General features: G+C 44.6%; 2 protein-coding genes and 1 long non-coding RNA gene across 6 annotated transcripts; 2 read left to right on the top strand and 1 right to left on the bottom strand.

Moving 5' to 3' along the window:
* The first annotated feature begins 118,993 nt into the window (after positions 1-118,993).
* PGM2 (phosphoglucomutase 2) lies at positions 118,994-147,257 on the top strand. The gene is made up of 14 exons (XM_079989739.1): positions 118,994-119,156; positions 127,792-127,959; positions 130,642-130,748; positions 132,302-132,386; positions 135,100-135,183; positions 136,584-136,777; positions 137,902-138,091; positions 138,793-138,890; positions 140,469-140,649; positions 140,730-140,823; positions 143,067-143,196; positions 143,289-143,478; positions 144,691-144,824; positions 145,174-147,257. The coding sequence occupies exons 1-14, from the start codon at positions 119,082-119,084 to the stop codon at positions 145,274-145,276; spliced, it is 1,833 nt and encodes a 610-aa protein (XP_079845865.1). The 5' UTR covers positions 118,994-119,081; the 3' UTR covers positions 145,277-147,257.
* A 12,893-nt stretch (positions 147,258-160,150) lies between these two features.
* Positions 160,151-233,519, top strand: TBC1D1 (TBC1 domain family member 1). 4 transcript variants are annotated; one of them, XM_079989639.1, is made up of 21 exons: positions 160,151-160,608; positions 189,511-190,044; positions 192,513-192,602; positions 195,449-195,553; positions 195,737-195,869; positions 197,308-197,399; positions 198,224-198,334; positions 199,608-199,736; positions 200,146-200,232; positions 202,312-202,580; positions 204,939-205,091; positions 206,387-206,506; positions 208,085-208,224; positions 211,017-211,202; positions 213,837-213,998; positions 216,193-216,351; positions 219,959-220,203; positions 220,849-221,008; positions 224,515-224,684; positions 226,220-226,390; positions 228,100-233,519. In XM_079989639.1, the coding sequence occupies exons 1-21, from the start codon at positions 160,192-160,194 to the stop codon at positions 228,301-228,303; spliced, it is 3,837 nt and encodes a 1,278-aa protein (XP_079845765.1). In that variant the 5' UTR covers positions 160,151-160,191; the 3' UTR covers positions 228,304-233,519. The 4 variants fall into 4 exon arrangements, with proteins under 4 accessions (XP_079845765.1, XP_079845766.1, XP_079845767.1 ...); XM_079989642.1 differs by lacking the exon at positions 160,151-160,608 and adding an exon at positions 177,592-177,876; XM_079989640.1 differs by lacking the exon at positions 204,939-205,091.
* LOC307223658 lies at positions 204,992-211,055 on the bottom strand. The gene is made up of 3 exons (XR_013842165.1): positions 210,924-211,055; positions 206,347-206,463; positions 204,992-205,078 (listed from the first exon to the last, which is right to left on the bottom strand). It is a non-coding gene; the product is annotated as an uncharacterized lncRNA (long non-coding RNA).
* Positions 233,520-288,358: the final 54,839 nt, after the last annotated feature.

The following is a 288,358-nucleotide window of genomic DNA, read 5'->3' as shown; positions in this document are numbered from 1 at the left end:
AAGGTAAAGGTAAAGGTAAAGGTACCCCTGCCCGTACGGGCCAGTCTTGACAGACCCTGGGGTTGTGCGCCCATCTCACTTAAGAGGCCGGGGGCCAGCGCTGTCCGGAGACACTTCCGGGTCACGTGGCCAGCGTGACATCGCTGCTCTGGCGAGCCAGAGCCGCACACGGAAACGCCGTTTACCTTCCCGCTGGTAAGCAGTCCCTATTTATCTACTTGCACCCGGAGGTGCTTTCGAACTGCTAGGTTGGCAGGCGCTGGGACCGAGCAGCGGGAGCACACCCCGCCGCAGGGATTCGAACCGCCGACCTTTCGATCGGCAAGCCCTAGGCGCTGAGGCTTTAACCCACAGCGCCACCTGCGTCCCTTACTTTTTGCGTTATGCTGACAACTTTTCTCTTTTCCACCCTGCCGAAAACTTTCCCCGCTAGGCTATTGTCAGGGAACTGCCATCGGAGCCAGAGGCGGAGGGAAGGCTCCAGAGCGATGCCGGAGAGGGTCCCAGCAAGGAGAGAGGCAGCCCATCTGCTGGGGAATGAAATCAGCGCAACACCAGGGGTGAAGGGGGGCAGATGGGGGAATCGGAGAGAAGGCTCCAGGACTCTTCACCGGAGACCAGCAGGGAGAGCATGGGTCCTCCGCTGCCCACACCCTCCCTGCGCAGAAGACTTTCGCGCAGGGAGAGTAGGAGGAGACTTGGCGTCAAAGAACTTCTTTGCTGGAAGAAGTTTAAGAAACGCCCACTGACGGATTCTGCCAGTGATTGAGACAGCCATGGATGGGTGGCTATCCGGACAGAAAGGGTTCACCCAGGTAACTCAGCCAGGTGTGGCGAGGACTTACGCACGAGCAACCCCCTGGAACCATTACAGCTATAAAATGCTAAAGGGTGGCGCTGTGGTTTAAACCACTGAGCCCTTTGGGCTTGCTGATCAGAAGGTTGGTGGTTTGAATTCCCATGACGGGGTGAGCTCCTGTTGCTCTGTCCCAGCTCCTGCCAATGTAGCAGTTCGAAAGCACGTCAGTGCAAGTAGATAGATAGGTACCACTGTGGCAGGAAGGTAAACGGCGTTTCCATGTGCTCTGGTTTCCATCACGGTGTTCCATTGCGCCATAAGCGGTTTAGTCAAGGTGCCACATGACCTGGAATGCTGTCTGTGGACAAACGCCGGCTCCCTCAGCCTGAAAGTGAGATGAGCATCGCAACCCCATAGTCGCCTTTGACTGGACTTAACCGTCCAGGGGTCCTTTACCTTTTAATTGCATTATGCAAGCTGCCACCCAGCCAATGGCAGGGGGTAATGTAAATTAAATGTCTGCTTACTCAAAAATATCTGTTTTGATGAGTGTTTAGATCTGTGAACTGAAATGGTGCACACACTGATAGGAGATAGTTTAGCAAGCTGCAAAAACTGCTCTGAGAGTGTTCTCGCTGAGACTGCTGTTCATTCACACTGAGATATCACAACAAAGGAAAGCAAAGTGATGTTCTGGGGTGGTGACTCAGTTGCAAAACTCCCTGGGGATACCTCAAAGCCTGAGAGACCTTTCAGAGAAATCAATGACTAGCTTACTGCTGCAAACAATTATTTGCACGGCTTATCGAGTTCCACGTGCAACATAGCAACAGAAGAAGGGACTTGGGTGGAATTGCAGCTCCTCCTTCAGGATTAAAAGAATAATAATCACCTAATCTGATTTTCCTGCACATGAGATGCAATTTCTTTAAAGTTCTGTGCTCTGGCCAATCTCATGAGCAGCTATTTCTGTGAGTAACCAAAGTGCTCTGAACCAGTACCGATTGTTAATTTTTCCACATGGCCTTTTGAACCTGTGTATTGCTGTTTCAAGGGTGGCACTGTGGGTTAAACCACAGAGCCTAGAACTTGATGATCAGAAGGTCGGCGGTTCGAATCCCTGTGACGGGGTGAGCTCCCGCTGCTTGGTCCCTGCTCCTGCCAACCTAGCAGTTCAAAAGCACGTCAAAGTGCAAGTAGATAAATAGGTACCGCTCCGGCAGGAAGGTAAACGGCGTTTCCATGCGTTGCTCTGGTTTGCCAGAAGCGGCTTAGTCATGCCGGTCACATGACCCGGAAGCTGTATGCCGGCTCCGTCGACCAATAGAGCGAGATGAGAGCTGCAACCCCAGAGTCGGCCACGACTGGACCTATTAGTCAGGGGTCCCTTTACCTTTTTGTTGTTTCAACAGGGAGCTCCTCCAAATGGCCTGTTTAGTGAGCATTCATCCTCATTTGCTTGCACAAAATTCATGCAGAGATTAGACTATATCTGGTGTTTATGAAGCGTTCATTATGATTTGTTTCCAAGGAGGTTACACTACAATCGTCATTCATTCCATCCTGATTAGCTTGAGTGGTGATTCTACAACTTAATCATTTATCCCATTTTCTAACTTCATAAAGTGTTTTTTTTATAAAAAAAAAATCCATGTGGATTTGTTGTGGCAGAACCCTGGGAGCCTTTGTTTCATATCTTTAGGTGACGGGCAAAAATGTTTGGCTGATTAACATTTCATGGCATTTTAAATATGTTAAAGATGAAGCCCAGATAGTACCTCACCCCCCTCAAGACTGTCAAACATGTATAAAAATTTAGCGAATACTTGTTGGAGGTGTGGTGGGAGTAATGGCGACATGTTTTATATGTGGTGGACATGTAGGAAGATCAAGGTGTTTTGGGGCTTAATTTACGAGGAGTTCAAAAAAATGTTTAGAATAACTTTTTATAAAAGACCAGAGGCATTTCTGTTAAGCATTGTTGGCAGGGACATCCCAAAGACCTTTAGGGAGGTATTCTTATCTGCAACGGCCGCAGCTCGGACTTCGGTGGCAAAGGGGAGGAAGGAACAAGAAGCCCCGACAATAACGGACTGGCATTACAAGCTACAAGAATTTGCTGAAATGGCGCAGTCAACAAATACCCTGAGGGGCAATTCAAAACAAAAAATTATGGAAAAGTGGGATAGATATAAAACATATGTTCAAAAATACAGCAAAGGTTCGCTATCTATGCTGGCATTTGATTGACGTTGAAGTGAGACTGAGCTGAGAAATAAGATTAAGCACACATATTGATATACGAATGTATTAGATAAAATGCAACGAAATATACAATAATAAGAATACATTCATTTGTAAAAAAGGAATATACAACGGGATAGGAAGTCTGTGTTGGTATGTATATGTTTTGGGGGGGATTTGTTTTTGTTTTTTCTTTGTTCTTTCTTTTTTTATTTCATTTTCTTTCTAGGTATATAAAATCTGTATATAATTTTTGTATACATGTTGGAAATTATATTATAGTAAGTCCTGTAATGTAATATGAGAATGATTACTGATGTAATATAACAAATAAAATGCAAAATAAAAAAGGGGGGAAAGGAAAAGTGATGCTGCATAAATCTAACAGGACCCAGTACAGAGTACAATCCTCAAATTACAGAATCATGGATCTGGGGGCCACACCAAAGGCCATCTAGCGCAACCCTCTGCAATGCAGGAATCACAGTTTGATCCCCCCCCCAACTTGCTCTGCTTCAGGACCCTTTGCCTATTGCTTCATTACAGAGGCCAGAATTTTGCTTCCTCTCATATTCAAGTATTTTTGTCCTTGCATTGTTGTATATAAAACAGGGACTTTTCCATATTGTCTTCGAATGGAGAAATGGATTGTTGGTCTTGTGGAGAAGTTAGCTTGCTTGTCTTCAGGGTAAATGACTGAAGAGGAATATTCCTAGGAAACTGCCCTGGACAGAGTCAGACATTGACCCATCCACCTCAGCATCGTCTAAACTGACCGGGTTTCAGACAGGGGACATTCTCTGCCCCAGCTGGAGATGTAATCCAGGATTCTCTATGAGGATGATGAGAATGCAAAGCAGATTGTCTAATCCTGTGCTATGGACACCCCTAGACTTGGGAGTCTTCTACTGCATTTCAAGGGATGTTGGGATTGCCTCCCTTTGGAAATGGGGCTGAATGAAGAAAGATCCGGTATAGAAACATGAGCTCCAAAAGAGAAGATTCACCTGCAGTCGGAACAGCAGGTGCTTCCAAGTTCTGAAGAAACATGGGGGGGGGGGGGGAGTTGGGCCCAGGGTCAAGGTGGGTGGGTTGCCATGGTAACAATGGCCTGCCCTCCTTTGTGACATCACCTGCTTCTCCCTTAAAAGCCACCAACTACAGGTGTCCATTGTGGGTTCGTGAGGAGAGGCGGAGAGAGGTGTGTAGGTGCGGTTGGCGGTAAGAGAGTAAGCAGAATATTTGGATTTTCTTCCGAGTTGGACTGCTTAAAGAGGAGGCGGAGGCAGCAGCAAGCATGGAGGAAGAAGGAAAGTTTGGCAGACTAGTCCTTCGCGGGACAGAGTGGCTCAGGAGACTGAGAGGCGCAATGCAGCTCAAAAAGAGGAACAAAGTGGCCCCGCTCCAGCCCAAGGAGCAGCCTCCTCTGGCATCAGTTGTGCCAAAAATCTTCAAGAACTGTCGAGAGCTGGCGAAGGCAAAAGCCCGAAACCGGGCCCGTATTAGGCCAACACCTGAAAAAGAGGACATAATTGTAGAAGATCTGGAATGAGCGTACGGTGTGACTGGTGAAGAGAAGGTGCTCAGCTTTGGAGGAGTTAAAAGGGAGTAAGGGAAGAACGAGGGCAATGAGATCGAGGTAACCCTCCAGCCTCTCCTGAGCTGCAGAGGGAACTAAGTTCCCGCAGGAGGAGTGCTCGCCTCCAGACCAGGAGAGGCAAGTCACCAGAGGATCGTGCCTGCCCTATGCCTCGGGGGAGATAAAAGCCAGCCAGCCCCAGTCCCAAGTTGAGGGAGCAACATTGTTGGCTGCTAGTTCCTGCCTGAACCCTGTCCTGCTTTCCTGCCTGAGTTCCTGACCCGCCCTGGTTCCCTGCTTGCAAGCCTGTTGCTGACTTCACCGGACTCCCTGTCCTGCACCCAGCTTCAGCTACTATGGACTGCCTCCACGTTGCACCTTTGGCCATGGACCGGACTTGGACCTCGCCTCTTGGGTAACCCATGGGACCAGCAAAACAAGGAAGGAGGGAGTGTTATGTCCCACTGGCGACAAAGGTGGGATCGATGGACATCAGAGCACAGCCAGATGCAGCCACCCTCTGAGCAGAGCTGAATCACTGGGCGAAATCACTGAACAGAACCATCCATCGCCCTTCTTGCCGGCATCGGAATCATGGCTTCACTTCTGCCTCTACCGCCGTTTCCGCCAGCCTCTGAATCATGGGACTCCTACCTCGCTTGGTTCAACTGCTACCTCCAAGCCAACGAGCTGACAGAAGTATCAAAGGAGCGAAAGCGGGGCCTATTCCTCAGCCTCTGTGGGCCTGAGGTGTTTGAGACGGCCCGAGTATTGGTTGCGCCTGAAGCAGTCCAGGCAACACCGTGGGACACGATCCAAGAGAACCTCTGCAACCACTAAGCACCAAAGCCATCCATGATTGCTGCCCGCCATGCGTTTTACCACCGGAACCAGGCAGAGGGGGAGTCAATCAACAACTACCCCACTGCCCTGCGACAGGCTGCAATGCACTGCGAGTTCCGAGACTTAGACAATGCCCTGATGGATCCAATCATCTGCGGGGTCCGGGACATCCATCTGCAACGGTGTCTCCTCGCCAAGCCAGACCTCACGCTGCAGAAAGCCATTGAGGAGGCTGTGGCCTCGGAAGCTGCTGAACACTCCGCCCAGGAGATCCGCAAGGCCAGCAGCCCGCGTCTTGCTAGGGAGCCAGTTCCAGTGCATGACAAAGAGGCCAGCAGTGATGAGGCATCCTCCAGTGAAGACGATGATGTGCACCAGACAAAGCGGGAGCGCAGGAAGTTCCAACAGAAGTCTAAGGGCCAACCGGAATGCGCCGGCTGTGGAGGCAACCATTCCCATGCCAAGTGTCGATTCAGAGACGCCATCTGTCGGACGTGTTCCAGAAGGGGCCACATCGCTGAGGTCTGCCGATCAGCTCCGTCTGACACCCCCCCTTCACCGACTCGCAAGTCCAAGTCTTCACTCCAGTCTGCCAAGGAAAGCTGTTTCGCTCTCACCAACTGCCGCTGCCCGTCTGGAACCACGATTGGCCAAACCAACTAGCCTACGCAACGCAAGCCGAACGTCATGGTGCTCATTGAAGGAGCTCCATGTGACATGGAGATTGACACCGGGTCTGCCCTGTCCATCGTGTCTTGGAGCACCATCAAAAGACTGGTACGCAGAGTGTCCAAAAGGCAACTCGACTCTCACCGCGTATACCTGAGAGACTACCAGGGAAACGACATTCCCATGGTAGGCATTCGCCGGTTCCGGATCGCCTTCAAGGATTTTTCGGGCCTGCTCCGACTGGTGGTGGTCCAAGGTCAGCGGCCAAGCCTCCTAGGGCTAGACTGGTTTGATGCCCTCGGCCTGGAAGTCACCGGCATCAACTGCATCTCTAACGCAGAGACTGAGAGTCTGGTCAAAGACTTTGCCGAGGTTTTTGATGGCACTTTGGGGCAATATACAGGTACACCCATCTCCTTTAGCCTTGATCATCAAGCTAAAGCCACGCCGGGTTCCCTTTGCTCTCAAGGCTAAGGCGGACGAACAAGCTGATCACCCAAGGAGATTTGGAGCCGGTTGACCACGCCAAGTGGGAAACCCCCATCGTCACGCCTGTCAAGCCAGACGGGTCAGTGAGAATATGCGCTGACTACAAGTGCACGATCAACAAGACACTTCAGCAGCACGCTTACCCGGTTCCTGTTGTCCAACACCTACTGCATTCCCTGGGTGAGGGTAAGCTCTTCGCTAAGCCGGACCTTGCCCAAGCCTATCAACAACTGCCCATCGATGATGCCACTGCTGAAGCCCAGATGATCGTCACCCACCGAGGGGCATTCCGTTGCCGCCGGTTGCAGTTCGGGGTGAGTGTGGCTCCTAGCATCTTCCAAAGCCTTATGGAGCATCTCCTGCAAGGGCTTCTGGGCGTGGTGCCATATTTTGATGACGTCTTGGTGTCCACAGACTCACACCAGCAGCCGTTCGAGCGCCTCCGTGCCATGCTGACCAGGTTCCAAGAGGCTGGGTTCACGTTAAAGAGGGAGAAGGGCCAGATCGCTGTTCCACAAGTGGAGTTCCTGGGCTATCTTATCGACGCCTCCGGCCTTCACCCGACCACATCCAAAATCCACGCTATCCAGCAGGCCCCCATCCCAAAGAACAAGGCGGCCTTCAACGCGGTCAAGGCTCTCCTTTCATCGGACAGTGTGCTGGTAAAGTACAGTGAAGCCAGGCCGCTGATCCTTGCCTGCGACGCCTCACCTTTTGGCATCAGCGCTGTCCTTAGTCACTGTTTTCCAGACGGAAGAGAAGCACCGCTCGCCTACTTTTCCAGGACGCTATCTCTGACTGAACGGAATTACAGCCAGCTCGACAAGGAGGCACTGGCACTTGTGGCTGGAGTGAAGAGATTCCATGAATACCTCTATGGCAGGACTTTTGACCTCATCACTGACCACAAGCCGCTCCTGGGCCTCCTCGCCGGTGATCGTCTAACTCCACCGGTCCTCTCGCTGCGCATGCTGCGATGGACTGTTTTCCTGGCTGCCTACCACTACCAGCTCGTCCATCGCCCGGAGAGATCGATGGGCAATGCCAACGCCCTCAGCCGTTGCCCTCTTCCAGTGTTTGTGGAAGACCCGGCTCCAGCTTCATCGCTCCTCCTGATTGAGGATCTTCCGGCAGCGCCTGTATCGGCTGCCACTGTGGCCTCCGCATCTGCCCAGGATCGCACCATCAGCCGTGTGCTCAACTGGGTGTGGAGGGGGTGGCCACAAGGGCCGTTTGCATCGGAGTTCCAAGCGTTCGCAACCAGACAACATGAACTCTCGGCTCATTGCGGCTGTCTGCTGTGGGGAGACCGCGTCATGATTCCCCAAAGACTCCGTCAACGTGTCCTGGAGGCTCTGCACGTTGGCCACCTGGGAATCGTCAAAATGAAGGGGATGGCTAGGTGTTACATCTGGTGGCCTAACATGGACGATGGATGATGCCATCACTGCCTGGGTGTCCACCTGTCAAGCATGCCAAGAATCGAGGCCTGCACCACTGGCAGCTAAGGGACACACCTGGGAGACGTCTAAGACACCCTGGTCGAGGGTGCACATAGATCTGGCCGGCCCCTTTCACGGCCGGACCTTTATGGTAGTGGTGGACGCCTATTCCAAATGGCTGGAGGTGGCCCTGATGCCCTCCACCACTACCGAGGCCATCATCCAGGTGCTGCGAGGCCTGTTTGTGATGCATGGGTGTCCTGATGTCCTTGTCTCCGGCAACGGACCGCAGTTCATGTCAAGCACTTTTGAGTGGTATCTTTTGGGACTGGGCATCCGCCATGCCCTAATGGCACCATTTCGTCCATCCAGCAACAAGCAAGCGGAGAGAATGGTGCGTTCGGCAAAAGAGGCCCTGGCGCATCTGGACCGGGGAGATTGGCATGAGCGGGTCACCAAATACTTGTTCGTGCAACACATCACCCCTCATGCGGCCACAGGGCGGAGTCCTGCTGAACTGCTTATGGGCCGCGACCACAGGACACCGCTTGACCGGCTGCACCCGGACTTTGCCGTGGCTGAACCCCCTGGCTGTGCCAATGCGCCACGGTCATTTGTTCCAGGAAACCAGGACTTTGCCCGGAACTATGTGGGGGATATTCCTTGGGTGCCAGCCACAGTAGTGGGAGTCACTGGACCTCGCTCGTACCAGGTGGCACTTGAAGACGGACGCTTGTGGCGCCGGCACATAGACCAGCTTAGGCGCAGGGTTGGGGACTTGGACACTACCGTGGTGCCCCCAACTGCGCTCGTGGCTCCGGAAGAGACACCTACAGATGGCGAGGCTCCACCTACACCTGTGTCGTCTGACATGTTTGCCCACAACTTAACAGGGAGAAAGGATTGAAGAGAAGTGAAAATGGCGGGGACAAAAGGTTGACCGCTGACTCACCCTTACCGTGCGAGGAAGAAACAAAAAACAATGGGGGGAAAATTAGGCCCCTTGGGGATGATGTCTATTTCTTTTTGTGTATCTTGTTGGTGCGTAAGCATAAATGAAGCAAAAACAATATGTTTGTCGGGTTGTTGGTTGTTGTTTTTTGTAATTCTCATTTTATATTGTTACGTTGTGAACCGCCCTATGATATTTGGATGAAGGGTGGTATAGAAATCTAATAAGGAAGGAATGAATGAATGAATGAATGAATGAATGAATGAATGAATGAATGAATGCTCTCCCGAGGGAAACATTCATGGCACCCACACGGTCAGCCTCAGATACCAGGCTGAGAAAGATGTTTAGGTAGGCTCATTAATTGATATTAGATTAATATCTGCTATGATGGTTTATTTTGTTCAATTAACTAGCACAAAATACAAAATCTAGAATTTAATCTTAATTTTCTTCCTAACTATAAGGATTTTGGTCAAGATATTGAAAAATTGCACAGTGCTAAGAGACCAGTACATGACCAGTACTAATTAACTGATCAGGAATAGGCCTGCATTGCCTGTGTTCTGGTATTTGCGGCCAATCTGAACATTATGTTAAATATATTTTTAAAAATTTAAGAAAAGTCCAGTAGCACCTTAGAGACCAACTAAGTTTGTTCTTGGTTTGAGCTTTCGTGTGCATGAACAAACGAAAGCTCATACCAAGAACAAACCTAGTTGGTCTCTAAGGTGCTACTGGACATTATATATATATATATATATATACACACACACACACACACATACATATACATATATATATTTCTACTACATTAGACCAACACAGCTACTTCACTGCATCTAGAACTAAGTATATTCAGAAATGGATAGTGAACAGCACTACCTTGGCTCTTGGCAGATACGGGATCCTTTGACTTCTAGTTGCCAGGCCGCTGTGTTTGCTAGCTGAGCTGTTGCTTTGTTTAGAGACACCAGGGTTTACATGCAAGGAATTTCTCAGAATGGGACTCAGAATGCCCTATTCTCCAGCATTCCCCAACCTTCTTCTTTCATGCAATTTTGTAATTGAGAAGAAGAAGAAGAGGAGGAGGAGGAGGAGGAGGAGGAGGAGGAGGAGTTTGGATTAGATATCCCGCTTTATCACTACCCAAAGGAGTCTCAAAGCGGCTAACATTCTCCTTTCCCTTCTTCCCCCACAACAACACTGTGAGGTGAGTGGGGCTGAGAGACTTCAGAGAAGTGTGACTGGCCCAAGGTCACCCAGCAGCTGCATGTGGAGGAGCGGGGAATCGAACCCAGTTCACCAGATTACGAGACTACCGCTCTTAACCACTACACCACACTACACACACATCACATCAAGTAGAACTTGGTGCAAGCAGGAAGAGCTGATATTTCAACTTAGGGCAGTGTTTCTCAACCTGTGGGTCCCCAGATGTTGGACTACAAGTCCCATCATTCCTAGCCAGCATGACCAGTGGTCAGGGATGATGGGAGTTGTAGTCCAACAACATCTGGGGACCCACAGGTTGAGAACTGCTGGATTCAGGGTGGCACTGTTGGGCATTGCTGGGCACTTGCACAAGGACCTTCCCACTGCATGGTCATCAGACTGCCAGTTCTTGCTGCTTGGCATCACCCCCTGTTTGCTCCTCCAGCTTTTTCCTTCAGTCATACAGGGAACAATCAAGTGTGGACAAGGGAGAAAGAACATTGGTTGTCATCTGCTCATTCACTTCTTGCCTGTTGCCTGGACAGGTGAGTAGGCAATGGATTATGAGCAGCTCCAGGGTCAGTCACAAAACAAGAGATACTGCTTCGTGAAATGGACCACCTCTCCCAATAGGAACTGACCTGGACCCTACAATCATCATCTAAGGCCCTTCTTTGTGTGCCTCCTACATGACAGGTCCAGAGGGTGGCAACAAGAGATCTGGCCTTTACCACAGTGGTTCCCCACTTGTGGAATGATCTCCTCCGGAAGTCCTGCCTGGGTGCATCTGTTTCATATCTTTAGGTGACGGGCAAAAATGTTTGGCTGATTAACATTTCATGGCATTTTTAATATGTTAAAGATGCAGTGCAGATGGTACCTCACCCCCTTAAGACTATCAAACATGTATAAAAATTTAGCAAATACTTGTTGGAGGTGTGGTGGGAGTCATGGCGACATGTATCATATGTGGTGGACATGTAGGAAGATCAAGGTGTTCTGGGGCTTAATTTACGAGGAGTTGAAAAAATGTTTGGAATAACTTTTTTAAAAAGACCAGAGGCATTTCTGTTAAGCATTGTTGGCAGGGACATCCCGAAGGCCTTTAGGGAGGTATTCTTATCTATAACGGCCGCAGCTCAGACTTTGGTGGCAAAGGGGTGGAAGAAACAAGAAGCCCCGACAATAATGGACTGGCATTACAAGCTACAAGAATTTGCTGAAATGGCGCAGTCAACAAATACCCTGAGGGGCAATTCAAAACAAAAAATTATGGAAAAGTGGGATAGATATAAAACAGATGTTCAAAAATACAGTAAAGGTTCACTATCTATGCTAGCATTTGATTGACGTTGGAGTGAGACTGAGCTGAGAAATAAGACTAAGCGCACATATTGATATAGGAATGTATTAGATAAAATGCAATGAAATATACAATAATAAGAGTACATTCATTTGTAAAAAAGGAATATACAATGGAATAGAAAGGAAGTCTACTGTGTTGGTATGTATATGATTTGGGGGGATTTGTTTTTGTTTTTTCTTTGTTCTTTCTTTTTTTTGTTTCATTTTCTTTCTAGGTATATAAAATTTGTATATGATTTTTGTATACATGTTGGAACTTATATTATAATAAGTCCTGTAATGTAGTATGAGAATGATTACTGATGTGATATAACAAATAAATAAAATGTAAATTAAAAAAGAAAAGAAATGAAAAGAAAAGTGATGCTGCATAAATCTAACAGGACCCAGTACAGAGTACAATCCTCAAATTACAGAATCGGGGAACTGGGGGCCACACCAAAGGCCATCTAGCACAACCCTCTGCAATGCAGGAATCACAGTTTGTTTGTTTTTTAAAAAGATTTTTATTAAGGTTTCAACAGATTTTATAATAACAAACAAGACAAAACAACACAATAACAAACAATAAATGGTAAAAACCACAAAAATCAAACAAAAATATATAAGTTCAACTCTTAATTTCATATAACTTACTTTCCTGACTTCCTCACATCTCCCTTTTCTGTATTCAAATTTCCAATTTAGTTTCAGCAAATTCTTCCTCTATTTTGACTAATTTTAATATTACTTAATTTCTTTTAAATTAACCATTCCCACTGCTGTCCACTTATCTTCTAATCCCCCATCATTTGGTTAATTTAGCTGTGTTTCTTTACTTGTTACTTATAAAACTTCTTTGCACATTCCTTTCAGCTTTGTCACTAATGCCACATTATCTCACTATCCTGCATCACTTTAACATTCAAATAATTTACAATGTTTTTGCAGATAATCTTTAAATTTCTTCCAGTCTTCTTCTGTTTGTTCTTCTCCCATGTCTCGGATTCTGCCAGTCATTTCTGCCAGTTCTATGTAGTCTATCAATTGCATCTGCCATTCTTCCAAGGTGGGCAAATCTTGTGGCTTCCAATACTTTGCGATAAGTATTCTTGCTGCTGTTATTGCATACATAAAAAAGGTTCTATCCTTCTTTAACACCTTCTGGCCAACAATGCCCAAGAGGAAGGCCTCTGGTTTCTTAAGGAAGGTATACTTAAATACCTTTTTCAGTTCATTATAGATCATTTCCCAGAAAGCCTTTACCTTTGGGCACGTCCACCAGAGGTGAAAGAATGTTCCCTCAGTTTCCTTACATTTCCAACACTTATTGTCAGGCAAATGATATATCTTTGCAAGCTTGACTGGTGTCATGTACCACCTGTAAATCATTTTCATAATATTTTCTTTCAAAGCATTACATGCCGTAAATTTCATACCAGTGGTCCATAACCGTTCCCAGTCAGCAAACATAATGTTATAACCAATGTCTTGTGCCCACTTAATCATAGCTGATTTGACCGTTTCATCCTGAGTATTCCATTTTAACAGCAAGTTGTACATTCTTGACAGTACCTTAGTTTTAGGTTCTAACAATTCAGTTTCTAATTTCAATTTTTCCACCTGGAAACCTATTTTTTTGTCCATATTAAAGACCTCTCTAATTTGGTAATAATGTAGCCAATCTCGCACTTTATCTTTTAGTTTCTCAAAACTCTGCAATTTCCATGTGTCTCCATTTTGTTCTAATATCTCCCAATATTTTGGCCATTTGGCCTCCATATTGAGTCTTTTCAGAGCCTTAGCTTCCATAGGTGACAACCACCTTGGGGTCTTGTTTTTTAATAAATCTTTGTACCTTGTCCAGACATTAAAAACTGCTTTCCTGACAATATGGTTCTTAAATGCTTTATGAGCTCTAACCTTGTCATACCACAAATATGCATGCCACCCAAACGCATTGTTGAACCCTTCCAAATCCAAGATGTCAGTGTTTTCCAAAAGTAGCCAATCCTTCATCCAGCAAAAAGCTGCTGATTCATAATATAGCTTCATGTCTGGCAGGGCAAACCCCCCTCTTTCTTTAGCATCAGTCAGTATTTTAAATTTTATTCTGGGCTTTTTGCCCTGCCAGACAAATTTAGAAATATCTCTCTGCCACTTCTTGAAACAATCCATCCTGTCCACAATCTGCAAGGTCTGAAACAAAAGCAACATTTTTGGCAATACATTCATCTTTATAGCAGCAATTCGACCCAACAAGGAGAGCTTCAAGTTTGACCAAATTTCTAGATCTTTTTTTACCTCTGACCAACATTTTTCATAGTTATCTTTAAATAAGTTCAGGTTTTTGGCTGTCATATTTATCCCTAATGTCAGAGCTGCCTCTAGGTCCCAGCTCACAGAGGACCAATGCTAGGCTGTCGTTATGTACAAAAGTCTTTATTGAGGTTCAGTTTCCATTTCAAAGCCGCAGCGCGCAGCTCTACGTCTTACACCCTAGACCGGCGAAGTACCGTCTGAGTCTCCTCCCCTATGACACCAGTTTAAGATCCTAGCCCTGCTCCACCTTTTATGCTGCTCTCTCCTCCTCTGGGTCCTCCTGCCCGCTGGGGCATTGCCCTTTCTGGACTCTTCCGACGCTGAGTCGCTTAGCTCCTCCCCCTCCCTCCGGCGGGCTTTAGGACCCGGTTCCCAATCCTCATTCTCTGCTGTCCCGCGCTCCTGTACATTTGAACTCGCCTCTCGCGCCAACCCAGTGACCTTCCTCCTGACCGTTACACTACTTCTGTCACTGCTTCCCTCTTCCGGGATACTGGCCGGATCTGACCTCCCCTCCGTTGTCTGACTCTCCGGTGGAGGTGTGGTCAGCCCTGCCTTATCTTCTCTCCCTGGTGGGGAATGCACTGGCCCCGATCCTTGGGACTCTTCCCCCCCACTCTGCTCTGGTGGGGAAGCTGGTCCTGATTTCCAACTACTGCTCTGGGAGTCCCTGCTGCCCCCTTGCTCCTGGGGCGTTCCCCTTGGGAACCCCCTACCCCTGCCCACTGGCGCCCCCTTCTGTGAATCTTCCGATTCGCTGGAGAGGCTCATGGAATCCCTCGGTCCACTGTCCTCTTCTCCTACGCTCCCCTCGGATTCTTCCCCTTCGCTCTCCATCTCCTCTCTTCCCTGTGCCTCTGCTCCTGAACCCCTGACACCTAGGTATTTCACTTTCTTCACCACATTTAAATCTGTCTCTTTCTGAAGCTTTTCTATTTCCGTTAAAATCATATTGGTTTTTTGCTTATTCAATTTAAATCCTGCCACCTGACCAAATTCCTGAATCAGTTCTAAAACTCTTTTCGTACTAGATTCTGGCTCCTGCAACGTCAAAACCAGGTTATCTGCGAAAGCTTTAAGTTTATATTGTTTGGCTCCGACCTGAGTTCCTTTCACCAACTGGTCCTTCCTAATCATATTCAAGAGCACCTCCAGGACCGAAATAAATAGCAATGGAGAGATAGGGCAACCCTGTCGTGTTCCTTTTTCAATTTTAATCTCTTCTGACACCACATTATTGACAATCAATTTTGCTTTTTGTTCCGAATAGATTGCTTCTATGCTATTTTCAAACCCTCGTCCCACACCCATTCCCTTAAGATTTTTTTTCATGAAACTCCAAGAAATATTATCAAAGACCTTCTCCGCAGGAATCACAGTTTGATGCCCCCCCCCAACTTGCTCTGCTTCAGGAGCCTTTGCCTATTGCTTCATTACAGAGGCCAGAATTTTGCTTCCTCTCATTTTCAAGATTTTTTGTACTCGCATTGTTGTATATAAAACAGGGACTTTTCCATATTGTCTTCGAATGGAGAAATGGATTGTTGGTCTTGTGGAGAAGGGAGCTTGCTTGTCTTCAGGGTAAATGACTTAAGAGGAATATTGATAGGAAACTCCCTTGGACAGAGTCAGACATTGACCCATCCACCTCAGCATTGTCTAAACTGACCGGGTTTCAGACAGGGGACATTCTCTGCCCCAGCTGGAGATGTAATCCAGGATTATCTATGAGGATGGTGATAATGCAAAGCAGATTGTCTAATCCTGTGCTATGGACACCCCTAGACTTGGGAGTCTTCTACTGCATTTCAAGGGCTGTTGGGATTGTCTCCCTTTGGAAATGGGGCTGAATGAAGAAAGATCCGGTATAGAAACATGAGCTCCAAAAGAGAAGATTCACCTGCAGACGGAACAGCAGGTGCTTCCAAGTTCTGAAGAAACATGGGGGGGGGGGAGTTGGGCCCAGGGTCAAGGTGGGTGGGTTGCCATGGTAACAATGGCCTGCCCTCCTTTGTGACATCACCTGCTTCTCCCTTAAAAGCCACCAACTACAGGTGTCCATTGTGGGTTCGTGAGGAGAGGCGGAGAGAGGTGTGTAGGTGCGGTTGGCGGTAAGAGAGTAAGCAGAATATTTGGATTTTCTTCCGAGTTGGACTGCTTAAAGAGGAGGCGGAGGCAGCAGCAAGCATGGAGGAAGAAGGAAAGTTTGGCAGACTAGTCCTTCGCGGGACAGAGTGGCTCAGGAGACTGAGAGGCGTAATGCAGCTCCAAAAGAGGAACAAAGTGGCCCCGATCCAGCCCAAGGAGCAGCCTCCTCTGGCATCAGTTGTGCCAAAAATCTTCAAGAACTGTCGAGAGCTGGCGAAGGCAAAAGCCCGAAACCGGGCCCGTATTAGGCCAACACCTGAAAAAGAGGACATAATAATAGAAGATCTGGAATAAGCGTACGGTGTGACTGGTGAAGAGAAGGTGCTCAGCTTTGGAGGAGTTAAAAGGGAGTAAGGGAAGAACGAGGGCAATGAGATCGAGGTAACCCTCCAGCCTCTCCTGAGCTGCAGAGGGAACTAAGTTCCCGCAGGAGGAGTGCTCGCCTCCAGACCAGGAGAGGCAAGTCACCAGAGGATCGTGCCTGCCCTATGCCTCGGGGGAGATAAAAGCCAGCCAGCCCCAGTCCCAAGTTGAGGGAGCAACATTGTTGGCTGCTAGTTCCTGCCTGAACCCTGTCCTGCTTTCCTGCCTGAGTTCCTGACCCGCCCTGGTTCCCTGCTTGCAAGCCTGTTGCTGACTTCACCGGACTCCCTGTCCTGCACCCAGCTTCAGCTACTATGGACTGCCTCCACGTTGCACCTTTGGCCATGGACCGGACTTGGACCTCGCCTCTTGGGTAACCCATGGGACCAGCAAAACAAGGAAGGAGGGAGTGTTATGTACTGAAGTTCTCACCCTGGGCCAGCAGGGGGATACTGTAGATAGTTATGCAAATGAAGGATCGAAAGGTGACGTTCAGTGATTGGATGGTTTTGTATGCAAATGAAGGACCGAAAAGTGACGTTCAGTGATTGGATAGTTTTAGAAAATGGCAACAGTTACATTGTTCTGGAGCTCTATATAAGCAGGCTGACTGAGCTCCTCAGCCTAGTTCTGTTCTGGCATCTGAATAAAGAAGAGCTGTTTAAAGAAGAGCTGTGTCGTCTGCCATGTTCGCCCACAACTTAACACTGGTGACAAAGGTGGGATAGATGGACATCAGAGCACAGCCAGATGCAGCCACCCTCTGAGCAGAGCTGAATCACTGAGCGAAATCACTGAACAGAACCATCCATCGCCCTTCTTGCCGGCATCGGAATCATGGCTTCACTTGTGCCTCTACCGCCGTTTGCGCCAGCCTCTGAATCATGGGACTCCTACCTCGCTCGGTTCAACTGCTACCTCCAAGCCAACGAGCTGACAGAGGTATCAAAGGAGCAGAAGCGGGGCCTTTTCTTCAGCCTCTGTGGGCCTGAGGTGTTTGAGATAGCCCGAGCATTGGTTGCGCCTGAAGCAGTCCAGGCAACACCGTGGGACACGATCCAAGAGAAGCTCCGCAACCACTACGCACCAAAGCCATCCAAGATTGCTGCCCACCATGCATTTTACCACCGGAACCAGGCAGAGGGGGAGTCAATCAACAACTACACCACTGCCCTGCGACAGGCTGCAATGCACTGCGAGTTCCGAGACTTAGATGATGCCCTGATGGATTGAATCGTCTGTGGGGTTCATCCATCTGCAACGGCGTCTCCTCGCCAAGCCAGACGTCACGCTGCAGAAAGCCATTGAGGAGACTGTGGCCTCGGAAGCTGCTGAATGCTCCGCCCAGGAGATCCGCAAGTCCAGCAGCCCACGTCTTGCTAGGGAGCCAGTTCCAGTGCATCACGAAGAGGCCAGCGGTGATGAGGCATCCTCCAGTGAAGACGATGATGTGCACCAGACAAAGCGGGAGCGCAGGAAGTTCCAACAGAAGTCCAAGGGCCAACCGGAATGCGCCAGTGTGGAGGCAACCATTCCCGTGCCAAGTGTCGATTCAGAGACGCCATCTGTCGGACGTGTTCCAGAAGGGGCCACATCGCTAAGGTCTGCCGATCGGCTCCGTCTGACACCCCCCCTTCACCGACTCGCAAGTCGAAGTCTTCAATCCAGTCTGCCAAGGAAAGCTGTTTCGCTCTCACCAACTGCCGCTGCCCATCTGGAACCACAATTGGCCAAACCAACTCACCTACGCGACACAAGCTGAACGTCACGGTGCTCATTGAAGGGGCTCCATGTGACATAGAGATCGACACCGGGTCTGCCCTGTCCATCATGTCTTGGAGCACCATCAAAAGACTGGTACGCAGAGTGTCCAAAAGGCAACTCGACTCTCACCGCGTATACCTGAGAGACTACCAGGGAAACGACATTCCCGTGGTAGGCGTTGGCTGGTTCCGGATTGCCTTCAAGGATTTTTCGGGCCTGCTCTGACTGGTGGTGGTCGAAAGTCAACGGCCAAGCCTCCTAGGGCTAGACTGGTTTGATGCCCTCGGCCTGGAAGTCACCGGCATCAACTGCTTCTCTAACGCAGAGACTGAAAGTATGGTCAAAGACTTTGCCGAGGTTTTTGGCGGCACTTTCGGGCAATATACAGGTACGCCCATCTCCTTTAGCCTTGATCCACAAGTCGCCCCCATCAAGCTAAAGCCACGCCGGGTTCCCTTTGCTCTCAAGGCTAAGGTGGACGAACAACTGTACAAGCTGATCGCCCAAGGAGTTTTGGAGCCGGTTGACCACGCCAAGTGGGAAACCCCCATCGTCACACTTGTCAAGCCAGACAGGTCAGTGAGAATATGCGCTGACTACAAGTGCACGATCAACAAGGCACTTGAGCAGCACGCTTATCTAGTTGTCCAACAACTGCTGCATTCCCTGGGTGAGGGTAAGCTCTTCGCTAAGCTGGACCTTACCCAAGCCTATCAACAACTGCCTGTCGATGATGCCACTGCTGAAGCCCAGACGATCGTCACCCACAAGGGGCATTCCGTTGCCGCCGGTTGCAGTTCGGGGTGAGTGTGGCTCCTGGCATCTTCCAAAGCCTTATGGAGCGTCTCCTGCAAGGGCTTCCGGGCGTGGTACCATATTTTGATGACGTCTTGGTGTCCACAGACTCACACCAGCAGCTGTTCGAGCTCCTCCGTGCCGTGCTGACCAGGTTCCAAGAGACTGTTTTCCTGGCTGCCTACCACTACCGGCTCGTCCATCGCCCGGGAAAATCGATGGGCCATGCAGACGCCCCCAGCCGTTGCCCTCTTCCAGCGTTTGTGGAAGACCCGGCTCCAGCTTCATCGCTCCTCCTGATTGAGGATCTTTCGGCAGCGCCTGTATCAGCTGCCACTGTGGCCTCCGCATCTGCCCAGGTCGCACCATCAGCCGTGTGCTCCACTGGGGCTGGAGGGGGTGGCCACAAGGGCCGTTTGCATCAGAGTTCCAAGCGTTCGCAACAAGACAACATGAACTCTCGGCTCATCGCAGCTGTCTGCTGTGGGGAGACCGCGTCGTGATTCCCCAAAGACTCTGTCAACGCGTCCTGGAGGCTCTGCACCTCGGCCATCCGGGAATCGTCAAAATGAAGGCGTTGGCTCGGTGTTACGTCTGGTGGCCTAACATGGACGATGCCATCACTGCCTGGATGTCCGCCTGTCAAGCATGCCAAGAATCGAGGCCTGCACCACCGGCAGCTAAGGGACACACCTGGGAGACGCCGAAGACACCCTGGTCGAGGGTGCACATCAATCTGGCCGGCCCCTTTCACGGCCAGACCTTTATGGTAGTGGTGGACGCCTATTCCAAATGGTTGGAGGTGGCCCTGATGCCCTCCACCACTACCGAGGCCGTCATCCGGGTGCTGCGAGGCCTGTTTGCGACGCATGGGTGTCCTGATGTCCTTGTCTCCGACAATGGACTGCAGTTCACATCAGGCACTTTTGAGTGGTATCTTTTGGGACCGGGCATCCGCCATGCCCTAATGGCACCATTTCATCCATCCAGCAACGGGCAAGCGGAGAGAATGATGCGCTCGGCAAAAGAGGCACTTGCGCGCCTGGACCGGGGAGACTGGCACAAGCGGGTCACCACAGCAGCGGATCCAGGGGATTTGGTTTCAACGCCACCAAGGGTTGCACCACAGCCTCTTCAAGAATTGTGTGGCCCCCCGGACTTGGCTACCAGTCCCCGGCGGTCTGACAGAGTTTCCAAGCGCCCAACTTATTTAAAGGACTATGTTGTTGGACATGTATCACTGTTGGTCTAAGTATGTCAAATGTAACCGATATGCTTTTGTGCCTAATTGAACCATTACGTGTAGTGCTGTATATAAGGAAACCATTACGATTGTAACCTGTCGCCTTATCTCGATGGGGAGGGGTGTTATGTACTGAAGTTCTCACCCTGGGCCAGCAGGGGAATACTTTAGATAGTTATGCAAAAGAAGGATCGAAAAGTGACGTTCAGTGATTGGATAGTTTTGTATGCAAATGAAGGATTGAAAAGTGACGTTAAGTGATTGGATAGTCTCAGAAAATGGCAACAGTTGCATTGTTGTGGAGCTCTATATAAGCAGGCTGACTGAGCTCCTCAGCCTAATTCTGTTTTGGCATCTGAATAAAGAAGAGCTGTTTAAAGAAGAGCTGTGTCGTCTGACATGTTCGCCCACAACTTAACAGGGAGAAAGGATTGAAGAGAAGTGAAAATGGCGGGGACAAAAGGCTGACCGCTGACTCACCCTCACCGTGCAAGGAAGATACCAAAAACAATGGGGAGGAAATTAGGTACCTTGGGGATGATGTCTATTTCTTTTTGTGTATCTTGTTGTTGCGTAAGCATAAATAAAGCAAAAACAATATGTTTGTTGGGTTGTTGGTTGTTGTTTTTTGGAATTCTCATTTTATATTGTTACGTTGTGAACCGCCCTATGATCTTTGGATGAAGAGTGGTATAGAAATTTAATAAGGAATGAATGAATGAATGAATGAATGAATGAATGAATGAATGAATGCTCTCCCCAGGGAAACATTCACGGCACCCACACTGTTAGCCTCAGATACCAGGGTGAGAAAGATGTTTAGGTAGGCTCATTAATTGATATGAGATTAAAATCTGCTATGTTGGTTTATTTTGTTCAATTAGCTAGCACAAAATACAAAATCTAGAATCTAATATCAATTTTCCTCTTAACTATAAGGATTTTGGTCAACATATTGAAAAATTGCACAGAGCTAAAAGAGACCAGTACATGACCAGTACTAATTAACTGATCAGGAATAGGCCTGCAAAGCCTGTGTTCTGGTATTTGCGGCCAATCTGGACATTATGTTAAATATATTTTAAAAAATTTAAAAAATGACCAGTAGCACCTTAGAGACCAACTAAGTTTGTTCTTGGTATGAGCTTTCGTGTTCATGCATTTCTACTACATCAGACCAACACAGCTACTTCCCTGCATCTAGAACTAAGTATATTCAGAAATGGATCGTGAACAGCACTACCTTGGCTCTTGGCAGATACAGGATCCTTTGACTTCTAGTTGCCAGGCCGCTGCGTTTGCAAGCTGAGCTCTTGCTTTGTTTAGAGACACCAGGGTTTACATGCAAGGAATTTCTCAGAATGGGACTCAGAATGCCCTATTCTCCAACATTCCCCAACCGTTTCTTTCATGCAATTTTGTAATTTAGAAGAAGAAGAGGAGGAGGAGGAGGAGGAGGAGGAGGAGGAGGAGGAGGAGGAGGAGTTTGGATTTGATATCCCGCTTTATCACTACCCGAAGGAGTCTCAAAGCGGCTAACATTCTCCTTTCTCTTCCTCCCCCACAACAAACACTCTGTGAGGTGAGTGGGGGTGAGAGACTTCAGAGAAGTGTGACTGGCCCAAGGTCACCCAGCAGCTGATTTGGAGGAGCGGGGAATCAAACCCAGTTCACCAGATTACGAGACTAGTGCTCTTAACCACTACACCACACTACACACACATAACAAGCAGAACTTGGTGCAAGCAGGAAGAGCTGAGATTTCAACTTAGGGCAGTGTTTCTCAACCTGTGCGTCCCCAGATGTTGTTGGACTACAACTCCCATCATTCCTAGCCAGCATGACCAGTGGTCAGGGATGATGGGAGTTGTAGTCCAACAACATCTGGGCACCCATAGGTTGAGAACCGCTGGATTCAGGGCGGCACTGTTGGGCATTGCTGGGCACTTGCACAAGGGCCCTCCCACTGCATGGTCATCAGACTGCCAGTTCTTGCTGCTTGGCATCACCACCTGTTTGCTCCTCCAGCTTTTCCCTTCAGTGATAGAGGGAGCAAGCAAGTGTGGACAAGGGAGAAAGAACATTGGTTGTCATCTGCTCATTCACTTCTTGCCGTTGCCTGGACAGGTGAGTAGACAATGGTGGCTGGAGAGCAACAGAACGAGGGGATGGACATATCCTCAATCTATACCCAACCTGAAATACCCTAATTGATTGAAAGTTTTTTGGGGGGGCACATGTCAAAGTGTTCTCTCCTCCCCACTTATAACAATGTATAAGGATCCTCAGGGAAATTCAAATCGGGGTTTGGCGAGGAGGGGTTGGAATCAGGATAGGCAAGTGGAAGAAAATCATGGTCAGGGCAGAGTTGGACAGGATTGGACAGGGTGTGTGCAGATTATGAGGAGCTCCAGGTTCAGTCACAAAACAAGAGATACTGCTTCGTGAAATGGACCACCTCTCCCAATAGGAACTGACCTGGACCTGCCATTATCATCTAAGGCCCTTCTTTGTGTGCCTCCTACATGGCAGGTCCAGAGGGTGGCAACAAGAGATCTGGCCTTTTTCACAGTGGCTCCCCACTTGAGGAATGATCTCCTCCGGAAGTCCTGCCTGGGTGCCTTTAGTTCATATCTTTAGGTGACGGGCAAAAATGTTTGGCTGATTAACATTTCATGGCATTTTTAATATGTTAAAGATACAGCACAGATGGAACCTCCCCCCTCAAGACTATCGATGATGTATAAAAATTTAGCGAATACTTGTTGAAGGTGTGGTGGGAGTAATGGCGACATGTATCATATGTGGTGGACATGTAGGAAGATCAAGGTGTTTTGGGGCTTAATTTACGAGGAGTTCAAAAAAATGTTTAGAATAACTTTTTATAAAAGACCAGAGACATTTCTGTTAATCATTGTTGGCAGGGACATCCCGAAGGCCTTTAGGGAGGTATTCTTATCTGCAACGGCCGCAGCTCAGACTTGGGTGGCAAAGGGGTGGAAGGAACAAGAAGCCCCGACAATAATGGACTGGCCTTACAAGCTACAAGAATTTGCTGAAATGGCGCAATCAACAAATACCCTGAGGGGCAATTTATGGGAAAGAGGGAAAGATATAAAACATATGTTCAAAAATACAGTAAAGGTTCGCTATCTATGCTAGCATTTGATTGACGTTGGAGTGAGACTGAGATGAGAAATAAGACTAAGGTCACATATTGATATAGGAATGTATTAGATAAAATGCAATAAAATATACAATAATAAGAGTACATTCATTTGTAAAAAAGCAATATACTACGGGATAGAAAGGAAGTCTAGTGTGTTGGTATGTATATGATTTTGGGGGGGGGTTCATTTTTCTTTTTTCTTTTCTTTTTTGTTTCATTTTCTTTGTAGGTATATAAAATTTGTATATAATTTTTGTATACATGTTGGAAATTATATTACAGTAAGTCCTGTAATGTAATATGAGAATGATTACTGATGTAATATAAGAAATAAAATGCAAAAGGGAAAAAGGGAAAAAAGGGAAAGTGATGCTGCATAAATCTAACAGGACCCAGTACAGAGTACAATCCTCAGATTACAGAATCATGGAACTAGGGGCCACACCAAAGGCCATCTATCCCAACCCTCTGCAATCCAGGAATCACAGTTTGATCCCCCCCCCCAACTTGCTCTGCTTCAGGACCCTTTGCCTATTGCTTCATTACAGAGGCCAGAATTTTGCTTCCCCTCATTTTCAAGTATTTTTGTCCTTGCATTGTTGTATATAAAACAGGGACTTTTCCATATTATCTTCTAGTGGAGAAATGGATTGTTGGTCTTGTGGAGAAGTTAGCTTGCTTGTCTTCAGGGTAAATGACTGAAGAGGAATATTCCTAGGAAACTGCCTTGGACAGAGTCAGACATTGACCCATCCACCTCAGCATCGTCTAAACTGACCGGGTTTCAGACAGGGGACATTCTCTGCCCCAACATTCTTCATTCATGCAATTTTGTGATTGAGAAGAAGAAGAAGAGGAGCAGGAGGAGTTTGGATTTGATATCCCGCTTTATCACTACCCAAAGGAGTCTCAAAGCGGCTAACATTCTCCTTTCCCTTCCTCCCCCACAACAAACACTCTGTGAGGTGAGTGGGGCTGAGAGACTTCAGAGAAGTGTGACTGGCCCAAGGTCACCCAGCAGCTGCATGTGGAGGAGCGGGGAAGCGAACCCGGTTCACCAGATTACGAGACTACCACTCTTAACCACTACACCACACTACACACATCACATCAAGTAGAACTTGGTGCAAGCAGGAAGAGCTGAGATTTCAACTTAGGGCAGTGTTTCTCAACCTGTGGTTCCCCAGATGCTTTTGGACTACAACTCCCATCCTTCCTAGCCAGCATGACCAGTGGTCAGGGATGATGGGAGTTGTAGTCCTACAACATCTGGGCACCCACAGGTTGAGAACTGCTGGATTCAGGGCGGCACTGTTGGGCATTGCTGGGCACTTGCACAAGGACCCTCCCACTGCATGGTCATCAGACTGCCAGTTCTTGCTGCTTGGCATCACCCCCTGTTTGCTCATCCAGCTTTTCCCTTCAGTGATAGAGGGAGCAAGCAAGTGTGGACAAGGGAGAAAGAACATTGGTTGTCATCTGCTCATTCACTTCTGGCCTGTTCCCTGGACAGGTGAGTAGGCAATGGTGGCTGGAGAGCAACAGAACGAGGGGATGGACATATCATCAATCTATACCCAACCTGAAATACCCTAATTGATTGAAAGTTTTTTGGGGGGGCACATGTCAAAGAGTTCTCTCCTCCCCACTTATCACAATGTATAAGGATCCTCAGGGGAAAGGTGGAGATCCCTTGTCTGAGGAAATGAAGTTCAAATCAGGGTTTGGCGAGGAGGGGCTGGAGTCAGGATAGGCAAGTGGAAGAGAATCGTGGTCGGGGCAGAGTTGGACAGGATTGGACAGGGTGTGTGCAGATTCTGAGGAGCTCCAGGGTCAGTCACAAAACAAGAGATACTGCTTCGTGAAATGGACCACCTCTCCCAATAAGAACTGACCTGGACCCTGCCATTAACATCTAAGGCCCTTCTTTGTGTGCCTCCTACATGACTGGTCCAGAGGGTGGCAACAAGAGATCTGGCCTTTTCCACAGTGGCTCCCCACTTGTGGAATGATCTCCTCCGGAAGTCCTGCCTGGGTGCCTTTAGTTCATATCTTTAGGTGACGGGCAAAAATGTTTGGCTGATTCACATTTCATGGCATTTTTAATATGTTAAAGATGCAGCACAAATGGTACCTCACCCCTCAAGACTATCGAAGATGTATAAAAATTTAGCGAATACTTCTTGGAGGTGTGGTGGGAGTCATGGCGACATGTATCATATGTGGTGGACATGTAGGAAGATCAAGGTGTTCTGGGGCTTAATTTACGAGGAGTTGAAAAAATGTTTGGAATAACTTTTTATAAAAGACCAGAGGCATTTCTGTTAAGCATTGTTGGCAGGGACATCCCGAAGGCCTTTAGGGAGGTATTCTTATCTGAAACGGCCGCAGCTCAGACTTGGGTGGCAAAGGGGAGCAAGGAACAAGAAGCCCTGACAATAATGGACTGGCATTACAAGCTACAAGATTTTGCTGAAATGGCGCAGTCAACAAATACCCTGAGAGGCAATTCAAAACAAAAAATTATGGGAAGGTGGGATAGATATAAAACATATGTTCAAAAATACAGTAAAAGTTTGCTATCTATGCTAGCATTTGATTGACGTTGGAGCAGTGGCCTAGTGTGGGTTGTCAGCACCCGGGGCAAGGCAAGTAATTTGCACCCCCTAACCCATGGATTTGTACCCCCTAACCCTAACCCCCAGAGGTTGCGCCCGGTGCGGCCAGCCCCCCCTGCACCCTCCATGCTACGCCACTGTGTTGGAGTGAGACTGATCTGAGAAATAAGACTAAGCGCACATATTGATATAGGAATGTATTAGATAAAATGCAATGAAATATACAATAATAAGAGAACATTCATTTGTAAAAAAGGAATATTCAACAGGATAGAAAAGAAATCTAGTGTGTTGGTATGTTTAGAGACACCAGGGTTTACATGCAAGGAATTTCTCAGAATAGGACTCAGAATGCCATGTTCTCCAGCATTCTCCAACCTTCTTCTTTCATGCACTTTTGTAATTGAGAAGTAGAGATTTCAACTTAGGGCAGTGTTTCTCAACCTGTGGGTCCCCAGATGCTTTTGGACTACAACTCCCATCCTTCCTAGCCAGCATGACCAGTGGTCAGGGATGATGGGAGTTGTAGTCCAACAACATCTGGGCACCCACAGGTTGAGAACCGCTGGATTCAGGGCGGCACTGTTGGGCATTGCTGGGCACTTGCACAAGGGCCCTCCCACTGCATGGTCATCAGACTGCCAGTTCTTGCTGCTTGGCATCACCCCCTGTTTGCTCCTCCAGCTTTTCCCTTCAGTGATAGAGGGAGCAAGCAAGTGTGGACAAGGGAGAAAGAACATTGGTTGTCATCTGCTCATTCACTTCTGGCCTGTTCCCTGGACAGGTGAGTAGGCAGTGGTGGCTGGAGAGCAACAGAACGAGGGGATGGACATATCCTCAATCTATACCCAACCTGAAATACCCTAATTGATTGAAAGTTTTTTTGGGGGGGCACATGTCAAAGAGTTCTCTCCTCCCCACTTCTAACAATGTATAAGGATCCTCAGGGGAAAGGTGGAGATCCCTTGTCTGAGGAAATGAAGTTCAAATCAGGGTTTGGCGACGAGGGGTTGGAGTCAGGATAGGCAAGTGGAAGAGAATCGTGGTCGGGGCAGAGTTGGACAGGATTGGACAGGGTGTGTGCAGATTATGAGGAGCTCCAGGGTCAGCCACAAAACAAGAGATACTGCTTCGTGAAATCGACCACCTCTCCCAATAGGAACTGACCTGGACCCTGCCATTATCCTCTAAGGCCCTTCTTTGTTTACCTCCTACATGACTGGTCCAGAGGGTGACAACAAGAGATCTGGCCTTTTCCACAGTGGCTCTCCACTTGAGGAATGATCTCCTCCGGAAGTCCTGCCTGGGTGCCTTTAGTTCATATCTTGAGGTGATGGGCAAAAATTTTTGGCTGATTAACATTTCATGGCATTTTTAATATGTTAAAGATGCAGCCCAGATGGTACCTCACCCCCTTAAGACTATCAAACATGTATAAAAATTTAGCAAATACTTGTTGGAGGTGTGGTGGGAGTAATGGCGACATGTATCATATGTGGTGGACATGTGGGAAGATCAAGGTGTTCTGGGGCTTAATTTACGAGGAGTTGAAAAAATGTTTGGAATAACTTTTTATAAAAGACCAGAGGCATTTCTGTTAAGCGTTGTTGGCAGGGACATCCCGAAGGCCTTTAGGGAGGTATTCTTATCTGCAACGGCCGCAGTTCAGACTTGGGTGGCAAAGGGGTGGAAGGAACAAGAAGCCCCGACAATAATGGACGGGCATTACAAGCTACAAGAATTTGCTGAAATGGCGCAGTCAACAAATACCCTGAGGGGCTATTTATGTAAAAGTGGGAAAGATATAAAACATATGTTCAAAAATACAGTAAAGGTTCGCTTTCAAATGCTGGCATTTGATTGACGTTGGAGTGAGACTGAGCTGAGAAATAAGACTAAGCGCACATATTGATAGAGGAATGTATTAGATAAAATGCAACGAAATATACAATAATAAGAGTACATTCATTTGTAAAAAAGGAATATACAACAGGATAGAAAGGAAGTCTAGTGTGTTGGTATGTATATGATTTAGGGGTAATTTTTTTATTTTTTCTTTGTTCCTTCTTTTTTTGTTGTTTCATTTTCTTTCTAGGTATATAACATTTGTATATGATTTCTGTATACATGTTGGAACTTATATTATAATAAGTCCTGTAATATAATACGACAATGTTTACTGATGTAATATAACAAATAAATAAAACGTAAATTAAAAAGGGGGGGGGGAAAGAAAAGTGATGCTGCATAAATCTAACAGGACCCAGTACAGAGTACAATCCTCAAATTACAGAATCATGGAACTGGGGGCCACACCAAAGGCCATCTATCCCAACCCTCTGCAATGCAGGAATCACAGTTTGATGCCCCCCCCAACTTGCTCTGCTTCAGGACCCTTTGCCTATTGCTTCATTACAGAGCCAGAATTTTGCTTCCCCTCATTTTCAAGTATTTTTGTCCTTGCATTGTTGTATATAAAACAGGGACTTTTCCATATCGTCTTCTAGTGGAGAAATGGATTGTTGGTCTTGTGGAGAAGTTAGCTTGCTTGTCTTCAGGGTAAATGACTGAAGAGGAATATTCCTAGGAAACTGCCCTGGACAGAGTCAGACATTGACCCATCCACCTCAGCATCGTCTAAACTGACCGGGTTTCAGACAGGGGACATTCTCTGCCCCAACATTCTTCATTCATGCAATTTTGTAATTGAGAAGAAGAAGAAGAGGAGCAGGAGGAGTTTGGATTTGATATCCTGCTTTATCACTACCCAAAGGAGTCTCAAAGCAGCTAACATTCTCCTTTCCCTTCCTCCCCCACAACAAACACTCTGTGAGGTGAGTGGGGCTGAGAGACTTCAGAGAAGTATGACTGGCCCAAGGTCACCCAGCAGCTGCATGTGGAGGAGCGGAGACGCGAACCCGGTTCACCAGATTACGAGACTACAACTCTTAACCACTACACCACCCTACACACACATCACATCAAGTAGAACTTGGTGCAAGCAGGAAGAGCTGAGATTTCAACTTAGGGCAGTGTTTCTCCACCTGTGCATCCCCAGATGTTGTTGGACTACAACTCCCATCCTTCCTAGCCAGCATGACCAGTGGTCAGGGATGATAGGAGTTGTAGTCCAACAACATCTGGGGACCCACAGGTTGAGAACTGGATTCAGGGCGGCACTGTTGGGCATTGCTGGGCATTTGCAGAAGGACCCTCCCACTGCACGGTCACCATACTGCCAGTTTTTGTGGCTTGGCATCACCCCCTGTTTGCTCCTCCAGCTTTTCCCTTCAGTGATAGAGGGAGCAAGCAAGTGTGGACAAGGGAGAAAGAACATTGGTTGTCCTCTGCTCATTTGTTTCTTGCCTGTTGCCTGGACAGGTGAGTAAGCAATGGTGGCTGGAGAGCAACAGAACGAGGGGATGGACATATCCTCAATCTATACCCAACCTGAAATACCCTAATTGATTGAAAGTTTTTTGGGGGGCACATGTCAAAGAGTTCTCTCCTCCCCACTTCTAACAATGTGTAAGGATCCTCAGGGGAAAGGTGGAGATCCCTTGTCTGAGGAAATGAAGTTCAAATCAGGGTTTGGCGAGGAGGGGCTGGAGTCAGGATAGGCAAGTGGAAGAGAATCGTGGTCGGGGCAGAGTTGGACAGGATTGGACAGGGTGTGTGCAGATTATGAGGAGCTCCAGGGTCAGCCACAAAACAATTGATATCATCATCAACCTTTTATTCGACCGTCAGTCAGGAAAAAAAGTACATTTGTTAATACACAGTTAAAACATCCAGGAAGATTTTAGAGCTTAGCCAACACTAAAATGGGCTAAAGAGATAGCCCCATATCAATACAGTCAATTATAGTCTTGCGACGCTTAAAAGCTAAAAAAAAGAAATTTGGCCACCAAAGAAGGTATAGCTCTAGTGGCATTATTCAGCAAGTGTAAAACCTGGTTTTCTCCGGGTAGGAAGCTAAATTGACATAGGAGTGGATCTATAAAATTTTGTCTAAGCTCTGCATAAGAAGGGCAAGTCAAGAGAATGTGTTCGGTGGACTCAACAACACCCATGGCACAATGACAGGTTCTCTGGGCGTATGGTACTCCCCTGTATCTTCCCCACAATATCGCAGAGTCAAGGACATTTAATCTAGCCACTGTAAGAAGTCTGCGGTATTCCACATAGTGGATTTCTGCAAGGTAGGAGGCTGGTATGGTCCGATAAATCTGGTCCCCGAGGAACATCCCTGGTTTTACCTGGGCTATGTCCTCTTGTCTGGCAATGTCACTCAGTCTCCGGGAGATCACAGCTCTAGCTTGGTTGTACGTCATAGACTCAAAGTAAAGGTGAGACAATCCGCAGGATTGAACCTCGTTAATGACCTCCCTTTCCCACGATGATTGGAAATCGTCCCTCAATATCAAGGGGGCAATACCCACTGGTTTAAAACAAAGCTTGAGCCATAGCCAGAGCTTCGACAAAACAATTGATACTGCTTCGTGAAATGGACCACCTCTCCCAACAGGAACTGACCTGGACCCTGCCATTATCATCTAAGGCCCTTCTTGGTCTGCCTCCTACATGACAGGTCCAGAGGGTGGCAACAAGAGATCTGGCCTTTTCCACAGTGGCTCCCCAGTTGAGGAATGATCTCCTCCGGAAGTCTTGCCTGGGTGCCTTTGTTTCATATCTTTAGGTGACGGGCAAAAATGTTTGGCCGATTCACATTTCATGGCATCTTTAATATGTTAAAGATGCAGCACAGATGGTACCTCACCCCTCAAGACTATCAAACATGTATAAAAATTTAGCGAATACTTGTTGGAGGTGTGGTGGGAGTAATGGCGACATGTATCATATATGGTGGACATGTAGGAAGATCAAGGTGTTCTGGGGCTTAATTTACGAGGAGTTGAAAAAAAGTTTGGAATAACATTTTTAAAAAGACCAGAGGCATTTCTGTTAAGCGTTGTTGGCAGGCACATCCCGAAGGCCTTTAGGGAGGTATTCTTATCTGCAACGGCCGCAGCTCAGACCTGGGTGGCAAAGGGGTGGAAGGAACAAGAAACCCCGACAATAACGGACTGGCATTACCAGCTACAAGAATTTGCTGAAATGGCGCAGTCAACAAATACCCTGAGAGGGAATTCAAAACAAAAAATTATCGCAAAGTGGGATAGATAGATGATATGTTCAAAAATATAGTAAAGGTTCACTATCTATGCTAGCATTTGATTGACGTTAGAGTGAGACTGAGCTGAGAAATAAGACTAAGCACACATATTGATATAGGAATGTATTAGATAAAATGCAACAAAATATACAATAATAAGAATACATTCATTTGTAAAAAAGGAATATACAACGGGATAGACAAGAAGTCTAGGTGTTGGTATGTATATGATTTGGGGGGGATTGTTTTTGTTTTTTCTTTGTTCATTCTTTTTTTTTGTTTCATTTTATTTCTAGGTATATAAAATCTGTATATAATTTTTGTATACATGTTGGAAATTATATTATAGTAAGTCCTGTAATGTAATATTAGAATGATTACTGATGTAATATAACAAATAAAATGCAAAAGGGAAAAAGGGAAAAAAGGGAAAGTGATGCTGCATAAATCTAACAGGACCCAGTACAAAGTACAATCCTGAAATTACAGAATCATGGAACTGGGGGCACACCAAAGGCCGTCTACCCCAACCCTCTGCAATGCAGGAATCACAGTTTGATGCCCCCCCCCAACTTGCTCTGCTTCAGGACCCTTTGCCTATTGCTTCATTACAGAGACCAGGATTTTGCTTCCTCTCATATTCAAGTATTTTTGTCCTTGCATTGTTGTATATAAAACAGGGACTTTTCCATATTGTCTTCGAATGGAGAAATGGATTGTTGGTCTTGTGGAGAAGTTAGCTTGCTTGTCTTCAGGGTAAATGACTTAAGAGGAATATTCCTACGAAACTGCCCTGGACAGAGTCAGACATTGACCCATCCACCTCAGCATCGTCTCAACTGACCGGGTTTCAGACAGGGGACATTCTCTGCCCCAGCTGGAGATGTAATCCAGGATTATCTATGAGGATGGTGATAATGCAAAGCAGATTGTCTAATCCTGTGCTATGGACACCCCTAGACTTGGGAGTCTTCTACTGAATTTCAAGGGATGTTGGGATTGTCTCCCTTTGGAAATGGGGCTGAATGAAGAAAGATCCGGTATAGAAACATGAGCTCCAAAAGAGAAGATTCACCTGCAGACGGAACAGCAGGTGCTTCCAAGTTCTGAAGAAACATGGGGGGGGGGGAGTTGGGCCCAGGGTCAAGGTGGGTGGGTTGCCATGGTAACAATGGCCTGCCCTCCTTTGTGACATCACCTGCTTCTCCCTTAAAAGCCACCAACTACAGGTGTCCATTGTGGGTTCGTGAGGAGAGGCGGAGAGAGGTGTGTAGGTGCGGTTGGCGGTAAGAGAGTAAGCAGAATATTTGGATTTTCTTCCGAGTTGGACTGCTTAAAGAGGAGGCGGAGGCAGCAGCAAGCATGGAGGAAGAAGGAAAGTTTGGCAGACTAGTCCTTCGCGGGACAGAGTGGCTCAGGAGACTGAGAGGCGTAATGCAGCTCCAAAAGAGGAACAAAGTGGCCCCGATCCAGCCCAAGGAGCAGCCTCCTCTGGCATCAGTTGTGCCAAAAATCTTCAAGAACTGTCGAGAGCTGGCGAAGGCAAAAGCCCGAAACCGGGCCCGTATTAGGCCAGCACCTGAAGAAGGGGACATTATTGTGGAAGATCTGGAATGAGTGTACAGTGTGACTGGTGAAGAGAAGGTGCTCAGCTTTGGAAGAGTTAAAAGGGAGTAAGGGAAGAACGAGGGCAATGAGATCGAGGTAACCCTCCAGCCTCTCCTGAGCTGCAGAGGGAACTAAGTTCCCGCAGGAGGAGTGCTCGCCTCCAGACCAGAAGAGGCGAGTCACCAGAGGATCGTGCCCGCCCTATGCCTCGGGGAAATAAAAGCCGGCCAGCCCCAGTCCCAAGTTGAGGGAGCAACATTGTTGGTTGCTAGTTCCTGCCTGAACCCTGTCCTGCTTTTCTGCCTGAGTTCCTGACCCGCCCTGGTTTCCCCGCTTGCAAGCCTGTTGCTGACTTCACCGGACTCCCTGCCCTGCACCCAGCTTCAGCTACTATGGACTGCCTCCACGTTGCACCGTTGGCCACGGACCGGACCTGGACTCGCCTCTTGGGTAACCCATGGGACCAGCAAAACAAGGAAGGAGGGAGTGTTATGTACTGAAGTTCTCACCCTGGGCCAGCAGGGGGATACTGTAGATAGTTATGCAAATGAAGGATCGAAAAGTGACGTTCAGTGATTGGATAGTTTTAGAAAATGGCAACAGTTGCATTGTTCTGGAGCTCTATATAAGCAGGCTGACTGAGCTCCTCAGCCTAGTTCTGTTCTGACATCTGAATAAAGAAGAGCTGTTTAAAGAAGAGCTGTGTCGTCTGACATGTTCGCCCACAACTTAACACTGGCGACAAAGGCGGGATAGATGGGCATCAGAGCACAGCCAGATGCAGCCACCCTCTGAGCAGAGCTGAATCACTGAGCGAAATAACTGAACAGAACCATCCATCGCCCTTCTTGCCGGCATCGAAATCACGGCTTCACTTCTGCCTCTACCGCCGTTTGCGCCAGCCTCTGAATCATGGGACTCCTACCTCGCTCGGTTCAACTGCTACCTCCAAGCCAACGAGCTGACAGAAGTATCAAAGGAGCGAAAGCGGGGCCTATTCCTCAGCCTCTGTGGGCCTGAGGTGTTTGAGACGGCCCGAGTATTGGTTGCGCCTGAAGCAGTCCAGGCAACACCGTGGGACACGATCCAAGAGAAGCTCCGCAACCACTACGCACCAAAGCCATCCAAGATTGCTGCCCGCCATGCGTTTTACCACCGGAACCAGGCAGAGGGGGAGTCAATCAACAACTACCCCACTGCCCTGCGACAGGCTGCGATGCACTGCGAGTTCCGAGACTTAGATGATGCCCTGATGGATCGAATCGTCTGCGGGGTTCAGGACATCCATCTGCAACGGCGTCTCCTCGCCAAGCCAGACGTCACGCTGCAGAAAGCCATTGAGGAGGCTGTGGCCTCGGAAGCTGCTGAACGCTCCGCAAAGGAGATCCGCAAGGCCAGCAGCCCGCGTCTTGCTAGGAAGCCAGTTCCAGTGCATCACGAAGAGGCCAGCAGTGATGAGGCATCCTCCAGTGAAGACGATGATGTGCACCAGACAAAGCGGGAGCGCAGGAAGTTCCAACAGAAGTCCAAGGGCCAACCGGAATGCGCCGGCTATGGAGGCAATCATTCCCGTGCCAAGTGCCATTCAGAGACGCCATCTGTCGACGTGTTCCAGAAGGGGCCACATCGCTAAGGTCTGCCAATCGGCTCCGTCTAACACACACCCCTTCACCAACTCGCAAGTCCAAGTCTTCACTCCAGTCTGCCAAGGAAAGCTGTTTCGCTCTCACCAACTGCCGCTGCCCGTCTGGAACCACGATTGGCCAAACCAACTAGCCTACGCAACGCAAGCCGAACGTCACGGTGCTCATTGAAGGAGCTCCATGTGACATGGAGATTGACACCGGGTCTGCCCTGTCCATCATGTCTTGGAGCACCATCAAAAGACTGGTACGCAGAGTGTCCAAAAGGCAGCTCGACTCTCACCGCGTATACCTGAGAGACTACCAGGGAAACGACATTCCCGTGGTAGGCGTTGGCTGGTTCCGGATCGCCTTCAAGGCTTTTTTCGGGCCTGCTCCGACTGGTGGTGGTCCAAGGTCAGCGGCCAAGCCTCCTAGGGCTAGACTGGTTTGATGCCCTCGGCCTGGAAGTCACCGGCATCAACTGCATCTCTAACGCAGAGACTGAGAGTCTGGTCAAAGACTTTGCCGAGGTTTTTGATGGCACTTTGGGGCAATATACAGGTACACCCATCTCCTTTAGCCTTGATCATCAAGCTAAAGCCACGCCGGGTTCCCTTTGCTCTCAAGGCTAAGGTGGACGAACAACTGGACAAGCTGATCACCCAAGGAGATTTGGAGCCGGTTGACCATGCCAAGTGGGAAACCCCCATCGTCACGCCTGTCAAGCCAGACGGGTCAGTGAGAATATGCGCTGACTACAAGTGCACGATCAACAAGGCACTTCAGCAGCACGCTTACCCGGTTCCTGTTGTCCAACACCTACTGCATTCCCTGGGTGAGGGTAAGCTCTTCGCTAAGCCGGACCTTGCCCAAGCCTATCAACAACTGCCCATCAATGATGCCACTGCTGAAGCCCAGATGATCGTCACCCACCGAGGGGCATTCCGTTGCTGCCGGTTGCAGTTCGGGGTGAGTGTGGCTCCTAGCATCTTCCAAAGCCTTAGGGAGCATCTCCTGCAAGGGCTTCTGGGCGTGGTGCCATATTTTGATGACGTCTTGGTGTCCACAGACTCACACCAGCAGCCGTTCGAACGCCTCCGTACCATGCTGACCAGGTTCCAAGAGGCTGGGTTCAAGTTAAAGAGGGAGAAGTGCCAGATCGCTGTTCCACAAGTGGAGTTCCTGGGCTATCTTATCGACGCCTCCGGCCTTCACCCGACCACATCCAAAATCCACGCTATCCAGCAGGCTCCCATCCCAAAGAACAAGACAGAGTTGCAGGCGTTCCTGGGGCTGCTGAACTTTTATAACATGTTCCTGCCCCACAAAGCCACGGTGGCTGAGCCTCTTCACCGACTCCTCAGCACAAAGACGTCTTGGTCCTGGGGTCATCGGGAGACGGCGGCCTTCAACGCGGTCAAGGCTCTCCTTTCATCGGACAGTGTGCTGGTAAAGTACAGTGAAGCCAGGCCGCTGATCCTTGCCTGCGACGCCTCACCTTTTGGCATCAGCGCTGTCCTTAGTCACCGTTTTCCAGACGGAAGAGAAGCACCGCTCGCCTACTTTTCCAGGACGCTATCTCTGACTGAACGGAATTACAGCCAGCTCGACAAGGAGGCACTGGCACTTGTGGCTGGAGTGAAGAGATTCCATGAATACCTCTATGGCAGGACTTTTGACCTCATCACTGACCACAAGCCGCTCCTGGGCCTCCTCGCCGGTGATCGTCTAACTCCACCGGTCCTCTCGCTGCGCATGCTACGATGGACTGTTTTCCTGGCTGCCTACCACTACCGGCTCGTCCATCGCCCGGAGAGATCGATGGGCAATGCCAACGCCCTCAGCCGTTGCCCTCTTCCAGCGTTTGTGGAAGACCCGGCTCCAGCTTCATCGCTCCTCCTGATTGAGGATCTTCCGGCAGCGCCTGTATCGGCTGCCACTGTGGCCTCTGCATCTGCCCAGGATCGCACCATCAGCCGTGTGCTCAACTGGGTGTGGAGGGGGTGGCCACAAGGGCCGTTTGCATCGGAGTTCCAAGCGTTCGCAACCAGACAACATGAACTCTCGGCTCATCGCGGCTGTCTGCTGTGGGGAGACCGCGTCATGATTCCCCAAAGACTCCGTCAACGTGTCCTGGAGGCTCTGCACGTTGGCCACCTGGGAATCGTTAAAATGAAGGGGATGGCTAGGTGTTACATCTGGTGGCCTAACATGGACGATGCCATCACTGCCTGGGTGTCCGCCTGTCAAGCATGCCAAGAATCGAGGCCTGCACCACTGGCAGCTAAGGGACACACCTGGGAGACGTCTAAGACACCCTGGTCGAGGGTGCACATCGATCTAGCCGGCCCCTTTCACGGCCAGACCTTTATAGTAGTGGTGGATGCCTATTCCAAATGGCTGGAGGTGGCCCTGATGCCCTCCACCACTTCCGAGGCCGTCATCCGGGTGCTGCGAGGCCTGTTTGCGACGCATGGGTGTCCTGATGTCCTTGTCTCCGACAACGGACCGCAGTTCACGTCAGGCACTTTTGAGTGGTATCTTTCGGGACCGGGCATCCGCCATGCCCTAACGGCACCATTTCATCCATCCAGCAACGGGCAAGCGGAGAGAATGGTGCGCTCGGCAAAAGAGGCACTGGCGCACCTGGACCGGGAAGACTGGCATGAGCGGGTCACCAAATACTTGTTCGTGCAACACCTCATGCGGCCACAGGGCGGAGTCCTGCTGAACTGCTTATGGGCCGCCGCCTCAGGACACTGCTCGACCGGCTGCACCCGGACTTTGCCATGGCCGAACCCCCAGGCTGTGCCAACGCGCCACGGTCATTTGTTCCAGGAAACCAGGTCTTTGCTCGGAACTATGTGGGGGACATTCCTTGGGTGCCAGCCACAGTAGTGGGAGTCACTTGACCTCGCTCGTACCAGGTGGCACTCGAAGACGGACGCTTGTGGCGCTGGCACATAGACCAGCTTAGGCACAGGGTTGGGGACATGGACACTACCGTGGTGCCCCCAACTGCGCTCGTGGCTCCGGAAGAGACACTTACAGATGGCGAGGCCCCACCTACACCTCTCTCGCAAACTGCCAGCGTGGAGCCGAATCAAGCCACTTCAGAGGGTCTGCCAGACTCACCACAGGCTCAGACCACTCCACTTGCGGAGGCTCCACCCACAGCAGCGGATCCAGGGGATTTGGTTTAAACGCCACCTAGGGTCGCACCACAGCCTCTTCAAGAATTGTGTGGCCCCCCGGACTTGGCTACCAGTCCCCAGCGGTCTGGCAGAGTTTCCAAGCGCCCAACGTATTTAAAGGACTATGTTGTTGGACATGTATCACTGTTGGTCTAAGTATGTCAAATGTAACCGATATGCTTTTGTGCCTAATTGAACCATTACGTGTAGTGCTGTATATAAGGAAACCATTACGATTGTAACTAACGCCTTATCTCGGTGGGGAGGGGTGTTATGTACTGAAGTTCTCACCCTGGGACAGCAGGGGGATACTTTAGATAGTTATGCAAATGAAGGATTGAAAAGTGACATTCAGTGATTGGATAGTTTTAGAAAATGGCAACAGTTGCATTGTTCTGGAGCTCTATATAAGCAGGCTGACTGAGCTCCTCAGCCTAGTTCTGTTCTGGCATCTGAATAAAGAAGAGCTGTTTAAAGAAGAGCTGTGTCGTCTGACATGTTTGCCCACAACTTAACAGGGAGAAAGGATTGAAGAGAAGTGAAAATGGCGGGGACAAAAGGCTGCCTGCTGACTCACCCTCACCGTGCAAGGAAGAAACCAAAAACAATGGGGGGGGGGATTAGGCCATTTGGGATGATGTCTATTTCTTTTTGTGTATCTTGTTGTTGCGTAAGCATAAATAAAGCAAAAACAATATGTTTGTTGGGTTGTTGGTTGTTGTTTTTTTGGAATTCTCATTTTATATTGTCACGTTGTGAACCGCCCTATGATCTTTGGATGAAGGGTGGTATAGAAATTTAATAAGGAATGAATGAATGAATGAATGAATGAATGAATGAATGAATGTTCTCCCCAGGGAAACATTCACGGCACCCACACTGTCAGCCTCAGATACCAGGCTGAGAAAGATGTTTAGGTAGGCTCATTAATTTATATTAGATTAATATCTGCTATGATGGTTTATTTTGTTCAATTAACTAGCACACAATACAAAATGAAGAATCAAATATTAATTTTCTTCTTAACTATAAGGATTTAGGTCAATATATTGAAAAATTGCACAGTGCTAAAAGAGACCAGTACATGACCAGTACTAATTAACTGATCAGGAATAGGCCTGCAAACCCTGTGTTCTGGTATTTGCGGCCAATCTGGACATTATGTTACATATTTTTAAAAACTTAAGAAAAGTCCAGTAGCACCTTAGAGACCAACTAAGTTTGTTCTTGGTGTGAGCTTTCGTGTGCATGCAAAGAAGAACAAGAAGAAACCATATCAAGACTAAACCTATTTGGTCTCTAAGGTGCTACTGGACATTATATATATATATATATATATATATATATATATATACAAATATATATTTCTACTACATCAGACCAACACAGCTACTTCCCTGCATCTAGAACTAAGTATATTCAGAAATGGATCGTGAACAGCACTACCTTGGCTCTTGGCAGATACGGGATCCTTTGACTTCTAGTTGCCAGGCCGCTGAGTTTGCTAGCTGAGCTCTTGCTTTGTTTAGAGACACCAGGGTTTACATGCAAGGAATTTCTCAGAATGGGACTCAGAATGCCCTGTTCTCCATCATTCCCCAACAGTCTTCTTTCATGCAATTTTGTAATGAAGAAGAAGAAGAGGAGGAGGAGGAGCAGGAGGAGGAGGAGTTTGGATTTGATATCCTGCTTTATCACTACCCAAAGGAGTCTCAAAGCGGCTAACAATCTCCTTTCACTTCCTCCCCCACAACAAACACTCTGTGAGGTGGGTGAGGCTGAGAGATTTCAGAGAAGTGTGACTAGCCCAAGGTCACCCAGCAGCTGCATGTGGAGGAGCGGGGAATCGAACCCGGTTCACCAGATTACGAGACTACACCACACTACACACACATCACATCAAGTAGAACTTGGTGCAAGCAGGAAGAGCTGAGATTTCAACTTAGGGCAGTGTTTCTCAACCTGGGGGTCCCCAGATGTTGTTGGACTACAAGTCCCATCATTCCTAGCCAGCATAATCAGTGGTCAGGGATGATGGGAGTTGTAGTCCAACAACATCTGGGCACCCACAGGTTGAGAACCGCTGGATTCAGGGCGGCACTGTTGGGCATTGCTGGGCACTTGCACAAGGACCTTCCCACTGCATGGTCATCAGACTGCCAGTTCTTGCTGCTTGGCATCACCCCCTGTTTGCTCCTCCAGCTTTTCCCTTCAGTGATAGAGGGAGCAAGCAAGTGTGGACAAGGGAGAAAGAACATTGGTTGTCATCTGCTCATTTGTTTCTTGCCTGTTGCCTGGACAGGTGAGTAAGCAATGGTGGCTGGAGAGCAACAGAACGAAGGGATGGACATATCATCAATCTATACCCAACCTGAAATACCCTAATTGATTGAAAGTTTTTTTGGGGGGCACATGTCAAAGAGTTCTCCCTCCCCACTTATCACAATGTATAAGGATCCTCAGAGGAAAGGTGGAGATCCCTTGTCTGAGGAAATGAAGTTCAAATCAGGGTTTGGCGACGAGGGGTTGGAGTCAGGATAGGCAAGTGGAAGAGAATCGTGGTCGGGGCAGAGTTGGACAGGATTGGACAGGGTGTGTGCAGATTATGAGGAGCTCCAGGGTCAGTCACAAAACAAGAGATACTGCTTCGTGAAATGGACCACCTCTCCCAATAGGAACTGACCTGGACCCTGCAACCATCATCTAAGGCCCTTCTTTGTTTACCTCCTACATGACAGGTCCAGAGGGTGGCAACAAGAGATCTGGCCTTTACCACAGTGGCTCTCCACTTGAGGAATGATCTCCTCAGGAAGTCCTGCCTGGGAGCCTTTGTTTTATATCTTGAGGTGACGGGCAAAAATGTTTGGCTGATTAACATTTCATGGCATTTTTAATATGTTAAAGATGCAGCACAGATGGTACCTCACCCCTCAAGACAATCGAAGATGTATAAAAATTTAGCAAATACTTGTTGGAGGTGTGGTGGGAGTAATGGCGACATGTATCATATATGGCGGACATGTAGGAAGATCAAGGTGTTCTGGGGCTTAATTTACGAGGAGTTGAAAAAATGTTTGGAATAACTTTTTATAAAAGACCAGAGGCATTTCTGTTAAGCGTTGTTGGCAGGGACATCCCGAAGGCCTTTAGGGAGGTATTCTTATCTGCAACGGCCGCAGCTCAGACTTGGGTGGCAAAGGGGTGGAAGGAACAAGAAGCCCCGACAATAATGGACTGGCATTACAAGCTACAAGAATTTGCTGAAATGGCGCAGTCAACAAATACCCTGAGGGGCAATTTATGGAAAAGTGGGAAAGATATAAAACATATGTTCAAAAATACAGTAAAGGTTCGCTTTCAAATCCTGGCATTTGATTGACGTTGGAGTGAGACTGAGCTGAGAAATAAGACTAAGCGCACATATTGATAGAGGAATGTATTAGATAAAATGCAACGAAATATACAATAATAAGAGTACATTCATTTGTAAAAAAGGAATATACAACAGGATAGAAAGGAAGTCTAGTGTGTTGGTATGTATATGATTTAGGGGGAATTTTTTTTATTTTTTCTTTGTTCCTTCTTTTTTTGTTGTTTCATTTTCTTTCTAGGTATATAACATTTGTATATGATTTCTGTATACATGTTGGAACTTATATTATAATAAGTCCTGTAATATAATACGACAATGTTTACTGATGTAATATAACAAATAAATAAAACGTAAATTAAAAAGGGGGGGGGAGAAAAGTGATGCTGCATAAATCTAACAGGACCCAGTACAGAGTACAATCCTCAAATTACAGAATCATGGAACTGGAGGCCACACCAAAGGCCATCTATCCCAACCCTCTGCAATGCAGGAATCACAGTTTGATCCCCCCCCCCAACTTGCTCTACTTCAGGACGCTTTGCCTATTGCTTCATTACAGAGGCCAGAATTTTGCTTCCTCTCATATTCAAGTATTTTTGTCCTTGCATTGTTGTATATAAAACAGGGACTTTTCCATATTGTCTTCGAATGGAGAAATGGATTGTTGGTCTTGTGGAGAAGTTAGCTTGCTTGTCTTCAGGGTAAATGACTGAAGAGGAATATTCCTAGGAAACTGCCTTGGACAGAGTCAGACATTGACCCATCCACCTCAGCATCGTCTCAACTGACCGGGTTTCAGACAGGGGACATTCTCTGCCCCAACATTCTTCATTCATGCAATTTTGTAATTGAGAAGAAGAAGAAGAGGAGCAGGAGGAGTTTGGATTTGATATCCCGCTTTATCACTACCCAAAGGAGTCTCAAAGCGGCTAACATTCTCCTTTCCCTTCCTCCCCCACAACAAACACTCTGTGAGGTGAGTGGGGCTGAGAGACTTCAGAGAAGTATGACTGGCCCAAGGTCACCCAGCAGCTGCATGTGGAGGAGCGGAGACGCGAACCCGGTTCACCAGATTACGAGACTACCACTCTTAACCACTACACCACACTACACACACATCACATCAAGTAGAACTTGGTGCAAGCAGGAAGAGCTGAGATTTCAACTTAGGGCACTGTTTCTCAACCTGTGGGTCCCCAGATGTTGTTGGACTACAACTCCCATCCTTCCTAGCCAGCATGACCAGTGGTCAGGGATGATGGGAGTTGTAGTCCAACAACATCTGGGCACCCACAGGTTGAGAACCGCTGGATTCAGGGCGGCACTGTTGGGCATTGCTGGGCACTTGCACAAGGACCCTCCCACTGCATGGTCATCAGACTGCCCGTTCTTGCTGCTTGGCATCACCCCCTGTTTGCTCCTCCAGCTTTTCCCTTCAGTGATAGAGGGAGCAAGCAAGTGTGGACAAGGGAGAAAGAACATTGGTTGTCATCTGCTCATTCACTTCTGGCCTGTTGCCTGGACAGGTGAGTAGACAATGGATTATGAGCAGCTCCAGGGTCAGCCACAAAACAAGAGATACTGCTTCGTGAAATGGACCAGCTCTCCCAATAAGAACTGACCTGGACCCTGCAACCATCATCTAAGGCCCTTCTTTGTGTGCCTCCTACATGACAGGTCCAGAGGGTGACAACAAGAGATCTGGCCTTTTCCACAGTGGCTCCCCACTTTGAAGAATCATCTCCTCCTGCCTGGGCACCTTTGTTTCATATCTTGAGGTGACGGGAAAAAATGTTTGGTAAACATCGGAGAACGGATTGGTAAACATCGGAGAACGGAGGAAAATTTTATGACGCAGTTTCAAATGGTGTCTCGCTAAGACAGGCTTGCCTAAGAAGGACGGGGGGAGGAGGAGGAGGTTGGTCTTGTGGAGAAGTTAGCTTGCTTGTCTTCAGGGTAAATGACTGAAGAGGAATATTCCTAGGAAACTGCCCTGGACAGAGTCAGACATTGACCCATCCACCTCAGCATCGTCTCAACTGACCGGGTTTCAGACAGGGGACATTCTCTGCCCCAGCTGGAGATGTAATCCAGGATTCTCTATGAGGATGATGAGAATGCAAAGCAGATTGTCTAATCCTGTGCTATGGACACCCCTAGACTTGGGAGTCTTCTACTGCATTTCAAGGGATGTTGGGATTGCCTCCCTTTGGAAATGGGGCTGAATGAAGAAAGATCCGGTATAGAAACATGAGCTCCAAAAGAGAAGATTCACCTGCAGACGGAACAGCAGGTGCTTCCAAGTTCTGAAGAAACATGGGGGGGGGGAGTTGGGCCCAGGGTCAAGGTGGGTGGGTTGCCATGGTAACAATGGCCTGCCCTCCTTTGTGACATCACCTGCTTCTCCCTTAAAAGCCACCAACTACAGGTGTCCATTGTGGGTTCGAGAGGAGAGGCGGAGAGAGGTGTGTAGGTGCGGTTGGCGGTAAGAGAGTAAGCAGAATATTTGGATTTTCTTCTGAGTTGGACTGCTTAAAGAGGAGGCGGAGGCAGCAGCAAGCATGGAGGAAGAAGGAAAGTTTGGCAGACTAGTCCTTCGCGGGACAGAGTGGCTCAGGAGACTGAGAGGCGTAATGCAGCTCCAAAAGAGGAACAAAGTGGCCCCGATCCAGCCCAAGGAGCAGCCTCCTCTGGCATCAGTTGTGCCAAAAATCTTCAAGAACTGTCGAGAGCTGGCGAAGGCAAAAGCCCGAAACCGGGCCCGTATTAGGCCAGCACCTGAAGAAGGGGACATAATTGTGGAAGATCTGGAATGAGAGTACGGTGTGACTGGTGAAGAGAAGGTGCTCAGCTTTGGAGGAGTTAAAAGGGAGTAAGGGAAGAACGAGGGCAATGAGATCGAGGTAACCCTCCAGCCTCTCCTGAGCTGCAGAGGGAACTAAGTTCCCGCAGGAGGAGTGCTCGCCTCCAGACCAGGAGAGGCGAGTCACCAGAGGATCGTGCCCGCCCTATGCCTCGGGGAAATAAAAGCCGGCCAGCCCCAGTCCCAAGTTGAGGGAGCAACATTGTTGGTTGCTAGTTCCTGCCTGAACCCTGTCCTGCTTTTCTGCCTGAGTTCCTGACCCGCCCTGGTTCCCTGCTTGCAAGCCTGTTGCTGACTTCACCGGACTCCCTGCCCTGCACCCAGCTTCAGCTATTACGGACTGCCTCCACGTTGCACCGTTGGCCACGGACCGGACCTGGACTCGCCTCTTGGGTAACCCATGGGACCAGCAAAACAAGGAAGGAGGGAGTGTTATGTACTGAAGTTCTCACCCTGGGCCAGCAGGGGGATACTGTAGATAGTTATGCAAATGAAGGATTGAAAAGTGACGTTCAGTGATTGGATAGTTTTAGAAAATGGCAACAGTTGCATTGTTCTGGAGCTCTATATAAGCAGGCTGACTGAGCTCCTCAGCCTAGTTCTGTTCTGACATCTGAATAAAGAAGAGCTGTTTAAAGAAGAGCTGTGTCGTCTGACATGTTCGCCCACAACTTAACACTGGCGACAAAGGCGGGATAGATGGGCATCAGAGCACAGCCAGATGCAGCCACCCTCTGAGCAGAGCTGAATCACTGAGCGAAATCACTGAACAGAACCATCCATCGCCCTTCTTGCCGGCATCGAAATCACGGCTTCACTTCTGCCTCTACCGCCGTTTGCGCCAGCCTCTGAATCATGGGACTCCTACCTCGCTCGGTTCAACTGCTACCGTGGGACACGATCCAAGAGAAGCTCCGCAACCACTACGCACCAAAGCCATCCAAGATTGCTGCCCGCCATGCGTTTTACCACCGGAACCAGGCAGAGGGGGAGTCAATCAACAACTACCCCACTGCCCTGCGACAGGCTGCGATGCACTGCGAGTTCCGAGACTTAGATGATGCCCTGATGGATCGAATCGTCTGCGGGGTTCAGGACATCCATCTGCAACGGCGTCTCCTCGCCAAGCCAGACGTCACGCTGCAGAAAGCCATTGAGGAGGCTGTGGCCTCGGAAGCTGCTGAACGCTCCGCAAAGGAGATCCGCAAGGCCAGCAGCCCGCGTCTTGCTAGGAAGCCAGTTCCAGTGCATCACGAAGAGGCCAGCAGTGATGAGGCATCCTCCAGTGAAGACGATGATGTGCACCAGACAAAGCGGGAGCGCAGGAAGTTCCAACAGAAGTCCAAGGGCCAACCGGAATGCGCCGGCTATGGAGGCAATCATTCCCGTGCCAAGTGCCATTCAGAGACGCCATCTGTCGACGTGTTCCAGAAGGGGCCACATCGCTAAGGTCTGCCAATCGGCTCCGTCTAACACACACCCCTTCACCAACTCGCAAGTCCAAGTCTTCACTCCAGTCTGCCAAGGAAAGCTGTTTCGCTCTCACCAACTGCCGCTGCCCGTCTGGAACCACGATTGGCCAAACCAACTAGCCTACGCAACGCAAGCCGAACGTCACGGTGCTCATTGAAGGAGCTCCATGTGACATGGAGATTGACACCGGGTCTGCCCTGTCCATCATGTCTTGGAGCACCATCAAAAGACTGGTACGCAGAGTGTCCAAAAGGCAACTCGACTCTCACCGCGTATACCTGAGAGACTACCAGGGAAACGACATTCCCGTGGTAGGCATTGGCTGGTTCCGGATCGCCTTCAAGGCTTTTTTCGGGCCTGCTCCGACTGGTGGTGGTCCAAGGTCAGCGGCCAAGCCTCCTAGGGCTAGACTGGTTTGATGCTCTCGGCCTGGAAGTCACCGGCATCAACTGCATCTCTAACGCAGAGACTGAGAGTCTGGTCAAAGACTTTGCCGAGGTTTTTGATGGCACTTTGGGGCAATATACAGGTACACCCATCTCCTTTAGCCTTGATCATCAAGCTAAAGCCACGCCGGGTTCCCTTTGCTCTCAAGGCTAAGGTGGACGAACAACTGGACAAGCTGATCACCCAAGGAGATTTGGAGCCGGTTGACCATGCCAAGTGGGAAACCCCCATCGTCACGCCTGTCAAGCCAGACGGGTCAGTGAGAATATGCGCTGACTACAAGTGCACGATCAACAAGGCACTCCAGCAGCACGCTTACCCGGTTCCTGTTGTCCAACACCTACTGCATTCCCTGGGTGAGGGTAAGCTCTTCGCTAAGCCGGACCTTGCCCAAGCCTATCAACAACTGCCCATCAATGATGCCACTGCTGAAGCCCAGATGATCGTCACCCACCGAGGGGCATTCCGTTGCTGCCGGTTGCAGTTCGGGGTGAGTGTGGCTCCTAGCATCTTCCAAAGCCTTATGGAGCATCTCCTGCAAGGGCTTCTGGGCGTGGTGCCATATTTTGATGACGTCTTGGTGTCCACAGACTCACACCAGCAGCCGTTCGAACGCCTCCGTACCATGCTGACCAGGTTCCAAGAGGCTGGGTTCAAGTTAAAGAGGGAGAAGTGCCAGATGGCTGTTCCACAAGTGGAGTTCCTGGGCTATCTTATCGACGCCTCCGGCCTTCACCCGACCACATCCAAAATCCACGCTATCCAGCAGGCTCCCATCCCAAAGAACAAGACAGAGTTGCAGGCGTTCCTGGGGCTGCTGAACTTTTATAACATGTTCCTGCCCCACAAAGCCACGGTGGCTGAGCCTCTTCACCGACTCCTCAGCACAAAGACGTCTTGGTCCTGGGGTCATCGGGAGACGGCGGCCTTCAACGCGGTCAAGGCTCTCCTTTCATCGGACAGTGTGCTGGTAAAGTACAGTGAAGCCAGGCCTACCACTACCGGCTCGTCCATCGCCCGGAGAGATCGATGGGCAATGCCAACGCCCTCAGTCGTTGCCCTCTTCCAGCGTTTGTGGAAGACCCGGCTCCAGCTTCATCGCTCCTCCTGATTGAGGATCTTCCAGCAGCGCCTGTATCGGCTGCCACTGTGGCCTCCGCATCTGCCCAGGATCGCACCATCAGCCATGTGCTCAACTGGGTGTGGAGGGGGTGGCCACAAGGGCCGTTTGCATCGGAGTTCCAAGCGTTCGCAACCAGACAACATGAACTCTCGGCTCATCGCGGCTGTCTGCTGTGGGGAGACCGCGTCATGATTCCCCAAAGACTCCGTCAACGCGTCCTGGAGGCTCTGCACGTTGGCCACCTGGGAATCGTCAAAATGAAGGGGATGGCTAGGTGTTACATCTGGTGGCCTAACATGGACGATGCCATCACTGCCTGGGTGTCCGCCTGTCAAGCATGCCAAGAATCGAGGCCTGCACCACTGGCAGCTAAGGGACACACCTGGGAGACGTCTAAGACACCCTGGTCGAGGGTGCACATAGATCTGGCCGGCCCCTTTCACGGCCGGACCTTTATGGTAGTGGTGGACGCCTATTCCAAATGGCTGGAGGTGGCCCTGATGCCCTCCACCACTACCGAGGCCATCATCCAGGTGCTGCGAGGCCTGTTTGCGATGCATGGGTGTCCTGATGTCCTTGTCTCCGACAACGGACCGCAGTTCATGTCAAGCACTTTTGAGTGGTATCTTTTGGGACTGGGCATCCGCCATGCCCTAATGGCACCATTTCATACATCCAGCAACAAGCAAGCGGAGAGAATGGTGCGTTCGGCAAAAGAGGCCCTGGCGCATCTGGACCGGGGAGACTGGCATGAGCGGGTCACCAAATACTTGTTCGTGCAACACATCACCCCTCATGCGGCCACAGGGCGGAGTCCTGCTGAACTGCTTATGGGCCGCGACCACAGGACACCGCCCTATGATATTTGGATGAAGGGTGGTATAGAAATTTAATAAGGAATGAATGAATGAATGAATGAATGCTCTCCCGAGGGAAACATTCATGGCACCCACACGGTCAGCCTCAGATACCAGGCTGAGAAAGATGTTTAGGTAGGCTCATTAATTGATATTAGATTAATATCTGCTATGATGGTTTATTTTGTTCAATTAACTAGCACAAAATACAAAATCAAGAATCAAATATTAATTTTCTTCTTAACTATAAGGATTTTGGTCAAGATATTGAAAAATTGCACAGTGCTAAAAGAGACCAGTACATGACCAGTACTAATTAACTGATCAGGAATAGGCCTGCATTGCCTGTGTTCTGGTATTTGCGGCCAATCTGAACATTATGTTAAATATATTTTTAAAATTTTAAGAAAAGTCCAGTAGCACCTTAGAGACCAACTAAGTTTGTTCTTGGTTTGAGCTTTCGTGTGCATGAACAAACGAAAGCTCATACCAAGAACAAACCTAGTTGGTCTCTAAGGTGCTACTGGACATTATATATATATATATATATATATATATATATATATATATATATATATATATATATACACACATACACATATATATATTTCTACTACATCAGACCAACACAGCTACTTCACTGCATCTAGAACTAAGTCTATTCAGAAATGGATAGTGAACAGCACTACCTTGGCTCTTGGCAGATACGGGATCCTTTGAGTTCTAGATGCTATGCTGCTGCGTTTGCTAGCTGAGCTCTTGCTTTGTTTAGAGACACCAGGGTTTACATGCAAGGAATTTCTCAGAATGGGACTCAGAATGCCATGTTCTCCAGCATTCCCCAACCTTCTTCTTTCATGCAATTTTGTAATTGAGAAGAAGAAGAGGAGGAGGAGGAGGAGGAGGAGGAGTTTGGATTTGATATCCCGCTTTATCACTACCCAAAGGAGTCTCAAAGCGGCTAACATTCTCCTTTCCCTTCTTCCCCCACAACAAACACTCTGTGAGGTGAGTGGGGCTGAGAGACTTCAGAGAAGTGTGACTGGCCCAAGGTCACCCAGCAGCTGCATGTGGAGGAGCGGGGAAGCGAACCCGGTTCACCAGATTACGAGACTACCGCTCTTAACCACTACACCACACTACACACACATCACATCAAGTAGAACTTGGTGCAAGCAGGAAGAGCTGAGATTTCAACTTAGGGCACTCTTTCTCAACCTGTGGGTCCCCAGATGCTTTTGGACTACAACTCCCATCCTTCCTAGCCAGCATGACCAGTGGTCAGGGATGGTGGGAGTTGTAGTCCAACAACATCTGGGCACCCACAGGTTGAGAACCGCTGGATTCAGGGCGGCACTGTTGGGCATTGCTGGGCACTTGCACAAGGACCCTCACACTGCATGGTATTAAGACTGCCAGTTCTTGCTGCTTGGCATCACCACCTGTTTGCTCCTCCAGCTTTTCCCTTCAGTGATAGAGGGAGCAAGCAAGTGTGGACAAGGGAGAAAGAACATTGGTTGTCATCTGCTCATTTGTTTCTTGCCTGTTGCCTGGACAGGTGAGTAAGCAATGGTGGCTGGAGAGCAACAGAACGAGGGGATGGACATATCATCAATCTATACCCAACCGGAAATACCCTAATTTATTGAAAGTTTTTTGGGGGGGGCACATGTCAAAGAGTTCTCTCCTCCCCACTTCTAACAATGTATAAGGATCCTCAGGGGAAAGGTGGAGATCCCTTGTCTGAGGAAATGAAGTTCAAATCAGGGTTTGGCGAGGAGGGGCTGGAGTCAGGATAGGCAAGTGGAAGAGAATCGTGGTCGGGGCAGAGTTGGACAGGATTGGACAGGGTGTGTGCAGATTATGAGGAGCTCCAGGGTCAGTCACAAAACAAGAGATACTGCTTCGTGAAATGGACCACCTCTCCCAATAGGAACTGACCTGGACCTGCCATTATCACCTAAGGCCCTTCTTTGTGTGCCTCCTACATGACAGGTACAGAGGGTGGCAACAAGAGATCTGGCCTTTACCACAGTGGCTCCCCACTTGAGGAACGATCTCCTCCGGAAGTCCTGCCTGGGTGCCTTTAGTTCATATCTTTAGGTGACGGGCAAAAATGTTTGGCTGATTAACATTTCATGGCATTTTTAATATGTTAAAGATACAGCACAGATGGAACCTCCCCCCTCAAGACTATCGATGATGTATAAAAATTTAGCGAATACTTGTTTGAGGTGTGGTGGGAGTAATGGCGACATGTATCATATGTGGTGGACATGTAGGAAGATCAAGGTGTTTTGGGGCTTAATTTACGAGGAGTTGAAAAAATGTTTGGAATAACTTTTTATAAAAGACCAGAGGCATTTCTGTTAAGCATTGTTGGCAGGGACATCCCAAAGGCCTTTAGGGAGGTATTCTTATCTGCAACGGCCGCAGCTCAGACTTGGGCGGCAGAGGGGAGGAAGGAACAAGAAGCCCCGACAATAACGCACTGGCCTTACAAGCTACAAGAATTTGCTGAAATGGCGCAATCAACAAATACCCCGAGGGGCAATTTATGGGAAAGAGGGAAAGATATAAAACATATGTTCAAAAATACAGTAAAGGTTCGCTATCTATGCTAGCATTTGATTGACGTTGGAGTGAGACTGTGCTGAGAAATAAGACTAAGGGCACATATTGATATAGGAATGTATTAGATAAAATGCAATAAAATATACAATAATAAGAGTACATTCATTTGTAAAAAAGGAATATACTACGGGATAGAAAGGAAGTCTAGTGTGTTGGTATGTATATGATTTTGGAGGGGGTTCATTTTTCTTTTTTCTTTTCTTTTTTGTCTCATTTTCTTTGTAGGTATATAAAATTTGTATATAATTTTTGTATACATGTTGGAAATTATATTACAGTAAGTCCTGCAATGTAATATGAGAATGATTACTGATGTAATATAACAAATAAAATGCAAAAGGGAAAAAGGGAAAAAAGGGAAAGTGATGCTGCATAAATCTAACAGGACCCAGTACAGAGTACAATCCTGAAATTACACAATCATGGAACTGGGGGCCACACCAAAGGCCATCTATCCCAACCCTCTGCAATGCAGGAATCACAGTTTGATGCCCCCCCAACTTGCTCTGCTTCAGGACCCTTTGCCTATTGCTTCATTACAGAGGCCAGGATTTTGTTTCCTCTCATATTCAAGTTTTTTTGTCCTTGCATTGTTGTATATAAAACAGGGACTTTTCAATATTGTCTTCGAATGGAGAAATGGATTGTTGGTCTTGTGGAGAAGTTAGCTTGCTTGTCTTCAGGGTAAATGACTTAAGAGGAATATTCCTAGGAAACTGCCCTGGACAGAGTCAGACATTGACCCATCCACCTCAGCATCGTCTCAACTGACCGGGTTTCAGACAGGGGACATTCTCTGCCCCAGCTGGAGATGTAATCCAGGATTATCTATGAGGATGGTGATAATGCAAAGCAGATTGTCTAATCCTGTGCTATGGACACCCCTAGACTTGGGAGTCTTCTACTGAATTTCAAGGGATGTTGGGATTGTCTCCCTTTGGAAATGGGGCTGAATGAAGAAAGATCCGGTATAGAAACATGAGCTCCAAAGGAGAAGATTCACCTGCAGACGGAACAGCAGGTGCTTCCAAGTTCTGAAGAAACATGGGGGGGGGGAGTTGGGCCCAGGGTCAAGGTGGGTGGGTTGCCATGGTAACAATGGCCTGCCCTCCTTTGTGACATCACCTGCTTCTCCCTTAAAAGCCACCAACTACAGGTGAGCATTGTGGGTTCGTGAGGAGAGGCGGAGAGAGGTGTGTAGGTGCGGTTGGCGGTAAGAGAGTAAGCAGAATATTTGGATTTTCTTCCGAGTTGGACTGCTTAAAGAGGAGGCGGAGGCAGCAGCAAGCATGGAGGAAGAAGGAAAGTTTGGCAGACTAGTCCTTCGCGGGACAGAGTGGCTCAGGAGACTGAGAGGCGGAATGCAGCTCCAAAAGAGGAACAAAGTGGCCCCGATCCAGCCCAAGGAGCAGCCTCCTCTGGCACCAGTTGTGCCAAAAATCTTCAAGAACTGTCGAGAGCTGGCGAAGGCAAAAGCCCGAAACCGGGCCCGTATTAGGCCAACACCTGAAAAAGAGGACATAATTGTAGAAGATCTGGAATGAGCGTACGGTGTGACTGGTGAAGAGAAGGTGATCAGCTTTGGAGGAGTTAAAAGGGAGTAAGGGAAGAACGAGGGCAATGAGATCGAGGTAACCCTCCAGCCTCTCCTGAGCTGCAGAGGGAACTAAGTTCCCGCAGGAGGAGTGCTCGCCTCGAGACCAGAAGAGGCGAGTCACCAGAGGATCGTGCCCACCCTATGCCTCGGGGGAGATAAAAGCCGGCCAGCCCCAGTCCCAAGTTGAGGGAGCAACATTGTTGGTTGCTAGTTCCTGCCTGAACCCTGTCCTGCTTTCCTGCCTGAGTTCCTGACCCGCCCTGGTTCCCTGCTTGCAAGCCTGTTGCTGACTTCACCGGACTCCCTGCCCTGCACCCAGCTTCAGCTATTACGGACTGCCTCCACGTTGCACCGTTGGCCACGGACCGGACCTGGACTCGCCTCTTGGGTAACCCATGGGACCAGCAAAACAAGGAAGGAGGGAGTGTTATGTACTGAAGTTCTCACCCTGGGCCAGCAGGGGGATACTGTAGATAGTTATGCAAATGAAGGATTGAAAAGTGACGTTCAGTGATTGGATAGTTTTAGAAAATGGCAACAGTTGCATTGTTCTGGAGCTCTATATAAGCAGGCTGACTGAGCTCCTCAGCCTAGTTCTGTTCTGACATCTGAATAAAGAAGAGCTGTTTAAAGAAGAGCTGTGTCGTCTGACATGTTCGCCCACAACTTAACACTGGCGACAAAGGCGGGATAGATGGGCATCAGAGCACAGCCAGATGCAGCCACCCTCTGAGCAGAGCTGAATCACTGAGCGAAATCACTGAACAGAACCATCCATCGCCCTTCTTGCCGGCATCGAAATCACGGCTTCACTTCTGCCTCTACCGCCGTTTGCGCCAGCCTCTGAATCATGGGACTCCTACCTCGCTCGGTTCAACTGCTACCGTGGGACACGATCCAAGAGAAGCTCCGCAACCACTACGCACCAAAGCCATCCAAGATTGCTGCCCGCCATGCGTTTTACCACCGGAACCAGGCAGAGGGGGAGTCAATCAACAACTACCCCACTGCCCTGCGACAGGCTGCGATGCACTGCGAGTTCCGAGACTTAGATGATGCCCTGATGGATCGAATCGTCTGCGGGGTTCAGGACATCCATCTGCAACGGCGTCTCCTCGCCAAGCCAGACGTCACGCTGCAGAAAGCCATTGAGGAGGCTGTGGCCTCGGAAGCTGCTGAACGCTCCGCAAAGGAGATCCGCAAGGCCAGCAGCCCGCGTCTTGCTAGGAAGCCAGTTCCAGTGCATCACGAAGAGGCCAGCAGTGATGAGGCATCCTCCAGTGAAGACGATGATGTGCACCAGACAAAGCGGGAGCGCAGGAAGTTCCAACAGAAGTCCAAGGGCCAACCGGAATGCGCCGGCTATGGAGGCAATCATTCCCGTGCCAAGTGCCATTCAGAGACGCCATCTGTCGACGTGTTCCAGAAGGGGCCACATCGCTAAGGTCTGCCAATCGGCTCCGTCTAACACACACCCCTTCACCAACTCGCAAGTCCAAGTCTTCACTCCAGTCTGCCAAGGAAAGCTGTTTCGCTCTCACCAACTGCCGCTGCCCGTCTGGAACCACGATTGGCCAAACCAACTAGCCTACGCAACGCAAGCCGAACGTCACGGTGCTCATTGAAGGAGCTCCATGTGACATGGAGATTGACACCGGGTCTGCCCTGTCCATCATGTCTTGGAGCACCATCAAAAGACTGGTACGCAGAGTGTCCAAAAGGCAACTCGACTCTCACCGCGTATACCTGAGAGACTACCAGGGAAACGACATTCCCGTGGTAGGCATTGGCTGGTTCCGGATCGCCTTCAAGGCTTTTTTCGGGCCTGCTCCGACTGGTGGTGGTCCAAGGTCAGCGGCCAAGCCTCCTAGGGCTAGACTGGTTTGATGCTCTCGGCCTGGAAGTCACCGGCATCAACTGCATCTCTAACGCAGAGACTGAGAGTCTGGTCAAAGACTTTGCCGAGGTTTTTGATGGCACTTTGGGGCAATATACAGGTACACCCATCTCCTTTAGCCTTGATCATCAAGCTAAAGCCACGCCGGGTTCCCTTTGCTCTCAAGGCTAAGGTGGACGAACAACTGGACAAGCTGATCACCCAAGGAGATTTGGAGCCGGTTGACCATGCCAAGTGGGAAACCCCCATCGTCACGCCTGTCAAGCCAGACGGGTCAGTGAGAATATGCGCTGACTACAAGTGCACGATCAACAAGGCACTTCAGCAGCACGCTTACCCGGTTCCTGTTGTCCAACACCTACTGCATTCCCTGGGTGAGGGTAAGCTCTTCGCTAAGCCGGACCTTGCCCAAGCCTATCAACAACTGCCCATCAATGATGCCACTGCTGAAGCCCAGATGATCGTCACCCACCAAGGGGCATTCCGTTGCTGCCGGTTGCAGTTCGGGGTGAGTGTGGCTCCTAGCATCTTCCAAAGCCTTATGGAGCATCTCCTGCAAGGGCTTCTGGGCGTGGTGCCATATTTTGATGACGTCTTGGTGTCCACAGACTCACACCAGCAGCCGTTCGAACGCCTCCGTACCATGCTGACCAGGTTCCAAGAGGCTGGGTTCAAGTTAAAGAGGGAGAAGTGCCAGATGGCTGTTCCACAAGTGGAGTTCCTGGGCTATCTTATCGACGCCTCCGGCCTTCACCCGACCACATCCAAAATCCACGCTATCCAGCAGGCTCCCATCCCAAAGAACAAGACAGAGTTGCAGGCGTTCCTGGGGCTGCTGAACTTTTATAACATGTTCCTGCCCCACAAAGCCACGGTGGCTGAGCCTCTTCACCGACTCCTCAGCACAAAGACGTCTTGGTCCTGGGGTCATCGGGAGACGGCGGCCTTCAACGCGGTCAAGGCTCTCCTTTCATCGGACAGTGTGCTGGTAAAGTACAGTGAAGCCAGGCCTACCACTACCGGCTCGTCCATCGCCCGGAGAGATCGATGGGCAATGCCAACGCCCTCAGCCGTTGCCCTCTTCCAGCATTTGTGGAAGACCCGGCTCCAGCTTCATCGCTCCTCCTGATTGAGGATCTTCCGGCAGCGCCTGTATCGGCTGCCACTGTGGCCTCCGCATCTGCCCAGGATCGCACCATCAGCCGTGTGCTCAACTGGGTGTGGAGGGGGTGGCCACAAGGGCCGTTTGCATCGGAGTTCCAAGCGTTCGCAACCAGACAACATGAACTCTCGGCTCATCGCGGCTGTCTGCTGTGGGGAGACCGCGTCATGATTCCCCAAAGACTCCGTCAACGCGTCCTGGAGGCTCTGCACGTTGGCCACCTGGGAATCGTCAAAATGAAGGGGATGGCTAGGTGTTACATCTGGTGGCCTAACATGGACGATGCCATCACTGCCTGGGTGTCCGCCTGTCAAGCATGCCAAGAATCGAGGCCTGCACCACTGGCAGCTAAGGGACACACCTGGGAGACGTCTAAGACACCCTGGTCGAGGGTGCACATCGATCTAGCCGGCCCCTTTCACGGCCAGACCTTTATAGTAGTGGTGGATGCCTATTCCAAATGGCTGGAGGTGGCCCTGATGCCCTCCACCACTTCCGAGGCCGTCATCCGGGTGCTGCGAGGCCTGTTTGCGACGCATGGGTGTCCTGATGTCCTTGTCTCCGACAACGGACCGCAGTTCACGTCAGGCACTTTTGAGTGGTATCTTTCGGGACCGGGCATCCGCCATGCCCTAACGGCACCATTTCATCCATCCAGCAACGGGCAAGCGGAGAGAATGGTGCGCTCGGCAAAAGAGGCACTGGCGCGCCTGGACCGGGGAGACTGGCATGAGCGGGTCACCAAATACTTGTTCGTGCAACACCTCATGCGGCCACAGGGCGGAGTCCTGCTGAACTGTTTATGGGCCGCCGCCTCAGGACACTGCTCGACTGGCTGCACCCGGACTTTGCCGTGGCCGAACCCCCAGGCTGTGCCAACGCGCCACGGTCATTTGTTCCAGGAAACCAGGTCTTTGCTCGGAACTATGTGGGGGACATTCCTTGGGTGCCAGCCACAGTAGTGGGAGTCACTTGACCTCGCTCGTACCAGGTGGCACTCGAAGACGGACGCTTGTGGCGCTGGCACATAGACCAGCTTAGGCACAGGGTTGGGGACATGGACACTACCGTGGTGCCCCCAACTGCGCTCCTGGCTCCGGAAGAGACACTTACAGATGGCGAGGCCCCACCTACACCTCTCTCGCAAACTGCCAGCGTGGAGCCGAATCAAGCCACTTCAGAGGGTCTGCCAGACTCACCACAGGCTCAGACCACTCCACTTGCGGAGGCTCCACCCACAGCAGCGGATCCAGGGGATTTGGTTTAAACGCCACCTAGGGTCGCACCACAGCCTCTTCAAGAATTGTGTGGCCCCCCGGACTTGGCTACCAGTCCCCAGCGGTCTGGCAGAGTTTCCAAGCGCCCAACGTATTTAAAGGACTATGTTGTTGGACATGTATCACTGTTGGTCTAAGTATGTCAAATGTAACCGATATGCTTTTGTGCCTAATTGAACCATTACGTGTAGTGCTGTATATAAGGAAACCATTACGATTGTAACTAACGCCTTATCTCGGTGGGGAGGGGTGTTATGTACTGAAGTTCTCACCCTGGGACAGCAGGGGGATACTTTAGATAGTTATGCAAATGAAGGATTGAAAAGTGACATTCAGTGATTGGATAGTTTTAGAAAATGGCAACAGTTGCATTGTTCTGGAGCTCTATATAAGCAGGCTGACTGAGCTCCTCAGCCTAGTTCTGTTCTGGCATCTGAATAAAGAAGAGCTGTTTAAAGAAGAGCTGTGTCGTCTGACATGTTTGCCCACAACTTAACAGGGAGAAAGGATTGAAGAGAAGTGAAAATGGCGGGGACAAAAGGCTGCCTGCTGACTCACCCTCACCGTGCAAGGAAGAAAACAAAAACAATGGGGGGGGATTAGGCCATTTGGGATGATGTCTATTTCTTTTTGTGTATCTTGTTGTTGCGTAAGCATAAATAAAGCAAAAACAATATGTTTGTTGGGTTGTTGGTTGTTGTTTTTTTGGAATTCTCATTTTATATTGTTACGTTGTGAACCGCCCTATGATCTTTGGATGAAGGGTGGTATAGAAATTTAATAAGGAATGAATGAATGAATGAATGAATGAATGAATGAATGAATGAATGAATGTTCTCCCCAGGGAAACATTCACGGCACCCACACTGTCAGCCTCAGATACCAGGCTGAGAAAGATGTTTAGGTAGGCTCATTAATTTATATTAGATTAATATCTGCTATGATGGTTTATTTTGTTCAATTAACTAGCACACAATACAAAATCAAGAATCAAATATTAATTTTCTTCTTAACTATAAGGATTTAGGTCAATATATTGAAAAATTGCACAGTGCTAAAAGAGACCAGTACATGACCAGTACTAATTAACAGATCAGGAATAGGCCTGCAAACCCTGTGTTCTGGTATTTGCGGCCAATCTGGACATTATGTTACATATTTTTAAAAACTTAAGAAAAGTCCAGTAGCACCTTAGAGACCAACTAAGTTTGTTCTTGGTGTGAGCTTTCGTGTGCATGCAAAGAAGAACAAGAAGAAACCATATCAAGACTAAACCTATTTGGTCTCTAAGGTGCTACTGGACATTATATATATATATATATATATATATATATATATATATATATATTTCTACTACATCAGACCAACACAGCTACTTCCCTGCATCTAGAACTAAGTATATTCAGAAATGGATCGTGAACAGCACTACCTTGGCTCTTGGCAGATACGGGATCCTTTGACTTCTAGTTGCCAGGCCGCTGAGTTTGCTAGCTGAGCTCTTGCTTTGTTTAGAGACACCAGGGTTTACATGCAAGGAATTTCTCAGAATGGGACTCAGAATGCCCTGTTCTCCATCATTCCCCAACAGTCTTCTTTCATGCAATTTTGTAATGAAGAAGAAGAAGAAGAGGAGGAGGAGCAGGAGGAGGAGGAGTTTGGATTTGATATCCTGCTTTATCACTACCCAAAGGAGTCTCAAAGCGGCTAACAATCTCCTTTCACTTCCTCCCCCACAACAAACACTCTGTGAGGTGGGTGAGGCTGAGAGATTTCAGAGAAGTGTGACTAGCCCAAGGTCACCCAGCAGCTGAATGTGGAGGAGCGGGGAATCGAACCCGGTTCACCAGATTACGAGACTACACCACACTACACACACATCACATCAAGTAGAACTTGGTGCAAGCAGGAAGAGCTGAGATTTCAACTTAGGGCAGTGTTTCTCAACCTGGGGGTCCCCAGATGTTGTTGGACTACAAGTCCCATCACTCCTAGCCAGCATAATCAGTGGTCAGGGATGATGGGAGTTGTAGTCCAACAACATCTGGGCACCCACAGGTTGAGAACCGCTGGATTCAGGGCGGCACTGTTGGGCATTGCTGGGCACTTGCACAAGGACCCTCCCACTGCACGGTCACCATACTGCCAGTTTTTGTGGCTTGGCATCACCCCCTGTTTGCTCCTCCAGCTTTTCCCTTCAGTGATAGAGGGAGCAAGCAAGTGTGGACAAGGGAGAAAGAACATTGGTTGTCATCTGCTCATTTGTTTCTTGCCTGTTGCCTGGACAGGTGAGTAAGCAATGGTGGCTGGAGAGCAACAGAACGAAGGGATGGACATATCATCAATCTATACCCAACCTGAAATACCCTAATTGATTGAAAGTTTTTTTGGGGGGCACATGTCAAAGAGTTCTCCCTCCCCACTTATCACAATGTATAAGGATCCTCAGAGGAAAGGTGGAGATCCCTTGTCTGAGGAAATGAAGTTCAAATCAGGGTTTGGCGACGAGGGGTTGGAGTCAGGATAGGCAAGTGGAAGAGAATCGTGGTCGGGGCAGAGTTGGACAGGATTGGACAGGGTGTGTGCAGATTATGAGGAGCTCCAGGGTCAGTCACAAAACAAGAGATACTGCTTCGTGAAATGGACCACCTCTCCCAATAGGAACTGACCTGGACCCTGCAACCATCATCTAAGGCCCTTCTTTGTTTACCTCCTACATGACAGGTCCAGAGGGTGGCAACAAGAGATCTGGCCTTTACCACAGTGGCTCTCCACTTGAGGAATGATCTCCTCAGGAAGTCCTGCCTGGGAGCCTTTGTTTTATATCTTGAGGTGACGGGCAAAAATGTTTGGCTGATTAACATTTCATGGCATTTTTAATATGTTAAAGATGCAGCACAGATGGTACCTCACCCCTCAAGACAATCGAAGATGTATAAAAATTTAGCGAATACTTGTTGGAGGTGTGGTGGGAGTCATGGCGACATGTGTCATATATGGTGGACATGTAGGAAGATCAAGGTGTTCTAGGGCTTAATTTACGAGGAGTTGAAAAAATGTTTGGAATAACTTTTTATAAAAGACCAGAGGCGTTTCTGTTAAGCGTTGTTGGCAGGGACATCCCGAAGGCCTTTAGGGAGGTATTCTTATCTGCAACGGCCGCAGCTCAGACTTGGGTGGCAAAGGGGTGGAAGGAACAAGAAGCCCCGACAATAATGGACTGGCATTACAAGCTACAAGAATTTGCTGAAATGGCGCAGTCAACAAATACCCTGAGGGGCAATTTATGGAAAAGTGGGAAAGTTATAAAACATATGTTCAAAAATACAGTAAAGGTTCGCTTTCAAATGCTGGCATTTGATTGACGTTGGAGTGAGACTGAGCTGAGAAATAAGACTAAGCGCACATATTGATAGAGGAATGTATTAGATAAAATGCAACGAAATATACAATAATAAGAGTACATTCATTTGTAAAAAAGGAATATACAACAGGATAGAAAGGAAGTCTAGTGTGTTGGTATGTATATGATTTAGGGGAAATTTTTTTTATTTTTTCTTTGTTCCTTCTTTTTTTGTTGTTTCATTTTCTTTCTAGGTATATAACATTTGTATATGATTTCTGTATACATGTTGGAACTTATATTATAATAAGTCCTGTAATATAATGAGACAATGTTTACTGATGTAATATAACAAATAAATAAAACGTAAATTAAAAAGGGGGGGAAAGAAAAGTGATGCTGCATAAATCTAACAGGACCCAGTACAGAGTACAATCCTCAAATTACAGAATCATGGAACTGGGGGCCACACCAAAGGCCATCTAGCGCAACCCTCTGCAATGCAGGAATCACAGTTTGATGCCCCCCCCCAACTTGCTCTGCTTCAGGACCCTTTGCCTATTGCTTCATTACAGAGGCCAGAATTTTGCTTCCCCTCATTTTCAAGTATTTTTGTCCTTGCATTGTTGTATATAAAACAGGGACTTTTCCATATTGTCTTCTAGTGGAGAAATGGATTGTTGGTCTTGTGGAGAAGTTAGCTTGCTTGTCTTCAGGGTAAATGACTGAAGAGGAATATTCCTAGGAAACTGCCTTGGACAGAGTCAGACATTGACCCATCCACCTCAGCATCGTCTAAACTGACCGGGTTTCAGACAGGGGACATTCTCTGCCCCAACATTCTTCATTCATGCAATTTTGTAATTGAGAAGAAGAAGAAGAGGAGCAGGAGGAGTTTGGATTTGATATCCCGCTTTATCACTACCCAAAGGAGTCTCAAAGCAGCTAACATTCTCCTTTCCCTTCCTCCCCCACAACAAACACTCTGTGAGGTGAGTGGGGCTGAGAGACTTCAGAGAAGTATGACTGGCCCAAGGTCACCCAGCAGCTGCATGTGGAGGAGCGGGGAAGCGAATCTGGTTCACCAGATTACGAGACTACAACTCTTAACCACTACACCACACTACACACACATCACATCAAGTAGAACTTGGTGCAAGCAGGAAGAGCTGAGATTTCAACTTAGGGCAGTGTTTCTCAACCTGTGGGTCCCCAGATGATGTTGGACTACAAGTCCCATCCTTCCTAGGCAGCATGACCAGTAGTGAGAGATGATGGGAGTTGTAGTCCAACAACATCTGGGCACCCACAGGTTGAGAACTGCTGCATTCAGGGTGGCACTGTTGGGCATTGCTGGGCACTTGCACAAGGACCCTCCCACTGCACGGTCACCATACTGCCAGTTTTTGTGGCTTGGCATCACCCCCTGTTTGCTCCTCCAGCTTTTCCCTTCAGTGATAGAGGGAGCAAGCAAGTGTGGACAAGGGAGAAAGAACATTAGTTGTCATCTGCTCATTCACTTCTTGCCGTTGCCTGGACAGGTGAGTAAGCAATGGTGGCTGGAGAGCAACAGAACGAGGGGATGGACATATCCTCAATCTATACCCAACCTGAAATACCCTAAGTGATTGAAAGTTTTTTGGGGGGCACATGTCAAAGAGTTCTCTCCTCCCCACTTCTAACAATGTATAAGGATCCTCAGGGGAAAGGTGGAGATCCCTTGTCTGAGGAAATGAAGTTCAAATCAGGGTTTGGCGAGGAGGGGCTGGAGTCAGGATAGGCAAGTGGAAGAGAATCGTGGTCGGGGCAGAGTTGGACAGGATTGGACAGGGTGTGTGCAGATTATGAGGAGCTCCAGGGTCAGCCACAAAACAATTGATATCATCATCAACCTTTTATTCGACCGTCAGTCAGGAAAAAAAGTACATTTGTTAATACACAGTTAAAACATCCAGGAAGATTTTAGAGCTTAGCCAACACTAAAATGGGCTAAAGAGATAGCCCCAAATCAATACAGTCAATTATAGTCTTGCGACGCTTAAAAGCTAAAAAAAGAAATTTGGCCACCAAAGAAGGTATAGCTCTAGTGGCATTATTCAGCAAGTGTAAAACCTGGTTTTCTCCGGGTAGGAATCTAAATTGACATAGGAGTGGATCTATAAAATTTTGTCTAAGCTCTGCATAAGAAGGGCAAGTCAAGAGAATGTGTTCGGTGGACTCAACAACACCCATGGCACAATGACAGGTTCTCTGGGCGTATGGTACTCCCCTGTATCTTCCCCACAATATCGCAGAGTCAAGGACATTTAATCTAGCCGCTGTAAGAAGTCTGTGGTATTCCACATAGTGGATTTCTGCAAGGTAGGAGGCTGGTATGGTCCGATAAATCTGGTCCCCGAGGAACATCCCTGGTTTTACCTGGGTTATGTCCTCTTGTCTGGCAATGTCACTCAGTCTCCGGGAGATCACAGCTCTAGCTTGGTTGTACGTCATAGACTCAAAGTAAAGGTGAGACAATCCGCAGGATTGAACCTCGTTAATGACCTCCCTTTCCCACGATGATTGGAAATCGTCCCTCAATATCAAGGGGGCAATACCCACTGGTTTAAAACAAAGCTTGAGCCATAGCCAGAGCTTTGACAAAACAATTGATACTGCTTCGTGAAATGGACCACCTCTCCCAACAGGAAATGACCTGGACCCTGCCATTATCATCTAAGGCCCTTCTTGGTCTGCCTCCTACATGACAGGTCCAGAGGGTGGCAACAAGAGATCTGGCCTTTTCCACAGTGGCTCCCCACTTGAGGAATGATCTCCTCCGGAAGTCTTGCCTGGGTGCCTTTGTTTCATATCTTTAGGTGACGGGCAAAAATGTTTGGCCGATTCACATTTCATGGCATCTTTAATATGTTAAAGATGCAGCACAGATGGTACCTCACCCCTCAAGACTATCAAACATGTATAAAAATTTAGCGAATACTTGTTGGAGGTGTGGTGGGAGTAATGGCGACATGTATCATATATGGTGGACATGTAGGAAGATCAAGGTGTTCTGGGGCTTAATTTACAAAGAGTTGAAAAAAAGTTTGGAATAACATTTTTAAAAAGACCAGAGGCATTTCTGTTAAGCGTTGTTGGCAGGGACATCCCGAAGGCCTTTAGGGAGGTATTCTTATCTGCAACGGCCGCAGCTCAGACTTGGGTGGCAAAGGGGTGGAAGGAACAAGAAACCCCGACAATAACGGACTGGCATTACCAGCTACAAGAATTTGCTGAAATGGCGCAGTCAACAAATACCCTGAGAAGGAATTCAAAACAAAAAATTATCGCAAAGTGGGATAGATAGATGATATGTTCAAAAATATAGTAAAGGTTCACTATCTATGCTAGCATTTGATTGACGTTAGAGTGAGATTGAGCTGAGAAATAAGACTAAGCACACATATTGATATAGGAATGTATTAGATAAAATGCAACGAAATATACAATAATAAGAATACATTCATTTGTAAAAAAGGAATATACAACGGGATAGACAGGAAGTCTAGGTGTTGGTATGTATATGATTTGGGGGGGATTGTTTTTGTTTTTTCTTTGTTCATTCTTTTTTTTTTGTTTCATTTTATTTCTAGGTATATAAAATCTGTATATAATTTTTGTATACATGCTGGAAATTATATTATAGTAAGTCCTGTAATGTAATATGAGAATGATTACTGATGTAATATAACAAATAAAATGCAAAATAAAAAAGGGGAAAAAGGAAAAGTGATGCTGCATAAATCTAACAGGACCCAGTACAGAGTACAATCCTCAAATTACAGAATCGTGGAACTGGGGGCCACACCTAAGGCCGTCTACCCCAACCCTCTGCAATGCAGGAATCACAGTTTGATGCCCCCCCCCCCAACTTGCTCTGCTTCAGGACCCTTTGCCTATTGCTTCATTACAGAGACCAGGATTTTGCTTCCCCTCATATTCAAGTATTTTTGTACATGCATTGTTGGATATAAAACAGGGACTTTTCCATATTGTCTTCGAATGGAGAAATGGATTGTTGGTCTTGTGGAGAAGTTAGCTTGCTTGTCTTCAGGGTAAATGACTTAAGAGGAATATTCCTAGGAAACTGCCCTGGACAGAGTCAGACATTGACCCATCCACCTCAGCATCGTCTCAACTGACCGGGTTTCAGACAGGGGACATTCTCTGCCCCAGCTGGAGATGTAATCCAGGATTATCTATGAGGCTGGTGATAATGCAAAGCAGATTGTCTAATCCTGTGCTATGGACACCCCTAGACTTGGGAGTCTTCTACTGCATTTCAAGGGCTGTTGGGATTGTCTCCCTTTGGAAATGGGGCTGAATGAAGAAAGATCCGGTATAGAAACATGAGCTCCAAAAGAGAAGATTCACCTGCAGACGGAACAGCAGGTGCTTCCAAGTTCTGAAGAAACATGGGGGGGGGGAGTTGGGCCCAGGGTCAAGGTGGGTGGGTTGCCATGGTAACAATGGCCTGCCCTCCTTTGTGACATCACCTGCTTCTCCCTTAAAAGCCACCAACTACAGGTGTCCATTGTGGGTTCGTGAGGAGAGGCGGAGAGAGGTGTGTAGGTGCGGTTGGCGGTAAGAGAGTAAGCAGAATATTTGGATTTTCTTCCGAGTTGGACTGCTTAAAGAGGAGGCGGAGGCAGCAGCAAGCATGGAGGAAGAAGGAAAGTTTGGCAGACTAGTCCTTCGCGGGACAGAGTGGCTCAGGAGACTGAGAGGCGGAATGCAGCTCCAAAAGAGGAACAAAGTGGCCCCGATCCAGCCCAAGGAGCAGCCTCCTCTGGCATCAGTTGTGCCAAAAATATTCAAGAACTGTCGAGAGCTGGCGAAGGCAAAAGCCCGAAACCGGGCCCGTATTAGGCCAACACCTGAAAAAGAGGACATAATTGTAGAAGATCTGGAATGAGCGTACGGCGTGACTGGTGAAGAGAAGGTGCTCAGCTTTGGAGGAGTTAAAAGGGAGTAAGGGAAGAACGAGGGCAATGAGATCGAGGTAACCCTCCAGCCTCTCCTGAGCTGCAGAGGGAACTAAGTTCCCGCAGGAGGAGTGGTCACCTCCAGACCAGGAGAGGCAAGTCACCAGAGGATCGTGCCTGCCCTATGCCTCGGGGGAGATAAAAGCCGGCCAGCCCCAGTCCCAAGTTGAGGGAGCAACATAGTTGGCTGCTAGTTCCTGCCTGAACCCTGTCCTGCTTTCCTGCCTGAGTTCCGGACCCGCCATGGTTCCCTGCTTGCAAGCCTGTTGCTAACTTCACCGGACTCCCTGCCCTGCACCCAGCTTCAGCTACTATGGACTGCCTCCACGTTGCACCTTTGGCCATGGACCGGACTTGGACCTCGCCTCTTGGGTAACCCATGGGACCAGCAAAACAAGGAAGGAGGGAGTGTTATGTCCCACTGGCGACGAAGGTGGGATCGATGGACATCAGAGCACAGCCAGATGCAGCCACCCTCTGAGCAGAGCTGAATCACTGGGCGAAATCACTGAACAGAACCATCCATCGCCCTTCTTGCCGGCATCGGAATCATGGCTTCACTTCTGCCTCTACCGCCGTTTGCGCCAGCCTCTGAATCATGGGACTCCTACCTCGCTTGGTTCAACTGCTACCTCCAAGCCAACGAGCTGACAGAAGTATCAAAGGAGCGAAAGCGGGGCCTATTCCTCAGCCTCTGTGGGCCTTAGGTGTTTGAGACGGCCCGAGTATTGGTTGCGCCTGAAGCAGTCCAGGCAACACCGTGGGACACGATCCAAGAGAACCTCTGCAACCACTACGCACCAAAGCCATCCAAGATTGCTGCCCGCCATGCGTTTTACCACCGGAACCAGGCAGAGGGGGAGTCAATCAACAACTACCCCACTGCCCTGCGACAGGCTGCAATGCACTGCGAGTTCCGAGACTTAGACGATGCCCTGATGGATCCAATCATCTGCGGGGTCCGGGACATCCATCTGCAACGGTGTCTCCTCGCCAAGCCAGACCTCACGCTGCAGAAAGCCATTGAGGAGGCTGTCGCCTCAGAAGCTGAACGCTCCGCCCAGGAGATCCGCAAGTCCAGCAGCCCACGTCTTGCTAGAGAGCCAGCTCCAGTGCATCACGAAGAGGCCAGCAGTGATGAGGCATCCTCCAGTGAAGACGATGATGTGCACCAGACAAAGCGGGAGCGCAGGAAGTTCCAACAGAAGTCCAAGGGCCAACCGGAAGGGGCCGGCTGTGGAGGCAACCATTCCTGTGCCAAGTGTCGATTCAGAGACGCCATTTGTTGGACGTGTTCCAGAAGGAGCCACATCGCTAAGGTCTGCTGATCGGCTCCATCTGACACCCCCCCTTCACCGACTCGCAAGTCCTAGTCTTCACCCTAGTCTGCCAGGGAAAGCTGTTTCGTTCTCACCAACTGCCGCTGCCCGTCCGGAACCACGATTGGCCAAACCAACTCGCCTACATGACGCAAGTTGAACGTCACGGTGCTCATTGAAGGAGCTCCATGTGACATGGAGATTGACACCGGGTCTGCCCTGTCCATCGTGTCTTGGAGCACCATCAAAAGACTGGTACGCAGAGTGTCCAAAAGGCAACTCGACTCTCACCGCGTATACCTGAGAGACTACCAGGGAAACGACATTCCCGTGGTAGGCGTTGGCTGGTTCCAGATCGCCTTCAAGGCTTTTTTCGGGCCTGCTCCGACTGGTGGTGGTCCAAGGTCAGCGGCCAAGCCTCTTAGGGCTAGACTGGTTTGATGCCCTCGGCCTGGAAGTCACCGGCATCAACTGCATCTCTAACGCAGAGACTGAGAGTCTGGTCAAAGACTTTGCCGAGGTTTTTGATGGCACTTTGGGGCAATATACAGGTACACCCATCTCCTTTAGCCTTGATCATCAAGCTAAAGCCACGCCGGGTTCCCTTTGCTCTCAAGGCTAAGGTGGACGAACAAGCTGATCACCCAAGGAGATTTGGAGCCGGTTGGCGACAAAGGTGGGATAGATGGACATCAGAGCACAGCCAGATGCAGCCACCCTCTGAGCAGAGCTGAATCACTGAGCGAAATCACTGAACAGAACCATCCATCGCTCTTCTTGCCGGCATCGAAATCACGGCTTCACTTGTGCCTCTACTGCCGTTTGCACCAGCCTCTGAATCATGGAACTCCTACCTCGCTCGGTTCAACTGCTACCTCCAAGCCAACGAGCCGGCAGAGGTATCAAAGGAGCAGAATCGGGGCCTATTCCTCAGCCTCTGTGGGCCTGAGGTGTTTGAGACGGCCCGAGCATTGGTTGCGCCTGAAGCAGTCCAGGCAACACCGTGGGACACGATCCAAGAGAAGCTCCGCAACCACTACGCACCAAAGCCATCCAAGATTGCTGCCCGCCATGCGTTTTACCACCGGAACCAGGCAGAGGGGGAGTCAATCAACAACTACACCACCGCCCTGTGACAGGCTGCAATGCACTGCGGGTTCCTCACGCAGACCTCACGCTGCAGAAAGCCATTGAGGAGGCTGTGGCCTCGGAAGCTGCTGAACACTCCGCCCAGGAGATCCGCAAGGCCAGCAGCCCGCGTCTTGCTAGGGAGCCAGTTCCAGTGCATGACGAAGAGGCCAGCAGTGATGAGGCATCCTCCAGTGAAGACGATGATGTGCACCAGACAAAGCGGGAGCGCAGGAAGTTCCAACAGAAGTCCAAGGGCCAACTGGAATGCGCCGGCTATGGAGGCAATCATTCCCGTGCCAAGTGCCATTCAGAGACGCCATCTGTCGACGTGTTCCAGAAGGGGCCACATCACTAAGGTCTGCCGATCGGCTCCGTCTGACACACACCCCTTCACCAACTCGCAAGTCCAAGTATTCACTCCAGTCTGCCAAGGAAAGCTGTTTCGCTCTCACCAACTGCCGCTGCCCGTCTGGAACCACGATTGGCCAAACCAACTCACCTACATGACGCAAGCCGAACGTCACGGTGCTCATTGAAGGAGCTCCATGTGACATGGAGATCGACACCGGGTCTGCCCTGTCCATCGTGTCTTGGAGCACCATCAAAAGACTGGTACGCAGAGTGTCCAAAAGGCAACTCGACTCTCACCGCGTATACCTGAGAAACTACCAGGGAAACGACATTCCCGTGGTAGGCGTTGGCTGGTTCCGGATCGCCTTCAAGGCTTTTTTCGGGCCTGCTCCGACTGGTGGTGGTCCAAGGTCAGCGGCCAAGCCTCTTAGGGCTAGACTGGTTTGATGCCCTCGGCCTGGAAGTCACCGGCATCAACTGCATCTCTAACGCAGAGACTGAGAGTCTGGTCAAAGACTTTGCCGAGGTTTTTGATGGCACTTTGGGGCAATATACAGGTACACCCATCTCCTTTAGCCTTGATCATCAAGCTAAAGCCACGCCGGGTTCCCTTTGCTCTCAAGGCTAAGGTGGACGAACAAGCTGATCACCCAAGGAGATTTGGAGCCGGTTGGCGACAAAGGTGGGATAGATGGACATCAGAGCACAGCCAGATGCAGCCACCCTCTGAGCAGAGCTGAATCACTGAGCGAAATCACTGAACAGAACCATCCATCGCTCTTCTTGCCGGCATCGAAATCACGGCTTCACTTGTGCCTCTACTGCCGTTTGCACCAGCCTCTGAATCATGGAACTCCTACCTCGCTCGGTTCAACTGCTACCTCCAAGCCAACGAGCCGGCAGAGGTATCAAAGGAGCAGAATCGGGGCCTATTCCTCAGCCTCTGTGGGCCTGAGGTGTTTGAGACGGCCCGAGCATTGGTTGCGCCTGAAGCAGTCCAGGCAACACCGTGGGACACGATCCAAGAGAAGCTCCGCAACCACTACGCACCAAAGCCATCCAAGATTGCTGCCCGCCATGCGTTTTACCACCGGAACCAGGCAGAGGGGGAGTCAATCAACAACTACACCACCGCCCTGTGACAGGCTGCAATGCACTGCGGGTTCCTCACGCAGACCTCACGCTGCAGAAAGCCATTGAGGAGGCTGTGGCCTCGGAAGCTGCTGAACACTCCGCCCAGGAGATCCGCAAGGCCAGCAGCCCGCGTCTTGCTAGGGAGCCAGTTCCAGTGCATGACGAAGAGGCCAGCAGTGATGAGGCATCCTCCAGTGAAGACGATGATGTGCACCAGACAAAGCGGGAGCGCAGGAAGTTCCAACAGAAGTCCAAGGGCCAACTGGAATGCGCCGGCTATGGAGGCAATCATTCCCGTGCCAAGTGCCATTCAGAGACGCCATCTGTCGACGTGTTCCAGAAGGGGCCACATCACTAAGGTCTGCCGATCGGCTCCGTCTGACACACACCCCTTCACCAACTCGCAAGTCCAAGTATTCACTCCAGTCTGCCAAGGAAAGCTGTTTCGCTCTCACCAACTGCCGCTGCCCATCTGGAACCACGATTGGCCAAACCAACTCACCTACATGACGCAAGCCGAACGTCACGGTGCTCATTGAAGGAGCTCCATGTGACATGGAGATCGACACCGGGTCTGCCCTGTCCATCGTGTCTTGGAGCACCATCAAAAGACTGGTACGCAGAGTGTCCAAAAGGCAACTCGACTCTCACCGCGTATACCTGAGAAACTACCAGGGAAACGACATTCCCGTGGTAGGCGTTGGCTGGTTCCGGATCGCCTTCAAAGCTTTTTTCGGGCCTGCTCCGACTGGTGGTGGTCCAAGGTCAGTGGCCAAGCCTCCTAGGGCTAGACTGGTTTGATGTCCTCGGCCTGGAAGTCACCGGCATCAACTGCATCTCTAACGCAGAGACTGAGAGTCTGGTCAAAGACTTGTGGAATGATCTCCTCCGGAAGTCCTGCCTGGGTGCATCTGTTTCATATCTTTAGGTGACGGGCAAAAATGTTTGGCTGATTAACATTTCATGGCATTTTTAATATGTTAAAGATGCAGCCCAGATGGTACCTCACCCCCTTAAGACTATCAAACTTGTATAAAAATTTAGCAAATACTTGTTGGAGGTGTGGTGGGAGTCATGGCGACATGTATCATATGTGGTGGACATGTAGGAAGATCAAGGTGTTCTGGGGCTTAATTTACGAGGAGTTGAAAAAATGTTTGGAATAACTTTTTATAAAAGACCAGAGGCATTTCTGTTAAGCATTGTTGGCAGGGACATCCCGAAGGCCTTTAGGGAGGTATTCTTATCTGTAACGGCCGCAGCTCAGACTTGGGTGGCAAAGGGGTGGAAGAAACAAGAAGCCCCGACAATAATGGACTGGCATTACAAGCTACAAGAATTTGCTGAAATGGCGCAGTCAACAAATACCCTGAGGGGCTAATTCAAAACAAAAAATTATGGAAAAGTGGAATAGATATAAAACAGATGTTCAAAAATACAGTAAAGGTTCACTATCTATGCTAGCATTTGATTGACGTTGGAGTGAGACTGAGCTGAGAAATAAGACTAAGCGCACATATTGATATAGGAATGTATTAGATAAAATGGAATGAAATATACAATAATAAGAGTACATTCATTTGTAAAAAAGGAATATACAATGGAATAGAAAGGAAGTCTACTGTGTTGGTATGTATATGATTTGGGGGGATTTGTTTTTGTTTTTTCTTTGTTCTTTCCTTTTTTTGTTTCATTTTCTTTCTAGGTATATAAAATTTGTATATGATTTTTGTATACATGTTGGAACTTATATTATAATAAGTCCTGTAATGTAGTATGAGAATGATTACTGATGTAATATAACAAATAAATAAAATGTAAATTAAAAAAGAAAAGAAAAGAAAAGAAAAGTGATGCTGCATAAATCTAACAGGACCCAGTACAGAGTACAATCCTCAAATTACAGAATCGGGGAACTGGGGGCCACACCAAAGGCCATCTAGCACAACCCTCTGCAATGCAGGAATCACAGTTTGTTTGTTTTTTAAAAAGATTTTTATTAAGGTTTCAACAGATTTTATAATAACAAACAAGACAAAACAACACAATAACAAACAATAAATGGTAAAAACCACAAAAATCAAACAAAAATATATAAGTTCAACTCTTAATTTCATATAACTTACTTTCCTGACTTCCTCACATCTCCCTTTTCTGTATTCAAATTTCCAATTTAGTTTCAGCAAATTCTTCCTCTATTTTGACTAATTTTAATATTACTTAATTTCTTTTAAATTAACCATTCCCACTGCTGTCCACTTATCTTCTAATCCCCCATCATTTGGTTAATTTAGCTGTGTTTCTTTACTTGTTACTTATAAAACTTCTTTGCACATTCCTTTCAGCTTTGTCACTAATGCCACATTATCTCACTATCCTGCATCACTTTAACATTCAAATAATTTACAATGTTTTTGCAGATAATCTTTAAATTTCTTCCAGTCTTCTTCTGTTTGTTCTTCTCCCATGTCTCGGATTCTGCCAGTCATTTCTGCCAGTTCTATGTAGTCTATCAATTGCATCTGCCATTCTTCCAAGGTGGGCAAATCTTGTGGCTTCCAATACTTTGCGATAAGTATTCTTGCTGCTGTTATTGCATACATAAAAAAGGTTCTATCCTTCTTTAACACCTTCTGGCCAACAATGCCCAAGAGGAAGGCCTCTGGTTTCTTAAGGAAGGTATACTTAAATACCTTTTTCAGTTCATTATAGATCATTTCCCAGAAAGCCTTTACCTTTGGGCACGTCCACCAGAGGTGAAAGAATGTTCCCTCAGTTTCCTTACATTTCCAACACTTATTGTCAGGCAAATGATATATCTTTGCAAGCTTGACTGGTGTCATGTACCACCTGTAAATCATTTTCATAATATTTTCTTTCAAAGCATTACATGCCGTAAATTTCATACCAGTGGTCCATAACCGTTCCCAGTCAGCAAACATAATGTTATAACCAATGTCTTGTGCCCACTTAATCATAGCTGATTTGACCGTTTCATCCTGAGTATTCCATTTTAACAGCAAGTTGTACATTCTTGACAGTACCTTAGTTTTAGGTTCTAACAATTCAGTTTCTAATTTTGATTTTTCCACCTGGAAACCTATTTTTTTGTCCATATTAAAGACCTCTCTAATTTGGTAATAATGTAGCCAATCTCGCACTTTATCTTTTAGTTTCTCAAAACTCTGCAATTTCCATGTGTCTCCATTTTGTTCTAATATCGCCCAATATTTTGGCCATTTGGCCTCCATATTGAGTCTTTTCAGAGCCTTAGCTTCCATAGGTGACAACCACCTTGGGGTCTTGTTTTCTAATAAATCTTTGTACCTTGTCCAGACATTAAAAACTGCTTTCCTGACAATATGGTTCTTAAATGCTTTATGAGCTCTAACCTTGTCATACCACAAATATGCATGCCACCCAAACGCATTGTTGAACCCTTCCAAATCCAAGATGTCAGTGTTTTCCAAAAGTAGCCAATCCTTCATCCAGCAAAAAGCTGCTGATTCATAATATAGCTTCATGTCTGGCAGGGCAAACCCCCCTCTTTCTTTAGCATCAGTCAGTATTTTAAATTTTATTCTGGGCTTTTTGCCCTGCCAGACAAATTTAGAAATATCTCTCTGCCACTTCTTGAAACAATCCATCCTGTCCACAATCTGCAAGGTCTGAAACAAAAGCAACATTTTTGGCAATACATTCATCTTTATAGCAGCAATTCGACCCAACAAGGAGAGCTTCAAGTTTGACCAAATTTCTAGATCTTTTTTTACCTCTGACCAACATTTTTCGTAGTTATCTTTAAATAAGTTCAGGTTTTTGGCTGTCATATTTATCCCTAGGTATTTCACTTTCTTCACCACATTTAAATCTGTCTCTTTCTGAAGCTTTTCTATTTCCGTTAAAATCATATTTTTCTCCAATACTTTGGTTTTTTGCTTATTCAATTTAAATCCTGCCACCTGACCAAATTCCTGAATCAGTTCTAAAACTCTTTTCGTACTAGATTCTGGCTCCTGCAACGTCAAAACCAGGTTATCTGCGAAAGCTTTAAGTTTATATTGTTTGGCTCCGACCTGAATTCCTTTCACCAACTGGTCCTTCCTAATCATATTCAAGAGCACCTCCAGGACCGAAATAAATAGCAATGGAGAGATAGGGCAACCCTGTCGTGTTCCTTTTTCAATTTTAATCTCTTCTGACACCACATTATTGACAATCAATTTTGCTTTTTGTTCCGAATAGATTGCTTCTATGCTATTTTCAAACCCTCGTCCCACACCCATTCCCTTAAGATTTTTTTTCATGAAACTCCAAGAAATATTATCAAAGGCCTTCTCCGCAGGAATCACAGTTTGATGCCCCCCCCCAACTTGCTCTGCTTCAGGACCCTTTGCCTATTGCTTCATTACAGAGGCCAGAATTCTGCTTCCTCTCATTTTCAAGATTTTTTGTACTCGCATTGTTGTATATAAAACAGGGACTTTTCCATATTGTCTTCGAATGGAGAAATGGATTGTTGGTCTTGTGGAGAAGGGAGCTTGCTTGTCTTCAGGGTAAATGACTTAAGAGGAATATTGATAGGAAACTCCCTTGGACAGAGTCAGACATTGACCCATCCACCTCAGCATCGTCTCATCTGACCGGGTTTCAGACAGGGGACATTCTCTGCCCCAGCTGGAGATGTAATCCAGGATTATCTATGAGGATGGTGATAATGCAAAGCAGATTGTCTAATCCTGTACTATGGACACCCCTAGACTTGGGAGTCTTCTACTGCATTTCAAGGGCTGTTGGGATTGTCTCCCTTTGGAAATGGCGCTGAATGAAGAAAGATCCGGTATAGAAACATGAGCTCCAAAGGAGAAGATTCACCTGCAGACGGAACAGCAGGTGCTTCCAAGTTCTGAAGAAACATGGGGGGGAGTTGGGCCCAGGGTCAAGGTGGGTGGGTTGCCATGGTAACAATGGCCTGCCCTCCTTTGTGACATCACCTGCTTCTCCCTTAAAAGCCACCAACTACAGGTGTCCATTGTGGGTTCGTGAGGAGAGGCGGAGAGAGGTGTGTAGGTGCGGTTGGCGGTAAGAGAGTAAGCAGAATATTTGGATTTTCTTCCGAGTTGGACTGCTTAAAGAGGAGGCGGAGGCAGCAGCAAGCATGGAGGAAGAAGGAAAGTTTGGCAGACTAGTCCTTCGCGGGACAGAGTGGCTCAGGAGACTGAGAGGCGTAATGCAGCTCCAAAAGAGGAACAAAGTGGCCCCGATCCAGCCCAAGGAGCAGCCTCCTCTGGCACCAGTTGTGCCAAAAATATTCAAGAACTGTCGAGAGCTGGCAAAGGCAAGAGCCCGAAACCGGGCCCGTATTAGGCCAACACCTGAAAAAGAGGACATAATTGTGGAAGATCTGGAATGAGTGTACGGTGTGACTGGTGAAGAGAAGGTGATCAGCTTTGGAAGAGTTAAAAGGGAGTAAGGGAAGAACGAGGGCGATGAGATCGAGGTAACCCTCCAGCCTCTCCTGAGCTGCAGAGGGAACTAAGTTCCCGCAGGAGGAGTGCTCGCCTCCAGACCAGGAGAGGCAAGTCACCAGAGGATTGTGCCTGCCCTATGCCTCGGGGGAGATAAAAGCCGGCCAGCCCCAGTCCCAAGTTGAGGGAGCAACATTGTTGGCTGCTAGTTCCTGCCTGAACCCTGTCCTGCTTTCCTGCCTGAGTTCCTGACCCGCCCTGGTTCCCTGCTTGCAAGCCTGTTGCTGACTTCACCGGACTCCCTGTCCTGCACCCAGCTTCAGCTACTATGGACTGCCTCCACGTTGCACCTTTGGCCATGGACCGGACTTGGACCTCGCCTCTTGGGTAACCCATGGGACCAGCAAAACAAGGAAGGAGGGAGTGTTATGTCCCACTGGCGACAAAGGTGGGATCGATGGACATCAGAGCACAGCCAGATGCAGCCACCCTCTGAGCAGAGCTGAATCACTGGGCGAAATCACTGAACAGAACCATCCATCGCCCTTCTTGCCGGCATCGGAATCATGGCTTCACTTGTGCCTCTACCGCCGTTTGCGCCAGCCTCTGAATCATGGGACTCCTACCTCGCTTGGTTCAACTGCTACCTCCAAGCCAACGAGCTGACAGAAGTATCAAAGGAGCGAAAGCGGGGCCTATTCCTCAGCCTCTGTGGGCCTGAGGTGTTTGAGACGGCCCGAGTATTGGTTGCGCCTGAAGCAGTCCAGGCAACACCGTGGGACACGATCCAAGAGAACCTCTGCAACCACTAAGCACCAAAGCCATCCATGATTGCTGCCCGCCATGCGTTTTACCACCGGAACCAGGCAGAGGGGGAGTCAATCAACAACTACCCCACTGCCCTGCGACAGGCTGCAATGCACTGCGAGTTCCGAGACTTAGACGATGCCCTGATGGATCCAATCATCTGCGGGGTCCGGGACATCCATCTGCAACGGTGTCTCCTCGCCAAGCCAGACCTCACGCTGCAGAAAGCCATTGAGGAGGCTGTGGCCTCGGAAGCTGCTGAACACTCCGCCCAGGAGATCCGCAAGGCCAGCAGCCCGCGTCTTGCTAGGGAGCCAGTTCCAGTGCATGACAAAGAGGCCAGCAGTGATGAGGCATCCTCCAGTGAAGACGATGATGTGCACCAGACAAAGCGGGAGCGCAGGAAGTTCCAACAGAAGTCTAAGGGCCAACCGGAATGCGCCGGCTGTGGAGGCAACCATTCCCATGCCAAGTGTCGATTCAGAGACGCCATCTGTCGGACGTGTTCCAGAAGGGGCCACATCGCTGAGGTCTGCCGATCAGCTCCGTCTGACACCCCCCCTTCACCGACTCGCAAGTCCAAGTCTTCACTCCAGTCTGCCAAGGAAAGCTGTTTCGCTCTCACCAACTGCCGCTGCCCGTCTGGAACCACGATTGGCCAAACCAACTAGCCTACGCAACGCAAGCCGAACGTCATGGTGCTCATTGAAGGAGCTCCATGTGACATGGAGATTGACACCGGGTCTGCCCTGTCCATCGTGTCTTGGAGCACCATCAAAAGACTGGTACGCAGAGTGTCCAAAAGGCAACTCGACTCTCACCGCGTATACCTGAGAGACTACCAGGGAAACGACATTCCCATGGTAGGCATTCGCCGGTTCCGGATCGCCTTCAAGGATTTTTCAGGCCTGCTCCGACTGGTGGTGGTCCAAGGTCAGCGGCCAAGCCTCCTAGGGCTAGACTGGTTTGATGCCCTCGGCCTGGAAGTCACCGGCATCAACTGCATCTCTAACGCAGAGACTGAGAGTCTGGTCAAAGACTTTGCCGAGGTTTTTGATGGCACTTTGGGGCAATATACAGGTACACCCATCTCCTTTAGCCTTGATCATCAAGCTAAAGCCACGCCGGGTTCCCTTTGCTCTCAAGGCTAAGGTGGACGAACAAGCTGATCACCCAAGGAGATTTGGAGCCGGTTGACCACGCCAAGTGGGAAACCCCCATCGTCACGCCTGTCAAGCCAGACGGGTCAGTGAGAATATGCGCTGACTACAAGTGCACGATCAACAAGGCACTTCAGCAGCACGCTTACCCGGTTCCTGTTGTCCAACACCTGCTGCATTCCCTGGGTGAGGGTAAGCTCTTCGCTAAGCCGGACCTTGCCCAAGCCTATCAACAACTGCCCATCGATGATGCCACTGCTGAAGCCTAGATGATCGTCACCCACCGAGGGGCATTCCGTTGCCGCCGGTTGCAGTTCGGGGTGAGTGTGGCTCCTAGCATCTTCCAAAGCCTTATGGAGCATCTCCTGCAAGGGCTTCTGGGCGTGGTACCATATTTTGATGACGTCTTGGTGTCCACAGACTCACACCAGCAGCCGTTCCAGCGCCTCTGTGCCATGCTGACCAGGTTCCAAGAGGCTGGGTTCAAGTTAAAGAGGGAGAAGTGCCAGATCGCTGTTCCACAAGTGGAGTTCCTGGGCTATCTTATCAACGCCTCCGGCCTTCACCCGACCACATCCAAAATCCACGCTATCCAGCAGGCCCCCATCCCAAAGAACAAGACAGAGTTGCAGGCGTTCCTGGGGCTGCTGAACTTTTATAACATGTTCCTGCCCCACAAAGCCACGGTGGCTGAGCCTCTTCACCGACTCCTCAGCACAAAGACGCCTTGGTCCTGGGGTCATCGGGAGACGGCAGCCTTCAACGCGGTCAAGGCTCTCCTTTCATCGGACAGTGTGCTGGTAAAGTACAGTGAAGCCAGGCCGCTGATCCTTGCCTGCGACGCCTCACCTTTTGGCATCAGCGCTGTCCTTAGTCACCGTTTTCCAGACGGAAGAGAAGCACCGCTCGCCTACTTTTCCAGGACGCTATCTCTGACTGAACGGAATTACAGCCAGCTCGACAAGGAGGCACTGGCACTTGTGGCTGGAGTGAAGAGATTCCATGAATACCTCTATGGCAGGACTTTTGACCTCATCACTGACCACAAGCCGCTCCTGGGCCTCCTCGCCGGTGATCGTCTAACTCCACCGGTCCTCTCGCTGCGCATGCTGCGATGGACTGTTTTCCTGGCTGCCTACCACTACCGGCTCGTCCATCGCCCGGAGAGATCGATGGGCAATGCCAACGCCCTCAGCCGTTGCCCTCTTCCAGCGTTTGTGGAAGACCCGGCTCCAGCTTCATCGCTCCTCCTGATTGAGGATCTTCCGGCAGCGCCTGTATCGGCTGCCACTGTGGCCTCCGCATCTGCCCAGGATCGCACCATCAGCCGTGTGCTCAACTGGGTGTGGAGGGGGTGGCCACAAGGGCCGTTTGCATCGGAGTTCCAAGCGTTCGCAACCAGACAACATGAACTCTCGGCTCATCGCGGCTGTCTGCTGTGGGGAGACCGCGTCATGATTCCCCAAAGACTCCGTCAACGCTTCCTGGAGGCTCTGCACGTTGGCCACCTGGGAATCATCAAAATGAAGGGGATGGCTAGGTGTTACATCTGGTGGCCTAACATGGACGATGCCATCACTGCCTGGGTGTCCGCCTGTCAAGCATGCCAAGAATCGAGGCCTGCACCACTGGCAGCTAAGGGACACACCTGGGAGACGTCTAAGACACCCTGGTCGAGGGTGCACATCGATCTAGCCGGCCCCTTTCACGGCCGGACCTTTATGGTAGTGGTGGACGCCTATTCCAAATGGCTGGAGGTGGCCCTGATGCCCTCCACCACTACCGAGGCCATCATCCAGGTGCTGCGAGGCCTGTTTGCGATGCATGGGTGTCCTGATGTCCTTGTCTCCGACAACGGACCGCAGTTCATGTCAAGCACTTTTGAGTGGTATCTTTTGGGACTGGGCATCCGCCATGCCCTAATGGCACCATTTCGTCCATCCAGCAACAAGCAAGCGGAGAGAATGGTGCGTTCGGCAAAAGAGGCCCTGGCGCATCTGGACCGGGGAGACTGGCATGAGCGGGTCACCAAATACTTGTTCGTGCAACACATCACCCCTCATGCGGCCACAGGGCGGAGTCCTGCTGAACTGCTTATGGGCCGTGACCACAGGACACCGCTCGACCGGCTGCACCCAGACTTTGCCGTGGCTGAACCCCCTGGCTGTGCCAATGCGCCACGGTCATTTGTTCCAGGAAACCAGGTCTTTGCCCGGAACTATGTGGGGGATATTCCTTGGGTGCCAGCCACAGTAGTGGGAGTCACTGGACCTCGCTCGTACCAGGTGGCACTTGAAGACGGACGCTTGTGGCGCCGGCACATAGACCAGCTTAGGCGCAGGGTTGGGGACATGGACACTACCGTGGTGCCCCCAACTGCGCTCGTGGCTCCGGAAGAGACACCTACAGATGGCGAGGCTCCACCTACACCTGTGTCGTCTGACATGTTTGCCCACAACTTAACAGGGAGAAAGGATTGAAGAGAAGTGAAAATGGCGGGGACAAAAGGCTGACCGCTGACTCACCCTTACCGTGCGAGGAAGAAACAAAAAACAATGGGGGGAAAATTAGGCCCCTTGGGGATGATGTCTATTTCTTTTTGTGTATCTTGTTGGTGCGTAAGCATAAATGAAGCAAAAACAATATGTTTGTCGGGTTGTTGGTTGTTGTTTTTTGTAATTCTCATTTTATATTGTTACGTTGTGAACCGCCCTATGATATTTGGATGAAGGGTGGTATAGAAATCTAATAAGGAAGGAATGAATGAATGAATGAATGAATGAATGAATGAATGAATGCTCTCCCGAGGGAAACATTCATGGCACCCACACGGTCAGCCTCAGATACCAGGCTGAGAAAGATGTTTAGGTAGGCTCATTAATTGATATTAGATTAATATCTGCTATGATGGTTTATTTTGTTCAATTAACTAGCACAAAATACAAAATCTAGAATTTAATCTTAATTTTCTTCCTAACTATAAGGATTTTGGTCAAGATATTGAAAAATTGCACAGTGCTAAGAGACCAGTACATGACCAGTACTAATTAACTGATCAGGAATAGGCCTGCATTGCCTGTGTTCTGGTATTTGCGGCCAATCTGAACATTATGTTAAATATATTTTTAAAAATTTAAGAAAAGTCCAGTAGCACCTTAGAGACCAACTAAGTTTGTTCTTGGTTTGAGCTTTCGTGTGCATGAACAAACGAAAGCTCATACCAAGAACAAACCTAGTTGGTCTCTAAGGTGCTACTGGACATTATATATATATATATATATATATACACACACACACACACACACATACATATACATATATATATTTCTACTACATTAGACCAACACAGCTACTTCACTGCATCTAGAACTAAGTATATTCAGAAATGGATAGTGAACAGCACTACCTTGGCTCTTGGCAGATACGGGATCCTTTGACTTCTAGTTGCCAGGCCGCTGTGTTTGCTAGCTGAGCTCTTGCTTTGTTTAGAGACACCAGGGTTTACATGCAAGGAATTTCTCAGAATGGGACTCAGAATGCCCTATTCTCCAGCATTCCCCAACCTTCTTCTTTCATGCAATTTTGTAATTGAGAAGAAGAAGAAGAGGAGGAGGAGGAGGAGGAGGAGGAGGAGGAGGAGGAGGAGGAGTTTGGATTAGATATCCCGCTTTATCACTACCCAAAGGAGTCTCAAAGCGGCTAACATTCTCCTTTCCCTTCTTCCCCCACAACAACACTGTGAGGTGAGTGGGGCTGAGAGACTTCAGAGAAGTGTGACTGGCCCAAGGTCACCCAGCAGCTGCATGTGGAGGAGCGGGGAATCGAACCCAGTTCACCAGATTACGAGACTACCGCTCTTAACCACTACACCACACTACACACACATCACATCAAGTAGAACTTGGTGCAAGCAGGAAGAGCTGATATTTCAACTTAGGGCAGTGTTTCTCAACCTGTGGGTCCCCAGATGTTGGACTACAAGTCCCATCATTCCTAGCCAGCATGACCAGTGGTCAGGGATGATGGGAGTTGTAGTCCAACAACATCTGGGGACCCACAGGTTGAGAACTGCTGGATTCAGGGTGGCACTGTTGGGCATTGCTGGGCACTTGCACAAGGACCTTCCCACTGCATGGTCATCAGACTGCCAGTTCTTGCTGCTTGGCATCACCCCCTGTTTGCTCCTCCAGCTTTTTCCTTCAGTCATACAGGGAACAATCAAGTGTGGACAAGGGAGAAAGAACATTGGTTGTCATCTGCTCATTCACTTCTTGCCTGTTGCCTGGACAGGTGAGTAGGCAATGGATTATGAGCAGCTCCAGGGTCAGTCACAAAACAAGAGATACTGCTTCGTGAAATGGACCACCTCTCCCAATAGGAACTGACCTGGACCCTACAATCATCATCTAAGGCCCTTCTTTGTGTGCCTCCTACATGACAGGTCCAGAGGGTGGCAACAAGAGATCTGGCCTTTACCACAGTGGTTCCCCACTTGTGGAATGATCTCCTCCAGAAGTCCTGCCTGGGTGCATCTGTTTCATATCTTTAGGTGACGGGCAAAAATGTTTGGCTGATTAACATTTCATGGCATTTTTAATATGTTAAAGATGCAGCGCAGATGGTACCTCACCCCCTTAAGACTATCAAACATGTATAAAAATTTAGCAAATACTTGTTGGAGGTGTGGTGGGAGTCATGGCGACATGTATCATATGTGGTGGACATGTAGGAAGATCAAGGTGTTCTGGGGCTTAATTTACGAGGAGTTGAAAAAATGTTTGGAATAACTTTTTTAAAAAGACCAGAGGCATTTCTGTTAAGCATTGTTGGCAGGGACATCCCGAAGGCCTTTAGGGAGGTATTCTTATCTATAACGGCCGCAGCTCAGACTTTGGTGGCAAAGGGGTGGAAGAAACAAGAAGCCCCGACAATAATGGACTGGCATTACAAGCTACAAGAATTTGCTGAAATGGCGCAGTCAACAAATACCCTGAGGGGCAATTCAAAACAAAAAATTATGGAAAAGTGGGATAGATATAAAACAGATGTTCAAAAATACAGTAAAGGTTCACTATCTATGCTAGCATTTGATTGACGTTGGAGTGAGACTGAGCTGAGAAATAAGACTAAGCGCACATATTGATATAGGAATGTATTAGATAAAATGCAATGAAATATACAATAATAAGAGTACATTCATTTGTAAAAAAGGAATATACAATGGAATAGAAAGGAAGTCTACTGTGTTGGTATGTATATGATTTGGGGGGATTTGTTTTTGTTTTTTCTTTGTTCTTTCTTTTTTTTGTTTCATTTTCTTTCTAGGTATATAAAATTTGTATATGATTTTTGTATACATGTTGGAACTTATATTATAATAAGTCCTGTAATGTAGTATGAGAATGATTACTGATGTGATATAACAAATAAATAAAATGTAAATTAAAAAAGAAAAGAAATGAAAAGAAAAGAAAAGTGATGCTGCATAAATCTAACAGGACCCAGTACAGAGTACAATCCTCAAATTACAGAATCGGGGAACTGGGGGCCACACCAAAGGCCATCTAGCACAACCCTCTGCAATGCAGGAATCACAGTTTGTTTGTTTTTTAAAAAGATTTTTATTAAGGTTTCAACAGATTTTATAATAACAAACAAGACAAAACAACACAATAACAAACAATAAATGGTAAAAACCACAAAAATCAAACAAAAATATATAAGTTCAACTCTTAATTTCATATAACTTACTTTCCTGACTTCCTCACATCTCCCTTTTCTGTATTCAAATTTCCAATTTAGTTTCAGCAAATTCTTCCTCTATTTTGACTAATTTTAATATTACTTAATTTCTTTTAAATTAACCATTCCCACTGCTGTCCACTTATCTTCTAATCCCCCATCATTTGGTTAATTTAGCTGTGTTTCTTTACTTGTTACTTATAAAACTTCTTTGCACATTCCTTTCAGCTTTGTCACTAATGCCACATTATCTCACTATCCTGCATCACTTTAACATTCAAATAATTTACAATGTTTTTGCAGATAATCTTTAAATTTCTTCCAGTCTTCTTCTGTTTGTTCTTCTCCCATGTCTCGGATTCTGCCAGTCATTTCTGCCAGTTCTATGTAGTCTATCAATTGCATCTGCCATTCTTCCAAGGTGGGCAAATCTTGTGGCTTCCAATACTTTGCGATAAGTATTCTTGCTGCTGTTATTGCATACATAAAAAAGGTTCTATCCTTCTTTAACACCTTCTGGCCAACAATGCCCAAGAGGAAGGCCTCTGGTTTCTTAAGGAAGGTATACTTAAATACCTTTTTCAGTTCATTATAGATCATTTCCCAGAAAGCCTTTACCTTTGGGCACGTCCACCAGAGGTGAAAGAATGTTCCCTCAGTTTCCTTACATTTCCAACACTTATTGTCAGGCAAATGATATATCTTTGCAAGCTTGACTGGTGTCATGTACCACCTGTAAATCATTTTCATAATATTTTCTTTCAAAGCATTACATGCCGTAAATTTCATACCAGTGGTCCATAACCGTTCCCAGTCAGCAAACATAATGTTATAACCAATGTCTTGTGCCCACTTAATCATAGCTGATTTGACCGTTTCATCCTGAGTATTCCATTTTAACAGCAAGTTGTACATTCTTGACAGTACCTTAGTTTTAGGTTCTAACAATTCAGTTTCTAATTTCAATTTTTCCACCTGGAAACCTATTTTTTTGTCCATATTAAAGACCTCTCTAATTTGGTAATAATGTAGCCAATCTCGCACTTTATCTTTTAGTTTCTCAAAACTCTGCAATTTCCATGTGTCTCCATTTTGTTCTAATATCTCCCAATATTTTGGCCATTTGGCCTCCATATTGAGTCTTTTCAGAGCCTTAGCTTCCATAGGTGACAACCACCTTGGGGTCTTGTTTTTTAATAAATCTTTGTACCTTGTCCAGACATTAAAAACTGCTTTCCTGACAATATGGTTCTTAAATGCTTTATGAGCTCTAACCTTGTCATACCACAAATATGCATGCCACCCAAACGCATTGTTGAACCCTTCCAAATCCAAGATGTCAGTGTTTTCCAAAAGTAGCCAATCCTTCATCCAGCAAAAAGCTGCTGATTCATAATATAGCTTCATGTCTGGCAGGGCAAACCCCCCTCTTTCTTTAGCATCAGTCAGTATTTTAAATTTTATTCTGGGCTTTTTGCCCTGCCAGACAAATTTAGAAATATCTCTCTGCCACTTCTTGAAACAATCCATCCTGTCCACAATCTGCAAGGTCTGAAACAAAAGCAACATTTTTGGCAATACATTCATCTTTATAGCAGCAATTCGACCCAACAAGGAGAGCTTCAAGTTTGACCAAATTTCTAGATCTTTTTTTACCTCTGACCAACATTTTTCATAGTTATCTTTAAATAAGTTCAGGTTTTTGGCTGTCATATTTATCCCTAATGTCAGAGCTGCCTCTAGGTCCCAGCTCACAGAGGACCAATGCTAGGCTGTCGTTATGTACAAAAGTCTTTATTGAGGTTCAGTTTCCATTTCAAAGCCGCAGCGCGCAGCTCTACGTCTTACACCCTAGACCGGCGAAGTACCGTCTGAGTCTCCTCCCCTATGACACCAGTTTAAGATCCTAGCCCTGCTCCACCTTTTATGCTGCTCTCTCCTCCTCTGGGTCCTCCTGCCCGCTGGGGCATTGCCCTTTCTGGACTCTTCCGACGCTGAGTCGCTTAGCTCCTCCCCCTCCCTCCGGCGGGCTTTAGGACCCGGTTCCCAATCCTCATTCTCTGCTGTCCCGCGCTCCTGTACATTTGAACTCGCCTCTCGCGCCAACCCAGTGACCTTCCTCCTGACCGTTACACTACTTCTGTCACTGCTTCCCTCTTCCGGGATACTGGCCGGATCTGACCTCCCCTCCGTTGTCTGACTCTCCGGTGGAGGTGTGGTCAGCCCTGCCTTATCTTCTCTCCCTGGTGGGGAATGCACTGGCCCCGATCCTTGGGACTCTTCCCCCCCACTCTGCTCTGGTGGGGAAGCTGGTCCTGATTTCCAACTACTGCTCTGGGAGTCCCTGCTGCCCCCTTGCTCCTGGGACGTTCCCCTTGGGAACCCCCTACCCCTGCCCACTGGCGCCCCCTTCTGTGAATCTTCCGATTCGCTGGAGAGGCTCATGGAATCCCTCGGTCCACTGTCCTCTTCTCCTACGCTCCCCTCGGATTCTTCCCCTTCGCTCTCCATCTCCTCTCTTCCCTGTGCCTCTGCTCCTGAACCCCTGACACCTAGGTATTTCACTTTCTTCACCACATTTAAATCTGTCTCTTTCTGAAGCTTTTCTATTTCCGTTAAAATCATATTGGTTTTTTGCTTATTCAATTTAAATCCTGCCACCTGACCAAATTCCTGAATCAGTTCTAAAACTCTTTTCGTACTAGATTCTGGCTCCTGCAACGTCAAAACCAGGTTATCTGCGAAAGCTTTAAGTTTATATTGTTTGGCTCCGACCTGAGTTCCTTTCACCAACTGGTCCTTCCTAATCATATTCAAGAGCACCTCCAGGACCGAAATAAATAGCAATGGAGAGATAGGGCAACCCTGTCGTGTTCCTTTTTCAATTTTAATCTCTTCTGACACCACATTATTGACAATCAATTTTGCTTTTTGTTCCGAATAGATTGCTTCTATGCTATTTTCAAACCCTCGTCCCACACCCATTCCCTTAAGATTTTTTTTCATGAAACTCCAAGAAATATTATCAAAGACCTTCTCCGCAGGAATCACAGTTTGATGCCCCCCCCAACTTGCTCTGCTTCAGGACCCTTTGCCTATTGCTTCATTACAGAGGCCAGAATTTTGCTTCCTCTCATTTTCAAGATTTTTTGTACTCGCATTGTTGTATATAAAACAGGGACTTTTCCATATTGTCTTCGAATGGAGAAATGGATTGTTGGTCTTGTGGAGAAGTTAGCTTGCTTGTCTTCAGGGTAAATGACTTAAGAGGAATATTCCTAGGAAACTCCCTTTGACAGAGTCAGACATTGACCCATCCACCTCAGCATTGTCTAAACTGACCGGGTTTCAGACAGGGGACATTCTCTGCCCCAGCTGGAGATGTAATCCAGGATTATCCATGAGGATGGTGATAATGCAAAGCAGATTGTCTAATCCTGTGCTATGGACACCCCTAGACTTGGCAGTCTTCTACTGAATTTCAAGGGATGTTGGGATTGTCTCCCTTTGGAAATGGGGCTGAATGAAGAAAGATCCGGTATAGAAACATGAGCTCCAAAGGAGAAGATTCACCTGCAGACGGAACAGCAGGTGCTTCCAAGTTCTGAAGAAACATGGGGGGGAGTTGGGCCCAGGGTCAAGGTGGGTGGGTTGCCATGGTAACAATGGCCTGCCCTCCTTTGTGACATCACCTGCTTCTCCCTTAAAAGCCACCAACTACAGGTGTCCATTGTGGGTTCGTGAGGAGAGGCGGAGAGAGGTGTGTAGGTGCGGTTGGCGGTAAGAGAGTAAGCAGAATATTTGGATTTTCTTCCGAGTTGGACTGCTTAAAGAGGAGGCGGAGGCAGCAGCAAGCATGGAGGAAGAAGGAAAGTTTGGCAGACTAGTCCTTCGCGGGACAGAGTGGCTCAGGAGACTGAGAGGCGTAATGCAGCTCCAAAAGAGGAACAAAGTGGCCCCGATCCAGCCCAAGGAGCAGCCTCCTCTGGCACCAGTTGTGCCAAAAATATTCAAGAACTGTCGAGAGCTGGCGAAGGCAAAAGCCCGAAACCGGGCCCGTATTAGGCCAACACCTGAAGAAGGGGACATAATTGTGGAAGATCTGGAATGAGTGTACGGTGTGACTGGTGAAGAGAAGGTGCTCAGCTTTGGAGGAGTTAAAAGGGAGTAAGGGAAGAACGAGGGCAATGAGATCGAGGTAACCCTCCAGCCTCTCCTGAGCTGCAGAGGGAACTAAGTTCCCGCAGGAGGAGTGGTCACCTCCAGACCAGGAGAGGCAAGTCACCAGAGGATCGTGCCCGCCCTATGCCTCGGGGGGGATAAAAGCCGGCCAGCCCCAGTCCCAAGTTGAGGGAGCAACATTGTTGGTTGCTAGTTCCTGCCTGAACCCTGTCCTGCTTTCCTGCCTGAGTTCCTGACCCGCCCTGGTTCCCTGCTTGCAAGCCTGTTGCTGACTTCACCGGACTCCCTGCCCTGCACCCAGCTTCAGCTACTACGGACTGCCTCAGCATTGCAGCTTTGGCCACGGACTGGACCTGGACTCGCCTCTTGGGTAACCCACGGGACCAGCAAAACAAGGAAGGAGGGAGTGTTATGTACTGAAGTTCTCACCCTGGGCCAGCAGGGCGATACTGTAGATAGTTATGCAAATGAAGGATCGAAAGGTGACATTCAGTGATTGGATAGTTTTGTATGCAAATGAAGGATCGAAAAGTGACGTTCAGTGATTGGATAGTTTTAGAAAATGGCAACAGTTGCATTGTTCTGGAGCTCTATATAAGCAGGCTGACTGAGCTCCTCAGCCTAGTTCTGTTCTGGCATCTGAATAAAGAAGAGCTGTTTAAAGAATAGCTGTGTCGTCTGACATGTTCGCCCACAACTTAACACTGGCGACAAAGGTGGGATAGATGGACATCAGAGCACAGCCAGATGCAGCCACCCTCTGAGCAGAGCTGAATCACTGAGCGAAATCACTGAACAGAACCACCCATCGCCCTTCTTGCCAGCATCGGAATCATGGCTTCACTTGTGCCTCTACCGCCGTTTGCGCCAGCCTCTGAATCATGGGACTCCTACATCGCTCGGTTCAACTGCTACCTCCAAGCCAACGAGCTGACAGAGGTATAAAAGGAGCAGAAGCGGGGCCTATTCCTCAGCCTCTGTGGGCCTGAGGTGTTTGAGATAGCCCGAGCATTGGTTGCGCCTGAAGCAGTCCAGGCAACACCGTGGGACACGATCCAAGAAAAGCTCCGCAACCACTACGCACCAAAGCCATCCAAGATTGCTGCCCGCCATGCATTTTACCACTGGAACCAGGCAGAGGGGGAGTCAATCAACAACTACACCACTGCCCTGCGACAGGCTGCAATGCACTGCGAGTTCCGAGACTTAGATGATGCCCTGATGGATTGAATCGTCTGTGGGGTTCGGGACATCCATCTGCAACGGCGTCTCCTCGCCAAGCCAGACCTCACGCTGCAGAAAGCCATTGAGGAGACTGTGGCCTCGGAAGCTGCTGAATGCTCCGCCCAGGAGATCCGCAAGCCAGTTCCAGTGCATCACGAAGAGGCCAGCAGTGATGAGGCATCCTCCAGTGAAGACGATGATGTGCACCAGACAAAGCGGGAGCGCAGGAAGTTCCAACAGAAGTCCAAGGGCCAACCGGAATGCGCCAGCTGTGGAGGCAACCATTCCCGTGCCAAGTGTTGATTCAGAGACGCATCTGTCGGACGTGTTCCAGAAGGGGCCACATCGCTAAGGTCTGCCGATCGGCTCCGTCTGACACCCCCCTTCACCGACTCGCAAGTCCAAGTCTTCACTCCAGTCTGCCAAGGAAAGCTGTTTCGCTCTCACCAACTGCCGCTGCCCATCTGGAACCACGATTGGCCAAACCAACTCACCTACGCAACGCAGGCTGAACGTCACGGTGCTCATTGAAGGAGCTCCATGTGACATGGAGATCGACACCGGGTCTGCCCTGTCCATCATGTCTTGGAGCACCATCAAAAGACTGGTACGCAGAGTATCCAAAAGGCAACTCGACTCTCACCGCGTATACCTGAGAGACTACCAGGGAAACGACATTCCCGTGGTAGGCGTTGGCTGGTTCCGGATCGCCTTCAAGGATTTTTCGGGCCTGCTCTGACTGGTGGTGGTCGAAGGTCAACGGCCAAGCCTCCTAGGGCTAGACTGGTTTGATGCCCTCGGCCTGGAAGTCACCGGCATCAACTGCTTCTCTAACGCAGAGACTGAGAGTCTGGTCAAAGACTTTGCCGAGGTTTTTGGCGGCACTTTCGGGCAATATACAGGTACGCCCATCTCCTTTAACCTTGATCCACAAGTTGCCCCCATCAAGCTAAAGCCACGCCGGGTTCCCTTTGCTCTCAAGGCTAAGGTGGACGAACAACTGGACAAGCCGGTTGACCACGCCAAGTGGGAAACCCCCATCGTCACGCTTGTCAAGCCAGACAGGTCAGTGAGAATATGTGCTGACTACAAGTGCACGATCAACAAGGCACTTGAGCAGCACGCTTATCTAGTTCCTGTCGTCCAACAACTGCTGCATTCCCTGGGTGAGGGTAAGCTCTTCGCTAAGCTGGACCTTACCCAAGCCTATCAACAACTGCCTATCGATGATGCCACTGCTGAAGCCCAGACGATCGTCACCCACCAAGGGGCATTCTGTTGCCGCCGGTTGCAGTTCGGGGTGAGTGTGGCTCTTGGCATCTTCCAAAGCCTTATGGAGCGTCTCCTGCAAGGGCTTCCGGGCGTGGTACCATATTTTGATGACGTCTTGGTGTCCACAGACTCACACCAGCAGCTGTTCGAGCTCTTCCATGCCGTGCTGACCAGGTTCCAAGAGACTGTTTTCCTGGCTGCCTACCACTACCGGCTCGTCCATCACCCGGGAAAATCGATGGGCCATGCAGACGCCCCCAGCCGTTGCCCTCTTCCAGCGTTTGTGGAAGACCCGGCTCCTCCTGATTGAGGATCTTTCGGCAGCGCCTGTATCGGCTGCCACTGTGGCCTCCGCATCTGCCCAGGTCGCACCATCAGCCGTGTGCTCCACTGGGGCTGGAGGGGGTGGCCACAAGGGCCGTTTGCATCAGAGTTCCAAGCGTTCGCAACCAGACAACATGAACTCTCGGCTCATCGCAGCTGTCTGCTGTGGGGAGACCGCGTCGTGATTCCCCAAAGACTCTGTCAACGCGTCCTGGAGGCTCTGCACCTCGGCCATCCGGGAATCGTCAAAATGAAGGCGTTGGCTCGGTGTTATGTCTGGTGGCCTAACATGGACGATGCCATCACTGCCTGGATGTCCGCCTGTCAAGCATGCCAAGAATCGAGGCCTGCACCACCGGCAGCTAAGGGACACACCTGGGAGACGCTGAAGACACCCTGGTCGAGGGTGCACATCAATCTGGCTGGCCCCTTTCACGGCTGGACCTTTATGGTAGTGGTGGACGCCTATTCCAAATGGTTGGAGGTGGCCCTGATGCCCTCCACCACTACCGAGGCCGTCATCCGGGTGCTGCGAGGCCTGTTTGCGACGCATGGGTGTCCTGATGTCCTTGTCTCCGACAACGGACTGCAGTTCACGTCAGGCACTTTTGAGTGGTATCTTTTGGGACCGGGCATCCGCCATGCCCTAATGGCACCATTTCATCCATCCAGCAACGGGCAAGCGGAGAGAATGATGCGCTCGGCAAAAGAGGCACTTGCGCGCCTGGACCGGCGAGACTGGCACGAGCGGGTCACCATATAATTGTTCGTGCAACACATCACCCCTCATGCGGCCACAGGGCGGAGTCCTGCTGAACTCCTTATGGGCCGCCACCTCAGGACACCGCTCGACCGGCTGCACCCGGACTTTGCCATGGCCGAACCCCCAGGCTGTGCCAACGCGCCACGGTCATTTGTTCCAGGAAACCAGGTATTTGCCCGGAACTATGTGGGGGACATTCCTTGGGTGCCAGCCACAGTAGTGGGAGTCACTTGACCTCGCTCGTAGCAGGTGGCACTCGATGACGGATGCTTGTGGCGCCGGCACATAGACCAGCTTAGGCGCAGGGTTGGGGACTTGGACACTACCGTGGTGCCCCCAACTGCGCTCGTGGCTCCGGAAGAGACACTTACAGATGGCGAGGCTCCACCTACACCTCCCTCGCAAACTGCCAGCGTGGAGCCGAACCAAGCCACTTTAGAGGGTCTGCCAGACTCACCACAGGCTCAGACCACTCCACTTGCGGAGGCTCCACCCACAGCAGCGGATCCAGGGGATTTGGTTTCAATGCCACCAAGGGTCGCACCACAGCCTCAGCAAGAATTGGGTGGCCCCCCGGACTTGGCTACCAGTCCCCGGCGGTCTGACAGAGTTTCCAAGCGCCCAACTTATTTAAAGGACTATGTTATTGGACATGTATCACCATTGGTCTAAGTATGTCAAATGTAACCGATATGCTTTTGTGCCTAATTGAACCATTACGTGTAGTGCTGTATATAAGGAAACCATTACGATTGTAACCTGTCGCCTTATCTCGATGGGGAGGGGTGTTATGTACTGAAGTTCTCACCCTAGGCCAGCAGGGGGATACTTTAGATAGTTATGCAAACGAAGGATCGAAAAGTGACGTCCAGTGATTGGATAGTTTTGTATGCAAATGAAGGATTGAAAAGTGACGTTCAGTGATTGGATAGTTTCAGAAAATGGCAACAGTTGCATTGTTCTGGAGCTCTATATAAGCAGGCTGACTGAGCTCCTCAGCCTAGTTCTGTTTTGGCATCTGAATAAAGAAGAGCTGTTTAAAGAAGAGCTGTGTCGTCTGACATGTTTGCCCACAACTTAACAGGGAGAAAGGATTGAAGAGAAGTGAAAATGGCGGGGACAAAAGGCTGACCGCTGACTCACCCTTACCGTGCGAGGAAGAAACCAAAAACAATGGGGGGAAAATTAGGCCCCTTGGGGATGATGTCTATTTCTTTTTGTGTATCTTGTTAGTGCGTAAGCATAAATAAAGCAAAAACAATGTTTGTCGAGTTGTTGGTTGTTGTTTTTCGGAATTCTCATTTTATATTGTTACGTTGTGAACCGCCCTATGATCTTTGGATGAAGAGTGGTATAGAAATTTAATAAGGAAGGAATGAATGAATGAATGAATGAATGAATGCTCTCCCGAGGGAAACATTCATGGCACCCACATGGTCAGCCTCAGATACCAGGGTGAGAAAGATGTTTAGGTAGGCTCATTAATTGATATTAGATTAAAATCTGCTATGTTGGTTTATTTTGTTCAATTAGCTCCAAATAATCAGATCTAAGGTCCAAAAGTTGTTTAGGAATATCCTTAAAAATTTCGATTCTTTTGTCCAGAATGTCCAGTGACTTTCCGTAATGTAAACCCAAAATCTTGTCCCTTTCCTCCTTTGATCTCAGTATTATTAAACAATCTCTGGGCTTCTCTCTCTTTATAAGTCTTCCAAGTCTGAAGGCTGATGTAATTTTAAAGTCTTTTTCCTCTAGGTTCCAAAACTTGGAAAATTCTTTAGTCAAGAACTCAGCTAAGTTGCCTTCTTCCACCTCTGGTATCGACCTTATCCTTAAATTAGTCTGTCTATTCTGTAGTTCTATCATAGAAAGATAGGTCTGATGTTCACCTACTTGTTTGCTGAGTGGTCTTACCTCTTTCTCTAAATTTCCCAATCTTTGGCTGGTATCTTCAGCCAATTTCCGATTTTCACCTGCAGTCTCCTTCAGTTCTCCAATTGCTTGCACATTTTGTGCAACTTGTCCAGTTAGTCTATTTAAACATTCAGTATTTTGTTCAATTTTAGCTGTTTGCTGATCAGCTTTTTTATCCAAAGATTCCACTTTTTTATCCAAAGATTCCAGTTTTTCAAGAATTTTCTCTAAAGTAGAACTGATTTCTCCTGAGGCCATCTCTTCCAATTGAAATTCCTCAGTTTCTGCCCGTGGCAGAGAAGCAGCTTCTTTCTCAGAAGTCAGAGTAGGCAAAGTAAGCACAGTAGGCACAGATGATCTGCGTGCCTGGGAGACTGCGGTTAGAGTTGTTTGTCTGGTTCTCGGTCCCTTTTTTCTTGCGCCACTCATTCCAGAGTTATCTAAAATTCAAGGTCAAGCTGAGTTGTTCCCATGAGAAAAACAACGGCCCAGATGGTAATAGTCAAACAGGAGGCCGGGAAAGGGAAAGTAAAACAATGTCACTGCTATTAATCCCAAATCCTCTAGGGGGAACTTAAAATGTCTTTAGGAAAGAAGACAATCTCAGTAAAAATATTGTAATCCCATTTAATGTCCGAGAGCCTTCAATAGGGTAATTTTTAGCAGAGTTAGTGTTTAAAAAGTCACAGTGTTTCAAACAGTGCTTGCTGGTATTCCAAAAGATGCTTCAAAGTAACCAGTTCAGACTCCCTCAGATTGTTTCAAAGTTTAAGTTCAAAAGTATCCAGCCCTGCAAGCTGGCTACTCAATTACTCAGGCAGTTCCAGCACCTGGGATTCTTGCTTTAATTATAATCCAAATAGAAGAAAGGTATCAAAGTCCACATAAAAGTCAAATAATCAATTACTTAAAGTCCTTATTCAGCTTAAAAATAATTTCCACGGATGTCCAGATCAGTTAGATTAAAAGTTCACTCTTTGCCTCCACTCCTCCGGCTCTTTGCTTAATGATTCAATGACAGCGGAAGACGGACTTCCTATTTTTCGTCACTCCGCTTTCAGCCAAATTAAGTACTTAAAGTCCCGAAACTTTTAAAGTCCGTTTACTCACGGGTTGTTGTTTTCCGAATCTGTAGTTTAGGAAGAAAGGACAGCGCTCACCGGCAGCAGCAACGCGGCTTCACTCCGCCGATTGCGGAACGATCCTCAGCGCCGCAACCCCCTCCGCGATCCGGAGCCCCTTACGGGGTTCCTTCAACGTTTTGGGGGCTGCTCCTGGCGCCCGCCGGACCCCAAGACCACAGGCTTCTGCTGCCTGTGGTTTTCCAAAGTGGGTCCCCGCTTCGCCGCAGCGGGAGACCCTTTTTCGGCGGAGCTTCCCTTCCCCGACTAGGAAAGGGCAGCCATTGCCGTTCGCGCCGCCTCCGGAAGTTAAGGAGCAACACAGTTATCTTCAGGTGGGACTTTCCTCAAGGATTATCTTTTACTTTTAGAGGGAAGAAGATTAAAATCAGATCACTGGAAGATAGAGACAAATTTCTGACTGCGTACGGAGAGGACCTTCAAAAAGGATTGGAACTACCCTCGGGGCCTGTAGTACCAGAGGTGCCTGCACCCTCGGATTCTGAAGACCTAGCGAACAAGGTACTACCCCTAGAAAAATAACCAGACTTATCCAGGATGTCTCTGCAACTTTTGAGCTGGAATATAAATGGCTGTAACATTCCGGAAAAAAGAAGGAAAATTTTTCATATATTGAAAAAGGAACAATTGGACATTATTTGCTTACAAGAAACACATGTGACTAGGCTCCACCGGAAAGTACTAATAAATAAAAGACTTGGTCAGGAATTTATATCTTCAGACAAAGTAAAGAAGAGAGGCGTGGTGATATATGCAAAAGAGAGCCTGTCACCTAAATTCTTATTTAAAGATGAATATGGAAGAATTTTGGCAATCGAAATACAACATCAAGGAGAAAAGATTCTGATATTAGGAATTTATGCACCAAATGAAGGGAAGTCGGAATTTTTCAAGAAGTTGCATGAGACTATGCTGGAACATCTGGATTATGACAACATCATCATGATGGGAGACATGAACGGGGTCGTATCAACAAGCATGGATAAGTCACAAAGCCAGAATGTCACTAAAGATGGCAGACTACCAAAGACCTTTTTTGAACTGACTGACAATATGGACTGGATTGACATTTGGAGAACGAAGAATCCCTTGGGAAAAGAAGGAACATTCTTCTCTGAAGCCCAGCTGACTTGGACAAGAATCGACCAAATATGGATAACTAGAGGTCTGGCACCGAAGGTCAGAAAGGTGGAAATCTGCCCAAAAACCTGCTCCGACCATAATGCACTGAAAATGGATATGATACTATTACCAACTGGTTCCTTTAGATGGAAGATGAATGACAATCTGTTCAGAGATCAGGAGATTACTAAGAAGGCCCAGAAAGCATTGAAGGATTACTTTGAGATAAATATGAACACTGCGGTGGAAAAAAGAATTATTTGGGATGCAAGTAAAGCTGTGATGAGGGGGTTCTTGATACAACAGAATGCGGCAAGGAAGAGGATACAAAATGACAGAAAAGATAAGATTTTGGAGAAAATAAAAGAATTGGAGAAGAAGTTAAGATCAAACCCGAAGTCCCTGCCGATCTTGAGAGAAATCAAACTCTATCAAGCACAGTATTTTAAACTGATAAATCAGGAAATAGAGTGGAAGATTAAATTAATGAAACAAAAAACTTTTGAATCGGCAAATAAATGTGGGAAACTGCTAGCTTGGCAGTTGAAGAAGAGACAAAAATTGAATACAGTTACAAATTTGGAAATTGAAGGAAGAAACATTCAGAACCCCACGGAGATTAGAAAGTGTTTCCAGAAATACTTCAAAAAATTATATACTCAAGGGCCGCAGAATGAGGACGAGATAAAACAATTTTTGGAGAAAAATGGACTTAAAAGGCTGTCACAAGAAAATAGATCTCTCCTGAACAGTAAAATAACATGTTAAGAAATTGAACAAGCCATTCAAAACATGAAACCGGGCAAATCTCCAGGGCCAGACGGGCTAACCTCCAAGTATTATAAGATATTAAAAGACCATTTGATTCAACCACTGATGGAGGTTAGCAATGAAATTATGGAGGGGAGGAGGGCGCCGGAATCGTGGAAGGAAGCTTTCATCACATTGATACCAAAATCGGAAGCTGAAAAGATGCAACTTAAGAACTACCGTCCCATCTCCCTTTTAAATGTGGATTACAAAATTTTTGCAGATGTTTTGGCAAGTAGATTTAAAAAAGTTTTAAATGAAGTAATTCATAAAGACCAGGCAGGCTTTCTCCCAGGTAGACACATGTTTGCTAATACAAGGAACATTATTGACATTTTGGAACTTTTGCAAACTGATATAAATACAAAAGCAGTGTTAATCTTTATAGATGCGGAGAAGGCCTTTGATAATATCTCTTGGAAATTTATGAAGGGAAATTTAAAAGAAATGGGAGTGGGTCGGGGTTTTGAGAATGGGATTGATGCAATATATTCAGAACAAAAGGCTAAATTGATAGTAAACAATGTGGTTACTGAAGAGTTTAAAATTGAAAAAGGAACACGACAAGGCTGCCCGATTTCCCCTTTGTTATTTATATCAGTTCTGGAGGTGCTCTTGAATATGATTAGAGGGGACCGGTTGGTGGAAGGGATTCAGGTCGGAGCGAAACAATATAAACTTAAAGCTTTTGCAGATGACCTAGTTTTGACCCTGCAGGAGCCAGAATCTAGTACAAAAAGAGTATTACAACTGATCCAAGATTTTGGTCGGGTGGCAGGATTTAAACTAAATAAACAGAAAACTAAGGTGTTGGGGAAAAATCTGACAGATGTAGAGTCGGAACAGTTTCAGAGAGAAACGGAACTAACTGTGGTTAAAAAAGTAAAGTACCTAGGGGTAAACATAACAGCAAAAAATCTGAGTCTATTTAAGGATAATTACGAAAAATGTTGGTCTGAAATTAAGAGAGATTTGGATAGTTGGACAAAATTGAAGCTTTCTCTGTTAGGCCGAATTGCTGCTGTTAAGATGAATGTATTGCCAAAGATGTTGTTTTTGTTTCAAACATTGCAGATTGTGGACAAGACAGAGTGTTTCCGGAAGTGGCAGAGAGATATATCTAGATTTGTCTGGCAGGGCAAAAAGCCCAGAATTAAGTTTAAGATACTAACTGATGCGAAAGAAAGAGGGGGCTTTGCCCTGCCGGACTTAAAGTTGTATTATGAAGCCGCAGCCTTTTGCTGGCTAAAAGACTGGCTACTTCTCGAAGACACTGACGTATTGGATTTGGAAGGGTTTAACAATGCTTTTGGTTGGCATGCATATTTATGGTACGATAAGGTTAAGATCAATAAGGTCTTCAAGAACCATATTGTCAGGAAAGCAGTTTTTAATGTCTGGACAAAATACAAAGACTTACTGGAAAATAAAACTCCGAGGTGGCTTTCACCTCTGGAAGCTAAGGCCCGAAAAAGACCCAATATGGAGGCCAAATGGCCAAAATATTGGGAAATATTAGAAAAAGATGGAGACAATTGGAAATTGCAGAGTTTGGAGAAAATGAAGGATAAAGTGCGAGACTGGTTACACTACGCTCAGATTAAAGAAGTTTTTAAAAATGACAAAAAGCTAGGGTTCCAGGTGGAGAAATCGAAGTTGGAAACAGAACTGTTAGAGCCTAAGACTAAGGTATTATCAAGAATGTATAACTTGCTGCTGAAATGGAATACACAAGACGAAATGGTTAAATCGGTTATGATAAAGTGGGCTCAGGATATTGGGCATAATATTATGTTTGAGGACTGGGAAAGGTTGTGGACCACTGGGCTGAACTTCACTGCATGTAATGCTCTGAAGGAAAATGTAATGAAAATGATATATAGATGGTACATGACCCCAGTTAAACTTGCCAAAATATACCATTTGTCTGATAATAAATGTTGGAAATGTAAAGAACATGAAGGAACATTCTTTCACCTCTGGTGGACTTGCCCTAGAGTGAAGGCCTTTTGGGAAATGATATATAATGAGTTGAAAAAGGTATTTAAGTATACCTTCACTAAGAAACCAGAGGCCTTCCTTCTGGGCATTGTCGGCCAGAAGGTGTTAAAGAAGGACCGAACATTTTTTATGTATGCAACAACGGCAGCAAGGATACTCATCGCCAAGAGCTGGAAAACTCAAGATCTACCCACACTGGAAGAGTGGCAGATGCAGCTGATGGACTATATGCAACTGGCCGAGATGACTGGCAGAATCCGAGACCTGGGAGAAGAGAGGGTTGAAGAAGACTGGAAGAAGTTCAAGATTTATCTACAAAAGTATTGTAATTTGGTTGAAGGCTAAGAAGGATGCTAGATCATAAATAATTGCCTACCACTGAATTAGATTTGAAATTGACGATAAGTGAGATTGAGGGAAATATAAAATTTGTGGAGAATAGATCAAACTAATTGAACAAAATTTAAGAATATAAACAAGATGATAAATTGCTGGGAAAAATTTATAACGATGTAAGTGGGAGTGGGAGACGTGAGGGAGTCCAAAGAAGTTCTGGAAAATGTGTTATGATTCATGTTATATTGTTTATTATTTTTGCATTTTGTATTTTAAAAAAATCTTAATAAATATTTATAAAAAAAAAAAAAAAATTTGTTCAATTAGCTAGCACAAAATACAAAATCTAGAATCTAATATCAATTTTCCTCTTAACTATAAGGATTTTGGTCAACATATTGAAAAATTGCACAGAGCTAAAAGAGACCAGTACATGACCAGTACTAATTAACTGATCAGGAATAGGCCTGCAAAGCCTGTGTTCTGGTATTTGCGGCCAATCTGGACATTATGTTAAATATATTTTAAAAAATTTAAAAAATGACCAGTAGCACCTTAGAGACTAACTAAGTTTGTTCTTGGTATGAGCTTTCGTGTTCATGCATTTCTACTACATCAGACCAACACAGCTACTTCACTGAATCTAGAACTAAGTATATTCAGAAATGGATCGTGAACAGCACTACCTTGGCTCTTGGCAGATACGGGATCCTCTGACTTCTAGTTGCCAGGCCGCTGAGTTTGCTAGTTGAGCTCTTGCTTTGTTTAGAGACACCAGGGTTTACATGCAAGGAATTTCTCAGAATGGGACTCAGAATGCCCTGTTCTCCATCATTCCCCAACAGTCTTCTTTCATGCAATTTTGTAATGAAGAAGAAGAAGAGGAGGAGGAGGAGCAGGAGGAGGAGGAGTTTGGATTTGATATCCTGCTTTATCACTACCCAAAGGAGTCTCAAAGCGGCTAACAATCTCCTTTCACTTCCTCCCCCACAACAAACACTCTGTGAGGTGGGTGAGGCTGAGAGATTTCAGAGAAGTGTGACTAGCCCAAGGTCACCCAGCAGCTGCATGTGGAGGAGCAGGGAATCGAACCCGGTTCACCAGATTACGAGACTACACCACACTACACGCACATCACATCAAGTAGAACTTGGTGCAAGCAGGAAGAGCTGAGATTTCAACTTAGGGCAGTGTTTCTCAACCTGGGGGTCCCCAGATGTTGTTGGACTACAACTCCCATCATTCCTAGCCAGCATGACTAGTGGTCAGGGATGATGGGAGTTGTAGTCCAACAACATCTGGGCACCCACAGGTTGAGAACCGCTGGATTCAGGGCGGCACTGTTGGGCATTGCTGGCCACTTGCACAAGGACCCTCCCACTGCATGGTCATCAGACTGCCAGTTCTTGCTGCTTGGCATCACCCCCTGTTTGCTCCTCCAGCTTTTCCCTTCAGTGATAGAGGGAGCAAGCAAGTGTGGACAAGGGAGAAAGAACATTGGTTGTCATCTGCTCATTCACTTCTGGCCTGTTCCCTGGACAGGTGAGTAGGCAATGGTGGCTGGAGAGCAACAGAACGAAGGGATGGACATATCATCAATCTATACCCAACCTGAAATACCCTAATTGATTGAAAGTTTTTTTGGGGGGGCACATGTCAAAGAGTTCTCTCCTCCCCACTTCTAACAATGTATAAGGATCCTCAGGGGAAAGGTGGAGATCCCTTGTCTGAGGAAATGAAGTTCAAATCAGGGTTTGGCGACGAGGGGTTGGAGTCAGGATAGGCAAGTGGAAGAGAATCGTGGTCGGGGCAGAGTTGGACAGGATTGGACAGGGTGTGTGCAGATTATGAGGAGCTCCAGGGTCAGTCACAAAACAAGAGATACTGCTTTGTGAAATGGACCACCTCTCCCAATAGGAACTGACCTGGACCCTGCAACCATCATCTAAGGCCCTTCTTTGTTTACCTGACCGGGTTTCAGACAGGGGACATTCTCTGTCCCAACATTCTTCATTCATGCAATTTTGTAATTGGTCAGGGCAGAGTTGGAGAGGATTGGACAGGGTGTGTGCAGATTATGAGGAGCTCCAGGGTCAGCCACAAAACAATTGATATCATCATCAACCTTTTATTCGACCGTCAGTCAGGAAAAAAAGTACATTTGTTAATACACAGTTAAAACATCCAGGAAGATTTTAGAGCTTAGCCAACACTAAAATGGGCTAAAGAGATAGCCCCATATCAATACAGTCAATTATAGTCTTGCGACGCTTAAAAGCTAAAAAAAGAAATTTGGCCACCAAAGAAGGTATAGCTCTAGTGGCATTATTCAGCAAGTGTAAAACCTGGTTTTCTCCGGGTAGGAAGCTAAATTGACATAGGAGTGGATCTATAAAATTTTGTCTAAGCTCTGCATAAGAAGGGCAAGTCAAGAGAATGTGTTCGGTGGACTCAACAACACCCATGGCACAATGACAGGTTCTCTGGGCGTATGGTACTCCCCTGTATCTTCCCCACAATATCGCAGAGTCAAGGACATTTAATCTAGCCGCTGTAAGAAGTCTCCGGTATTCCACATAGTGGATTTCTGCAAGGTAGGAGGCTGGTATGGTCCGATAAATCTGGTCCCCGAGGAACATCCCTGGTTTTACCTGGGCTATGTCCTCTTGTCTGGCAATGTCACTCAGTCTCCGGGAGATCACAGCTCTAGCTTGGTTGTACGTCATAGACTCAAAGTAAAGGTGAGACAATCCGCAGGATTGAACCTCGTTAATGACCTCCCTTTCCCACGATGATTGGAAATCGTCCCTCAATATCAAGGGGGCAATACCCACTGGTTTAAAACAAAGCTTGAGCCATAGCCAGAGCTTTGACAAAACAATTGATACTGTATTAGATAAAATGCAACAAAATATACAATAATAAGAATACATTCATTTGTAAAAAAGGAATATACAACGGGATAGACAGGAAGTCTAGGTGTTGGTATGTATATGATTTGGGGGGGATTGTTTTTGTTTTTTCTTTGTTCATTCTTTTTTTTGTTTCATTTTATTTCTAGGTATATAAAATCTGTATATAGTTTTTGTATACATGCTGGAAATTATATTATAGTAAGTCCTGTAATGTAATATTAGAATGATTACTGATGTAATATAACAAATAAAATGCAAAATAAAAAAGGGGGAAAAGGAAAAGTGATGCTGCATAAATCTAACAGGACCCAGTACAGAGTACAATCCTCAGATTACAGAATCGTGGAACTGGGGGCCACACCTAAGGCCGTCTACCCCAACCCTCTGCAATGCAGGAATCACAGTTTGATGCCCCCCCCCAACTTGCTCTGCTTCAGGACCCTTTGCCTATTGCTTCATTACAGAGACCAGGATTTTGCTTCCTCTCATATTCAAATATTTTTGTACATGCATTGTTGGATATAAAACAGGGACTTTTCCATATTGTCTTCGAATGGAGAAATGGATTGTTGGTCTTGTGGAGAAGTTAGCTTGCTTGTCTTCAGGGTAAATGACTTAAGAGGAATATTCCTAGGAAACTGCCCTGGACAGAGTCAGACATTGACCCATCCACCTCGTGATAATGCAAAGCAGATTGTCTAATCCTGTGCTATGGACACCCCTAGACTTGGGAGTCTTCTAATGAATTTCAAGGGATGTTGGGATTGTCTCCCTTTGGAAATGGGGCTGAATGAAGAAAGATCCGGTATAGAAACATGAGCTCCAAAGGAGAAGATTCACCTGCAGACGGAACAGCAGGTGCTTCCAAGTTCTGAAGAAACATGGGGGGGGGGAGTTGGGCCCAGGGTCAAGGTGGGTGGGTTAACATGGTAACAATGGCCTGCCCACCTTTGTGACATCACCTGCTTCTCCCTTAAAAGCCACCAACTACAGGTGTCCATTGTGGGTTCGTGAGGAGAGGCGGAGAGAGGTGTGTAGGTGCGGTTGGCGGTAAGAGAGTAAGCAGAATATTTGGATTTTCTTCCGAGTTGGACTGCTTAAAGAGGAGGCGGAGGCAGCAGCAAGCATGGAGGAAGAAGGAAAGTTTGGCAGACTAGTCCTTCGCGGGACAGAGTGGCTCAGGAGACTGAGAGGGGTAATGCAGCTCCAAAAGAGGAACAAAGTGGCCCCGATCCAGCCCAAGGAGCAGCCTCCTCTGGCACCAGTTGTGCCAAAAATCTTCAAGAACTGTCGAGAGCTGGCAAAGGCAAGAGCCCGAAACCGGGCCCGTATTAGGCCAACACCTGAAAAAGAGGACATAATTGTAGAAGATCTGGAATGAGCATACGGTGTGACTGGTGAAGAGAAGGTGATCAGCTTTGGAGGAGTTAAAAGGGAGTAAGGGAAGAACGAGGGCAATGAGATCGAGGTAACCCTCCAGCCTCTCCTGAGCTGCAGAGGGAACTAAGTTCCCGCAGGAGGAGTGGTCACCTCCAGACCAGGAGAGGCAAGTCATCAGAGGATCGTGCCCACCCTATGCCTCGGGGGAGATAAAAGCCGGCCAGCCCCAGTCCCAAGTTGAGGGAGCAACATTGTTGGTTGCTAGTTCCTGCCTGAACCCTGTCCTGCTTTCCTGCCTGAGTTCCTGACCCGCCCTGGTTCCCTGCTTGCAAGCCTGTTGCTGACTTCACCGGACTCCCTGCCCTGCACCCAGCTTCAGCTACTACGGACTGCCTCCACGTTGCACCGTTGGCTACGGACCGGACCTGAACTCGCCTCTTGGGTAACCCATGGGACCAGCAAAACAAGGAAGGAGGGAGAGTTATGTCCCACTCGCGACGAAGGTGGGATCGATGGACATCAGAGCACAGCCAGATGCAGCCACCCTCTGAGCAGAGCTGAATCACTGAGCGAAATCACTGAACAGAACCATCCATCGCCCTTCTTGCCGGCATCGGAATCATGGCTTCACTTCTGCCTCTACCGCCGTTTGCGCCAGCCTCTGAATCATGGGACTCCTACCTCGCTTGGTTCAACTGCTACCTCCAAGCCAACGAGCTGACAGAAGTATCAAAGGAGCGAAAGCGGTGCCTATTCCTCAGCCTCTGTGGGCCTCAAGTGTTTGAGACGGCCCGAGTATTGGTTGCACCTGAAGCAGTCCAGGCAACACCGTGGGACACGATCCAAGAGAACCTCTGCAACCACTACGCACCAAAGCCATCCAAGATTGCTGCCCGCCATGCGTTTTACCACCGGAACCAGGCAGAGGGGGAGTCAATCAACAACTACACCACTGCCCTGCGACAGGCTGCAATGCACTGCGAGTTCCGAGACTTAGACGATGCCCTGATGGATCCAATCATCTGCGGGGTCCGGGACATCCATCTGCAACGGTGTCTCCTCGCCAAGCCAGACCTCACGCTGCAGAAAGCCATTGAGGAGGCTGTCGCCCAGGAGATCCACAAGTCCAGCAGCCCACGTCTTGCTAGAGAGCCAGTTCCAGTGCATCACAAAGAGGCCAGCAGTGATGAGGCATCCTCCAGTGAAGACGATGATGTGCACCAGACAAAGCGGGAGCGCAGGAAGTTCCAACAGAAGTCCAAGGGCCAACCGGAAGGGGCCGGCTGTGGAGGCAACCATTCCTGTGCCAAGTGTCGATTCAGAGACGCCATCTGTTGGACGTGTTCCAGAAGGAGCCACATCGCTAAGGTCTGCTGATCGGCTCCATCTGACACCCCCCCTTCACCGACTCGCAAGTCCTAGTCTTCACCCTAGTCTGCCAGGGAAAGCTGTTTCGCTCTCACCAACTGCCGCTGCCCGTCTGGAACCACGATTGGCCAAACCAACTCGCCTACATGACGCAAGTTGAACGTCACGGTGCTCATTGAAGGAGCTCCATGTGACATGGAGATCGACACCGGGTCTGCCCTGTCCATCGTGTCTTGGAGCACCATCAAAAGACTGGTACGCAGAGTGTCCAAAAGGCAACTCGACTCTCACCGCGTATACCTGAGAGACTACCAGGGAAACGACATTCCCGTGGTAGGCGTTGGCTGGTTCCAGATCGCCTTCAAGGCTTTTTTGGGGCCTGCTCCGACTGGTGGGGGTCCAAGGTCAGCGGCCAAGCCTCCTAGGGCTAGACTGGTTTGATGCCCTCGGCCTGGAAGTCACCGGCATCAACTGCATCTCTAACGCAGAGACTGAGAGTCTGGTCAAAGACTTTGCCGAGGTTTTTGATGGCACTTTGGGGCAATATACAGGTACACCCATCTCCTTTAGCCTTGATCATCAAGCTAAAGCCACGCCGGGTTCCCTTTGCTCTCAAGGCTAAGGTGGATGAACAAGCTGATCACCCAAGGAGATTTGGAGCCGGTTGACCACGCCAAGTGGGAAACCCCCATCGTCACGCCTGTCAAGCCAGACGGGTCAGTGAGAATATGCGCTGACTACAAGTGCACGATCAACAAGGCACTTCAGCAGCACGCTTACCCGGTTCCTGTTGTCCAGCACCTGCTGCATTCCCTGGGTGAGGGTAAGCTCTTCGCTAAGCCGGACCTTGCCCAAGCCTATCAACAACTGCCCATCGATGATGCCACTGCTGAAGCCCAGATGATCGTCACCCACCGAGGGGCATTCCGTTGCCGCCGGTTGCAGTTCGGGGTGAGTGTGGCTCCTAGCATCTTCCAAAGCCTTATGGAGCATCTCCTGCAAGGGCTTCTGGGCGTGGTACCATATTTTGATGACGTCTTGGTGTCCTCAGACTCACACCAGCAGCCGTTCGAGCGCCTCCGTGCCATGCTGACCAGGTTCCAAGAGGCTGGGTTCAAGTTAAAGAGGGAGAAGTGCCAGATCGCTGTTCCACAAGTGGAGTTCCTGGGCTATCTTATCGACGCCTCCGGCCTTCACCCGACCACATCCAAAATCCACGCTATCCAGCAGGCCCCCATCCCAAAGAACAAGACAGAGTTGCAGGCGTTCCTGGGGCTGCTGAACTTTTATAACATGTTCCTGCCCCACAAAGCCACGGTGGCTGAGCCTCTTCACCGACTCCTCAGCACAAAGACGCCTTGGTCCTGGGGTCATCGGGAGACGGCGGCCTTCAACGCGGTCAAGGCTCTCCTTTCATCGGACAGTGTGCTGGTAAAGTACAGTGAAGCCAGGCCGCTGATCCTTGCCTGCGACGCCTCACCTTTTGGCACCTTTTGGACTGTTTTCCTGGCTGCCTACCACTACCGGCTCGTCCATCGCCCGGAGAGATCGATGGGCAATGCCAACGCCCTCAGCCGTTGCCCTCTTCCAGCGTTTGTGGAAGACCCAGCTCCAGCTTCATCGCTCCTCCTGATTGAGGATCTTCCAGCAGCGCCTGTATCGGCTGCCACTGTGGCCTCCGCATCTGCCCAGGATCGCACCATCAGCCGTGTGCTCAACTGGGTGTGGAGGGGGTGGCCACAAGGGCCGTTTGCATCGGAGTTCCAAGCGTTCGCAACCAGACAACATGAACTCTCGGCTCATCGCGGCTGTCTGCTGTGGGGAGACCGCGTCATGATTCCCCAAAGACTCCGTCAACGCGTCCTGGAGGCTCTGCACGTTGGCCACCTGGGAATCGTCAAAATGAAGGGGATGGCTAGGTGTTACATCTGGTGGCCTAACATGGACGATGCCATCACTGCCTGGGTGTCCGCCTGTCAAGCATGCCAAGAATCGAGGCCTGCACCACTGGCAGCTAAGGGACACACCTGGGAGACGTCTAAGACACCCTGGTCGAGGGTGCACATCGATCTAGCCGGCCCCTTTCACGGCCGGACCTTTATAGTAGTGGTGGACACCTATTCCAAATGGCTGGAGGTGGCCCTGATGCCCTCCACCACTACCGAGGCCGTCATCCGGGTGCTGCGAGGCCTGTTTGCGACGCATGGGTGTCCTGATGTCCTTGTCTCCGACAACGGACCGCAGTTCACGTCAGGCACTTTTGAGTGGTATCTTTTGGGACCGGGCATCCGCCATGCCCTAACGGCACCATTTCATCCATCCAGCAACGGGCAAGCGGAGAGAATGGTGCGCTCGGCAAAAGAGGCACTGGCGCACCTGGACCGGGGAGACTGGCATGAGCGGGTCACCAAGTACTTGTTCGTGCAACACCTCATGCGGCCACAGGGCGGAGTCCTGCTGAACTGTTTATGGGCCGCCGCCTCAGGACACTGCTCAACCGGCTGCACCCGGACTTTGCCGTGGCCGAACCCCCAGGCTGTGCCAACGCGCCACGGTCATTTGTTCCAGGAAACCAGGTCTTTGCTCGGAACTATGTGGGGGACATTCCTTGGGTGCCAGCCACAGTAGTGGGAGTCACTTGACCTCGCTCGTACCAGGTGGCACTCGAAGACGGACGCTTGTGGCGCCGGCACATAGACCAGCTTAGGCACAGGGTTGGGGACATGGACACTACCGTGGTGCCCCCAACTGCGCTCGTGGCTCCGGAAGAGACACTTACAGATGGCGAGGCCCCACCTACACCTCCCTCGCAAACTGCCAGCGTGGAGCCGAATCAAGCCACTTCAGAGGGTCTGCCAGACTCACCACAGGCTCAGACCACTCCACTTGCAGATGCTCCACCCACAGCAGCGGATCCAGGGGATTTGGTTTAAACGCCACCTAGGGTCGCACCACAGCCTCTTCAAGAATTGTGTGGCCCCCCGGACTTGGCTACCAGTCCCCAGCGGTCTGGCAGAGTTTCCAAGCGCCCAACGTATTTAAAGGACTATGTTGTTGGACATGTATCACTGTTGGTCTAAGTATGTCAAATGTAACCGATATGCTTTTGTGCCTAATTGAACCATTACGTGTAGTGCTGTATATAAGGAAACCATTACGATTGTAACTAACGCCTTATCTCAGTGGGGAGGGGTGTTATGTACTGAAGTTCTCACCCTGGGACAGCAGGGGGATACTTTAGATAGTTATGCAAATGAAGGATTGAAAAGTGACGTTCAGTGATTGGATAGTTTTGTATGCAAATGAAGGATTGAAAAGTGACGTTCAGTGATTGGATAGTTTTGTATGCAAATGAAGGATTGAAAAGTGACATTCAGTGATTGGATAGTTTTAGAAAATGGCAACAGTTGCATTGTTCTGGAGCTCTATATAAGCAGGCTGACTGAGCTCCTCAGCCTAGTTCTGTTCTGGCAGCTGAATAAAGAAGAGCTGTTTAAAGAAGAGCTGTGTCGTCTGACATGTTTGCCCACATCTTAACAGGGAGAAAGGATTGAAGAGAAGTGAAAATGGCGGGGACAAAAGGCTGCCTGCTGACTCACCTTCACCGTGCAAGGAAGAAACCAAAAACAATGGGGGGGGGGGAATTAGGCCATTTGGGATGATGTCTATTTCTTTTTGTGTATCTTGTTGTTGCGTAAGCATAAATAAAGCAAAAACAATAGGTTTGTCGGGTTGTTGGTTGTTGTTTTTTGGAATTCTCATTTTATATTGTTACGTTGTGAACCGCCCTATGATATTTGGATGAAGGGTGGTATAGAAATTTAATAAGGAATGAATGAATGAATGAATGAATGAATGAATGAATGAATGAATGCTCTCCCGAGGGAAACATCCATGGCACCCACACGGTCAGCCTCAGATACCAGGCTGAGAAAGATGTTTAGGTAGGCTCATTAATTGATATTAGATTAATATCTGCTATGATGGTTTATTTTGTTCAATTAACTAGCACAAAATACAAAATCAAGAATCAAATATTAATTTTCTTCTTAACTATAAGGATTTTGGTCAATATATTGAAAAATTGCACTGTGCTAAAAGAGACCAGTACATGACCAGTACTAATTAACTGATCAGGAATAGGCCTGCATTGCCTGTGTTCTGGTATTTGCGGCCAATCTGGACATTATGTTAAATATATTTTTAAAATTTTAAGAAACGTCCAGTAGCACCTTAGAGACCAACTAAGTTTGTTCTTGGTTTGAGCTTTCGTGTGCATGAACAAACGAAAGCTCATACCAAGAACAAACCTAGTTGGTCTCTAAGGTGCTACTGGACATTATATATACACACACACACACACATATATATATATATATATATATACACACATATATATATTTCTACTACATCAGACCAACACAGCTACTTCCCTGCATCTAGAACTAAGTATATTCAGAAATGGATCGCGAACAGCACTACCTTGGCTCTTGGCAGATACGGGATCCTTTGACTTCTAGTTGCCAGGCCGCTGAGTTTGCTAGTTGACCTCTTGCTTTGTTTAGAGACACCAGGGTTTACATGCAAGGAATTTCTCAGAATGGGACTCAGAATGCCCTGTTCTCCATCATTCCCCAACAGTCTTCTTTCATGCAATTTTGTAATGAAGAAGAAGAAGAAGAGGAGGAGGAGCAGGAGGAGGAGGAGTTTGGATTTGATATCCTGCTTTATCACTACCCAAAGGAGTCTCAAAGCGGCTAACAATCTCCTTTCACTTCCTCCCCCACAACAAACACTCTGTGAGGTGGGTGAGGCTGAGAGATTTCAGAGAAGTGTGACTAGCCCAAGGTCACCCAGCAGCTGCATGTGGAGGAGCGGGGAATCGAACCCGGTTCACCAGATTACGAGACTACACCACACTACACGCACATCACATCAAGTAGAACTTGGTGCAAGCAGGAAGAGCTGAGATTTCAACTTAGGGCAGTGTTTCTCAACCTGGGGGTCCCCAGATGTTGTTGGACTACAAGTCCCATCATTCCTAGCCAGCATAATCAGTGGTCAGGGATGATGGGAGTTGTAGTCCAACAACATCTGGGGACCCACAGGTTGAGAACTGCTGGATTCAGGGTGGCACTGTTGGGCATTGCTGGGCACTTGCACAAGGACCCTCCCACTGCATGGTCATCAGACTGCCAGTTCTTGCTGCTTGGCATCACCCCCTGTTTGCTCCTCCAGCTTTTCCCTTCAGTGATAGAGGGAGCAAGCAAGTGTGGACAAGGGAGAAAGAACATTGGTTGTCATCTGCTCATTTGTTTCTTGCCTGTTGCCTGGACAGGTGAGTAGGCAATGGTGGCTGGAGAGTAACAGAACAAAGGGATGGACATATCATCAATCTATACCCAACCTGAAATACCCTAATTGATTGAAAGTTTTTTTGGGGGGGCACATGTCAAAGAGTTCTCTCCTCCCCACTTCTAACAATGTATAAGGATCCTCAGGGGAAAGGTGGAGATCCCTTGTCTGAGGAAATGAAGTTCAAATCAGGGTTTGGTGACGAGGGGTTGGAGTCAGGATAGGCAAGTGGAAGAGAATCGTGGTCGGGGCAGAGTTGGACAGGATTGGACAGGGTGTGTGCAGATTATGAGGAGCTCCAGGGTCAGTCAAAAACAAGAGATACTGCTTCGTGAAATGGACCACCTCTACCAATAGGAACTGACCTGGACCCTGCAACCATCATCTAAGGCCCTTCTTTGTTTACCTCCTACATGACAGGTCCAGAGGGTGGCAACAAGAGATCTGGAATTTACCACAGTGGCTCTCCACTTGAGGAATGATCTCCTCAGGAAGTCCTGCCTGGGAGCCTTTGTTTTATATCTTGAGGTGACGGGCAAAAATGTTTGGCTGATTAACATTTCATGGCATTTTTAATATGTTAAAGATGCAGCACAGATGGTACCTCACCCCTCAAGACAATCGAAGATGTATAAAAATTTAGCAAATACTTGTTGGAGGTGTGGTGGGAGTAATGGCGACATGTATCATATGTGGTGGACATGTAGGAAGATCAAGGTGTTCTGGGGCTTAATTTACGAGGAGTTGAAAAAATGTTTGGAATAACTTCTTATAAAAGACCAGAGGCATTTCTGTTAAGCGTTGTTGGCAGGGACATCCCGAAGGCCTTTAGGGAGGTATTCTTATCTGAAACGGCCGCAGCTCAGACTTGGGTGGCAAAGGGGTGGAAGGAACAAGAAGCCCCGACAATAATGGACTGGCATTACCAGCTACAAGAATTTGCTGAAATGGCGCAGTCAACAAATACCCTGAGGGGCAATTTATGGAAAAGTGGGAAAGATATAAAACATATGTTCAAAAATACAGTAAAGGTTCGCTTTCAAATCCTGGCATTTGATTGACGTTGGAGTGAGACTGAGCTGAGAAATAAGACTAAGCACACATACTGATAGAGGAATGTATTAGATAAAATGCAACGAAATATACAATAATAAGAGTACACTCATTTGTAAAAAAGGAATATACAACAGGATAGAAAGGAAGTCTAGTGTGTTGGTATGTATATGATTTAGGGGGAAAATTTTTTATTTTTTCTTTGTTCCTTCTTTTTTTGTTGTTTCATTTTCTTTCTAGGTATATAACATTTGTATATGATTTCTGTATACATGTTGGAACTTATATTATAATAAGTCCTGTAATATAATACGACAATGTTTACTGATGTAATATAACAAATAAATAAAACATAAATTAAAAAGGGGGGGGGAAGAAAAGTGATGCTGCATAAATCTAACAGGACCCAGTACAGAGTACAATCCTCAAATTACAGAATCATGGAACTGGGGGCCACACCAAAGGCCATCTAGCACAACCCTCTGCAATGCAGGAATCACAGTCTGATGCCCCCCCCCCAACTTGCTCTGCTTCAGGACCCTTTGCCTATTGCTTCATTACAGAGGCCAGAATTTTGCTTCCCCTCATATTCGAGTATTTTTGTCCTTGCATTGTTGTATATAAAACAGGGACTTTTCCATATTGTCTTCTAGTGGAGAAATGAATTGTTGGTCTTGTGGAGAAGTTAGCTTGCTTGTCTTCAGGGTAAATGACTGAAGAGGAATATTCCTAGGAAACTGCCTTGGACAGAGTCAGACATTGACCCATCCACCTCAGCATCGTCTAAACTGACCGGGTTTCAGACAGGGGACATTCTCTGCCCCAACATTCTTCATTCATGCAATTTTGTAATTGAGAAGAAGAAGAAGAGGAGCAGGAGGAGTTTGGATTTGATATCCCGCTTTATCACTACCCAAAGGAGTCTCAAAGCGGCTAACATTCTCCTTTCCCTTCCTCCCCCACAACAAACACTCTGTGAGGTGAGTGGGGCTGAGAGACTTCAGAGAAGTGTGACTGGCCCAAGGTCACCCAGCAGCTGCATGTGGAGGAGCGGGGAATCGAACCCAGTTCACCAGATTACGAGACTACCACTCTTAACCACTACACCACACTACACACATCACATCAGGTAGAACTTGGTGCAAGCAGGAAGAGCTGAGATTTCAACTTAGGGCACTGTTTCTCAACCTGTGGGTGCCCAGATGTTCTTAGACTACAACTCCCATCCTTCCTAGCCAGCATGACCAGTAGTGAGAGATGATGGGAGTTGTAGTCCAACAACATCTGGGCACCCACAGGTTGAGAACCGCTGGATTCAGGGCGGCACTGTTGGGCATTGCTGGGCACTTGCACAAGGACCCTCCCACTGCATGGTCATCAGACTGCCAGTTCTTGCTGCTTGGCATCACCCCCTGTTTGCTCCTCCAGCTTTTCCCTTCAGTGATAGAGGGAGCAAGCAAGTGTGGACAAGGGAGAAAGAACATTGGTTGTCATCTGCTCATTTGTTTCTTGCCTGTTGCCTGGACAGGTGAGTAAGCAATGGTGGCTGGAGAGCAACAGAACGAGGGGATGGACATATCATCAATCTATACCCAACCTGAAATACCCTAATTGATTGAAAGTTTTGGGGGGGGCACATGTCAAAGAGTTCTCTCCTCCCCACTTCTAACAATGTGTAAGGATCCTCAGGGGAAAGGTGGAGATCCCTTGTCTGAGGAAATGAAGTTCAAATCAGGGTTTGGCGACGAGGGGTTGGAGTCAGGATAGGCAAGTGGAAGAGAATCGTGGTCGGGGCAGAGTTGGACAGGATTGGACAGGGTGTGTGCAGATTATGAGGAGCTCCAGGGTCAGCCACAAAACAATTGATATCATCATCAACCTTTTATTCGACCGTCAGTCAGGAAAAAAAGTACATTTGTTAATACACAGTTAAAACATCCAGGAAGATTTTAGAGCTTAGCCAACACTAAAATGGGCTAAAGAGATAGCCCCATATCAATACAGTCAATTATAGTCTTGCGACGCTTAAAAGCTAAAAAAAGAAATTTGGCCACCAAAGAAGGTATAGCTCTAGTGGCATTATTCAGCAAGTGTAAAACCTGGTTTTCTCCGGGTAGGAAGCTAAATTGACATAGGAGTGGATCTATAAAATTTTGTCTAAGCTCTGCATAAGAAGGGCAAGTCAAGAGAATGTGTTTGGTGGACTCAACAACACCCATGGCACAATGACAGGTTCTCTGGGCGTATGGTACTCCCCTGTATCTTCCCCACAATATTGCAGAGTCAAGGACATTTAATCTAGCCGCTGTAAGAAGTCTGCGGTATTCCACATAGTGGATTTCTGCAAGGTAGGAGGCTGGTATGGTCCGATAAATCTGGTCCCCGAGGAACATCCCTGGTTTTACCTGGGCTATGTCCTCTTGTCTGGCAATGTCACTCAGTCTCCGGGAGATCACAGCTCTAGCTTGGTTGTACGTCATAGACTCAAAGTAAAGGTGAGACAATCCGCAGGATTGAACCTCGTTAATGACCTCCCTTTCCCACGATGATTGGAAATCGTCCCTCAATATCAAGGGGGCAATACCCACTGGTTTAAAACAAAGCTTGAGCCATAGCCAGAGCTTCGACAAAACAATTGATACTGCTTCGTGAAATGGACCACCTCTCCCAACAGGAACTGACCTGGACCCTGCCATTATCATCTAAGGCCCTTCTTGGTCTGCCTCCTACATGACAGGTCCAGAGGGTGGCAACAAGAGATCTGCCCTTTTCCACAGTGGCTCCCCACTTGAGGAATGATCTCCTCCGGAAGTCTTGCCTGGGTGCCTTTGTTTCATATCTTTAGGTGACGGGCAAAAATGTTTGGCCGATTCACATTTCATGGCATCTTTAATATGTTAAAGATGCAGCACAGATGGTACCTCACCCCTCAAGACTATCAAACATGTATAAAAAATTAGCGAATACTTGTTGGAGGTGTGGTGGGAGTAATGGCGACATGTATCATATATGGTGGACATGTAGGAAGATCAAGGTGTTCTGGGGCTTAATTTACAAAGAGTTGAAAAAAAGTTTGGAATAACATTTTTAAAAAGACCAGAGGCATTTATGTTAAGCGTTGTTGGCAGGCACATCCCGAAGGCCTTTAGGGAGGTATTCTTATCTGCAACGGCCGCAGCTCAGACCTGGGTGCAAAGGGGTGGAAGGAACAAGAAACCCCGACAATAACGGACTGGCATTACCAGCTACAAGAATTTGCTGAAATGGCGCAGTCAACAAATACCCTGAGAGGGAATTCAAAACAAAAAATTATCGCAAAGTGGGATAGATAGATGATATGTTCAAAAATATAGTAAAGGTTCACTATCTATGCTAGCATTTGATTGACGTTAGAGTGAGACTGAGCTGAGAAATAAGACTAAGCACACATATTGATATAGGAATGTATTAGATAAAATGCAACGAAATATACAATAATAAGAATACATTCATTTGTAAAAAAGGAATATACAACGGGATAGACAGGCAGTCTAGGTGTTGGTATGTATATGATTTGGGGGGGATTGTTTTTGTTTTTTCTTTGTTCATTCTTTTTTTTTGTTTCATTTTATTTCTAGGTATATAAAATCTGTATATAATTTTTGTATACATGTTGGAAATTATATTATAGTAAGTCCTGTAATGTAATATTAGAATGATTACTGATGTAATATAACAAATAAAATGCAAAATAAAAAAGGGGAAAAAGGAAAAGTGGTGCTGCATAAATCTAACAGGACCCAGTACAGAGTACAATCCTGAAATTACAGAATCATGGAACTGGGGGCCACACCAAAGGCCATCTATCCCAACCCTCTGCAATGCAGGAATCACAGTTTGATTCCCCCCCCCCCAACTTGCTCTGCTTCAGGACCCTTTGCCTATTGCTTCATTACAGAGGCCAGAATTTTGCTTCCTCTCATATTCAAGTATTTTTGTCCTTGCATTGTTGTATATAAAACAGGGACTTTTCCATATTGTCTTCGAATGGAGAAATGGATTGTTGGTCTTGTGGAGAAGTTAGCTTGCTTGTCTTCAGGGTAAATGACTGAAGAGGAATATTCCTAGGAAACTGCCCTGGACAGAGTCAGACATTGACCCATCCACCTCAGCATCGTCTCAACTGACCGGGTTTCAGACAGGGGACATTCTCTGCCCCAGCTGGAGATGTAATCCAGGATTATCTATGAGGATGATGAGAATGCAAAGCAGATTGTCTAATCCTGTGCTATGGACACCCCTAGACTTGGGAGTCTTCTACTGAATTTCAAGGGATGTTGGGATTGTCTCCCTTTGGAAATGGGGCTGAATGAAGAAAGATGTGGTATAGAAACATGAGCTCCAAAAGAGAAGATTCACCTGCAGACGGAACAGCAGGTGCTTCCAAGTTCTGAAGAAACATGGGGGGGGGGGGAGTTGGGCCCAGGGTCAAGGTGGGTGGGTTGCCATGGTAACAATGGCCTGCCCTCCTTTGTGACATCACCTGCTTCTCCCTTAAAAGCCACCAACTACAGGTGTCCATTGTGGGTTCGTGAGGAGAGGCGGAGAGAGGTGTGTAGGTGCGGTCGGCGGTAAGAGAGTAAGCAGAATATTTGGATTTTCTTCCGAGTTGGACTGCTTAAAGAGGAGGCGGAGGCAGCAGCAAGCATGGAGGAAGAAGGAAAGTTTGGCAGACTAGTCCTTCGCGGGACAGAGTGGCTCAGGAGACTGAGAGGAGTAATGCAGCTCCAAAAGAGGAACAAAGTGGCCCCGATCCAGCCCAAGGAGCAGCCTCCTCTGGCACCAGTTGTGCCAAAAATATTCAAGAACTGTCGAGAGCTGGCGAAGGCAAAAGCCCGAAACCGGGCCCGTATTAGGCCAACACCTGAAAAAGAGGACATAATTGTAGAAGATCTGGAATGAGCGTACGGTGTGACTGGTGAAGAGAAGGTGCTCAGCTTTGGAGGAGTTAAAAGGGAGTAAGGGAAGAACGAGGGCAATGAGATCGAGGTAACCCTCCAGCCTCTCCTGAGCTGCAGAGGGAACTAAGTTCCCGCAGGAGGAGTGGTCACCTCCAGACCAGGAGAGGCGAGTCACCAGAGGATCGTGCCCGCCCTATGCCTCGGGGGAGATAAAAGCCGGCCAGCCCCAGTCCCAAGTTGAGGGAGCAACATTGTTGGTTGCTAGTTCCTGCCTGAACCCTGTCCTGCTTTCCTGCCTGAGTTCCTGACCCGCCCTGGTTCCCTGCTTGCAAGCCTGTTGCTGACTTCACCGGACTCCCTGCCCTGCACCCAGCTTCAGCTAATACGGACTGCCTCCACGTTGCACCTTTTGTCACGGACCAGACTTGGACCTTGCCTCTGTAGTAACCCACGGGACCAGCAAAACGAGGAAGGAGGGAGAAAGGATTGAAGAGAAGTGAAAATGGCGGGGACAAAAGGCTGACCGGACTTGGACCTGCTGGGAAGCGCTGAGCAAAGGCGTATCCCCAGGCAACGCGGCCAATTTGATCAGCACAAGGCATGCAAACTCCACCCCCCCATTGTTCTTAGACTCCTTATTGGGTGAGCAACGCAGCCAAGCAACACAGTTGGAGCTTCCCTGGCCGGCAGGGGGGGAGGGAGAGGAACTGCTTCCTTTGAAACCCGGGAAATTAAAGGGACATCATCAGTAAGGGACAGCAGCGTGACACAGCGCTGGGATAAGGGAGTTTCCCGCCAAATAAGGGACGGTTGACAGCTATGCGTATTGCGCTGCACCATTTGCTTTGCATATGTGAACCAAATAAACTCTGCTTGAAATCTGAATTGGTTTTGCCTCTCTGTGTCCAGTCCGTGCTCCAGAATTACCGATTCCCTTCGGTCCAACATGAGAGGAACACATCGGCGGTGACCTAGCGTTTACAGCTGTTGAGGTAGATGGTTCTTTTTCCTGTTCCCAGGCAGTATTCCAAACTAGAGAACAAAGGAGAAACATGGGAAAGAACATTTCTACATGCAGACAACATGATAGGAGACGTTGGTCAGATTCTAAGCCCCGGCTTTGGCACAGAACAGAAGCAGCTTTTGAATTCTGGGAGGGTGAAGGGGCAGAAGGCCTTAGCTCAGGGATAGGCAAACCTGGCCCTCCAGATATTTTGGGACTACAACTCCCATCATCCCTGACCACTGGTCCTGTTAGCTAGGGATGATGGGAGTTGTAGTCCCAAAACATCTGGAGGGCCGAGTTTGCCTATGCTTGGCTTAGCTGCTTGGGGTGCCAGGACAACATGGGAGGGGGCATGGATATTTAAGCCGTTTCCACCCATTATTCCAGTTCTTTGGAATCTCAGCACCTGCCCCCCCCCCAGATCCAGTGATGGTTTTGCAGGCTGCTTTGGGGTCCAGTATAAATTTTGGGTTGCCAGTACACTGGCCTGGCAGCCAGGTGTTTTGTTATTGAGTTGAGGTCAGCTGTTAATTCAGTTGCCTAGTCACTTTTAGCAGGAAGTAATAACAACAACAACAACAACAACAACAATAAATTTATTATTTATACCCCGCCCATCTGGCTGGGTTTCCCCAGCCACTCTGGGCGGCTTCCAACAAAACACTAAAATACAATAACCTATTAAACATTAAAAGCTTCCCTAAACAGGGCTGCCTTCAGATGTCTTTTAAAAGTTTGGTAGTTATTTTTCCCTTTGACATCTGGTGGGAGGGCATTCCACAGGGCGGGCGCCACTACCGAGAAGGACCTCTGCCTGGTTCCCTGTAACCTCACTTCTCGCAATGATGGAACCGCCAGAAGGCCCTCGGCGCTGGACCTCAGTGTCCAGGCAGAACGTGCAAGAAAGTGCAAGAAGCTTGACAGGTAAATAATGAGTTGTGGTGAGCACCCTTAGGCACCTTATAGGGCTGAGGGACATTGCCAGAGACCTGCCACTGAAGGTCTGTGGGACCCTGTGGGCAAGATACAGGGCACCTCTGAGGCTACCCTGAGTCATCAGACCGGTGGTTAAATCGCCACATGTGATTTAAAAGATGGGATGACTGCTTACTGGCCCTCCCTAAATAGCATGTCTATGCTCATCCATGAACCTAATTCCCAGAAGCATTTGAGCACTGCCTACCTGCAAGTCATTTTATCGGGGAATTTCCTTTGCTGATTTCCTCATACTTATTTGCCAATGGCATTCTTTCTGTTTCATCCACCTCCTCCTAGCCTTTGGCAGAATGGCCTGGCCTAGTTTAATATTGTGTAATATTGCAAAGTATGGAGGTACCTTCTTTTGTTAAGTCCATGGCTGGAAAAGATATTCACTCATCCATCTCTACAAGATCATGTGTATGGCAGAAGACTCCATCATGTGGCGTTTTAGCACCACACAGATCTTTAACCAGAACATGAAGGAACAGAAGTTTTTATTTTGCTTTTTTTGTTTGGTTGGTTAGAAATTGCTTTGGATCGCCCTGGGCAAGATAAAGCAATGGGCAACTTAATTAATTAAATAATGGGTAAACCAATGATGGACTACGCCAAAATGGCGAAAATGACCGGGAAAATCAGAAACCAGGAATATAGAAACTTTAATAAGGAATGGGGGGGGGGATTACAATTTACCGTACTTAAGAGTACACTGTAAACAACTAAAAACTTTGGCAGGATTAGAGTAATACTTGTAATGTATTAAAATCTAAGGTAATAATGAATTATTTTAAGAAAAATAGAGAAAATTGATAATGGAAACCATGGAGGACTGGAGGGAAGTCTAAGGGTTCAGGGAATCCTAAATGTTGACAATTATGATTAATGTTTGGATTTATATGTATAATGCAAACTTGAATAAAAAAGAATTTAAAATAAATAAACAATAGATAAACCACTTCGGTGGTCACAGCCAAATCAGGCCCAGGAAACATAAACTTGAACGATCTGTGCTCATTTGTTTAGTTATTTCATTAAAATTAAATACTGCTCGCTTGTAAAACAAAAAAAATATTCCATTTCATTTGGCTCAACTTGGTGCCTTCCGTAGTTCTAGTTACAGGTTGGTAGCGGTGTTGGTCTGCCATAGTCGGGGGGGCGGAGTTAGAACTGGATATGGAACAACTGACTGGTTCAAAATTGGGAAAGGAGTATGACAAGGCTGCATTTTGTCTCCCTGCTTATTTAACTTATATGAAGAATTCATCATGCGAAAGGCTGGGCTGGATGAATCCCTAGCCGGAATTAAGATTGCCGGAAGAAATATCAACAACCTCAGATATGCAGATGACACAACCTTGATGGCAGAAAGTGAGGAGGAATTAAAGAACCTTTTATTGAGGGTGAAAGAGGAGAGTGCAAAATATGGTCTGAAGCTCAACATCAAAAAAACGAAGATCATGGCTACTGGTCCCATCACCTCCTGGCAAAGAGAAGGGGAAGAAATGGAGGCAGTGAGAGATTTTACTTTCTTGGGCTCCATGATCACTGCAGATGGTGACAGCAGCCACGAAATTAAAAGACGCCTGCTTCTTGGGAGAAGGGCAATGACAGGCCTAGACAACATCTTGAGAAGTAGAGACATCACCTTGCCAACAAAGGTCCGTATAGTTAAAGCTATGGTTTTCCCAGTAGTGATGTATGGAAGTGAGAGCTGGACCATAAAGAAGGCTGATCGCCGAAGAATTATGGTGCTGGAGGAGACTCTTGAGAGTCCCATGGACTGCAAGAAGATCAAACCTCTCCATTCTGAAGGAAATCAGCCCTGAGTGCTCACTGGAAGGACAGATTGTGAAGCTGAGGCTCCAGTACTTTGGCCACCTCATGAGAAGAGAAGACTCCCTGGAGAAGACCCTGATGTTGGGAAAGATGGAGGGCACAAGGAGAAGGGGGCGACAGAGGACGAGATGGTTGGACAGTGTTTTCGAGGTTACCAGCATGAGTCTGACCAAGCTGCGGGGGGCAGTGGAGGACAGGAGTGCCTGGCGTTCTCTGGTCCATGGGGTCACGAAGAGTCGGACACGACTAAACGACTAAACAACAACAACAAAAAGTTTGTTATTGGTATGAGTTTTTGTGAGGTATCTGAAGAAGTGTGCATGCACACGAAAGCTCATACCAATAACAAACTCAGTTGGTCTCTAAGGTGCTACTGGAAGGAATTTTTTCTTATTTTGTTTCAACTACGGCAGACCAACATGGCTACCTACCTGTAACTAAAAAAAATCTTGTTTGCAAAATAGATAATACAAGCATCCCTTTAAAAATTTACAGCCATGATTTAAAACATACAGAAAGCTAAAACCATAATAGACCAGACTAAAGAATTCAATCTGTGAACTGCCCTGGGATTTTATGAGGAAGGGTGGTATATAAATCTAATAAACAAAATAAAAATGTATTTATTTCATATATATAACACACATGAAATTTATTTTACATATATATATGTGTGTGTGTGTGTGTGTAAAATAAATTTCATGTGTGTTATAAAATAATTAAACAGAACAAAACTCAAAAGCGGGTTACAAAGTTTTACCGATAAACCATCATGCAAATCTTTCTAGCCATAACTGAAAACATGAAAAAGATCAAAACCACAAAAACATACCGGTAATTAGAAAGGATCCAAGCATCATCTACTGGCTCAACCCCTATGCAGCTGCCCCATACAGGGATCAAACCTGCAACCTTGGCGATATCAGCCCCACACTCCAATCCACTGACTATCCAGAGCGATTATCCTAACGAATTTAAACAGACGCTTTCGGAAGGGACTAACAGAGCCATCGAATCCAGGAATCATTTTCCCCAACGTGGAGGCTCGAACCCACGATCCTGCTATTAAGAGTCTCCACGCTCTACCGACTGAGCTACCTCAGCGATGGCGCCGGCCGCCGTTGACACCAATAGTCAAGGAGTTCCTGAACGCTCGGCGTTCTCACGAGGGAAGCGCCTACTCTCCCACCTCCGGCGCTCGCTAGGGGAGTCGGGGAAGGGTTAACTCGAGCGGGCGGCCCATCCAATCAGGCCGTGCCCGCCTTCGGGAGGCGGAGCTTCCCGGCCTTGGGCGCGTTGCTGCGCCTCCGGAACCGGGGAAGAGGCTGCTGAGGCGTTTCTGAGGGGACGGAGCGGCGGCGCTGCTGAGGGGAAAGAATGGCGACGATGGCCGAAGGCTTGGATTACCAGCGGATCCAGTTGGCGGCTTCCGACTGGCTGCTGTGGGACAAGGTGCGGGAGAAGGAGGGGAGGAAGGAGCCGGGCGTGTGGGGAAGAGGGAGGCCGACCAGGAGCTTATTTAGGGGGCGCCTGTCGGAGCTGAGAGAGCTGCCGAGTGGGGAAGGGACACCGCGGGGTCATCCAGCCCAACCCCCTCGCGCTGAGGGAATGAAGGCGGCGCGTTCGAATCGCAGAAGGGTGGGCTTGGAAGGGAACCCCTGTGGTCATCCAGCCCAACCCCCTGCACTGCAGGAACGAATGGGGCGTGTTAGAATGAGAGGATGGTGGAGTTGGAAGGGAACCCCTGTGGTCATCCAGCCCAACCCCCTCGCGCTGAGAGAATGGAGGTGGCGCGTTCGAATAATGGTGGGGTTGGAAGGGAACCCCCGGGGTCATCCAGCCCAACCCCCTCGCGCTGAGAGAATGAAGGTGGCGCGTTCGAATAATGGTGGGGTTGGAAGGGAACCCCCGGGGTCATCCAGCCCAACCCCCTCGCGCTGAGAGAATGAAGGTGGCGCGTTCGAATAATGGTGGGGTTGGAAGGGAACCCCCGGGGTCATCCAGCCCAACCCCCTCGCGCTGAGAGAATGAAGGTGGCGCGTTCGAATAATGGTGGGGTTGGAAGGGAACCCCCGGGGTCATCCAGCCCAACCCCCTCGCGCTGAGAGAATGAAGGTGGCGCGTTCGAATAATGGTGGGGTTGGAAGGGAACCCCCGGGGTCATCCAGCCCAACCCTCTACGTTGCAGGAATGAATGTGTAAGTAGCTATAGGCAACGTCTCTGGGGGACCTCAGGGAGCTTTTCAGAAGCATGTTGCGTAAGCTGCCTGGCCATTCCTTACCCAGGAAGGGTGGCTATTAGCATTATTATTGTGCAGTTTGGCCTCCTGGGGCTGGCTAGGGAGTCCGTGACCGCAGGAACAGGATTTCCTTTTTTAAAAAATGCTGTAATAATAATGATTTTTATTCATTTTAAATTACAAAAATCCAATATGCACCAAATTATATTAATACCAAATAACAATACCAATTCATGTACAAATCAATTACATTTTGTTGTTGTTGTTTAGTCGTTTAGTCGTGACCGACTCTTCGTGACCCCATGGACCAGAGCACGCCAGGCACTTCTGTCTCCCACTGCCTCCCGCAGTTTGGTCAAACTCATGCTGGTAGCTTCAAGAACACTGTCCAACCATCTCGTCCTCTGTTGTCCCCTTCTTCCTTGTGCCCTCCATCTTTCCCAACATCAGGGTCTTTCCCAGGGAGTCTTCTCTTCTCATGAGGTGGCCAAAGTATTGGAGCCTCAGCTTCAGGATCTGTCCTTCCAGTGAGCACTCAGGGCTGATTTCCATAAGAATGGATTGGTTTGATCTTCTCGCAGTCCATGGGACTCTCAAGAGTCTCCTCCAGCACCATAATTCAAAAGCATCAATTCTTCGGCGATCAGCCTTCTTGATGGTCCAGCTCTCACTTCCATACATCACTACTGGGAAAACCATAGCTTTAACTATACGGGCCTTTGTTGGCAAGGTGATGTCTCTGCTTTTTAAGATGCTTAAAAATCTTAAAATCAATTACATAGCCAATTATAAATTTTGTATGGCTTCCCACATGCTGTACTTCAGGGTCTGATTCCTTTTCATTCTGCCTCCAGACTATTGCTCAAACCAAATACAACCCATTCCTCCCCTCAATGAGCGGGGAAGTAAAACAATTAACTCCGCAGAGGCTCCAACCCCTTTTTATAATTATTTCAAACATTATTTTGTTCTCACACAGTCCCGTTTGTCATTATGATATATATCTGTGCTCCCATCTCCTTTCTTCTTCACTTGCTTTAAAGAACAAAACTTTTAGCATTCCCAAGCATTCTGGGGGGTGGGGGTTGCTGAGTCATTTATGTAACAAAGGATTCATAATGAAGCGATTGGCTCCCCCCACAAACACATACCATCTTTTTTGGCTCAGATGGAGTCATCTTTCCAATTTAAATCTGTACGACCTTGTAACTGTTTCAGTTCAGCAGTCCTTAGTCTTGTCCCATCATTATCAACATGTGTCTCTGCATTAATCCTAATGAATCCTTTAATGAACAGAAGTACCGCTGCTCTTAATGGCGGCATTGGAGGGGTTACCGAGAGGTGAATTGCTTTGCACCCAATCGTCTCCCTGCCTCTCACATCCATGTATGAGCGAAAGCCAGGTACCAAGACTATCCACGAATGTAGCTTACTCCTCCTGGGCCCTGGGGGGAGTTTACAAAGATAATTACCCTCTTTCATCTTTGTTTATTGCTTCGCCAGTGGTCTCCGCTGTCGTGGGAGCTGTGCCATTAAGGCAACCGGAAGCCACAGGAGCAGGATTTCCAGTAAGAGAGCATCGAATGGTAGAACTGGAATAGACCCCAAGGGTCATTTAGTCAGTGTTAGAAACAGATATGAAAGCTAGGAGATAATGGCACCTTAAGCCTAGTTTATGGGCACAACAACGGAATGTCTAGGCGCACTTTTTTGTAACAAGAATACAAAGCTGAAAATGAATGAACTGCAGCTTAAATATTATGTTCATTTTTCACATGGTCTAGACCTCATCTGAAGACTGCAAAAAACAAAGCCATACTTCCCCTGCCTGTCCCCCTAATATTCTTATGAGGGTCCCTTCTCCAGTCCTCAGAGAGTGGCTGGAAATGGGGAGGCAGAAAAAGGCTGTCCTTTCCTTCCATTCTGCAGTTTTAATCTGAAATCTTAGGCGTATTTCCGAGCTTAGGAACTGCTCATGCAAATGAAATTCCCGGTCGCAAAATGCGCCTAGAACAATGGGAGTTTCAAACGCTGCGTCTAGTCCAGCCCCCTGCACTGCAGGGATAAATCTGATTTGTTAGAATCATATAATTGTAGACTTTGAAGGGACCCTGGGGGTCATCTAGTCCAATCCCTTGCAGTGCAGGACTCTCCACTAAAACATCCATGACAGATGGCCATCCAACCTCTGCTTCAAAATCTCCAAGGAAGGTTCCTTGCACTGCAAGAACTATGATATAATAGCCATCTTCAAATAACTAGAGGGCTGCCACCTGGGGGAATGGAGCAAACTTGTTTTTCCCCTGCTTTGGAGTGTAAGAACTGAACCAATAATGGTTTCAAATGACAAGAAATGAAATTCCTCCTAAACATCAGGAAGAACTTTCTGATGGTAAGAGCTGTTCGACAGTGGAATGGACTCCCTCAGGAGGGTGTGTGCTCTCCTTCCTTGAACGGTTTTAAGCAGAGGCTGGATGGCCTTTGGCTACTCACCTACTAATTAGAACATGATTTAAACATTGCAAACCATAGTGCCTTCAAGCATTTACCCTTATGAACACCGTGTTTCCTTTCTACCAATGCCCAGTGTATCAGCAATGAAGACAAAGGTGATAGTGACCCAACATCCACTGCCCAAATCATCTTACTATGTCTGTGTTCTATTTTTGAATGGGTTACATACAGTACGTACTGTACTCCACAAAAACATGTGACTTGAGTATCAAAATTAAATTTTAGAACTATCTAGACTAGAGGCTTTTTGTGTGTTAGTAGCAGAATCATTCAGCATTCCTTGTATTTCAATAGAGTGGCACAATTTCAGTGGCTGTTTAATTTCTTATTCCAGTTTTTTTGTTTTTGCTTTACTTCGGAGAGATTTTTAGCTATGTGTGTATTTATTTAAACTTTGTATACCCTTCCTGGCTTACATAAATAGCTTTTGTTTCCCCAGATAGTTGAAATACCTTGTAGTACATTTCATACAATTCTGCTTTGTAACAGTTTATGTTATCTTAAAATTCCAGACATTATTCAATGATTTATTTTTGATCCTCTAGATGGTTAAAGTTGGTGGGTACAGTACACTGTGAAAGAAACTGGTTGTGTTATGAGTTTTGGATCATAATATTTGATGAGCAATCCTGTTCTAAATTTGTATAATATTTATATGTACTGAAAGCAGTTTTAAGCATAAAAAACCCACATTCAGAGGCAGTTATGCACCAATCATCAGACCCTGTTGCTTCTGAAATAGTACTTTGTTGAGAAAGTGGCTTGGGGAATGTAACCTTGGTTAAATATCAGAAGATGGTTACAAAACCTAAAGTAAAGTTCAACTAAGATCACCCTCCTGATAAGCAGAAGAGTACTATATTTACTGTTACAAAACGAGGATCCACCTGGCAAGCTATTACGCATACAGATACCTCAATCCTTGGATGAACAGTGTGCTAGAACCATTTGGGCAAGTTCAGGTTCATAGGTTTCGTAATTTCTGGACTTTGTTATGCATTACAAGTATGGTAATGTTAATCCTGATTTAAACCAGAATCCACAGGAGGCCTAAAAGGTGGCAACACGAGAACGGACCTTTTCACTGGTGGCTCCGTCTTATGGCATGCTTGGCACCATCATTACATATCTTTAGGAATCAGTCATCAGCACAATTTCTTTATTTTTGGCCAGGCTTTTAATTACCCATGTTTTCTGGGAGTGGGTGGAATGTTTCAATGTAGATTTAAAAAAATAGAACTACCTTTTAGACTTTTTGTTTTCTTTATACCCGGTTTTACTGTATCTGTTTGCTTGCTTGTTTTTACTGCAAATCCCTTGGAGTTACTTTGGTAAAAAAAAAAAAGCAACCTATGAATTTTATAAACGGCAATAATAATGGTAGCAACGTCTGCTTTCTCATTGACCAACAAAAAAAGCTACAGTACTGCTGACTTCCATCTCTATTAATCCTGAGAGAAGGAGTGACTGATTGCACTCCTATTGCCTTCAATGGGTTTACTGCATTTCCATGTGTTTAATATGCCTCTGTGCAATTTGTAGTTTAGTGATAAAAGGGCGAGACTTTGGAAGCCCTTAGTTCAAATTTAACCTCAAAGCTGAACCTGGATATGACAGCAGGTAATCTGTTTATTTCACAAAATTTTAATGCCAAAAGTAACAGTCTAAAAAGGAATAGGAATACGTTTTGTGGAACAGAGAGCCAATGTAGAAGAAAGCAATATTCAAGGTTTAATGAGCTTCTTGTAAAAGGATAGTCCATTAATAGTGGGTCTGCTGCTGAAAAGACCCTGATTCTAGTGAATGCCAAGTTTGTATCCACAGAAGATGGTGCTGTTAGCAGGGCTTCACTGAACCCATTTGCAGTTCACACTTAGAGTAGTATTCTACCACTGTAAACCATCATGGCTTCCCCCAAAGCATCCTGGGAATTGTAGTTAGTTAAAGATGCTGAGAGTTGTTAGGAGAGCTTCAGGGAGCTTCAATTTTCAGAGTGGTTTAACACTCCTTCCCAGGGCACTCTGGGAACTGTAGCTGCGTGAAGGCAATAAAGGTAAAGGGACCCCTGACCATTAGGTCCAGTCATGGCCGACTCTGGGGTTGCGGTGCTCATCTCACTTTATTGGCCAAGGGAGCCGGTGTACAGGTTCCGGGTCATGTGGCCAGCATGACTAAGCCGCTTCTGGCGAACCAGGGCAGCGCACGGAAACGCCTTTTACCTTCCTGCCAAAGCAGTACCTATTTATCTACTTGCACTTTGATGTGCTTTTGAACTGCTAGGTTGGCAGGCGCAGGGACTGAGCAACCCCGTCGCAGGGATTCAAACCGCCGACCTTCTGATCGGCAAGATGAGTGTTTCCTGCTTGGCAGGGGGTTGGACTCGATGGCCCTCGTGGTCTCTTCCAACTCTATGATTCTATGATTCTAAGTCCTAGGCTCTGTGGTTTAACCCACAGCGCTACCTGCGTCCTGCGTGAAGGCAATAGGGGCCTACTAACAGCACCCTTAGCAAACTACATTTCCTGGGATTCTTTGAGGAAAGCCAGGGCTCCTTATAAAGCGATGTGATGCTGCTTTAAATGTATATTGCAGATGGAGCCACTGACAATCCATGGCAAATCATGTGGTGGGAGATTCTCCCCGAGTGAAGTGCTTTGGATGTCCAAAGCATTTCAACTGACTGCTAAGTAGGAGAGTGAGTGAGTGTTAGATCAGGCTGCAAGTATCATTGTTATTAAGCACCTCTTTGACCAGCAAAGTGTGGAATAATCTGAGTTTTAGCTACTGTATTGATTTATGCATGCATGCATTTCAGTTATATTTATTCCTCCAACAAGGATACAAATCCTTCCAAGGTGGCTTTACAGAGCAAAAAAAGCAAACAAAACACTCCCCTTTCCATTGTGCCTTTTGGATTGGAAGCCAGAGGGCAAAGACTGTCTTATGGTTGATGCTTATGAGCTGGTCTAGGAGCCTTTTCTGAAGAGCAGAATGGTTCAGATTTTTACTGTAGAACATTTCCAGCACAAAGTCTTGGGGCCAACTTTCTTTGAAGCTGCAGTCGTCTTCATGCTCAGCTGTAATCTTTACATGCGGCACAGAAGGCCAAATGTGAAGATTCTCAATATTTCAAGAGCTCTAATATGTTCCATGTGGCTTCCTATAAGATAATTGCTGTGTGATTCTGGTCTTGAGGAACAATTAGTGACAACGAATCTTCTTGTGGTTTGTATCCCCCTCTTTAAAACAAAAAACAAAAACCAGCTGGATTTGGGCAAACAGTCTCTGTATTGTCTGAATGTTTCAGCTCGGTACTGTAAATACTTCTGTGAAGTGAGTTGCCTAACTCGGCAACAGGTTTGAGCACACGACTCCTTTCCTGTATTGCTTCTCTAGAGCTGCCTTTGGTTGTTAGGCAAGTGCTGGACATACAAGGCACTTTGTAAATGCCATAACAACATGTGGAGCAACATGTCTGTATTGTGATATGAAAAAGAATCTCACGGCCATCTAAAAATAGGCAGCGTCATTAAGCTGTCAGGCATTCATTAGGGTTAAATGATACAATGGTAGTTTTGCATGCAGTCACTATTTGAGGACTGTAATTGTGGCTATGGGCATTTCCTCAAGTTGTTTATGCAGTTTGGGCCCTTCCAGCACTGTGAAAAGTATACCAGAACGCATGGTGTGGCTAATGTCCTACACCACCACTACTCCTGTTTTTAGAATAAATGATTCTGTTTTCCTTTGGACCACATCAGCAAGGCCAAGAGGGGGTTCTTGTTGTCTGGGCAGCCCAGGGGCCCCATACAAATTGCCCAGGCTTGTGAACCACGGTAGGTCACTTCGGTGGTGCTAATGCAGAATAATAATAATACCTCGGGTTGAAGTAGCTTCGGGTTAAATATTTTCAGGTTGCTCGCTGCGGTGAACCGGAAGTAATGGAGCATGTTACTTCCGAGTTTCACCACTCGCGCATGCGCAGACGGTCAAAATGACGTCATGTGCATGTGCCGAAGCAGCGAATCGCGACGCGCACGCACAGACGCGGGTTGCGTTCGCTTCTGGATGCGAACAGGGCTCCAGAACATATCCTGCTCACATTCAGAGGTACCACTGTAATAATAATAATATTATATTCTTTATACCCCGCCCATCTGGCTGGGTTTCCCCAGCCACTCTGGGCGGCTTACAACAAAATATTGTTGATGTTGTTTAGTCATTTAGTCATGTCTGACTCTTCGTGACTCCATGGACTATTGCACTCCAGGCACTCCTGTCTTCCAATGCCTCCCTCAGTTTGGTCAAACTCATGCTGGTAGCTTCGAGAACGCTATCCAACTATCTCATCCTCTGTCATCCCCTTCTCCTTGTGCCCTCCATCTTTGCCAACATCAGGGTCTTTTCCAGGGAGTCTTCTGTTCTCATGAGGTGGCCAAAGTATTGGAGCCTCAGCTTCAGGATCTGTCCTTCCAGTGAGCACTCAGGGCTGATTTCCTTAAGAATGGATAGGTTTGATCTTCTTGCAGTCCATGGGACTCTCAAGAGTCTCCTCCAGCACCAGAATTCAAAAGCATCAATTCTTCGGCGATCACCCTTCTTTATGGTCCAGCTCTCACTTCCATACATCACTACTGGGAAAACCATAGCTTTAACTATTCGGACCTTTGTTGGCAAGGTGATACAACAATTCATCAAATATTAAAAGCTTCCCTAAACAGGGCTGCTTCAGATGTCTTCTAAATGTCATATAGTTGTTTATTTCTTTGACATCTGATTGGAGGGCGCCACTACCAAGAAGGCCCTCTGCCTGCTTCCCTGTAACTTCGCTTCTCGCAGGGAGGGAACTGCCAGAAGGCTTTCGGCGCTGGACCTCAGTGTCCGGGCAGAACGATGGGGTGGAGACGCTCCTTAAGTTATACTGGGCAGTTTGACTTCACCCCCTGAGGCGCACTTTATCGTCTCTTGAGACAGACAGATGGCAACAACAAATGGCCCCTGGTCCTGGCCTGGGTTGTTGGGTGTTGAACTGAGAGAGTCTCCTTCAGCTGCATTTTGTAAGGAAACGTCAGTATTGGTGCTGGCCAGAAAGCTGACTTTTAGGAAAGCTGCTCCCTTACAGACCCTTCATGGACAAACTTCTGATAAGCTTTCAAGGAACCCCTGAATTTCTTTAAATTGGATTCCCTAGAATAATGGAAGTCCTGCAGTTATACTCTTTCCATTATAAGACTTGCTTCCCGCCAAAAAATTGGCAAAATTGGTTTTCCATAAAAGGCGCCCTAGATTCTGGGCTCAAAATTAAACCCTGGTGAAATCTTTTTCCTCTACAGAATTCCAAAACCAGAGACAATGTAAAGTATCTACTTGCAAATCAGAGTACAGAAGAACTCCGAAAATGTTTTGGTTCACGGATGGAATTTGGGACTGCCGGGCTCCGAGCACCTATGGGAACAGGAACATCTCGGATGAATGATTTGACTATTATTCAAACTACTCAGGTACCAGATTTAAACAAAGAGGTCCTTATTTTTCTTTAAAAGTACTGTATGCCTGTTTTTCAAAGAATGGTTGTAATTGTTAGAAAGTTGAGTGCCTCTCTCATTATCAATAAGTCAAGCCCATCGAATTTTCTCTGGTTTGTACCCAAAGTTTGTAATAATTATAATATGTAGAGAGTCAAATAATTGAAACCATTTCAGTGGCTTAATCCTGCCTTTCTTTAATGGGTAAGCATACCATTAATGTCTCTGCAACTATTTGTAATGATTGGCTGTTAAAAAAAAAATCCCACCAAAGCTTTAGAGAAATTAAACTGCATCTCAAAATGGCCATCATTTTCCACTGGAACACCTTTTCAGTTTGCAAGATTAAAATGAGCTTTTAGAAATAGTTTCTCCAATATTTGGAGGCTAATTCTTCCGATTTGGGAGGGTTTTTCCTGAAGGTAGCTTATAAATTTTTGAAATAACAAAGTCTGGATTGAATGTTAGTGAGATATGTGTTGAAGCGTAGGCGCAGAAAAATGCAATCAGAATGTTGCAAGACATATGCAATTGCCACATTGCTGCAAGGATTGTAAGATAACAGATCACTAAATCGACCTGAATAAATATCCAGGTGGAGCACTAATTGGGAGATTGCACAAGCTGTTTGCATTATTTGTGCCACAGACAGGCAAAGTCCCACACCCCAGCTGTGTTGCTCTTCTCAGATAACCAGAAAACCATTCAACAAACATGGCAGCAATTTACATGCAGTCATCATCATCAAACCTTTTATTGGCATCACAAACAAACATCCAAAACAAATCAATACAGAATTACCACTTCCCCAGTGGCACAAAACATTTGCTAAAAGAAAAGAGGCAGAGCAGTCTATCGTCACATCTCTAGGTCTCCAGGGAGATCAGACATCTGCAGTGTATTTCGACGACAAAAAACCAAATAGAGATATTTAGCCACTAACGGTGAGCTCCTGATCACTCCCCGGTAATAGAAAATGTATGACCTCCAACTCTGGTTTCCATTTGGGGATACAGAGTAGATCTAGAAATTGCTGACGGAGATCAGCATATAGTTTACAATTAAGAACCATATGTGTAAGGGTTTTCACCAGGTGGTCTTCACATGGGCACTGATGGTGCAAGTGTTTCATGTTTATCATGCATACAAAAAGATGGCCCTCTGTCTTAGAGTCATTTTTGCAGCAGCTGGGAGCCAGCATGGGGCAGTCCTTTCCAACTTAAGTGCAGCCTCACAGCAGACTAAGATCAACACCCCGCTCTTCCCAGATTTACAGGCATAAATCTTGCTCCCCTCCCCACAAAAAAAATCACCTGATTATCACAGACAAGTATTGCTCAGCTGCTCATTCAGGATTCTGTAATAAGAACACAATTCCCCTTTTGTGTTGTGTATATAAGAGAGCAGATAACTTGCACCACGGTCATTTACATTGGCACATATGTGCAGTATGACAAAAATAACTCTGCAATGCTTGCACAAAATCATGGCTTATAGCCAGGGTGGATTTGATTTAAATCGAATCGATTTAAACCATGATTTAAATCAGTAGTCAGTAAGACTTGATTTAAATCATTTTTTTACAGGACTCATTCTTGCTGGTATAATCTTAATATTTACAACCAGATGAAGGTTTCATTTTTGGAATAATAAATTCTCAGAGTAGTTTTTACAGTTATATAAAAATTACTGATGTGGTTATACTATTAGAAATACGTAGACAGATAATTATGAAATTATTGTGAGGTTTAATAAATTAACTGTTTATATTTGGACAACTTTTCTGCTGTACTTTATTGGAAGGAGAAAAATAATCATTTCCTTAATAACAATTTAAACAATTTCTTTAACTAAAACAATAACATTATGGTATATGTATTCATGTTTGTTAACTGATGTGGTTAAATGATTAAAAAAAAAAAACTTAGACTGAGTTTTAACACACATGAAAAACTTAAAACAAATCCTTATTTTCTGATAAATAGTTTTCTATTTAAGTTACATTATAGTCTAAAAGCTATCTTTAGAAAGATTTTTCCTCCAAAAGCATTTTATTTTAAATATCCAATTTAAATTTTGAAAATCCAATATTTTTGTGTGTGGTTTTGTTTTGTTTTTTAATTGATTTTTATCCACCCTGCTTAAAACATTGCATTGGCCACCCTGGTCCAGCACACCATACTGTAAGCACCATATTTGCAGAGGCTGTAGATACTGGGATTAGGCTGGTAAAATGCAGTCCTCAAAGTTTATCTTACCTGATCAAAAGCCTCTTCCTTGTTAACAGTATTTGTTTTTGGGAAAAGGTATGCTTTGTTAGAAAAGGGGATTTGCATGTTGGTTCGTCTTTTAGGTACCACTTTTCATTCTTTGATTTTTGTCCCCAAGATGATGCTTTAAAAGCCACTTGCGGGGGAGAGGAGACATATTTTTTGGAACATGGGTGGAAGGTGAAAGCTCACCAAGTTGTTTCTGCCTCCACTCTTCTGCCCTCAAGGCAAGATGTTTCACCACAAGCCCTGTAATATATTCATTTCAAGACGCCGTAACTTCTTCACTTTGCAAGCAATAGCTTCCTCTTCCTCTTCTGTAGAACATGTGCAAAGTTATATGACAGACTTTCAAAACTGCTGGCACTTTGTATGCTTTCGTTTCTAGGGATTCTGTAGGTACCTCGAAAAGAGCTTCAGTGACCTGAAGAAAAGAGGCGTTGTGATTGGCTACGATGCTCGCGCTCATCCTCCGAGTGGCGGTAGCAGCAAAAGGTATACTTAGCAACTGCTGCAATGATTTGTTCATGACATGCTTGTTTTGCCATAGATGGAGAAGGGCCCCACTCAGAATGAACTCCTTTCTTGACTTAAACTCAAAGGAAAGTCTGTGCCATGATGAGCTGATAAGATTGATTAATTGATTGATTTTTTAAATCCCACCTTTCCTAAAAATATCACTATTAAAACAATAAAAATATTAAAATTCGATGGGTCTGGCAGCTCCAGTCGAGTATCTTTCTTCTTTAGGTAATTGGGACAAAGAATAATAAAATGAAAGGAATTAAGGCTGTAATTTGAGGCACGCTTGCTAAGGAGTGAGGTCTATTTTATTTTATTGGGATATAAAATTTATTATTATTATTATTATTATTATTATATATCTCCCAAGTAAGGACACTTAAGAGTATGTAAGATTTATGGGAAGTTGTTTTAGTCTATTGTACTGTGGTTGTTTTAACTTCCTTTATGTTTTAATTTGCAGTTGTATTTTTTTAGTGATTATTTTATTGTTTTAGATCTTTTTGTAAACTGCATTGTAGCAAAAATCCTCAATCAAGCAGCATATAAATTTTATGAAATACATACATACATGCATACATAATATCATTATTTGCAAGAAGTGTATTGAAAACTCAGAAAGTGTTTGTTCTACAAACTGCTCCGCTGTACTCTGCTGCCCCCTGGCTGCCAGAGATCCCTCCTTTATTTCATTGTGGAGAAAAAGCAGTGCTTGCCTGGCGACTAGGGGGTGAACCTGGTTTCTTTTCGGAACTGAGGAACAACTTACAGTGGTACTTAACTTTTTAAAGCCCTGGCTATACAACCAGATTAGTTGGCTTTAATAGCTGGGGCTTGGCCTGCTTCATATGTTAACATCATACTTTTTCTGTCACGCCCAGAGACTTTATCTCCATACTAGATGCATTTTAAGGGACGCGGGTGGCGCTGTGGGTTAAACCACAGAGCCTAGGACTTTCCGATCAGAAGGTTGGCGGTTCAAATCCTCGCGACGGGGTGAGCTCCTGTTGCTCAGTCCCTGCTCCTGCCAACCTAGCAGTTTGAAAGCATGTCAAAGTGCAAGTAGATAAATAGGTACTGCTCCAGCGAGAAGGTAAACTGTGTTTCCGTGTGCTGCTCTGGTTCGCCAGAAGCAGCTTAGTCATGCTGGCCACATGACCCAGAAGCTGTCTGCGGACAAACGCCGGCTCCCTTGGCCTATAGAGCGAGATGAGCGCGCAACCCCAGAGTCGTCCACGACTGGACCTAACAGTCGGGTATCTTTACCTTTCACCTTTAGCCCTTGAAAAACATTGGGAAGAAACTTATCATATGTAGGTCACCCAATTCATGTCCTTGTAATGGAGAACATGGCCGTGCTACCGTCCTTCATAGATTGCTAAATGCATGCTATTTGCAGGGTGGGTGCCGGCAAATGTAATGCATGAATATCAACTAAATGGCACTTAGGCTCAGTGCAGTACTTCTTTGAGTTTTGCAAGAGGATTCCTTCCTTGTTTTCAAATTATTATTTTTCTCTCCAATAGATTTGCAAGGCTTGCTGCAACAGCATTTATCAGTCAAGGCGTTCCTGTGTACCTTTTCTCCAACATCACACCGACTCCTTTTGTGGTAGGTCATTAGCCTCTCTGCACCCCAGTTATGCTACTTATACATTGTTAGAAGGTTCAGTAGATAAATATAATTTATTGTGGTGTTACACACAGAGAGAGGGAGAGAGAGAGAGAATTGTACCTTGGAAGTCAAATGGAATCCGTTCTGGAAGTCCGTTCGACTTCCAAAACGTTTGGAAACCAAAGCATGACTTCTGATTGGCTGCAGGAAGTTCCTGCAGCCAATCAGAAGTCGCAGAAGCCCTGCTGGATGTTCGGCTTCCAAAAATAGTTCGCAAACCAGAACAGTCACTTCTAGGTTTGCAGCGTTCGGGAGCCAAAACTAAGCTGTTTGAGAACCAAGGTACGACTGTATTTGCCATGAGATGAGGTCAAACTAAAACTAGTTATGAGATCATTAGTTCTTTTTTTAAAAAAGAACTTTTTAAGACAGCCATCTACCGTCTGCAATTGGTTCTTCTGCTCATTGCTTTCTCTGTGCTTTGGAGACATTCCAGTTTTTTGCAGATTATGACACAGATCCCAAGAAAGGATTCATGCACCCCGCCTAGCACTTTATCACTGCCCTTTGTTACTATATGCGGATGACGCAGTCATTCTTTCTTTTTCTAGAGTAGGTCTCAGGAGGGCCTTAAAATTTTTTGGATCATATTGTAACGCAAATTCCCTTACAATTAATTATGTAAAATCTAAGATCCTGATTTTCTCAAAGAGCCGGAAACTCTATAATTGGAGAATTGATGGGAGAGTCATCGAACAAGTCTATAGATTCCAATATTTGGGAGTTTGGTTACAACATAACCTTAGATGGAAGGCCCATGTAGCCTATGTTACAAATAGAGCCAAAGCTATCTCCTTGGCGATCTTGCGATTCTTCTTCACCGATGGGGCCCTTCATATCCCATCGGCGTTGAAAGTCTTCAAGGCCAAGGTGATCCCGACAATTGCTTATGCCATCTCAATTTGGGGGACTTTTATCAACCTATCTCCCCTGGAGGTTATTCAAAATCAGTTTTTAAGAGGGATATTGAAACTGCCCAACTGTGTAAGTAATACAGCGCTACGCATGGAACTTAATACTGTATCCCTGGAAAATGCTCTGTGGAAGCACATACTTTGTCACTGGTTATCTCTGTGGCACAATCTCCCAAACTTGTACTTGATACAATCTATGTAGAGAGATGATTTCCAGAGCCCATGGGTAAAAAATTTACAGCTGAAAATTACGGCAATGGGAATCTCCCCATCCAAATTACTAGAGCAGGACATAGTCCCAGCTAAAAGAACAGTAACCTGTAAACTAGAGGAGGTGGACTTGCAGCAGAAAATGGTCTTGGGCAATGGTACCTGCTCACCTCTAAATCTTGGTTTATTACCCCTCTTAAGGCTCCCAAACTATTTGAATTCCTTAACTTCTTCAGCTCATAGATATGCCTTTGTAAAGGCAAGATTCAACACCTTCCCATTGAACGTGCTGAGAAATAGATTCTCCAATGGACAGATATCGCTCTTATGTGATTGTAATTGTGGGGCACCGGAATCGTTCCATCACATAATTCTTGACTGTGCTTTTCACTTACCGGCCAGGAGCAAGTTTCTTGCTCAATATCTAAAGGGAATTGCCGATGATACGATTGAAGCCAAACTGAGATATCTACTAATTGATGATGACCCCCTAAGATCACTCATGGTTGCCAGATTCTTGATCAGCGTCCTATCCCTAAAGAAGAGAAACGGACTCCTTTGTGGCTCGGATAATCCCTTTAAACCATGATCTATGTTCTAGGATGTAATTAGGTGATATCACCATTGATATCCTTGATTAATTTATGAGCAGAGGGCGATGTTTAGGTTAGAAATTTATTGTAATGTATGATGGTGGTCTTTGTTTTTGTTTTGCTTTGGTTCCTGTTTGTCTTTTGTAAGTTTTGGCGGTTTTAAATTTGGAGGTTTAAGTATAATATGTTGGTATGGGAAACTGTCGTGTGACGGGCAAATGGCCGTAATAAAGATCAATCCAGTGACACAGAACTTACCTGTGATGTGGGCTGAGATGAAGGTCTCTGCCTATACTTGCTGTTGTTGATAGAACAGGCCAAATGGGAAGCACCTTTTATGGAATATCATCCCTGATGGTCATTCCATAGCATCTTGATTGAACTGATGTTATGCAGGAGAAATTTAAAAATCATGCGTTCTTGATACCAAAGGTATGCATGTTGCTAATCCATCTGGATACTTCAGTGTGATGCAGCAGTAGGCATTCTGTGCTTGGTCCAGAAAGACATTGATTCAAGTCCCCACTCAGCCAAGAAATGCACTGCATGTATCTGGACAAATTGTTACCTTTCACCCATCCCTCTTTCACAGTGTTGAAGTTAAACTGTAATTCCTATGTATCACATAAACAAAGATCAGTTTAAATAGAGCAAGGCTTGCACTATTTCACTGAAATTCTAAAAAGTGCTCCAAATTCAGGGAGACTATAGTAGGAGGCTGTTTGATAACTGGTGAGCAGGATGCGTGGGGGGAAATTGGAAGAGACAGCTTTTTCTGGACTGAACTTTATAGCTTCATGTATACTGCACTGAGATTCTTAGAATGTGGGAGAGAGGAATAAATATTTTCTAAAAATTGTGAAGGAAACAGGGCAATTGCTCCAGGCAGTCTCCTTCCATTTTGAAATTACTTTATTTGCTTATTTTCCACAGCCTTATGCAGTAACTCACCTGAAACTTTCTGCTGGAATTATGGTTACCGCATCTCATAACCCAAAAGAAGACAATGGATACAAGGTATTCCCCTCCTCCTCCTCTTCTTTTTTCCAGAAAACCTGGATCTGGCCTGAAACAATTTAGAGGTGGGGATCATGTTTCATTTAGGGTTTTTAAAAAACCCTGTACAGCCAGGGGGGTGGGGCAAGAGAAGGAGACACTGCAGAGAGAAGGGGGGTTTAGTCTGTTGGATACTTCTTCACCAATACATTCCTTGTGGGAAGAAAAAGCTGGCAAAACAGACCCTGTACCCAGCTTGACTGTCCCCTTGGTGTGTGATTCCTGCAGTTCTACTGCATGTGCTGAGCTGCTGTGCATCCCACATTTTTGTCCCCAATATGCCCCAGCTGTCTTGGTTGCCACCACCAACAATGTCATCTGCTCCTACTTCATGGTCATTGCTTGCTCAATTTCCGCCAGCGCTTCTGCAACATTCAGACCCGCCACCCCACAAACCAGCTCCATGGTGCACGGCTGCCCCACAGCCCTAAAGCTAACTACAGTGGTACCTCGGGTTACATACGCTTCAGGTTACATACGCTTCAGGTTACAGACTCCACTAACCCAAAAATAGTGCTTCAGGTTAAGGACTTTGCTTCAGGATGAGAACAGAAATCATGTGGTGGTGGCGCTGCGGCAGTGGGAGGCCCCATTAGCTAAAGTGGTGCTTCAGGTTAAGAACAGTTTCAGGTTACGTACGGACCTCCAGAACGAATTAAGTACTTAACCCGAGATACCACTGTATCTGTTTATACCTCTCTATGCTTTTTAGTTTCTTAGAATTCCAGGGCAACACCTGGAACTTACAGCTACTAAGTACCATATTTTCACTCTATTAGACACACCGGACCATAAGACGCACCTAGTTTTTAGGGGAGGAAAGCAAGAAATAAGAAAGCAACGCAAAGCCTCCTGAGTGAAGAGCGCACTGATCCCTCTTGTCCTCCTGGCTTTAGTGAAAGCAAGCCTCCTGGCTTTCCCCCAACCTCCTGCAAGAGCCACGCACTCTTTAAAGGGAGCACAGCTCTTGGGGGCTTTTCTGGGAGGTGGGGGAAGGGACAGAGCTGTGCGCTGTCCCTTCCCCCCTCCCACAAGAGCCAGGGATAGCTGCGTGAAGCCTCTGTAGGGGAGTGGGATGAAGGCTCCCTGCTGCCCTGCGGAGGCTTCGCGCCGCTAAGGCAGAAGCTAGAACAGCGAGTGGGAACGCTGCACAGCGCTCCCTCTAGCTGTTCTGGCTTCTGGGGTAGCCTGCGAAGCCTCCGCCAGGGCAGCGGGATGAAGGTATCTGCTCCATAAGATGCACACACATTTCCCCTTTTTAGGGGGGGAAAGTGCGCCTTACAGAGCGAAAAATACGGTAGATACATCATAATGAAGCTTCCATTAACAGATAATCTGCATATATTCTCTCTGTTACTTAGGTTTATTGGGAAAACGGCGCTCAGATAATTTCACCTCACGATAAAGAAATTGCTCAAGCTATTGAAGAAAACCTAGAGCCGTGGCCTCAAGCTTGGGATGACAGCCTGATTGATAAAAGTCCCCTACTCCACGATCCTTACACATCTATTAACAAGGACTACTTTAAGGACATACAGAAGCACTGCTTTCACAGGTAAACTGTCAGGGAAGTCTTTTCTTCCTTCTTGGAGATAAATCTATGTTATTTAATTTTAGTGCAACAGGATTAAAATTGAAAGTAAGTTGCAAGTAGGTTTCCACATACAGAAATGGCAATTTCTTTTGTCCATTGGGAGGAAGGTGGGACAAACTTCTGATGAGGGATGTAGGATGAAAGAAAGAAAGAAAGAAAGAAAGAATCTTTATTTGCATCAGCCATCGGCCGTAGCAATAAAACAACAATACAAAGAATAGAAATAAAAAGTCTATTATATAAAATACATTTTAGGGTTTTGAATCAATCGTCAAATAGTGGATCTTATTCTGATTGCCCCAGCTAAAAACCTTGCAGTCTTTGCTGTCACCTGCTCATCTTGATTTGCCAAGAGAAAGGACAGTATGACAGTGGCTGGGTGACTGAGAATGGATGATAAAAGAGGGTGATAACCTTATTCCTCAAGTCTTTATAAAGAGTGCAAGCCAGAAGGACATGCGTCACCGATTTGGTACTGCCATCTCCACAGTACAGTATCTCTAGCAAACAACAAGCATGGAGGCTGTTAAAATGAGTAGGAGAATCAAATGGTGATGTACCAGCTGGTAAAAGGAGTTCATGTTATTAAAATCTCGGCTGATGGCCTAACGTAGATAGACAATGCCTGCTTGACCCTTGAAAGGAAGGCAACTTGTGGCGAGTCCATTTTTCCTTTCTCGGCTGCTAAGGAAAGGCATTCAGGACAGGAATGTCCCAAACTTCAGATCTGTGTATTTTGCTTTGTTCATCTGTTACCGTTCTTCATTCCCTGCCTTATCCCATAAGACATCTAAGCAGGTACTATAGCAGTGCCAGCAGAGAGGAGATACACAGAAGGAGTTGCACACAGGTTGTAACCACTTTGCAACTGTGTGTGCATTCAGGAACATCTTCACAACGTTGCTTGAATACACAGTCTGCTTACATCAGTTGTGTGGCCTGGAGTTGAGAATCGGGCAACTTGTAAGCGGCTTTTTTTAAAAAAACAAGTTTTAGTGAAAGAGGATACAGTACAGTGCATTTCTTTGTTCTTAGCGGTAAACAAGCTCATGCCAATGTAATGTCATTGCTGTACTTAATTTCAGGAATATAAACAAGGAGACAAAGCTGAAATTTGTCCACACTTCTGTGCACGGTGTAGGCCATGAGTTTGTGCAGTCAGCCTTTAAGGCGTTTGACTTTAGCCCTCCATTTGCTGTTCCTGAACAGAAGGAGCCTGATCCAGAATTTCCAACAGTAAAATATCCAAATCCCGAGGAGGGGAAAGGCGTACTGGTAAAACACAATTTAGTCAAAATTCTTCCTTCTACCTTTCTTTTGCGCCACTTCAAACCTGTCCTGATAACCTATAAATCTTCTAAATGCATATTATATTTTTAAAGACATGTACCGTATTTTATGCTCTATAAGATGCACCAGACCACAAGTTTTTGGAGGAGGAAAACAAGAAAAAAAACATTCTGAATCTCAGAAGCCAGAACAGCAAGAGGGATCACTGTGCATTGAAAGCAGCAATCCCTCTTGCTGTTCTGGCTTCTGGGATAGCTGCGCAGCCTGCACTCGCTCCATAAGACGCACAGACATTTCCCCTTACTTTTTAGGAGGGAAAAAGTGAGTCTTATAGAGCAAAAAATACGGTACTTACATCCTTTGAAAAAGCCATCAAACATCTTTTCTTCTTTCTCTTCTCTCTCACTCCTTGCTGTATCCTGACGAAAAGTTCATGTTACTTTCATGGAATCAAAAATTTGATGTGTTCCTTTTTTCTGCAAGAGGTGCAATTAAAATAATGGGTGAATCAGCACCAAATTGACTCTCTCTTTGGCATATAGTTTCAGGGTTTGAGCCAAACTTTCCCATCTCTATCAACATATAAGCAGCATGTATTATTATTGGCATAAAATGCATTGAATATATTTCTTTTCTTTTTTAAATGTTACTGCTTTGGGGCTCTTCACTTTCCTGTTCTTTTTTAGACACTGTCTTTTGCCTTGGCCGAAAAAGAAGGAGCTCGGATTATTTTAGCCAATGACCCAGATGCTGATCGACTTGCTGTTGCAGAGAAACAAGAAAGGTATGGTTGCTTGCTTTGGTGAATTCAGTGTTTAACAACAATTCAATTGTTGAAAATGCCCAAGAGCTATTTATGGAAATGTATATTATCTGTTGCCTTACTTTTCTTTTGACTACTGTCAAAAGTGTTGGCAGTACATGCTCTTGAGAATACAGTGGTACCTCGGGTTAAGTACTTAATTCGTTCCGGAGGTCCGTTCGTAACCTGAAACTGTTCTTAACCTGAAGCACCACTTTAGCTAATGGGGCCTCCTGCTGTTGCCATGCCACCGGAGCCCGATTTCTGTTCTTATCCTGAAGCAAAGTTCTTAACCTGAAGCACTATTTCTGGGTTAGTGGAGTGTGTAACCTGAAGTGTATGTAACCTGAAGCGTATGTAACCTGAGGTACCACTGTAATAATAAAAAAATGTATCTTAAATCAATTTCTTAAAAAAAATACTTACACACCCAATATTTGTGGAAAAACATGTCAGTTTGCATTTCTTAGTTCAGAAAGTATTGATGTGATGTGTAGAGATCTTCCCCATTCTAATTAATTCAAAAAGCTTCTCTGTGTGAAAGAAGCAATCAGAAGATTCCTGATATTTGGGCTATTCCTTTAGAGAAGCTGAGTACAGCTGGCTTTAACTGCTTCTATTATCTCTTCCTGACTATAAAAGAAGGGCCAGAAGGAGCCTGGGTTTCACTTTCTCTTTCTGTCTCTTTTCCTTCTGGTGTGGTGTTCCGCACATAGTATGCTTAGTGTTAAGGTTTGTTGTCGTTTAGTCATGTCCGACTCTTCGTGACCCCATGGACCAGAGCACACCAGGCACTTCTGTCTTCCACTGCCTCCCGCAGTTTGGTCAAACTCATGCTGGTAGCTTCGAGAACACTATCCAACCATCTTGTCCTCTGTCCCCTTCTCCTTGTGCCCTCCATCTTTCCCAACATCAGGGTCTTTTCCAGGGAGTCTTCTCTTCTCATGAGGTGGCCAAAGTACTGGAGCCTCAGCTTCAGTATTAAGGTTTAGACTTCTTGTAAATTATTGTAAGTTTAAGTTAAGTCTGCTGCAACTGGATTTCTTATGGACAGTGCCGTTCCTGAATGTATTGGATTTGTGACCATTATGCTCATCTGCCTTCAGTAGCAGTAAAGCTCTGCTGGCTAAAATATAATTGCCTCTGGTCTATTTTGGGGGAATCCTGCAACGTGTTTAAGTTGTTACTCTGCTAACTATACATTGGAATCTACTCTGGATCAATATTGAGTAGAATTACATGACAAATAAAAGTGCACACTCTGTGTCTACCGTATTTTTCCGTCTATAAGGCACCCCCATGTTTAAGACGCCCCCTATTTGGGAGGACTCAGATTTAAGAAAATAGGGGGAGCCACTATCCGTGTATAAGACGCACCCTAATTTTGGACATTATTTTTTAGGGAAAAAACCTAGTCTTATACATGCAAAAATACGGTATATCCCTTTGGTTTTGGAACTGCAACCTCAGCATAATTTTTACTGTGGTTCCTATCATTTCTTTATATTAAGCTGTCAAGCTACTGTCACTCTAACCATCTAAACTTGTTGTGTCCCTCAGTGGAGAATGGAAGGTGTTTTCTGGCAATGAATCAGGAGCTCTTTTGGGCTGGTGGATCTTCACTTGCTGGAAAAAGCAGAATCAGGAACCCGCTGCCATCAAAGATGTATACATGCTTTCGAGCACGGTGTCCTCCAAAATCTTAAGAGCAATCGCACTCAAGGAAGGATTTCACTTTGAAGTAAGCCGTTTGAGGGCAGCAGAGAAGCATATTTCATTTTCCTGTAGACAGTGTTCTGACTGAAATCTTGTTCTGCACAGGAAACATTAACAGGATTCAAGTGGATGGGAAACAGAGCCAAGCAGCTCATGGATCAAGGAAAAACGGTCTTATTTGCCTTTGAAGAAGCGATTGGTAATAAGTATTCCATAACGCAGAGTGGTTTAGATTGAAATGTTTTACAGAGATAGGCATCTGTTTAATGTACCATCTACTCTTGTGGGTTGTTGTTGGTTTTTTTCTGGTCTTGAGAACTGATTACCTGTAGTACAGTGGTATCTTGGTTCTCAAACTTAATCTGTTCCAGAAGTCTGTTCCAAAACCAAAGTGTTCGAAAACCAAGGCCTGCTTTCCCATAGAAAGTAATGCAAAACGGATTAATTGGTTCCAGACTTTTAAGAACAACCCCTAAAACGGCAATTTAACATGAATTTTACTAAGGAGACCATTGATCCATAAAATGAAAGCAATAAACAGTGTACTATACTATAAAATAAATAAGACAGTATTTTAGACGATAAAAATTAAAATAAAATAAAATTCTTACCTGCACTGATGATAGTCATTGTTTAGATGCGGGGCTTTTATCCATTTCCACAGTTACACAATCAATCAGTAGCTGAACTGGGTTTTACCCAGTCACAAAAACAAATCAACCGGAAAAGCCTCAAAAACACGCAAAATACATAGCAAAAACAAAAGTGCCAAACTTAATCCATTCCAGAAGTCTGTTTGACTTCCAAAGTGTTCGAAAATCAAGGTGCAGGTTCTGATTGGTGCAGGTGCCCCTGAAACAATAGCCAAGAGCTGCATCGGACATTCGGCTTCCCAAAAGCATTTGGAAACTGGAACACTTCCGGGTTTTTGGCGTTTGAGAACCAAGGTACAGTGGTGCCCCGCAAGACGAATGCCTCGCAAGACGAAAAGCCCGCTAGACGAAAGGGTTTTCCGTTTTGGAGGTGCTTTGCAAAACGAATTTCCTATGGGCTTGCTTCGCAAGACGAAAATGTCTTGCGAGTTTTTCTGACTTTTTTCCCCTCCCTCCCTTTTTCTAAGCCGCTTATCTGCTTATCCGCTAAGCCGCTAAAAGCCGCTAAGCCGCTAATAGCGCTAATCCGCTAAGCCATCAATGGGCTTGCTTCACAAGACAAAAAAACCACTAGAAGAGAATCGCGGAACGGATTCTTTTTGTCTTGCGAGGCACCACTGTACCACTGTACAGTGAGGTGCATACCGTCTGCATTTATGCTGATAAGAGTAGGAGAAAATGCTTGCCTACCGATAGCATCTGAACATTATCTTCCTGAGCTAACTGTTTCTAAGCTTTGGCTTTAAAATGGGGCTGCTTATTTCAGCATAACTAAAATCCCACCACTAATCAATTTCCCTCCCTAAGTATAATAATGCCCAATAATCAATAAATATATGATAGTACTTGATGGTTGGGAAACCATGCTGCAATTAACTGAAAACACATTTAATCTGGCAATACTTTCTGATGGCAAGGTTCAGATGCTACTTTGGAACACGCACATTACCAATGTGTGTCTTAAAATGTTTCCATGCCCATGTAAATAAATGGGTTAGTTTGCTCATTTAGTGTTAACATAGACGAGCCTCAGTGAGCCCCAGCAAAGCATTTGTTTTGCACCCACCCACATTCCTACTTCCATCCTGCATGACCAGGAGAACTTCTGTGGAATATGCTTTCTGTTTCAATGGCTATTATCTTAATTTTACATGAGAACCAGGAATCCTGGTTTAAAACTACCAATGGCTGCTTCTAAACAAGCCAACCACAAACAATAAGGTATGAAATTTACTTGTTTAGCCACTGCTAGGTGTAAATCAGTATTCTTGTTTGTGTTACATATGAACAAGCCTTAGCATTATATGCAAAGTAAATTCTACAGAACTTATCCCAGCCACATGGGAAGAAAGAACCGTTATGATGAGGCACCTAATATAGCATTACTTGCAAATCAGTCCTGTGGTTGAGATGAAAATTGGGGCTATCCTTATCTTGGTACTAAAATGCACCTAACCCCTCTGAAATTGCAGTGAAATGCATTTCCTAACATGGGCCATTCATTTGAAATGATCCTTCAGTCTGTGATCCAGGTTTAGGACTTAGGTTTAATAATATTAGTCACAACCGAGCACCTAATACAAACCAGATGATGTACAGATATGAAAGCAACACTGCCTTGCATGTGAGCCTGTTATCTTGTGTTGTGTGATAGGATTACTTTATTTCATAGAATCACATTTGTAACTGAATGGAAACTTTATCAGACTTTTGCATTTCATCATCTGTCCAGAACATTTAGACAAAATAGCTTCTGTTAAAGATGTTCTGTCTGTAACTTTGTCTTCAGGATATATGTGCAGCCCTGTGGTCTTGGATAAAGACGGTGTCAGTGCTGCAGTCATAACTGCGGAGATGGCTGCTTTTCTGGAAACCAAGAAATTGACTTTGTCTCAGCAGTTGAAAAACATTTACAATGAGTGAGTTTACAGTGAGCGTTTCATAGTATACTTAATATATTTTCTACATACAAGGTACATGGAGCTCACGGGTAACTATTTTGCCTTCAAAGGTACGGCTACCATGTTACTAAAGCTTCCTATTTTATCTGTCACGATCAGAAGATTATTAAGGAGCTATTCGAGAAGCTTAGAAATTATGATGGGAAGAACACTTATCCAAAAACCTGTGGGAGATTTGCAGTGTCTGGAGTACGGGATCTAACTACTGGCTATGACAGTAATGAGACTGATAAAAAAGCTGTAAGTAGCTGAAACTTTTTGTTCTTTTATTTCTATTAGACTGTTGCTCCTTGAATGATGTCCTCATCCTAAATTTCTTTATTTGGAAATAAGTCTCACTGATTTTATTCCAGAGGATGTTGTTGTTGTTTAGTCGTTTAGTCGTGTCTGACTCTTCGTGACCCCATGGACCAAAGCACGCCAGGTACTTCTGTCTTCCACTGCCTCCCGCAGTTTGGTCAAACTCATGCTGGTAGCTTCAAGAACACTGTCCAGCCATCTCATCCTCTGTCATCCCCTTCTCCTTGTGCCCTCAATCCTTCCCAACATCAGGGTCTTTTCCAGGGAGTCTTCTCTTCTCATGAGGTGGCCAAAGTATTGGAGCCTCAGCTTCACGATCTGTCCTTCCAGTGAGCACTCAGGGCTGATTTCCTTAAGAATGGATAGGTTTGATCTTCTTGCAGTCCATGGGACTCTTCCAGAGAATAGCCAACTAAAAAGGAGTCCTATGACGTCTTAAAGACTGAGGGAGGAATTCAACGTCACACTGTTTTGATAAGCGCTTCTGCTTGTCATAGGGAACTATCCCCCTTCTCTTCCCCTCATCTATATTTGTTTGAGGACCAAGGCAGAAATCGGTGGAACACAAGGCTTCAAAAAGTGAACTGGCAGCTGAAAACAGAGCTCAGGAAGCAGGGCAAATCCCATTCCTTAATAAGGATAAAAAAATTAAAAACAGTTTTGAAATACTCTGTTTTGTGTACTGCCTTGTAAGCAATGCTGGGGCTTAATGCAAACATGCACATAGTATTGAATCCCCTCATCCTGCATGTAGATTCGTAGCAGAATTAGTCAATCTATGCTGTTCCTTTGTCAGTGCATATGAACGATGGAAGAATCTTACAAACCTAATAGAGGTATTGTAAGCTGCCCAGGTGACTTGCTGGTTTGATCTGCATAATTTGCGGATACCTGCAAATTAGAATAGTGTGTGTCATATTTGGCATCCTAGTGCCCAATCCTAAATTTTCGCTCCCCCAAGAAAAAGATAGCTCTTGAAATCCCCACTGTCAATTTTTCACAAGGAAGAGTCCAGGAGAAATTAGTGCTTTATTTCTTTATCCCATGAACCCCACCCTTAGAAATCTGATGATTAGTCATTACACATTAGCGCATATGAGTCTCATGCAGTTATAGTCAAAATTGTGACAAATTTACCTTTTGTGGTGTTAGGTGCTTCCCACCAGTAAAAGCAGTCAAATGATAACATTTACGTTTACAAATGGATGTGTGGCTACCATGCGAACCAGTGGGACCGAACCCAAAATCAAATACTACTCAGAGCTTTGTGCACCTCCTGGAAACAGGTATTCTTTAGATTTATTTATTTTTCTGTTGCAAACCATTGTTAAATTTGGATTTCTCCTACTGTAGAGTTTTTCAGAGAATAGCTGTTTGAGCAGTTTTCAGAAATCTTTGTTTAACACAGTTTTGGGTTGGGTAAGCTAAATTTCATTGTCACATCCACAAAACCTCAGTCCGTTGTATTTCAAATGTGTATTTTAAACCACCTCCCCTTTGCTTTATCCCAGCCACCACTACAGTTCAGAATGGACGTTACCCATTAGCATATCATGGGCATAAATTTACTGTTTTTAATGGGAATGAGAATTTAATAGATTGAAACCCAGGTTTTGTTTTTGGCTCATTTTTTAGTGACTTTGAAAAGCTGAAGAAAGAACTGGATGAACTGGTCAGTGCAATTGAAAAATATTTCTTTGAGCCAGAGAAGAATAAGCTGCAGCCCAAGCCAGAGTGATACAGCTGTCCCTGTTTTCATCTCTACACAAACAATACTTTCTACAGTTAATTGCATAATATGTGTAAAGCACTTGTTTCCATGAATTAAGGGTGCACAAACATGACTGTAATTTCACTATTTTGAAAAGTATGTTTGCATGTTTCATCTGTCATGCATACTCTTATTTTGATGGGAAATATGTCTTCCCTTGGCAAATTCTCCTTCAAACAATTTCCTGATGAAATTGCATTTGGTTTTAATAAAATAGTTGGTAGTGCCTGTTGACAAAATGAATGTCCCCTACCATAGCTCACAAATGGAAGTGCAGAAAGCGCTCAGTAATGGATGCCGATTTTATGTTACAAGGCTTTGCATTCAACTGTAAGATTGTAAGATTACCATTCATACAGATCTGAGTTTCCTGATCCATCATGCTTGTTTCCATTAGAACTATTAAAACTTTTCAGTCATCTCACTCCTGTTGGTGTGTGCATGTTGAAAAGTTGCCTCTTCGCTCTCTTATATTCTCAAATTGGTCAGTGTCTCCTAGTTTTCCAGCTTTGCTCCCCGTCCCTTGCATGCCTAATCTCTTTGGTTGCAAGCATGAGAGCAAAATCTGTTTCTCTTTTTTGACTCACAATGCCTAGTTACTGGAAGTACTCCAGAAATAATTATAATTATAATTATAAAATGTAGGGTCTGCCTTGTCAAAATCAGCTGCAATAAAATCAGCACATCAAAGATGTGGTATAGTCCCCAGTGCAGACAAGCCAGTAGCCTAACCTGAAACAGCACAGGCTGTTTATCATATATCTGAATCATGAACTTGTAACAAAACAACATTAGGTATAGTTCTGCCAATAGCAGAGACAATGGATTCAGTTCTGCAAGATGCATATTTCCAGTGCTTTTTTCTGGGGGGATGCAAGGGTACGCATATCCGTAAACATTTTGTGAATTAAGTTTGGCCTCATTGAGGGACAGTATTTCAATATAAGTAGGAAAATGAGAGTACCCCTAAACATTTTTTTAGGAAAAAAAGCACTGCATATTTCTATAATTATGTGCTGTTAACCAGTGTAAAAAATATAAGAAAATCAGACAATCACTCAGTCAGTTGCCCTATATATACTGAGATAGAGTTCTTTCAAAAATCATTGGTTCTACAGAATATGATCTCTTCTGTCTGTATTGCTTATTTCTGATTACCTGCTCCTCCCCTTTACAGATTGCTTTTGGCTTGTTTGGGTTTTGCTTTGTTATTATCAAGGGAACAACATTAGCTTTATAGCCGCTAGCTATCTAAAGGCGAGAGTCCTGTTTTCCATGACTGAGTCCTCCAAATGGAAGCAGAATAAAAAATTACCTGTCTTAATGATGTATTGCCCAGAGCAGTGGTCATCAAACTTTTTTTTCTGAGTCACACTTTGCTCATGCTGCCCAGAGTCTTTTCCAACAGTCATGTTTGAGTGGCAGTTCTGAATCACAACTAAGATTGTCCTTGATATCACTTGATGCTCTTGCTCTCATATGGAAAAGATATCTATCCCTATTCTGCAAATTAAAAACACATTTTGATGCTATGCTTTACTACACTGAAATGTTTAAATGTTTGATTGTCCTTGAATCTTCCTGCCACTTGCCACCTACCCCTGCTGCACTCTTTCAAAATCACTGACCTGAAGTTTTGATTACCAAAAAGACAATTTCTTTCTTATGAATGACTTGAATGACAAATCAGAGATAGGATGTGCAATTTTTCTTGAAATTGTTGACTGATGTGAAGCTCTTGAAATCCTAGCCAATCTGTCATCCTTGATTGGTTTTTTAAAAGCTCAGCATACATTTGCATAACAGTTATGCACTTAATTTATTTGACTACATTCCGGAAGAACTGTAGAGTCTCATTTGATGTCGCCCAGAGTGGATGCTTCTCATGTATGGCAATGTAAAATACTGTTTGACTCTTTATTAAAGGAGTGTTGCAAAGTTTATAAAATGCCTTCCTGTTCTTTTTGCTGTTTGTGGATGTCCTGCTGTTTATTTTCCTCTTAGGCATAAAAGACACGGTATGTGGGTTGCACAGATACTCAGACAATTGTACTGTCAGCAAGTGCCTTTGTGCAACAATGTGTCTCAACTTTATAATAACTTATCAGGAAGGGTGTAGCTAGGCAGAAGTGAAAGTTTTAAAATACAGATCTGAAAGTAAGACCGCGAGAATATGTTGAAAGCAATATAGCAACATTGATCAAAACATCACACAGTTGGTCCTATTGCTGCATTTGTTGTCTGCCTCTGAAATTGGTTAATATGCAAAAACTTAACTGATTGGAAAATTGGGATCAAGCAGATTTTTTTTGCTAGCAACCCATTTTGTTAGCAACTTCTTTATGTAGGGTACGATGCTGAAGAAAATGTTACTAGCTTTGCTACATTCATTTAAGTTCGGCTTGTTACAACTCAGTTTTCCAGTCAAGATAAGTAAAAAGGTCCCACTCAACTGCATTTTAAACAAGTTTTAAAGTTAATAATAATAATAATAATAATAATAATAATAATAATAATAATAATAATAAATTTTATTTATATCCCACCCTCCCCAGCCGAGGCCGGGCTCAGGGCAGCTAACAACAATAAAACAGTACAAAAGTACAACACAAACAACACTCTAAAATCATTCATTATAAAATTAATTCAAATCAAGCCACTGGCGACCATTGGGCCAGAGCTCCACGAAGATTGCCGAGGGAGGGAGTCAGGCTGTGCCCTGGCCAAAGGCCTGGTGGAACAGCTCTGTCTTGCAGGCCCTGTGGAAAGATGTCAAGTCCCGCAGGGCCCTAGTCTCTTGTGACAGAGTGTTCCACCAGATCGGAGCCACAGCTGAAAAAGCCCTGGCTCTAGTTGAGGCCAGCCTAACCTCTCTGTGGCCTGGGACCTTCAAGATGTTTTTATTTGAGTTGCTGAATATAACTCATTTCTTCACATTTACAGATCTTAGAACATGCAGCTTCAACTTAAAGGGGAAAGGTTATTTATTTCATAAAAAATTATATACCTCTTGATTGTAGAAAAAACACCAAAGAGGTTATATTGTGTGTAAAATATCCAGTGTTGTATCTGCCTGTTTGTTGCATTTGTTGGAAGTAGGTTTTTGCCTAGGATAACTTATTCCACGACAAACTTGCTAGTCTTTTAAGAATGCTACAGGACGCTGTTCTGCGGCTGCTGTGTTGCAACGGTGCTGCATCACTTTGGAGTTGCTAGGGAAATTAGCTGTGTTAGTCTTGTACACCTATCTGCTGGTGTAAATACTTCAATTTACAGTGCCAGTAATGTTAAAGTCATATGTAGAAAGGGATAGACCAGCCTGATTTGAAACGGCATGTTACCAAAAAGCAACAACATGCTCTAGTCCTGGCAAGGTCAGTTCAACCCTTATGTCAGCTTTGTTATCTGATCTCTTCCTTGCTTTAGACTATAAAGTAATACTGCCCTTATATCCTCGCAAAGCACACAACATTCAGGTTCTGCATATAGTCATAGCTTTTACAACACAAAAATAGACCTGGGAAAATAAGCATGTCATTAGAAAAGAATTTTCAAGGCCTGCTGAAGCCAAGGGAAAAGATTCCAATCACTAAGTTGGGTTTAAATCAGGCGCTCATTAAGGAGTATGGTTTCTGCAGCAGCAACCAATCAGAAATACCATATTTTTTGCTCTATAAGACTCACTTTTTTCCTCCTAAAAAAGTAAGGGGAAATGTGTGCGTCGTATGGGGCGAATGCAGGCTGCGCAGCTATCCCAGAAGCCAGAACAGCAAGAGGGATTGCTGCTTTCACTGCGCAGCGATCCCTCTTGCTGTTCTGGCTTCTGAGATTCAGAATGATTTTTTCTTGTTTTCCTCCTCCAAAAACTAGGTGCGTCTTGTGGTCTGGTGCGTTTTATAGAGCGAAAAATACGGTAGATGCTTTTGTGGTTAAAATGGTTTTCTTTAACTGTTCCCTGTTCCTTTACACTCTTGTCACTGGTCAAGAGTTTCCTTTTTCATAATTATATCCAGGATAAAATACTAATTATTGTAGATTTGTGCAGGAATTGTTCTGATATCTACTTAGTAGAAATATAAAAAGTCCAAATTATTGATGTCTAGTTGTTGGTTTAAAAAAAAAGTGGTGGATGCAGGTAAAACCATGAACCAGAATCCCACAAGTCACCCCATACTGTATTAAAGAAACAGGTTTCTCCCTTCAGTTCTCCCTTATATGTCATATTTCCCTAGCTGCCTTTTTGTAATGTATAGAAACCATTGTGTTCCTTGTTGTGTATGGTGGTCTCAAAAGCTGCTAACATGGTTAAGGGTATGAAAGGCCATGTTCAGATTACTTTTGGGGGGATTACTTATTTTGTGCCAATTTTAAACATTCTTTTTTTCTAGGATCCCTGAAAAATAATTAAACTTGCAGGGTCCAGAATGAGGATGGCATTCCTCTATAGGTTGGTCCTAAAATGCATATAGTTCCAAGTTATTTGCTAGATATGAAAAATGTTAACTGAAATAAAAATATTCAGTTAGAAGAAGGTTCATTCAACCAAATGGAGCAATTTTAACAAATTGTACTTTGGGCAATAGATGAGACAGCATGTCAATGCAGACAGCAGGTGGACATAAATGAGAGCACTTTTCAGGAGGCTTTTGTGGGGATCAGATGCTCCTGTTTCATTTTATCCTATCTGATTTTCCTGCCTCTCTGTATGATAGATGGGAACAATAGTGGAAATACTGGGTGTGGTACCTTCACAATCCAGAATGTGACACCAGTAATACTTTCCTGTGTATTATACTGCAGTAAATGGTGCTGTACTGCAGCACCATCTCCCCCCAAAAAACTTTACAAAGTTCTGATTTAGCGTTAAAGCTGAAAGTAGGAGAAGCTTCCATTTTAAGTATGTCCTTTGAATTCAGGGTGAGGGTGTGTGTTGTCATCCTTCTGATTAGAAAAATCTCAATTTTTTTTCACCCCACAATATTGGATTGTAGTCTTAGGTTCTATGGGTGATTGTGGAGCAGGGTGATTGTGGAACAGAAGGGAGAAATCCATATGATCAGATGGATTCTAATAAACTGATCAGAAATGTGCTTCTTTGCAAATCACAATTTTATTTTTATTTTATTTTTAAAAAAAGTTTCCCGCTCACTTTACTTGGTGAAATGGATTTTTGCTAGTTTGAAAAGAGCCAAGTTTCCCCAAATCAAACTCTTAGCTAGCATGCATTGTAGTACCATTCAGAGGTGTCTGGTTTTGTACAAGAAAAGCCTGCTGTACCAGACCATAGCTTGGTTCACAAATACTAATAGAAACTATGGCTTGGCATGAACAGGAAAGAAAATGATGGGCATTTCACTCTTTACTCAGTTCTGTGGTTGCTGTAGTACCAGAAGCCATGGTTTGCCTTAGCATTATGCCTGAACCTAGCCTTGTGTTTTGTTTTGTGTCAAACTATAGCCCGTAACCAAGGTTTGTTCTTGGCTCAGTGCTTGTGGTTTGTTTGAGTAGTGATCTTGTGGGAATTCACAACAAGAATCAGAAGAAAGTAACTGCAAAGCTTGAGCATGGCTGGAAAGCCGCAGGTTTCGCCTCTCTGAATTAGAAGCTTAAATAGAAATATCCGTGCTATAGTTTATTCTGTCAGAAACTGGCCATTTTAAATTGTTGCCCTAAGCAGCAGAGTTCAAGTCTCTTGGTCTTCAAGAAATGGTTCAAGATACATTTTCACAGGATAATTCTTGAACTAGATCCCTTTTTAAAGTATGTTTCTAGCCCTCAAGGACAAGACACTGACATTTTCAAAAAAGTGTTCTCGGATGAATCTCATATTATTTGGATCCTGTAACGAAAGCTTTTCAGGATTAAACTGGGTTGCATATTACCCCTTACTTTCAGCCAGGAGAGAAAAGGGCAGAGAGTCTGAGATTCTGGCTCAGGCACACAAAAAGCAGTTGTCACGTGCAATGGGGCAAAGTCCACGAGTTCACACTTGGGATCCTGTAGCTGCTGTTGCAGCCTCAGTCAAGAGGAAATGTAACATTAAAAACAGCCTGAGTCCCTTTGAAAATGTGTCTAAAAGCACCAATAAAGGTTTAGGGGTTGCTAGTGCTACCAGAGTGGCAACATTTGGGAGGTCCAATCTACATATGCACACAAACAGGACACAAATTTTGAAAACTAGTAGCACTGAGCTACTGTTAGAAGATGGTGACCCATGCAACTCTCACAAATGCTTAGAGTCAAAGAAACGTAGAGTTGGAACGGGCCACAAGGATCATCTAGTCCAACCCCTTGCAATGCATGAATCTTCTGCCCCGCGTGGGGCTCCAACCCACGACCCTGAAATGAAGCGGTTGTATTTTTATTTTATTTTACTTGGGCCTTTTGTAGCACATACAAAGGAAGTGAGTGTTGATTTTTCCTGTACTTGTGGCAACAGCTTACAACGAAATCCCAGGCGTGTCTAGAACCAAATCCCACCAAACCCTGTGGCAAATCCTGCCTAGACAACAGGACTGGGCCGCAGTCAAGTTAGTACAGGCAGATGTGACCGGGGACTCAGTTATACAGCTGTAAATATTTAAATCATAGCTGTCAACTTTCAGATTTGAAAATAAGGGATCAGCAGCCTCGAAAATAAGGGATCAGCAGCCTCACCTGTGGACAGTCTATGGGATATCTAATAATCTGGGATAGCAGCTGGAAGCAGCGGGAAACGGCGCTGGAATAAGGGAATTTCCCGCAAAAAACAGGGAAGGTTGGCAACTATGATTTAAATGTGTTGCAAAGTGCAATATTTAAATGTGACACTAGACGGCGACGGCAGGCTATACCAATATCAATGTATTTTTCAAAACGTTTTTTTTTTTGGGGGGGGAAGCATTTTCACAGCGGTTTAAAAATATATGTGTAGATTCCACCTAAGTCATCACTGGAGGTGTAAGGAGGGGGGGACGAGGAACCCCCAAAGTTGATGGGTGTTGCCATTCAAATGAATCTCGTGATCAGCTATGGGGCTCACTCTCAAAACCTGAAATATACTCAGAGTCGCAAAGTGATTTCATGCTCTTTATTCAGCTCATAGTGGTGAGGAGGAATGAATGTCCCCTCAAAGTATCTGCTTTATATACATTATTTACACAATGGGCTGCACATGATTGGCTAATTCCGGAATTCTACTGTAAGCCAATCAGGTTGTGGATTCACTTCAATCTGGAGCATGACTGGGTGGTTCCTGCCAACCAATCATACTGCTGCATTGTTCTAGGACCAATCAGACTGCTGCATTCTGAATCCTATTGTTCTAGGACCAATCAGACTGCTGCCTTTTGGATCCTATTGTTCTAGGACCAATCAGACTGCTGCCTTTTGGATCCTATTGTTCTAGGACCAATCAGACTGCTGCATTTTGGATCCTATTTGACTCAGTACATAACAAAGGTAAAGGTAAAGGTAAAGGTACCCCTGCCCGTACGGGCCAGTCTTGACAGACTCTGGGGTTGTGCGCCCATCTCACTCAAGAGGCCAGGGGCCAGCGCTGTCCGGAGACACTTCCGGGTCACGTGGCCAGCGTGACATCGCTGCTCTGGCGAGCCAGAGCCGCACACGGAAACGCCGTTTACCTTCCCGCTGGTAAGCGGTCCCTATTTATCTACTTGCACCCGGAGGTGCTTTCGAACTGCTAGGTTGGCAGGCGCTGGGACCGAGCAGCGGGAGCGCACCCCGCCGCAGGGATTCGAACCGCCGACCTTTCGATCGGCAAGTCCTAGGCGCTGAGGCTTTAACCCACAGCGCCACCTGCGTCCCACGTACATAACAAAACCCCTCCCCATATTTTATTTATTCAAGCTGGCTCCCCTGACTCGAAGACTTCTCTGCCCTGAACGTGAGGACTGCGCCTTCATCACCCTCAGGAGCCTTTGGGCTGAGGAGGGACGGCGGCGTGGTCAGGGCTCGGCGTGGCGCCCTTCTGCCTCGAGCGCCCAACCCGCCCGCCTTTTTGCGGGGGAAAGCAAGAAAAGGCGGGAAAGAGAGAGAGAGGCAGCCAGGCGAAGCGCAAGCGCGCGCGCGCCGGCCTGCAGTGCAGCCGTTTCTCGCACGTGACCGCGGCGAGACCGGCTGCTGCTGCTGCTGCGCCACATCCAAGTCTCTCACTGCGTGTGCTTTTCTCTGAGGCGATTATTCTGAGAGGAAAAGCGCGCCAACCCGCTTCGCCTCAACAGCCCCCACTGCCTGTGGAAACTTCTATTTTTACTCCTTCATGGCCCCTCCGAGGCCGCCTACCCCCTTCACGGCTCGGTCCTTCCTCCTCCTCCTCCTCCTCCTCTCTCCCTCGAGAGACGCGGCTGGATAAGGAGCCATTGCCGCCGGTGCATGTGCCGGCTTGTTGTGGCTCTTCCCTCCCCCGCCTCAGCTTGCGCCCTCGGGGGAGAGGCGGGCGCGGCGGGCGGGGCAGCCCAGAGAGGGCGCTGTGAGGGAGCCGCTCCTCCGTTCGTAGCTTCTCCCTCAAGGGGACGCGCCGCCGCCGCCGCCGCCTCACAGCCCGCCCGCCCGCCTGCCTTTGACAGCCCCGGGGGCGGGGGAGCGAGCGAGGCCGGTCACGTAGCGAACGAAGCAACAGGAGCCGCTTGCTCCCGGGCCAACTTCCTCCTCGACCGCGGGACATTGCCGTCCCCTCAGGGACGAGGCGGGAGAGTTCCGCCTCCCTCTCTCGGTCTTCATCTCCCTCGCCTCTTCGCTGACATCTCTTCAGCCAAGAGCCGCAGACGGCGCACTTCCTTTCAAGGCACACACTCATCCGGCGCTGATCGGTGAGTGATCTTCTCTCACCGCCCCCCCCCCACAACGTCCCTTCATACTTTTTCTCCCTTTGCAGGTTTGATTGACGCTGCTTCTGGGGCGGGGGGGGTGGGGTGGGGTGGGGTGGGGAGGAGGGTGCAGCACCCACCTAACCCACCCAGACACCACCCCACACCCCGTGGCGACGCGATGCGCCACGGAGCAACCACGTGTTGCTGCTGCTGCTGCTTCCACTATGACCGTATGAGGGCAAGAGGCTTCGCCGAGGGACGTGGTCTCTCTGCCCCGAGGAGCTTACAGTCTGGATTTCCACAGGGAGCTGTGATGGCGCAAGGTGGCATGGAAATCAATGGAGGCTGTTATGCAATGGAAATACCCCCCACCCCCCCGCGCTGCGTTTAGTGGGGTTCGCCTCAGCCTCCAGCAGGAATGCCAACATAGGTGTAACCAGGATTTTTGTTGGGGGCAGCAGGCGTTTGTTGGGAGGGCGCAGAAGAACCTCAGATTTGCATTGATTTGGATTGTTAAGGAGGGGGCAGCTGCCCCCCCCCCACGGCTCCCCCTTGGCTACGCCCATGGGTGCCAATTTGAATAAATATTGGAGGAGACAGGTAAATCCTGCCCCACTTAATTGATCACGTGATGCAGCACACACACAAACACCATATGAATGGCAATGCCCGTTAAGGTTTTTATGGGGGGCCCTCAAATCTTTTGGGGGGCAAATGAGCCTTGCCCACTAGGAGTTGGATCCTGTGCCCTCCAGTAAGCATGCCTTGGGCCTCACTTCCATTGGGACTGAGGATTATAGATCTTACTCAGCTACGCTTTGGCTTTGTGGTCTCACAACCGCAGCCAGCTTTGCACGGTTAGAAGGAAGCTGCGGATGCCAAATGGGAACGTTTTAATGACTGGCACTGCTGACACTGACAACTTGCCTTCAATAATTGTTGCATCAATAAATCACAGTAGAAGGATTGTGAAAACTAGGACAGCTCTCTCTTTCTGTATATAAACAGTTTTAGGTCTACAACAATGCATTAAAATGTTTGTTTTTTTGTTTGCATGTTTGCTTGTTTTTGTCCTGTCTCAACTCGATCACTGTTAATCTATTGGTATGAGCAATGATGTCTGGTTGGAATCCCACAAATGTTTGGTTAAAAACCTGTTTAATATGTTTCCTGATGAACGCACCTTTTGCCACTTTTTTCATAAACACCCTACCCTGCTTTTCATCTAGCTCCCAAAGCTTACGACAGTACTAGTAGTAAAATACTAATTAATGTACCGTAATATGCCAAGTGAAAGTGGCATATTTGGAAGTAAAGTTGAGTTTTGCTTTTTATTTTTTATCATGTGGCTATCATGCATATATCAAGATTAAAAAGAAGTGTTTTACGTGTGCATTCATTTCCATTTTCTTAGAGACAGAGGCATAGATTTATCTCTCAGTGCATCATTTTGTTGAGATTCAAAGACAGCTTTGAACGTACTTTGTAGGCTCTAACTTGTGCCAATAACAAATTGTAGAACTAAAGGCGCCAACTTTGCTCATAACTCAGCACTGCACTTGTGTGGTTTTCTCTTCTGTTCAGAGATCAAGTGATAGAGGGTCACTCTGCCATTTAGCACTGCAGAGCTTAGGATACAATTTCAGTCTGGGATTTTGCTGTAATGTTGAAATCCCAGTGAGAAACAAGTTCACCTGCGTTGGTGATGATGGAAACATAAACAACCTAGGAATAAGCATGTAATTTGGGAGGCAGTTTCCTTTTTCAATTGCATGATGATAACCGCTTCTTCACAACTAATCAAATATTGTAACCAGCGTCATCTGTACAAGTACAATGAGGGGGTATAATGTTTCCTAGTGGAGAATAATCCAAAATGTACTGGTTGGTTAGCAACTTTTCTCGTTGGAGTTTGTTTGTGCTGTATTTAGGGTGTGCGCTTGGAGTATTATGGGTAAAAATAATGTCTCAGGAATGTCACAGCAATAAACTCCAATTGTGCTGCTCAGAGTGAAGCATGCAAAGTAATGTTATACATAGCACAGTATACTCTGGTTTCAAGCCTGATGTTTGTAAAGGGCTTGGAAAGGCTTTTTAGCAATATTAAAATTACAGAGACAGGGCATAAAAGAGGGGAAAGGTTACAAAATGCACCATACCTGAATATTTAAGGGTAGCTGTAGTCATAGAGGGAAAAACTGCTTGGAGTAGTTAGGAAGGTAGGAAGCTATCCTTTACTCAGTCAGACCACTGGTCCATCTAACTCAGTATTGGCCACTTACCAGCAGTGGCTCTCCAGGATTTTAAATGGGTGATGTTCCCAGCCCTCAATTATGTCCTCTTGAGGAGTAATGGACTATAGCCTGCACCATGGCCAGTGCTTTGGGTAGATGGTGGATCAGGCATCTGCAAAACGTCTATAAGCAGAGTGACTCAAGGTTATTAATCCCAAGATGCCAAGGTTACTAAATCTGTGGAGGCCATTTATCTGAACCCAAGTCCACCTTGTATGTGCATTGTAGGCCCATGTGCAGTGTAGCTCTGGGGTGCGGGAAGCAGTCAGTAAAAATGACAAGATGGGGGGAGAGGAGGCCACAGCTTTATTTATGACAGCGCAAGAGCTTTGGCAAAGCGAAGGCCTATATCCATGTGATCACCAAGGCAGCCTGTTGGGTGATGAGCTGTGTCTGGACAGCAAAGATTGACCAATTTTGAGATTTCCGCACAGTATGAACCACTTACAGAGAACCTCCCCTGGCCACTGAGGCAAGGGTGCCATGGCTCATCAACCCCCAAACTGGGCTTCAGGACAGAAATCTCTGCCCTCCAAGATCCCTTAAGGGGAATCTCCATTAGCTGGGAAATGGTGACCTTTGCCTGCCCCTCCCTTCTAAGGATTCAGCCCAGTGCCTTTTCCGCCATAGGAAAGTTGTGACAATTAAATATTAGATAAAAGCAAAATTACAAAGAATAGCATTAGAGAGTGGGTGGAAAGATCAGCAGGTGACTGTGGTGGAAGTTGGTTGTGTCCTCTTTTTATGTTCCTGGAGTGGACCAGACCCTGGAGTCTTCTCTCTGATCTGCCCCAGAGGCCCTGCCGCCTGGGAACCCCCTGGGAATCCAGCGATGAAGCTGAGTGGTTCCCAGTTTCATCACTGAGAGAGGTGGGGTTTCCCCTCCCCCAAATGGAAAGTCTGGATTCTTAGAACTGTTATAAGCACCTGCACAAAGTGATAATGTCCTAACTTAACTACAGTAAGTACAATTCACTTGCATTTAACTTGTGCACAGCAAAACAAATAAAGGGGACAGAAAGCAGGCACGGTTCTGGGGGAAATGATTTAGCGATCCCACCTGCCATTGAACTCAGTGTGCTTTGACCAGGGCTTTTTTTCAGCTGAAACGAACCGAAACTCAGTTCCGGCACATCTCAGGTGGTCACCATTTCCATTCTAAGAGAACGGGGGAGGTGTTCATGGTGAGTTCCAGCACCTCTTTTTCTAGAAAAATAGCACTGGCTTTAACTATATGTAGTTTTGGGTTTAGGCATGATCCCCAGAACGTAACTCCTGCTTATGTTGTGGGTTTACTGTAATTCTTTCTTAGATGCTAAAGAAGAACATTCCAGACTTTTCATGTTGATGATACACTTTTTAGACATGCATCATTTTGCAACACAGTAATTCAGTTTTACTAGCAAACCAGAGGTTAAACTAATCCCTTTCCAGCCCCAGGAGGAGCATGGGGAGCATTCGTGCGACACACCTACACATTGCAGCCGACAAGCTAATATGTCGCGACACACAGTTTGGAAAGCTCTGTGCTAAAGTATTCAGGTCACTTAATCTCAAAATATTCACACTGATGTTGCACATGTGCACACACACATGATGGTAAAAGTACTTATAGTGGTTGGTATTACTCTAGAAGTCTCTCACCTTTACTGTTAAAAGTATGTTGAGGAGAAAATACCAAATATATGTGGCTTCTCCCATTTTTCAAGTCTCTTTTCTGGCTGCCACTATAAATCAAACATTCAGCTAGTAACTGAGGGTTACTAAGACCTCCCCACATTCTCAACGTGTTGTCCAATCTGTGCCTTGAATTTCACTGACTGCTGTTAGGAACTAGACTCCATGCTCCACATTTTGAGGGAGAGAGGTAACATGTTCAACCTTCTCTGGAGTTGGACGATCCATATACTTTTGTGCTTTTGTTTATCGATGTTTTGCTTATTGATTATTGACCACTTTTGTTATGTGATATTTTTATATGTTGTAAGCTGCCTTGAGCATGGTTTTAATTTTGGAAAGGCGGCTTACAAATAAAATGACTGGGTGATTGATATATCAAATTTCAGCTTTCTTATCAGTTGTGGTGAAAAGAAATTTTATGCTACATCTCTGAGTAAGTAAATGAGGAGGATCAAAATGTGTGTCCAGGAATAATAATCTGTTCTGATAATAAAGTATAGCAGTTCCTTTCTTAGGTCTTAAGCACCACCATTTTATTTCTTAGCTAGCATTCCTTTTAAAACAAGATACTTTCCTATCTATGAACGGCTGCATGGGAATTTGAACTCATGTGTCCTATTTTAGGCTAGTTTTAAGAGATTGCTTATGTACTGCATGTTATTTAGGAAAGAGGCTAATACTCCTGAGCTATCATTTAGGAGCCTCACTGCAGTACAGATGGTGGGATTTGTGACTGTAGCTAAGCTCAGAGATTGAAAAGAACATTACTATATAAAATGGGAAAAAAGAGGCACTCTTGCTATCTCCCTCAGAGTTCAAAAGGCTATGAACTGTTGACAGTTGCTCTCAATCATCTCAATGTACTTATAAGCTGAGCCACTGCATATTTTAAGTAAGGAGAACATTTGTCAAAGTACACAAACTTTCATTATGTTGCAAACAAGCATTAAGACAGGATAAAAATAGTAGACCAGAAAATGTAATATGATTCTTGTGGTGTGATGTATCATCACCTTTGTACCTCCCTAGATATATGGGTTGCTATAGGTTTGATACTGCTTTAGAAGAATGCTCTCCAGGAAGGTCAAAGGGCCAGTTCCTAGAGGATAAGGGCAAGCTAATGTGCAGTCAAGATGAACTCAAGAAAAAGGGGGAAGGGTTGTTCACATCATTTAGTCCCCAAATCAAGACCCAACACCCACACAATCTTTGTCTCCTACTTCCTGCTTCCTACTTCCTCCTTACACACTTGTTTTCTTATTGCAGACAACTGTGGTTGTCTCCCTGTCTTCCCTTTCCTACTTAGCCCATGGTGTTGCTAAGTTGTGATGCTTCCTCCTTCTCCTCAATATCTCCAAGCAGGGGTGAGGAACCTGTGACCCTCCATCTGTTGTTGGACTACAGCTCTTGTCTGCTCTGACCATTTGCTATGCTGGCTGGGGATGGTGGGAGTCTGTGATTCTTGTTACACAAGCTACCTTATTTTTCCGTGTATAACACGCCCCCGTGTATTAAGACGCCCCCTGTTTTGGGGGACTCAAAATTAAGAAAATGGGGGGAGATAGTCCCTGTGTATAAGACTACCCCCCCTTTTAAACTTTATTTTTTAGTAAAAGAAAACCTAGTTTTATACATGGAAAAGTATGGTATTTATTAAAACCTTTGGATATTTTAATTTGGACTTCAACAGTCTTGCTTTTTCTTGTGTTTTCAGTGAGCCTGAAGACAAAACCTTGCATGCAAATGTTGTAGCTCATAATTGGACCCATATCAAAGAACCAGAATGAATCTAGTATAGTGCTGTGGCTTTTAAATAATGAAATATACTTTATAGCTGGCTGAGGATCATCTGAGGCTTTAACATCCCTATGTTTAAATATGACTTGATTCCTGTAATGCTTTTGCCCTAAGTGTGAATCACTGTTGTTAATGTCTGATATGTATAATTACACAAGAAGCTTTTCATTATATTGCTTAATTTTATACAGTCACTGACATGACTCTTAAATGATAAAAGAGGGAAATTGTGTTAACCATGTAAATATCTTTCCTTTCAGAAGTAAAAGTCTTCATCAAAAATTTGTTTGATGACTCAAACATGGATCCCATATCGTTCAAAGTTAAAAATCCTGAAGCAACCAGTGATGGCTCAATAGACTTCAGTCTTCAGCTAGTAGGTTCTCTGCCAGTACACTCTCTAACCACTATGCCAGTGCTCCCTTGGATTGTGGCAGAGATTCGGCAGCTCAGCACACACTCCTTGAAGGAAGAGCCTAACTCCAGCCAAATACGGCTTTATGTCTCACCGACCAGGCTGCGATGTGAAGCAGACACAGGGAAAACCCAGCAGTGGGATCCTCTGATTTGTTCCAGCCTGTTTGAGTGTAAGCCACAGCATGTCCACAAACTGATTCACAACAGTCATGATCCAAGCTACTTTGCCTGCTTAATAAAAGATGGAGCCACAAACCCCCAAAGTATCTGTTACGTATTCAAAGCTGATGATCAAACAAAAGTAAGTGATATATTTTTGTTTACATTCAAACCGAGAGATATTAACAGCTCTTTTAGAGAATGTGTTGCAAATTAAGATGGCATTTAAATAAACTGTATTGTAGAGAGATGCAGCTTCTGTGATGGTTTGACATCCGTGCCATACATTTAAGATATGTTACTTCACACTAAGAATCCAGGGAACTGTAGTTTTATAAAGCTACTGGGATTGTGGCTCTGTGAGAGGTAAACTACACTTCCCAGGATCCTTTACAGGAAGCCATGACTGTTAAAATGCTATAAATGTGCTTTAAATGCATGATGTGGATGTGAATAGTTCTATTCCATACAAGCTGTATATGATTATTTTCTCAATATGTAAAACAAAGTATCCATTCATTTATCCAGAGCTTCCCCTATTTCATGAATATAGGACTTCTGAAACAAATTATATTAGTACTCTATGACGCTTGGTATTCAGTCTGTGTCAATGTGCACGAAGAAATTGTTCAGTAAAAGTGGTGCAAATAGGGCAGTTAAAAAGGTAAAGGGACCCATGACCATTAGGTCCAGTCGTGACCGACTCTGGGGTTGCGGCGCTCATTTCGCTATATTGGCCGAGGGAGCCGGCGTACAGCTTGTGGGTCATGTGGCCAGCATGACTAAGCTGCTTCTGGCGAACCAGAGCAGCGCACGGAAATGCCATTTACCTTCCTGCCAGAGGTATTTATCTATTTGCACTTTGACGTGCTTTCGAACTGCTATGTTGGCAGGAGCAGGGACCGAGCAACGGGCGCTCACCCTGTCTCGGGGATTTAAACTGCCGACCTTCTGATCGGCAAGTCCTAGGCTTTGTGGTTTAACCCACAGTGCCACCAGCGTCCCTAAATAGGGCAGTTAGGGAGTGATAATTATCCGGTTTGTGCCATATGTCTTTAACTCTCAGCTTCTGTTATCCAGAGAACAGATTCAGTTAGTACAGTTATCTCTGAATATGGCAGTGTATTTGGGGACCATTAATATTTTTAGCCATTTTCTTTCCACTGGGACTTCCTTTCTGCATAAAATAATGAAAACTTTAGATTGGTGGTGGGCCAGGGGTGTCAATTCTCAGCACCCTCAGTAGCTTTTTGAGGGGCTACTTGAACTTGTATAAAACTACTGTAATATGAATCAATAGTATAGATATGCCATAGATAACTTGTGATAAAAGTTTTTGCTTTTGCGTTTGTACAACCTTCTGATTGGCAAGCCCAATAGGCTGAGTGATTTAGACCACAGCATCACCCGCGTCCCCACAATAAATATGGCTTATCATAGGCTCCCCAAAGAATGGAATTGCAGTTCCTCTAGGAAAGGGAATAACTGATAAACCAGTTTTAAGTCTGCAGTATACATACCACAGGATCTGGGTGTCAAAGGCTGTTTTAGCACGACTGGCTTGGCTGCACTGGGCGCTGTGCTGCAGGGAGTGCCACAACAGTGCTGTAGAATGGAGCATGAGAGACAGGAGTGATGGTGAATTTTAGCGTAGCACAGGTCACCACTGAAATTTGAGAGCCTAAAGTCTGCCACTATGGGTATTAACTAAAGTGTAGGGTAACAGTGCTGGGACTGACATGCCGCAAACTGCTACGTAATAAATGTGTTGTGACAACAACATTACAGATTTGTTCCAGATAGCAGGAGGCTGATAGTTCCTTCTCTACCTGTTTTCCTTCCGCTGTTCCCAATTTGCCTGGAGTTCTGATCTTTAGTAGCTATATGATGTCATATTGTGAAAACAGAATGGATCGAGTGTCCCTTGCTTTGAGAACTGTTGATCTCAATCAGTGAATGTTATGTTATAACCATGACAATTAAAATCATGGGATGTCCACCTGCCCCGCCCCCTCCCAAAATACTGATGGCAATAATAATCACCTCAAACACTAGTAGATGATGTTATTGGTTATTTTTGTTAATATATATTATTGATCACTGTTTGCTGCCTACCACAATGCCCCATTTTGTTTTACACTGTGAAAAAATGATGGTAACATTTACTTGCTTGGCTAGTTTTGGGAGCAGTTTGACATAAGGTTTGAAGAACAAAACAGTTAAGTAGAGGACTGTGCATGTTTTAGTTTCTTTTGGGGGTATGGGTTTATTATTAACGTCATGTTCTAGGAAAGAGCCGAACATTTTCACACAGCTACGAACATCAAATGGATGCAAAATTTATAGTTCTAAAGCATAACATAACATAAACATCTTGTCCTTTTCTAAAAGTCCTATCACGTAAAAAGGATCCTGATTTGGAAGAAGCTCAAATAATTGTGACCCTAGTTTATACCAAGTAAAACAAATATTTCATTAGAAAAACATTTTTTTAATACTTTGCTGCCAAATATGTAGTGAGCCTCTAAACTAGTTCTGGTATTTGTAATCTGAAGGACAAATGTATCTTTAAAAAATCTGTTCGTAAGATTGTTTTTGGGGTAGCATTTTAAACTTGTGGAATGGTTTTTACTTTAGTCATTAGGTGGCTTCTCAGCCATGTGGAAGCTTTTGAAGTTGAGAATGGGTATTTTTCACGAGACTTTGCTTGAGATCCATGAGCTCTCTCACACTATTATAATGATGTGGCTGTAATATGGTAGCAGACATTGGCCAGGATCTGAAGAACTGTGCTAGTTCAGTGTTCCAATGTGACTCTTGACTTGTGCTTTCTTTGAACCCTTTCTTTTGCCTTTTGAACATAAATGGAAGTTTGTGATTTGGGTGTATCTGTTACTCAAAAAACAAAAATCCCTCTGCAGAAGTGCAAGTCCTGGAAGAGACAGGACTTTCCATTTTAGGTCCTGGCCATATCAGTGAAACACAAAATGTATAGCATTGAACATGCATTTTATACCTTAGGTTAGCAAACTCATTAACAGTAAGTTTTTATTTAAGAAGGAAGTGAGAGAAAAGTGCAGTTATGCACTTTCTCGCACACTCCAATTTTCTTCCTCACTTCCTTCTTTGGGGAAACCAAAGTTAACAAACTGGCAAATGGTGGTTTGCACCAACCATGAACCAGAAATCATGACTGGAAGTAGGTTCTGGTTTGGACGCATACTTTGACTTACACCAGGTGTGGGGAACCTGTGAGCCAGATGCTATTAGACTGCAACTCCCACGAGCTTACTGGGGTAAGCATGGTCAATGGTCAGGGATAGTGGGAGCTGTACTCTATAACATCTGGAAAGCCAGAGGTTCTTTCTCTCAGGCTTGCATGAAGCATGGCTTGCCCAATGTCCAAATTTATTATGTAAACCATGCAAAGGATGGTATGCCTGAATTAGGAAGGAATCAACAGCATGTGCATGGAGGAGAGAAAGTATAATGTTCTATACAAGCTTTAGAGTTAAATAATAAGATGAAAGTATAACTATACAATACAAAATGTAATGGTTGGTTGAAATGAAAAAATTCAATGTCCACATTAGGACAATATCTTTATTAGGCCAACCAAAATATCACAAAGCAATGCACAATCTTTTGAGTTCTCCTGAACTCTTAATAAGGCTAGTTAGTATACAAAGCAAGAAAATAAAATAAAAGTGGGGAGGAGAGAGAGAACCCCCCCCCCCCAATTGCTGGTGATTAACCCATCATTTCCTACAAGTTGAAAGAGTTTTATGACGGACTGATAGGGGAAATAGTAGACATTCATATGAGGTCCCTTAGGTTCTATGCAGGTATAGATTCTCTATCTCTGGAAATACAAAAATACAAGTTAGTTTTATATCGCCAAATCTTATTCTTTAGTCTTTGATCTCCTCTACAGAGGCCAGTCAAACAATTTCAGCATCAGGTGGTTTTGCTTCAATGAGAAAACAAGCCTTCTTAAAACCTTTGATCTCAGAATGCTATTGAAGTGTTCGTCTTTGATATTTAATTCCATAAACATGCATAGGAAGTATCTTGAGAAACTTATTGGCCTGGCCAAACAATAAACACATGCTGGCCTATTAATTGCTGGCCAACAGGCACGTCTGCAAGGTGGACTTATATTTATATTGGGCTGGGAAACCTCAAGCCCAGAGGCAGAACAGTTTCCTATGGCTATGCCCTCCCCTCACTGTACGCTTCCTTAGTGCTTTTGTTTGACTGGAATGTATCGTTGACCTCTAATAATGCTTCTCACATCCTAGATGGCGTATGGAGCTGTGTATGTAGAAACGTCTGCATTTGCATGGCTGGAATGTATAAAGGAAAGACTCATACCCAATGTTATGCCCACTTTTGCCACTGGTCCCACCTACCATGGGCACATGGCCCCCACAAGCTTCCCTCTGAGGTAATGTGGCCCCCAGGATGAAAAAGCTGCCCTATCTTAATTTGTATGAAACATTTCTGGATTTCTACAGGTTTCACAATCTAACAGGTATTCATATACAGTTATACCTCGGGTTGTGAACACTGCGGGTTGCACGTTTTCGGGTTATGGACGTGCTGAACCTGAAAGTACTGGAACAGGTTACTTCCGGGTTTCGGCGCATGTGCAGAAGTGCTAAATCGCGCTTTACGCATGCCCAGAAGTGCCAAATCATGTTGCGTGCGTGCGCAAGCGGACACAGCACTGCGGGTTGCGAATGTGCCTCCCGCATGGATCACATTCGCAACCCTCGGTTCCACTGTAATGTTTCAGCTGTTAGAAGCCCCTTTTCCCATGCAAGCTAACAAAATGTCTACGACTGAAAAACCCCACAAAGTCTTTTATTTCTGGAAATAGAGAAATTGTGAATTGTCAAAAAGCTGTTCAAAATTATCCACCAATATTTTCAAATGGCTCTGCCCTGCTAACACAATTTTGAGCTGTTGCTTTACTCAGTATCTAAAGTTCAGAGTTTGGGAAAATATTTGGCTTTCCAATTTTTTTTACACCAAGTCAGTTTAGAAGCCCAAGTAAAAGAATGCAACTTTGTAGCAGGAGTTGGAAGAGGAGAAAAGAGGTCCACCACACAGGTGCATTTTATTATTCTTTATCTAAACCAAAAGACTGAAAAACAAGAAGATACAGCAGTGGTTACCAACTGGTGGTCTATGGACTGCAGGGGGTCCGTGTAAACCACCCAGGGTTTTTTTTCCTGAACAGCCAAATATATTTGTTGCTTAGGATGCAAAAACTGAGTAATAATAGCACCCAATTGGTATTGCACCTTTGTCAACCTGATTCCAGTCTGCAACTTAGAATAATATTTTTTGGGAATGTGTTTTGAGAAAAATCCATATTTTTGAGGCTTGTATAGCTGGCTTATACTGTAACCAGCCTTTGTTTGATTCCAGTTCCTCAATAATGATTTAAAGTAACTATTAGGACCAACAGCAAGAATCTAATGTGAAGAAATCCCCCCACCCCAAAGTTGGCTTCCAGCATATCCTCTTAACTGACTTAGGGACATGATAGGCAAGGAGGGATTGGAGAGGGAAGAGTAAAAGTGCAGTTGCATAAACATAAGCTTTGTTTTGCCTAGAGGCGAAGAGTATGCAACAGTACAGATAGTATCGTATTACAACTGGACAGTTAAGTATAGCAGTACCCAGTTGCGATCAGTTGGAGTACTGGATTTTTCCCATGTTTGCTGTAAATGTCTTCAGTTCTGGCTAGAAATAGGATGTTTATCTAAGTGACTTAGTGCCTGACAGGCTTGGTAGTTCTTAGGTTATTTTAAAGCCACTATTTCTTAGTGATTATACTTAATGAGTTCAGAAGAAAGATGAAAGTTATCCACATTTTCTTTTATTTTAGTATTTCACGTGGTGTTTTTCTTATTGTATAGTCTTTTATTTTGAGGCTTTCATGCGTATTTTCTATTGGAAAGATTGCTAGGTAAAGGTAAAGGTACCCCTGCCCGTACGGGCCAGTCGTGTCCGACTCTAGGGTTGTGCGCCCATCTCACTTAAGAGGCCGGGGGCCAGCGCTGTCTGGAGACACTTCCGGGTCATGTGGCCAGCGTGATGAAGCTGCTCTGGCGAGCCAGCACCAGTGCAGCACACTGAAACGCCGTTTACCTTCCCGCTAGAAAGCGGTCCCTATTTATCTACTTGCACTTAAGGGTGCTTTCGAACTGCTAGGTGGGCAGGAGCTGGGACCGAACAACGGGAGCTCACCCCGCCGCGGGGATTCGAACCGCCGACCATACAATCGGCAAGTCCTAGGCACTGAGGTTTTACCTACAGCGCCACCCGCGTCCCTTCGGAAAGATCGCTAGTAACCCCTATAAATAAATAACACTGAGCATCAAATTGTACATTAACTTCAGTGTGTTCACCTTTTGTTACAAAACCATATTATTTCACATGGATGTGTATTTCTGTTCTTTAGAATGTTGGAATATGACCTGAGAGACCAAGGTTCAAATCCTCACTCAGCCATGAAACTCAGTGAGTGACCTTGCACTAGTCAGTCACCACTTCTCAACCTAACCTATCTAACAGAGTTTGTTAGGGTAAATGGGAAGCAGTAAGTCAGGAACCATGTATGCCACCTTGAATTCCTCTAGTGAAAAGTGGGATATAACTGGAACAATACAATACATGCATACTGCTGAAAGGCTAGTGGAAGTGTCTGGCATTCTGATCAATAGTACAGTAGGCTACCAGACTACACAGCCAGTCAGGACTGAGAACTGGTGAGGATTATGTACATTATTCTTCTATGAAAGGCATAGAAAAGACACAGCAAACTCCCCAAACATTGGTTGCTAGCTTTAGCTTCATGATGGAGGATTATTATGTAATTTATTGTTTATATCTGACACCAAGGCTTTTGTAAGCATCTCTCTATTAAAATTACCCAGACAAGACATTCAGCTGTGGGATTAGAGTTAGTATTGTTTATAGCATTTGACTAGCAAATGTTAAGACAATCTGCAAAGTTATGAGGAAATACTTAGAGAAACACTCCCCTGCCCCCATCACTCAGATTTATATAAATGTCAATGCCAGAAAAAATTGTACTGGTGCCCTTTTCTCTCTTCTGTCAAATGTTGCAGACCTCATTTATTTTCTTTGTAAGGTTGCGCATAACTTTAAAGATGCAGCTGATTTTCATTTGAAGGAGCAGAAATAATTGAAACTTGAGTGCATCTAGATCTCCTGAGAGAAATAAACTTTTTAACAGACTTGTCAGAAAAGTAGACATTTTAAACATGGAGCAAAAAATGACGTAGTTTGATTTAAATCAGGGGCTACTAATATGACACTGGTGCCCTCAAAGGCCTTCCGTGGTGCCCATGGGGTCACCTGCTGAAATGAGGCTTGAAAGAAGCATCTTGTTGTAGCCCATAGAATAGGGTGTGGTGGGTGCTTTGTTGTCTGTGTGGTCTCACAACAGTTTGTCTTTTTTGCAATTGTGCCTGAAACATTTGGCAACCAAGGATTTAAATGATCCATCTTATAGCTCAAGAAATATCTGCTAAAATCTGTAACATTGATCCAGAAGCACAATCAGTACTCCTCCGAGAGAAAGTTATGTTCTTAGGGGAAGGTCCATACTTCAGAGAAAGAGTATATGATTTGAATGTAGAAAGTTCCAGGTTCAGGCCCAGGAATTACCCCAAGGTAGGGCTTGCCGATCGAAAGGTCGGCGGTTCGAATCCCTGCGGCGGGGTGCGCTCCCGCTGCTCGGTCCCAGCGCCTGCCAACCTAGCAGTTCGAAAGCACCTCCGGGTGCAAGTAGATAAATAGGGACCGCTTACCAGCGGGAAGGTAAACGGCGTTTCCGTGTGCGGCTCTGGCTCGCCAGAGCAGCGATGTCACGCTGGCCACGTGACCCGGAAGTGTCTCCGGACAGCGCTGGCCCCTGGCCTCTTAAGTGAGATGGGCGCACAACCCCAGAGTCTGTCAAGACTGGCCTGTACGGGCAGGGGTACCTTTACCTTTACCTTTAGGATGCAAAAGACCCTGGTTTGAAACCTTGGAGAGCCACTACCACTCACTGCAGAGAGAAGATTGCACTGAACCAGATGGACAAATGATCCAACTCAACATAATACGTCAATGTTGGGCACCCATTGGACAGTGCCTGTGACATCACAAATCAAATGTCCCTATTCCTGAAATTTTGGGGCAAAACATCATGTTTAAAAAGAAAAAAACTGTGCATAGCTATCCTTTCCTGTACCATTTCCAAGGTGTTTTTTTTTTAGGGGAAAAAAATAGGTGAACAGGCTTTCCCCATCTCCACAATAGCAAGCTGTTTTTTTCTTTCTCCACTATGTTTGTGCAGTTATACAGTATTAGTGTTGTAACATTGGAGACACCATTGTAGCACTAAGAGAGAAATAGCTTTTGTTGCCTCATATTTTTTTTTAAAAAACCCTCATTACAATCGTTTAACTTTATAAGGAGAGAACTCTGTGAAACAGCAGAGTGCCAAACTCACATAACTCAACCATTAAGCTACAGGTCAGCTCTAAACTCAGGAACAGGACTAAAAGCAAATAATAAATTCTAGTTCACAAGCACATGCCTTGCAGAACAATGTTTTAGGTCAGAGAAAAATGTGAGTCCAGTTTGATGTTCTAAATCAACAGCCCACAACAAAGGCCTGTCTGGATTTTCCAGGAGGCTGCTATATAGTCGAAACAGCCAATAAGGCCACATGTGGTCAATAAGCAACAGGTGGCCCTGAGCCGTTGAATAAATAGCACCAAGAAAATCCAGCCCAGGAACTCAGTCCTGACAAGAAGCAAGGAAGATCTGACAAATGTAGAGATTCCAGTGAACATTTAAAACCACCACCATCCAATCTACTTTTTATTGTTGTACATGGTGTATAGGTAGAGCCCCATGCTTGCAACTTGATCAGCAGGAGCTATGCACCTAGTTTTACAGCTGGGGAGCATACAGTTTGTATGGACAAGGAAACACATATAGGCCCCTGTGTGCACATTAAGACATATGAGGGCAAGGCAGACAGGTTATATTATGGGGAATGTGGGCCACAATCCCAATTTCCCACCACACATACAGTTGGTGAGATTAAGCAACTCGCCTTTCTACCCACTGGTTTCCCCCTGCCAATATCCTTCCCTCTTTCATGTCTCCCTTTTCTCTGCATCCCTAGGATGCCTTGTTGTGCTGCAGTTCCCTAAAACAGCCACACTGTGGAGCTATGGCATTTGCAAATGTTCAACGTTCAGACACCAAATATGTAGGATGCAGATATTTAGCAATATTTTATCACATTACTTCCTAAGGAAAAGGCCATGGCAAAAGTCAGAGTGGATTCTGGTGGTGGGCACCACTGAGCATAGACCCAGCTTTTGTGCTGACTTTAAAACTCAGTACTTCTTGCTAAATAATAGATTTTACAGTATTTTCTATAGGACGTGAAATGTCTTCTCTGTGTGCGTGCTGAGATTTAGAGGCATAAGGTTTTCCAGCTGCATCAGAAACTGTTACCTTTACCAGCTTCAGAAAAAATAATTGCGTGGTTAAGGAAATCTGACCTATCTCCATGCAACATAAGCCAAGATAATAAAGAGTTAGCATTTATTGATAATGGAAAAGCTGTCAACAGTTAGTCACAAGGAGACAAGGAAGTAAAATGATATCACAATCTGATTCTCAGTTATATTCTCTAATGTGGACAGCAATCCTGTGAACAAAGCTAGAACAGTGCCAGCCTATATGTGTATATTCGTAAGGGCTCAGCCAGGAGGCAAAAGTTTTAAGCTACTAGGATAACCATTATTTTAATAAAAGTTTCTTTTATTTTCATTTCTATTGGTCCAAAAAGAATACTTGTGTGTTAAATTATGTACACTATGCTACAAGACAGACAAGTCTCAGTCTTGTATTGGTCCCCATGTTGCAATGGTCTTCTTTGTAAACAATAACATCAATAAAAATTCAGATTGATTAGAGCTATTAGGGCAGGGCTGCTGATTTAAGGCATGGGGCAATACCCTTAGACTCTGTTGTGTTCCATTCAAAGGACCCATGGGCATAGTAACTTACTTGATTGGAAAAGTAAGCAGTTACATCATTCCAGTTAAAATCAGAGGGACTGAAGTTACTTAATCAGCTGGATTATGCCTATTTTATGTAAAGCCTATTTCAGTTTTGTAACATGCATTTATGTCAAAGTTCTGATCATGTTCTCAAAAAGCCAAGGATATGGGCTTTGAATACTTTTAAAGCAAAGGATAAACATACTGTACTGATATCCTTGTCTTAAGCACATTTAATTGACTTTACTTAAATCTGATGCAAATGTGAAATTTATGTTGACTGGAACATAGATTTGTAGTGCAATGCTGTACATCAACTCAGAAGTACCCTTGAGTTCAATCATATTTATTCCCATATAAGTTTGTAAAGTGTTGCACCTTAAGTTCTATTATGTATCAAACAAAGAAACAAAGAGAGAGAAGTTTATATTTCTTTCTAGTCTTTTTGTTACACATTGGTGGTGTTATTAAAATTGTTTCTGAGTCATTTACTCATAACAATATTTACTTGGAAATAAGTCTCACTGAGTTCAGTAAGGCTTAGTCCTAAGTAAGGGTGCACAGGATTGTTGTCTCAGGGTTGTGCTTTAAAAGTACAGGTGTAACATGGTATTCCAAACTGTGCAACACAAGATAAAAAGATCTCAGTTCCATTCATCATGTTTTATTTGCCTGTTGACTGCTAAAAACTGCTCTTGAATGCATCTGCCAGTACAAACAGTGTTGGTGTCTGTGTGGGTCTCCAATTGCAATCCAAGCCTGAGACATTTCTGAAAGTCGTGTCAGGAAATTGGAACCTCTTTAGTTTGCCTTCACAGAAATAGCTGCAAGTGTGGGGAGTACTTTATCTGCAGCTTATATTTCAAAATAGTTTATAACTCTGGAGATGCTCCCACTGGAGTTTCTCACTTGAATTTTTAGCTGAGAGATTGGGATTGAGGAGGAGAGTGAACTTTCTTCTAAATACCTTCCCTACGTTTTATTTTTAACTGTTTCCACCAATAACATCTCTCATAGACAGTGATGGTTAATTTCTACAGAAATTGCTTATTATGAAATAAGTTGTACAAAACTGCGTTTCCCAGTAGATATCATTTTTATAGTTTTAATGATGCCCAAACCATATCTCATCTTGGAGGAAACACTAGGATATGATTTAGTGGTTACTGAGAACAAACACAAAATCCAAGGAATTCACATAAAACTTGATTAAAACCTGAACACTCAATTTGATATCATATTGGTCAACATTATTTTAAAATCTGTTTTCAGTGCGATGCAGACAGGATTATCAGTGACGCTATTAATGTATTGTCATGCAGTAAATGGTGTATCTGTGGCAATTCCAAAAGTAATGAAAGCTACAAGTTTGATTGTTTTGGAACTGGGTCAGATGAAGCATCAATCCAATCTGGAAAGAGCTTTTTCTCTGATGTTAATGTTATTCTGGTGTTTCATGTGGATAAGGAGATGTTTTTTGATAGGATGGCTGCATTTTCTGCACATGAATTCAAAGAAAGGCCAGCTATATGTGGCATTTCCCACACACACCCTTTAGGGTTTTGTTGTTGTTGTTTTTCCCTTTGGGTGGAAGAGAGGTCACCCTTGCTCATTCTGCAAGCAAGCTCACACTAGTTGGTAGCTTCCATGCATTCATTTCAGGGGCTAACACTGAGGTCATGGTTGGAGCAGTTCATGTTGTGACATATTTGGTATGAATCTGTGCTTCTATGTATGGGCTATACACACAGGTTCTACGAATTGCCTGATTGTTTGGCATTTTGTTTTTGCATTTCTTTTTCCTATTTCTTACCAGGTTCTAAGTTTAGACACTTTGCTTCAAAATAAAACTAACAGACATCTAACCATTCAGTGGTGACATTGGCATCTTCCCACAAAAAGTAACATCCGGAACACCTTAAAGCCCCTTAAGCAAACACACAATTCCAGCTTCAGTTCCTACCAGATGCAGATGGTTTGCCATCTTCCTCCACATACATGCATCTTCCCTAACCTGACTTCTTAAAGTACAGCCAGGATGTAGTGGTAGAGACCTGCTGGTTCATGAGCTAAATCTGGCCCATGGATAACCACCAAGTGGCCCACTGTTTACCCATCTCCTCCTTGGAGCTACAGCCTTGTGACTAAAATAAACCTTTTAGTCCCAGAACAATCTTCTTGGAGCTGACTCAGGAGGAAGAGGAACTGCCAAAATCACACAGGCTGTACACAAAGTCCCAGATTGTGAAGGTACTGGTAGGCGCCGGGCAAAAACATATCTCTCTAACCAGGCGTTCAGCTGATTAGCACTCTGTGGCTTTTTAAATGTGTTTGTGGGAGGTGGGTGGTTAGTGGTTTGTTTTTATTTTACTATGTATTTTGTATTCTCATTTTGTATTTTTCTGTTGTGAACTGCCATAGGATCTTTGGATGAAAGGTGGCCTACAAATTTAATAAATACTCGTAATAAGTGTGGCAAGTGAATAAAAGGGAGAAGTAGCTTGACCCCCTTGGCTCTGTGCTTTCTTTGACCTGCATTGCCCATTGGTGCCAAGCACTGAGTTGCCAATACATGAGTGTAGTGTTTAGTGAAGTGGGTCAAGTGATCCCCCCCCCTTTCCTGATTCAAGAGGAAAATGAACCCTGACTTCTAGATATGAGGCAATTGCATGGCACTACTTGTGTGGTCCCGGTGTTCACTCTGAACTCCTGGAACTAAAGACTACCATTGTTTGCTCACTTCCACCAGGACCTTTAAGGTAAAAGAACAGTCCAAGCCATGGAAGCCGAGTGTTGTGGAGCCCTTTGTCATGCTGCCATAAACTAAAGGAGTTGCACCAGTAACTATACACAGATCTGAGGAGATGTCAGTTGGAAGGAAAGCAAAGAGTATGGCTGACCTGGCCCTTATGGTCAATGCACGATAGGTACCTGGGGACCATTCACTCTAGCATGGTCAGCTGTGGCTTTTGTTGCCATTTTCTAGTGCCTCATGCCCAGCAGTTTTGCAGTTTCTGCAGTGTCATAAGACAGAACTTTTCGGGAGATTCAAAGGGTTTATTTTTCTTTGATATTTTTTTTTTGAGAGGGCGTGTAATTGTTTCAATGTCAGATAATCCAAGCCCTAAAAGCTTCATGAAATACAAAAATATTCTTCAGTTCTGTAACATTGGATGTATTATATAACTTTTCTGTGGTTAGAATAGGATTGACAGTTAATATATGCTATCTCAACATGGCCCAGATTGGGTTTGATGTGAGGCTGTGGGGAAGAGCCCGCAGTTTCTGATAGGCCTGAAGCAGTCCACATTTTCCGGTAGGTCCAAGAGCAAGGCCCCACATAAAAGCCATGCATTCAGACTCAATAGCTTATGTTAAAGTTGTTGAGGTGTGGCCTTGTGCTCTACTTTTTTGGCAACCAGCTCCAAAGTTTTTTTTGTTTTTTTTAATGCAACTTTTTCTGCTTGGTCGGCTGCCTTCTTCTCAGAGAAATCAGCCCTCATAGGAACAGCAAGTCTACTAAAGCTCTGGGCCCCAAAGAGGCAATTTACAGGTTTGCCTCCCTCTGGAGCAACTCTGTTCAAGCCTGGAATGATCTGTCATGAGCAACGTTGTGGTGGCTGTTGTAGTGACTGACCACTGAGTTCCCCTGGGAACTGTCTCCATGGCAGCTGCTTTAAAAGGAAGTTCTGGTAGAGACTTGGAAGATGAATGTGTACAAGGCAAAGTTTTCTACCCCAAGAATTCATCCAGCTGCCCTGTTCAGTCTATCTCTATAACAGATTATAAAATGCTGTTTTCAAGAGCTTTAAAAACATTATACAGTGCATATGGCACAATTTTGCTTTTTGCTATTTTTTGGATACTATATTATTGAGTTTTCCATTCATTTAAAATGACTATACAGTACCTTTGGAAATAGCATTGCTTAATCTATTCACAAGCTGCAATAAACATTAAAACACTAAGTTCTGTTTTAAGTATGTCTGTACTGCTAAACTTTTTTTGGAGGAGAGGAGGTGGAACAAATGGACAAACATTAAGGGGAAGTAAATAAAGATAAATTATTGAATACCTGAATACTTTCCAGGTAGCTCCACACAAATAAACCTTTTTGAACTTACAGAATTAATTTTTACTATGCAACTGGGAGACAGAAATGTTATAACATGGTCAGGAGTCCCCAGTCTTATGGCCAGAAGCCAAACTTTGCTGCTAATTGTTCATTGTCCAGTTTACACTTACCATTTATAGGGATATGGTTGTTGGGGTGGGTCGTTCTCCCCGCTTTATTCAGCTAATATTCCAGAATAATGTGGGGTGTTTTTTAAAGCCTTTTCTTTTATTGCAAAACAACAACAACAACTTTTGTGAAAGAAAGTTCCTGAATGGGTCCTCAATATTTTTCATCTGTCTGGAATATGTACAAGCAGGACTTTTTTTCAGCAGAGCTCACAGGAGCTCAGCTCCAGCATCTCTCAAGTGTGCATCATTGCCATTCTAAGAGAACAAGGCAAAAGTTCTAGAAAAATAGCACTGTGTACAAGCACAGTGTCCTGGTTTATTTGTGGTTTGGGGTTGGTGGGCGTGGCTTGGGAGACATCTGTTTTGTGCTAATTCTCTCAGACTTTTGCAAGCTGTCAGTTTGTGACATCGACAGATGGAGATGATGTTGAGTCAAAGCTCTACCCATGACAACATTCATTAGCTGCAGACAAAATTTCATCACAACAACCAAGTTTGCCATAGTTCAGGCTGACGCACCTTCGAATCTCCTATACTATCACAAGATTAGAATTCCAAAATGCTAGGCATTTAAAAAATAATAATTAAAATTCCATGAAACAGCTGTAGCTTTATGCATGCTCATAACGATGATGTTTATTGCTGGAGGATCATGAGGGTATGTAAGAAGTGTGACTAGAGCCACAGAACTTTTTTCAATTTGGGCTCAACCCATGGTTAGTGCGTAAAGGAAAACCCTGCACTCACTCTCTAATAACAGCAGCTTGTGACCAATGGTGCAGACAGTCAGCTTCACATTCACTCTAAAACGTTGGGTCAAACAGCACAATAAAAGGTAAGAGCAGAAAGGCCTTGCCTTTCCAACGCTGTTTAAATAACATAATTCATAAAGCACTTGAGATTTGCTAAGTGCTGTACACAGATTACAGTCACTGCCCATATGCTTACATTTAAAAGACAGGAAACAGAATGGAAAAAGAATGGAAAGGAAAGTTATATAGTTCTTATAATGAGCAGCTTGGAAGGAAGCAGCTGGTCTCTCACCCAAGCCTATGGAGTGGCTCCTGCTGACCCATCTTTCCCTCTGACGTGAAATGGCTGTGTTATTATTATTATTCTTAAAACTATTAATTAAATCTGATAGTCGCTTTATCTTACACAGGGTAATCCAAAGTGATTTACAACCAAATAGACAGATGATAAACCTCACATAGATACATTAAAACCAAGAGAAAAGAGAAATATGTTAAAAACATCCCACCCAATTCTAAAAGGTCACAAATAGTTAAAGGCCAAAGGCCAGGTTTTGCCTGGTGTTTAAGGATATATAATGATGGTACCAGGCAAGCCTCCCTGGACAGGGCATTCCAGAAATAGGAAGCCATTACAGTCTGTTCTTGTGTTTCTACCCTCTGGATCTTTCGTGAAGGAGGCACACAAAGAAGGGCCTCAAATCATGAGCACAGGTTTAGGTTGGTTTGTATGGGGAGAGGCGACTTGAGAGGAGGCGTTTAGGACAGCTCATCTCTTGTCCAAGCCAATAGACTGGGCTTTGCTATGCTATTCCTCCTATAGTAGCCATGTGATAATACTGGCATTACAGTGAATAATTTTGAAAGTAAACTAATCTGATGTATATCAGCGTTTCTCACATTTATTCTAGAACCAGAAGCCTGCAACCAAGAAATTTATTCAATATATGATGTAGACTCATCCCAACATTCATTGGCAGCTGGTAACATTTTAAATTTATAGACCTTGCTGTTTTTCATCCCAGCACTTATTTAGGAATGTTTGCAGAGTGCCATTACACATGTGCAGAGTGCAAACCCAACACCATCAATTGTTCTCTGCACATCTATGGACAGGGAAAGAGCTTCTGTGTAAGAGGAGGGTCCAAGTATAATTTTCAGACAAGATTGACTCATACCTCTTATTTAGAAATTAAGCCATACTGTATGAAATCTATTCATCTACATGTCTATTGCCAAAAAGCTAAACACACAAAACATTTTAAAATGTGAGGAAAGCTTGCTTCTAGTTGCACACGGTCCCTCCCACCCGCACTGCCCCCAAAAGCAATTTAACATTCAAAAAGCAATTCAACATTGCTTTTTTCAGAGGGGGAAGAAAAAGGCACTTACGGTACATTACTTCACTATTACCAAAATTCATTATATTTTGCAAAATATGTTTAAAAATAAAGTACAGGACAAGCGTCCAGTATATATTTCATGTTAATATTGCAAAAATCACTATTCCACTGTTGCTCCAATATTGATGTGCTAGTGGAGGCTGCAGTCCCATCATGTCTACTCAGAAGTGGGGCTAGGACTGCTGCAGAAAGACAAGAAACGAATTCACTGAATTTGGGGGTTTTGCGTTTATTTTCAATTAGCAGTGACATTATTTATTTGTAAGTTGGAATGTTTCTAGAAAGTCCTATTAATGGCCGTGTTGTTGGGAGACTGTGCGTGTTGTTTTAAGTAAGTTCTATGAATGCTCTCTTTTATTCAGAACTCCTTAAAAGTTGCCAGCATATGTTCATAACTGCCCTCCTTGGCATGTTATTGCAGTTCTCTCTTAAATATAAAAAAAACCTGCCCCGTTTCACAACTTCCTGAGTGATCTACAGAGCAGGACTTTGTTGGTACTTTCTTTAACTGCCTCTCCCTGGGAGTAGGTGGAGTCGTCTTTTGAAAGCAGCCTATAGAAAACTCACTCCTGCGCGTAACCCACCCAGCCTTTTCCTTCCTTGCAATGAATCTCTGCGATAGACTGTGGAATTGTGTGCGAGAGACCAGTGACCTCATAGTTGCTCGCAGAGCTTGGAAGGAGCGTGGTTTTCTGCAGCATGGAGCGAATACTCTGAAAGAAGTGCTTTCTTGTTTCTCAGTAAATGAGCTTACTGCTCGAGGCAGATGCGGGAGAGGGCGGTTTTATGAGAGCGCAAACGCTGAAAGAGGAGAGGAGAAAGTGGCTGGAATTGCAACTTCCCGCACACTGCTGCATCTCCCCTTGTTAGGATGTCACCATTGTTCAACTGGGTGGCGAAGGTAGGAGGAGTTTTAAACTTCATTCATCTCATTTCTTTCTATTTAGATATGCAGATCAATGGCTATGTTTTGATGGTGGGGTGCTGCAAGAGAAAAATGCAGCTGGAGAGCAAACGTTTAGTTAGAGGAAAGTTAAGTGTATGTGGCTTTTAAAAATGTGCAAAATCTGTGTGAAAACGCCTAACAGTACAACCATTATGTATGTTTACGTGGAAGAAAGTGCCACAGTGTTCAGTGTGAATTATTCTCCAATATTTGTGTTTAGGATTGCAGAAGAAGCTAGAATTCTTGTGTTACAGCGAATTTGTAGGAGTTGGTGTATGAACATTTTAGTATTTATATGTAAAAGAAGACAATTTGCATCAGTTTAAATCTGGCCATTCTTGTTGGTTCACCTAGTCTGCTCCAGAAATTGAAAGAGTCCTTTGGGGTAGCTTCGGACTACGCTTGGAGATGGACAGCCCATAAGCAATAGTGACAGAGGTTGTTTATGTTTTAGTTATTTGTCCTGGAGTGTTGATAGCAGCTTCCACTGTAACTTAGCTTTCTTCCAAGTGTGGACGCTGAGCAGCTCAAAGGGTTAAATGTGATAAGTGGGGGGTTTTGTGCCTCTGAGGAATTAATAAACTGATGGCCGGTTCTAGTTTGTGATTCAAAATGGGGATGTGAGACAACCCAAGAAACACATCCTAGAAGTGAATTGAAAAATGAGGACATAAATCTTGGACATAAGTTATTTGACATTTATCTCATTTTCTTATGAGTACACATTTTACTATGGAATATAATACCTTCAATTTCTTCCTCAAGAGTTTGTGTGCTAATATCTTTGAACACCTCAAGAAAATGAAGTTAGTGAAAATTGATGCATTCCTCTTCTTTTATTATCCAAAAAGGCATAATCCTCTCTCTTAAATGACTAAAACAGCTGCTTATTTTTTATCACCTTTGTACTTCACCGCTGGGTCTTGTATAAAGGGCGTGTTCTGTATACTCAAGTAAGCAGTAGCATATTCTTCTTCCTGTTCTTTATTCTGTGTTCAAATTTCCTGTCCTGACTGGAATTGAAAATTCTGAGCCTTGCTAGTGCCCACAGGAATTTCCATGTTTCTAACTGGAGAGTGAAGTATCTAACCACTTACTTTCTTACTTTCTGTCACATCGATTTGGGAATGAAATACCTATCCACTTACTGTTGTCTTGGATTCTTACTGTTGTCACTAGGCTACCTTCGGCTGTCCTGAAGGGAACCAGCAAGTTTCTAAACATAATCTCAGGATTGTTCCTCTTGCCATATATATACACTTAAGTGACATTTTGAACTAACAAAGTAGGATAAGTATTTTTTTCTTGATCTATTCTTGGCATCCGCCTGTCTCTGGAGTCAATTGGGGAGTGTGCCTTATCTTAGTCACATGAACAAATTAAGCATATTGGAGTTTAGAGTAGGAATATTGACAGAATGGGAGAAAGTAAAGACATACAATACTATCTTGGCCACAATACATTGTACAGTTAACTGATTGTTGTTGGACTACAAATCCCTTGCCATGCTGACTGTGGCTGATGGTATTTGGACCCCATAAATTTCTAGAGGGCCACATGTTGCCATCCCTGCTTTACAGCTTTCGTTATATCCCCTTCCTGCTGGCACTGCCCATGATTTCTCTATACCAGGTTTCCCCAACCTGATGCTCTTCAGATGTCTTGGATGAGAACTCTCATCATCTCTGTCCATTGGCCATGCTGGCTGCAGCTGATGGAGCCCACTGGAAGGACCAAAACTACTCTAGGCTGTTGTTCTGTTTTACAGATGAGGAACAGAGAATTTGCTAATGCCATGAGTCATTACCCGATCAGAAGAGAGTCCTTGTACACCCAGGAGTGACCTAGTTCTAACCTTTTACAGCACAGTAGCCTTTACAGAAAACTTAAGTGTTCAAAAATACATGTCAAAGCCTTTCCCTTAATTCTGTTCTAAGTTGATAACTTTTAATAGTTACTATGCTGTGCTTTTCACTAACCTTTCCCGTCTCTTTTTGACTATAGCATTAACCATTCTAAATCAATTCATTAAAAAAATTCTTTGAACATTTGGAAGTCGTGGGTGAAAATATTAGCCCCTTCTACACCTGCTCTATTTTGGGTCATCCTTTTCCCTTTGTTGACAAATATTTCAAATTTAAAGAGTGGAAAGCATGTGGCTTATTGAGACTCAAAAGACGTTTTCCATCAAGACACTCTGGCAAACTGTCTGCAAAAAGCCAAAGGCCTGGCATTTTCCCAGGTGTTCAGTAAATAAGGGGGAAAGGCTTAGGTCTCCAAAAAAAATAATAATAATGCACTCAGTCAGCAAAAGAGGGCCCTACAATTTGCAGCATTGTTCTTGAAAATATCACAGGTGTGAGTGTTGGAAGCAGACTGTGGTATTACAGTTCCAAAAGAGGCAATGGAACTCATGGACTGCCAAACATTTCCAGGCAAAACTGGTCCAGATTAAAGAAGTTACCTTGGATTAACAACTCCTTAACACCAAACTGGGAGAGGGTGCAGGGACACAATCTGGCTTGCTGATGGTGGTAATGCCAAGACATGGCAAGGCATTGGAAGAGGATTTTTAGGACTGTATCAGACCTGGGCAATTAATAGATCACATTAGAATTCTCTTTGGTACAGCAAGGTTGGAGGTAGCTAAGGACATTAAGGAGCTCACGGATAGAAAGGTTGTGGAACATTGTCAGTAGAAGAACTCATACATAATAGCAGAGAAATAAAAATATGGTACCCATTTATTGTTTAATGGCATTAAAGATTCATAATCTGGAACATTTTCACAAAGTGTGCTGCTCTGTATCCCATTTTTAGGACCAGAATACAAAAGTCTTATAGGGAGTTTTTCTCTCCTAAATTATGTGCAACAAACATGTAGATTGTCATGTGTGGCAGCTGCATGTACAGGTACATATATCCATATGTACATATATCCATAGTAGCAGTTGACTTTCTGGAATGCATTAATACATCTATGCAGTTAAAAAAAAAATAGAGCCCATGAAAGGCTCTGCATGTGTGTGTAAGAGAAAGAGAGAGGAGAGAATGAATTTCAGTCCTCTGTATTGATAAGCCAGAGGGGCTGCACACTTTATGTAGCAGTCATATTTGCCTTAAGTGCACTGGTTTTACAGCAGTGTTGCCTGCAGCAAACATTAAGTGTGTGAAGGCAAATGCATACCTCTGCCTCCTCAAACCCCACATTATCTTTTATACCATACTCAGATTGTACTTTATCCCCTCTGCGACGGGGCTCTTCTGCTTTTGACAGTAAAGCTGTTTGCCTCTGTTCATCTCCCAATCTGTTATCAGCTACTGCAGCCTGTTCTTTACTAGTCAGCAACAGTGCTAAGCAGAGAGGTACAAGACTTCTTTCACACATGATCAAGCTAAAATTGAAAACAAACAGGTAGAGAAGCCATGCAATGTTTATGGCTGCAGCAGGTTATACTTAGCTGTCCTACTTACTTTAAAAAAAGACACACACATTTTTCATAAACTTGCTTTGCAAAATATGTATAAGTTGTGTTAGTAGTTCAACCTGAGAAGGGGGGAAAAAACTGTAATTGGTCTGTATCTTCTCTGTGTGCAGCTGACCATCATTATCCTCCCTTGAAATGCTTGTTTGGCAAACATGTTCTTTATCTTCCAAAGGAATTTGATGTTTGTTAAAGAGAGACTCCTCCACCATTAATAACTTGCATACAGGAGCCAAGAAAATGGCAAGATCTTGCCTCTGGATAGCAAAATATCACTTTCATGTTTCCATTGCTCTGTGTCACCATGCATACCTTTGGGACTCTTTTAATTCCCATAGTAACTGCTGAAGAGGCTAATTAACATAGAGAAAAGAAATGTATAACAATCTCCATAGTATTTGCAGGATCTGAATATAGTAAAGTATCATGGAAGAGCAAAAGATCCCTAGGCAGTTACTGTTTATGGAGCCAAACTGACCTTTGAGAGACACTGGATAAACAGTGCTTTAATTATCATTTTACAGCACTAATGCGAGAGTTACTGAGCCATTTCCTGTGTAACCTGCAGCATGAAAGCTCAGAGACTATGACCTCAGTCATAGGGAGGAGAGAATAGATACTTCATCTTGCTCCTCTTCACTCCTAGCAGCCACAGCCTGTAGGGATCCTTCTCTTTTCCTTAGCCAGCTTTTCATACTGTCACTGGTATCATGGCTGCCCTATATTGAACCTTTGTCAATGCAGTAGTGGACCAGGGGCCCTGCTCTGTCCTGGATTTTAGGCAAGTCAATCAAAAAGTTGCTTTGGGGTTTTCAACAACAGCAACAACACCAACGCTCAACAACTTTTGGGGTGTCATTGTCTTTACTTTTTGAAATATGGCAACCCCATCTAAACAGATTTTGACTAATCTGTTTTACATATGAATAAACCTACAGGGAAAACTGTGGCCTTTGAGGAACTGTTAAGACTACAACTTCCATTATCTCTGACCATTGGAGTCCAACATTGCTGTCTGGGATTGATGGGAGTTGGAGTCCAACACCATCTGAATGGAAAAAGGTTCCTCATCTTTGGTTTATCTTATTTATATCAACACTGGTTTTTGAATTTGTAAAGACTTGCTAGTGCTTGACCAGTTATAAAAACACAATGGTCTGTGCAGCTGATTCTGGCTCGAGATCAGCTTGCTCATTTGGGAATCAATATCGACGCAACAGTAGCTCCTTTGAGGAATTCACTCTTACTTCGTTTAAATGATTTAAACGAGACATTGAAAATAGGAACATGAATTATTGAAATGGTCACTCGTAAAAGCTCCCTAATTAGAATTTTAAAGGAAAGGAGCAATCAGGATGATAAAAGAGGGGTTGTAGGAAAGAGCCATAGCATCAGGTCACCCTCAAACACAATAATTTAAAATTTAATTTAATTTAAATTTAATTTAAAATGACTACTCAGGCTCAATCCTGTGCACGTTTTGGATTGGATAAGTCTCAGTGAACTCAGTGGTGCTTGCCTCTTAATCGTCATGTATAGGACTGCAGCCAGAAGGCTTTTAGCATTTGTTTTGCTCAAATTAGTCCATTTCCATTTTAATGTAACCTGAGCTAGGCCCAGCTATTGTGGATACTCCTCTAAACCCTCTGCAGACCAAGGGGATTTTTGGGGTAGAAAGAAGAACATATCAAAATCTGTGCTGGATGTCATAATCTGAATCCTGTACACATCAACTGCCAGAGGCTGATATGGATGGAGTTAAAATAGGATGGCTTTATCTTTTGGCTGCCCCAGGTTAAAATGGGCACCCAGAAACTCTTATTTTCAAATGCCCTATGATAAGCACCATGTGCCTTTTACATTTAAGAAGCAGCTTATATACTGCTGGCTACTAGTCATTCAGTCAGGGAGATGTAGCACCCAATATAGAACCACACTACATCTGCAATAGCATCTTCATTTCTGCCATGTTCCAGTGCTATTTTCCATGTAGAAATAAATGCTGTCAACACCTGTTCTGCCCCCCCCCCCATCAGCTTGGAAACTACATTTACTGGATTGTTATTTGTACAATATAGTAGTTCAGGCTGCTAGACTTCCTGCTGTTAGAGAAAGATGGTGATCTGTACATTTCCAAAACATGACTGTAGCCTATGTAAAACAGTACAAGCTTCCTATGTGTGAGGTCAGGTGTTTAATCTTGGCATCTGCACTTAGTTTTGAAATTTAAGGGATTTTAGAAACCTCTGCCTGACATCCTAAAGTGTTGTTACTAGTCAAAGCCGATAGTCAATACAGGCCTGACTCACGACAAGATGTATACTTAGCTATGGCTTAACAATGAAAGAGGGACACTTTTATTTTCTTTCATTATTATTATTATTATTATTATTACTATTCTTAATTGAAATTATATACCACCCTATACCCGGAGGTCTCGGGGTGGTTCTTTTTCTAGTGAGAGAAGCCAACTTTATTGATTCCTTGTGAAACCATTCTTTAAAAGGACACCTGCTGTCATATCTTTAGAATGGGGCAGGTGCATCCTCTCCAGCACTGAGGCTGTTTCCTGTTCTAATTATAGGACTAGAAACCAGGGATTTTTTTTCCCAGCCAGAACTCCCCAGAATTCTGTTTCGGCACCTCTCAGATGGGTGCCATTGCCATTGCAAGAGAACAAGGGAGGTGTTCATGGTGAGTTCCACCACCTCATTTTCTAGAAAAACAACACTGCTAGAAACTATAGAAAAAGTAGCATGGTAAGGCTTGCAGGATATTTTTTTTTAAAGGGTTCTAGTAAATAGCAAAGGAAGGCTACAGTGTATCCCTGTTTCACTTAAAGAGCTTTAATGCTTCTTCTTACTTGACTAATCCAAACATACTACAAACTGGTAGCTGGTACCATCGGTTGATTGAGCAACAGAGAGTCTTAAGGCCTATGAAGAATACTTGTCTCAGTTCCGAGAATGATTTGGGTTAGTGTTGAGTTAGAACTGCACCAGTTTCCCCAATCTTTAACCATCCTACTTCCTCAAATGACGATAAACCCTAAAGGACTCCAGCGTCACACAGATTTCCTAACTTTACTTTGCCATTTACCAAAAGCAACTTTGCTATTTAATAGGAACATAAAAAACAGCCTTATACCGAATCAGGCTGCAGGCTTATCTAGCTCACCGTCAGCAGATCTTCAGGTGGGCTCTTTCCAGTTCAAAATTCCAGAGAACGAACCCAAGGCCTTCTACATGTAAATTATGTCTACCACTAAACAATGGCTCTTTCGCAAAGGAAAGGTTCAGTGTGCATTTGCATGTAGCTTCCCCAATAGTTGTGCAGTTAGAGAATGCGCATGCCCTATTCCAAATGCATACATCCCTTTCTTAGTGGCTTCACCAAAATGACATAGGCTTATCTCACCCCACATAATGCTTAACAATCTCCCAGACCATAACACCTTTTTGCATACCATAACCAAGAGGTTTGTCCTTCATTATACACAGATAATATAGCATAGCTCTGACATAGCAGGCAGTTGTAGATTACAGGTTAAAGGTGATCCACAGCGACATTCAATAGTTCCTGAGTTAGAAATGAAAGCCCCCTCTATTCTTACAAGAAAAGTTAACTGAAAAATTAGCCCCAGGGTAAAAGTAGGAAGGTAAGATAATAGGTCAAGGGAGACTCAGATCATTCCCATTGCAGTATAGAACAGAAGGCAGGGCAGGTTCCTGCTTGTCCTGTCCAGAGAATGCACATCCTGTATCTGGAACTGACAATATCGATCAGCTAGTGTACTGCTGGATCTGGGACTTTGAACGGTGAGCAACCTGGTCTTCTAGAAATTGAAACAACTCTCACTAAAGTAGGCACAGATCTAAAAGTATTATATTTGATGCATGACAACTTAATGCAGTATATTCCTAATGCGCTCCTAAATGCACACTGAATATTAAATGGTTGATTCCTGAAAATGGAAAATAAGGTTAGGAACCTAATGTCTTAGCTGTTGCTGATAATATGTTTTTGAGAGCTAGTGAAAAGGAAAAGAGGTAGCAGAAAATTTGTGTACAAATACTAGGAGATGCTTGAGTTTTCTTGAAAAATCATTTTTTCCCTCTTTCAGTAATGAACTGCATAATAAAATGCTTGTCCACAATCAGTGCTGTTTGTCCAGTACTGTGTTAATGTAAAGGATCTTGATATTAGGTATACCCATCATTCTGTACTTAATCCATTCTTGGCACAGGTTCTACCAATACCAGATCTGAAGCTCGTCTGGTTCAGTGCCCTCCTATAGTTATCAGCCAATTCCCATCCTGAATGGATTGTTTAAAATGTTGCTTCTCAAAGCAGTGTGAAGAACTAATCAGTATTTGACTCAGAAGGTGGCCTCTTTTGTGGTAAAAGCTTCCAATCTCAGGAAAAGATATCTGTACAGTGGTGCCTCGCAAGACGAAAATAATCCGTTCCGCAGTCTCTTCGTCTAGCGGTTTTTTCGTCTTGCGAAGCATCCCTATTAGCGGATTAGTGCTATTAGCGGCTATTAGCGGCTAAGCGGCTTAGAAAAAGGGGGGGAAAGGGAAAAAACTTGCAAGACTCGCAAGATGTTTTTGTCTTGTGAAGCAAGCCCATAGGGAAATTCGTCTTGCGAAGCGCCTCGAAAAATGGAAAACCCTTTCGTCTAGCGGGTTTTTCGTCTTGCGAGGCATTTGTCTTGCGGGGCACCACTGTAATTCATTTCAGATTATGCTTCCAACTCTACAATTCTATGATTTTGTGGTAGAGTTTCTGATTTTTTTGAGAGACGAGCATTCTGACACATGTCTCACCCATTTTTACATTTTTAGTTTTGTTTAGCAAAGATCTAATAAAAAGTTTCTCATCTCGCTGTACAAACAAACATATACGCTCTCTCTCTGTATAATACACACACACACACACACACACACACACTTTTATGTAGAGTTTTCAGCATATTTTATTTTGTTCTCTTTTGATGTGGTCTACAGACTAATTTAATACATTATATTCTATTTAAAGAAATATTTCTGCTTCCATAATATAGCCTTCCTCCTGACATTGAAGGGCAGGATCCTTTTCTTAACACTGTAAACAAACTCTGGATTTTCCCTCACCTTCCCTCAGGTTGCATAAATTTTTCCTTGTGCTATATTAACTGAAGAAAATGCAAACATCAGCAGCCCACCACCCACAGTGGGTTTTCTGTTGCTTCTGCTTTGCTTTTTGAAACTCAATATAAAGCCCTGTGTGGACAAGCCCAAAGTTTCCTATGTGTGGGAGCTGCACAGTGATGTTGTTTTAACATTGAAGGAGACCCAAACATTAATTTTGTGTTTACCTGGCTTTCTAAGGATATGTTAGTGCAGTTGCAGGTCAGACAAACGAGGAAGATGAAGGTGCAGCCAGTATTGAACAGAATCAAATATTACTTTACCCATTCTAGCCTCTAAGTGTAGGAAGGCTTTTTCTCCCCTGTTAGTGTGACTTGGTCCCCTGCAGCCCTCATTTTTGGCTAATGTTGTGTGGGGATGCATCTGTTTGATTGCTGCGTAATATCCCACAGGTTATGGCTAGAATCCTGACAGAATATCAGTGCCTTGATCAGATAGTTCTTTGTATCAAACTTGGATGCATATCTCCTAATACAATGTTCATAGAGTACCATTGGACTGCCAGATAGTAAGCAGTAGGGAATAGAGCCAAGGCTGTTGCTGGAGCGTACTACTGTCTTTGTGCCTAGAAGACAGAAAGAGGCTTGGATTTCTAACTCAGGAGCTATTGCTTGCCACTGTGGGTCACCTTTAGCCTGTAATCTACAACTGCCTGTCTATAAATTGCCTGCTTGTTACCTACAGCAAGTAATTTTGTTAGAGCTATGGTATATTTTCTGTGTATAACAAAGGACAAACCTCTTGGTTATGTAAAAAGGTGCTATGGTCTAGGGACCTAGATAAGCCTGTAGTTTGATTCACTATAAGGCAGCTTTTGATGTTGAAATCATTATTTACAGTCCTAAATTAGTGATTGTGGGTCCTAACTATAACATGTATGAAATGGGAAGTTGTGTATTTAGAATTACCTGAACCCACAGTTATTTGCAAAAGAAAGTTTATAAAAATAGCAGTAGTATTTCATCTCCTAATTTTTATTGGATGACGACAGGGTCTTTCTCAAAGGAAAAAAGCATTATAACATAAAACATGAGCATTCTAACTTCACATATTGGTCACAGGCAAAATATTAAAACTCAGTAGTACTCAGAAGTTTTGCCTGGACCAAATAAATGCTAGGTACTTACAGCATTGTACTGCTAATACTAAATATGGGTAAAGTCCTCATTCATACCAGCCTTAGAACAATGACATTTTTTCAGTGCCTTTATTATTTAAATAGAGCCATCAAAATTGCATGTCATTTTACAAAGTGCAAGAGGGCAAGTTCTGCTCTTACTCAACTGCTTTTTTTAAACAACTACTTAATATTAGTTCAGAGTGCAACCAAACTGTATGTTGACTGAGTCATGCACCATGCTCAGAGAATGAAGTAATTCTTCCTGTCTCATTTTCAGACCATTCTTGTTTCCTTATTGTAATCCTCTGACTAATGCTATCGAAATATGTCTGTTATCTATAAAAAGACCTTCTGAAGTCTTGGTCAAATCCAGAGGCAAATATTTTCTATTACAGTTAAGGATGAAATTTGCACCTGCATTAAAAAACGCACACACAAATGAATGCACGTACAAAGGGAAAAGAGTTTTCCAGAAGGGATTTTGTTTGATGCTTTCTGGGACATTATTTCTCTAGTTATGTAGAGAGATGGTTCTAAGAGCAGAAGTCTTACTTTTTTACTCCTGCACTGCTTGTTTCACCATTCACTCTGAGCAGCTACATCTCTGTTCTGAAAAGCTGCCTTCTATGGAAAGGAGGGTATAATCTGAAAAAAAGTATGTATTTTACAGGCTAATACCATCAAGCTTCAAATCAAGAAAAATATTTTTAAAGCCAGAAAATTTGGTGTGATTTCAGTGTTACGTTTGTGGTTTGGGAGCTACTTCCACATGCTTGGTTCCTTGCCATGCCAGTAACTTGTTAGTACCAGAATTGTGTGTGGGGGTAATTGACAAAGTTGCTTCCCATACTGCTATCACCCCTTCTTAGGGTACAGCAGCCTGGTGTGGGCAGTAATATCATCTGGCCATCTCATATGGTCCTGTTTGTGAACAGCAGTCCTACTAGACCAGGCATAGGCAATCTGTGGCCCTCCAGATGTTTTGGACTACAATTTCCATCATCCCTGACGACTGGTCCTGTTAGCTAAGGATCATGAGAGTTGTAGGGCCAAAGATTGCCTATGCCTGTGCTAGAGTCATGCATTTGGCTTCATGTTTGAAATTTGCATTTTGCTGAGCTATATTTACTTTTCCCTAAAGTTTAGGACTGCCTGAAACTCCTTTCATACCAGAACATACCCATGCACACACATACTCTGGTCCTAATCCAAATACATTTTCTCTTGTTCAGGAACAGGAGGGCATTAGGTATGCACAAAGGTTTGCTGATTTCCCCTTATGACAGCAGGCCCTGAACATCACATTAAGTAGTTCTCAAGAGTACACACAGCTACCATTGTTCAAAAAAACTGAAAACAATGGATTTTAAAAAGAGAGCACAAACAGCTTTGGGATTAGAGTACATAAAAAGCTCCCATGCATATGAGGAATACTGTGCATAGCGCTTTGGATCTTAGCCTCTGTGTTCCAGGACAAGTTCACATACAAGTGTGTATGTCACTTGATTTCCCTTCACTCATTGTTGATAACTGGCAGCTTAATGTAAAATCAGATTTCATTGAAAATCTTTGTGATATGATAATCCTCTCTGCTGGGTTAGATCTGTGATGGCAAACTACACATATATTGGTTTTCCTTTCATGTTGGTGTGGCCAAATAAAGAAGATGCCTCTAGCTTCCAAAGTTAATTTGTACAGTGGTTTTTCTGATCCCACATCACTTTCTGTCACTTTAAAACCCCCACTTTCTTCCTCTTATTTGAATGGCTCTGATATTGTCATTTTCTTGCAGGTGCCTGAGATCATAAGCACTATCAGACAAGCAGGAAAAATTGCACGGCAGGAGGAGTTTCAGAACAACCTCTCAGATGTGGAAGATCCTTTTAGCAAAAAATTTGAGGTGCTATTCTGTGGCCGAGTGACAGTAGCGCACAAAAATGCACCTCCAGCCCTCATAGATGAATGTATTGAAAAATTTAATGATGTTAGTTATACCAAAAACTTGGATTCTGGTCCATTCGCTCAACAACATGAAACTGTCAACCATTCTGGAGGCTTTTCCATAAGTGATAAATTCCGATCCGTCTTCCAACCCTTAGTTAATGAAGAGCAGGAGAAAAGGCCGATGCGGAAATCCTACTCTCAGCCCGGACTGCGTTCTTGTGTTTTCAAGAGAGATTCACAAGCAGGTTGCCTGAAGACAAGTAACAGCTTTGTCAGATCCTTTGATGAAGATGCTGTTTCTCTGAACTTAAAAAGTCGATTTATTCACGGGCAAAACGTTCAGCCAACGGATATTGCTGGGAACCGGATAATGTTGTTCACGGTAAAACAGAGTTGTTGTGTTTAATTAATTAATTGCACTTCTTTCCCACCTTTCCCTCCAAGGAGCTCAAGGTGTCATACATGGTTCTCCTCCTCTTTATTTAAGCCCCACAACAACCCTGTGAGGTAGGTTAGGCTAAGAGGCAGTGACTGACCCAAGGTTACCCATGGCAGAGTGGAGATTTGAACCATGATTTCTCAAGTCATGGTCCAACACTCAGTAACCACCACACTGCATTGATTCTCTGATACCATCTCTGAACACTGGATAACATGGTTACAGAAATGGATATCCAGAGCTTTTGTGCATTGCTGCTAGCTGATTTGAAGTTAATTGAGTTCAGGTGTGTGTGTGTGTGTGTGTGTGTTTATACAGAGAACGATGGAGTGCTTTCTGTTTACTGTAGCATAAATCTGCATCACTTGTCCTCAAAGCCAAACTCAACCCTACAGGATCACAGCTAAAATTTATTTTCTGTGCTGTGGCTCTTGATCTTGTAGCTCCATCAAATGCACCCATTTAGCACCACTCCTTCCCATATGTGACCTTTTCCTTCTTCTTTTTTTAAGGAAATAGATATGAAGTAATAAAGAAAAGTACTTCAGTTTTTGCACTTCCTCACCACTGAGCAACTGCGCTGTGTCCTCACATAGTTAGAATTAAGAACCTGTGCAAATTGCAGGTCTCCCATTTAGTCCCAGGCCTCTATCAATGTAGAAAGTAAGCACAGTTCACTCCTCCCCAAAAAAAACAACCCACCACATCTTAAAGCTTACAGACTATGATAGTAGTCCTGTAAAATCTCAAGCCTTAAGCTGGCTGTAATGGTTCTAGGGGTTGCTCGTGTGTAAACCGGCGCCACACCTGGCTGGGTTGCCTGAGTGAACCTTTTCTGTCCGGACAGCCACTTGCCCGTGGCTGTCTCAATCGCTGGCAGAATCCGTCAGTGGGCGTTTCTTGAACTTCTTTCAGCAAAGAAGCTCTTTGACGCCTAGTCTCCACCTACTCTCCCTGCGCGGAAACCTTCTGCGCAAGGAGGGCGTAAGCAGCGGAGGACCCTTACTCCCCGCTGGTCCCCGGCAAGGAGTCATGGGACCGCCTCGCCGATTCCCCCATCTGCCCCCCTTCTCCACTGGTGCTACGCTGATTCCCTTCCCCAGAAGATGGGCTGCCTCTCCCCATCCCGGGACGCTCTCTGGAATCCCTCTGGAGCCCGCTCTCTCCCTCTGGCCCTGATGGCAGTTCCCTGACACTGGCATTCTGTACCTGATCACACCCTGTAATATTCCATACTGTATCTACCACATACAAACTATGGCATGTGGAACAGCTTCAACATAATTGCATTTTAAGTAGCCCTTGTTTTGTGTGTGTGTAGGCCATGTGTAAGATGGAAGCTTAAATGTATGTAATACTTTTAAAGACCTTCCAATTAAAATTGGGCAGAACAGAAGAAGACTGGCTAGGCTTCCCCTACGAAGCTCTGCTTTAACAGACTATGAGGTAATGTCTAAGGCTTAAAACAGCCTTCTTCAAGCAACTTCCCTCCACAGTAGTGTGGATTGGTTTGGGATATCCTGGAGTAAATTATGTTAGAACAATACCTGAACACTTTAATGCTGTGGAGACAATAAGACTGCACGATGCAAGTGCTCGCAAACAAGAACCTGTCATTCACACATCAAATTCTTTAGGTAAACTTTTGAAACAACCTGAAAGGTATAATGTTTGAAGAAGCCCTCTGTCATTTACCTTCCAGTAACACTAGATTATATTGATCAGTTAATGTTAACCTGTTTTAAGTTTCATAGACACATAAGATGGCACACTGTTTCTCCCAATATGCCAGCTCACCAGAGAGAAAGAAAATGAGCTAAATTTGTGGGAAATACTGGCATTGCCTTTTCACTCATGATTATGGCTCTGACTTCAGTCTATAACTCAGAAAGTTCTCTGAGGTGCATATGGAACTCCTGTCAGTGGCAGGTGCACATAAATGGAAAAACGTAAAGTCTCCTCTTTTGAAGTTACTAAGGAATGATTGTGTGGAAGCTCTCATGCGTACTGTGGATCTTTAGGGAGACGGAACATAGCTCATTGGTAGAGCACATGACATCTCCAGTTAGAACAGTGAGGTAGCAGGTAACGTACCTGGCGAATAACAGCACAAACAGTATGATGCTAGATGAGCAAATAGTCTCATTGGGTATAAGGCAGCTCCTTTTGTGCCGTGTGCAGGGTTGGGCTAAATTCCCAAACAAGTGTTGTGGTGGTTGTTACCCACCCTTCACCCGAAGGTTCCAGGATGAGTTACAGCAATCTAAAATACAATATGAAAGTCCTAGTTTGCATTGTGGCTGATTTGTCATGCAAAATTCAGCATACCCACTACAGTCTCAGAAAATCATATTTTTGTCTACAAATTATTTTGAAAGGCAACTGACTAATATTTTGTTTATTTTTTTCAGATTGGCCAGTCTGAAGTTTACATCATCAGTCCTGATACCAAAAAAGTAGTTATTGAGAAAAGCTTTAAGGAAATTTCATTTTGCTCTCAGGTACCAAGCTTTTGATCCCTTCTTGGTTCTTAAAAACTTGGGTGTTGTTTTCCACAACAGGGCAGTGGTTTTCTCCCACTAAATTCCATTACACCATTTAACAAGCCAGGATCTTTGCCCTAAAACCAGTGTATGACTCAAAGAAGGGAGGGGACACGCAGAGGAATATGTGGCAATGATTTATAAAGTTTGGGGTGATCATTTAGGTGCAGGAAACAAACTGCTAGCGAAGAAAATAAACTAAAATTTGATTGAACAGAAAGTAACAGTTTTTTGACAGTTAACTTGTAAAAGCTGCTCCCTTTAAAATCTGATCTCTGATGGAAGGACAGAGTGATTTTCTTATCACTTAAGAAATGTGTGTCAGGGTAGATTTCTAAAACCATTGTAGTGGTGACCTTTGCAGTCAGTATGTGGTGGAAACACTGTAATATTAGTATTTGTGTCTCATTTGCAATGAACTTCTTCAGCAATTTTCCCCCCAGCAACTAGGGACATAGCTGTCAACATTTCCCCTTTTTTAAGGGAAATTCCCTTATTCCGAATAGGATTCCTCGCAAGAAAAGGAAAAAGTTGACAGCTATGATTAGGGATCCCCTTCCCAGTTTGTCCAAACCATGAAGGCATCAAAGCTCACTGAGTGTGACATTCCTTCGAATAACCAAGGACTGTGTTAACCCCAGTACATTTGAAAAGCTTGCCTGCAGTGGATCTTGAAGTAAATTAACACAAATCCCAGAAATTTACTTTCTAAAGGAAGTTTGTCGGACAGTAAAGGAACTTTTGTCAAAGAGAGAGAGAGAAAGAGAGAGAGAGAGCTGTGAGTCAGCACTTAGCAGGTTGCCCTCAAGGTCAAAATTTAGCTTTCTCAGACCAACAGGAAATAAATTCCAAATTTAATGACCCAACTCCCTTTTCCAGTCCTTTGGATTGCTTAACTAGTGACCCAACCAATGGGAAAACTAGTGACCCAACCAATGGGAAAAACTGTACACATGCTCCTGTTTGCTGTCTCTAGAGAAAGGAGGGCATATGCTACAACTGTACATCCTCCCTTGGACGCCAGCCACAGACTGTTTCCATAGTAACTGTTGGCAGTGAGGCTTTAAGGCTTGAAGATGGGAAAATCATTCTGTTTTGCTTCTGTTCTTATGAAACAAGATTCTATAACTTGAGATGCACAACCTTAATGGATATTAAAATGTAAAAATCTGAGAAGTTTGGGTTTATGAAAGTATTTACCCAATTCCTCATGGATATCATTCATTCATCAACAATTATGCTGTATGTTTTAATGTTCCAAGGTCACATGGGAACAGTATCTGCCTGTAGGCACCAAACTGTACCTATAAAATCTATTATTTTGGGAGCTGTATTTACTGCCATACTGTTTTGCCTTGAATTACATTGAATCCTAGAACTAGGGGTATTCTATGCTACATAAGCATTGTCTCCTGCATTTCCTTGTTGCCTAACTCATTCATCTTTTGCTCACACCGATTACTTCTTGTCATGTGTGCCAAGTCAGAGAGTCTTCATTTCTTAATCATGTTATGTTTTGTTGGGCTCCTGGGCATCTTAGACTTAAAGCTTTAAAGCTCCCATAATGCAACACAACCTGCAATTAGAGACATGCAGTTTTCTCATTTATTGATTTTACCCCATCTTCAAATCTAAACTGGGGCGTTTGTCAACTGCATCCCTTAAGAACTCCAGGGGGTTGGAAGCATCTTAGCTCAGCTAAGAATTGGACATGGGGTTCACATGTACCAGCACTTACTGAAGAAGGGAGCTCCACCAGAGTGTCTTCTCGGTTGAGCAAGTGATGTTTGAGGGTCGCTGTGGTTTTTTTTAAAGTTATCCAAATATTTTGTCAACTCCGCCACGTGATCAGCAACATGTGGGCCTAACTTTGTTTGTTGGTGAAGAAATTAGTTTATGTGCTTTCATGTTTTCAAAAGCAATTGGCTGGCTATTCTCCTTTTAATATCTTGGGAACTTGACTGCTGACAGAAGGAAGGGGTTGTGGTTTTTTTCCATGAACAAAATGGAAACTTGAAGGCCGCTCTTTGAAATGTCATCCAGTATGTGGCTCTCTGGGCTTAATGCCACTCCACCACTCAACCTACTGATTACTTTTATGTCAAGCTCTGGGCACTGAGATCCATACCAAGCAATGGTATTGATATTCTGCTTCTCTTCTCTCCCTCTCTCCTTTTAAGAAACATGTTAATCTCTTCATTAGAAATTAGAAATGGATTGGATTGGATCCAGACTACATTAGCTTCACTTAACTTCCATTAAAACCAGTGGACTTAAGTCAGGACTTCCGTCCCATTGGTCTTAGTACAAATCAAATGCAACTAAGGAACAGTGTACCTCGGGTTAAGAACTTAATTTGTTCCAGAGCTCTGTTCTTAACCTGAAGCACCACTTTAGCTAATGGGGCCTCCCGCTGCTGCTGCGCCACCGCTGCGTGATTTCTGTTCTCATCCTGAGGTAAATTTCTTAACCCGAGGTACTATTTCTGGGTTATAGGAGTCTGTAACCTGAAGCATCCGTAACCTGAAGCGTCTGTAACCCGAGGTACCACTGTAATCCAAACACAAGATTCACTGGGCTGAGGCAGTTTAGATTTGCCAATCTTGGACTTTCATTGTATAGTGTGTGTGTGTGTGTGTGTGTGTGTGTTTTATTTCCCAATGGATTACTTTTATTTTCTTGCAGTTAATATTTATTTTGCACGCCTTTCACAAAAGTTTGTATGTCAAGATGCTGCTTAGCGGACTAATTACAAGTCTTTACCTAGCCTTTATGAATCTTTGATATAATTGTTTCTATTGTAGGGAATTAGACATGTGGATCACTTTGGATTTATCTGCAGAGAGCCTTCGGAAAATGGAGGCTTCCATTTCGTTTGTTACGTGTTTCAATGTACAGATGAAGCTCTGGTAAGAACCTTTAGAAAACAAAAACAAAGAGGTGCTGGACATAGAATATCTTCTATATAAGGTTCTTATTTACTCTGAAGCTTGATATTTGTCACTATTGGGCTAATATAGAACAGCAGTTAATACATTGTTCATTAGCCTTCTTAAATACCAGGTCTTCACCCCTAGTTTTCTTTGCTCCAGGTTGATGAGATCATGATGACTTTGAAACAGGCTTTTACAGTAGCTGCTATACAACAGACTGCCAAAGCACAAGTCCAACTCTGTGAAGGATGTCCCATGCAGTGCCTGCATAAACTCTGTGAAAGAATAGAAGGTAGGAATTATGCAGCATGGTACATGTTTGCTTTTTTAAAAAATATGCGTATGGATTATTGCTAAGTAAACAATCAAGCATGAAGTGCTTTGCCAAACTTATGTGTATTTAAGAACAACTTTGCTACTTGAGCAGTACTCGAGAAGTCTGGAGAAAAGTCCTTGTCTGGCAAATATTTGCATGTTACAAGGTCTAAAATACTAAAAAGATATTTTTCAACACTTTCATGTGCTGGATAGAAAAACTGGGGGGCAAAATAGGCCAAGAGGGTGTTGTTGAGGTTGGGTTGGTTTTTTTTTGCAAGCCCAAGAAAGGGTCTTTGTTTTTTAAAAAGTATTAGGTATACAGTCATACTTTGGTTTTCAAACAGCTTAGTTCTTGAATGTTTTGGCTCCCGAATGCCGCAAACCCAGAAGTGAGTGTTCTAGATTGCGAACTGTTTTTGGAAGCCGTACATCCGACAGGGCTTCCACAGCTTCTGATTGGTTGCAGGAGCTTCCTGCAGCCAATCAGAAGCTGCACTTTGGTTTCCAAACATTTTGGAAGTCAAACAGACTTCTGGAGCGGATTCCGTTCGACTTCCAAGGTACAACTGTACCTGGGATTCTTTTACACTTCAGAAGGGATTGTCCCTCATATCTTAAAGGACTGGTTGAAAGATGGTTTTGGCTGTAGCTAAACCAGTGCAGTTTGCTTAGCATCAAACAAAATGTCTCTACTTGGTTCTCTTCCTCCAAGTTTCAGCAGGCACAGAGGGTTTGTACAGGTGGCATCCATAACCAAGCCCCCAGTGATTGGCTACTATCTGGGTCTTCTTCCTATTCCGAGCTTATTCTTTTCCCTTGCTTGTGAAAGCATAGATTGTGGTCACAGTCACTTCAGGTTTTGGGGGTTTTTTTTGCTTCTCTGCTTTTCACCTTAGTGTGGTGAGTGTAGTCCCTGTCTGGAAAGCTTATTTTAGATGGACATGACTTTGTGAATATTGCCTGACTAGGTATTGTCGTTGGGTTGTATCCAACTAAGTGATAATACTCAGAATAAGGTACCCTGCCCGTACGGGCCAGTTGTGTCCGACTCTGGGGTTGTGCGCCCATCTCACTTAAGAGGCCGGGGGCCAGCGCTGTCCGGAGACACTTCCAGGTCACGTGGCCAGTGTGGCGAAGCTGCTCTGGCGAGCCAGCACCAGCGCAGCACACGGAAACGCCATTTACCTTCCCGCTATAAAGCGGTACCTACCTATTTATCTACTTGCACTTAAGGGTGCTTTCGAACTGCTAGGTGGGCAGGAAATACTCAGAATATAACAACTGAAATCAGTAGATGTGACGGACTTAAAACTATTGATTTAAGTGGGTCTACTCTGAATTGACTGTAGTCAGACACAACCCGTCTAAAATCATTTTGTTTACCCTATATTTGTTTGCCTGTTGCTTGTTAGGGTTACATCCTTCTAAAACTAAACTAGAAATCCAAAAGCATCTAACAACGCTGAACAACCAGGAGCAGGCCTCAGTCTTTGAAGAAGTTCAGGTAACCGTCTTGCCTGTTTCTTGTGGAGGGGGTAGGGTGGAACAAGAAATATGTCCTTTAAAGTACTCAGATATTTATTATGGTGGATCAAGAGAAACAACAACAGACCCTTGGCTCACAAGTGAAAAATACTGGAAATTATTTTTAAAATGCTGAAAATTGTAAAAGACACACAGAGAGAGAGAGAGATTTTTCTTATGGAGACAATTAGATTAGTATTGGGAGCTGGGATTGCTGCTTCTGGCATTCCTTGGCAATTAATGACAGAAGCAACTGATCACAGTAACTGACTTCACACACTTCTGTGGTCCTCATATCTGCTCTTGTCCAAAGAAGTGTGAAACCATGTAGAAGCCCAAGAGGGCTTGCTTTTCTCAAAACAGTAGGGTCACCCCCACTTCCATGTTACATGGCAAGCTGTCCTCTCTTGTTGTAGTCATATCTTGAAATCTCAGTTTAGCAGTTATATAAATTAAAAGGCTGTAAGTAAATTTCTAAAATAATTATTCTTCTACCTAGAAATCTTCTATCTAAATCTGTCAATGGGGCAATTTATTTATTTTTGCCTTATCCCGCTTGTATCTTCACTGTGAATTGCCTATTTACTTGCTTACGAGGCAGTGTAATCCGTTTTTCTCAGCTTGGGTTTTGTTTTTGGAGTTTGTTTTTTTGCTAGCTAAATTTGTTTAGTTTGTGATGCTGTTGCCATCTACTGGTATTTTAGGGTACAAGCAGAAATTTAACCATACAATGTCCTGACAAAAATTAAGTAATAGGGCAAAATCTGGATGGCTAATATAGATGTTCCCTTTTTCCTATTGCAGAAAATAAGGCCAAGAAATGAACAGAAGGAGAATGAGTTAATAATCTCTGTCCTGAGGGTTATGTATGAGGAAAAGCAAAAGGATCATATCCACCTTAGTGAAGCCAAGCAGGTAGGCAATTGTAAACCCCCCCCCCCTTTATTGCTGGAAAATATCTATTGGTGCATAAAATGAAAATGCCTTTTCTATAAAGGTCTGCACATGAGACCTGATCTGTATTTTCTGAAAACATATGGCACAGCCCTCCTGGGAGGATCACATATTTAAATGCTGCCCTGTATAACTCACATGTATTTTGTTGTGTGAATTATTTGATGTGTTTTTTAGAACTTATTGTGTATGTCAACTGCTTTGAGATGTGTGTGTGCGTGTGTGTATGTGTGTATCTCAAATTGGTGTATAAATGGATTATGAATTAAAAATGAAATTTAATAAATTTAAATCCTTATACTTAGATAACTACTATGTGCAGGCTAACTCAACCAGCAAGAAGTTGACCAGTAAAGTGTCTATTTTGACATTGCTCTGAGTGGTGAATAGGTGCCGTTGCAAAGGAGGAGAGAAAGCAACATTAGTTTAAGCAGAATGCTCTCCTGTGGCAGTAGCTGTGCACTGAATTGAACAGTAGACTACTGTTAAGTTGTGGGTGAACATATCAGACGACACAGCGATTCTTCAAACAGCTCTTGTTTATTCAGAGGCCAGAACAGAACTGAACTGAAGGGTTCAGTCAGCCTGCTTATATAGAGCTCCAGTACAACGTAACTGTAACAATTTTCTAAAACTATCCAATCACTGAACGTCATTTTCGATCCCTTATTTGCATAACTATCTACAGTATCCCCCTGCTGGCCCAGGGTGAGAACTTCAGTACATAACAACTACAACATAAGTGCAAGCCCACTTGAACCTTTGCCGTTATTTTATTCAAGCATCTATCCATATTTGACCCTGAGTACTTTCTCTGGTAACCATCTTCTCCAGTAATTGGATACAGTCTTTACATTTCTTTGGAAATACTACTTTCTTTCCCCATGAAAGAACCACCTGACTCTCAGTTCTGACTGCCCAGAAACTTATACACAAGAAATAAATGCAATCCAAATTGCTGTGTCTAGGACATATTTTGGGGTGGGGGTGGGAGCTGATTTGAACGGAGGGGAAAGCATTCCTTTCCTTGTGTAAGGGGAAAAATTTGATCTGTGTAACAAATATTTAGCCTTTTAGAACTTTTTTGTTCCGAGTTAGTTCTAAGTTCAGAACGGGCGTCATACAAATTGTCTGACACTTCTAGAAAACATGGAAGGATGTCTTCTATGGAAACTTGTTCTATTTGTCCCTATTTTTTCTTTTTAAACAAATGTTTGTTATTTTAACTTTCTAGACGTCACAGTCATCAGTAGAGGCCATGGGAAATGAGATGCCAAGCAGCACGCCCCGGTTCAGACTGGATATGTTGAAGAGCAAGGCTAAAAGGTCACTGACGGAGTCATTAGACAGTATTTTATCTCGGGTAAGGCTGTTTAATTTTGTTATCTTATGTCTGATGGCATCGTATATGTTAACTGAAAGAATTTTTTAACATAGTGCAGATATCCAGTAATTTGATTGGTGATTTCTTAAAATAGAAAGGAAGGAAAACATTGATGACTATGCAAAAGGTTCACTTATTAAATTAGTACTTGGCGGTCATGCTTTTGCTAGTTTCCAAGTTGCTTGCAAATATCAGTGTGAGTGACCTTTTGGAAGGAGGCTGTTGTTTCTTATGCAGAGCAAGGCTATTCTTAGTCCACTCAGGAAATTAAATTTAATAATGATCTCAGCACAGTGAGAACTTTGGGGGGGTTATTGCAAGGAATCGTATGAATTTTCAGATTTCTTTATATATGTGTGCCTATATAATATGAGGATTTTCTTGGTAGGGGAATAAAGCCAAAAGTCAACTGGAAAGTTCTGGAAGTATTGATTTGGACAGCTCCTTATCTAGCACACAAAGCACAACAAGTAAAGTAAGTGAATGTCAAAACATAAAAAATAACAATATATATTTACAATCTTTAATATTATTTCCTAAAAGGCAGATGGCCCATTGGGGGCACACAGTTATATTATTAAACAGTGTTGAATTTTATTTTGAAAAGAATGAACAATTATATTTGTTATCATAAACAGGCTAGTGGGGGGGAAATAGTTTGCTGCTCTATAGCTCTCTTGGCTGCTCATATTTCTGTAAGTCACACCTGTATAATTTTTAGCACATCAGTGACCTAAAAGTTTACAAAAACATACCTACTTGATCATCTGGATAGGATTCTTAGTCATCTCAGACACTTAATTGACAGTTATATAAAAACCTAGGGCCTGCAGTTCCCTTCATTTTGACTTCCTTTTTTAATATTTTTTTTTATTAATTTTCAATTGCAATCCAATAATAGCCTCATTATAACAATACCAATTTATAATACAAGTAATAATACCAATCGTTCAAATACCGAATTATATAATTTAGATAAAGTGGCCCACACATGCTAGATTTGATGGTTTGATGGTTTTCTTTATTTCTGCATTCCAAAATCTTACTAATTTCAATTACATTCTGGTCATAATAATAATCCCTTATATAACAACTGCAATATTAATAACTTCTATTCGTGTTGACACATTAAATGATTTGTAAAACTAGAAGTAAGGAACTCAAACTATATCCTTGTTCTTCCTGTGTGTGCCATTTCTGTCCATGGTGTTTCTTCCTGTCCTTGTAAGATGTTATGTCCTTCTTTCCCCCGGTTGTTGCTGTTATCCATCATGCCTTGGGTGGAGCTGATATCCCATTGTTGTTCAAGAAATTTCTCCATCACTCCATCCCGTGCTTTATTGTTTTGCAACTTTAACAACAGCTGCAAAAGTCACTCTGTCCCAGTAAATTACCTGTTGTCACCATTTTTCCTCTCATCCTGGGAAGAATAGCAGTCTCTCGAACTGCAGATGACTTAATAAAGAACCCTTATCAGTTCCTTGGCAGACGCCTTTCATCCTTCCTTCCAGCTGAAGATATATGAGCAATTATACTTCCAATTAAATCAAATTCTAAGTCCTCTTAGCATTATTCAGTTCACTTCATAAATAATAAAGGATGGAGAAGAGTAAACCTTTTGCAAAATAGAGTTTCCCTCCCTTTTCCCTTTTTTTACACACACAGTTCCATTTGATGTCCTTTTCCATATTTATAATCCAATTTCTTCTATCCTCGCTTGTACAAATATATTTTGAACTAACATTCAGAGGAGGGTTGCTGAATCATAAATGTAGAGAAGAAAGCTTTAAATAAAGAAACTGTAGACTCCCCTCCCCCACCATCTTTTGCACTGAATGGAGTCTTATCTTAAGTTCAAACCTTAAAGTCCTTGCAGTTGGTTTGTTCCACAGTTTGTGATCTCATCTTCTTCTAGCATGTGCCTGTACTTTAGTCCAATTAAGCCCTAATTAACAGGAGAACCTCTGCTTCTTAATGGCGGCGTTGGAGGGTTTCCGACAGGCGAAGTGCTTTTGCACTCAGCGCCTCTACCCCCACCCCACCCCCCGCATTTCATGCTGGAGCGAGAGCCAGGTACCGAGACGAACTGTGAGTGAAGCCCGTTTCCCCCTGTCCCTGGGGGGAATTTGCAAGAATAATTACCTTCAGTCATTCTTGTTTTTCCTTTGCCAATGATCTTCCGCTGTCATGGGGGCTGCCTCCATTGAGGCTGAGCAGAATCGGAAGCCCCTTCTTTTTAACTTCCTGTACATCTCCCATTCCAGGCCAGACTTACCTTCTGCAGCATGAGTATTTTGTTCATGGTTCAATTCATGCTTCGGATAAGCTTATGATCTGTAGCATATGAATAACAACATATTCTTGGTAAACCCTTCTGGGCTTCCCAAACAGGAATGAAATCTCATTGGAACTATACATGCAGACAATGGAGAAATGAAATTGCAGAAGTGCAGCCATAAAGCATATATGATACGTGCAGAGCAGCCTGAAAAAATTAACAGTAATCACTTCTATGGCATGCCTAATTGTATGTGCATATATTTTATTTTGACAGGAAACATCTCTGTTTGAGAAAGAAGACCTTCCCCCAGAGAGGGGGGCAAATGGATCTGTAGGTGATATCTCAAGTGAGCTAGAAAGCCTGTTTACTGAACAGTCTGCAAAATCAGCTTACCAGGGATTTAGAAGACGAGCTAATACTCTGACCCATGTGCCAACTGAAAGCCAGGAAGCCTCAGAACCCACTGAAGCATCTCCGACTGTTCCCCAAAGGAAACTTATGAGGTATCATTCGGTGAGCACAGAGACTCCAAACCAACAAAAGTAAGGCTAAGTTTAAAACAGGATGCTGTTGGGGGAGAAATTTGGGCTAAATGTTTTAAGGTATGTCCATTTTTAGAGAAAACGAGATCTTTGGATATGTCTGTCTCATATATCCAACCATAGCACGTTTCTGGACATAAATGTTAAAATTCTCAGATAATGTGACAAAGTGTTTTTCTGTAGCAGGATGCTTTATAAATGAAACGTCAAAAAGTCTTTGGGTAACTCATCATTTGAAACCTTTGACATCCTCTCTGTCACATTAGTGCTCCTACTCATTGGGAAATATGAATTAGCTCTTAGACTTTGAGGAATATTTGTATCAAGGTCCATGATTCAGACACTAGAATCCATGCATGGACTGTTTTACTTGCAGGTATTTTCCTGTTATCGTCTGTTAGGGAAGTGCATGCAACCAAAGAAAATGTGTGCCATTTCCTTTCCAAGAACAGTATGGGAAGTTTGGATAGTACCTACAGAAATGAAGGCTAAATATCTAGTGACTACAAATACTTGTAAATTGGGTAGGAGGAGGGATACATTCCTCTATTTGCTAATACAGATTGGGGCCCTGTCCTATTTTGCCCAGTTGATTGCATGAAATGCTTTTATATTTGCTGATCAACACTCCTCATATTCTTGTGTCAGTATACTTCATATGTTTTCTAAATATTTGCACATGTTAGCTGTGTGGCTTTGCTAAAAATGCTGGTTTACGCTGGTTTGCCGGGCATATCTAGACTATTACAAATTGGGATTTGTGCCAAATCACCTTTTTCTTCCTTACACATACCAGAAGTGGCAGAAAGAGGAGGAAGAGTGAAAGAAAGAGGTTCTGTGGCTTTGGTTGGTTTCCTTGTCCTTTCTTTGAACCTTGTTGCTTGTTATATCTAGAGGGCTTTAGCATTACAGCTATGGACTTGCATATTGTTCATCAGTATCATTTTGCCACAACACTATTTTCAGCCTGGTGCTGTTTGCTCAGTAAAAGCTGAAATTGCTTAGAATGTTTTATTTCACAGCTCATCTTTGATCTCAACTTTTATGACACAGGGCACTGCTGTATTGATTCTGCTTGCATGTTACAGAGCTGGTAAAGTTTTGGGGAGTAAGGGAGAAAATAGGGGTTAGTTGTTTTTTTAAAAAGCCTTGCTAAGTTTAACTTTAAATATAGGCTATATATACTTCCATTGCTTCAAGCACATATAGTCAAATGTTCTTTGCTCTGAACTTTGGTTATGCAAAAACCAAAGAAGGTGCGCATCACTTTAATGTTCCCTGCTATCCAGAATAGTGATTATCTTAAATTCAGATTTATTATTATTATTTCATACAAGGTTATCTAGATAACTGAGCTTGCTAGGAACTTGATCCTGCGTTTGTGTTGCAATTGCGCGATACTTCAAGGGAACTTCTTCCCACATTAGCTCCTTAGAATGACACCAGAAATGCATCCCCCAAAAGAGCATTAACATGTTTCAAAATGTTTATGCATCCGTTCACTATACATATTGCATCAACAGTCATGACCCTACATTATCCCCTGGTCTGCTGGGTGTGGTTGCTAATGGGCATGGAAATTGTTCCGAATCCGTACGTCAAAGCCTTGGCAATAAAACCTTGGTGACAACTCAAGGCCTGATGTAGGCTGGGAAATATATGTAGGAGAAACCAGCAATCATCCTTTCTGGACTGCAAAGCCTTCCCACGGTCTTGGAAGCTGTGCTCCTGTTGCTCACATAAGCGTTGAGAAAATGAGTCAGGTAATCTTGGCTTGTTTAGGGCTAGAAGAGGACCATTCCAAGATTGTCATATGTCTGCCTTCCTACTGGGGACATCAGAATATCTTTTAGGTTAGGCCAGCACCATGGAGGAAGCAGAATCAGTGGAAGAGCACTCCCATTGTCCCTGGTGCCTGTACTGTTATTTAACATGGTTAATACAAAAGCACTGATGTAGTGCATCTTTTTTTATTCAGCTCTTTGCCCTTTTCTTTTTGTCTTTTTTAAAATTTTATTTATGCTTTTCATATTTATACATTTCACTAATTTACAGTCACTTCAACATTTCAAAACTTGACTTCCTTCCCCCTCTTTCTGCGGTTCCTTAAATTTATTTTTAATATCTTCTGCAAATCCAAATTAACTTAATTTGCTAATTTATTCATCTACTTTAAATATATATTCTTATAAAACTGCAGGTTATTACAGTAATCCTGCCAATGTTCTTATCTGTTTACAATTTATCTGTAAATATTCAGTGTTTTCTTTGATTTGTCACGTTTCTTTCTGTCTCGCCTTTTGTTTAATCTTCCCTGCTGGAACCCTCCTTGTAAAATATGAACACACCTGGCTGCAGCTCTAAAAGTTCTTCCGATCAGTCATCACCGGCTCCTCCTCCTCCTCCTCCTCCGCCAGCTCGTCTTAATCCCTCGGCCTCTTCGCCCAATTTCTTTAAACATTTTAGGCATAATTCAAGTGGAGAACAAAGTGGGCATGCTGTGCCAAAGAGGTGAGAGAAGAGATGTGGGGAGTTTGTTTATGATCCGCATTTTAAAGAACATTTTAAAACATAAAAACCACCGGATGTACTTTTCGTGCTTCATTTGAGGTTTTTCCTTAATTATGTGGAAGTAAAAATAAGTTCTCACAACCTTTGGTGGCCTATGTAGTCTGAGGAACAGGAGTGGACTTTTCCCCTACTCTGAGGAGCATCTTCTGAAGCTTCCCTGTAGTGTCATTATCCCACACTCAGATTATTGTTTGCTAGGCACTGTGGTTTAAACTTTAAAATTGCCAATCAGAAGGTTGGTGGTTCGAGGTCCCGCGACGGGGTGAGCTCCCATTGCTCAGTCCCAGCTCCTGCCAATCTAGCAGTTCAAAAGCACACAATGCAAGTAGATAAATAGGTACCGCTCTGGCGGGAAGGTGAACGGCGTTTCCATGCACTGCTCTGGCTTCGCCAGAAGCGGCTTAGTCATGCTGGCCACGTGACCCGGAAAAACTGTCTGTGGAAGCAGGCAAATGCCAGCTCCCTCGGCCTGTAAAGCGAGATGAGCGCCGCAACCCCAGAGTCGTTCGTGAATGGACTTAACTGACAGGGGTCCCTTTACTTTTATCTTATGCTATTGCAAAGCTTGAGAAAAGCAGTGAGAATAGATTGACCTTAAATGTCCACCTGACGACTCTCTCACGACTATTTCATCAAGAAGCCAGGAGAGGAAGAAAGTTAAAATGCATTTGTTTGCTGCACATTTGGTGCTAGGAAAAAATTACATGGATCCAGCCGAAATCTTCTTAATTCAAATAAATTTCATGTAAGGGTCACATGGCAGCCCTACACAAACCATCATATTTGGTGATTTTCCTGCCGCATTTTTCTTCCATTTCATGAGACCAACCCAGAAGAAACCACTGCTGCCCCACTCATTTCTGAGGGGGAGGTGAAAGCCAAGGTAATTTCTCCTTCCACTGATTCAAAAGTCCAAGAAGTGAGGTTTCCTATTCATTGCTGATTTGGGTTAAAGCCCTAAAGAGACTTAAAATGTCTTTCAATGTTAGCCTTTGATTTCTTGTTATTTGTTTTAACACCTACAAGTATTATTTTTCTGGTTTGTTATTTGTTTTAACACCTACAAATATTATTATTTTTCTGGTTTGTTATTTGTTTTAACACCTACAAATATTATTATTTTTCTGGTTTAATACTGATCAGGTTTTTTTTTCTGTTTTGTGTTTTTGTTCTCAATTTCACCTGGTATACTTACACTTCCTCCTTCTGAACTCCCCCCTTTCAACTGCTCTCAGCACCTCCTACCGTTCTGCTCTACGGAAAAAGCTTCACTCTTCCTCTTCTGTGCCAAACTTCTTAAAATTTCTGGCTCCTGTAGATGAAAATAACACCTCTGACTTTAGGAACACAAAAAGGTAGGGTTCTCTTCCTGCAGCTGAAAAATCTGTGATTGTTTAAGAAACATTGTCTCAGACTGCAGTGGGAATTGTTAAAAGTTATAATTGTTCATAAATGGTTGGTGTGGTAATTTAATTAAAAAGCCATTTCACTTCAGTGTGTCTTATTCATATTTATAAATAATATAGATAATGTGAAGACCATGGCCTTTCTAAAGTTATGTGATGGCAGTGATTCTTATAAAGTGCCGTATATTTCGCTCTATAAGACGCACCAGACCATAAGATGCACCTAGTTTTAGGAGGAGGAAAATAAGGAAAAAAATATTCTGAATCCCAGAAGCCAGAACAGCAAGCGGGATTGCTGCGCAGCGAAAGCAGCTATCTCTCTTGCTGTTCTGACTTCTGGGATAGCTGCACAGCCTGCATTTGCTCCATAAGACGCACACACATTTCCCCTTACTTTTTAGGAGGGAAAAAGTGAGCCTTCTGGAGCAAAAAATACGGTAAGCTGCCATCCTTATTCAGTAGCTTTTCAGTGACTGCTGTTTGTGAGCAGAATGGGTCAAAGTTGTAGTTTCTCACATTCCACACGAACCCTCCCTACCTACTGTTCGTTCAGAAACTCAAAGGGCCAAAGTATACATTTCATTAATGCTGCCGCTTTTATTTTGGAGGAAATGCAGCCGCAGGCCCTGATTTGGAGCCATTTCCCCAATCTGGAGGGGAGTCTCTCACCAGTTTCCTATCTGCCCCACCTTGCTTATTGTGAATCCATGACAAAGCTCTTCACATTTCTTTTGGAGAGAAATAGCAGCTTTTTCTTCAAAGGAAAACCAGTAGCGTTAAGCACAGCTTTCTAAAAGCGTGATTAATGTATCTCATAGTAGTTTGACTCAAAATGACGAACAGAAAATAAAGAATTGCAGGTGGAAAGACGACAACACTTTACCTGAGAAGAAAATTGTAAGCGGCAGGGTGCTAGTGGCTAAGGGTCACCAGCATAAGTGAGGCCATTGCAAGAAAGTTGCAGTAATACTGACTATGTGGAAGAATCTTCTACTTGTGGCTGGATTTGCAGAACCTGGGAAAGTGATTTAGAGTTTGATGACTTAGGATGTCACCTTATGGGGATGCTGCCGCATAATCAAAAAGTGTGGGGGAATGTTATGCTGTAGCTTTTTCTCCAAAAAAGTAAGAGTACGATAAAAATATGTGTGGGGAAGGTAAAAAAAAACCCCATAGGCCTTTCTTGGAGGTTTATATTACCTCTCACTCCCACTGCTTCATTTTTATAAAAGGATGTTCAAGGTTCAGAGCACAAGACTCTCCATAGGCTGTTTTTGTCAGAGGTATTTTGGGTGAAAGGGGTAGCGCTAGCAACTAAAATTAAATATTAGTTTCACGTGGGCCCAGCATTTCTCTAAAATGGCCTGCGTGCTACATGAAGAACTGATGTTTTTTCTGTGTTGCTGCAAATACTTAGGAGGATTTGTTCATTCTGCTTGACTGCAAAACATATTGCAGTTAGCTTCATTTTACAGTTTTTACCGGAACGATAGACAAATCTGGTTCTGACAATCCTTCTAATTTTAGTGACTACAAGCCCAAGTCAAGTGAAGTAGCTTCTATCCACGAAAGCCCTGTGAGGATCCGCCGGCATTCATGGAGACAACAGATATTCTTAAGAGTGGCAACCCCACAGAAAGGATGCGATTCGCCTAGTTGGCACGATGGTAATGGTCTTCCTTAGATAAAAAGAACTTGCCTAAGTTATGCTACAAATAAAAGATCTAATCTTCTTGTGTGGATTTTTGTCATGAATTTCCAAAGAACATATTCATAATTAGTGAATCTACTGATCCAGCAGGATTCTTCTTAATGTTCTTTAAACTCAGAAGGATTTCAAAGGCAGCCTGAGAAGGCAGTGTTCTCCATTTAATTTGTTGTATTTGATGCAAACATTTTTATGTCAGCAGCAGATGTCCCATTAATATCCTGGCATTACCAACTGCATCAGGCATAGGCAAACTCGGCCCTCCAAATGTTTTTTTGGGACTACAACTCCCATCATCCCTAGCTAACAGGGCCAGTGGTCAGGGATGATGGGAATTGTAGTCTCAAAGCATTTGGAGGGCCAAGTTTGCCTATGCCTGAGCTACATCCTCTAGCACCACTTCCTGCTATTAATCTGATTTGTAATTATGTTGGCAGCAGGCACGAAAACTACACAACTTGAGGAGGGGAAATGGTGGTGGTCGCCCTGCTAAATTGTGCTTGCTGTTTTCAACATGTACACTGGGTGGCACTGTTTCTTCTGCTTGTGATTCGAGAAGATTAGAGCTGCTCAGTTTGAGTCCCTTGTGCTTTTAAAGGTGAAACGCTTCATGAGTTTGGTTCTTAAGGAATCATAGCAGCCAGCTCTAGGGGGCTGTGGGTGCTTGGTCACCCACAACAATTGTGGCGGCCAGGCACCCAGAAAGTCAATGAGAAAAGCCGGCAAGCGGGAGAGAAGCAGTTCAGCTCCACCTTCCGCAGCCACCAAGTGAGACACCCTTTTTCAAGGGGGGGGGGTGTTTGTTTAAGACACGGAGACAGAGTCTCTCTGCTGCCAAGTCCGATCCCCTCCCCATGGAAAAAGGTGCTTCGCTGACTCTGGAGAGGAGGAAGAGGAGCTGCTGCTGCTGCTGCTGCTGCCACCACTAGCCTCCACAACCTTGATGTGCAACGTCACATGCACATGCCTGCACATGTCTGTGTGCATGCGACGTCACACATCTGCATTGCAGCAGCAGGCACCCACAATCCCGAGGGTGAGATGGCACCCCTGCAATGAATTAAGATCTTCTTTAACTTTTAAGAATGGAATGACTGTTGTTTCTAGCAGTGCTTTGCTTTTCAGTCTATGCTTTGGGAGGATTTAGATTCTTGCATTGAAAGTAAGGAGCACAAATGATCAAAGCTCTGGAATTTGCTAGTAATGCTGGCTATGATCCATAGAGGCCCACAGAATGCAAACAGAATGGGTGGTGACTGTTTTTTCCGTCCAGCAGAAGCTGCTTGTGTCTTACAGGATATACCTTCTGTCCTTTGAAGTGGCTTTTGAAGGGGTGGGGGTGGGCCGCACACCATGTGCAGCACTTTGATTGAGACCACTGTGTTCATGTTACGTGCTTTCTTAAAGGAACTACTGTACTGAGAATAAAGTCCAGTTGAGTTTGATAAGCCCTGTATACGATCCAGATTTTGTAGGCACTGTTTAGCCAAATGCAGGACTATGTGTAAGAAGAGCTCAGAAGTGGTTGCTAGATAATAAAATTCAACATCCTTAGAAACTGTTCTTATTTTTGAAAAATGAGTTGCTATTTCTATAACAGCTGCAAAAATGGGCACCCATGTGTGGTTAAATATCTTAAGCAAAAGAGAGAGTGGTACAATTTGCAATTTCTGAGGAGGGGTGGGGCTCTAATTACCTCCATTGTTCTTCCATTGGAAGCAAAATAAATTATCTGAAAATGTTCATAGTTTACACATATTGCAGATATGCAGAATTTCTGTCAGCTCACAGACCTGATTAAATATGCAGGTTTTTCTAAAGTTATTTACAAACGCTAAGATGTATTAGCACAACAGCACACTGATTCAGTTTGCTTGCTTTATTGTCCTTTGCTTCATTTTTTGCTCTCACAATGTTATTATTGCCCTTTTACCATTTGGAAACTGAAGCTGAGAAATAATCACTTTTCCAGTGCCAGCACAATGTGTTTGTGGCGGATTTAAATCCTCAGCCGAGATCTCCCCCTGATTTCAGTCTTTCATTTTAAGCATTCTGCTCATATGGACATTCATGTACAGTCCCCTTCACTGGAATGAGTCTTCCAGCATAAAAATCAATTCTTGAATTATTCTGTTTTGATTATTGGCACCCTAAAAGTACTGTGGTATTAGTACAATATGTATCCAATTTTAAATGTTTATTTCCTGGCGGAGACTAATTCATTTCATTGTGTGTGTGTGTGTGTATATATATATATATATGAATGAGAGAAGTAAAATCTGCATGTAGTTGTGCATCTTTCCATTGAGAGTTAGAGAGTTGTGCCCAAGGTATTCAGGATCTCCAGTAGAATTTTTGACTTTTAAAAATTAGAACTGTTGACTTCCTGCCATATCACAGACTACTTCTGGGAGCTTCTTTGGTTTTGTGTTTTTGGTAAATTTCACCAGATGTTACAATTGCTAAGTGTAAAGTGACATGCATTGCATAGCGATGGCATGCAAGCCACTTTAATCTGCTTCCAGGATCTCCAGCTCTTTGAGATTAGCTATTCATTTACCCCCCCCCCCCACCACCACCACCACCTTGCACAGACTGGGAATTTTTCTCCACAGCATCACAAACCTTTATTATCGATATATTGTAACTGATGCTTACCTGAGGTGTTGATCTAGAAATCCAAACTAAAAACTTTTAGATACCAATAAAAGACTTCTGAATACTTCTTTCTTGCTTTGTCACCATATTAAGAATACTCTGAGTTGGGCGAACTTCCACCCAGATCACCATTGCAAGCAGTTTGTGAAGATGGCCCCTTTAGGGCAGTAAAAGAAGAGAGGAAGAGGACACCCAGAGAGCTTCGGGAACTGTGGCAAAAAACAATTCTGCAGCAGATACTACTACTTAGGATGGAAAAGGAAAATCAAAAGTTGCAAGGTAAGTAAACTACTGGATCAAAAACTTGAGGAATGGCAGGAGCCAGGGGAACCTTACATCATTGGACTTTTTACCATGACAATAAATATGTGTTCTGGAAGTATAGTTGATAACATTTGCCTTGTGTTTATTCAGATTCCTTTCTTCCCAATATCCTGTCCAGTTTGCTTTCCTTCTTTTGCTGTACTTTACCCATAGTTTGTTTACTTTATCTTAATAGTCTCTTTGCTTGTTTTATCAGTGGCTACTCTTAGCCTAGTTCCTGGAAGTGCTGATAAGGTGCTCATTTTCTGACTCTCCTGACCTGTGGCTTTGGTATATTTGGATATCCACCTTCTAGATGTTTAAAGTACTCAACCTCTGTTAGTGTCCTGCTAAGTCATTCTGAGTGAAAATTTCCCAAGACTTGAGCTCGCACTTTAATCTGTGTGAGAGGTACTGGCTTTAAACTAGTACTGGTGGAAACTGAATGTAATCCTACAAATATTTTAAGTGCAGTAGGGACACTTGAAAAACAACAAAAACAACCCTGAAACATTTATTTCTGCCTCGTAACCCCAATAATCCATGAAAGAGGCAAAAATAGAAGACAGAATTCCCCCTTGACCCTCTCCTCCATACAAGCCCTTTCACAACTTCTGTGGCTACTCACAGCTATGATCTGTCTGCTGCTTTTAGTTGCATTCTCCCCCCCCCCTTTCTCCTTTACTGCATGGCCCAGGTAAGGTGCTATTAAGCAAATTTATTTTGTCATGATCCGGAAATCGGAGGCAAGGAAAAACCTTTTATTCTTTGTTCGCATATGGTTTTTAGCATGCCACTATACTGTGCAATCTTGAAAGGAACTGGCAAGACCAAACTGGAAAAGAAGTATTCTTCAGTCTGTAAACTGAAGTTGCAGTGGAGGACTAAGGCTGCACTCTCCTATAGATTGTCTCACTCCTATAATAAATGAAAGTGCTGGTTTTTATGATGCATAATTCTATTAAATCATAAAAGTGACAGCATTCTTATGATGTATTGGAATAATATGTCCCAAGAATGACAGTGTGCTGGTAATGTATCATCACAGCAAGGGCTTGTTGTGCATATATCAAAGCAGACATCATTAAAGTGATAGCTACGATATGACAGATTACTTTTTAAATATGGTTCCAAGTTATGCTTAGTGTCCAGGCAGTGCTTTTAATGCTGCCCTTTAAGTAGAAGTAAACACAGTGCATTAACTTGTCTTTTTCCCATCTCCTTTTGCTTTGGTCCCTCTGTTCCAGTTCTCTCTCTATAGGGTTTCTTCTGGCATATGGTAGTCCCTAACCCTAACCCTTTCATCTACAGAAAAAGAGCAATACAGTCAATTTGCATCTTATGCATGGGTTACCTTCTGGGGATAGTGTTTAAAGCCGAAATCATGCAGAGGCAAAACAACCCTTTAAAAACCAGACAGTGATACGTAAAAAACATAGTACAGCACTTACCAGTGCTTTTAAACTCTCAGACATGCTTAGTGAACTCTGGGAAGCTCTTGCAGGAACTTTTGGGGCCATCCAAGATCTCATGAGAGCTTCCCAGAGCCTTCATGTGAACCTCCCAGAACTTGGTAAGCAAGTCTGGGAGCTTAAAAGTTCTTTTCCACACTGGGAAAACCCAGTGCAGAATGAGCTTGTAAGCTGTCTTCCCTCCATGCATTTAATTTGTGTGATTTCAACTGGCTAGCCTTCAGCTGTGTAAAGTTGCGAGTTGAGTGTACTTTCTGTCCTCAAAATGCAATTAATCCAGGAGATCTTGTAAAAGCAAAGCCTTCCCTTCCCTTTACTGGGCAGCAAAGAGCCTCAGGATAGGCAATTATCTCCCTCTTAGCATGGCAAGATCCAGAATAGACGGTTGGGATTCCTCCTCCTTTGGCCCAAGGTAGTGCTCACAGCATTTCATTTATTTATATACCGCTTGACTGTAAGTGGTTTACAGAAAATAAAACAAACATTAACATGGTAGTAAAAGTTGAAAACAGGTATTTTTAAAAATTGAAAATGTAATTACAACCAACAGTTAAGCTGAAAGCAGATTAAAACACACGTCAACTTCTGTGCATCTGGAAAGACTTTCTTGAACAAAAATGTTTTTAGCAGGTGCTGAAAAAAGTACAGTGAAGGCACCTACCTGATGTCAGTAAGCAGGGAGTTCAGTTTCCCCTTCTTATTTTTTTATCTAATCCTGACCCCACTTAGCACCTACCCACATGATGCTGACTGTATGGCTCATGTCGGCTACATTTTCAGACTAACAACAGTTTTCAGCTTGGACTAAAATCTGTACTATTTTCTATGTGTAAACAGTAAACAGTGCAGGTAAGATGAATGTTTTCAGTAACTTCATGCAGTAAACTGCTAGTAAGGACAAGCCCTAGGATGACACCTTTCAAAATTCCCATAATGGGGCAGTGGCACATTGAATATGAATCAGTAGCATTGTCGTATTCTTATATTACCTTATTTCCCCTTTGCATCTGCTGAAACACGCTTGCCTTTTTTTGAGTGTCATGGTTCATTAGGCTGACATTTTCAGTGAACTGTCAAAGCTCCATTTATCATATGCTGAATGTCATTAGCATGTACCTCTTTAATCTTTTTTGTCTAGCTTCTGAAAACAATCTGCTGAACAAACGTCTGAAGCTTGATTATGAAGAAATCACCCCATGCCTCAAAGAGGTAACGTTGGTCTGGGAAAAAATGTTGAGTACGCCAGGAAGGTCAAAGGTGAAGTTTGACATGGAAAAAATACATTCTGCTGTTGGAAAAGGTAAGTCTACTGAATTATTGCAGACATGCGCACACATTCTTGGAAAGTAAACTATCAGAACACCTATTTAAATAATGCGGGTATTGGTATTATATGAATATGGCTGCATTTCATGAGTCTGCAAGTGCTTGGGGTTCATTCACTCTCAGTGCTCACGGAATAGACTTCAGAAACTTGGAGGTTGTCATGGACAGAGCCACAAAGGAATTGTGAGTAAATCGGGAAGTCCCAATTTTGAATCATGCCTCTGTCACGAGCAAGACACACACTCTCAGTCCTAGTCAGCTCTGTGTGCAATATGGGGAATAACTGCAAGCAGATGGAAACGAATGGAAATGCTGTGCATTTGCATATTGTCAGGGAACTGACATCAGAACGAGAGGTGGAGGCAAGGCTCCACAGCGATGCAGGAGAGGGGACCAGCAGGGGGGAAGGAATTCAGCGTAACACCGGTAGAGAAGGGAGGGAAATTGAGGATTCAGAGAGAGGTCTCCAAGACCCTTCACCCGAGACTAGTGGGGAGAGCGCAGACACGCCTCTGCCTTCCCCTTACTTGTGCAGACGAGTCCCGCACAGGGAAAGTAGGAGGAGACTTGGCGTCAAACAGCTCTTATGCTGGAAGAGGTTCAAGAAACGCCCACTGACGGATTCTGCAAGTGACTGACCGGCCACGGAGTGTGAGCTGTCAGCCGAAGCATGGTTGGCCAGGCAATCTAACCAAAACTGAAGGCAACTTACGCACAAGTAACCCCTTACAACCATAACACATATAGAAATCAGGATTAATTATTCAGGATCTTCTTCAGGAAGTTAAAATAGGATCAGTGATTTGATCTAAAGTAGGGATGTGGAATCTCTGGTTCTCCAGATGTTGCTGAACACCAGCTAAGGTTGATTGGAACTGGAGTGAGACAACCAAAAGTCCCCATTACTGCTGGTTTTATAGATTATATTCCCATTTCTGACAAAGCCCCATAACATACTTTTTTATTTTAAACATCCAGATGGACAATTCTTATTTATTTTAAATATTTATAAGCCGTCTTTTTGAATAAAATTATCTGAAGACTATAATGAAAGTGTTAGCAGTGAGGGAAAGGTAAAAGGTATTCCTTTTTTTTTTAGTAAAGTTATTTTCTGTGTACAGTTTTAGGTCACAGTCTTATACCCACTTATCTATTGAACGCATTGGTACTTCCATCTTGCTAGGCATGTATAAGACTGTGCTGTTGGTTTAGTTTTCTAGGGAAAATTCTTTGAAGTACCTTGCCTTTTGTATCCCACACATAGTCTGAGAAGCTGGATTTTTTTGTTCCTGCTATGATTGCTACAACCGTGCCAACAAAACTAGTCAGTATCATCTCCCCAGCCAGCAGTAAATGTGTGTGCATTTTAAAAGTAAATATAAGAACTGTACAATTCCCATTGACAAAGAACCTAGTGACTGTGATCCTCCACTGACAGTAATGATATCGCTCCCAGGAGAAATCTCCAGTTAGGTTGCTTTAATGTCAGTGGTGCTGGCACCAGTACGCTGTGTTTTTCTGTTCACTTCTCCCCATCTCTTTTTCTCAGTGAGGATAAATGGGATGGAGCAGCAGACACCTTCATTTGGGAACTATGCCTCAGTGAGGTGACACACTGTTGAGCAAAAACATAAAGGGTGTGCTTCATTAGCATTCCTCACCCCTCAAATTGTGCCTACCTTTCAGTGAATTTTTCACACTACTGTATGCAGAAATTTGTGGATCGAGGACTGACTCAAGGATGACTTTAGAAGAGGGAAGAGAGAGAACATCTCAGCACCCCTTCTACATCCATTAACAGGTGTTCTAAGCATCATTGGAAGAAAGCAGTATCTCTTCCATTAACTTCCTTCCTTCCTAATCACAACAGGCAGTGGGAGATAGTATATTCACCCTACTTAGTCCTTGGTGATTTGAGAAAAGAGGGATTGTCTACCTCAAGATCCCCACCCTGCCTTGAACTTTAGCTCTACCACCACCACTTGGCGTTTAGTATTGCTCTTGACGATTTGGCCCACACGTAGGCTTTAGTAGATAATTTGTGTGAGTTAAGGTCAAATTATTGGATACTGTAGTTGAGACAGATGGCTGGTACAGTGATAAATAGTATGTGCGGGTTCCCCCATTCAAATTAATTATTTTCTTTTCCTTTTCCTTTTTTTGGAAAGGAGTTCCTCGCCATCACCGGGGTGAGATCTGGAAGTTTTTAGCAGAACAATACCAGCTTAAGCCTCAGTTTGCAAATAAACAGCAACCAAAGGATACACCTTACAAAGAACTCCTAAAGCAACTAACCTCTCAGCAGCATGCAATACTTATTGACCTAGGTAAGTCTACAAAAAAGAATAATAACCCTGACATAATACTTAGCATTTTGTGTTCTGCTGAGAAGGTACACTTTTAAAGTCATGATTTTATTTAAAAGCTACTGTTCTGTTCAAGTCTCTATGCATTGATGAACTCCCTAGGTTGGAGACAATGCCTGGTGCTCAAAAGTATTCTACTTGCACAACGTGGGGTGTTCAACCTCATGTTTCTTTTTAAAGGGCAGATTAAAAAGCAGAAGGTGGGTCTAGGTCTCATGACTGCAGAGGAGAAATTTGAAAACAGAAACAGATATATGATACCTGCGTCACAGGGGGTTGAACTAGAATACCCTTGGTGTCCGTTCCAACACTACAATTCTATGATTCTAAAGATTCAGAAACTCAAAGGGTTTGAGTGGCATTGGGAGTAGGTCTGCTGCATATAGTTTCCCTCCAGCGAATCTACTGGTCCCCAAAGAAGCACTTATAAAAGCATGTAAGGCAACCCATGATTTGCCCCGGGGGTTGTGTTCCAGGTCATCACATGTGACAGTGGAGTGCACATAAGCCCTTCCCCTTTTCCGGCCACTTCCGTGTCACCACAGTGTGCATCAATTGAACTCACGTAAATCGGTTGTTTCCTGTATAACATAACTTAAAATCTCTTAAGTAAGTTCTAAAATTCTAAATAACTGTCTAAATATACATCTGTTTAAAAATGCTGTCTAAATATGCACCTGTTTGTTCCAATGCTGTGTGAATGATTACAAAACTCGGAAGAATAGTTCCTGACCACTCAAGCAGTAAGACACAGTGTATAAAGTCTAAAGGTAAAGGTAAAGGGACCCCTGACCATTAGGTCCAGTCGTGGCCGACTCTGGGGTTGCGGCACTCATCTCGCTTTATTGGCCAGGGAGCCAGCGTACAGCTTCCGGGTCATGTGGCCAGCCTGACTAAGCCACTTCTGGCAAACCAGAGCAGTGCACGGAACGTTTACTTTCCTGCTGGAGTAGTACCTATTTATCTACTTGCACTTATGACGTGCTTTCGAACTGCTAGGTTGGCAGGAGCTGGGACCGAGCAATTGGAGCTTACCCCGTCGCATATTTTACTCTGTATAAACTAATACAGATAAAATGTCAGTGTAATGAAACAGCTTCTGAATATAATGATAAAATGCACTGTATCTTCTGCACTTTCTGTGCCTCCTACACTTCACGTTAGTGGGGACTTTTTCTCCATTCCCCACAGAATATAAATGGCAACAGCCCAAGATTAGCAAGGTACAGAAACACATTGCTATGAGTTTCAGTGTCTCACTACAAAAATGAAAATCTCTTATTTAGGAAAAAAAAATGGGTTTTTAAACAAAATATACACAATACTAAAAATGTATGGATCTTTCGTTATCCAACATCACATCAGATTGTATCAGAGTGTTAGAGTATTTCAAGTTAAGACATGTTGAACTGTCAGTAAGCAGTGGTTAAAAGTTTTTGTTTGTTTTTTTAAAAAAGCATGTATTAATATTATAGCTATACATTTAAATTAGATAATATACATATTGGCTGGTTTGTATTCAGAGGTAGTTTAGCAGCTTTTTAGAATAAAAAACATAATTACCATAGTATTTGCTAATATTTAAAGCTAAATGTTTAGATCCCTTCATTTGAATGTTGTATTGGATTGTGCCTGCTTTCCGCTGTAGCTGTATCTTTTAGCTGAGTCACACATACTTTTGCTTGTTTCTTAAGCCTCTTTCTGTGAAAACAAAGCCTATGCTTGAAATGTTTTGGGAACATTTTCTCCTTGCGTTGCATAGTACTGGAAGAGTGGCTTAGGAGCCTGTGCAAATTGCCTTTCACCACAGTTAATTCAGCCAGCTTCCATGTGAGTTTTAAGATCAGACACAGCAGATTGCTGCCTTAATCCATATCCTTCCAAGGAAAGGTCTATTCCAGAAATACCTGTCATCAGTTATCATGTAATAAGAAAGAAAGGGGAAAATATTAAGCACTCTTCTTGTTCATTCTTATTATTATGTCTTTTTCCATTTTGGATATCTATTCCCTTTCCTAGTTAGCTCATGCTTTCAAAGTGACTCTGTTGCGCAGGACTTTCTGCCAAACAGGAGACATTGAATAGAACTGTTCAGCGTGTGTTGGAACAACTCCTACTTTGGGCAGGGAGGTAGCTGCTGCAATACAAGCTGCTCTTCCAGTTGGGAAGCAAAGCACGCTACATCTGCAGAAACACTCGGTTTCCTGCCAGCCTGGGCAGTGAGCAGCCAGACCCAGAAATCAAATAGTCTCTTCCTAGTATACAGCGTGCAGAGCACTAATCTGTTTGCAGGAAGACTTAGCTTCGGGCTTTGTCTTTGTTTTTGAAATAAGAGAGCCCTGATAGCATCTGGCAAGGCAACACACCTCCCATAGATGCAATGTTCCGGAAATTAAAGGGTGGGGTGAGATTTAACAAGTGCAAAGCTACAAAAGACTGCTTTAGCTGCACTTGAAAGGATGTGGGGGATGCAGGAATAAACCTACCTTGAGTGTATTTTAATGTGGAAGAAAAGAAAAACTGGTTGTTTCTCCTGCTCTCTTTCAGAGTAGCAAACATTTTCTTCCCAATCCTCATGGAACATCTACATGGATCCCCAATCTGATTTGTGATCCCAATTTGTAAATCTGGATCAGATCCGTTTCAGGCCCATTCTGACCTGGAGCCAGATCACAATCTGGAAATTGCAAATCTTCAGAAATACCATTTGCATTGTGAACCCAAATCAGCTCTAACTTTCTTGTTTTTTCACATAGGGGCATGACATTTGCAGTTATGGTGGTCCCTACAGAGGGGATCAGTCCTGAAAAGTTTCAGACGGGTAGCTCAAGTGGTTTTCATGATAGCCAACTTTAAAGTTTAACATATTTTCAGATTAAAATGGACATAACATTTTTGTTTTTTCACATGAAATTTGAAAACATGGTAGCCCTTACAGAGGATTAACCCTTCAAAATTTGACTAACTTCAATGGTTTTCATGTTAGCCACCTTTAAATTAAAAGACTGAGTGTGCCATGATGCCAATTCTCATGCTCCTTGTGTTTATCCTGTTCCTGCCATCAATATTTCAAAAACATTCGAGGTATTTTATTTAATTAGGTGTGAGGTAATGGGCATGAGCAGTCAACATTAGGCAGACACTGGCAGGCTTGCAGTCAGGGGGATAATACAGGTACAGGAGTCTTTTAAGAGGCAGATTGCCAGCAATGAGAAACACACAACATATTCATAGGAGTCACAGAAGAGACCCTGTCATATAGAGCGCAAAGTCTATATTGGATTTAAATCGTTCAATCTATAGCAGGCTTCCTCAGCCTCAGCCCTCCAGATGTTTTTGGCCTACAACTCCCATGATCCCTTGCTAGCAGGACCAGTGGTCAGGGATGCTGGGAATTGTAGTATCAAAACATCTGGAGGGCCGAGGTTGTGGAAGCCTGATCTATAGTATCAAAGCAATTAGACTTTATAGTTTATTAGACAAGTGGCCTAACAAAATTGTTTGCTTCACATGGCATGTTTGCTTTATTAATATTTGTGTTGCTAACCCCAGATTTTAATTTTCACAGGCCGCACCTTTCCGACGCATCCATATTTCTCAGCCCAGCTTGGAGCTGGGCAGCTGTCACTTTACAATATCTTGAAGGCCTATTCCCTCTTGGATCCAGAAGTCGGCTATTGCCAAGGCCTCAGCTTTGTAGCCGGTGTGCTGTTGCTTCATATGAGTGAAGAAGAGGCCTTCAAGATGCTCAAGTTCCTTATGTTTGACATGGGCCTGAGGAAGCAGTATCAGCCTGACATGACAATTTTACAGGTTGGAGCTCCAGCTTGCATTTATTTTATTTTTATATTTTAAAAAATGCAACGATGTAAGAATTATATATTGCGTTTCCACCCTATGTTCATAAAAAGAAAGCACAATACGTGAAACACTTGTGAATTTTTATTACTTGTGTACTCAGAAAGGTTGAATGAGAAGGGTGCCAAATGGGAACATTGTCAGCTGTGTATCTGCTGAAGTTGGGGCACAATTTTGGAGTGTGTTAGCAGGTCAATAGGCTGCCAGTGGCTGTTGTGCAAATAGACTTATGAGGTTTTCCTCAGAGAAAACAAAAGTATCCTTTAATAAGATTGTGAAGATCACCAAATCACAGTATTTTTAGCTGGCATAAAAAGGGGAAGAAGGATAGTTTTCATTTCTGAATACAATGTAGAAGGCCAATACAAAATAGCTTCAGTTTTATTTTTATTTTTCTCAGGTGTGTGAATGCTAATTTGTGGATATGAAAATTTTAGTTTGCTTCCTGGAAAGTATACTTAGGATCACAATTTCAACTGAATGCACCAGGACTTACATTCTTATAAATGTGCGTTTGGACCATCACATAAAGGTCCAAGGGAAAAGTCCTTTAAACATTTTGTCTGGTTTAACAACCTTTATTTTTATTTGCCTGTGCAGATCCAGATGTATCAACTTTCTCGACTTCTTCATGATTACCATAGAGATCTCTACAATCATTTTGAAGCACATGAAATTGGACCTAGTCTGTATGCTGCCCCCTGGTTTCTTACCATGTTTGCCTCTCAATTTCCCCTGGGGTTTGTGGCTAGAGTGTTTGGTAAGTCACAATAAATGTTAAGGATACCTAGGATCCATTAAATGTATTATTTGTTTGAAATTCAGGAAGTTTTTTTCTATCAGTGGGTTAAACCACAGAGCCTAGGACTTGCCGATCAGAAGGTTGGCGGTTCGAATCCCCGCGACAGGGTGAGCTCCCGTTGCTCGATCCCAGCTGCTGCCAACCTAGCATTCGAAAGCACGTCAAAAGTGCAAGTAGATAAATAGGTACCGCTCCAGCGGGAAGGTAAACGGCGTTTCCGTGCGCTGCTCCGGTTCGCCGAAAGCGGCTTGGTCATGCTGGCCACATGACCCAGAAGTTCTATGGCGGCTCCCTCGGCCAATAAAGCGAGATGAGCACCGCAACCCTAGAGTCAGCCATGACTGGACCTAATGGTCAGGGGTCCCTTTACCTTTTTATGAGCCAATCAGCTAATAGGACTTGACTGGTTTTCTTAAGATTGTTTGGACAAGAATGTGGAGACAGAGCATAGCAAATGCAGATGCTTTCGTTCCACCATGTCAAATGCTTTATCTTTGTTTGTAAACAGAGGAATAGGTCTTTCATGACACACTTTCTGACAAATAGGCAATTGGTTAAAATGGGACAAAATCATTTTAAAATGTGTCATATTCTATGGACAGTCCCACTAAAGCATTGTGAATTTTGCTTAGGCTGTTAGTAATTTGGGACAGTATTTGGATTTCACTGAACTGCATCTTATTAACCTAAGTTCCATGGTTGACAAAAATTTGATGGTGGCCCTAATCTCTGCCTAAACCTATTGATTGCATCATACCTTAGTATGGAATCAAGTTGACATTCCAAATATAACATGTTGAAATTATAATCCAACATTCCTCTTCACAGTCATGCATAATATAAAAATATGATCTTTGGCATTACTTATCAATGTCTTGCTTGAATGCACATAAACTAAAACATATGCTATCTGTATATATCCCACCCTATATGTTTCCAAATGTAGAGTGGTTGTTTTTAATTATTGTGCATTTTTTCTGTTCATTTCCCTTCTTGCAGAGAAACACAGACAACTTGTTAAAAAAGCAAATACACTTGAAAGGCACTGTACATATGTAATGAAATATAGACAAGTACAAGGGCTTTGTGGAACAAAGAATGACACTAGTTAGGGAGGAGATATAACAAAAAAGCAAAACATTGCTTGCTACACTGGAAGCAATGATTTGCAACAATACTTGGAAAGTTGCTCACAAAACTTTGTATAAGGAGAGCATTCTCTCTCTTTAAAATAATGAATTACAGCAGTGGATAGCCGTGTTACTTACTCTGTTGCACCAAAGACAACAAAGAATTATTTTTATGAAACTTTAGATGAAGAAGAAGAAAAGGAGAATTGCACGCATTAGTCCCTTTTCTTTTACAGAAATATTTGAATCAGGGCCCTCCTGGTTTAGCAGCTCACTCTTGTAGTTGTTATGCTAGAATAGGTCTTTGGGGAACCCAAATATCAGATAAGGAAGTTCTAAGTTAAAAAATTGGCTGTGTGGACTTGAGGGCTGCATTGTGTGTTCAACCCGCCTCTGTTTTTTCTCTCTGCCTCTGTGAACTTTCAACACCCCTGTGTAGATATAAGGTTCCTGTACAAAAAAAGATGTATTCTCTTATTTGCTCAGCAATAGAAAAACAATGTTAACTCTGTTTCCAGATTGTATTTTTGAATCATGCTGACATTTGTTTGGATGTCTACATTACGTCGTTACTGGCTCACCACCCAGAGCCAGCAAACCTTTGCCCTGGATATGTTCTTAAAACAATTGGCCTTTTGTTTAAATGTTTGATGTGCTGTACAGGGATCGACAAATTATGTGCGGCCCTGGTGGCCAACCAAGAAATTTGTTGTCATGTGGATATCCTCCAGGGGGGAAGGGTCTTGATGTATATTTGAGATGCGGCACAAGGTCAGGCTCAAGCAGAAGCTTCTCTGATTTTCTTCTTCAGTGTGAAACTGTAAGGGGCGGCAGAAGCCAATGGGGTTTCTCTGCCAGGCACCTAGAGCTCCAGCCCCATGGCAGGCAACCCTCCATGCCTGCACCATCCTTCTTAGTGGGTAAGGGGCAGAGAAGGTGTGTGGGCTTCTGCACCTGCCTCTACTGTCCCTGGCTCTCTGCTCAGAGCCAGGGAAAGTTGATGGAAGCATGCAGGGTTTCTTTGCTTCTCTCGGGGTCAGAGCACCACCCCACTGCCAGGCACAGAGACCAGGCATTGTGCTTGCACTGACCCTCTTCAGCTTGGAAGCAGAATTATGTTTTGGCTGAAATAAGTACAGTGGTGCCCCGCAAGACGAAAAGAATCCGTTCCGCGAGTCTCTTCGTCTTGCGGTTTTTTCGTCTTAGCGGATTAGCGCTATTAGCGGCTTTGGGGCTTAGCGGATCAGCTGATAAGCGGCTTAGTGGATCAGCTGATAAGCGGATTAGCGGATCAGCTGTTAAGCGGCTTAGCAGATCAGCTGTTAAGCGGCTTAGCGGATCAGCTGATAAGCGGCTTAGCGGCTTAGAAAAAGGGGGGGGGGAACCTGCAGGAACTCGCAAGACATTTTCGTCTTGCGAAGCAAGCCCATAGGAAATTCGTTTTGCGAAGCACCTCCAAAACGGAAAACCCTTTCGTCTAGCGGGTTTTCCGTCTTGCGAGGCATTCGTCTTGCGGGGCACCACTGTAACGGGTTCCATATTTGCTTTGGGGAGTAGTGGAGAATCAGCTCTCCCCCTCTTCACCTCTAGCGTTGTGAAGAGGTCTTGGGCCTGTCTCCCTTTCCTGAGCCTGCCTGACCCCTCTCTGTGGTAAGATCTTTGAGGAAGATTATAAAATGCTTCTGTTTTATACAGGAGCAAGACAGTTGGTATGTCTGCCACACTAACATAGCATAGGTCACCTGGAACTGATCTCTTAACTCCCCCACGCCCAGCTTCTTGCATAAACACTGCTCTTGGCTTAAATCGAAAATTAGTTTTGCTTGGCTATGCTTTCAGCATTATCTGCCCTAATTCTAGCATGTATTTTAATTTTAGTTTTAGTTTTTTCCTTCAGTGTGCTCTCTTAAATTTGGATGCCTTGCTGGAAATTAATTTTGTCCAACTTTATTTAAGTGAAAGGCATCAAACATTTATTATAGATGGCAAATGATTGTAAGGTTAGACTGGAACTAACAGCTGTCAGTAGAATGCACATATGGTGTAAGTGGAAAGCAATGTAAGATGTATGTCAGACAGAAAACTGTCTATTTCTTCCATTGTTTCATTCAAATATGCCTTTTGCTGCAGGATACATTGAACTGCTACATGCATTATTTTATCAGTATGTCACATATTGTTAGAAATCTTCAAATCGGAGAACTGGAATATAGCTACAATTATTGATACACAGTGGTACTTGAGCATTTGGTGGATTCCAAGCTGCTTAAAATTTTCGTTATAACTTCTTCTTTGCCTTCTCCCCCCCCCCCCCACTCTCCCCCCCCCCCCCAGACATGCTGTTTCTCCAAGGATCAGAAGTTATATTTAAAGTGGCTTTAAGTTTGCTGGGAAGCCATAAGCCCTTAATTCTGCAACATGAAAACTTGGAAACTATAGTTGATTTCGTTAAATGTATTCTCCCAAATCTGGGTTTGGTACAGATGGAAAAAACCATAAACCAGGTATGAAGCTAGGTATTACCAGGAAGATGTAAATTGCAAAATTACTAGTAATTTATTGATGCCCCAGTCAAGAAATGTATTTGTACTCGACCCACCCACCCACAACTGAATTGGCTTATGCACTTGGAGAATGTAGATGTTCCTTGCGGAGAGCTAAGAAATATTTGTAGAGACTAGCCAGAATTGTTTGGGGGTAATATTATAGCTGGATTATATAGCTAGATTTCCTCCTGTGTTTTCATAGTGAGCATGGACAGTTTACTTGAACAATGGAAATGCTTTGGATGTTTGGCAGTAGTAAAATATGTCCTGTGCACAAGAATCAAGGTTGAGTTTCCTCTCCACATAATATAATGCAGTATTTCCTGAAAGCAAGAAATTAAGCTAATGCTCTGCAAAATGGAAGCAAGGGAGAGAAAGTAATTAATGGCAAATAATATTTACTTGAGACTCCTAGCTATTCTACCAATTCTCATCATTTCCCTGACATTTCATCTTCTAAACGCCACAGTCTGTTCAACCCTCCCTTCACCTCCCACCAGGTCCTACTTTGCAGCCTGCCCAATTCCATCAAACCCTTTGAATGCTTCACTTCCTTGCCACTCAGATTCCAAGGCCTTGGTATCCCTGCATGTCTGGCATTCCAGTTTTTGCCTCTTTTACCGTTCTTTCTAGAAATCTGTAGTAATGCTTTCCCCAGTTCATTTCTTAATGACTCCTCCTTTCATTGTATTGCACCACTCTACAACCTAAGTACGTTGTATTTGGTGATCTAGATGTTGTAGGTACATAGTTCAGCCCTCTAATCTATACAACTCATAGCAAAATAGATGTGCTCTATAATCTAGCCACTTGGAAGAGCACTGTTGTCTGTGGTTTTACTATGTTTTGTATACGGTTGGTTATCTCTCTGGTGTGAATTAATATTCTAAATGCTCTTTATTCAGACGAGCCCTTCTTGGCTTTCAAAAACCAATAGGATCTTAGCCACTGGATGCCTTGACTTCCTTTGTAATCTTGAAATGCATCTGATAGCTTTTGGAGCTAACTTATTTGTGAGGCAGTTGGGTGTTTTGTGTTTTCAATGTTCCCTTCATTTTTACAAGACTTTATCTCAGTAGGCTCAGAACATTTTTGAACAAGTGGAATGAATGAATGAATGAATGAATAGCATGATCTATACTGTGATCCTCTTAGCTATGAAAGTAACTGTGAAACAACCTGACATGTCATGAGGGCATTCTCTCATGACAAAAATGCTTCTATATAATACTAAAGTGGTTGATACTACTTTTAGTTGGTCACCCTGTTACTGGAGAGAGAGAAAAGAAAAAGGTTCAGAGGCAGCAAAAATGAAACTCTGATAGACAATAAACTTTGCTTGGGAAGAATGTTTGGATTATCTGACGTCCCGATTTCTTATAGACAGTGAGCCAAACAGGATCTTATACAGAATATGCATGCAGTGGGTTTTCTGGTTGTTGTTTTCTTTTTTAAAAAAATCAAGGCACTCTTCCATTTTACATATGTACTAGGTATTTGAGATGGATATTGCCAAACAGCTGCAAGCTTATGAAGTTGAATATTATGTGCTTCAAGATGAATTGATAGATTCTTCTCTCAATGACAATCAAAGGATGGATAAATTGGAAAAAGCCAACACCAATTTACGTAAACAAAACTTTGACCTCCTGGAGGAGCTGCAGGTACTGATTGCACATTATACAATATACATTAAATATAGCTCAGTGGCTAATAACTTGGCTCATTTATTTACAGCTGGATGCATCAGTAATCAGTGAGTTTTTGTATTTGAAAAACATTTGCACATCTAGCTTCTGGAACCCCTCTTGGTGGAAAATCAGATGGCTATGGGATTTGATTATCTTTTAAAAAATAAAAGTCCTGAAATGCCTAGTGGATTTGTCATCTCTCTCTCATCTTGTACAGGAGCATAACTACATTGTGCTTTTAAATACTAGGTATCTGTACCATGGGGATACAGGCAATTGCTAAGCAGAAAAAAGATGAGATGAAGGAAGTAAATTTATGAGCTGCTTAGCCAACACAGCAACTGTTATGCTCTATGACATCAACAGAAATTGCTTAAATAGTGCAAATGTTGCTCTCCAAGGTCTACACAAAAACACACTGTTTCCCATTTGGTTTTGGTTTTGTTTTGAGCATGTTTTTCCCCCCATTGGGATCAAAATTGGGAACTAAAAAGATGGAAAGAATAGAAATCATCCAGGTTCATGCTTCCCAGGTCAAAGCTTGCTAAAGTTGAAGAGGCGAAAAGCCAATTTCACAGTCTTTGGCAGGCCTTTTTTGTGTTATTTGTTTGGTCTGAATCATGATTCATGTTTCCTTTCCTCAGCATCCGTGAGGCTCATGCTAGATAGATGTGGCTCTGGATTAACAATGCTATTCTTAATTAAAATGCCTTGGTTAATAAATTTACACATGAATTAGTCAATTCATGACGTAGATTTATTGGCTTTCAGTTTTTCTACTCAGTATTATGTTGTAGGCTTAAGTTATTCTGGAGCTTAAGTAAACAAGAGTTGGAAGGAATGTGGAGAATATATCATACACAAAATTTAATTCATTATTAAGTAGCAAAGAGGTCATTTTCCCCCAGTGGTGGCTGTGGAGAAGTTTAGTCGTTACATTTGTTGGCAGGAATCTTCCCTGCACCAAACATTGATGTCCACATTTGTCCTACGTTCTTTTTTTATCTAGATGCAGTCCAATTCTACTCTATTCATAAACTCTAAAAAAAAGCCATGAGGGAAACAAGCTTCATCTGCATTGTCCCAGTATAGGCTCAATTTCATTTTGTGTAGAAAGATGAAACTCCAAAACTGGCTGTAAGTTAAGTATGCCAGTAATTTGGATTGCTGTACTGTATTTATGGGATGTGGGTGGCGCTGTGGGTTAAACCACAGAGCTTAGGACTTACCGATCGGAAGGTCGGCGGCTCGAATCCCCGCGACGGGGTGAGCTCCCGTTGCTCGGTCCCTGCTCCTGCCAACCTAGCAGTTCGAAAGCACATCAAAGTCCAAGTAGATAAATAGGTACCGCTCCAGTGGGAAGGTAAACGGCGTTTCCATGCACTGCTCTGGTTTGCCAGAAGCGGCTTAGTCATGCTGGCCACATGACCCGGAAGCTGTACGCCGGCTCCCTCAGCCAATAAAGCGAGATGAGCGCCGCAACCCCAGAGTCGGTCACGACTGGACCTAATGGTCAGGGGTCCTTTTACCTTTACCTTTTACTGTATTTATTGTTCTGCACATGTGAATTTCAGCTGGTTTCACATAAGAGGAATAGAAAGGTGTGCTGAGGGAGCAGTCTGCGTGTTCTTACTTGTTTTCCTCATAAGCAATCTGTATGTGTTTCTTGTTTGTCCCTTAAGATGGCAAATGGAAAGATCCAAAACCTAGAGGCCATGGTTGATGCTTTGCTCAACAATGAAAGCAAGCTGAGGCAGACAATTCTCACCCTAGAACTGGAGAGGAAAGCACTGCTGGAAACGGTAAAGGAGATGCACATACATTCAGCAAGCCCCAGTGGAAAGCCTCTTCTTACCAGGCAAGAACATATGGATTCTGCTAACTGACAGCTGCAGACATAACGGAGGAGGCAAGTTCAACACAGATAAGAAGGAAAGAAACGTTTTCTGAAGTCGCTATCTTTCAAAGGTGTCCTTTGTATTGTTCACGCCTTAACTTTGAGCGAAACAAAGACTTTGCACAAAAGAGATGCATGCTTTACTAACGGAGGAAAGTCTTGCTTGTTCATATCTACAATTCTTTTGAATTAAGCATATATGCAATGCAACAAGCAGAAGGACCTTTATGCTGCCTTGTTCTTTTGCTTTTGACTGACATTTCCACTCCGCTGTAAAGGTTTGCTGTCCCAAAATCTGCAGCAAGTGCTTCTCTACCCAAGGGCTTCATGTTGCTTACAAACTAAGCATTTTTAAAACTCTACTTTTAAACACTGTGCGCTTCAAAGGTGCTGGAGAATTACAGCGCAAGGAGTTCCTGGAGCAATTCCTTCTCCCTATTTGACAGGCTACATTATTCATCTGCAATTGGACTTAGTAAGTTTGTGGCACTTACCCCTCTGCCTCAAGTTGGAGTGGATTCCATTTATTCACATTGTGTTTTTAAATCCCCTTTGCTGCCTTAAGACATCAGTTTAGTGAACCCAGTAAGTCAAATTTCACCATATGCATTTTGAGATTGTTATCTGTTGTTACAAATCTGATATCTTTTAATTACAGGAGGGGGGGTTATTTTTAAACATCCAACATTATAGCATGGTTTAATGCTCTGATGAAGCAGATGAAGTTCAGGATACTACTTTTTTCTTCTCTAAAGTGTGTTTCGACAGGTATGAAGCTCTCATGACATTTTGATGGATCATGCCTTAAAGCGTTGTTTTATTTATTTTTGAATTATTGTATGTTGCAAGCCTTTGGTTGCCAAATGGAAATCTTAATGACTTTCAGTTTTAATTTTAGAAGTTAATTGGACCCTCAACCCACTCTGATGAAATTTTGCTCTTCAAAACATTACCTTCTGAAATTGTGGTACTTCCAAGGGTTGGTTCTATGAAAGACACATTTAACAGTACAATCCTACACATGTCCACTCAGAAATAAACCCCACTGGGTTCAATGGGATTTACTCCCAGGACAGCAGTGTTACACAAAGCAGCTGGCTTATTTGAAGTAGGAGTACAGTCTCTCAATAAAAATATTTCCTTTTTTCTTCATATAAACAAAAGCATTTTTAAGACCTTTAAAAGCACTTCAACTTTCAACTTCAGGTAGTGTATCACTATTCATCAGTAAGCAGTTCAATATATATTACAGAAAGTTCAATTGATAACACAAATTCATTTCTTTCCAAATAAATTTGTTGACTTGAAATGTATGGGCATTTACTTTAACTAGTAATGTTACAATTGATAAACAAATTATGCATTAAGAAGTTTTTTTCTTCCTGCCAGCAGTGGTTGACAATAATTATTATATTGCACAGTGAATTTCCTGTCTAGATATAAGGCGAAATCCAGAAACATTAAGATCAATTGACTTCAATAGGATGTGGACCTCACATCAAACTTAAACCTATTTAATCATCATTCCCTCTGGCAAGAAACCTTTGGACAGCATTCTGTGAGGGGTGCTAGAGAGACTTTTCAACACCTTTACCAAGCTAAATTTACAGGATTCTTTAAGAAACCATGATGGTTTAACTGGCGTATAATTATTCTATGTTGTTATTTAGATAAGCCCGAAGTATTGTTTATGTTGTATGAAAAGGTTAACACATTCCTTCATTTCTCACACCTCTCAAATTCGCCGCATAGTTTTGCATCCTTAAACAAAAGCAAACTCTTATTGATTATGTTGTGAGTCAGCGCTTTTCCATTCACATTTTTACTTTTAAAATGATGGCTTCATTGTGGGTTCTTCAGAAATTTTATTATTTCTACTCTTAGGAGTGCTCAGCAGTGATGTATTTGGACAAAGGCAATAACTGATATATAAGCTTTTTAACACTAAAACAAAAGAGCAATAAAAAGACTAACTAACCCAGCCAACTTCATATTGTGATGTTCAAAAATATAGAGTATTGGGTCTCCTGCAGTAGTCCTATGGGATTATTAAATACAAATATGAAGAACCAGTCGGCGGAGAAGGCTACAAGCCCATGGCACCTCTTCATGAGACTGTCCAAAAAGCACATTGGTGAGATTGCCACCAACAAGATGACTTCTTCTCAACCAGTCAGTATGGCCTCCTCAGCTTGCTGTGGGACAATCACTGCTGTTAGCACTCAACAGCCTATTCTTCTGTGTGTGTCCATGTGCGAGTGTCCAGCCCTTATAAGGATTTTCAGTCCAGCCATTTTTACTTTCCAGATCTGATGGGAGTTCACTGGTTTGCACTGAATCAATTGGGGACATCATAAGCAAGATAAATATTGCTAATTAAGCTGCTAAATTGTACTTCAAATTCAAGGTGGGAACTGCCAAAGTTTTGCATGAGGATGGCTGTATGTTAATTTGCCTAGCATTCTTTCAATACATCCGAGAGAGAGAATCTGAACCCAGGTCTTCTGAAACCATTTTTTTCCCACACAGCAATGACCATTTTGCAATTATTTTTGCCACAGAGACTACCAGGACTAAACGACGTTTCTGTGCACTCTGACTTCCGTCACGGTGTCCCGTTGCGCCAGAAGCGGTTTAGTCATGCTGGCCACATAACCCGGAAAGCTGTCTGTGGACAAACACTGGCTCCCTCAGCCTGAAGCAAGATGAGTGCCGCACCCCATAGTCGCCTTTGACTGGACTTTGACTGTCCAGGGGTCCTTTGCCTTTTTTACCGTACTAGGACTAAACTGGTGTTTTCCACAGCAGCAGTCCAAAGTTTGAATGACAAACACACTTTTTTTAAAAAAACGGGCATGACTGCATTGGAGAGCCATAGGCCACCAGATGTGTGTATGTAGAAATTTAACAATATGTGCCTCATTCATACTTCAGTGCTTAGGGAGATTTAAATGTACCTGCAGCAAACATGGTTGCTCTATAAAGTGTGTCGGTGACCACTTTGGAAAGCAGTAGCTTTCACTTTCAGCACACAGGTCAGTATTCTCCCTTCAGAAATATCTCCAAATCTGCTAAATTCCCATCTGATCTCATAATACAGCAGCTATATTATGATTTCCCCTTGCTTGTACAGAATTGTATAGACTTGTTGTTGTTTAGTCGTTTAGTCGTGTCCGATTCTTCGTGACCCCATGGACCAGAGCACGCCAGGCACTTCTGTCCTCTACTGCCTCCCGCAGTTTGATCAAAATTGTATAGACTATGTTAATAAATTCTTCTGTATATGTAAAATCCCTTCCTTTGACACCCTGAAATTTAAGGATGCAAATCATATGAGTTTTTGTTGTTTAAAACAATCTGGCCAAATTCAGGGATTTCAACCAAAGAATGAATAGGAATAATGCTGTGTGAATGAAAGGCTTCTAACTTGGTGATTCAGCACGTGCTGGGCATCTTATCAGCATGACAGGAAATTGATGGCCGCCTTCTCTCTAGATGAGGAACAAGCAACCCCAGAGAGCTGGAAACGAGCCAACCCGTGTGGTTTTATGAAGACAATAGGACTGGGGGTGGGGGGGAATGCATATAAGTGCACCATGGGGTGGAATTTAATGAAGCATATGCTTGCTTTATATATCAGTAGGTGACAAAACATTGGAGGCACAGGAATAGATGGACAGGGTCAGGAACATCAACTACAGCTCCTGACGAGGACTGCTGAGTTGGCAGAAGATGGCTCCCTTTAAAGAAAGTTGTGAGAGTGAGAATAGGTAGGAGAGATTATGGGGAGAGTGTTTGGGGTAGAACTTCCCAGGAGAAGTAGTGAAAAGGTTTGGGTGCCGGTGTAAAGAATGAGCTTCAGGTGGGGGCTTAGCTGAGCAACAGTATGGCAATGGGACATTAGGCTTTCAGTTGTAAATTTCCGCCAGCATTCAAATTAATAAGTGGATACTACCAGCAGGACTGCTTTTACAATCTGCAGCTCTAAGGCAAGTCACTCTTGAGTGGCCACCTTAAACCTAGAAGGGATGGGGCACGCGAAAAGATAATTCTCTCGTGCTGGCTCTGGCTGTGCAAAGTGAGAGGGGCAGTGCAACTGGTGTGGGGTGCCCTTCCCAGTCTTGGAATTCCAACAAATGCCTGGCTGCGCTACCCTCATCTTTGGACACCAAGGTGTCTGCCCTTCTTCAAGCAGTTTTCACCATAAATAGATAGAATATGGAAAGCAAGTGAAAGTTGACAGTAAGTCAAATTGTAACCCAGTGTGGTGTAGTGGTTAAGAGCTGTAGACTCGTAATCTGGTGAACCGGGTTCGCGTCCCCGCTCCTCCACATGCAGCTGCTGGGTGACCTTGGGCTAGTCACACTTCTCTGAAGTCTCTCAGCCTCACTCACCTCACAGAGTGTTTGTTGTGGGGGAGGAAGGGAAAGGAGATTGTTAGCCGCTTTGAGACTCCTTAAAGGTAAAGGGACCCCTGACCATTAGGTCCAGTCATGACCAACTCTGGAGTTGCGGCGCTCATCTCGCTTTATTGGCCGAGGGAGCTTCCGGGTCATGTGGCCAGCATGACTAAGCCGTTTCTGGCAAACTAGAGCAGCGCACGGAAACGCCGTTTACCTTCCCGCCAGAGCGGTACCTATTTATCTACTTGCACTTTGACGTGCTTTCGAACTGCTAGGTTGGCGGGAGCAGGGACTGAGCAACGGGAGCTCACCCCGTAGTGGGGATTTGAACCACCGACCTTCTGATCGGCAAGTCCTAGGCTCTGTGGTTTAACCCACAGCGCCACCCGCGTCCCCTTGAGACTCCTTAGGGTAGTGATAAAGCGGGATATCAAATCCAAACTCTTCTTCATTTTCTTTTTCTTCTTCTTCAGACACACAAGGAACATTTGATGCTCATGGTATCTTTCGCTTCATATTGCTTAACGTAGGGAGAAACAGCCAATGCACAGGGCTGCCAGGAAACCTGCCTTTTAACTAAACAATCTGAAGTACCAGGAATCCAGTCCCTCAAAGCAGGCTTTTTCAATCTAACCCCAAAGTTAGCCAAGAAATATTTCATAACTATATTGACTGTACAAGTTCCTGCTTATGCCACTGGGATTTTAAATAGTTTATTGTGCTGATAAACTGGGGCAACTGGTTATTATGCTGAAGACAAGAATGAATTTGGACTGTAATTACACTGTGCTGGGATTTTAGCTGGAATTTGAATTTCCTTGTGTTTCTAAAGGAAAAAGTTCACATGAATGGTGACAGACCTCATCACGTATCTGGAAATCACAAATGATCCATTAGAGCCAATTTGTACATGGAATACACTTTCTAGGACTATTCAGGGTGGGGAATCGCATGGTTGAATGTTCTTAACATAAAACAAGCTCTGCATAGAAATCCAGCACATTAGGAAAAGAGTTAGGCTACATTTCCGGAGACAAGGTGAAGCATTTAATCATGTAATTATCTGTCAGTATTCAAAATTGTTGTGGGCTATACCACATTATTGTGAGCATGTAAATTGGCTTGTGCTCAAAGCTGTTCTGCTTGTGTAATTGTGCAGTGTGGGTGAGGAGAGAGAGAGAGAGAGTCTATTAAAACAATATACAGTGTGCACGCCACGTACACATGGGTTCAGTTCCAGCGGTCTGCGTGCAAAGGCAAAATCGTGCAAAGTGAGGAACGCCACCCCCACAGCACTATCAGAGCCTTCCCTCCCCCTTTCCCAAGCCTGGTAAGCAAGGAAAACTGACTGGGCATGTAGATGGGGGGGGGGGGGAATAAATAAATGGAAAGTGGTGGGTTTCCCTGGCTCTCCGCTTGCTTATTTATTTATTTATTTATTTGGGAGTGGCCGCTGGGACCACATAATACCAGTCCTGAGAGATCTGCATTGGCTCCCAGTACGTTTCCAAGCACAATTCAAAGTGTTGGTGCTGACCTTTAAAGCCCTAAACGGCCTTGGCCCAGTACACTTGAAGGAGCGTCTCCACCCCCATTGTTCAGCCCGGACACTGAGATCCAGCGCCAAGGGCCTTCTGGCAGTTCCCTCATTGCGAGAAGTGAAGTTACAGGGAACCAGACAGAGGGCCTTCTCGGTAGTGGCGCCTGCCCTGTGGAACGCCCTCCCTTCAGATGTGAAGGAAATAAGCAGCTATCCTATCTTTAAAAGACATCTGAAAGCAGCCCTGTTCAGGGAAGTTTTTAAAATTTAATGCTGTACTGTTTTGAACATTTGATTGGGAGCCACCCAGAGTGGCTGGGGAGACTCAGCCAGATGGGCGGGGTATAAATTTTATTATTATTATTATTATTATTATTATTATTATTATTATTATTATTATTATCCCCACCCAACCCATACAAGGTTGCAATCGCAAACCTTCATCATCTATGACAGACAAAATGTGAATGCTTTTGAAGGTTTGGCAGCAACACTATCAAACCAATTCAGCCCATGTTAAAATGCAAGGGGGAATGTCTGCTTTGCATGCAGAAGATTCAGTCTCCAGCATCTCCAGCTAGGGCTGAGAGAGAACCCCGGCTGATGCCATGAAGAGCCGCTGCCCGACAGCATAGACAAATAACTGAGCTTGATGGTCTGACTCAGTATAAGCCGACTTCTTGTGTGGAAGCTATTTTTCAGGTGTAGGTGGCAAGATGCAAATTCCAGACCAGATACAAATACCGGTGCCGTTAATGATTTGAACTGCAGCAAGCTGTCTCTCTTGCTTTTCATTGCTATTGCTTGCAGTTTCTTAGGCCAAGTAGTCACAGAGTTCTTCTAGCTGGGTCATTTCGATAAGGCAGTGCTGCAGCCTCTTTACCGCAACACTGACTCACATCCCTCCCCCCTCCCCCAACTTCCCAACACTTCAAAGTTTTTGAAATCCCGTTAGGTAAACTTGCAGCCAGAAAATCCTCCAGGAGTTTCCAGGCACAGCATGACTTGTCCTGTTTCCCCAGATTTATATACATAAGCTATTGTAAGATGAATGAACATCTCCTGTTACTCCCACCTGGAGACTATTTCTCATGCATTTCCAGCACAGAACCTTCTGTTTTAGCATATTATCCCTGGAGGGATTTTATCTCTGAAACACAGGAAGCTTTCTAATTGCGATGGTTGCCTAGGCCTCTTCACAGGTGCATTGTTTTCCATTCCTCTGAAGGGATAACTACTCTCTCTGGCTAAAAACGGGATTCCAACGATTTCAACCGACTTTGGCAATCTCATGTATTCTATTCTAGATGCCAGAACATGCCGACTGCTAGTATCTTCAGGCTAATTGCACTCGTTTCCATAGGTTAACTATTTTTGCTGAGTAGCATGTATATGTATGTGCATTTATATATGCCATATGAGTGGGTGTGTATTTTTATATTCCGGGAATTTTCTGGTACAGGATGATGCAGGCAGTATATATATTTATAACAGTCAACATAGCTTGTTGCGTCTCAGTGAAGGGCTTTTAATATCTTTACCAGAGTCTCACCTGTTGATGAAAGAGCCTTATACAGTGGTACCTCGGGTTACATACGCTTCAGGTTACATACGCTTCAGGTCACAGACTCCGCTAACCCAGAAATAGTGCTTTAGGTTAAGAACTTTGCTTCAGGATGAGAACAGAAATCGCGCTCCGGCGGCGCAGCAGCAGCAGGAGGCCCCATTAGCTAAAGTGGTGCTTCAGGTTAAGAACAGTTTCAGGTTAAGTACGGACCTCCAGAACCAATTAAGTACTTAACCCGAGGTACCACTGTACATTGTCAAATTGTTGGTTTAGCAAGGCAAATGTAACCTGTTCTGACTGCAGGGCTTTGGTCAGAAGCTACCCAATAATCTTTTAAATCAGCCCAAGTTGGCCGCCCACAAAGAGCACGATAAATTTCTGCTCTGAAACTACAATTGGTTCAGAACTCAGCAGCTGGATGGGGGCTGGTTGCCAGACAGACATCTCTCTCATTTCAAAGTAACAATTCCAGTCACTGGTTTTCACCTTTGTCCTATGGCAACCTATGGCCTTCCAAAAGTTGCTGGATTACAGATCCTATTACCGTATTTTTTGCACCATAACACTCACTTTTTTCCTCCTAAAAAGTAAGGGGAAATGTCTGTGCGTGTTATGGCGGGAATGCCTACGGGTGGCATGCCTACAGATTTTCCTCTAAAAACTACGTGCGTGCTATGGTCGGGTGCGTGTTATAGAGCGAAAAATACGGTATGCCTTTTGGCCATGCTTTCTGGAGAGAACAGCAGTTGTTGTCCAACAACACCTGACGACCTAAGATTGGGCAAGAGTGAACCTGTGAGCATGTCCTCTGTCACTATTGTGGACCTCCTGATTCTCTTACCTTCACATCTACTAGCAGCAACCAAGGATGTGGTGGGTAGGAGAGGAGGAGGGTAGCAGAGCCAGTTCCTAGTTTGAAGGGATGCTTGACGAAGTGTCTTCTGGTAAGTTCTCCTCCCTTGGGCATTCTGGGAAATAAAAATGGGTGCCTGCTGCTTGCAACTACCAGGCATGAGGTACCAGGACTGGCATTAGCACTGCTGGGCCCTGCCAGGGGCCACAGCAGCTGCCCAAGGGTACCAGATGCTGAGGCCAGGCCAGAGCATGATCATTTATGAACAAGAAATGAACAAAATTGGGTGTCACAGAGGAGCGTGCAAAGCAGCCCAGATTTTCGGTGTTTAGATCTGTGAGAGCAAGCTCGCACAGGTCCAGTTTTGTCATAGAGGTCTTTTGACAATGGGCACTTGTGGTGAACTGATCGCGACTGATTCATGCAACCAGTTTGTCATGCAAACAAGCTTTTGCTGAAGTGGAGTGTACCAGAACTGAAAACAGCAGATCTGAAAGAGTTTTGTGGGTCAAAGGCACAAGCAGAGAGGCGTTCACTTCGCACTGAAGCTAAGAAAACACATTTCCCCCTTCTCCCCCTCTACCCCTGCCCCAAGGTTCAGAGCTCAACCAAAGTGAAAAGAAATTCGCTGTCAGCCTTTGCTTTAAAAAGAAGTAGGAAGTTTGCAAATTGCATACGGCGGGGAAGGAGGAAATGAGAGTTTAAGAAACAGCTTACTACAAATGCAACTGGAGCTACTTGCACATTTAGCTGGTGGGTCGTCTTTGCAATGTCCAAAAAGGAATGTGCAAGAGAGAAAAAGCACGGACCATGCATGCCAAGTTCACCAGAGGTGCCATTTTAGCTCTCATTAATTGGGTTCCCCTTGCAAACTAAGAGGCATAGCTGCTTTTTAATGTGTGTCAGGTAATTGTGGTGAACTTTGCAATGGAATGCAGATCTATTTGGCCTTGTTATTTCTGTGTTATTCTTTCTCCCGTTCAGTTTTAAGCTGTTAAATTAGGTTACTTTATTGTTCTGTTACAATGTTAGATTTTTTTTAAATGATGTACTTACTTATTGACAATATGATTTGTAATTATTATGGAGTGTATGTGGTTTTATAATCGTTAATGTTTACTGCTGTTCATTTAATCTGTGATGAGCCACTTTGGGCACAATCTTTTGGGAAAGTGCCATAGAAATTAGAAGAGGAATGCCAGGAACAAGATTCTCAGCAAGATTTGAAGCCCTGCTCTGGGACATATTGAAGTATGTTTGTAATTTTTTTTTAAGCAGTGTATTTTAAGAGTATTTGTTGCAGGGTTTTTTTATTACTCTCCCTCGTAATTATATTTGCTTATTTAAATAACCGTTAGCAGCTCTGCAATGTTTCTACTCGCAGAGCAACTGAAAATAAGTATTTAAAACCAGTAAAATATTGTATAACAACAAATAAAAACACATTAAATCAGCAAAGGTGGTGTAAAAGTATCTGCTGCAAGAATTTTTATTTACAGAATATTTACTAGGGATCCATAAATCATCCTGAGGTTCGACTGGGAAAGGATTAGGTTTTTGTAAGTACCTGGTTTGGGAACTTGCAAAAGACAATAACCACTCAATGAGCTGCTTTGGGCATAAAACTAAGCCAAACAACGACTTCTTAGCATGAGTATTCCCAAAGAAGATATCACAGCAGCTGAACTCCCCCTGCTCCCACTACTGCTGTATTGCCGTAAGCCGAACTATGTTTGGCTTGGCATGTCCCAAAGCTCATGGTTAGTCTCTGCCAGATAAACCATGTGCTATAAACACCCAAGAACAAATCTTAGCCACAGCTCATGGTTTGTTTGGAGTGAGACAAACCATGAGGTTCAGGTTGGGTGACACACTACATTAAACCATATCTTGGCTTATGGCAGTTCAGCAACAGCAGTGCTGGAGGAGGGGGCAAGGCAGTTGTGATGTCTCATGTTTATGAATTAAATCATGGCTTAGTGTTGCATGTGAATCAGCGGAGTGGGTAGAACAATTGAGTTGGCCAGAAATATAGTTTCTCCCAAGGAAAAGTCTGGTGCACAGGGGGCGCTGTCCTGCTCTCTGCCAGCTTGCCCGATGTTCTGCCAGCCAAGTGCACAAGTGCATATTCAGAATTACCAGGAAAACTTGGTCAAAGCCTCATGAGAACCTGGTGGGCCGCCCGATAAATTCCAAGAAATGACCAGCTTTGAGTGTAAGCAAAGATTGCCGCTTGATGGATAGTGAAAGAAAACTCATTTCCCAATGGGTGCATATTCTGTAGCATTATCAAAATGGTGAGCTTAATAATCCCTGGCTGTGACTGCATATGAAACCCTGGTGAATGAATGGGACTATAATTCATCCGACAGGGTGCCAATATTGTAATGAATGCACCGGATGACTGTAGGAACTGACCCCCCCCCCATGGTCCAAGGTAATTGGCTTTTCAACCAGTGGATACAAGACTTGCGTAAGGCCAAGACCTACAATCTTCTTTTCTTCATTAATTACATCTCTTAACAATTATAGACCATGAAAGCCATTCAGCTGATGCAAGCGTGTGTTTCACTGTGCCTTGCTGTATTAAAGATGAAGGTGTAGATTGTCCTTAATTGAAATGGAGAGCTTCTCAATAATCCCTGACCGAAGCCTCCTCAAAACATGTTTGAGAGGATTTGTGTACCTGTTTTGTAGGACCTAACACCTCAAGCTGCCTGATTTTAAAAGGCTCATTGTTTCAGATGGCGACAACTCCCTTGGGCAGCCTGCCCAGTGGAGCCAAATTTGGAGTGAATTTTGAAATGTTGCATGTTACGATCCAGTGTCAACTGACATTTAGCAAGATATTTAGATTATAATTAGAAGGCTTGGGAAAGCTGGTTTACAAGAAAGATGATCCCATAGGTTGATAGCTAGCCCAACAATTCCACAGGAACCTCTATAGATTTGTCTCTTCTGTTTGTAACCTCGCCTGCCCTACCTCCACAAAGAGCTCAGAAGAGCATTTTTACCCTCAGAGATGCAAAGTTTAGTAAATAATAGATTGGAAACTTTGTGGTTGATTAAGAAGGTGCCTTCAGTTAATCATACAGGGTTTTGGGTGGGGGTTTTTTTTAATGTGAACTATTTCTGAACAAGTTTATCACAAAAACAGCCGGGGATAAATGTCAGCTTAGAAGAGACATTACATTGTTTTGTCTCAGGTGAGATAGTGCCCCTCCTTACTGAAACCTGTATAACAAGGGAACAACTTTAGTATAGTAATACAGGACTTGCTTTGCACACAAAAGGTCCTTGCACACATGTGCACACACACACCCAAATACACACAGCCTTTAGCCCCACTTCAGGATATTTTAATATAAGCTATAAGCTACTGAGATCACTGTAGGTGGTGACAGCAGCCATGAAATTAAAAGACGCCTGCTTCTTGGGAGAAAAGCAATGACAAACCTAGACAGCATCTTAAAAAGCAGAGACATTACCTTGCCAACAAAGGTCCATATAGTTAAAGCCATGGTTTTCCCAGTAGTGATGTATGGAAGTGAGAGCTGGACCATAAAGAAGGCTGATCGCCGAAGAATCGATGCTTTTGAATTATGGTGCTGGAGGAGACTCTTGAGAGTCCCATGGACTGCAAGAAGACCAAACCTATCCATTCTTAAGGAAATCAGCCCTGAGTGCTCACTGGAAGGACAGATCCTGAAGCTGAGGCTCCAATACTTTGGCCATCTCATGAGAAGAGAAGACTCCCTGGAAAAGACCCTGATGTTGGGAAAGATGGAGGGCACAAGGAGAAGGGGACGACAGAGGACAAGATGGTTGGACAGTGTTCTCAAAGCTACCAGCATGAATTTGACCAAACTGCGGGAGACAGTGGAAGACAGGAATGCCTGGGTTGCTCTGGTCCATGGGGTCACGAAGAGTCAGACATGACTAAACGACTAAACAACAACAAATAAGCTACTGAAACAGGCAAATTCCCATTCTCTCCCCTTCTATTTTTCTTTCACCACCAAGCTGAGACCCTCAATGTTATGTAGGTCCTGGAAGCTCAAAGGCTCATATTAGACATGTTCATTGGTTTGTTTTGAAATTTTATTTTCATTATTTTCATTTTATAAGTGAATAGACATATGCATACCAAGGGGTTTCCCCATGCCTGTAGAAATGACTAATTTTGGATGGACTCATTTCACTTACAAAATGATTGACACTTCACCTCTCATGTTTGACATTGGAGGGAACGACCATATGTGAGTCCTTCGCTAAATTAGCCCCTGTGGCTAGATAACATGTGTTGTATTTCCAGCGAGAGGGATAGCTTTAACTTCTAAGCCCAATCAGAAAAGTCTCACAGGAGCAACTACTGAAAAGCCCACTCCAAACTGCAAATGATATTTTTTCCTTCATTGTACCATGTCTAAGCGGGTGGCACTGTGGTCTAAACCACTGAGCCTCTTGGGCTTGCTGATCAGAAGGTCAGCGATTTGAATCCCCGTTATGGGGTGAGCTCCTGTTTCTCGGTCCCAGCTCCTGCCAACCTAGTAAGTTCGAAAGCACACCAAAAAGTGCAAGTAGATAAATAGGTACCGCTCTAGCAGGAAGGTAAACAGCATTTCCGTGTGTTGCTCTGGTTTTGGGGTTCCATTGCTCCAGAAGTGGCTTAGTCATGGTGGCCACATGACCTGGAAAAACTGTCTGTGGACAAACGCTGACTCCCTCGGCCTGTAAAGCGAGATGAGCGTCGCAACCCCAGAGTCGTCTGTGACTGGACTTAACTGTCAGGGGTCCTTTACCTTTACCTTTCTACCACGTCCAAGACTGTTACGATGATCTGGCAAATTTCTGAATAATCTCTCCCCAAGACCGATAATTTTCCATTCCTTGCTTATATGTACAACTTAAACTTAAACTTGTTCCCATTGGGAGGGTTGACATTAATTTCAATGCAAAGCAGGATCTAAAATGTAACTTTTCCACCTCATATAAGAGGAAACGAGTTTTCATTTATCGGTGCTTAGATTAAAGCATGTAGTTTTTCAGGCTGATGAGGCAAAGACTTTTTTGTGTGTGAAAGGGGTGGGAAATATGCCGCTGTTTCACTGTGTTCCATGTTTGTAAGGCCGAATGTGTAGACACCTGAGGCTGTGTCATGCAATAGTGCCTGAAATTGTACTTACTGGAATCTCTAAATCACACTAATGCAAACACAAATAGTACAGATTATGATCCTGGTTCTAGAATATAAAAATTAGCAGGAGAAAAGTGGAAGAACCAGAGAACCCAAATCTAATAATCATTTGCATTAAAATTGCAAAAATGTGGGTTTTTCCCCCTATGCACCCAAATGCTAGACCAAAAATCCTGTAATCTGTAATGCATATGCAATTTTGGAAAATATAAGCAAGGAAGGGGTATATGTCCCTTTCTCTGGTGGGAATGCAACCTGGTTAAAGAATACTGGGAAAAGATCATTTAAGGCAGGGGTCAGCAAACTTTTTCAACAGGGGGCCGGTCCACTGTCCCTCAGACCTTGTGAGGAGCCGGACTATATATTTTTTTTGGGGGGGGGGGGGGTTTGAACGAATTCCTATGCCTCACAAATAACCCAGAGATGCATTTTAAATAAAAGCTCACATTCTGCTCATGTAAAAACACACTGATTCCCGGACCATCCGTGGGTTGGATTTAGAAGGCGATTGGGCCGGATCTGGCCCCCAGGCCTTAGGTTGCCTACCCATGGTTTAAGACATTAAAGGTATCACAGACTTTAAGTGAAAACGCAGCCTTCTTCATACTTTTGGGACATGTTAAAAGACTGGGTACAAATAGAATTTTGTAATGGCTACACATTACTTTTCTAGCAAAAGCTTGGAGAAGAGTTTGTATGCCAACAATAATTGATCAATGGAAGAGAAAGCTGAATCATCATGGCCACTGATGAAAACCACCAACCACAAAATGCTTTAAAAGAAAGTAGAATCAATGTAGATTTTTCAAAAGGAATAGGATGGAATTTATTCAGCAGGGCAACCAATACCGACTATATAAATTAGTAACTCAGAATATTATAAGCATTCTTGCTACTAATGTAGGAAAAATCCATGCCAAACTTCTGAGCATTGGAATTTCCCCAGCGGACTCCTTAAAGATGAACCTACGCTCAGCCAAAAGCCTTATCGAGCAAAGATTAGCAGACATTGAAAATCAACACAACCTCTCCAGGGGTGGGGGTGTCTGCTCCCCCAGGTATCACAGAATAACCCCACCACTTGGCCTTCCATCATACATGTCATCTCTTTCATCTGTACCACACCGACTTGCATTTATTCGTGCAAGGTTCAATGTTTTCCCATCGAACCTGCTGAGCCACAGATTTTCCAAGGGTTTGGTGTCTCCGCTATGCGAGTGTGACGGGAAAACAGTTGAACCACATATAATGTTCAACTGTCCCTTACATAGCATAGCCAGGACTAAATTCCTGGGTCCTGCTTTACTGCGCTTGGTTGGCAGGCCGGTTGAGTCACATGCCGCACTGCTTTTGCAGGACAGAGACCCTTCTGTAACTCTGCAGGTGGCGAGATTCCTGAATGCGGTTATTTCACACACAAAAACCACCAAAAAACAACAATAACAACAAAAACTAATCGGACAGTTATGATGAGAGTGCATGACGGATCTCGCCTCCAGTTTTCCTTTCTGTGAACCGTCCTTTCTGTGAACCGTCCCTTGGATCTTTCCGGGCCCCAAGCTGTTATTTGTCACTGCTCAATGGCCCACCCTTGCATTGTGATGTTCCCCTTCTGTTGTTAGATGTATTGGTTTTTTATGCTTCTGTGCTTTTATGTTTGTACATATTTTATGGGCTAATAGCCGTAATAAATAATTATAGGTTATTCTTGCTACTAAGTGTGTGTGTGTGTTTCTAGAAGGGAAAACTGTAAGAATTTTAAAATGTTTAAAAAACCTGATCCAATATTACATCAGACGAGAGAGAGAATTAAACCTCAAAAATGAGCAAATATCTGTCTTCCAGTTCATTTAATTTGCATAAATGTGCTTTTGCTTATTGGGAAGGAACCAAGGTGTAATGAAGCCCCACCCTGTGACCAGTAGCCTTTGTTCAGTTTTGAAAGCATGCAAACAAGCAAGTCTGTTTATAGTCATCAAGACTGGAAACTTGCTCTTTTAAGCAGGAAACGAAGAAAGGACATTGATCTGATAATAAAATTTTGCTGTGCTTTGTCTGAAACGGCAGAGGACACACAGCTTTGGTTCTGATGGTTAAGTAAGAAAAACAGCAGCAACAGTTTTAAAAAAGGATTAACTGTCACGGACTGGAGCAATTTGATCCGAATTGTAAGAGCAAACCTACCTTCCCACCAGGTGGCACTGTTGTTCCAAACAATTAATGGGGAACTTTTGTTCCTTTGCAGGATGCGAACTTTGAAAGGTGGCGGCTAGGGCAGCGTCAGAAAAATTATTCAAGAATTATTTTGGGTCTCCTTTTTTTAATTATTCGTTTGGGGCGTACAGGATGAGGCAATCCTTAAGGTATCCTAAGCCTAGTTATTCAGGGTTTTGTACATGAACTCTCAACCTGGCCTGGTAGCAGACAGGAATCCAGTGCAATGTTTAATAGCAGTGTCAGTGTGGTGTAGTGGTAAAAGTATTGGACTAGGACCTGAGAGACCAGGACTTGAATCCCCACTAAGCTACCAAGCTCACTGAGCGGCCTTGGGCCAGTCACTGCCTCTTGGCATAGCCTACCTCACAGGGGGCTTAAAAGGAGGTGGAGAACCATGTATACTGAACTTCCTGGAGAAAAGCAGGGAGGACCTTAAGGTCCATAAATAGCAACACCCTACAGGTCCCGGGCCCTAAGGAAGTTAGATTACCCTCAACCAGAGCCAGGGCCTTTTCAACACTGGCTCCGGCTTGGTGGAACGCTCTGCCTCATGAGACCAGGGCCCTATGGGATCTGATCTCTTTCCGCAGGGCCTGTGAGACAGAATTGTTCTGCCTGGCCTTTGGCTTGGAATCAATTTGATTCCCTCCCTCTCTTTCTTTTTTCCTTTCTCCTCCTGGGATGAGGCTGCATTTTAATGTTTTAATGTTGTATTTTAATCTTGTTTTTTAAGTTCTATTTCAATCAACTTGTTTTTATTATTGGTTGTTAGCCGCCCTGAGCCCAGTCTTGGTGGGGAGGGCGGGGTATAAATATATTATTATTATTATTATTATTATTATTATTATTATTTTAATGCAATAAATAGACTGGCGGCAGTCTACTCCCGTCACTAGTCCGGCCGCAGCATTTGGCACTAGCTGAAGCTTCCAGGCCAGATATTTAGATACAGTGGTACCTCGGGTTAAGTACTTAATTCGTTCCAGAGGTCTTTACTTAACCTGAAACTGTTCTTAACCTGAAGCACCACTTTAGCTAATGGGGCCTCCTGCTGCCGCTGCGCCGCCAGAGCACGATTTCTGTTCTCATCCTGAAGCAAAGTTTTTAACCCGAGGTAATATTTCTGGGTTAGCGGAGTCTGTAACCTGAAGCATATGTAACCCGAGGTACCACTGTATCTTAGAATCATAGAATTGTAGAGTTGGAAGGGGCCCTGATTATCATCTCGTCCAGCCCCTGCAATACAGGAATATGCATCTGGATCAGACCTGCAACATTGCCGTTATCAGCACCACACTCCAACCGATTTACCCTGGCCCTCTTTTTTATAAAAAGGTTCAGAAGTGCTCCTCTATTTTACATCTTGGTTGTTGAGCTGCGGGCCCCGTCACCTTTTCAGACATGCCACAAGGTATAAAGTCGTTCCTGTCTCAACAAGTTTGTAATGAAATGAGCATGCAGGCTCTCCTTTGGAATGCCCACTCGCTTTTACAGACCAGACATCCACATCAATAATGCTCAGGAGTCACTCAAAGGCATTTTCAGCCTCATGCATGAAAGTCCTCTTTGGCTGAAATCTGGAGAGTAAGTTCCAGTGAAACGAATGCAGCGAATGGGCTGCAACTCACTCGTGCATCTCCTTCATTTCAATGGGACTGAAGTGCAACTAAATGGGCTGGACCGGGTCCCATATTTATGTTTACCTAGAAATGAGTCCAGCATCTTAAAAAGCAGAGACATCACCGTGCCAACAAAGGTCCGTATAGTTAAAGCCATGGTTTTCCCAGTAGTGATGTATGGAAGTGAGAGCTGTCCATGGAGTTTTCTTGGCAGGGATACTGGAGTGGCTTGTCGGTTCCTGATCGCTGAAGAATTGATGCTTTTGAATTATGGTGCTGGAGGAGACTCTTGAGAGTCCCATGGACTGCAAGAAGATCAAACCTATCCATTCTGAAGGAAATCAGCCCTGAGTGCTCACTGGAAGGACAGATCCTGAAGCTGAGGCTCCAATACTTTGGCCGCCTCATGAGAAGAGAAGACTCCCTGGAAAAGACCCTGATGTTGGGAAAGATGGAGGGCACAAGAAAAACGAGGTGGTTGGACAGTGTTCTCGAAGCTACAAACATGAGTCTGACCAAACTGCGGGAGGCAGTGGAAGACAGGAGTGCCTGGCGTGCTCTGGTCCATGGGGTCACAAAGAGTCGGACACGACTAAACGACTAAACAACAACAGAAATGAGTCTCGCTGTGTTCAAAAGGACATTCTCTTAGGTAAGTGTGCAAGAGAAACGTAACAACAAATCAAGCTGCGTCACCACTGAAAAGCTCCACCCATTTCTTCTATCAGCACTCCATGATGACGGAGCTGTCAAACATCCGTTTGTCTTCTTCACTTCACCCGGACTAACTCACGTGAGCCAAATGCTACCTGTATCCAACGTTTCAGGGGAAACAATCCACACCGAACAAGCCGGTGTGTCACCCATGCTCAACTGTACACTCCCTTCGACAAACAAACAAACAAACAAACAAAAACCCACATAGATTGTGAAGCAAAGAACAGCGCATTGCTCCGTAGGTGTTTTAAGACGATGCCTTTCTTCATTGACCATTTTCCCTGCTGGCTTTGAAGATAAGGATCAAGATGCTGTGGGAACAGGGTGAAACAAGAACCCTGTGTGTGTGTGTTGTGATCTTGCTCCATTTGCTTATGTCAACATACACTCAGAAGTCAGTTGAGACACTGGAAGTTTCAATACTTGGTACTGCTGTCAGCCCACACGAAGACTAACACGACCGCCGAAGCTATCACATGGCATGTGTCTGCGTGACCTCCTGGCCAGCTGGTGGTCTGGTTTTAACCTTTAAAGCCCTATATGGCCTAGGACCCTCGTACCTACGGGACCGCCTCTCCTGGTATGTCCCACAGAGAAACTTACGGTCTTCAAATAAAAACATCTTGGAGGTCCCAGGCCACAGAGAGGTTAGGCTGGCCTCAACTAGAGCCAGGGCTTTTTTGGCTGTGGCTCCAATCTAGTGGAACGCTCTGTCAGAAGAGACTAGGGCCCTGCGGGACTTGACATCCTTCCGCAGGGCCTGCAAGACAGAGCTGTTCCACCAGGCCTTTGGCCAGGGCACAGCCTGACTCCCTCCTTTGGCAATCTTCACAGAACTTTAGCCTAATGGTTGCCATCAATTTGAATTGAATTAATTTTATAATGAAATGATTTTAGAACGTTGTACTATTTTATTGTTGTTAGCCGCCCTGAGCCCGGCTTCAGCTGGGGAGGGCGGGATATAAATAAAATTTTTTATTATTATTATTATTATTATTATTATTATTATTATTATTATGTCCTGCCAAGTGGTGAGAAGAATCTTGCTGTCAGCAGAGGCCGATCCATTAGGACAAGCAAGGCACTGACCCAATGAGCTCTGTCTGCCCTCGGCTAAACTGCTCCTGCCAACGTCCTTTCCAGCATGGGTGGCATCAGGGAATGGTTGGAACAGGAAGACTAAGAAGTGTGCACTCAGTCTGAGCATCTTTTCTCCGAAGAGAAGGAGGAGGGGGAGGAGGAGGAGGGGGAGGGGGAAGCATGGTTCAGGAGGAGAGAGAGAGAAAGAGATGCTATACCGTACGAGGAAGAATTACCGAGCTACGAGATAGCGGAGGAGGAAGGGGAGGCGAGAGAGCAGCCAGCAGAGACCTCCTTGGAGAGTAGTAGTAGTAGTAGTAGTAATAATAATAATAATAATAGATTTATACCCCGCCCATCTGGCTGGGTTTCCCCAGCCACTCTGGGCAGCTTCCAACAAAATATTAAATTTTATCCCCCATTTGCTCCCAGTCCTCACCTGAAATGACACTGGGAGCACTGGGGAGGAAAGAAAATGGAGCCCAGGCTAGCAGCACAATAGCTACAAGAAGAAAACAGCAAAAAGCTGAGTGTGACGTCGTCGTCCCCCATGTCAAGAAACCACAAAAGAATTTCTCCTCCCCCTAGAGAAATATGGTGAAAAGCCCACCCTATCCCCATTATTCTGCCCAGAAACTGAGTGGAGAATTGAAAGCCCAGCTCTAACTTGAAATCCTGCTGGCGTTCTGGGGCATTGTATCAGAAATCAAAACATGTCCAAGAGTATATAAGGACATGCCGTGTCTCTGTGTATTCCCTGTTATCTGAGAGGAGGATGACGATGACGGCGAGTCTGTGGAGTGGCATTTTAGCCTTACCCTAACCCTTGCAGGCTTCTGGGAGAGATTGTGCAACTTCTCCCGGGACTCTCATGCCTGATGGGTAAATAGCGCTGAGCATTCTGTCTGCGGGCTTTTTTGCAAATGACCAAACACACAGGGAAGAAGGCATAGTTATTTTCTAGGGTGGTGTAAGGCCTCTCCCTGCCTCCATCTCTTGTTGGCTGTACATATATAAAACAAAAACCCAGCTTTTCTGAGAACCAAAGACGATATTATAAAAAACTCTGCTACAGCTGTAGGAATTAGTTCCCATCAGTCAATTGTATTTATTCAAAAAGCTAGGATGCACATTACACAGATGGCCAAATTCTTAATGGTACCGCTGTATCTTTGGGGATGGTTTGATTGTCAGATGGCTGTCTTCCATCACGGTGTGTATAAATGGGATTACAGTGGTACCTCGGGTTAAGTACTTAATTCGTTCCGGAGGTCCGTTCTTAACCTGAAACTGTTCTTAACCTGAAGCACCACTTTAGCTAATGGGGCCTCCTGCTGCCGCTGTGCCACCGCTGCACGATTTCTGTTCTCATCCTGAAGCAAAGTTCTTAACCCGAGGTAATATTTCTGCGTTAGCGGAGTTGTAACCTGAAGCATATGTAACCTGAAGCATATGTAACCCGAGGTACCACTGTAGTTTATTTGTTCCTCATGTGGCATGCCAAGAATATTGTGAATTGAAAGCTCATTAGGAAAAAGAAAGGGTGCACACAGACTGCATAGACACCATATCTTTAAAGCACCCCCCCCAAAGAATCATGGGAAAAGCAGTTTATTAAGGGTGCTGGGAACTGTAGCTCTGTGAGGGGAAAACTACAGTTCCCAGGATTCTTGGTTTGTGTGTTTTAAATATGCTTTAAATGTATATAACGTGTACGCAGCCACAGATTCAAAACAATCAACAAGAGTTTCATCGAAAAGTAAGGGGTGAATATTAAAGAACTTCTCTATATGCACCTATAGGCAAGCTGGCTTTGGATGTTTGACCCTCTGTATGATGACCTTGTATGGACAAGAGCTAAGTTTAACATGATGAGCTGGAGGAAGATAGCACTCAATTTGTAATGTGACCATTATGAGCCGTTCATATACTGAACTAAAGTACAGTGGTGCCCCGCAAGACGAATGCCTCGCAAGACGGAAAACCCGCTAGACGAAAGGGCTTTCCGTTTTGGAGGTGCTTCGCAAAACGAATTTCCTATGGGCTTGCTTCGCAAGACGAAAATGTCTTGCAAGTTCCTGCGGGGTTTTTTCCCTCCCCCCCCCCCTTTTTCTAAGCCGCTAAGCCGCTTACCTGCTTATCCGCTAAGCCGCTAAGCCGCTAAAAGCCGCTAAGCTGCTAATAGCGCTAAGCCGCTAAGCCGTCAATGGGCTTGCTTCGCAAGATGAAAAAACAGCTAGATGAAGAGAATCGCAGAACGGATTCTTTTCGTCTTGCGAGGCACCACTGTAAAGATAAAGGGACCCCTGACCATTAGGTCCAATTGTGGCTGACTTTGGGGTTGTGGTGCTCATCTCGCTTTATTGGCCGAGGGAGCTGGCGTACAGCTTCCGGGTCATGTGGCTAGAATGACTAAGCCACTTCTGGCGAACCAGAGCAGCGCATGGAAACGCCATTTACCTTCCCGCCGGAGCAGTACCTATTTATCTACTTGCACTTTGACGTGCTTTCGAACTGCTAGGCTGGCAGGAGCAGGGACCGAGCAACGGGAGCTCACCCCGTCATGGGGATTCGAACCGCCGACCTTCTGATCGGCAAGCCCTAGGCTCTGTGGTTTAACCCACTGCGCCACCCGCATCCCTTATATACTGAACTACAATCTGTAATATGCTCTGGCCTGGCTCGCTTGACACACAAAACCAACCCTTGGCTTAGCGAGACCATGTGACATCTCGGGCTCCTGGACAGGAGCTCACACAGCCACTATCCTCCTCCTCAGCCCTTTTTGAAGCTGCACTGCATTGGGCAAGCCCAAGATTAGCATGGCATGTTGTTTAAACTGGGGCTTGCAGTTAAGTTGTCTCCTCACTAACCATGAGCGGCTGCACGTGTGAACGAGGCTTCTGAGCTAGAAAGCAGATTTTTGGTGATAGCATTTGTTGTATTGTGGCTTCTAGTTGGAAGACAGGCAACCTGCCTTATACCATGAGTATTTGTGCAGTATTATCTAGCCTTGTGGGGACGCAGGTGGCGCTGTGGGTTAAAGCCTCAGCGCCTAGGGCTTGCCGATCGAAAGGTCGGCGGTTCGAATCCCTGTGGCGGGGTGCGCTCCCGCTGCTCGGTCCCAGCGCCTGCCAACCTAGCAGTTCGAAAGCACCTCCGGGTGCAAGTAGATAAATAGGGACCGCTTACCAGCGGGAAGGTAAACGGCGTTTCCGTGTGCGGCTCTGGCTCTGGCTCTGGCTCTGGCTCTGGCCAGAGCAGCGATGTCACGCTGGCCACGTGACCCGGAAGTGTCTCCGGACAGCGCTGGCCCCTGGCCTCTTAAGTGAGATGGGCGCACAACCCCAGAGTCTGTCAAGACTGGCCCGTACGGGCAGGAGTACCTTTACCTTTACCTATCTAGCCTTGTAAAAAGGTAAAGAACCCCTGGATGGTTAAGTCCAGTCAAAGGCGAACATGGGGTTGCGGCGCGTATCTCACTTTCAGGCTGAGGGAACCGGTGTTTCTCCACAGACAGACATGTGGCCAGCATGATTAAACAGCTACTGGCACAATGAAACACCATGACAGAAGCCAGAGCGCACGGAAATGCCGTTTATCTCCCGCCACAGCAGTACCTATTTATCTACTCTCACTGGTGTGCTTTCGAACTGTTAGGTTAGCAAAAGCTGGGACAAAGCAACAGGAGCTCACTCCTTCATCATCATCATCATCATCATCATCATTTATTATTTATACCCCACCCATCTGGCTGAGTTTCCCCAGCCACTCTGGGTGGCTCCCAATCAAGTGTTAAAAACAATACAGCATTAAATATTAAAAACTTCCCTGAACATGAGGATTCGAACCGCCCACCTTCTGATCGGCAAGCCCAAGAGGCTCAGTGGTTTAGACCACAGCACCACCCGCATCCTTTACATTTACCTAGCCTAGTACTCTGAACTGGCAGCGTCTCCCTGGGGTCCCAGGCAGAGCATCTTTCGCATGTACCTGATCAGTTTAACTGCAGGTGCCAAGCACTGAACTTGGACCATCTGCATGCAGAGCCTAAGCTGTGGTCCCAAAGTGAGGAAATTCAGCAAATTTCATCTCCAGTCAGTAGCATTTGTACCTAGACATGGCAGTGGGGAGATAGGCTGTAACAGTAGGTTGTGCTGCCACAGGAAGGCTATGTAAGGTTAAACAGGTATGGGTGTGTTTCTTTGAAACAGGAAAAAGATGGGTGGGTTGTGCAGTATCTGGAATCAGGTTAGGTGTGGCAGAAAAAGGAGAACTAGGGATAGTGTCTGTTGGAGACAGGGAGGAAGGGAAGGTGACAAGGATGTGCTTGTGGTATGAGATGCTTGGCTAACCTGTGTCCCTGCAGATGTTGCTGGACTCCAATTCCCATCATCCCTGGCTGTTGGCCATGTTGGCTGGGGCTGATGGGAAGTGGAGTGCAACAATTGACGGAGAGAACCATGTTCCTCTGGAAAGTGGTGATATTGAGGTCCAGCTCCGAGGTCCTTCTGGCAGTTCCCTCACTGCGAGAAGTGAGGCTACAGGGAACCAGGCAGAGGGCCTTCTTGGTAGTGGCACCCGCCCTGTGGAACACCCTCCCATCAGATGTCAAGGAAATAAACAACTACCTGGCTTTTAGAAAACATCAGAAGGGAAGTTTTTAATGTTTGATATTTTAGCGTGTTTTTAATATTCTGTTGGGAGCCGCCCAGAGTGGCTGGGGAAACCCAGCCAGGTGGGCAGAGTATAAATAAATACATTATTATTATTATTATTATTATTATTATTATTATTATTATTAGTGTTTGGTTAACACAAGAACCATTTTTTTTTTCTGATGCCACAGGAGCACATAATGTGAACTCAGGCACAGGACCCCAGCTTCCTGAGAATTTCAGTTTTTCCTTTCCAAAACAACGCATTTATAGTCTTAATGTCCTTCCAATGTGTGAGTGATATCTACTGAAACCCAGAATCCAGAGAGGTGCCTGAATATGGTCTTTGGCAGTGGGGGCCAAGGATTCAATACTCTGTGCATCTCCTTGACCTATTCAAAGATGAGCAAAACAATGGTTCATCGGGTCATAAAGATAAATCTCACATCGAATATAACTGATCTGTGAAAAGGACTTGGTGATTTGAAAATAGAGGTACTTTTGTAACCCAAGCAAATCTTTAATAAAAACATTTTTTTAAAAAAGAAAGAAATGTGACCGTTTTGAATTATCACCCTTACAACAAATCTTTCTCTTCGTACCCTCCAGGCTAGATCCCAGAACTTGACATCATATTGATGGCATCGCTGTACTGTCAGTAAAGGAACACACCACCAGTTGAGGGAGCCATGTTGAATTGTATGTAGCATTTAATCACACATCTGTCCCTGAGTTTTCCTTCAAGGACTGTGGAAACTGCTGCATCTAACCATATTGAAACAGCTGCTGATATTTCGCAATGGCTGGTATAGTCTGTCAGGCAGGTTGTTATACGTGGAATCTGAATACTTTGGTTCCCTAGCAATTAAAAAAGCCACACACTTTGTTGTCTCGACTGTGTTAAATACTGCCATCTCTTACCCATGCAATATCATCGTCCTAGGTTGGTTATCCCATACATAAACACTATAATATAACCCGTTCCGTTCATTTTAATAGGAAAGCTTTATAATGCAAGAGTTAATGATAGTAAAATAATTTCACACGGCAATTTTCCAGCTTCAGCTTGCTACAGAATCCATTTGCATCTTCACAGGAGCCAAGTAAGGGTTTGGTTATCTATAGTGATTTACTCAAAAGCAAGGGCTGGATTCACGACTGAGTGAGATTTTTTTCTATATCCAAACCACTCTCTGTCCTCCTGGTCAGCAATTCATTTTACTGGAGGAGCTCATTAAGGAAGCAGGGGAAGTAATGACTTCCCCCCTCACCCCAAAGTGTACTGGTCTGCCACAAAGTTCTATATCCAGGGCAGCTTGCCAGGGGCAGATGGTTCTCCAAAGGAAGATGGATTTGGACCCAAGCTCACCACCTTCCTACTCTAGTCACTGTGCTTTGCAGTCATCTTTCTATATGCAGTGGTACCTCGGGTTACATATGCTTCAGGTTACACACGCCTCAGGTTACAGCCTCCGCTAACCCAGAAATAGTGCTTCAGGTTAAGAACTTTGCTTCAGGATGAGAACAGAAATCGTGCTCCGGTGGCGCGGCGGCAGCAGGAGGCCCCATTAGCTAAAGTGGTGCCTCAGGTTAAGAACAGTTTCAGGTTAAGAACGGACCTCCAGAATGAATTAAGTACTTAACCCGTATACAGGTTGGGGGAGAAGTTAGGAGGGTGAACTCGTTTTTGAAAACAATGTGAAATAAACAAAAGGCACACCCATTTGTTTTACATTCATCTTAATTTTAAATAAATTTAAAACCAAAATTTATACACGCACACAAAACCTGAGTATACCTATTTCACATTCCTTTTGGTAACTGGCAGCAAACTTGACTTTGGGAAGCTAGGTAAGCAGCAGAGCCCACTGACCACTACTGATTGGAACAGATGATTGATTGATTGATTGATTGATTGATTGATTGATTTTGCTAATCACAACCAAACCAGTCAACAAATGGAAAATCTATTGGTGTTTCGCAACTGGACAGAATAATTCTCTGGACAGAATAATTGCCATACACAAGGATAACAAAGAGAGAGTTTGAATGTTTCACCTGTAGGACTGTAAACCATTTAATGTGTTAATGTGAATGGAAGTCCTTAAAATTGCAGTTGTGGTATAAGGGTTTGTTATTCTGACTGGAGTGTAATGGGAATTTGTAAGACTGGAACGCAAAAATATAGTTACTCACCAAACTATCAATTCTAGCATGCCGGGGGGGGGGCACCTGTGAATGATTGGCATTATTAATGGTACTATAATGGTGTTATAATTTGGCATTGTTATAATGAGGCTTTTATTGGATTACTGTACTGTGGTACCTCGGGTTACATACGCTTCAGGTTACAGACGCTTCAGGTTACAGACTCCGCTAACCCAGAAATAGTGCTTCAGGTTAAGAACTTTGCTTCAGGATGAGAACAGAAATTGTGCTCCAGCGGCGCGGCAGCAGCAGGAGGCCCCATTAGCTAAAGTGGTGCTTCAGGTTAAGTACAGTTTCAGGTTAAGAACGGACCTCCGGGATGAATTAAGTACTTAACCCGAGGTACCACTGTAACTGAAAATTAATAAAAATTGGTTTTTTTAAAAGAAAAGAAAATCCTAGTGCTCGCCACATCAACAGGTGGGGGCAGCAGGTATTTGAAGAGAAGTCTGGTCCCAGTAGACTATCTGAGAGACTAAGCATGTGAGCACCAGTAGACAGGCCCTTTTGAGGGACCAGAAGAACATCGCAGGAAGGAGTGTGGGAAACCCAATCCTGACCACCTACAATGGAGCAGAGCATCCAGGATTCTGCCCTCCGCAAGCTAGATGAATTCTTGCTCCAGTCACTCAATGTCACACTTGCCACAATCCACTTCAAGGCCAAGGGCACAGCTAACTTTGTAGGCATGGGGAAGCCTGATACCTTGGCTGGCCACTGTGGAGAGCTTTGCCTGTAAGCTCCTGCTCTGGAAGTGCTGAACACTGCAGGACAGAGTTCCAGGCGTGGCTGGATGTGCCCTGCAGGGCGGGCCTTCCATCCCAGGGCTAGAAGGACTGGAAAGACCGCTGCCGCTTCTGTCACTCCAGAGTTGTGCAAAAGAAGGGAGGGTGTCGGTGGCTTGGGGTGTGGGACCAAATCAAGTGGGAAGGGAAGCAGCAAGGAAGGGAGGAGCTGTTGGTGTGGATCCAGGTCAGCTGCCGAAGAAGTAACAAAGCTTGGCAGCCTCTGCAGCACATTGGAAACGGAAGTTCATGGGGGAGTGAGAATGACCTGCCCTAGCAAAGGAGAGACTATCTTTTAAGAGCAGAGGAGGAAGGAACGAATGGAATTAACCAAGCCTTGTGATTCGAGTACCCGTCCCCTGCTTTGGGTTAATAAAGACACACGGACACAGTATATTAGGTTAATGGGTTAGAAAAGGCCACAACTTTATTGATTACAGCATGTGAGAAGGTATTGGTTTAGGCATTGGACAAGAGCAAATTTGACTCCACCCACTCGGAGAAGGGTGAGTCTGATGAGGGGTTAACCACCAGTAGGGGGAGCCTGTTGATGCCAATGCAACTATAAGCTCTCCCCTGATGTCACCGGGGGTCGTGCCATGGCCCCCCGCCACACAGGGCATCGGACAGGATCCACGACCGCCGGATTCCTTTAACGGAATACCCATAAATGAAGATGTAGGCGATGGCCACACCCTGCCCTTCCATACACCAACAACACATTCCAATGCCTAACCGCCAAATACCAGGAAAGTTGTGACGATTGCTATGAGGTAGGTGGAAAAAACCAAGAGGCCGGTGCCAATTTGCCAATTGGAAAAAACTCCTACCAGGCCCCCTGGGCAACCAGGACGACCAACCATGGGTCCATAGCAAGGTCAAGCGAGAAGCTACGCACTAAAGGGAGTGGTGGGTGGGTGACTCGCGAAAATTGGCAGCGCAATGGCGGGGAGAGCTGGTGCAGCCGCATTTGAGCGGCTAAACCACGCCCCCGCAGTGTCTCTCGATTGGGTGCCCAGCTGGGAGGCGTGGCGCACCAGCGATGATGGCAGGGCAGGGGGCAGAACGCAAGGATCTGGTCCCGCTCACAACCCCTCCCCTCCGGAAGGAGGAGAGGCTTTCTCTCACTTTACATGAGAAAAATGGTCTTTGTCTCTTCTGCCAATTGACATTTGTTTTATGTCAATGTAACAGGCATTGCTTCTCTTCTGCCCGTCCCCGCCATCCCGGTTATGTTGGAAATTTTTGGCTCCCTTCACTATTGTTCCCAGAGGAGAAGAAATGATATATTAGCACATGAAGCTGCCTTCTGCAGATCATTAGTCAATTGACTCAGTACTGTGTTGTCTACACCACGGTCTCCAGCTTTTTTGGGGGGACTATAATTCTCATCATCCCTCATCATTGGTCCTGCTAGCTAGGGGTGATGAAGGTTGCAGTCCAAAAGCCGCTGGAGACCCAAGCATAGGAAACTCTGGTGTATACCAGTCAACCAATGTGTCTCCCTCTAGATCAGCGGTTTTCAACCTGTGGGTCCCCAGGTGTTGTTGGACTACAACTCCCATCATCCCTGAGCTCTGGCCTTGCTAGCTAGGGGTGATGGGAGTTGTAGTTCAACAACATCTGGGAACCCACAGGTTGAGAAAGGCTGCTCTAGATGTTGTTGGACTACAAGTCTCATGTGCGCTGAGGCTGATGGGAGCTGGTGTTCACCGATAACTGGAAGGTTCAAAGTTCTGCACTTTTCTGGTCTATGCTGAGTGGCAGTGGCTCAGACAAGAGTACTTTTCCCCTGCTGTGCTTCGAGATCCCAGGAATTGGATCTGGAACCTTCTATATGCAAAACAAGCCCTCTTAATACTGAGTTACGGGGTTGTCCCATTTTACGGAAACAACCCAAGTCTTAAAACATGGGGTCAAGCTAGAAATAGAGTGTGACAACTTAAAAACCTGTTGGACACCTTTTGCAAACAGTATTCCATAACCCAGGTTTGTACAGTCGTACCTTGGTTTTTAAACAGCTTAGTTCTTGAATGTTTTGGCTCCTGAATGCCGCAAACCCGGAAGTGACTGTTCTGGTTTGCGAACTATTTTTGGAATCCCAACGTCCGGCGGGGCTTCCGCGGCTTCCAATCAGAAGCCGCGTTTTGGTTTCCAAACATTTTGGAAGTCGAACGGACTTCTGGAATGGATTCCATTCGACTTCCAAGGTATGACTGTATTTGTGTCGTTGTCATTTTTAGATGATGCGCCATTGACAGCCTCTCCGTCAGACACATGCACCTAGCAATTTTCTCTGAATTCATATGGAGGAACTAATTGATGCATTACAGCTGCTATAAGTGGAGGCTAATTTAGCTTTCATATCACTTCAGATACACAACCTAAGCATGCTTGAGGATTTGGTTGCTCTGCTTTGAAGACTATGAAGTGAGAGTAATATTTACTAAGTTTAGTCACCTGTTACGTTAGATATCTAGTTAATATTTGATTACACATTTGTACAGTTAGAGACATAAATCAAACAGTTCAATCCAGAAAAATATCCAATATAGAAAGGTTAGAATAATACTCTGTAATTGGCAGGGGGGGGATCCTGGAAATTGGGGTATTGGTGGAGATGCTGTCTGTCTATTGCAAATTCACAGAGCTACAGTTCCTTGTGGTGAGGCGACATGAGGCTGCCTTTTAGAAATCATTAGTTCACCTAACTCATAATTTCCTACACAAGGGATAACTAATGTGCTGCCCTTCAACTGTTGCTGGAATACAGTTCTCAAAGGAGGGGAGGGCAAGATATAATTATTATTATTACATAATGTTAGTTTCAGCCACAACAAACAACAAGACAAACAACATAAGTTGGAGTGGAAGCCGAACTGTAAAGGTAAAGGTAAAGGTACCCCTGAACATTAGATCCAGTCGCAGACAACTCTGGGGTTGTGGTGCTCATCTCACTCTATAAGCCGAGGGAGCCAGCGTTTGTCTGCAGACAGCTTCCGGGTCATGTGGCCAGCATGACTAAGCCACTTCTGTCGAACCAGAGCAGTGCACGGAAACGCTGTTTACCTTCCTGCCGGAGTCGTACCTATTGATCTACTTGCACTTTGACGTGCTTTCGAACTTCTAGGTTGGCAGGAGCAGGGATCGAGCAACTGGAGCTCACCCCGTCGCGGGGATTCGAACCGCTGACCTTCTGATCGGCAAGACCGTGTCGCTGAACTGTAGTGGAACACAAACAGCACTGATTGCAATGAACACAGAATGGAAATTGCAGGCTCCTTACATCCCTACTGGGGTGTGCAAACATGCAGTGCTATTTTTCTAGAAAAAGAGGTGTCAGAGCTCACGTTGAACTTATTCCATGTTCTCTTAGAATTGCAATGGTGCCTACCTGTGAGGTGCCAGAACTGAGCTCCAGCTGAAAAAAATATCCCTACAGACATGTAGGGTCAAGAATAGCTGTGGGTATATTTTAACTGGCAAGCCAGGATTTGGTACCGAACAGCCCTAAAATGCAGATCATCGTTATATTCGGGTCAGGTTTCATAACACAGCAGTTCATAATCTGTTTCAAAAAATATGAATAACCTTTTATCATAAATATATACACACACATACTGACAAAGATGAAACAAAGCATATTTGTAATGGCATTGTGCCTGGAATGTGATCAAAACACAAAAGAAAACGATGTTAGTCCATTGTTGCAAAGACAACTGTGTGCATTTTTGTAGTTTCATGTTAGAGTGTCTGTTTTGCTAAATTACCTGCAAAAAAAAGGAAGAATGAGATTGTCCTGCATTTTGCAAAAATAAAACTTAACAGCTAGTTAAATAGGTAACGAATACCATGATGGCTTAGGTCTGAGTGGTGTGTGTGGCTCACTAGCTGAACGTTAAGGTAAAGGTAAAGGGACCCCTGACCATTAGGTCCAGTTGTGGCCGACTCTGGGGTTGCGGCGCTCATCTCGCTTTATTGGCCGAGGGAGCCGGCATACAGCTTCCGGGTCATGTGGCCAGCATGACTAAGCCGCTTCTGGCAAACCAGAGCAGCGCACGGAAACACCGTTTACTTTCCCGCTGGAGCGGTACCTATTTATCTACTTGCACTTTGACTTGCTTTCAGACTGCTAGGTTGGCAGGAGCAGGGACTGAGCAACGGGAGCTCACCCCATCGCGGGGATTCGAACCACTGACCTTCTGATCGGCAAGTCCTAGGCTCTGTGGTTTAACCCACAGCGCCACCTGCGTCCCCAGCTGAACATTAACCACCCCCCAATTAGGTCTGGAAGCCTATGAGGCAACTTACTGCTTTTGCTGCCTGCTGAGGAAATGCAGAAACAGGAACCCTGCCAAGCACCTGGTAGACAGCGGTACTTGGCTGCAATGGTAGGCAGTGTTTGGTGGGTCACAAGTCATGCTGGCCTCTCTTAGGAAAATATAACAGCCTGGATAGCTCAGTTGGTTAGAGTGTGATGCTGATAATACTAAGGTTGCAGGTTTGATCCCCATATGGGACAACTGCATATCAGACCCTCCTGGTGTCCCTATTTTCCAGGGACAGTCCTAGATTTACAGAATATGTCTTGTTTTCCTATTTTACTTAGGAAGTCCCCATCAGAAAAATGTTGGCAGGTGTAGAAATAATAATAATAATAATAATAATAATAATAATAATAATAATAATAGAATGTCCCTATTTTCATCAGAAAAATGTTGGCAAGTATGGAGTTATACAGCCCTCAAGCTAAGGAGAAAAGTAACTATACAACCTTTAGACATCTGAAGTTGTATAGTGAAGTTTTTTTAATGTTTTCTTATGTTTTAATATGAGGGACATGGGTGGCGCTGTGGGTTAAACCACAGAGCCTAGAACTTGCCGATCAGAAGGTCGGCGGTTCGAATCCCCGTGATGGGGTGAGCTCCCGTTGCTCGGTCCCTGCTCTTGCCAACCTAGCAGTTTGAAAGCACGTCAAAGTGCAAGTACATAAATAGGTACCGCTCCGGCAGGAAGGTAAACGACGTTTCTGTGCGCTGCTCTGGTTCGCCAGAAGCGGCTTAGTCATGCTGGCCACATGACCCGGAAGCTGTACGCCAGCTCCCTCGGCCAATAAAACGAGATGAGCACCGCAACCCCAGAGTCGATCACGACTGGACCTAATGGTCAGGGGTCCCTTTACCTTTACCTATGTTTTAATATATGCTGGAAGCCGCCCAGAGTGGCTGGGACAACCCAGTTAGATGGGCAGGGTAATTAATAATAATAATAATAATAATAATAATAATAATAATAATAATAATAGAATATCATGTCCCCATTTTCACCAGAAAAATGTTGGAGGGTCTGGCAGATGATCCTCAAGGTTCCTTCCAATTCCACGATTCTATGAAGCTAGTTATTTTATGGAGAAGAGTATCAATCAAATGCTGTTTGAGCAGGATCCTTTATCCCTTAATAGATGTGGGGTTTGGTGCTGAAACCAGTTCGCAAGGGTGTGTTTGAAATAGGTTAAGTTAGCAGAATGCAAGGTGAGCTGACCTCAGGTCAGGAACTGCAGGGTGAAGTGTATGACTTGGAGCGCTTGCTTACCTTGGGATTCTTCGGCAGCCAGAGATCCTACGCCCTGTTGAAACAGCTCCAACCCACCTGGTTCATCAGGTCAAAAGAAATGGTGTGTCCAACCCCACCCAGGGTCCCTCCTTAAAAGAAAGAGAATAAAAAGGCATGCAGCACACTTTGGAACAGGCTGCGACAGCAACCCGATGTCAGTTTCAACTGGCACGTTTTAATAAGTTGCTCGTAAAAGTCAGCAGACGACGCAAAAGAACAAAACAGGCCTGGGAAACTCTTGCTTTGGCACGCTTTCTTTGTCAAACCTTTAAATTTATTTCTCGTGACCCGACCCCCACCCCACCCCACCCACCCCCAGAGCACTTTGCGGTTTACACCTGTATCAAAACCATGGCTACAGTGGCAGAGCAAAAAGGAACCTTTTTGCTCACCCCCTCAAAAGAAAGACCCAGAATAATCTGAGGCATTCCACTTCGAAATCAGACCCTCCAAGTGTCTCTGTTTTCTAGGGACAGTCCTGGATTTACAGAAGCTGTCCCGGTTTCTGATTTGATCCCAGAATGTCCCACGTTTCCTTGTTGTTGTTGTTTAGTCGTTTAGTCGTGTCTGACTCTTCGTGACCCCATGGACCAGAGCACGCCAGGCACTCCTGTCTTCCACTACCTCCCGCAGTTTGGTCAACCTCATGCTGGTAGCTTCGAGAACACTGTCCAACCATCTTGTCCTCTGTCGTCCCCTTCTCCTTGTGCCCTCCATCTTTCCCAACATCAGGGTCTTTTCCAGGGAGTCTTCTCTTCTCATGAGGTGGCCAAAGTATTGGAGCCGCAGCTTCAGGATCTGTCCTTCCAGTGAGCACTCAGGGCTGATTTCCTTCAGAATGGATCAGTTCAATTTTCTTGCAATCCATGGGACTCTCAAGAGTCTCCTCCAGAACCATAATTTAAAAGCATCAATTCTTTGGCAATCAGCCTTCTTTATGGTCCAGCTCTCACTTCCATACATCACTTTTCCTTAGGACATCCCTATTTTCATGGGAGAAATGTTGGAGGATATGGCATAGGACATGCCTATTTTCATCAGAGAAGTGTTGGCAGGGACGTCTCTGTTTTCTTTGGAGAAATATTGGAGGGTATGGCAGTTCAATAGCAAAGGCCATTAGGCCCAAGGTGTATATAAGAGTGCCTTCCTACGCCAGTGCTTTTTTAAGGTAGAAAAGGTAAAGGACCCCTGGATGGTTAAGTCCAGTCAAAGGCTACTATGGGATTGCGGCACTAATCGTAAAAGCAGGTGAATCATGTCCTAAATGTTTTAAAAATTAAGAGTAGTAAATAAATACTGGGGTTCATCAGACAGCTGGTAATTATGCCAGTTACTCTGGTCAGTGAGTTGCGCTCCTAATGGGTAGGAGGAGTTGCTGTCAGGCAGGTTGGAATGTCTGAGCCATGGATTGCTGATGAGATGTTGGCTGAGAGAGGAAGAAGCAAGTCATTGTGGGTAAGTCAGCAAGCATGTGGAGCATAATACTGTATTAGTCATGATACCTGCGACACGTGACACCCTTTGCAAGGACGTAGCGACTCTTAAAGGGAGCATAAAAATATCAATTTTACGTTATGCTCTAAATACGTCGATATGGTTTACATATTTCACAACTCTCCAGCATCAAGGGATGCATGGTTTCTCCAATTTAAAATAATCTTTATGGAGAAATAGAAGACGACAAATCCACACTCGGTTAATCCGGTTCTGTTGTGTTTGAAAAACCCGGGGCTTCTTTAGGGACGATTGCTGTCATATGGGGTCCATCACACCCAAACAATTAATTCCTCTGCTGAAATTCCTTAAGCAGTTCACAGCAAAATAGAAGATTAAAGCAGAACAAGCAAACCTGAATAATAATAATAATAATAATAATAATAATAATAATAATAATAATAATTTATTTATACCCCACCCATCTGGTTGGGTTTCCCCAGCCACTCTGGGCGGCTCCCAACAGAATATTAAAAACACGATCAAACATCAAACATTAAAAACTTCCCTAAACAGGGCTGCCTTCAGACATCTTCTAAAAGTCAGATGGTTGTTCATTTCCTTGACATCTGATGAGAGGGTGTTTCACGGGGTGGGTGCCACCACCAAGAAGGCCCTCTGTCTGGTACCCTGTAGCTCTACTTCTCGCAGTGAGAGAACCGCCTGAAGGCCCTTGGTGCCAGACCTCAGTGTCTAGGCTGAATGATGGGGGTGGAGACGCTCCTTCAATAGCTCCACACGACAGCTGTGGTTGTACCATCAGGTGGCAATCCTTTTGTCATGGACTGGCTGGATGCAGAAGGAGTTGTAGGAGGCACCAGCTGGGGAACTCTCAGGGGAAATAAGCTAAGAGCCAGGGGAGTGGTGGTGGGACGGCAATGAGTGGTCAGAAGGATACGAAGGCGCAGAGTGGAAGGAGGAGGTTTTGGTAACAGTGTGTAGTGAGTAGGAAGATGCTGTGGCAGAGAGCAGTTTATACTCCGAGGCTGAAGCGGTGGCTGGAGAGTAGGTTGGCCAAGAGGCAGAGTTGAAACAGTGTGCTGATCCTGAGGGTTATCCGTGCAGTGAGGTCCGAGGCCGATCCGAGGTCAAGGGAGCGGTATGGAGGCTGTCCGTCAAATCTGTAGCTGGGTCCAAGGCAGGGAGTCGGGTAGGGTCAGGAACTCTGGCATAAGAGCAGGACAGGGTGCAGGCAGGAACATGCTAGCAACAACATTGCTCCCACAACTTGGGACTGGGGCTGGCTGGCTTTTATCTGGCCCGAGGCATAGGGCGGCCCCAGTCCACAGGTGACTCGCCTCTCCTGGCCTGGAGGCGAGCACTCCTCCTGCGGGAACTTAGTTCCCTCCGCCTCTCTGCCCTGAGCCTCTGCAGCTCAGGAGAGGCTGGAGGGTTACCAGACCCAGAGGCAACCTCCTCTCCCCTTGATGGGGCTGAGAGTGGAGCACCTGCAGGCAATGGGTCCTCCATCACCTCAGGGGCCAGATCAGACTCAGCTGGTGCCTGCACCTGAGGATCCAGCACAGGTGAGGACCCTTCAGGCTCAAGCCCCAGCCCCGGCTCAGCTGGTTCTGAAGGCAGGAACTCCTGTGCAGGCTGGGATTCCTCAGGTTCAGCCTCTGAGTCCGAATCCCAGGCCATCATAAACAGGTTGCTGAAGAATCCAGGCAGTTTCCCCCTCCCGCTGTGATAATCACATATGTAATTGGAGTTAGCCACTACTGAATAAACTGATGTACTTTTACAAAGCACTGTACGTCAAGCAATTAGCCATCTGTAAAATTATCATAATAACGTCAATATTTTAGCTGAAATAAAATGAATTCATAGGCCTAAATATAGATGGATAATGTAGAATATTAGTGTTCAAGGTCCATGTTGCTAAATTCAGAGTTGCAATGAAAACTGGAAAACTGAGTATGAAAAACTGTATCCAGCTTCTGATACATGTACTGGCCTGTGGAAAGTTCAAAACTGTTGTGAAGACTTAGGTACATGATCCTGAATACAAACAACAAAACATACAAATATGGGGTTTTTTGCCCTTAAGCTCTTAAGGGAGGTTTCTCTCCTGCATTTGAAGATAACAGTTCACTTTAATTCTTAATTAATTTCAATTAAATCTAATTAGTTCATGTTGAAATCATGCATTGCTTATCATTTTTACTGTAGCTAGCAAATTGGTCTCAAGGTCAAATCCCGACACCATTTAATCCCTTAGGAACTTTGCTGGTAAACGAAAGCAGGGTGATTTCTCCCCAGGGTGCAGTCCTGGCTCCATTTAGGTCAGTAACTAAATTCCCTTCAGTTTCGACGGGGCCAAAACTGCAGTTTAAATCTTTCATTACCTTGCATGATGGTTACTGCTGTTAACTCTGTTTCATCACATCTTTGAGCTTGCATTTCCTTTATTCCAATTATATGCACCAGGGTGTGTTTTCATTATATATTTTAAAAGCAAAGGGAATGCTAGCATTGTCACACACTCACAATTTTAATGAGCCATTTCATCTTTCAGGAACCCTGCTCTCGATCAGCATTACAGACAAAGCTTGTCCACATTTAGTATGTTCACATACTGCTCCTTCCTTCAGATTCATAGGAACGTTTGGATCTGCCTTTTTCAAAGTCATAACTGTGGCAATGTTATAGATAGGAGAGGATATATTGATTAAATATTATTCTTCCTCACGCATGCTAGTGGGTTAGTAGCAGAGTACATTCCCCAGTATATAGCAGGAAGTTAGTTGGTAGCATAGCTGTCAACCGTCCCTTATTTGGTGGGAAACTCCCTTATCCCAGCGCTGTGTCCCGCTGCTGTGCCTTATTGATGATGTCCCTTAAATTTCCCGGGTTTCAAAGAAAGCAGCTCCTCTCCCTGCCTGCCTGCCGGCCAGGGAGGAAGGAGGCTCCAACTGTGTTGCTTGGCTGCGTTGCTCACCCAATAAGGAGTCAAAGAACGACTGGGGGTGGAGCTTGCATGCCTTGTGCTGATCAAATCGGTCGCGTTGCCTGGGGACTCGCCTTTGCTCAGCGCTTCCCAGCGGAGAGGTGATGGTGGTTTTCCTTGCTGCATCCCCTTTGCTGGGTTGCTGCGCTGTGGGAACCACCACTTGAGGCTTCGTTTGGCTGCTGGCTGGGCTTTCTGCCTTTGACTTGGAGGGGCTCAGAAATTGAACATACCTGTGCCCAGAAAATCCCTTATTTTGGCTGCCAATCCCTTATTTTTGAGGCTGCTGGTCCCTTATTTTCAAATCTGTAAATTGACAGCTATGGTTGGTAGATTTGTCTGAATCTCTTTACTTAAGCAATTCAATCTGGCTTGTCCAGATTGGGTTTCTTCCTGGAAAATCCCCTTTGTTCCCTCTGAAAAAGAATAAAGACACAACAGTCTTCTTTAAAAGTAACGATAATAAGTTTACTTCCATTCAGTTCACAGTAGGTTCCCTGAAGGCAGGCTTTAGCTTATAGTTACGGAAGAGAGTTTGAGTTCATCCCATATGGGAATAAGCTCATGTGCTGCTGGCTGAGAACCAACAGACAGCAAAAATACATCAGTATAACAGCATCAAGAGAATCAAGAGAAAAGAGAGGAAGATGGCTGTGTGACTGGCCCTTTTACAGGGTCTCCTAGGGTCACACTCATTGACCTGGTCACATGTAGGGGGAGGCTGCTCCAGACAGGTGTGACAGGAAGTCCTCCTGGCTGGAGTAACATCCCCCTGTGTGTCCACTCTGGGCAAACAGGAAGTGTTGCACTTGACTACTTATGTTACATTCCACAATAACACGTTTTCATTTAACTCAGTAATGTGTGCCCTAGAGGTAAGGAAACTGCATTCCTCTCTCTACATGCTCCTAAACTGCAAATCCTATCGGCCCCAACTCAGAATGGCCAACAGCCACAGCATTGTAGCCCATAGAGTCACAGGATCCCTATCCCTGGTCTCCACTGACAGGAAGACTAGGGTGTGTCATTTTAGGGAGTGAAACTTTATTTCTTCAATGGGGGGTCTTAAAAGTATGCATTTGGTTATGAAGAATTCAAACCTGCTGTTATTTTTGTGACTGGACAATATTTACATCAGTATGTCTGCATTTGACGAAGAGGCACCTAAACTGCTTTAGGAAAAACCAAAGAATTTTAGTTTTACCTTCTGAAAATGTCAGATAATGCTAGATAATACTAATACGATTACTGCTAATATATAATAGAACCGCAGAGTACTTGGCAATCATTTGTTTTATGATTTCTATGTGATTTCACACACCTTTTACTTACCAAGCAAAACTAAATTACATTGCTTGAAATAAAATATCTTCCCAAGTCACGTTGCAACTTTTTAGCACCCCTCATGTCGGGAATTTGGGGTTTGGGGGATTTACCACCACCTGAAAATACAGTGCACTGGATTTTGTTTCTCATGTTAACCCTAAACAGATTTTATCCTCAGAGCATTCCCAGTGCATCAACATGTCTGGTGAGGAATGTGGCACATCTGTCATGGATTTCCCATGAGTTGCAAGGGATTCTGGGTAGTGGTCTGTGGTACATATTCAGCACATCGGGGGAGGTACCTGGGCCTGTTGGGTCTTAACAACACCCAATGTTCACTGACAGAGTGCCTTACCTCTCCCTGCCCTTGTCATACCCTCTAACATTTCTCTGATGAAAATAGGGGTGCCCTATTCAATAATAATAATAATAATAATAATAATAATAATAATAATAATTATACCCTGCCCACCTGACAGGTTTGCCCCAACCACTCTGGGTGGCTTCCAACATATATTAAAACATAAGACATTAAACATTTAAAAAACTTCTCTATACAGAGCTGCCTTCAGATGTCTTCTAAAGATTGAACAGTTACTTATCTACTTGCCTCAGAGGTCGCATAACTCCATACCCTCCAACATTTCTCCGATAAAAATAGGGGTATCCTAAGGAAAAGAAGGACATTCCGAAATTTAAAATATAATGGGGAAAATTTATTGACTATTTGAAGATGCATTGTGAACAAAACATTAGCATGACTGATATAAACGCATGCAGGAAGAGATAATTAAGGGGAAGATGAGGGGAAATTAGTAGATATATTTGAAGTGGGTATGCAGTAATAAATCAATACAAAATAAATAACTGCATAAAATTATTTGCAAAGATTTTGTTTTTCTTGTTTAAATATTTGTAAAAGGTGACAATGAAAAAAGAAATTTTAAAAAGCAGGACATTCCAAGATCAAATAAGAAACCGGGATGGCTTCTGTAAATCCAGGACTGTCCCTGGAAAATAGAGACACTTGGAGGGTCTGCCTCATACCAGTTTTGCATCTTCTAATCTGCTGATTTAAACGAAATAAAGCTTGGTGTCCTCATTTCAAATTTTAATTTACTAGAACTCTGTCAAGAAGGAAGACTTCCGCCACTTATGAAACACTCAACTGTGTGAAATATTGTTGGAACAATGAAGCTGAGCTGGAAACAATGGTCATGAATTATTTACAGTTAGCACGCTGCATAAATGTAAAAGTTATGTGAACAAGCAATTCAAGAGATAGAAAAGTTCATATTGGCCTGTACCCAGGCAGGGCCCAACCCAGAATTGCTTCTGCGACTCCATGCAACTTAACTGTGGAACATGTGAGACAAAAACATGTGATCACCCTGTGGCTCCCATATTCTCCATTCAAGTCCATGCCAAACCACATTTCCACATTGCTGTGTATCTATCTGCCTCTAAGTCAATCACATGATGGCTGCTATCATGTTTGCACTGTCTCTTAAGGGGGCAGGGACCAAATTCTTGACCATAGAGTTATGGCACCTTAGCATATCAAGTGAAAGAACCAGACCACAGGTGTCCATGAAATATTTCCGTCAGAACTAGGGCCATTTTCTTGACATTTTCTTTTTTTTTTTTACTCATGTATTCATAAATTACTGTAGCAGCAGTGAAACCAGGCTAAATTAATGCTCGGTGCTTTATAGAAACCACAGGTATTCCCACGAATGTTAACGAGGCTTGTTCAAATTTGATTTAATTAAAGTTTTACTGTTTGCAAAGATCAAAGAGCTGAGTCTTTAAATTTAGCAAACTTTACCTTTGGTAACCAGCTCATAAACTCCTCTTGAACAGCTTACAATCCTCAGCATTCGGTTTTGGACTGGTTTATTATTTTTGATGTCTTGCCAATTAACTAAAAATGCAAACTTGCGATGAAAGGAACTGTTGCACCTAAAGTTCTATCCCCATAGAAATGTAGGTAAAGGTAAAGGGTAAAGGACCCCTGGACAGTTAAGTCCAGTCAAAGGCAACTATGAGGTTGTAGTGCTCATCTCGCTTTCAGGCCGTAGAAGCCGGCGTTTGTCCACAGACAACTTTCCGGGTCATGTGGCCAGCATCAGTAAACCGCTTCAGGTACAGTGGGACACTGTGATGGAAACCAGAGCACAATGAAACATTGTTTACCTTCCCGCCACAGCGGTACCTATTTATCTACTTGCACTGGTGTGCTTTCAAACTGCTAGGTAAGCAGGAGCTAGGACAGAGCAACGGGAGCTCACTCCGTTGCGGGGATTCAAACTGCTGACTTTCCAATCGGCAAGCCCAAGAGGCTCAGTGGTTTAGACCACAGCGTAAGTTGAGTAAAAGTTGCTCGATTCACACAATAATGGGTTGCATTACTAATCCATTAAAGCTAACAGAAGGCTTGTCTTTTGCCTTCCAATGAGACACTCCAAATGCCACAATATTGTTAGGTAATGATTTGTTACATCCTATGCTTACTGCATCTCCTGTATTTATTGTTCATTTCAGACTCTTACGGTGGGCTTCAAAACAATCCGTATTTTCTCAAGTTAGAGGGAGGACTTCCCGGACAAAATAAGAAACCATATTTTTAGATGCTGTGTACTTCCTTTTGGAGGTGGTGCTGTGGGTTAAAGCCTCAGGGCCTAGGGCTTGCCGATCGAAAGGTCGGCGGTTCGAATCCCTGCGGCGGGGTGCGCTCCCGCTGCTCGGTCCCAGCGCCTGCCAACCTAGCAGTTCGAAAGCACCTCCGGGTACAAGTAGATAAATAGGGACCGCTTACCAGCGGGAAGGTAAACGGCGTTTCCGTGTGCAACTCTGGCTCGCCAGAGCAGCGATGTCACGCTGGCCACGTGACCCGGAAGTGTCTCCGGACAGCACTGGCCCCTGGCCTCTTAAGTGAGATGGGCGCACAACCCCAGAGTCTGGCAAGACTGGCCCGTACGGGCAGGGGTACCTTTACCTTTACCTTTTTTAAGAATGCATGCCCATTTCCCCCCTTTCTTCACCTTTCAAGAAACAACATGACGTTGAAAATGTTCAAAAGGAAATGCTTTCTTAAAAGTATAAGGCACAGCCATTCCAATATTGCAGCACTTCAGAATGCAGGTTTGCGAGATGCATATTTGATTGTGAAAGGAGCCTAATCATTTCACCACTGAATGACATAGTTCCATCATGTTTACAGCCATAACTTAGGAAGCAAGAGATCAGAAAATTATTCTAATTGCCTGTGAGATTTTTATTCTAAGTTAAGGCAAGTATGAATCTGGGAATTGGTTCTAAAAATGTAATCATTACAGACAACCAGTATATGAGAAAGAAAGAACCACAGGGAGTTAGTTAGAAGTCTTCTTTTTTCTTTCTTTTCTTTTCTTTTAACTTTCTTTTCTTTTTAAAAGAGAGTATAATGTTTATATTTTTGACTGCAGTCTACATCATTATGTTTATATCTTTGTGTCTCTGGCTTTGTATTTTTTCTGTTTTGGTATTATATGCTTGTTTTATTTAGTGTTTGTTTGTATGGTGCATAATTATAAAGAAAGTATCATTTTAAAAAAAAAAAAGGAAGCAAGAGATGAGACCATGCAGAAGCAGCTGCCATCCCCTCTGTTATGTACTGAGTTGAATAGGATCCAAAATGCAGCAGTCTGATTGGTCCTAGAACAATAGGATCCAAAATTCAGCAGTCTGATTGGTCCTAGAACAATAGGATCCAAACTGCAGCAGTCTGATTGGTCCTAGAACAATAGGATTCAGAATGCAGCAGTCTGATTGGTCCTAGAACAATGCAGCAGTGTGATTGGTCCGCAGGTGGTCCGCAGGTGGAAGTGAATCCACAACCTGATTGGCCTACAGGAGAATTCTGGAATTAGCCAATCACGTGCAGCCCATTGTGTAAATAATGTATATAAAGCAGATATTGTGGGGGAACTTCCATTCCTCCTCACCACTATGAGCTGACTCCGAGTATATTTCACCCTCCAACGTTTATCTGGTGAAAGTGGGGACTCCCTATTCAATCCCCTCCTCCAACATTTCTCCACAATGGCACCCACCTAAGAGGTGAAAAAAACAATATTGCACCTACCTTTCAGGCGTTGGGAGGATAAAGGAGAAGGGGAGAACAATGCACACTGTCTTGAGTTCCTTGGAAGAAAGGCAGGCTACGAATGCAGCAGAATAAATATATAATATAACATATACCCTGCATATCACAGAAAACACAGCAAACACAAAGGGTTGGGGAAATTTATTCAAGCATGAGTTAGCATTGGCTAATCTCCCAGCAACTTGAGACTTCACAGAATAGGACCGTCTTTTAGAAAGATGAGCAATGACCCATAGAATAAACTTTGCTTAACCTACTGAGGCACCCATTTTCCTGGTTAAAAGGTGCCAATGCATTCGTGTCATCAGAAGGTAGGGAGGGACACCAGTTTTACTCTAAATATATAGTTAAAAGAGGCCTCTGTTGTTTAGTTTTACATGTACTTGTTCTTCTGATTATGCATTTTGTGGTTTTTTTAATATTCTATTTTTATGTTGTGAACAGCCACAAGATCTACAGATGGTATGTAAATCCAATAAATAAATAAATTACTATTTGCATAATTAATCTTCCCTGGAAATTCCTTAACCAGGCTTTTAAAACCCTTTTGGAAGGGTGGGTAAGCAATGGTGCTTTAAAAAGAAGCACCTATTTAGCGTGGTGAAGAGCCAGTCTCCTCGGTCTCCTCTTTTTTCGTCAGTGCTGGTTGTGATGACATCATAGCTATCTAACCAGTCAGAAAAGGACACTGGTTGTGGGTTTTGTTATGCTGAATAATAGTGTCCTTTCTGTTGAGAGATTGACAGCTCAATTACTGAACGAGAGTGTGGTCATTTCCCAATGGAGATAGGAAGATTCCTGTCAACAAAGGGCACCTGCCTCATCGTTATGTGTCATTTGTGTACAAATTCAGGGTGTTTGGGAATCTAGTACAGTGGTACCTCAGGTTAAGTACTTAATTCGTTCTGGGGGTCTGCTCTTAACCTGAAACTGTTCTTAACCTGAAGCACCACTTTAGCTAATAGGGCCTCCTACTGCCGCCGGAGCACAATTCCTGTTCTCATCCTGAAGCAAAGTTCTTAATCTGAGGTACTATTTCTGGGTTAGCGGAGTCTGTAACCTGAAGCGTATGTAACCTGAGGTACCAGTGTATAGATATATTTCCTTGGAAGGGAGCTTTTCAGTGGACCAGACACCAGACTGCCATCTCTCAGTATGTGAAGCTGCTAGAGGATGTTCATTTTTGTCACATTTGACTGGAAACAGGAAAACACAAGGAAACAATCACACGGCATAGAGGGTACCTTTGGATAGGAGTGGGTTTCAGCTTTTCTGCAATGGAGCGAGCTCTCCTTTCCCCCACCTTTACTCAGGTAACAACTCAGAAAATCATAAAATTGCAGAGTTGTAAGGGTCATCTAGTCCAACCCCCTGCAGTGCAGGAATCTCAACTAAAGCAACCATTATAGGTGGCCACCCAGCCTCTGCTGAAAAAAGGAAGGAGAGTCCACCATCTTCTGAGGGAGCTTGTTCCACTGTTGAGCAGCTCTTACCATCAGAAAGTTCTTCCTGATGTTTAGTCAGAATCTCTCTTGTAACTTTTATCATGTATGATCTCTGAATCAAATTCTGTCATCTTCACACACACCCCTCCTCCCTTACTTCTGGCTAGCTGTTTTCTTTGTTTCTATTCTCCATGCATAACACATACTGTATCTGATCGCGTAGTTTATGCTTTATTTTTTGACATTGTAAAGTGAGTTTTTACATTACATAAACTGCTCCGATAAGTTGGGGAGGTGGCTTCATGACTGACACATGAGTCAGTCAATCAGTGGTTTGCACAGCCTGTGTCAGGAATGTGGCCCCCCAGAGCGGAAAGGAAGAGTTAGACTCAGAGATGGAACTAAGTGAATGAGGAATCGACTGTGCAGATGAGAATTGCCTGACAGAAGCGAGAAAGGGCTGTCTGACTCCCATTCATGGGGAAGACTTTTGGCTCTCAAGAAGGGGAAAAGTTGGAAGGCAGTCAGAGCGTTGCTAGACAATCAGCAGATAAGCAGATGTCTGGGTCTCTGTCGAGTGAAAGTGGGGAGGAGGCAGGCCAGCCTCTCAGTCCCCATTCTAGGCGTCTGGATAAGATCAGATGGCAATGGCAAGAGGGGAAAGGCAGGAGTCTGGTGTCCTTCCTGCTGCGGGAGGGGTGAAACTTCAGACTGACCAACAAATGTAAATGCAAGCAGGCGAGAAGCCGGGCTCTGGATGTGTCTTTTTGTAAATAAACATACATAAACTTGCCAAGAGTCATTGCTTCTTATCAGGTCTTGCTTGCCTGCCAGAGATCATTACAGCCCACAAGAGAAAAAAAATGCCTTTGTGATTGACACAAAACCTGCCCAATCAGCACTGTGAGAACAGCGGGGGGGGGGGGTGCTGTTTCCTCAGCAATGGTTACGGAAGAGTCTGCCGCTTTTCCAGCCTAGAATGGTGTGAGGAGAAAGTGAGAACTTGGGTTTGCAGTGCCTTTGTGCTTTCTGTGCTTGCATTGAGGCTGGGCAACCTCAAACCTTAAGGAATGACATGGGTTTACTATCAAGTATCTGATTATCTTATGAACTTCTCATTTCTTATGAAAGTTAGCGCAAACTTATATATTTAAAACTATCAAGTGTCTAATTAGTGCTATACCAAAACCCCTCCCATTATAGCATCCTATTCATATGCCGTATGTTTTTTCTCACTGGGACCTTTGCAACGGTGGATGTATATGGAGTAAAACGTCTAGTGAATCGCCCCCCCCAGTCACTTACCAATGACATAAGGGAGCCCCCCCCCCAGCTACATCTAAAACAGTAACATAAATTAAAATAAAATACAAAAGCAAATTAAAACAACCACCAGTTATTAAAAGAGAGCCATGTTTATAAGCAGAGAAGGAATCAAAAAGGAATTAAAGGCTTGCCCAAAATGTGCCATTTTCAGAGTCTTTCTAAAGTATTTGATTTGATTTGTAAAGCTAGCAACAATGCCATTTTTTTAGCCGATATGTTAAAGATTGCTATGGTTTCTTGACTTGTGCAAGAAAGAATGGCCGGCTGAAAGTGAGAAGCTTGGGGTCAAAATCCTAATGATGTTCTCCGGTGCCCTGATAATGAGTCAAGAAAAACAGAATCCTCTTTTGCAGAGGACTGAAGTTTTTGAAAAAATGGAGAGCAGATTTCAGCACAGCACTGAGCTAGCCCTTGTTTCAAAGATTAAGTACAGGACAAAAACAGTTGCCCAGAAAAACTAGACGATGGGAGTCTCCCTGGTCTGTCTTATGCAAGTAAGTCGGATTAAAGTAAGCTCTGGAACAAATTGGACAAAGCGTCTGGGATAGTGCCCATCAAGATCTATCAGCCTATGACAGCACAACTCATTCCCTGTTTTCCTTTAGCATCACGTTTGGCAATTTTTTTTTTACACACCCTCCAACATTTCCCTGATGAAAATAGGGACATCCTATTCCGTAGACGTGGTAGTACTAATTTTATTATTTATACTCTGCCCATCTGACTGGGTTGCTGCAGCCACTCTGGGCAGCTTCCAACATATACAAAAACATAATAAGACATTAAACATTAAAGAACTTTCCTATACATGGCTGCCTTCAGGTGTCTTCCAAGGATTGTATAGTAACTTATTACCTTGGCTGGGGGTGGGGTTGCATAACTCCGTATCCTCCAATGAAAATAGGGATGTTCTACCATACCATTCAACATTTATCCGATGAAAATAGAGACGTTCTAATGGACACGAGTGGCGCTGTAGGTTAAGCCTAGGACTTGCTGATCAGAAGGTCGGCGGTTCGAATCCCCGCGACTGGGTGAGCTCCCGTTGCTGGGTCCCTGCTCCTGCCAACCTAGCAGTTCGAAAGCACATCAAAGTGCAAGTAGATAAATAGGTACCGCTCCGGCGGGAAGGTAAACGGCGTTTCCGTGCGCTGCTCTGGTTCACCAGAAGCGGCTTAGTCATGCTGGCCACATGACCCGGAAGCTGTACGCCGGCTCCCTCGGCCAATAAAGTGAGATGAGCGCCACAACTCCAGAGTCGGCCACGACTAGACCTAATGGTCAGGGTCCCTTTACCCTTACCATACCCTTCAACATTTCTCCGATGAAAATAGCAACGTTCTAAGGAAAAGCAGGGCATTCTGGGATCAGGACATCTTCTGTGAATCCAGGGTTGTCCTTGAAAAATAGAGACACTTGGAGGGTCTGTGATTATCTTTATCTCTAAGTAGCAAGATTTCCAAAAAGCCTTTTTGCTTCTCCGATTGAATGTCTTGTGTTCACAAGTTACTGGGGAGATGATCCAACATTCAGATGTGTTCTAGAATATGTCCCTCGAACAAAGAGGAGGTGGAAAAAGTGGGGACAACAGTTCCAGAAGCAAAACTTCTGCATGCGGTAAATAATTAAACTACGGAACTTGGTCGGTCCCACGGGACACAATGATGCTTACCAACTTGAATGGCTTTAAAAGAGGCAAATTAATGGATGAGAGGGCTTTCGATGGCTACTAGCCATGATGGCTGTGCTCTGACTCTGCAGTCAGAGTTAGGAATGCTTCTGAATACCAGTTTTTGGAAACCACAGTTTCCCATGGCATCTGGTTGGCCACTGTGAGAACAAGATGATGGACTACATGGGCCATTGGGCAGATCCAGCACGCTCTGCTTATGTTCTTGTGTAAGAATAATTTAATAAAAGGGACAAGTTGGCTCCAGAAGTCCAGTGCAGAGCAATCACACACATACTTCTAAACCTGAGGTCAGAGACACACCTTTCCATCAAGATAATATCTTTATCCTCCCAGCCATCATGGAGCCAGGATCTTAGAATATTATCTAGTAGGAGATCGTGGATAGATTCTTCATCGTCACATAGTGAGAGTCGATTCTTGTCCTGACACTCTTCTTGAATTAAGGCCAGGAGAAAAATTGTTCATCTGTGCTCTACACCTCGTGGTCTGCCCTCATTCACAAATTCTGTCATTTAAAAAATCTTTACTCTTATAGAGACCATGGAAATTGCTACCACCGCAACTAATAATAATAGAGAATTGAGACACAGTGTGGACTGCCGTAGCTTTAAGAAATATGCTTTATTCGCCTGTTTACACCTTCAGTCTGCATGGAAGGAGTCCAGATCTTACAGCATGGTTGTTTCAAGAGGGGCTTGTCCCCGTAGCAGTGCTGCCATGGAGTCTCTCCCAGCTACCCTTCAGCCAACCTACCCAAAATGGATCCCAGACTTTCTTCCCCTTCCTGCTACCCAGCAACCCTTGCTCAAGACTCTCGTTTCCTGTCATCTCACACCCAGTTACCCTGACAAACTTCCACCACCACCCCAGTCTCTGTTCACACCCCAGGGCAAAGGGGGGAGACAGTTCTCTTGCATTACCAATGGCTCTCAATAGCCCTGTATTGTTTCTTAATGGCCCTAGTGTGGCCAGGTCATTTTACATTAAGGTTACCAGATTTTTTTCAAAGAATCCGGGGACACTTTTTTTTTTTGAAAAGAGAAAAAATTTTATTATTTATTTTATTTTTTAAAAAAAGAAGTAATATCTTCTCTTCTATGGTCTCCTCTGTCACGTGGCCTTCCTCTGGGCCCCAGCCTGCTTTCTTGGAGTGCTAGCCACAAGAAAGAAGATTCCACCTAAACATTAGGAAGAACTTCCTGACAGTAAGAGCTGTTCAACAGTGGAATTTGCTGCCAAGGAGTGTGGTGGAGTCTCCTTCTTTGGAGGTCTTTAAGCAGAGGCTTGACAACCATATGTCAGGTGTGCTATGATGGTGTTTCCTGCTTGGCAGGGGGTTGGACTCGATGGCCCTTGTGGTCTCTTCCAACTCTATGATTCTATGATTCTATGGAGTAGGTTCAGATTGGGCTTGGGCTTGGCCACATGTCCTTGCCTTCCCTGTGCTCTCCTACCCCTTCTCCTCAGTGGCGGAAGCAGCGCGGAAACGTCAGGGCTCCCCTCTTTTTTCTCCTTCCTCTTTCTCTCTCTTCCTTCTCCTTCTCCTCTCCTCCTTCTCCTTGCGTCGGCTCCAGGGTTTTCCTGGTTCTGGAGCACCGCTGGGCAGTCAGCAGGGTGGTCGGGCGCTCTAGTGCCTTGCTTGATTTGTGTCATGGGGGGGCAGCGGTTCCCCCAGTTGGCACGCCGGGCGTCTCCGGTTCCCCCTCGGCAGTGGCGGTGGCAACGGGAGTCTCAGCAGCCCGGAGCCAGCCTGGTAGCACAGTTGGCTCTGCCTGGCTTCAGGAGCTGCTTGCTGCCGTGGCGTCCGCCATTTTGCTTCGCCAGAAGTTCCCATATGATGTGTTTTGTGCCGTTGAACCCACCACACAACATTCATTCCCCGCTAATAAATCTACAACACCTAAAATATAAATCCGGGGACATTAAATGAAATCCAGGGACATTCCGGGGATGGATTTTGTCCAGGGACAGATTTGTAAATCCGGGGAGTGTCCCTGGGAAATGGGGACGTCTGGTAACCATATTTTACATAGCCTAGGTCAGGAATTACTCTGCAGCTTGTAATTCTCCCTTGGTATCTCAAATAATCTTACCATTTAATAATTTCTAGGGTTTAGCCGCCACCCCCAATCTATAACAATATTTACTTCCCTTAGCAGATCCAAGAGACTTTCATGAATTCTTCTACTGTAAGAGAGTTTATTTATTTATGGCACGCCCTGGCATTTCTAACCTGCCCTTCGCCACATGGTCCTGGAGCAGGGATACACACATAATTAAAACAACAAATAGCAACAAAGGTAAAATCACATAAATTTAAATAACCATTAATATAATTAGCATTGTGTGCTCTGTCACTGTTGGTGCATACACTATTTCAAAATGAATAGTGTATTATAATCTCACCACCTCCCAGGAGTGCCAAGTTGATCCCACGACCATGGGTGCCCAGGGCTGTGGGTGCCATGCTGCGTGCATGGCCCTGGTACAGAAGTTGTGGGTGCCCGGCCACTTCATGGGGAATTTTGTGGGTGCAGGAGCACCCAGGGCCCCAGGGATTTGGCACCTATGCCTCCTCCCCAAGGCCTGCTGAGAAAACGTCAGTGCCAGACATATCAGAATGTTTTCAAACTTACTCTGTGTTCAAAACACATCAAATGGTTGCAAACATTTCACGATCTGTTCTGCATCAAAGCCATTCGCATGCTCTTACGGGCATTTTTCAGGTTGCGGGTAGATCTCCTTTAACTAGAATGTAAAGAGGATTCCTTGGTTTGAGACCAGGCTAATGCGTCAACTGACAGCCAAACTGCCTCTGTCGCAGGAAAATATATAGGCAGTGGCTATCGCTTTTGTTTGTTGCTGTTGATTTTTTTAAAAAAAGCTCCTAGGAACAACCATTTAATGAGCTTAACAGAAGCAAAAGCAAAAATCCTTTAGGCAAAACCACAACATAATATCTAGTTGTTCTAAGAACCAACTGAACATTTGTTGACGTCTCATCCTAGTCCATCGTGTCAACGGCACTGAAAGGCATGTTTAAATGTTAGCAAATTCCTTGCTGGCTGAAACTCCAGGAAAACGTCTTGGAGTAGGATCCAAGCCTTGCAGAACGTAGGAAGCTGCCTTATATCGGAGCCAACTATTTCATAGAATTATAGAATTGTAGAGTTGGAGGGTACCACGAGGATCATCTAGTCCATCCCTCTGTGATGCAGGAATCTTTGGCCCAATGTGGGACTCAAACCCAGGACCCTGAAATTAAGAGCCTCATGCTCTACCGATTGAGCCATTGTACATGAACTATTTGTCCATCCAGCAGCAACTATCAAGGGCCTTTCTTTGCCACCTGGTTTTAACTGGAGATTCCAGGGCCTTTCTGCATTCAAACGCTCCATTACTGAACTATGGTCCGTCCTAAACCAAATTGACCATGCAGGCTCCCAATGTGGTATCTAATGCAGAATTTGCCAGCCTTGGTTTCCGTAGATCAGACAGGTTTCTAGCCCTTATTATTGCTATGGAGCGCTAACAGTTTGGGCATGTGGGGACAAGTTAGGACTGCATTGGCATCAGCCCTCAGCAGAAGGTAGTCCGAGCGACTTGGAGTTGCTGGCACTGCAAGTCCCGGCAGGATTGTATGGCAGAGGAATGTGTAAGCGGGATCTGAGAAGCAGGTTTGCACAGATGTAAGGCGGCGAGGGTAATCCAAAGAAAAGGTCATTCACGCAAGCCGGAGCGAGAGCCAAGGGATTGGGGAAGGCGGAGAAGCAGCCAAGGCAAGTTGGCACACATACAAAGGGAGTCAAGGGAACGAGACAGACAAAGGCAGAAGCTAGGTGTTGCTCGGGCAAAGATCCAGAGCTGACCCAGATGAGATGGCTGGTCAAAGGTTTCTTTGTTTTTTGCTGTCCGAGACAGATTGATTTTTTACTGCCCTCCCCTCCTCCCATACCTTATTGTGTGCTCAGCAGTGGAGAGGGAAAATAAATTTGTTGGGTGCAGATTTTACCAGATTTACACTTCCCAATCCAAATACACAAAAGGAAGCTCTCCTCCTTTGAAATTTGCACCTCTCTGAATTTTGCGATGCAACTCTCTATTTGTTCATTTGTTCCTGTTTACCAGCTACTTTTTTTTCTAAGCCTGAACTCAAAAACAAGGATCGAAAACACGAATATAAACAACCAGAAATATAACAAAATGTACAGATGAACAAATCCAACTTGGCCTCACCCGACTTAACAGTATGCAAAGAATATCAAACTCCAAAGGCCTTGGGGAATAAAACTGTTTTAATCTGGTGTCTAAAATCAGATAGTGACTGTGCAAGGCATGGGCAGAGCACCCCACAACCAGGGAGCCACCACTGAGAAGACCACCCTCCAAATATTAATGAAAACATAAAGTCACATTCTCTTTTTTTTAAATAAAAGTTTTTATTAATTTTCAATACAATATACATATAATACCATATCAAAGGTTTATCACAAATTATATATTATGGAGTTCCTTCAGCTTTTCTGCCAATCATCTGTAATTAAATTTTAGTTACGCATTTCCTAGATTTAATACTGCCTTTTTATATGCCTTCCTAATCTTATTTTCTTTTTTACAATACTCCGCAACCTTTCACAGAGTTTCTTGAAATCCCACGAACGTTGTTTGTTCATCACATATATTTTTCAGATATTCTACAAATTTTCCCCAGTCCTCGATGAACTTATGGTCTCGTTGATATCTAATCTTCCCAGTTAATTTGTCCAATTCTGCATAGTCCATCATTTTCATTCTCCATTCTTCCAGGGTCGGTAGTTCCTCCTGTTTCCATCTTTGGGCCATTAATATTCTCGCCGCTGTAACTGCATATTGCAAAAGTTTACAGTCTTTTCTATTTATTTCATTTCCTACTATTCCTAACAGAAGAGCTTCTGGTTTCTTTACAAATGTATATTTCAACATCTTTTTCAGTTCATTATATATCATCTCCCAGAAACCCTTCACCTTCTTACATTCCCACATAAAGTCACATTCTCTTGTGGGAAAATTGCTTTCAGAACTGTCTACATTAAGGGGAAATGTGCAAAAAAATTATTATATATTATATTATATTATATTATATTATATTATATTATATTATATTATATTATATTAATTATATTATAAAAATGCATGCATGAAAGTATGAATTTTCTTATGAACTTTTTTTTTTAAATCACCAATTTATGCAGAAATTGTCCCCCCCCCTTTTAATGCCAGTGTATGTGAAAATTGATTGAACTGAACTTAAGATCAGAAAAGTGAGAAACTCGGAGAAGGCGAAATTAATTTATCCATCCCTACTCAGCAACACAGTCACAGCAAAATAAACTGGGAAGTAGCACTACCCCTTCCTCATTCTGATCTATCCTGGGATGAATCTAAATGATTCAGATAATCAGTTGTACAGTCTGTACCTTCGGTGCTCTGCACAGCTCAATGTTGCTATTTCTGTTTCCGAGACCCTGTTCCCCATGCCTGCCTTTACCTGGTCTCCCCCCCCCTTCCTTGATTTGCTACTGCAACTAATCTAATGCACCTCAAAATCCCAGCACATGGAAACAGAATAAATTTCCCGGTGGCAGACGTCAATATGTATGATATAGTCTGATTGCACAGTTAGATGGAGGGTGTGTGTGGGAAAATATATATATACACAATTAGGGCCATTGAGCCATGCAGAAAATAAGATGCAACTGAATAGCAGCAGTATCTTTGAAGACATCACTGAACGTATGCAGTGAAATGCCTGAAGACTTGGCAGAACTTGGCACCGTCTGCAGAAATTACTAGCTTTGCTTTTTCTTCCCCTCCTCCCATTTTATTGCTGTCTATTAGCGCAGTGTTTTGTACGGTACCCTGTAGGCACAAATTATTGCCCTAATCAGGAGTATAAAACACTGACAACTTCAAATATGTTGGGCAAGGATCTGGCGCTCTGCCTGGTTCTTTTCAGCAACTTACTTGCCCTTAATTCCTTTTAACTAGACTTCTGTCGTCATGGGCTGCTTGGCTTATGGAGAAAGCTCTGGGCTAGGTGTATCCCAGATATCACTGCTCGGCTTGACCTAAATAGCGCTTGGCATGCTCTATCAGAGTTAGCAAAAGTTAGCAAAAAGCAGAAACCGTGTTGCTATAAACACCTCGGCCCAACAAACAGAACGCGGGGGGTGGGAAACACATTGGCAAGGTGTGTAAACATGATGAGTTGCAAACCAACTCCCAAGAAGAGGCAGAAACTGGATCACAAAGTTATCTGACAACATTTCAATTGGGCCTCTCTTCTGATTAAACATTTCCCCTCAGGACAGGGACAGCCCGGCAGAGTGACATGGGTGCCTCAAGCCATAGATTTTGGGTACCTTTTGAAAGTGGTAAATTGTTATTTATTTCTCTTGCATGTCGAGGAAAAAACACAATCTGAAGCATTCAACCTCAGGTGGTTCCCAAAGGGTGTGGGGCTGGAGAGCATGGCAAATGTGGTAAGAACAGTGCTTTTTTTTTTCTAGGGGTACGCAGGGGTACGCATACCCCTAAACATTTTGTGAATTAAGTTTGGCCTCATTGAAGGACAGTATTTCAATGTGAGTAGGAAAGTGAGAGTACCCCTAAACATTTTTTTAAGGAAAAAAAGCACTGGGTAAGAAGATTCAAGGACAATAAAAGAAACATTTAAACACTTAAGTGCAGTATAGTATAGTATCTATATATCATCTATATCTATCTATCTATCATCTATCTATCTATCTATCTATCTATCTATCTATCTGTCTGTCTGTCTGTCTGTCTATCTATCTATCTATCTATCTATCTATCTATCTATCTATCATCCGTCGATCTATCATCATCTGTCATCACTATCTATCTATCATCTATCTATCATCTATCTATATTAATATACAACCAGAAACAGTATCCACACCCCATTCATTTCAATTTAATGGAAGCACAATGCAAATTTGGGGTGAGGGAGACATAATCAATCATGGGTCATTTGCTGACTGAAAACAACAGCAGTAAAAAAAGGAAAACAATTGTGTTTGTTGGAATGATTTCCATTCCTGACACTACGAATAGGCAAAAATCCACTCAAGTTTCTGTTTTTATTAGAATTCTTCAAAATCTCTTCAAAAACTTGGCCCAAACTTCTTCAGGACGTGCAGTTCTGAACCCAATCTTAAAATTTGAGGGTTTCTCCTGCCCTGTACTTAAAGTATAGAATGCATTGAGCTGGCCTTCAGGAAATGTAAAAACAGGCAGAGCTTTATCTATTTCAGTGCACTCCTAAAAATCTCTGATTAGATCAGATTCCGATTTTCATCTAGTGTACAGTTGAATCTATTTATATTCAAATAACTGAGTTGGGTTTCCTTCCCCAAATTTTTTGCCATGTAGGGGTAGAATTATGGAAAACTGAAGGATTTTAGGGGGAAAACCTTTAAGAATGTTCAGCTTCATTTGATCCGTGGTTTTGTGAAGTGAAAATTGAAGTATAGCCCAGCTGTAATTGTGGATAATTTTGGCATTTTGGTACTCTGCATTCATACAATTATATCCTGCCATTACTGATGTATTAAACAACCATCTTTCAAAAAGAATATAGCCGCAATAAAAATTAAGGTAGCAATTTCTCATAATATTTATTAGCATCTTAAAAGCACGGGGAAATGGAAGAACCTATAATCACCAGAGAAGTAAGGCAGAAAACAGAGTAGAGCCAAACAGGTCCAAGTAAAGGAAAACAATGACGCTTTTATGGGATCGTTTTCTTTGTTTCGTAAGATATTAGGATTAAAAATGTAACCAAAAAAAAAAAAAAAAAAAAACCAAGGCAGGCCATGCCTGGTCCAGTTGCAAGAGAAGAGTTGATTGCTAGCAGGTCCTGTTGTTATACATATAGACGATAAGTTTCCTTTCTGTTTCTAAATCCAGTTTTGGAAGGCGCGCTGCGATAAGAGGTGAGAATCTATTTCCTAGAAAAAATGAAGGATGTACACTGGAACACTTGGGGAAGAGTCAGGGCCGGATTTAGGTTTGATGAGGCCCAAAACTACTAAAGGTAATGGGGCCGTTTATATATCCAGCTGTCCTTTGTCAACAACAAATTGTCACTGTTTTGTGTTGAATAGATGCTATATGGTAATTTATGGACCTAATAGGTATCTAAAGCCATTTGCAAATGTTGCCATGCAACCAGTCCATACAGAACGTAGGCACCCTATATATAGAAATGAGCAAACCAGTGATATTTTAGGGAACAGGCTAGCAGGCGGGGCCCATTACTTACATCAGGCTTCCTCAACCTCAGCCCTCCAGATGTTTTTGGCCTACAACTCCCATGATCCCTAGCTAGCAGGACCAGTGGTCAGGGATGATGGGAACTGTAGTCTCAAAACATCTGGAGGGCTGAGGTTGAGGAAGCCTGATTTACACCATAGGAGCCTACACAACATAAAACACTGTTGCAGTATGTAGGTTTTATTTTATTTGTCTTTTATCTTATATTTTGAAAATGTGCATCCAGGTTTTTTTTCCCTTTAAATTTTTTGGGGCCCCCAAGAGAGTGGGGCCCTAAGCTATAGCTTGTTTAGCTTATACGTAAATCCAGCACTGGGAAGAGTCTGGGGTTGCAGGTATTTTGCCCCCCCCCCCATGTAGACCTTGCCCTGCCTCCAGGGGTATTACACAACCCATAGATTATCCTTATATAGGTATTAGCCCATGGTTGGGGCATGTCGAATTTTTCAACTTTCAAATTCCCAAAATGAGGGCTGTTAAAAATTGTCACATGACTTCGGAATTCAAAAGATATTTCACTTAAATTAATATAATTCAGTTTTTGCTTGGTAAGTAAAATGTGTGTAAGATTGCATAGAAATAATTAAAAACAATTGCCAAGTACTTGCAATTATACTTTTTATATTATTATTATTATTATTATTATTATTATTACTACTACTACTACTACTCTATACAGTGGTACCTCGGGTTAGGAACTTAATTCGTTCCGGAGGTCCGTTTTTAACCTGAAACTGATGGGGCCTCCCGCTGCGCCACCACGCACAATTTCTGTTCTCATCCTTAAGCAAAGTTCTTAACCCAAGGTAATATTTCTGGGTTAGCAGAGTCTGTAACCTGAAGCGTATGTAACCTGAAGCATATGTAACCCGAGGTACCACTGTATTACCCGACACTTTCAGAAGGTAAAATTAAAATTCTTTGGTTTTCCTAGAGCAGTTTCTTTGCTTCTTAACCAAAAAACGGCTTAACCAAGCTAAACGTTGTCCAATCACAAAAATATAATAGCAGATTTGAAGTAAATCACACCTGAAAACATATTTTTAAGAAATTTGCAATAATTCAGATTTGCCCCCTAAAATGATGCACCCTAATGTTTCATATAAGCAATGATCGCTGATGCAATTTCATATGCTTTAAGATTAGATTGGAGTCGTAAAATACATCATTCTCTCGTGTGTGTGTGTGTGTAACTAAATAGAGATTTATTTAACAAGTCAAGTGGCTTTTGCAAGCACAGGGAGGTTGGACTGAACTGATTATCCTCCCATATCTGTAGACTTTTGTTCCCAGGTTGTTGCTGTCCTTTTGATGCTTTGGCATCGCCGCTCTACCAGGAGGGTTGCTAGGAATGTTGCGCAAGAGCTGGTTGGGTCTCTGCATTGCCAGACTGCAAAATACGATGGTGCAGGTATGCACCACCCAGCATTAGAGGCAGGGATATATTCCTTCACACCCTGCCCTGCCTGGCAGAGACAATGTTGCACGTATGCCTCCAGACAATGAGACGACTGCACCTTTCGCCTCTAATTAAAATGATTAAGAAGGGATGAAGTGCCTTGCAGTCTGTGCAGTTAAGGCAGCTGCAGAGATAAAACTGGGACATAGTAAAAATGCCTTACGCTAAGACCATCAACCCATTTAGAGCAGGATTGTCTATACCTTGTGGTCTTCAGCAGGGGAGTCAGAACCCACTGTTGGTTTGGGGGGTTTTGGGGTTTTTTTAAAATTGAATTTATATTTGATTTAGTTTTATACATTTTACATTTTGGGGGTCTCAGGGCGGTTCACAGAATAGAATCAAGATATAAAACCACAAAATACATAATAAAAATAACAACAACAACAACCCAATAGCCCTTCCACAGGGGAAAAAAAACACATTTTAAAAGGGCATAGGATGTAAATCGGATCAACCAAAGGCCTGGTTAAAGAGGAACGTTTTTGCCTGGTACCTAAAGGTGTATAACGAAGGCGCCAGGTGAACTTACCTGGGGAGAGCATTCCACGGATGGGGGGCCACTGCAGAGAAGGCCCCGTTCTCGTGTTGCCACCCTCCGCACCTCTCGAGGAGGAGGCACACAAAAAGAGCCTCAGAAGATGATCTCAGGGTCCGGGTAGGTTCGTATGGAAAGTGACGGTCCTTGAGGTATTGCACTCCTGAGCCATTTAAGGCTTTATAGGTCAAAACCAGCACTTTGAATTGGTGCCTGAAAATATATAATGAAGGCATCAGGCAAAGTTGCCTAGATGACCTTCGTAGTCCCTTTCAACTTTACAGTTCTGTGATAACTGCCAGTCGCTCCCCAGGGTTTCATGGTTTCTTCCAGCCTTACCTAGAGTTGCCATAAACTATTCAGTTCTATGACTGCAGGGAACAGCAGCAGGCCAGCCTGCATTTATCTACTGCTAAATAGGGACGTGGGTGGCGCTGTGGGTTAAACCACAGAGCCTAGGACTTGCCGATCAGAAGGTCGGCGGTTAGAATCCCCGCGACGGGGTGAGCTCCCGTTGCTCGGTCCCTGCTCCTGCCAACCTAGAAGTTCGAAAGCACGTCAAAGTGCAAGTAGATAAATAGGTACCGCTCTGGTGGGAAGGTAAACGGTGTTTCCATGTGCTGCTCTGGTTCGCCAGAAGCGGCTTAGTCATGCTGGCTGCTCCCTCGGCCAATAAAGCAAGATGAGCGCCACAACCCCAGAGTCGGTCACGACTGGACCTAATGGTCAGGGGTCCCTTCACCTTTACCTTTAAATACATAGAAATGAGGGTCAGGTCCCAGAATGTTCAAGGAGATTCAGGCAAGAAACTTTGGCGTCATGTGATGCCTATGCAAGTTTTCCGTTTTTCAAAACTTGGTTTTACTTCACTTCTGTAGTTCCTAGCACCTCACTCAGGCTCCGGAATGCCAAACCAATAATTAGAGGAATAAAACATGTGAATAGAACCTCAAAGCTTTTTTTCCTCGCTTGTCTGAAAGGTGTGGATTTGTCTTAGATGATCAAGGCAATTTCTAACTCATTCGGATCAAATTCACTCTATAATTAAGGTGCGGCTCGAGAGCAGAATCTGATTGTCAGCGTTTTCCTGGGGTGTGGGGTGGGGGACAATCCATCATCCCCCATGTCTGTAGGATTGCAAAGTACCCTGGAGAAGGCACCTTTAAGCTGACTGCAGGGGTGTGTTCAAAAATTCAGGCCACCGAGAGCTCTTGTCTGAACAGATTCCCTCACCTTCTCACAGCAACATATTCATAAACGACGATGGGACTGCAGGGCTTTGAAGAATCAAAAGGCAATTCCAAATAATGCTGCGCGACAAAGAGCCAATCCAGCCCATATCATCCGTATCTCCACAAGTGAAGAAGAAAAGCATGTTCACTGCTAAAGAGCACATCGCTGCAGATGGCTCGAGCAAGCAAGCCAAGTCGCATGCAAATAAACAAAAGGGTATTTTTGTGTTTTTTAAATAAGCATGAACTGCATGGTTGGTGAACCTGTAGCTCTCCAGATCTTGCTGGATTACAGCCCCCCATCTTTGAACATTGACAGCCAGAGCCTAACATGTTCTCCACGACTACCCAACAGAAGACTAGCATACACTGAGCAGCAATGTGATTCGAACTCAGATTCTCTTCCCCGATCGCTTTTCACTTTGTCTTCAGTCCTCTGAAGCTAACAGCTCTGCAGGCACTTTATATAATACATTTATTACCTGAAGATTTTTGAATTGCTTAGTGGAGGGGAACGTTATTGATCTAACCAGAAAAGCAACTAGGGGCAGGAGCTGAGTAAGAGAGTGTCTAACCCTTTTTCTCTGCACTGTTTTCTTCTATTTTTTTCCTGCCCAGAGCTATTATTTGTTCTGCAGCGGGGAAACAAACAGTACTGTATATTTATCACAGAATTTGAGATGAGTGCAAAGCAAGAGGAGTCAGAGGTCCATCGTGTTGCAGAGGCAACATTCTTGGCCAGAAGCAATACAGTGGTACCTCGGGTTACATACGCTTCAGGTTACAGACTCCACTAACCCAGAAATAGTACCTCGGGTTAAGAACTTTGCTTCATGATGGGAACAGAAATTGTGCAGCGGCAGCGGGAGGCCCCATTAACTAAAGTGGTACCTCAGGTTAAGAACAGTTTCAGGTTAAGAACGGACCTCCGGAACGAATTAAGTACTTAACCCGAGGTACCACTGAATTCTTGTTCTAGTTTGGACCAGATGCCTGGAGATGTTCTCTTTCCTGCATCTTTTGAAAGTGCCTTTCTGACATCCAATAATGTTGCATGAATAACAATCCGGGCAAATGACGGGCAGTGCTATCAACAGAAACATTAGGGTTTTATAAATCTTGAAGTTTTGCAGCAGTGCAATTGGCTATAGCAACATTATTTTTAAAACACCATTATTATTTTTTTAAAAAAGAATTTTGTCATTGTACCAAAATAAATGCCTAAGATAATATTTCAAAGGTGGGGGGAATTCCATGGAGGTGGGGAATTCTACAAAGGCAGGACAAAAACCCTGCCTTCACATACAGTGGTACCTCAGGTTACATACACTTCAGGTTACAGACTCCGCTAACCCAGAAATAGTGCTTCAGGTTAAGAACTTTGCTTCAGGATAAGAACAGAAATCGGGCCCCAGCGGCGTGGCAGCAGCCAGAGGCCCCATTAGCTAAAGTGGTGCTTCAGGTTAAGAACTGTTTCAGGTTAAGTACGGACCTCCAGAACGAATTAAGTACTTAACCCGAGGTACCACTGTACCTCCTAGTGGTGCAACAATAAAACTGCTAGCACATTCGCAAAGCTAAGCAAGGTCCGCTATGGTTTCAAATTGGATGGGGAACAGCATGTTGAGATCACTGCATTG

This window comes from Podarcis cretensis (assembly GCF_951804945.1).
Source record: "Podarcis cretensis genome assembly, chromosome: 9".
In the NCBI taxonomy this organism is placed as follows: domain Eukaryota; kingdom Metazoa; phylum Chordata; class Lepidosauria; order Squamata; family Lacertidae; genus Podarcis; species Podarcis cretensis.
This window is presented reverse-complemented; position numbering and strand designations above follow the sequence as displayed.

Bases quoted from the DNA above. Each gene is read 5' to 3' on its own strand.
- PGM2 (XM_079989739.1), top strand. From the start codon at position 119,082: ATGGCGACGATGGCCGAAGGCTTGGATTACCAGCGGATCCAGTTGGCG. The intron at 130,749-132,301 runs GTATACTTAGCA...TCTCTCCAATAG, and splicing joins AGTGGCGGTAGCAGCAAAAG to ATTTGCAAGGCTTGCTGCAA. The intron at 144,825-145,173 runs GTATTCTTTAGA...CTCATTTTTTAG, and splicing joins TGTGCACCTCCTGGAAACAG to TGACTTTGAAAAGCTGAAGA.
- TBC1D1 (XM_079989639.1), top strand. From the start codon at position 160,192: ATGGATCCCATATCGTTCAAAGTTAAAAATCCTGAAGCAACCAGTGAT. The intron at 206,507-208,084 runs GTAGGGTTCTCT...TTCTAATTTTAG, and splicing joins GACTTTAGGAACACAAAAAG to TGACTACAAGCCCAAGTCAA. The intron at 213,999-216,192 runs GTAAGTCTACTG...TTTTTTGGAAAG, and splicing joins ACATTCTGCTGTTGGAAAAG to GAGTTCCTCGCCATCACCGG.